Source organism: Balaenoptera acutorostrata, chromosome 1 (genome assembly GCF_949987535.1).
Source record: "Balaenoptera acutorostrata chromosome 1, mBalAcu1.1, whole genome shotgun sequence".
Classification (NCBI taxonomy): domain Eukaryota; kingdom Metazoa; phylum Chordata; class Mammalia; order Artiodactyla; family Balaenopteridae; genus Balaenoptera; species Balaenoptera acutorostrata.
The window spans coordinates 68,299,114-68,587,471 of record NC_080064.1 but is presented as its reverse complement, the minus strand read 5'-3'; the positions used below and the strand labels follow the sequence as shown (position 1 = coordinate 68,587,471).

Sequence of the window (288,358 nt, the reverse complement as noted above, 5' to 3'; positions counted from 1 at the left end):
ATTTTATTAAGGGTTTTCCATATGCCAAGGCACCTTCCTAGTTATTGGGGATAAAAGATGAACAAAAATTCCTGCCTCATATACTTTACATTCTAATGAAGAAGATATAATTTAAAAGATTTTTTAATAATTAAAAATATTTTTAAAAATACTATATGGAATGTTAGATGGTAGTAGGTACTAAGGAAAATAAAGTAGGAAAGGGAAATAAGAGAATTAAAATTTTAGATGGGGTGGCCAGAAATGGCTTCACAGAGAAAATAAACATTTGTACCACGACCTGAAAGAGGAAAAGGGAAAAGCTATATGCATATGTGGGGGTCATTCAAAAGCCTAGAGGTGAGGGAATGCCAGGCATCTTTGAGGTTTGGTTATTTAAGAATGATGGGGTAGGGGTGGGGAAGGGGTTGGGAAATGGTCAGAGAAATAATAGATGTCTAGATGGTGTAGAGCCTCGCAGGCCACTAAAGACTTTGACTTGAACTGAGGGAAGGTGAGAAGCCACTGGAGAGTTTTATGCAGAAAAATGATGGGATTACTTTGGCTTCTGGAGTAGAGAAGCATGATGGGCAAGGATGGAAGACTAATTAAGAATGTATTGCAATAATAGTTCAGGTGATTTGGACCATGATGTAGCAGAGAAGGTCCTACTTTATTTTAAAGGTAGAGTCAATAGGATTTTCTGATGAATCAGATGTGGACTGTGAGAGAAATCAGTAATGACTTCAAGGTTTTTCAGCTTCAGCAAGCTAAAAGAACAGAATTGCTATTTACTAAAATAGGAAGACAGAAGAGCTACAGCAGGAAATTGGAGAGTTCAATATTGGACACATTAAGTTTAAGACGCCAGTTAAGCTTATAAATGGTAATGTCTAATAGGCATTTGGATGAGTTTGGTATTCATAGAGGCAGTACAGAGGGAAGACAAAATATCAGTAGAGGTGAACTTTAAAACCACAAGACTAAAGGAGAGTATACTGGAGTGAATGTAGATAGAAAAAAAAAAAGGGTCCAAGGAGAGAGTCCTAAGATTTACAAATATAGTAGTAACGATAACTATTACTAATAAGGTAAGGCCTCTCAGCCTCAGGAGATGAATCTTAATTATTCAAAACCAAGTATGAAACTTGCTAGAGTAAGCCAGTGTTTCAGCTCTGAGCAGCACAAGGTTAATCCAGTGAGCATCCAGAGGAAGGAGGTAGTAGTGTTTCCTTGCTTTTAAAGGGAAGAAACTTTCTTTTTCCACTTTACAATCATGCCTGCATAACACTGGGAACTGAGGCAACCATTATGCAATCATTAGGGGCACTAAGCCACATGCTGAGGATGGCAGAGGGCAAAGATGAAAAAAATATGGATACCTCATGTATTGTTGAGCTGCTAAATCAACCAGCCCTAGAGTGACTCTGCACCTGGACTTTTTAGTTATTATTTAATAAGGGTTTTCATTACTCATAGGCAATTGTATCTGGTTACCATAATCTCACTTAATTTTCATAACAATGCTTAGAGCACAAAGAACAAAATGAGACTCAAAAAAGATTAAACATGGCCAGGTTAAATAACTTGGCACATAGGTAGCAAATGGTGAATTGAAGCTTAACTGACTCCAAAGTCTATTTTAAGTGGTTTAGAGTAGATTTAAAGAGTGGACATAACTGAAAGACAAAGGGGAATGGGAGTTGAGAATTCTTGAAGTGACTGGCAAATAAGGCCAGGAAGTAACAGAGACTGAAAAAAAAGAGAAGTGTCAAAAGACTAGAAGAACAGAAGGAATACATTAGTAAACAGGCTATTAAAATAATAAGAGGTCTTCTTGAGAGAATATTGGAATTAAAGATTTTTATTGTTTGAGTAGTCTGGATGAAGATTAGATGTAGGCCGTAGCTATGAGTAGGGAGGAAATTGCATTTTCAGTGGTCAAGGATTGATTTATTAATATTTACTAGCATCTACTATGTGACATTATTTTATGCACTTAGGATACATTGGTGACTAAAATAGACCCTGTGGAGCTCACACTATGGTGTGAAAAACTGACAACAAACAAGTAAACAACTAGAACTTTGGTGTGTACGGAGTTTTGGGCCAGCATAATTAGAGGCACTCAGTGGTATCTGATTTTTGATGAAGTTCCCTGGTTGTAGCTGGGCTAGCAACTGAAGCCTTTACTCAGAGTTACAAATAGAACATTTTACTCAGGGTTACAAACAGAACACAAGAACTGAACGACAATTAGGATGACAATGACTGGCAGTTATGTAATTATTTCAAATAATTTTACATACTCACACTAGGAAATGTTTAAATGAATGAGTGGTCTGATTAAGCTTCTGCCATTCCAACTCTTCAACCCATTGCTTAATAAATTACAGACTATCCTTTTTTATTTCTTCAAAGAATTTTTTTTTGGCCACACCAGGCAGCTTGTGGGACCCTAGTTCCCTGACCAGGGATCGAACCCAGGCCCTTGGCAGTGAAAGCACTGAGTGCTAACCACTGGACCGCCAAGGAATTCGCTACCCTATTTTAGAGTGATGCAAATTACAATCTGAAAACAAATATAGTCTTTCCAAAGTGATTCATGGTTTCTTTCAACATTCACTCACTAGAATAAGGTCCATGAGGATAAGGATATTTGTCTATTTTGTTCACTACTGTATATCTAACACCTAGAACAATGCCCAGCATTTTCACTGAACTGAATAAATGAATAGATTAATAAGCATCCACTAGATGCCAGGTAGTATATTCATCTCAGAAGTAAATAAGGCAGTTCCTAACTGGTCTCCAGGGCAGAAATAGAGACACAGATGTAGAGAACAAACGTATGGACACCAAGCGGGGAGAGTGGCGGGGGGGATGGTGGTGGTGGGATGAATTGGGAGATTGGGATTGACATGTATACACTAATATGTATAAAATGGATAACTAATAAGAGCCTGCTGTATAAACAAATAAAATTCAAAAGTTTAAAAGAAAAAGTAAATAAGGCAGTTCCTGCACTTAAAGACTGCACCATTTAAAGACTCTAACTAAAATAAAATCTCTTGATCTTCACTTATATCAAAGTACAGTTAAAAATCAAGGTTGTTAAGAATCTAAAAGTAATACCTGTCCTAGATAAAAGGAATTTATTGTAGACTTCATATGCTTTTATACAGTTTTTTTTTTTTTAATTTATGTTTTTTCGGCAGCATTGGGTCTTAGTTGCTGCATGCAGGCTTTCTCTAGTTGAGACAAGCGGGGGGCTACTCTTCATTGTGGTGTGCGGGCTTCTCATTGAGGTGGCTTCTCTTGTTGCAGAGCACGGGCTCTAGGCGCGCGGGCTCAGTAGTTGTGGCTCACGGGCTCAGTTGCTCCGCAGCACGTGGGATCTTCCGGACCTGGGATCGAACCCGTGTCCCCTGAACTGGCAGGCAGATTCTTAACCACTGCACCACCAGGGAAGTCCCAATATGCTTTTAAATTTAGAAAATAAACTACCATGCTATCTTGAAAATTTAGTATTTGTATTATTAGGTACTATAATTAGATAATCTGTTATGAAGAATATTATGGTTAAGTCACAGGAAAATAGTAATTTCAGATACTTAAAAATTTTTTATTCCTTCTTTTCCTTCTCAAGTCCTTTCAAATACACTCTTTTAAAAATGAAGTGAGAATATTAGTTAATATGAAGCAACATAAAAGAACAATCAGAAGGCAAATTCCAAAGAGATCACCGCTATAAATAGAGACATGGAAATGTCAGGACAGAGAAGCAAAGTTCCACTAAAAACAACAACAAAATTGTATGCCAAGTGAGTTTTATATCTCACACCCACCCATCTTCAGTTAAGGATTTCATCGGCAAAGATCCTCTGTCTTCTAGTAATCTATCTCAAAAAATAAATGTGAGTAAAGGCAGATGTCCTGATTTTAAAAATCAAGCTGTTTTTGGTTGTGCACAGAGTTTTCTTCCCCTTGTACCTAAGAAGCAGAAAACCTCCATCTGAAACTTAACCCAATCACTGCTGCTTCAAAGAGAACTTATTTCATGAAATAAAGAGCACTGGATTAGGAATCTAGTCTTGGCTCTAGTCTTGCAATTAATCTTGTCACTTTGTACATAGCATTCAAGCAATCTGGGTCACAATTTCCTCCATAAAATGAAAGAAATGGACTAGATGATCCTCAAAGTCTTTCCAAGTTCTTAGGAAAAGTTCGAGTGAAGCTAATCTTCTGTGCCACCTAGCCTCGAAGGCCCCCAACATTCGTAACCACATATTCAACAATTTGTTTTTAGCTCTAGCTTTGCAGCAAAATAAGTATGATTACATATAAAACTCAATTCAATATTTATCAGGCTTCTACCAAAAGAAAAGCACTAAGCCATACTGGGCAAGCCAAAGAGTAAAAGCCAGTCCTTGACCACAGCCCTCTCTTACACAGAGGGGAAACGGGAAAGGACAGATCTTTGTATTCAGAACATTTGCTACAGTCTAGCTGGGGAAACAAATTTTAATTCAGCTTAATTATGCAAATACTTATTAAATACTTTTTGCATAAAGAGTCAGTTTTCAAACTTTGATGAGCATAAGAATCTAAGATGCTTTTTTTTTTGGCCATGCCCCTTGGCTTGCGGGATCTTAGTTCCCCAATCAGGGATGGAACCCAGGCCCCTGGCAGTGAGAGCGCCTAGTCCTAACCACTGGACCACCAGGGAATTCCCCTAAGACATTTAAAAAAATGTAATTTCCCATAAAAATGATTCACTACATCCAGGTGGGGCCCAGGTATCCACATTTTTTTTTTTAAAACATGCTTACGAGCTTTATTTTATAAATGTATTTATTTTATTTTATTTATGTCTGTGTTGGGTCTTCGTTGCTGCGCACGGGCTTTCTCTAGTTGCAGCAAGCGGGGCCTACTCTTCGTTGTGGTGTGCGGGTTTCTCATTGCTGTGGCTTCTTTTGTTGTGGAGCTCGGGCTCTAGGTGCACGGGCTTCAGTAGTTGTGGCTCGCTGGTTCTGGAGCACAGGCTCAGTAGTTGTGGCGCACAGGCTTAATTGCTCCGCGGAATGTGGGATCTTCCCGGACCAGGGCTCGAACCCATGTTCCCTGCATTGGCAGGCGGATTCTCAACCACTGCGCCACCAGGGAAGCCCTGTATCCACATTTTTAAAAGCACCCCCAGATGATGCTGGTGGCCCTGTTCAATTAACATTGCCATTAGCCTAGATCAACAAAAAGTTGATAAGTTCAAAAACAGAAAATGTTTCTAGAGCTTGAGTTCTCAAGACTATATGCCCATAACAACTAGAGAACAAATTGCAAGGCATTAAAAATAAGCAAAAATCTGATGGAGCATGTTGACTTTGTATTTCAGTGGTTCTCAAGTGTGGGCTGCACTTCAAAAAATCAACATAGGGGGACTTCCCTGGTGGTCCAGCGGTTAAGACTCTGCGCTCCTAATGCAGCCGGCCCAGGTTCGATCCCTGGTAAGGTAACTAGATCCCGCATGCATGCCGCAATGAAGATCCCACGTGCCGCAACTAAGATCCGGCACAGCTAAATTAAATAAATAAATAAATAAACAAATAAAAGCAACATAGGAAGTTTTTACAGATACAGATATAGACCAGTTAAATCAGAGTCTCTGGGAGTGGTAGTTGTGGCTCAGCTTTCACATTTAAAAAAAATCTCCCTGTAACAAATGCAGACAACCATTTAATTAAGGGCAAGATCACTGGAATTGGTTAGTCAGGTTAAGTTTCATGAAAAAAGATGATTTTTTATCCGACTCTTTACTTGGCTAAAAATTTAATGAAAAAGATAAATGTAACAGAAGTGAAAGGAACTGATGTATAAATAAATGATCTAAGTAGGGGAGGAACAAATAAAGATGCTTTTGACCACAAAATCAAGGGAGACTAAGAACAGTAAATATAAGAATTTTTTTTAGACATTTTGGTTTTGAGGCAACATACAAATAAGTCTTAGTGGTAACTGCAGACACGAGTTTGGAAACACATTTGGGGAGTAAGTATAGGACCAATTTAATGTAAATTATGAAACCATACATATCATATATATTCTGCAGTTTCATTAAATATGATATTCTACAGCATTATATACCAGCTTTATTACAAATTATTGAAATGCATGCTATAGAACTAGCTAAAAATCACTCCAGAACTGAGTGGTAAAGGCCACTTTGAGACAGATGCTTTGAGTCCCAGATATTTGACCTAGCAACATCCCTAAAGTAATGGGAAGCTGGGAGTGTTATGGCTTACCAGCAGGCAGCTCTAAACTTTTCTCACTGAATACTGATATTCAATTTTCTGTATATTCTATGATGCTACATTCTGTCTCCTATGATCCCAAAGGACAGATCCTGCTTATAGACAGGATGCCAACAGATGTGTGCAACTAGCCAAACACTCAATATATATTCAAAGAGGTCCTCTGTATGATACAGAAAGGATAGTCATTCTCTCACTAGATTTGAAGAACCCTGTAAAGTTGGAAATGGCACTTCAGCAAACCCCACCCTTCTCCCCCATATGCCTTCCACCTTCAATGAAGAGGTCCTCAAGGGCAGAGAAAATTTATTATATTTTCACAAAGAACCTTTGTCTCAAGCATTAATTGTTCTAAAAGATTAAACTATAAAGATTTTCCTTCTCAGAAGAGTCTAATCTAAAAACTCCTGATATGCTTCTTTTAGCAGATGGGTGATTTTGTAGAGGAATACAATATGCAGACAAACAGTACAAACATTATCACAGGTGCTGTGTGGTAATATAGGGGAAAAATTAAAATTAATCAATCCTATCCTTGTCTTGAGAAGTCTTACAGTCTAGTTAGTGATGTGTACTACAAATACATAAACCCCCTGAACAATGTATTTGAAAAATAACACTAATCATCATCAAATATACAGGTATATATGTATATATACACACACACCATAAAGCACTATGTACTTTACTAAGGCATATTACTAATCCACCCAGTGCAACTAGCAATACAGAAAAACAAGCTTCTATAATGTTATACAACACACGGGTTCTTTAAATTTTGTAAGTAATCTACTTTTATTACCTTACATTAAGAGCTGCCTTCCCATGAAGAATTTTAGCCTAAGTCTTGATAAAAACTAATGCAAATATTTTAAACATCCAAGTAAGAAATACCAAATTGTGACTCATACCCTAGAAATTACAAAGAGATACATTTCATAGATTTTTAATAGATTCTTCCATTCTTTCAAGTCAGGCTGCCTAGGTTCAAATCTCAGCTCTAACATTTACTAACACGTGACCTTGGGCAAGTTCGTTAACTCATCTGTACCCCAGCAAAATGGAGATTTTAATAGTGCCTATCTCATAGAGCCAATGTGAGGATAAATGAATTAAATACATGTAAAGCACTTACAGTGCCCAGTATATAGCACTTTAGAGTGTGCTATGCAGTAAAGACACAGAAAAAGACATAGCCCTTACTGTCATGAACCTTATAATCTAGTGGGAATTCTAAACAATAAATGATATTATGGTATTATTACCATGATATGGTATATGAATACAAATAGGAATCCCTAAATTTGATAGTTCTGGACAGGTTTTCTGAAAAAATGGAAAATTTTCAACAGACAACAGTGAAATGGAAGAGGTGAGGGGTGTTCCTGACAAAGAGAAAGATATGTGCAAAGGCCCAAGGGCTCTGCAGTTATGAATAGGTGGGAATGACAAGGATGGCAAACGGCTAGATTTATGGCAAATCAGTGGTCATGAGCAATATCCTAGGGGATCTGTCAATGCTCTAACAGCCTTTCAATCAGGACATACTATTAAATCTGACATCCAAATCAGAGAAGAAATTTCTAATAACTGAGGGTGAGATGATACTATGGTGACTTCTGAAAGAGAAAAGACAGAAATCATGGTGTAAAAACATAAGACTTTTTATTATCCTTTACTTTTCAAAAACAGATTAAACTGCCGTCACTGGTATGCCGGTAAAAGGAAGTTATGTGACTTACCAAAGGGCACATGGGTCAGACTTGAATCTAGATCCTCTGGGACCAAGTCCAGAGTTCTTTTCACTACATGGGGCTGCCTCCAGTTTCAGACACTAGTCAAACTGTTGTTCTCCACAAAGTTCCCAAGTTACATATGTGTTAACAACTTTGTCCTTTATAATGCAAGTACTGATAGTTCTTGCTTCCATTCACACAGTCTGAAACAGAATCCTGCAAACTCGATCAGAAAGGACACAAAAGTCATTAAGACCAATGACCAACATTAATGATCAAATACCCTAAAACAACATCCTGGACCACTTACTTTACTTTGAACTAACTGGCCACTTTACTCCTCACATTTAACCTGAATCTGTTGTGACTGTGCACTGAGAAGATACAGGCCTGGTTCAAATGACACACAGAATACAGCATAAAGTTATCAGCTCCTTTTGGCTAACAGTTGTTAGGAGGTAGGTGATAGATAAAAAGATGAGGCAGGAAGTCTGTACAATTTTGCCACTCTAAAATGCCTATCCAAAAAGCTATAATGGACTTTTTTTCTCCAATAGCTATAAAATAAGAATCTGTTAATATTTCACACAGATTTAACTAATCTAACAGTGGAAAGTTATGCTGAGAAAGAATCAGTCATTTGGTAACCAATAAATCAGAAAGTAAAATGAAGAACGTTGCCAGTACATTTAATAGCCCAACTTGTACTATCTTTACTAATCGTTTCATTCTGTTATTTGATAAATCTAAATGCCCCTGCTAGACTTTTATAAGCTTAAAAACATTGATTTTTGCTTCATCCTGAGAATGAAATATGGAATACTAATTTCTATAAGACAGTGACTATAAAATAGAATTCAGCTGAAAATTTAGCCAATCTCTCAAAGCACAATAAACCAGTTTTAGATTAGCTATGATACATCCACTTTTTTTTTGTCTTTTTTTTTTTTAAATCAGTCATCAATTTTATACACATCAGTGTATACATGTTAATCCCAATCGCCCAATTCAGCACACCACCATCCCCAACCCACTGCGGTTTTCCCCCCTTGGTGTCCATACGTTTGTTCTCTACGTCTGTGTCTCAACTTCTGCCCTGCAAACCTGCTCATCTGTACCATTTTTCTAGGTTCCACATACATGCGTTAATATACGATATTTGTTTTTCTCTTTCTGACTGACTTCACTCTGTATGACAGTCTCTAGATCCATCCACGTCTAAACAAATGACTCAATTTCGTTCCTTTTTATGGCTGAGTAATATTCCATTGTCCATATGTACCACATCTTCTTTATCCATTCGTCTGTCAATGGGCATTTAGGTTGCTTCCAGATACATCCACTTTTAAGAGGATTTACATTGCAAAGGGAAATGCATTTAGTCAAGAAAAGTCTGATTTCATCAGTTATAATGAAATTATCTAGAGTAACCAGCAAACTACAAATGGCTTTGAGAAGACTGAGTGGACTCAGAACTAATTTACCTATAACCAAATCAAAAGTCACTGGTTATAGTTTTCCTACAATTCAGTTGCTGTTACAGGATCCTGGGTTTTACCAAAACTAAGATTTGAACATAGATGTTTAATCCAAAAATTTTATAGAAGTGGAGTACCATGGATTATCCTTTCCTAATTATGAAATACCAGAAGCCAAATTCTATGTTTAATAAAGCCAATTTCCATTTGATAGCACTTTCCAGTTTCTGAAGAGCTCACAGAGATACCTCATTTGAGGATACCAATGCAGGTTATGATCATTATGTAGATGAGAAATCTGAGACACAGAGTCTAAGTGCACTTGACCAAGGTCACAAAATCAACTAAAATGTAGAGATGGATTGTTTTCAACATTCATTCATTCAACAAATATCTAGAATGCTAAGACTATGTGTTAGGGACTAGTCAGTGGTAGAGACAGACAAGGTCCTTGCTCTCCAGCAGTTTACAATCTAATGGCAGACAGACAATAAACAAGTAAACACATACGACGTAAGATAATTTCCGATAAATTCTATAAAGAGAACATGGTAATTGGAGAGTGACTGCAGAATGGTACAACAGAGGTCAGAGATGGTCTAGGGAGATGACATCTGAACTGAGACCCAAATGATGAGGACAAATCATCCACGTGAAGGTCTATAAGAACATCTGAATCAGGCAGAGGAAAATGCAAGCATAAAGCCCCAGAGGCAGGAATGTTCTTGGACAGCAAGGTGGCTCAAATGGAATGAGGAGCAGGAGTGTTTAGATAGTAGCCTGATTACATGGCGCCCTTAGGCCATTCCAGGAGATGGGATTTAGAGTGCAATAAGAGAGAAGACTAGGTGAGATGATCTGATTTATGTTTTAAAGAAAGATTTTAAGCTGCTATATGAAGAAACAATTGTAATACATTCAAGTAGAGGCACCCTTGAGCTTCAAGAGTACTGGTAGTGGTCTATTTTTTGGAGAACATTCCTGGAAAGCAGATACATGGGTGCTTGTTACATTTGAGACATTACATATATATTATATACTTCGCTGTACAAAATTTCATAATTTTTAAAAGTAAATTGTAAAGATGTAAGGGTGGAAGCAGAAAAAACAACTAGAATGCTACTGTAACAGCCCAAGACTGAGGTGATGGTAACTCAGGAGTAGTGGAGATGAAAAGTAGTGGAATGTGGAATATACCTCTGAAGTAAGGTAAATAGGTCTTCTTGATGGAAAAATCAGGGGCAGCGATCAAGGCTGACCAGTGGTTCTCATTGTGGAGTGATTTTGCCTCCCAGGGGACATCTGCAATCTCTGGAGACATTTTTGGTTGTCATAATTGGTATAGGGGGTTCTCATATTGGTACAGGTGCTACTGGCATCTATGGGTAGAGGCCAAGGATACTGCTAAACATACTACAATGCACAGTAGTGCTATAAAATAAAAAATTACCTGGCCGTAAAGTGTCAATAGTGCTAAGGTTGAGAAATCCTGATCTTGACTGATTCCAAATGGTTCCCATCCTAGAATACCCATACTTCCAGGAGACTCTACCAAAAAAACTAGAAATGGAGGTCTTTACTTATTTTCAACGTTTAGAGATAACTAAAATTGTGGTATACATGAAACAAAGTTTATTTCTTTGGAGGTAAATTATATCACTCTGTGACCAACACTATGTTGATCAGGACTAACTGGTATGTATCTAATTAATCAAATATGAAAAAATCAATTACTGATTAATAAATGCCATTTATTGCACAGACCTTCTCAAAGCACAGCTGAAGAAATCCTATTTAGCAATACCACCCAACACTGCTTATACAGTTTTTCTTTTTACCAGTTACGCTTAAATCTGTAGTCCAACACATTCACTGCTTTTCCAAATACAAATTCCCCCCAAATCGAAATAGATGGCTATGCACACTGAAGGACATAATCAGAGCTATAAATGGATAAGATGGTAGGAAACGTTAATTATAGGAAAATGATGGCCCACTTGTATCTGTGTGCATGTAACTGTTATCAGACTTACTTTGGGCCTTGAGCAAGTGGATACATTAATTTCAGGTATAAGGAAGACTGCAGCACACATTTCTCTTAATTACTCTAAGACTAGCAATGGGAAAAGTACTCTTTGAGACCTAACTCACTAAACACAAAATACCAAAGTTGGTAAAGTTCATTTTACCTCACTCTTTGTTATCTAAAGGGAAAGAATTTTGGGGAAAAATAAAATCACTGTGATCAACTCCTAAAGCATTCGAATGGGTCTGAAACTACTACCACTAATGCAGTAAACTACGTGCCACGATATGCTCCAGAAAGAAATTACCTGGTAACTGAAGTAGATAACAAAAACCAAAATAATCAACATCATCATCATCTAGTCCCGGGGTGACAATACAAAACATTAGAGTTCTCACAAGTTGCGGCTGAGGGAAACTATTTCGAAGAAGCCACAAAGCCAATTTTGGTCAAGAAATGGACGCTGTTTCTTATCTATAAGGACCTCAATAAAACTGGCCATGGATACATACGATACTAGGTTACTGAGTCTGGCTAAAACTGAATTTTAGGAACAATTACATTTTAAAAAGGTAAAGAAAAGGGCAGTCATATCGTCACAGCCTCATCCAAAGAATTTACACAAAAACTTCGAAATCAGCTCGAGAACTAAGGCCTCCGGCCTAAATTCATCCCCACTTGTGACAAAACTCAAAAGTGACAATCTAGAAGTAAAATGCAGGGACACTTTACTACCCTTAAAATCATGCCGCGTTCCCGCTATGCCGGGCGGACGTTTTCGGGAGCAACACTGCGCGGCGGCCAAAGCGCGCTTCTCCCAGATGCCCTCCCGGCGGCACGCTCTAAACACTGTTGTGCCGCCGTTACGCCTATCGACGTCCCCAACTTCCCCAATGGTACACAGAATGACCCTCGGCGGAAAATCCACCCATTCTACCTCCCTGAGGCGGCGACCGATAAGAAACTACTCCTTTCCTCCAGCCTTTCAAAAATTTAAGCAGACGGCGGCCAGCTCACCAGTCTCATCCACTACCCCAGAGGGATAACCGCACCACCTCAACCCAAGAACGCACGTATAGGAGGCGCCGATAGAAACCCCATTCTCGCGAAATCTAAAGACAATTCTCGCGATATCTCGCTGCCTGTCTTTTTCCAGCCCCACCCCCACACCAGCGCGTTGCTTCAAAACATCGCGAGATTTTCTTCTTTCAGTCTCCGCCCCTCTACGGCACGATGGTCGCACAAGAATGTGATACAGCCTCGACGGCCGCCATTTTCTTTCTTTCTTAGCAGTTGGCTGAGAGGTCCCTGCGAAGAAGCGGTAGCGGCCACTGTAGAGTAGGCATGGCAGATTATTCAACAGTGCCTCCACCCTCCTCTGGCTCAGCTGGTGGTGGAGGCGGCGGCGGTGGTGGTGGAGGAGTTAACGATGCTTTCAAAGATGCGCTGCAGAGAGCCCGGCAGGTAAGTCTGGACCGCGCGGCGAGACCCCGACAGCTCACGGTAATTGGCCGCTGGCTGAGTAGGCCGCTACTTCTTCGCGCATGAGGAAGAGGAAAGAAGTGCCCTTCCGCCCTCTGAAATGTGACGAGACTCACGTTTCCCCACGTTGGTAATACCGAATAGAGGGTGGAACTCGGTTTTGTGTTCTTGGTGTCTAAGCCACTTTGAACCCCAACGCGTGCTACGCGAAGATGGCTTTAGATTTTTCTCCCGTTTCTGCGGTACTCGCGCTTTTTTCTCCAAGGAGTTAGCATTTCCTTTTTCTCGGAGTGAACATCCTCTTCCATGGGGTAAAGCGCGCGTAGTTTTACACAGTAGTATGGAAGCTTCTAGTAATGAGTTTGGGAAAGGACTAGGGTCTGTCCGCAGGAGCCATGGTAAGGGAAGGGATCTGTCATTAAAGCAGTCTTTAGAGCTTCCAACCCGTTCGAGCTCTCCCGCAATTAATCTTTCGCGTACCATACACTTTCACACCTTCAAGGAAGAGAATTAGAGGAGAGCACTCGTATTCCGGGTTGGAATCCCTCTTCAGGGCGGGATTTACGCGTGTTCTACGGTTCCTTCCCTCTTTACTTCTCAAAATGGCTTCAGGGCCATTATACCCTAAGTTTCAATTTGAATCTGCCTCTCAGTTCAGAGTCGTAAACTGACCAGACCTCTTTGTATTACGTAGGTGCGTACATTTGCCCTAAAGGCACCACTTACCCAAACAAAAGCTGTAAAAAAAAAAGTTGTATTCCAGGATTTTATTTGAACTTTACCTTTATTAGATAGTCCCTTAATGTAATTTTAAAACGTGTGATGTTGGTATGGACTTGTGTCTAAGCAAAAGTAAGAATCTTATATTCTCGTTATGACACGATGCGTGTTAGATGCTAGACATTTTTAGAGTACAGCTCATGATAATCAGAATCCAATTTTGTGGTATGTTTTGATTACATTAGGAGTTCACTTCGTTAACTTATTTTTTCACCCCCGGGTTGGATTAAAGGATCATTGGAGTCAAAATCCATAAAATCTGTAGTGATGTAGCAAAGCGCTCATATTTTTATAATGTGAACACATTATAAATAAAAATGTACCTGTACTTGTTTTTAATCAGAAATTTTCCAAGGAGTCAACAGAAGGTCATCATTAACCCTAATTCTGCGATTTATTCAGACCTAATTCTTATTTACTACTTCTGAACATGTTTAGAATAGTGACTGAAACATTTATATAATGACAGGAACTCTGTTAGAAGGGTTTTATTAGATTGGATTGGAAGACTCACCTGAATTATTTTATTCAACCAGCATATTGAATTAATTTGTGACACACACTGTACATAAATACTGGAGACTTTTTAAATATGTTAATTGGGTTTCTGCCTTCTAGGAAGCTATGATGGTCAAGGAACCAAAGACAAAAGAATAGAAGTATCTGATTAACGCTTTCAAACAGTAGACAAAATATGGGCACTGTTAATTCATCTATTTGTTCTGTAAACATTTAAGAGTTCTATGAATCAGGTACTGTACACAACACCAGGGAGTGGGGTACCTAACTGCCAAAGTAAAGGACTGATATTTTAAGCAAGGCATTAAAGAATGAGTGAGAGTTTGACCAGTGGAGAAAGAAGCAGCATGTGCAAAGGGGTTTTGGGGGATGACAAGAACCTAAGAGTGAAGTCTCTGGAGGATAGGGTTGGGTGGGGGAAGGAGGGTGGAAAATGAGGTGAGAAAAGGTACAGGTGGATACAACTTCTGAAGACAATTTTCTTATTTAGACTGCTTTTTTAAATATAGAAATTGTCCTCAAACCATGAATTTCTTGTTCTCTGTTTATATGCCAATAGCTGCCCCAGTGCCCTTTCTGTAATATAATTTACAAGTGTCTTTGCTGTAATTTGATTGTTTCTACAGAATTGATCTTAAATCTGAGATTCTCAAATTTAGCATTTGAGTTGAATTGCCCCTTCTGGTTACATTTGAGAATGCCTCCGTATATTGGTTGTAGAGCTGCTTGTCTGATTATGTAAGTGGAGTATAGGGAAAAGTGCTTTGGCTGAAGGGACAAATTAGGTTAATACCTGAAATAACTTTTTTCCTTATCTATATTAAATGGATACTGAATTATATTTCCAAAATCTCCATCTAACCTTAAGTTTCTTTTCTTTGTCTAGAGTATTGTGCTGTGTTCTTTGGAAGGAAGAGGTATAAGAACAGCTTCTTGCCTTCAAAGAGCTGCATACTGCTTGGGAAACTATTGGCATTTCAGCTGGATAGTTCTTTGTTATGCAGGAAAGCAGAACAAATGATTAGGATCCCTGGTCCCTATCTAGTAAATGCTAGTAGCATTTACTCTAGCTGATTGTTGCCATCAGGCAGTTGAGGCCGAGTTGCTCAGTCTTTTTTCCAGAGAATTCTAATAGCTTATTTTTTTAACGTGAAATTTCCAGATTATTATAATATTCTGTGAGCTAAATCTAGCACAGGGGCACCAGACTGCTTCTCTAGTTTAGAGTTTCCAACCTGTGTACTTTAGAAATTTATATTTGGGTATTTCAAACTGTAACTGCAGAGGGTGATGTTGAAATTCTTTGATTAGATCTTTAGTGATCACACTGATAACAAGTTCTGTCTTTGAAACACTGGAAAATTGAGATATATCTATCTACTTTTTTCCCCTTAAGGTTATATGAAGATAGAGGTGAATCAGAGACTGAGACTAAGTAGAGTGGTAGATCACAGGTTATGCAAGAATATCAATCCTCATCAATTCCCCTCTAAACAACGATTAAATTAGTCGTGAAGTACTCAATTCTTGAAATCTCTTGATAATTGTGAAAGTAATTCAGACTGTATTATGTTTGAATGCAATGAAAAATTTATAAAATAGAACTGTTGACTTTTTACTTACCATTAGTCTCTTCAGTGAAAACTAGCATTTGATTGTGTGCCGGGGGCGGGGGGGTTGTTTGGTTGTTTTTGTTTTTTTAACACATTTTGAGATGGGATAGCAAAGCTTGATTATGATAATAAGCAAAGATTTCTGGGCTGTAAAGAGGGGACAATGTTAATAAAGTGGTGGGCCAGTAATATTTCTAGCCTCTTCACATTTCTGGTGCATAGGAATTGAATCCATTAGGACCTTGCCCATAGTAGGTACTCAATATTTATTGAATTGAATCAACAGATATCTTTAATGAATTAAAGCAGTAATGAGATTTTGTTCTGAAAATAATTATGTTCTTTCAAAGTGTATGTCTTTGGCCAGTACAAATAAAAACCTGTTAAATTTTTTAAATTGAATATTTGAAGTCTTGTGAACCTGCTTTATAGTTGAATTAAAGTGTGCTGATTTGTTCATAGTAACTGGCAATTTATATGCTACATATTAGGCTCTGTGCTAAGCATATTTATATTCATTTAATTCTCACAACTATTCTACAGGGTAAGTGTAGAAACTATTTATCTCTTTTGTACACAGAAGATGAATGAGGCACAAAATGCTTAAGAAAATTTGGCAAGGACACAAAGCAGTAAAACCAGAATTACCACTGACCCCAAATCACGGTTGGACCCCAAAGCCTAAGGAAGCATGTAGACTGAAAATTAGGAGATAGTCATTTTGGGCATTTAGGTAATTACTTCTGAAAATCAGCTTTTTGTGTGTTGCTGTTTGTGGTTTTGTTCTTGTCGTTTTAATCTTTAAAATCAGGTGGTATGACTGAATAATCTCAAATTTCCTTTCAACTCCAAAATTCTTGGTTTCTAGGGATAATTGATGAAGAAAGGTGGAAAATGCTAAAACATTGAAAGCACAAAAAATATTTACTCATTTGAGAAGTAGGGAGGGTCCAAATGGAAAGCTTGAATTTTTATTGTAAATTGAAAATCAAAGAAGTTACCTACACTTAATTCTACTAGTCTCATAAGAATTTTATATAGTTAGAGGTTGGATTTTAGGAATTACTGTTTCTCTTAAATTCTGTGAAGTGACCTAGGAAGTGTATGTTTTCTGTTGATCTTGGAGAATTGATTAAATCTGTTAGTATTTTTTCTAAAAGTTCTTCTCTAATGTTTTTGTATTGGTTCTGAATTTTTGAGATGGTGTTAACTGGTTCTTCTGAGTGAACTAAGGATCAATTTTATTTTCAGTTGGATATTTTTAGAACTATTCAGTGGATAGGGAGGTATAAATAAATATCCTTTTTCTGTGCAGAAGTTCCTTGGAGCTCGAGGAGTGCTGCTTTGCAAACTCAGTGTTTATAAAAGCTAACTGCAGAAGGTGTTACCAGCCTAAACCATTTTCTTTCATTAGTATTACTCTTTGCTTGGACCAGAAATATTTTCCTCATAACATCAATGCCTAGCAGTATGTTAAATTTCCTAAGGAACAATTCAAATGCTGATTGCTTTAAAACTGAAGGGTGGAAAAGCAGTTTTCAGGTGTGATGAGGAAAACTTTCAGAAAAGAAATAAGATTTTAATTAGATCAAAGATTCGAATAAGCTTTTGAGAAAGTGAAAGATGATTAAGATAGGTTAGAGTGACCAAAGCTATAGAGTCAGGAAATATATAATTGTATACCTTTTATGTTGAGCATTTTTATATTTAATCCTAATATGCTTTGTGGTGGGTGTTTGCATTTACAGATGAGAAAAAAGGAAACCTAGGAATCCTAGGAAATACATTTGGTATATGGGAACTGATACATGTTTAGTACTTACGTGATACATATTGGGTTCAAGTCGTTGAATACGCTTATCCTTTCCAGTTTTCTAATTATAATGAAGCTTGAGGCACTTGGTTTAGTTCCACATCAACACCTTTTTAGAAGAATTCCAGTCACCAAAAGTCTCATTTTCTGTTTAATTTTTATTATGGATAATTTCAAGCATACTCAGAATTGAAAGAATAACGTGGTGAACTCTAATGAGCCCATCACCCATCTTTGGTGATTACCACTTTTAGTAACTGCCAAGGAGGTGTGTAGAAATTGGGACTTCTCCACCATTCACTTACTATGTAACATTGATTAAGTTATCTCTTGAGATTTTTTTCAATTGTAAAATGGATATCTATCTCACTGAGTACTCTACCTCATAGAATTGTTGTGATGATTCAGTGACAAAATGAGTATAAAACATTTATTGTAATATAGAGTTTGGCCTTTCGCTGGCACTCAGCAATTTTAGTTCCATTTCCCTTTTCATAGAAAAATGCAATAAATAACCCCTGGTTGTGCCCCACTTACGACTTGAGACTGGTGTTTCTTATACGATGTTTGCCCACTCTAAAAGTTAAGTCTCTAACAATGAAATGAGTTGTGGTTCTATAACAGACTTTCTTAGATGTACAACTTCCTAGGCTTCCTCCACACCTCCTCGTTTCCTTAGAAAAAGATTGTCCAGTAGAAGTATAATGCAAGTTAACATGTTTTGTTTAACCCAACATATTTAAAATATTACCATTTTAACGTGTTCAATATAAAAATTTTTGAGATGCTTTACATTCTTTGTATTTGTTCCAAGGTTTCGCTATCTGGTGTGCGTTTTACACTTGAAGTACATCTCAATTTGGACTAGACATATGAAATACTCAGTAACCAAATGTGGCTAGCATTTTACCTTATTAGACAGCACAGCCTTAGCATGTTCACATTCTCCCTATACCAACACATAGAGAGTCATGGGAGAGAGACGTGGTGAAGTTAGAATTAGGATCCATATTTTCCTCAAAGTTATTTGGTCAGTCTTCTAAAGATTCTTAATTGATTACTTCTTTGTTCTTATAGAGATATATCAGAAGCAATTCCAGATGATGAATTATTTGTTAACTCTCTGAAGTTATTAATGATAGTAATAAATCGAACTAATTTTAATTTGTCTATCAAATTAATTTTCTTATGTGATAGATATTTAGCATATATTAGGAAATAATGTAGTTATGATGCTATCCTTAATGACGGTGTGTTTTTTGTTTTTTAAGATTGCAGCAAAAATTGGAGGTGATGCTGGTACATCACTGAATTCTAATGACTATGGTTATGGGGGACAAAAAAGACCTTTGGAAGATGGAGGTAAGTTATAGCCATAAATATTTTAAATTGTTTTACAAAAACAGAGTTTAGTTGAAGTGATTTTCAGTATTTTTCAAATGTTCTTTTTTTGAAACATTGCTTTTATCATAAGGTTCCTAAAATTGTAAGGGTTATATTGGCCTCAAAAGGAGAGGGGGGAAAAGAGACCTAGACAAGGTAGGTAAAATTTGAGTTAACCAGCCAGTTTTGTCTTACTAGAAAACGTCATTTTCCCTCTTTTAGGATTGTGCCAGATTGATAGTTTGCACAGACGACTTGTTAATATACTGAAGAAAACAAAAATACAAAATGTTTAGGAAACATTTCATGGGTTTTTCTCATCATACATGAATTAATCTGAGATGCTGTATTCTCATTACTTTGTTATTTCAGATTTCACTTTAAAGGTTGAAGTTGCTATAGTTTGCTACTTTAGTGTGTTGCAGGTTATACCATTTTTTGTTTGTTTTAGTACCTTGTTTTGTGTTTCAGGTTTAACTCAAAATGTGGCTTAAAACAGTAGATAAACAGTGCCTTGTATTTTTTAAAAACATAATTGTTGAACCTTCTGAACTTAGAAGTCTGCACATATTTTTTTGTTTTAGATTTGATGTATGAATTTTGATACATTTTCTTTTTGCCCTTTTTTTTTTTAAAGGAGGATTCTGAATGAGCGTATAGAATGTATTTGTAGCTTTTGACCAGGAGTACTTGGTTTCCTTTTATTTAAGTGTCTTTCACATTTATAGTGAGGTTTTAATATACAAAAAAAATGAGCTAATGATGCTTCAGATGTTGTATGTAATGTATTCTTTTTATTTTATGTGTAGATGGCTCTTGGACAAGTCCGAGCAGTACAACACACTGGGAGGGAATGCCCTCTCCTTTTAAAGGCAGGAATTTTTATTTATTACCTGTGTTCAGTATGTAAACGTGAAATAAACCAGTGGATTCTTAAATGGACACAAATATTTCTTGGATTATGTGTCTGAATTTTTGTTGCACAACATTCTGATGTTTAATCATTTAAGTTTGAAGGGGGGAGGAGAACGTAGTACTTTGAGCTGTAGGTTGCCTATTCTAAGGTACGCATTGTATTCATGTGTGTAAAGGATGTAGATAAAGATGAAGTCATGTAGTTGTTTGAGTTTCTTTTGAAGTTTATGCTGTGAAATGTTTGGTTAGGAACAGTAGAACAGTTTAGATTGAGATTGCCTTGTAATGTGATTTTTTTACTTATTTTGCATAGCTTTGTGTTCACTGTCAGATACACTCAACTTTTGATATGTCAGATTTTCACATTTTGATAGGTTTTTTTCCTTCCAATCTTCAGTTCCTACAGTGGGAAGCATCATTAGACTTTAGCATGTGATGTTTTGCTAAGTAACGGACTAAATACTTTGTCTTGTATCATTCTAAAGTGCTTAACATACATTAAGGTCAGTGATTTGATTCAGTAAAAAAGAATTTTTTTTAATGTCTGTGCATCTTTTAAACATGAAGAGAATGAAAGAAATGCCGTTTTCTTTCGATCACTAAGTGTTTGGGTTGAGTTTTGGCAGTTTTGGTTCAAATGATAAACCATATCCTCAGCTATTTCAGTAAATGATTATATTGGTATTCTTGATTGGGCATGGGGGAGCTAAGTCTTATGTTTGTACTTATTGGCAAAAAATTAAAAGACTCTTAATTTTGCAGATCAGCCAGATGCTAAGAAAGTTGCTCCTCAAAATGACTGTAAGTATTTATTTTAAATTGGGTTAAAAGTTAAAGTAACTGGATTTTAATATTAGGGCTTTGTTCCTATGTTTTGTTGGGTATCTTTGAAGTTAGTTGAAGGCCATGAATTTTCTTTTTGTATGAATTTATTTGTAAAAATATACCTCCTATCTCCCACTTCAATTATGGCCATGTATCAGTATAATTTAAGATTTAGTTGCGAAGTCATTTTACATGTTCAATTTATTTTATAGCTCTGTTTTTGAAGTACAGTTATATATTTCATTATGGTTTATCATTGAATATTGAATGTAGTTCTCTGTGCTATGTAGTAAGAACTCATTGTTTATCCATTCTGTACATATTAGCTTAAATCTGCTAACCCCAACCTCCCACTCCATCCTTCCCCTAGCCCAACACCACCCCCCACCACAAGTCTGTTCTCTGTCCACTGGTATGTTTCTGTTTCATAGGGAGAATCATTTGTGTCAAATTTTAGATTCCGCATATAAGTGATAATCATACGATATTTGTCTTTCTCTTTCCGACTTAGTATGGATATCTAGTTGCATGCATGTTGTTGCAGATGGCATTATTTCATTCTTTTTTATGGCTGAGTAGTATTCCATTGTATATACATACCACATCTTCTTTATCCATTCATCTGTCGATGGACATTTAGGTTATTGCCATGTCTTGGCTGTTGTGAATAGTGCTGCTATGAACATAGGGGTTATAGCTCCATTTCTTAATCTTTGCTTATGCTGCTTGAAAAAGGACAGTTTTTTTTCTATGCTGTTGCCAATAGTGTCTGCCGTTTCACTGAGTTTCTTGCCCACTCTCAGTGTTAAGTATTCTGCATAAAATTTTGTGCTCTTCAGGGTGTTGTCTGTGTGTCAGGTAAAGATTTTAGAATTGCTTAAAATGATTATATTGTTAAATATATGTCAATTAAATTAAATTAAATTTTCACTTTATTTAATTTTTTGGTAGCTTTCGGAACACAGTTACCACCGATGCATCAGCAGCAAAGGTATAGTCAAATAAAAGCTTTTCAAAGGGCACTTTGCAAGTTTTAGTTGAACTGTATGTGAAACACAGTCAAGGTAGTATATAGTGAATATGTGTCTGCTTTTTTTTTTTTTTTTTTTTTTGGTATATATAGCTCATTTCCCTTGACTCAAATAGGTGATAGCAAATGATTTGTTTTCTTGAGTGAGATACGTTTGTAATTTGAAAGGATGGGTGGAATTAGCCACACTTTAGAAGAACTAAGCTGAATTAAAATAACTGTTAAAATGATATCTGCTGAACTGCACCCCAACTCCTTTTTGTTCGTGCCTTTAGACTGTTCCATCCACCATACCTTCCTCACTTGATATGTATGACCTTAATTAAGATACTGGGTTTAACTACTCAGGCCCTATATTTTGACTTTGAGTATTTTAAGTATGTGCCTAGAAATCTAGTTTAAGCTATTAGGAGCCATTAGATTTCCATTTTTATGTTTACCTTTTATTTGTAAACAAATTATCTATCTTTCTTTGAAGGAAAATGTTGGTTTCTGTTATTTCTTAGCAGGTCTGTAATGACAGAAGAATACAAAGTTCCAGATGGGATGGTTGGATTTAGTAAGTAATCTGATTTTTTTAAAGCTATGAAAAAACATAATCAAAACATACTTTAAAATCTTTCAGCAAATAATTTTCTTTTTTCTTACTAGTAATTGGCAGAGGAGGTGAACAGATCTCACGCATACAACAGGAATCTGGATGCAAAATACAGATAGCTCCTGGTAATGTTATTCTCTTGCTCTTATTTTCAAAGTGACAAGAAAACTAGCATTTTTAGTTGCTAGTGAAAATGATGCTATTAACATTTTCTTGGCCTAAGATTTTTGTTTGTTTTTAATTGTAGACAGTGGTGGCCTTCCAGAAAGGTCTTGTATGTTAACTGGAACCCCTGAGTCTGTCCAGTAAGTACGAAAATCATGTTCCAGCCTTTCCTTCCTACTGAAGGATATTGTCCCTGTAATTGAACTGACTTTCTTCTGCGCTATTACTTTTCCCCTTTTTTAGAAAATTTCTAACAGCATATAAACATGCTTGAAAATCCCTCTAAACAGAAAACCATCCCTAAACCCCACATTTCTAATTCTCTGCTCTGTTTTACAAAAAAACTCCTTAAAAGGTGGTAGCTTTGCTTGAATCTTCAGCCTTGATTTCTTTCCCTAAATTCCAGATTCATATCCAACTGCTTCCTTAGTATACTGTCCACTTGAATGTCTACTAGACACCTTTAAATGTTAAATTTCAAATTGTTAAAAACAGGATCATTGTTTTCCAGCCCATGCTTTTTCTTTTACTCAATCTAGTTCATCTTATTTCAGTGTATGAAAACTCTGTTTTAATACTTTATCTTTGTCTAAAGTCTCATTTATCCATAAGCATTTTTTCCTTCACAATTATTTGGAATTCAACCTCTTCTTGTCACCTTCTATACTGTCACCCTATGTATGACACCATTTGCCTATATTAAAACAATGTGTCTCCATTCTTTTTAGCCTTGTCTAATTATAGACATACCGATCCTTTTTTTTTTTTTTTTTTTTTGTTTTGTTTTTTTGTTTTGTTTTTTTGTTTTAAGTGCCAATTTAGCTTTATAGCTACTTTATTTATTTTTTTATTTATTTATTTTTGGCTGTGTTGGGTCTTCGGTTCGTGCGAGGGCCTTCTCCAGTTGCGGCAAGCGGGGGCCACTCTTCATCGCGGTGCGGGGACCGCTCTTCATCGCGGTGCGCGGGCCTTTCACTATCGCGGCCCCTCCCGTTGCGGGGCACAGGCTCCAGACGCGCAGGCTCAGTAGCTGTGGCTCACGGGCCTAGTTGCTCCGTGGCATGTGGGATCTTCCCAGACCAGGGCGCGAACCCGTGTCCCCTGCATTAGCAGGCAGATTCTCAACCACTGCGCCACCAGGGAAGCCCCCGATCCTTTTAAAATATGAATCAATTCATATCACTACTTTGCTCAAAGATCCTCTAATGCTTTCCCATTTAGAGTAGAATTCAGTGTCTTTATTATGGCTTGGCTTACCTGCCATCTTTCTCACTTCATATTTTACCATTCTTCTCCCAACTCACTCTGTTCTAGCCCCATTTAGCCTCTTTTCTATTTTTTCAGCACACCAAGCGTGCTTCTCATTAGAGTCCTTTGCACTTTCTGTTTCTTCTCCCTGGAACATTTTTCCCCAGATATTTTCATAGTCACTCCTCTACTTCCTTCAGGTCTTGGTTCAAATGTCTCCTTATCAGTAAAGTCATTCATCTTTCTTTTTTTTTTGCCCTGCTGTGCGGCTTCTGGGATCTTAGTTCCCCGACCAGGGATCGAACTTGAGCCTGCTTCAGTGGAAGCGCAGAGTCTTAACCACTGGACCGCCATGGGATTGTTCATTCATCTATTTTGCATAAAATAGCATCCCTTCACAGACATACACACAACCTGTCCTCCTTATCTTGTTTTGGTTTTCTTTATAGCACTTAACAAATGACATGTTGTTCCTTTAACCTGCTATTTTTACTTATTTGATGAAGTTAAACCATGCCAGCAAGGACCTTGTCTTTTTATTTCACTGCTGTAACCCCATTACCTAGAATAGTACCTGGCATATAGTTGACATTTCTTAAGTATTTGTTGAATGAACAAATAAATTTTAACGTTTGAGTAACCAAAGTAAAGGTTTAAAAAGTAAACACATTGTTTAATTTTTGGAAGAATGAGCTTTATTCTGAGATAACTTTAGAAGTAGGGTGTGTCTTCTTGGAAATTTTGGACTATTCTCAAAAATATTGATTATATACCGATACCTAGAAAATTTATTGCATGGTTTCAGTCTTTGACACTCATGGCATTTTCTTTTAATTGTTAAAATTTAGTTTTAGGCCACCTTATCCTGAATTGGGATGGGAGGAGTACCTGATTATATTATTTTGTATTGACTATTAATTTGTTAACAGATCAGCAAAACGGTTACTGGACCAGATTGTTGAAAAAGGAAGACCAGCCCCTGGCTTCCATCATGGTGATGGGCCAGGAAATGCGGTTCAAGAAATCATGATTCCAGCTAGCAAAGCAGGATTAGTCATTGGAAAGGGGGGAGAGACTATTAAACAACTTCAGGTATTATTACTATGTTTGTAAAATGATTACTTTTTGTCTGTTTTGAGCCCGTTTCCTTCCTCTCCCCTTTTGTTAATAAAGCTGATTTCTGTGATTAACAGGAACGGGCTGGAGTTAAAATGGTTATGATCCAAGATGGACCTCAGAACACTGGTGCTGACAAACCTCTTAGGATTACAGGGGACCCATACAAAGTTCAAGTAAACTTAAGTTTATATTTTACAAAGAGGGATTTGGGGTGGATGGCAGAGGGGGAACACATGCATGAATAATTATAGTGTTTTGAGACACGATTCCTAAATTGGGTAATTTTTTCTACTTCAGCAAGCCAAGGAAATGGTGTTAGAATTAATTCGTGATCAAGGTGGTTTCAGAGAAGTTCGAAATGAGTATGGGTCAAGAATAGGAGGAAATGAAGGAATAGATGTAAGTAAAAATACCAATTTAGAAGTGGTTGAATGCTAGTCCATAAATAAAATAAGGTTTTTCCTGTTTTGTGTTACATAGCCTTCTCTAACATTGTACTGTCTTTCCCCCCCACTTTCTACCTTAGAATACAGAATGTGTACTTTGTATCTTGCCAACCTCTTTGATATAAATATAGTACTTCTATGGTTTGGGGCAGATTAATTTTTCAGGAAATGGCTTTCCTAATGCTTAGTCTTCTCTGCGTAAGGTCCCCATTCCAAGATTCGCTGTTGGCATCGTAATAGGAAGAAATGGAGAGATGATTAAAAAAATACAAAATGATGCTGGTGTTCGAATTCAGTTTAAGCCAGGTGAGTACATATATTTATTTTCTAAGCGTTGGTGGCAGTTACTTTTGACACTAATTAATTTAATGCTAAATTAACCCAATTTGTTTCCTTTGTTTGAAGATGACGGAACAACACCAGATAGAATAGCACAAATAACAGGACCTCCAGACCGATGTCAACATGCTGCGGAAATCATTACAGACCTTCTTCGAAGTGTTCAGGTTTGATAGAATGTTAAATTTTCATTGTTTTGTTTTGTTTTCATTTTAAAAATATTTTCCTTCATTAAATGTGAAAGTTCCCCTCCATATTTTTTTTATCGGAATCTGTTTGGTGATACTTTATTAATAGCTACAAAGTTTAAATTGCTTTAAGGTAAACATTTTGGAGCAGGACGGCAGCTACATACGTGCACTACTTTATTCACCACGGCATAAAAGGAATAAATGGTGGTGGTCATTTCTTGATTATTTGGGCCAAGGTGTGTCCCACCTTCTCTAAACTTCTCATTTAGGAAAATGAAAGTTGAGGGAAATAGATGTGTAATAAGTTTACTGTGGAAAGAAGAGCATATTTCTGACTTTGTCTTTCCCCTCTTTTAGGCTGGTAATCCTGGTGGACCTGGACCTGGTGGTCGAGGAAGAGGTAGAGGTCAAGGCAACTGGAACATGGGACCACCTGGTGGACTACAGGAATTTAATTTCATTGTACCAACTGGGAAAACTGGATTAATAATAGGAAAAGGCAATGTATTTAAAACTATTAATGTGTGATTAATAACGGTTCTGGATGCTATTTCTGTTGCTGTTGTAAATGAGTAGCAATAATTTTTTTTTGGCTGTGTTTTAGTAGAAAAGTGTTCTTATGCTGATCGTAACACCTAAAACCTAAATGAAGGGCTTTATATGTACTTAAATCAAGAGTGGGATTTGAATCACATTGGCTTCTAGAGAAGGGAACCAACAGTATAATTATTACTGTAAGAAATTTTTTTTCTGATCTAGACAGTGGTTAGTGTTTTTGTTTATTTTGCTGTTTCCTGACATGTTTTTAAATTTTTGAATTTTTAAATCATTGTGTTAGTTTATATTTATATTGTGTAGAAAAGCAATTTCTTTGAAGCAAATATTTTGATGTTATTCATTTTAAGGTTGGGTGCAGACATAACTAAGTTATGTCTTAAAACTTAAATGTGTGAAGTGCTTCATATAATTTGACTTAAAGCATAGAATAAATGGAAACTCCTAGTAGAATATTAGCAGATGGGATACAGTTCATACCTTCTTAATTGTGATCAGTTTGTTTTGAATAGCTCCTCTTGTATCCTTTGAATGTTTAGAGAAATTACTGTGCTTTGATTTTAGGAGGTGAAACCATAAAAAGCATAAGCCAACAGTCTGGTGCAAGAATAGAACTTCAGAGAAATCCTCCACCTAATGCAGATCCTAATATGAAGTTATTTACAATTCGTGGAACTCCACAGCAAATAGACTATGCTCGGCAACTCATAGAAGAAAAGATTGGTGTGAGTATGCTTTAAACTTCCAGTTGATAGCACAGATCCTGTTAGTTAAGTAAGACATTAATTCATATATTCCTATAAGTGCTATACAGAAAAATGTTAATTTCTATTCTAAAATTATAGGTCTGGTCACATAATAGAAACATACAATATAGAAGAGATTTCCCAGCAATGAAAATAACCCAGTTAATACACAGTTACAGGTGTTCAGAACCTTGTACTTGAGGGTGGGTAAATAAGAGGATAGCATTACTTGAGTTACGGTATTAGGGTTGGTGGAAGATTGTGGAATATACCTGAAGGAGACAGTTAACAGGAAGTCACTATTTATTAAGGGCTTGCTTACCCAACTTTGGTGAAGCAAAGGTGAATCAGATGCCTCTCCCCTCAGTAAAGTAGAAATCTATAAATCCTAATTCTTAGACTGGCTGACAGTCGTCTGGGGAGTTTTAAAATGTCGACCGCTTGGGTCCTTTACACCTTGACACATATACACAGTTCTGATTCAGAATGTCTGCAATAGGACCGACCCAGCATCTAATTTTAGAAGGATGTTCCAGGTGATTCTGATGCATGATCAAATTTGGAAATAGTGAGGAAATAGTGCTTTACTGTGTTTCTTTTATTTTACTGTGAATTAACGTGTGGGAGCATCTTAAATTATTAATAATAATTAGAGTATCTTAGGAAAGTTCTTCTTGATGTTTGCCATGCTGTGAATGGGGTGTTTCTCTCTGCTTGGGAAAACAAAAAATAGATGTACAAAAGACACTTAAGAATACCTTATAGGGACTTCCCTGGTGGTGCAGTGGTTAAGAATCCACCTGCCAATGCAGGGGACACGGGTTTGATCCCTGGTCTGGGAGGATCCCACATGCCGCGGAGCAACTAAGCCCGTGAGCCATAACTACTGAGCCCACGTGCCACAACTACTGAAGCCCGTACGCCTAGAGCCCATGCTCCGCAACAGGAGAAGCCATCGCAATGAGAAGCCCGCATGCCGCAACGAAGAGTAGCCCCCGCTCGCCGCAACTAGAGAAAGCCCTCCTGTAGCAATGAAGACCCAACGCAACCAAGATAGATAGATAGGTAGGTAGGTAGGTAGGATAGATAGATAGGTTAATTTTAAAAAAAAGAATACCTTATAAAAATATACACAAACGTTGTAAGTTCTGTGGTATGGAGAATAAGTATAATTGTTCAAAAAAATGAAGAAAATAATTGTTGGACTCAGTAATGGCAGGAATTGATGCCAGAAAAATGAATAGTGCATCTTGGTTTTGGATTTTGCTATCATTAGCATGCATGGATCAGCATTGCTTCTGGGTTGATGGACAGACAAGATAGGTTGTTCAAGAGAAGCTCTTAAGAAGAACTTGGACTCTTGAGTCAGGCTATTTGGGTTCAAAATACTCTGAATCATTTACTGACTGTGTGACCTTGGGGGAAGATATTTACACTCTTCTTTGCCTCTTTTTCATCTGAAAGTGAGGATAATCATGTCTACCTTTTAGGGTTATAGGAATTAAATGTTTGAAGTATGTGTGTTTATCACTTAAGAGTGCCTGGCACAAAGCCCTGTAAAAATGTTGCTACCTTTTTTCAGTAATCCTTTTTTTACTATTTGGAAAGGATAGGTTATGTATAATTGAAGTGAGGGATAATGACAGCAGTTAGAGACTTAAAGAGACAGGTTATTATGAAAGTCTTGAAGTTTGGCTTTATTCTAGTGAGAAAATTGGCAACCATATATAGATTTAGCATTTTTGTCCAAATTGTCACATGGTGAGTATTAACTGCATGAAAGGAATATTTTATTTTAGAACAGTTAAATCTAGTGGTCCTTACAAGTTGGATTATCAAAGAAGAATCACCTAAGCATTATTAATTATGATGTGGAATGAAATGGATACGAAATATCCTGATTTGTTAAATCAATTAAAAAGGGAATCTTCATGGTATTCAGAAAATTATGATAAAGGGTGAGGGAGGAAATGAATTTAAATTATTGATTGAAATGGGGCTCAGTGACAGGAAGGCTGTGAGAAGGACTGGTTTGTTGAGTGAGAACTTGTTACATTATTGGGAAAGTATTCAATAGCCAGTTCACGATATGAGACCTAAGCAATTTGAGGACTGTATTGTCAGGATGGTTCTCTGATTACAATGTTAAGTGAATAGATATAGAGTGGATGCAGAGAGAGAAGAGCTAGAGGTAAGAACTTGATATTTGATAAACTTCCATGATTAAGATGATAAAGGGATAGTAAAAGTAAAAATTGTGCAAGGAAAGGGAAATAATGGAAAAGGGAACAGCCTGAAAAGAATAGAAGGTAAAGTTAATGTTTCAGTTCTTCGCTAATGCTGTTGATTTTAATTAATTTTACATGCCTCATTAATATGGTAGAGTTCAGAAGTTTTGCAGCATGAGTGAGGAAGTGAAGGAAAATCATAAATTTTAGATTGCTTGTGGTTAGGTAAAAGGGTAAAAATGGAAGGTTATTTGGCCTTTGAAATGTTTAACAATTACTGTCTTTCTGATTTTTCTTTGTCTTTTGCTTTTTTGCAGGGCCCAGTAAATCCTTTAGGGCCACCTGTACCCCATGGGCCCCATGGTGTCCCAGGCCCCCATGGGCCTCCTGGGCCCCCTGGGCCTGGAACTCCAATGGGACCATATAACCCTGCACCTTATAATCCAGGACCACCTGGCCCTGCTCCTCAGTAAGTTTTGAGTTTGGTTCTAGGCTTTTGCTCAAAGATTCTAGATTTTGGGAAACTATTTTAAAATTGATTTCTGTGTTTTCAGTGGTCCTCCAGCCCCTTATGCTCCCCAGGGGTGGGGAAATGCATATCCACATTGGCAGCAGCAGGCCCCTCCAGATCCAGGTAAAAGATGCTTATCATTTGGGTGTAATCTGTGTTTTTGTTTGCCACTCCTGTTATAGTTTTAAATTTTCTAGTGTTGATTCTACATTGTGTGCATTTTCTGCACTTGTTTCACTCCTTCAGCAGAAGTGTTAGGTTCTGGTTCTACTACAGTGTATAAGACTGTTGTGAGTATGGTCTGTTTTTGTAGGTCTTTTTCTACCTGCATTTGGCTTTCTCTACTTTAGAAGTGATACAGCAGAATGCTAAAGCCAAAAGTATAGGAAGAAGTACAGTGTCTTAGGTTTTAGATGCTAGTGCCATCAAATGTACTGTATGTTAATTGTGACATTATCCATGAAAGAATAGTGTACATTTATTTATAAAATTGTGTGAGTCAGTTGGAGTGTTTAATCCTTGGGCATTAAACTTCCAAATTCTCAAAAAAGATATGTAAGTTGCCTATTTTAGTATTCCTGATATAACTTCACGTTAGTAAAAAACAGGCCTGTATTAAATATCTGCATGTTGGAACTCTCAAATTAATTTAGTTAAATATTTTCTCTGTTCAGATGTGATTTGTATCTGTTACATTTTATTCTATCCTTGAGTCTTTTCCCACCCTGTACTTTTCTCTCCATCACGGTCAAAGAGCATTCATTGAAACCAGTAACTTTTATTTATGATCCTTTTTTTTTTCTCACCTACTACATACCTCTTAGGCCCCTTTCACTGGAGTAGTTTCAAGGAAGGTACTGAATTAAGGATTCCTTTTCACACTAGTATACTTATTTTTTTAAAAACTAAAATAATTTAAATGAAATTGTTTTAGTGAATTTTATTAAACATTTCTGGTATTTAAGGGTGGCCCTGTATTATAACATACCTTAATTTCATAGGAGGTATGCTCTTTGGAACATGATGATACAACATGACAGTTAACCAAATAACCACAACTCCCACACGTTCAGGAAACAAACTGTGTGCGCTAAGGTCTGAGTATGCAACAATGAATTTACATTCTGTAGAAATGCGTACTTAAAATGTTAGCAATACTGTGCTAGAAGGACTTAACAGAAGGGTCAAATATGATTTATTGTATAATAGTGTTTAAAGAATGGAAGGACTTTTCTTTCCCTCTTGTAAGCTAATTGGTATGGTGTTATTAAGCAGAAGAATCCCACCACTGAAGAGATTGAGAAAATTAAGGGGCAGATTTATATTGGGTAACTTGGATCTGCAGGATTGCACCTATTTGGATGCTCTGGGTAGGTAGTATGATTGAGAGAAATGATGTGAATAAGAAGTGGCCTCTGTTTTACAGTCTCATTTTCCCACTTGGGGTAGTGGTGAAGTCATCAATGAAAGAATTGGTTAATGAATGTGGCTTTCAGCAATGCCTTTGGGAAAGAAATAACCCATTTAGCTAAAAGATAACAGCTAGGGTTAGACCAAAATGAAACTGTTTCATTACTTTGTATTAAACATCCTGGTATTTAAATGTGGCCCTATATTGACAGTAAAGTCTGTATTCTCTGAATTAAAATCTGTTTCTATAAAAAAAATTACTGGGTTGTTAAAGATTTATGTAGTAGTCACATACTTAGAGTGAAACAGACTTGAATAAGTCCTAGTCATAACTTACTAATTACGGGATAGTAAGCAAGTTTTGAACCTCTCTAAATATGATTTCTTATCTATAAAATGATAAGTAAATGAATGAATATAATAATGAATGAATTTAGTAAGTTCTCACTACGTATTAGTTATATGTAATTAGACTGGTTTTCATATATGGTCTACACATGGTAAGAGTGTAAGTATCAATTCCTAAAAGTGTTTTATCTCAGTTTCTCTATCTAGACGTGGTATCAAGTGACATATTTGTATTAATTACTATACAGGTAATGATACTATGTATTGGGACACATGTATTAATTTAGAAACTTATGGAGAGTGGCATAATGCCTTATAACTGTATCCCCTTAGACATTGGATCACTCTGGGAATCCTTACCCTTTTTTTCTCAAACATCACTAACCTTTGTTTTATTAGGCAGCTGAGAATTGCTGCCCATTTCGGATGAAGGCTAAATCGATTACATATAGATATAGAATCTGGTTAAGGAAATTACATCCTTCTTCAGGATATAAACTAATAAAGATACACCTATAGTATCATATGATACACCCAGTATAAAAGACAGAATCAGTAAGAGGATTTCTGTTTCTGACTGAGAAGTCTCAAACTTTTAATGTATCAGTTGATTTTTATGAAGGATGAGTGAGGGACAGTCAGGTGCAGACGAGGCATAACGTGGTGAAACACCCAAATATGAGCATGATGACTTTTGAAAAGTACAACCAATTTACTGTGGCCAGAACTTGAGTGATGGAAAAATATTGACAGCAGGGAGAGGAGGCTGGAAGGGAAAGTGTAAGCGAGGGTGTCCAAATATCTTGTTAAATATGTTGAATGATATTCTGTACCTAAAAGCTTTAATAGTCCCTGAAGACTCCAGGAAATAAATGAAGAATTTCAAATAGGGCAGTGACATCAAGTTTATCTTTTAGGATAATCACTGAAATATGATGAGATGAAATATGGCGAATCTGTTTCTTTTTCCAAGGTTTTTAAGTTGTCTCTTCATTGAAAACAAGATAAGACAGAGTTCATAGTTGTAAAATAATTCTTTCTTGTACAGGTCAGTCCCTAGAATTCTTTCCTTTAGTCATCTGCCACATAAAACTGTAGTGCTTGAGGCAAAACTGGTTTAGAAAAAGAAGGGCACAGGATGGTTTGAGACAAAGCATTGGATTTGGAACCAAAAGATCTTTCTTTGTATCCCAACTCTGCCAGTCACTAGTTTTCTAGGAACTAGGAAAGTTACTTAATCTCTGAGCCTAAGTTTTCTATAATAAAAGCTAATGATGACAGTACAAATAATAAAAGAATTTGAGTGTCCACTTACTGTTTTTTAATGTCCAGTTAATTTGGGGGTCTATATATTTGCTAGAGAGGTGTGTGTGTGATTGATTGATTATGGACTTTAGATACAAATCTAGAACTTGTGTTTATTCTAGCTAAAACAGGAACAGATCCAAATTCAGCAGCTTGGGCTGCTTATTATGCTCACTATTATCAACAACAAGCACAGCCACCGCCTGCAGCTCCTGCCGGTGCACCAACTACAACCCAAACCAATGGACAAGGTAACTATGGTAATTAAAGAATTTATTTCTATGTGGAAGTGAAAACCTGTGTTTGGAATTATATATAAAGTACATCGGTGTATTACCCCCAAATTTATAATATTATTTAGTTACAGCTTCAGTAAGCAGCCTTTGCTTTTTAAAAACAAGTTACTTTGAAATAACTGCAAACTTTCATAAAAGTTGTAAGATACATTACCAAGAACATCCAGGTAATCTAGCTCTTGATGTTTATCTTCCCCATTTGTTCCATTACCCTATCACATTTGTCCATATCCATTATCATTAGTCTTTTTCAGAACCATTAAGACCAGGCTGTAGACATAATGCCCCATTACTCTTAAATACTCCTTTCTGTATTTCTCCAAAAATAACCATCACACAGCACTTGTTAATCAACGTTGATACATCTTACTATCCCAAGGCACAGCCGTTACTGAGATTTCACCAATTGTTCCAACAGCTTCTCATCAATCAAGAATAATTCCTGTCTTTTTCTTTCAAAAAAGTACAGACCTTTTGTTTTGTGAGATGTTTATGGATCAACCTAGGTCCCTTCAACCTTTTCTTATGAAGATGAGGTCACGATCAGGGTTCCTGCTTACATTATGGCAAGAATACGTCAGAAATGAATGCTGCTCTCTTAGTGCATTACAATAGGGGTCATATAATGTGGACCTGTTTTATCCCCAGAGGTGGTAACCATGGTCACTCAGTCATGTTGGTGTCTGCCAAGATTCTATACCATAAAATCACCATTTTTCTCTTTGAAATTAATACTGTCTGGAGAGTTATACTGAGATTATACCACTATTCTGTTCTTTTTATGGAGGGGGGGCAGGACAAACAGGATAATTTTATTCTCGTTTTTCCTTAAAATAAAGATACAGTAGAAGTTGTACAATTCAGTTTGATTAGACGTGATTTATAATCTTAACTTTTTTTAAAAACAAAATGATAGCAGAAACAAAGAACTAGTACAAATTATAAAACTACTAGAGCAAAGAGAAAACTACCTTTCTGATCAAAACATATACCACAGCTAAACTTCCTTAGAAAACTTTCTAAGATTTCTAAGCTGAACTTTCTTAGGATTCTGTTCCTCATTGAAGGCCTTAGCCTTCATTGATAATAGCTGCCTGATTCAATTACAAATATGATGATAATTTCTCCTTCCGTCATTCATTCTGCATTTATTAGGTGGTATTTTACTATGGAAGAGGTTTCCTTTTTCTTTCTGTTTATTTCTTTATGTCAGTATGGATTCCTGTTTTATTCAGTAAGTTATATTTTTAACTTAACCAGGTTGTCCTAGATTTGGCCAGTCAGGAGTAGCTTCAAGATGGCTCCTGTATCCTTTTGACATGCCTGTCATTCTTTAAGTACTTCCCTACTTTCTTGCACAGTAAGATGCTTATATTGTGCTTTTTGGGCTCCAGCCCTTGAATCAGCCATTTTTCCAATGATCCCTGATTTCTTTCAGTAGATGATGATATTTAGAAACTTAACAGTTGTGTTCATTGCTGCTGAGGTGTTACTGCTACTAGCTCCTTTCAGTGTACAGAGCTAGGATATGAATTTGCGTACATGCATACCTACATACATATAAAAAATACATAAATATCCATATGTGTATATATTTTTAAAACTGTACATTTATATCACCTGCAATTCCATTCCAGGGTTTCAGAGTTCTTCTTTCTAGCTTTTCCCACTTTCCATGCTTACAAATGGTGAAAGACCTGATATCGTCAGTGTGTTTTATTTGACCAGTTAATTTACTTATATGCTCAGTGTAACTACTCTTCTAAATAAATAGACCATCTTCTCTGTACACTGTCTCTGTACTCCCAGAGTCCTGTGTCTTTGGCACCGGCAAGGATGCCACTACCCCACAGCACTCCTCTCCTACCCTCGTTCTCCATGACAGGCTGCTCCCAACTCCTCTACACAGAAAACAAGGAAAGGGCCACAATTGCTTTTTAAAAACGTTAGTCATAATTTTTTATGTTTTTCTTAAATAAGGAGATCAGCAGAATCCAGCTCCAGCTGGACAGGTTGATTATACCAAGGCTTGGGAAGAGTACTACAAGAAAATGGGTATGTTCTACATTTCTTTTTTTATACATTTTATTAAACTGAAACATTTAGTAAATATCACACTAAAAGGTTGAAGATTTTGATAAAAGGCATGTTTGTTCCATGTTTTTATTTCCTTGGACTTCTTTCATCCAATAACTTTTAAAATCTTGAGGTATAGAACTGTTGAACAAGAATGCATTCCAAAATCACTGAACTTTCAGACGTATCATAGTCATTACAAATAATAATTGTTAAATTTGTGGTTAAGAAATCTTTTTATTTCTAAGTGCATTTGTCAGCCACTTACTAATTGAAACTAAAAGTTTCCCCACGGGCACATAGGACATTGAATATTACCTATACTTTTGTCAAAGAGAAGGTGCATGTCAGTAACCTAAATGGCACCGGTTAAGTTACAGAGCACCAAGCAAAAATTGGTTGCGTGTGATATTATTTGTGCTGCAAAATAAACAGATAAGAACTAACCTGCAGTGACAGAGGAAGTTAGTTACTTAATTAACATTTGCATTATGAAAAAGGAGAAACAGTCACCTAGAAGGGCCATTTTCATTCAATAAATGGAGAGCATATACTATATGCCAAGCATAGGGATAGATACTGAGAATGTGACTGTGGGCATAACACCTAGGAGCCCTGCCCTTCTGGTTATTGTATTCTAATGGAGAGTACAGTTGTCAATCAAGTACTTCGCAAATATATTATTGCAAACTGCTGTGAATGAAAACTGTACGGTTGTCCCCCACTTTTACATGGGGGATATGTTCCAAGTCCCCTCCCCCCCATGGATGCCTGAAAGTGCGGATAGTACTGAACCCTATATGTACTGTGCTTTTTACCTATACGTACATAACTATGATAAAGTTTATGAGTTAGGTACAGTAAGAGAGTAACATTAATAAATAGAACAATTATAACAGTATATTGAATGAAAGTTACATGAATGTGATCTCTCTCTCAATACCTTGTACAAATTTAATGCCTTTTCCATCTTAACTAAGCAGATGATCACTTACCGTAGCTGTAACGTGCATTTTGAGGTGGGACAGCAAAACTTGGATGAATTTCTTTTTCCTCTTCCACAGTTTTCACAGAAGATTTGTTCTTACCATAGATCTTAGCGACCTCTGTCAACATACGATTTTTTTCTTTCCTCATTAAATGGAGAACTTTTAACCTTTTCACTTAAAGGAAAAGGCTTCTCTTTGTCATATCCAAATTGCCAGCATCACTATTCTTGCACTTCAGGGGCATTATTAAGTAAAATAAGGGTTACTCGGACACATAAGCACTGCAGTACCAGGACAGTCAATCTTATAAGCAAGATGGCTGCTGAGTGACTAACTGGTGGGATATGCTAGACAAAGGGACAGTATGAGATTTCATCATGCTCCTCAGGATGGTGCACAATCTAAAACTTACGAATTGTTCATTTAATATTTTCAGGCCACGGTTGACCACAGGTCACTTCACTGCAGAAAGCAAAACCGTGGATGGGGTTCTTTCTGTTCACTGACACTTAGATGTGCATATTGGAAAACAGGTCACACAACTACAAAGTGGTGGAACCAGACTTTGAACTCTTAAGAGGGTCTAAGTCCCAAGCCTGTCTCCTGAATTTGCATTTTTCAGGAACCATTTCAAACCTGATGTTATACTTCCGGACAGACCGGGTTTTTTTCAGATGTTTATTCTTAGTCATTCAAAATTAACACACTTACACCATAGCCAGTTGTCACAAACAGAAGCTAATAAGATAAACGTGCTCATTCTTCACTGATATAGAAAGTATAGGTGATAGTTTTGTCATGAGATACAGTCTTCTTGTGATTCTCAACGTAAATTTCAGTGTTCTTTGTCAAAGAATGTTTGTCATTCTCCACAGAAAGAAAAATTTCCAGAATGGTTATTATATTAATCTTTGAATAAAAGTACATATACCTGATGATAAGGATGTTTTGCACAGCTGATCTCTGTTTTAAAAAAAGAAAAATAATTTTTACTGTTAGAATGACTTTCAAGAAGAGTCACGCTGCCTCTTACTCCTGAGGTTATAACAAATTCATTAATTTATGTTTTTGTGACCCAGCTTATCTCAAGCAGGTCTACAACAGCTAAAATTCTGCAAAAAGAAACTTAAAAAACTTTAACCTCAAAATAGTATATTGTAATTAGGGTGATCACATAATTTATTTTCCAAATTGGGATACTTTTGAGAATAACTGGGAGTACTATTAGTAATCATTCCTTAATGACATAGTGGTCATGACCTATGGTCACTAGCTTTTATGAAGTAACGTCACTTTTATTAAAGATTTGAGCATGTTGAGGTTAAAAATCATTAGGTCCAACTTGTATTTTCACAGTGGGTAGTATGCTTTATATGTTCCCTACATTATTATTAAAACTGGGTAAAAACAACGGTCTATTGTTAGACTTAGGCTAATAAATTTGCTATTTAGCCTTTTTACACTTACCCAAAATGAGTGAGTATGTTGAATGTAATCTGCAAGGTCTAACCATTCAAATTTTTATTGTTAAGGGTAGACATTTCACCTTTCCTTTTTAAAAGTTTTTTGTTTTCTTCCTTTTCCCTGCTAACTACTATATAAAATTCTAATTTTAGAGATAATATGCTGGACTGTCTTGAGTCCTTTGTGGAGAAAGGTGGTATAGAAATAACTCATTAAATAACACCATGTTTGAAGATCCTCGTAACCCCCACCTTCTTTTCACTTGAATGTTTTTCTGTAGCAGCACAATGATAAGCTATTAATTTTATGAGCAAAGTGAACTGGTTGAGTGATTCCCCCTTACATGTAAATCTTGAATAATGTTAGGTTGTCAGGTCTTTAATGATAGCTACAAGGTCCATTTATTTTTCCTGTAGAAGTCTTTTTTTGTTTTTTGTTTTGTAAAGGATTGATTGCTTCACTACTTTGATATTTTCTAGGTGCATTGCTTGTCCTTAAGATCTTTTTAGGGTAACTACAAATAAGAAATCTTAAAGCATCAAACTAATCAGTTCAACCTTTTGATGTTTTTAAATGGAAGGGAAAGAAAGGGTTAATAAAATATCAGGGAGAGAGAAAGATCTTTATCTCTAAGTCAGACTCCCTTATTTGGAAAGATTGAGTTTTAACTCTTCCAAGTGGCATAGGTAGGATTTCCTAGGACTCTGGATGTCCTGATTTCTTTTTTTTTTTTTTTCTTTTTTGTGTATCTATTGCAGTTCTTGGGTTTGCTGTTCCCATGAGGTTTTTTTTTTTTTCCCCCACACGCACACTGTATTTTATTTTTACAAGAGATAAATAAACTGACACCAAGCATTGTAAATGGATGACCACAACAAGAGCAACAATGATTACAATTACCAAACACGAAACACACTCATACTATGTCATAGTATTGGCATTCAGTCCAGTAAGGATGTCCTGATTTCTAATCCAGTGCCCTCGTCACCAAACTAGGGAGACTGTCTCAGCTTTTGAAGCCATTTCAGCCTTTTCTGTTAAGAACAGAAAATCCCCACTAACATTGTAGATTTGTCAGTTTGCTTATTAATAAATAAAAGTCTGTTGAAACAGATGAGTTTTTTAATTAGTTTTGTTTTCTGAAACAATTGTAAATTACCTAGATTAGCATGAAGAGAATTTAAGAGAGAAATTCTTAAAGATGAGATTCTGGAGGGTTAAAGATGGAAACTTTAAGGAATTCATATCGCTGTCCTATAAGGAATGACAGCAGTCTGGATGTGGGTGCTTTTGAAGCTAGAATGAAGGGAACTTTTGTAAAAATGTAAACACCCTAAAGAGAAATAGGGATTCAAAATAGAGACAGGCAGTTTCTATTTGGAGGAAAGTAAATGAAGGCATTTTGGGATAAGTTTGACTTGAGGCGGAGTCCCTTTTAATGTTAAGCACTGATATGGTGGACTCTGAACCCTTAGCATATGGTAGGTACCTAGCCTAAAAGAGCCGGGTGAGAGTGGTTATGGGAAAGATGCAGGTGTATGGAGAAATAACTGAGGGTGAAATCAAGCAAGGCTGTCTCTTGGGCTGTAATAGAATGTTACATGTGAACTCTAGGACAAGTCTTATCTCTTGAATGAAATGAAATTAAGACTTTATACATTGTAAAGTTACATGTAAATGTTAAGTATTGTTCTACTAAATTATCTCATATCAAAACAGTTTTTGAACTGAGGAGAAGAATAAAGGGAACAAGTTAAGGACATGCCTTTCCAAAGGGCAAGAGGCTAGGGGAAGAGCCAAAACATAAATAGATTAGATAGGAAGAGTTCTTTCCCTGCTTTCACCTGGGCGAAAAGAATGACATTTGCCCTTCACATAGGAGTGGAATGAGTTTTTCTATGGACGCTTTCAAGATTGCAATGTCAAATGTTGATGACTTACTTTTTTTTTTGTTTATTTTTCTTAGAGTCTAACATGTTTACTTTTAGCTTTCCACAGGGATATTTGAGTTTGGGATGGGGGGTGTTTTTCAGGGAACATTTGAGTTTGATGAATTTTCTTGAGATGTCTCCCTGATACTGTTATTTTTTTGCCTCTAAAATATGAGTATCTCTTAACAATGAGGTTTAGTTCCATTTGTAAACCTGAAGTGGAAATTGTTGCTGTCTTAAATAAGTTTGGCCTCAAGTCAGCAAGTTTTCAAGTGTGCAGTTTGTAAGAAAATGTTGTATGGTTTTATTATTATTGATACCAAGATATTTGGCAGTTGTCTAAATACTGAAACTGGTTTTAGATTTACTTGAATTGTGTCTCCTCATAAGATCAAAATGTTAGACTCACTTCCTCTTTGAAAAGAGTATGGAAAACAAAAGTGTGAGAATTTTGTTTACAGTATATGGGATTTCTCTGTGCTGTTGCCCATATAAGTAGGGGGGAGTTTCTCACATTTTTTAAGTTAGTCATAAATCTTAAATTTTTATTTACTCAGTTGCTTTTATTCTTTGACCAATTTGTGATGGTGAATAGACCACTTTCTAAAACTATAAAGTTGCCTTGTTGGCAACATGTAACAAACATAAAAACAGCTTTCTGCCAGTATTTTTTGTCTAGCTGTAATAATTTCATAAAGTCAAATGAATTACAAACTAAATAAAATTTTTTTCAAATAAAGGAGTTAAATAGGAAAACTCAGGTTCTCTTTCTCTCCAACTTTTGATTTCAAATTTTTTTATACCTTCAGAAAACTGGAAAAATAGTACAGCGAACACCCATGTTTATATTTCCTATCCAGATTGACCATTTTCAAAAAGTTTGCGACATGTACTTTGTATGTATACTTTTTTTGGTGCCTGAGCCATTTCAGAGTAAGTTGCCAACTGTTGCTCTAAATAAATTTTCAATAATATCAACATATTTAAGTTTCCCTGGTTGTCAGAAAAAATGTCTTTTGTAGTTGTTTGTGTGTTGGGGGGGGGGCTTGTTTTTATTTTGTTTTTTAAATCCAGAGACCATTCAAGGTTCATGCATCGCATTTGAGTATGTCTCTTTAGTCTCTTAATTCCAGAAAGTCACCTAGAAGAACGTGCTTGTGCAAGCTGTTGAGCTTTGTGTTTCATTGATTTTGCTTCTTAGAACCTCTTCAGTAGTGATTATTCTTTATGTCCTTCATCAAGTTATTTTTAATAAGATTGTGTTGTAATTTGGACACTGCATATTAAAACTTTAAATGTCATATTAAAAGATATCTTGAAGATTAGTGTTTATACATGTAGTTTATAGGTTATCAGGAAACAAAAATGTTGGCCAGATCTTAAAATAATGAAGTCTTTAAATAATAGCTTTTAAGTGGGTTTTTTTCCTCAAAAAATGTTTTTTCTTTTTCTCCATTGAAGATTTGCATTTTATTTAAAATTTGTAGTGTAACAAATCCAAATGGATAAGAAAATAAAAAAAGAATAGTGGTCCATCCATTCCTCCCAGCATTACCACTGGGGAACCGTGCACTGCTGTTCCAGACTGAATTTAGGACATTAATAGTTCATAAATTCTGTAATTGAATCGAGATTATGCCTAAATGTTTGCCTATCTTAGTTAAAACTATGTGGATGGCTTTGTTTTTTATTAATAGTGATGCTCTAGAACTAAAAGTTATGATTAGTATAAGGCAAAAAGAAAATAAAATAGCATTTAGATTTTTTTTTTTTAATTACAGAGTAGTTTTCTGACATTAATGAATATTTAAAATAAAACAAGAGCAATTCTGACCCTCTGTGCTTTTGTCTTTATAACCTGTACTTACAGTGGATATAATTTTGTATTAAAATTTAGGGGGTTTTTTTTAGGTCAACAAGGGCAGACACAAGATTATTCAAAGGCTTGGGAGGAATATTACAAGAAGCAAGGTATTGTTTTTATTAGAACTGAGATTCTTTGGGGCTTTTAATTGTGGTTACAGCAACAAAGTTGTTTTGTTTTCTCAAAGGTCAAGCAGTTCCTGCCCCTACTGGTGCTCCACCAGGTGGTCAGCCAGATTATAGTGCAGCCTGGGCTGAGTACTACAGACAACAAGCAGCCTACTACGCCCAGACAAGTCCCCAGGGAATGCCACAGCATCCTCCAGCACCTCAGGTATAATAAATTTGCTAATGTGTTGATTTCAACTCCAGTCTTGTTCTCTGCATGTTTACTGTTGTCTGGGATTATGTTTGCCTTTTAAATTTTTATCAGGCAAAGTATAACTAAATGAAGTACTGTGGTATATTGTTTGGGTTTTTTTTGTTTGTTTGTTTTTTACAATGCTGTCTGGCATCTGAGTGCTAGATATCTCTATAATGCCTTTGATTTTAAAAATAAATTTTTTTCCCCCAGGGATTTGCAAATCATGCAAGAAGCCACCACCATTTATATTAACCAGTTTTTCTTTCTTAAAGGATTCACTCCTGAGTTAGCTCCATTTAAAGGATTTTCTTTAACTTTTTGTGTATTTCTTATGTATCTCTTCTGCACAGGGCCAATAATAAGAAGTGGACAATACAGTATTTGCTTCATTGTGTGGGGGAAAAAAACCTTTGTTAAATATATGGATGCAGACGGCTTGATGAAGATCTTAATTTTGTTTTTGGTTTAAAATAGTGTTTTTTCTTTCTTTCTTTCTTTCTTTTTTTTCTTTTTTTTTTGAAAATGTACAAAATATCTATCACTACTGATAGGAGGTTAATATTTCTGTGTAGAAATGAAAATTGGTTTGTTTTTAGTATTTAGTGTAGATGTACACATTCCAGCAAATGTATTTGCAACTATTATGTGGTCAATGCTTTGTGATATAAATGTACTTTTTTCAATGTATACTTTCACTTTTAAAATGCCTGTTTTGTGCTTTACAATAAATGATATGAAACCTCCTGTGTCGGTAAGTTGGATATGTGGGTATTTAAAGGATTCATAATTTCTTAGCAATGATAAATTAAGATACATATACACAAATATATAAGCTTTCCCCATGAAATATTAATTTGAGTTTTTAAACACTGGCATGTTTCTTTCCCCCTTGCAGTATAGTAGTAGATTGGAGGATCTTTTCCATTTATTGTATTTGGCTGTTTCAGCACAAGTAATCCTGATATCTTCATTTTTTTCCCCTTCTGTTTGATTAAAAACTGCATGTGTGTACAGTGATCTTTTGGCATACTTCCATTGCATTAACAGTGAAATTTCCTTTTATACATGACCACTGTTTCAGACCTGTACTGCTGCTATAACAGTTAACCTTTCTGTTTTTAATTTGATAATTACTTGATTTCCAAGACTGTTTCAGCATAACTAATTTTTTAAACAGTTTTCGGATAGTGAATATGAGTAGTCTATAATAAGAACAGTTTTTTCATGTAAAGCAGCTCTTGCAAATGTATACAATATTAGAGTGTTTCTTTCTAAATTTAGGGTAGAAAAAGTAGTATGCAAAAAGTATAGCTACAGTGCATCTGCCATTGAAACATTATTGGGGTATGAAAATGTTCAAGCTTTTTTTTTCTTTTTTTTCTTTTTTTTTCTTTTTGCAGTATAGATAAGCTTTGTTTTGTAAATGCACAAGTCCAATCATTGAATCAACTTAATTTTTTTATGTACTTGAAATCATTTTATTACTCTATAACACTCATGCTGAAGTTCTGATATTTTGTTGAAATCCATTGTTTTACTCTTTGCATATTTGTTGGCTCTTTGCATATTAATATATTAGACTACATGCAAATACAGTCTGTCTTGCCGTTGTCTGTTGAAGTGCAGGTTTGATCCAGCCAGTATAGAACTAGCTCTGTAGGGGTGAGGAGGACTGTGCTGTGTATCATCCTTGATTGTGTTCCTTCAAGGAGCATTGCACTGTAAGTACATCAGAATGACAAATTGATGAACTGCAACAGTATCTTTTTGTCAATGTTCCACATAATGCAAATGCCATACTTTGTGTGAATATTATGTTGGAATACAGTGCTTATATCTTGGAAAACCATAACTGCTTCTTAATTTAACATAGAATAATTCATAGGTCTGTATTTTTTTTTAAAGTGAGCTTAATGGGTAAGTATTTTTGATATGCTTTAGCTATAGCTAAAGAAAACTGATCATTAACAAAGTTGAATAGTATTACTCATTGGTGCTCCTAAAATATATTGTTTTTCAGTGTAAAACATGCATATCTTATATATTAATATGAAAGACTTGAAATGTATCAGACAGTGGTTTTCAGTTTGCAAATATTAAGCAATGTAGTGGTTTTAACACCATTTCCTAAATATATAGACTAGTTCTTTCATTGGTGGGGGAGCACCATTTGCTGTTCTGAATATACTATAAAGAAAGATGTGCAAGGACATAAATGTTGAGATTACTTATAGGGTAGAAGAATAGCAGTACAGTTCATTGTAGATGTTTTGAAATGTTTTTTGACTGTTTTATAGAACCTAGAGTGACTTCCCTTACCCTTATTTAGATATGGATATGTAGTTCTAGCTTCAAGTTTAATAGTTAAGGAGTTATCTGTTATCTTTAAGAGTAGGGTATTGATGTGAACAGTTTCAGTATTTTGCATGATACTGTTTTATAGATGAACTTTTAGGAAAGTGGTACATTTATTAATTAAACTGAAGAGATAGTTCAGTTGGATTCAATATCATAACTCACAAATTGGAGGCTGTTGATTTTGATTCATTTAAGGTTTAAAATCTTTATTAATTGCAAACAGTGCAATTATTTATACTTCACAGTGCCTTCCCAGACCTTCCACCTTAGGTTCTGCTGCAAAAAGCAACAGGTAAGCACAACCTAAGGACATATATAAATAAATATTTCAGTACATTAATGTTGTCCCTGTGAGGTTTTTGTGGTTGTGTATTCAAAAGCAATCTGCTACTGCTTCCCCAAAGTGTATTTTGTTATTTATGCTACCATTTCAGTGGAAAGTCTTTAAGTTGTTCAAACAACTGTTTACATTTCTGGGTAATGTTTTTTATTTTAATTTTTTAAATTAAAACGGGAAAAAATGATGAGTAGATTGCTGCTGTAATTAAACTACATCCGAACTTTTCCCAAATATAGAAGAATTGTTAAAATTTTAAAAAGGACAATTACATAGTTTTCAAGATTTAGGAAATCATTTGGTCAGAAACTTCAACAGCCTTCACAATCTGTTTATGATTGACAAGACATTTTCTTTGCCCTCCAAAGCTATGGAGTCTTTATTTTTTTTCTTATTCTTGAACTGTAGTAATTCAGTAAGGACATAATGGGTCAAGAATTTCATTATGACTTTTTTTTTAGACAATTCAGTTTTCATAAATTTTTTATATACACTGAAAAAAGGAAAAAATTATAAGAAATACTGGCAGTATGTTTTGGTAAAGGCATGTGCATCAGTGAAATGTTAACTGTATAGCAAATAACCTTTCATAATCTGTATAGCAACCAATATTTTTCTGGTTTATAATACTTTAATAACTGACACTGCATTTATTTTATTTTTTGCCAGTTTAAAATGTTTGTGTGTTCTTATAGATGATTTTAACTGGTACATATTTTGAGTTAAGATGAATGTATTAAAGCAGCATCATATCAGTTTTGTTTATTCGATTTCTAAAATGTGCTGATCCTTTTAAAACTCCTGCTTATCTTTGCAACAAAGAAAAATATTCAAAAATACTGCCTTCATTTTCACACACAGTGCTGAAGATGCTGCAAGCACCAAATCATAGCTCATAAAATCAGGTCCTGAGATAGTTACCCATAAGAGGAATCCTTTGAGTGTATGCCATTGGTGAGCCGATGAGCATGGACCATAGAAGGGCTCAATGTAGAAGGTAAAATTGGCAAATCATAATTGAGAAAAATGAAATGTTTTCCCATACATAATATATGGTATAGGGTGTAATGTACCTGCTTTGATCACTTTTCATTTTAAAGTGCTATTCACTTGATCTTAAATGTTCCATGAACTGTTAAATTTTGAAAGTTATGTAGTTATTGCACCACATTTATGTGTGTGTATGTGTGTTTTAATAGTCAATGATAGGTATGTTAAGATTGATAATATTAAGGAGCTCTTTGAACCTTAAGAGCCTGTCAAGTTTTGGTTAGTTGTAGTTTGCATTTTTATAAAAGAAAATACATATGAATGCTAATAGATATTGGGGCATTGTTTCTATCTCATGAGAATTTTTTTTTATTATCATAAGCCTTCACTGATACTGCAAGCATTTTTTAAATGGCGCTAATCTTAACCTTGAAATAAATGGAAAGCAGAAAAGGTGAGCCAGTTGATTTGAATGCAATGGATGTTAGGAGTGGTAGAAAGAATGTTTAGCTTGAAATTGATTTATTTTATTTAGCACTTAAACTTGACAATGTGTTTTTGTTTTTAAGATTTCTTAGTGTGGTGGTACTTAGAATTCTTATGGTTTGATGTCTCTTTTAGAAATGGGAAGTATACTTTTATTTTTAATTAATGAAAATGGTTTTAATACTAAAACTAGTGGTTTAATACTAGTTGTTTATGAGCATTGTAAAATACATCCTTAGACAGATACCTTAGTAGTTCATTTACAGGAGTGGGTTTGGATAGGAGTAAACAGAGTACCTTAAGAGGGAAATAGAAATGTATTATTCAAAGTGGTAACATTTGTTTGAATACTCTGCCAGGAGAACCACTTCTACCTGCAAAGTTATGTTGTCTAGAATAAGGTTGTAGAAATTACTAATTAATGAAGATGTCTTTATTTTCTGAAAATTCTGCCTCACTTTAAAATGTATTTTAACAATACCTAGTTAAAGATAATTTTGACTCTGAAAATAACCTTATTTTTTGTTTAGTCACTTGAGTTTTCTTGCCACAGTGTAAACTTTTGAGGGATTTTTTTTAATTGGTGCTTTTAAGAAAGCAAATAAGTCCCAGGATTTTATTTTCTTCAGTGATACCCCTATAGAAACTCTTAAATGTATTTGCACATATATATATATTTTTTCTTATGCATGCTCAATGCATTTTCGTCCTGAGAAAAGTGTTCTCTACAGAAACTACCCGTGTAAAAAGAAGATTGGCTTAAAATGGCTACTGTGATGGGAACAGTGTCTTAGGGAGATGCAGCTTGGACTTGAGGTAAATTGAATACTTTACAAACTGTGGTTTAGAATTTGCTTTAATACCATTGTATGTAAAAGGGTACATGATTGCTGTGATTTTGTATTGATTATGGTTTCCTCAATAAAAAAATAAATGTACATTGGTGAATATTATAAGGGAATGTTCGTCTCTTTTCTAAAATACTGAAAGACTTTTTTTTAAATACAGAAGTGACTTTATTATGGGTTTACATTGTAAAATAAAATTGTCTTCCAGACAGTTAAAATATAAAACAACTTGATTAGTACATGGTTGCTAATTATTTACAAACTCACTTTAAAAACTCAAAATTGAAGATTGTGCCATTTTTCCCTAAATCTAATTCTAGATCTTGAAATCTTTGATTGTGTTGAAATTGTTTTCTCCTGCATGAACTATTAATACAAAGTTTTCTCATTAAAATATAATTTGTTCAGACAAGGTCACAACATAAATTTGCTTTATAAGCTTGAATATATATATCACACACATTTGAAAAGTATGTTTGATATTCTCAACACTCAGAACTCTGTATTAGGCAGTGGTTTCCATCAGATTTACTCTGGCAATTGTTTCTTAAAAGTCTTTAATTTTTTTGTTTTCTCCACACAGAGGGAGAAATGACACCCCTACCCCCTCATATCTCTGCTTCAGAAAGACTCTGAAACTACAACAACCAAAATGATAAACTACTGAGGAAAAAAACCCACTCAAATTGATAGGTTCCAAATTCCTTAACTCAGCTATTTCAGACTAATTTTAGGTGTGAATAGCTCATAAGTGGTATTCTTTCATGCAAAATATGTCCGATTTATGATTTTTTAAAACATAATTGCTGTAAAATGGGAAATACACAGCCTTTGTATAGGTTCTGCTAGAAATAATTGAGTAAATTTCCCACTTGGCCTTATTAAATTACACATTAATGTATACTGGGTAATGTGAATCTGGTGCTCATTTGAAAAGGAAGGAGGTACTTTTCAGACGAGCTTGTGTTGTGAAGACTGTTGGGGAAAGGAATGAGAAGTCAGCATAGTGGCACTTCCAGTTTCCTTTTCTGGCCCCGCCACAGAAAGGATGGATGCAGTAAGAAAGTCGGAGAGAGAGGGTGTGTTCCGGGGAGAGGGAAGGGGACCTAGTAGTCGTCAGCTAAAAAAGAGAGAAGAAAAGTAATTTTTTTTTTTAAAGGAAAACATTTTTAAATAGAATAAAAGTTCTAGATTCAAAGAGTGATTAATTCTTACTTTCAATGGTAAGAATGCAGGTACTAGCTGCAGAGCCTTTATTGTTCACTGCTTTACACATATACTCTCCTTCATCTTCTGGGAAGGTTTCTGGTAAATAAAGACAGTAAGTTTCTCCTCTTTCAATATATTGATAGTCTTCTCCATCCTGCAATATTTCTCCTTCAAACCACCATGTAATTTCTGGTTTGGGTTCTCCTGTTACTTTAACAGTAAATCTAACTGGCTCACTGTCTACAACCGATGTGTTTTTTAGAGGCTTCTTAAACCACGGAGCTCCTGATCTGGTTTGCTCTTCATCTTCAATGGTGGAGCCATTCATGTTGCTACCCTCTTCTTCTTCCTCCTCTTCTCTTTTCTATAATAAAATAAGTGCATTCAAGTTGGCATTTATACTATAGTACTATTTTCAGGACAGTGGTTTAGTAATAGAATTTGGAGGTAAATATATTTTTCCCCCCAAGTAAAGAACATGTAAGTATGCTTACTACAAAGTATTTTATAAAACATTTCAGTTACTTGAAAACTATTAAAATGTTTTTTTAATACCTCCTCATAAAACTTCATTGTTTCTAAAAGGTCATCTTTGGAAAATAAAGGAAATGTAAGCCTGGTACCTTTTGTAGTGCTGCATCAATTTCCTTTTGTTCAAACTGCATGCGTAATAACTTTTGCTCTTCAATTCTTCTTTGTTCTTCTTCTTCTCTTGCCTTAGCCATTCGTTCAAATCTAGCTTTCATATTCACTTTATGAGTAAAGGGAGCCTCACTTTTTTTTGCAGGCTTGATATCAACATCTTCTTCCTTTACAAAAATGGGCCAAGAATAAGAATTGTTTTCTAAAAACCAACAAGAACTGAGATGTTAATAGTTCTGAAGATGTCTAGGCACAAAATAATTAACATGTTTGGTTATGCCTATTTGCCACACTGCAGACATGGAGATTTTCACTATCCCCCAATTTGGGAAAGATGAAAGTTTCATTTTTGAACTATTTTCTTAACTACTGGAATCCTTTTCTCCCAGTGTAAAGATCATACATTATCTCTGGAGTCCTGGTGTATTTATTTGCCCAACCTAATCTCAGTGCTTGTTGATACTGAGTAACAGAAAAGGGTGAGGATATGATATATTGTTAACAATTATTAAAATACTTCCTTCTGGTAAGAGTCTCCATATCACTCCACCCTACTACATAATACAGAAATGTAATTTCTGTTATTTCCCACTTCATGATTTCCTTCCTCACTCTTCTTTGTTAATAACTGAGATGAATTCCATTCAACAAATAATTTATTGATGAGCAGTGGCAAGGAATGTTTGCAGGTAGAATAAACAGGAAGACAGCTATTGAAAGAGACAATGGCTGGAACTTGGGGAAATCATTGAGGTGAAGTATGGTTCTGAGTCAGTCTGTTTAGGGGTGAGAGCTGGAAGCCATGAAAATAAGGGGGTAATTTAAGAGCAGAATTTAAACTGTCAAATAGTGTGAGTCTGTAAAACCAATTTGGTGGTGATGAGGTCACTCACTGGCCTTTTTGAGAGCAGTTTTAGTAGAGTGGGGTCTTACGGGTACAGTTAATCCATGGTTTCAAAAGTACTTCAGTTGTAGTCGACTCTTGGTTTCTAAACTGCTTAGACTCTTGTGGGTCTATCTGGAAATCCCACCATTTATATTTCACTGTACTATGAGGAAATTGCTTCCAGGTACCATGTGCAACCAATAAAGGAAATTTTGAAACAAGCTGTAAAATAACTGCCTGTATAAGAAAAATCTTGGTTCATCAATGTTTTACATTAGTTTGAGGTGTTGCACCGCAGCTCCAATGAATGTAGAAGGAGGAGTTAAAAGTAAGTTGGATAGTTTTTCTGGTTCTCCTGAATCAAATTTTTATTTGTTACTGGAAAGTGCTAGAACATCAGACACAACCAGAGACCTAATGGGTAAATTCTATTGTTAACGCCATTATTTAACCTTCAGTGGATAAACATAAAGCCTGACTACCATTATTGTTAATGAACAGTGTTGATATGATTGTTTATTATTATATTTAAAGGATAGGGTAAAAAGTACATGTTAAACAATGGTTTGCTTGCTTAACAAGCAAAGTATTAAACTGCAGTTTTAATCTCAGCAGGCTTTTCTGAGACTTACATGGAAAGAAAAATGGACCTCTTTGTTCAGACTTAAACAGTTAATGTTATTCTTTGCTTACAAAATAAATCCTTAAGATAGGATATTCCAGCAGGTACAATAACTGCTATTCTGACTGAATCCCTCCTGGTTAATAACTTGCCTTCTGGATTTTTGGATAAAGTTTGTGTAAATTCATAACTGTTACTCATTTAGTTACCTCAAACCTGCCTTTAAAAAATAATCATTAAAAGAATTCATCATAAGTTAACTGGAAGAACAGTCTTGAACAGTCATGAACAGTCTTTCAGTTATTGAGTACAGTTGCCTTTTCTTGAATCCCTGAAAAGCCAGGTTAAAAGTGTTTCCAGGAAATGAATCTACTAAGAGAGTCACGTTATATATAAGTGGAATGATCTTTGTTCTCTAGGTGCATTCTTAGCAGGGCATTGATACTCCCAGCATGTGGATATTACAGGCAACCCAAATAGGCAATGAATTTGGGATAAAAACACAAGAAATGGTTTTGGAGTGCACCTTATTGTAAAATCTAACTAGAATGTCAAACACACTAAGGCAATTAAGTGGTTTACCTACCAAATGTTGGTACAGGTTAAGGGCTACAGGAGCTGGGATGGAATTCTTAGATTAGGTAAGGTTACATGAATGAGTTAGGCCTTGAAAGGTGTCGAACATAAAGAGAAGGCATTTTCTAAAAGAGGAAAACAAATATATCATATGGGAGGGGAAGATCCTACTCTGGAAGTTGATTATACTCTGCCAAAACTATGCTAACACAGGATCTCAGTGACCCTTAATCTAGAGGGATATGATAGGAGGAATGTCAGATTCTTCACAGGAAACTCAATTTAGGACATCCTCATGGATTACAGAAGATCAGCCAGGTCCTAATCTCATATCCTTTTATACAAGAGTCAGTAATAGCATTAAAACAAGAAGCCACCTACCTCATTTATTTTACCTACAAATTTTATAGGACTAGAGGTATCACTGCTCTGAGGTTTCACTACCTTAAAAAAAAAAAAAAAGGAAGCACATGCATGCTTATTTAAATGCTTTACCTTCTGTGATTTGTCTCTAAAGAACTGATCTTGTGGGCCATCCATCCATTTAATGTTGGTGTTCTCCAGGGTTTTATCATTCACCTTCCAACTATTAACTCTCAAGATGGCTTTATATACATCTATACTTTGAAACAGTCTGTAGCTCCTGCCTCTTCTCTGAGCCCAGTACCTCTGTTTCAGACTACCATTACCTTTCCAAATATAGCTCAAACTTCACAGGTCCAAAACAGTTTATTCACCCCTCCCTCCTCTCCTGACCTTCTGAATTCTCTGTAGCATCTTATAGTTTCCCTGGTAATCTTGAAGTAATGTTAAGCTTCTCAGCAACCACCTGCCTGTAACTCAGTTTTGTTAAAGTTGGGTCAGTTTTTCTCCCTTGCCCCCAACTTCATGATCATCTTCCAGTTTATCCTCCATGATCCCAGGATTCTGTAAACAAGCCTTTTATTACTCTGTCTTAAAACATTATTTGGGCTTCCCTGGTGGCGCGGTGGTTAAGAATCCGCCTGCCAATGCAGGGAACACGGGTTTGAGCCCTGTTCCAGGAAGTTCCCACATGCCGCGGAGCAACTAAGCCCATGTGCCACGACTACTGAGCCTGCTCTCTAGAGCCCGCGAGCCAGAACTACTGAGCACGCGTGCCACGAAGACCGTGCTCTGCAACAAGACAAGCCACCGCAATAAGAAGCCCACGCACTGCAACGAAGAGTAGCTCCCACTCGCCGCAACTAGAGAAAGCCCGCGCGCAGCAGCAAAGACCCAATGCAGCCAAAAAAAACCTGATTATTAACATTGTTCCCGGATTATAGTGCCCACAAGGTTAAAAAGGCCCTTCAGCTAACTGCAACCTAGTTTTAAAACTTTTTATCCTATCGCCTATTATTATACGAACCTTTCCTTTGAACCACTCTGCCAGATAAAGTTTTACAACCTTCGTGTTGACTCACATTGTCCTTCCAATCTGGAATGCTTTCCCTCTTTAACTGAAACTTCTATTCAACCTTCACATTCAGCTAAAATGTCATTTTCTCAGCCCTGTTAAACATCTAGGAATACTGATTACATACTACTTGATCCCGTAACACTAAATACATAACTATATTAGCACTTAATGACAATTTTAATTGTTTTCATACATCTCATTAGGCTGGATTTCTTTTTTTTTTTTTTTTTTTTTTTAATTTATTTATTTATTTATTTATTTATTTTTGGCTGTGTTGGGTCTTCGGTTCGTGCGAGGGCTTTCTCCAGTTGCGGCAAGCGGGGGCCACTCTTCATCGCGGTGCGGGGACCGCTCTTCATCGCGGTGCGCGGGCCCCTCTCTATCGCGGCCCCTCCCGTCGCGGGGCACAGGCTCCAGACGCGCAGGCTCAGCAATTGTGGCTCACGGGCCCAGCCGCTCCGCGGCATGTGGGATCTTCCCAGACCAGGGCTCGAACCCGTGTCCCCTGCATTAGCAGGCAGATTCTCAACCACTGCGCCACCAGGGAAGCCCTAGGCTGGATTTCTTGAAGGCATATTATATTCACATTTATGTACCCAAAACTTAACATGGGGCCCAACATAGAAGATATTAAAAATAGCAATGGCATTAGTTTTTAGCTGTGACAAAATGGTTTATAACCCAGTCCCTAAGTCCTTATGTTTTTGTGTATGTTGCACTAAGTTCAGATGCATATCAATTTAATTGATATCTGGATGTTCTACAGCATCTCCATTTGTCTAGCTTGTGACTTCTCTGCCTACCAAACTCCTATGTTCCCCTATTACCTAGTATACCCAGTCACTTTGATTCCTCTCCACCACCATTCCCAAGCTAAGTCTTGCCAATTTTGTATCCTACATACTTATCAGTCGTCTCCATTCCAGTTCTAGTTCAAATCCTCATGTTTTCTCTGACCACCCTGTACAAAATTGTACCACATACTCTATAGTCTTTTACCCTGCTTTGTTAATCTCCATAGCTTTTATTTACTACCCAATCATTGTTTTCCATCCCCTGTCTCCTGCCCCACACCTGTTAGATTCTAAACACCATATGAGCAAGGACTGCAGGTTTATTCACCAATGTAGTCCCAGTGTCAGAACAGTCCCCAGAACATAGTAGGCTTTCAAATAATTTTTTAATGCATAAATCTAAAGCCATCTTTAGCTTCAGCATGATCTTGCGATAAAGATGCCTATTTGATAATGTCATTCCATGTTTTAAAAATCCCTTCATTGCACCCCAATAAAACAAAGTTCCTTAACATGGCATCTAAGATGGGTCATCTTGCCTGTGCTTGGGTCTTCATCATCTTTTGCTGTGCTTGCACTCTACTTGTCTCAATAATAATGAATTGCTTATAGTCCTGGAATTTGTCCAGAGTTTCATCATTCTTTTTATTCACCAATCTCCTCTGAAGGCCCTCCCAAATTCCCATACCTGTTTTAGAGTTAAATATATGATGAAAATCAATTTTTAGAAGAATATATGTTAAATATAACATAAAATGGCAATTTTGACAGAATAAGTTTTCCAGATCTTATTTAAACCAATATTCATAATCATGGAACTAGTCCTTAAGCTGGAAGGGACATTATAGGTTATCTAGTGAGTGCCTCCTTACTTTACATATGGAGGTACTTCAAATTCATGTCACCTGAATTCTGATTTAGGCTCTGCCACTGAATGATTGGCATGACTTTGAACATATCATATAGGCTTTGTTGGCCTCATCTTTTAAGAAAGTAGGTATGAATCATCTCTGGAGTTTAGTATACATGGGTTCTACTGATTCCAAGTAGAACTTGTGCCAATAAATATTTCTGAGCTATTTTTGCTAAAGTGAACCATTTGATGTTCACTGTAGGCTTTAATTCTTAATAAAAGTCATTTTGGAACAATGCTAGAGTAGGGAAATCTTTCAAAGTCTCTTAAGATCTTAATGTGCTTTTGCTATTTAGTTCCCAGATTATTATATACCCTGAGGGTTAACTGTAAATTCCAACACTTATTTCAAAGTCAATGTTATTTCTGTTAAGTTCATCATCATGACTGAACTATAACTGTTAAATATAAAACAGTATACCTCATGGAAGTTTTCTGCTTCTCGCTCTTTAATTTCAAGGTCAATTGCTCTTCTTCTTGCTCGTTCTTCTTCTATCTTTTTCTGTATTTGTTTTTCAGACAATTGTCCAATTTTTTCAAACTTGCTTTTCAGATTTTTAGCTTGAATAGAGCCACTCCTTTTCAATTTGATTAATTCTTCATATTCCCTGCTCAGTTCAAAGGTTTCATTTTCTTCTTCTTCCTTCAAAAAAATTAAGATTTTTATACATTAAATACCAGAAAATTAGTTTGTACAATAAACCATCCAGAAAGTTCACTATTTCTTATTTGAAGCCAAAACTAAATGTAAAATAACTTCCTCCCTAAACACAGTGCCTAAATTTACTAATTAGAAGTAGTGCTACAAATTTAAGACTGTAGATAACATCTTATTTCATTTAAAATACTATTTAATTAGGGACTATGGCTCAAAACCTCATTAACATTCCATTATAACCTGCTAAAAGTAAAATATGTATGTCAAGATTAGCTTTTACTAGGAATTGTAGGAAGACCTTTGTTTAGGGGAAGGTAAAGAAAATTCAAAAAATACTGGGCTAGGAGTCAATAGTTCTGACTCTCATACTGTGTGGTCTTTTGCCTGGTCACTTAGTCCACTGGACATGAGTTTTTCATCTCTATATAGAGCCACAGTATCTCTAAAATTCCTCCTGCCTTTGATTTGATGATAGTCAAAGTTAAATATTACTCTTAGTAACTCAACTGAATTAAGCATTTCTACAGATATAGTCTGGTAAAATCCCTACATTTTGCTACATATCACTTGTATTCTCAATTTTATATTCTGCCAAGAAAGATGAGTCAACAAAAATTGGGTTCCAATTCTTTATACCATTTTATCTTGAATACTTTTTATTCAGGTTCCTTTCCCTTGTCTTTCCCTTTTCTTTGTATACTTCTTACACTAAACCCTAATGGAGTGGTAGAATATTGCAGTTATTCCTGGTACACTTCTTCTGGGAAGACCTAGAGTTCTAGGCAGAGAAAAAAAAAAAGGTGGGACTGGGCAGGGTGGGGTGCGGGAAGAGTCACAGTGGATGATGTTGACATGAGGCTTAATTTCTTGGTTCAAGAAAGGGAAAGAAAAGTTTATTCCTTTATACTACCTCCACTTTTTGGTCTATGTGGGTGAAAATGGGCAACTCCTAAAATACCAGAAATTAACAAAGTTATGACATCACATCATATCACAATGGTCCCACATCACTCTGATCAAAATTAATGGTTGAACTAATCAGTTATGATCTATGTAATCTTGGAATTGGCATTCTACTTGTTTGAAAACTCCCAGACATAGTGGAGTGAGTCACTTAGTAGCATCAGAATGTCAGACAATTACACCCTGCCATATATGAATTAGATTACTTCTCAATAGTATTACTAATATATATTCTAATTTACTTTGTTTTTCTAGACAGACAATTCATTTTCAGCTTCCTTTATAAAATAAATGCTATTACATTTTTAAAAAATTCTGAGGGTACACCTTGAGGTATTTTCCTACAGCATATTCATTATATATTCTTATTAACTATATATTTATGCAGCATTTATAGTCTCTTGGTTGACCTGGGCAAGGAAGTAAATATCCCCACAGTCCCATTGCTCCAACCCATGACAAAGAGGCAACTTCTAAGAGATTGCAACCTCTGCGAAGGAACCCACTCGGTTCCTAGATCAGGAGTTGGCAAGGGGCCCCCACCAAGTCACCTACCAAACATGCCATATCACTGCCAATCCTAGTTATGCTGGGAAAGCCACTGCTCGCCTCACCCCAAGTAATGGGGTTGTGCACTCATCCCCGACACTGCTGTTCGTGTTGCTGCTAGGGCCCCCTGCCCAGCTGGAGGCCAAGGGTGACAGTGGAATGCTGGCCTCCTCCCTCACCCTCCCCACTTCTGCCTATGTAACTGGTTGGCCATCCAGATGGAGGGAAGCGGTGTTCAGGGTTAGGAAAGCGAAGGTTAGACAGGGTCCTAGGACATCAGGAGGTAGGAAGAGGGCTGCTGAGAGCCCACCATGAGGAAGCACGGAGACATCACATGGAGTGGGTGAGCCAAGGCTCCGAGACTCTAGTGCAGGCTCCACTGTCCAACCAACTTTCAATTACAACACACACAAGTTCAAAGATAAACTTATTTAAAATCTCAAAGGCAACCTCAGAGCACTAAATCCTAAGTGTGTCCCTTCTGAGCATGGGGTCCTGTGAGGGCACAAGTTGCATGCTCATGAAGCTGGCCCTGTAGAGTCTATAGATATGTATGTGTATATATGTATTTTTTAAATTTTATTTATTTTGGCTGTGTTGGGTCTTTGCTGCTGTGTGCAGCTTTCTCTAGTTGCGGCGAGCGGGGGCTGCTCTTCGTTGCGGTGTGCGGGCTTCTCATTGCGGTGGCTTCTCTTGTTGTGGAGCACAGGATCTAGGCACGCGGGCTTCAGTAGTTGCAGCACACAGGCTTCAGTAGTTGTGGCTCGCGGGCTCTAGAGCGCAGGCTCAGTAATTGTGGCGCACAGGCTTAGTTGCTCCACGGCATGTGGGATCTTCCCGGACCAGGGCCCGAACCCGTGTCCCCTGCATTGGCAGGCTGATTCTTAACCACTACACCACCAGGGAAGTCCCTATATATGTATTTTAAAAATTCATTTCAATGCTGGTGAAACCATACTAAGGTATTTAATAGTATCAAAATTCTATCTTAGAATAATTTAATAAAATACAGGCATACCTTGGAGATATTGGGAATTCAATTCCAGACCACTGTAATAAAGCGAATATCTTAATAAAGTGAGTCACATGAAATTTTTGGTTTCCCAGTGCATATAAAAGTTATGTTTACACTATACTGTAGTCTATTGTGTGCAATAGCATTATGTCTAAAAAAATAATGTACATACCTTAACTTTAAAATATTGCTATAAATTGCTAACCATCACCTGAGCCTTCAGTGAGTTGTAATCTTTTTGCTGTTGGACAGTCTTGCCTCAGTGTTGATGGCTGCTGACTGATCAGGGTGTTAATTGCTGAGGCTGGGGCAGCTGTGGCAGTTTCTTAAAATAAGACAACAATGAAGTTTGCTGCATCAATTGACTCTTTCTTTTGTGAACGATGTCTCTGTAGCTTGCAATGCTCTTTGATAGCATTGTGCCCGCAGTAGAATTTCTTACAAAATTGGAGTCAGTCTTCTAAAACTCTGCTGGTGCTTTATCAACTAAGTTTATGTAATATTCTAAATCCTTTGCTGTCATTTTAACAATCTTCACAGCACCTTCACCAGGAGTAGCTTCCTCATCTCCCAGCCTTCATAGAACTGAAGAGAGTTAGGGCCTTGCTGTGAAGTGTTAAAATCACTTTCTTTTTTCATCCATAAGAAGCAACTCCTCATTCATTAGTTTTATCATGAGATTGCAGCAATTCATTCACATCTTCAGACTCCACTTCTAATTCTAGTTCTCTTGCTATTTCCACATCTTCGCTTACTTCTTCCACTGAAGCCTTGAACCCCTCAAAGTCATCCATGAGGGTTGAAATCAACTTTTTCTAAACTCCTGTGAATTTGATATTTTGACCTCTTCCCATGAATCACAAATATTCTTAATGGTACCTGGAATGTTGAATCCTATCCAGAAGGTTTTTAATTGATTTTGTCCATATCCATCGGAGGAATCACGATCTATGGAAGCTATAGCCTTACAAAACGTATTTCTTCAATAATAAGACTTGAAAGTAGAAACTACTTCTTGATCCATGGGCTGCAGAATGGATTCTGTGCTAGCAGGCATGAAAACAACATTAATATCGTCACAAATCTCCATCAGAGCTCTTGGGTGATCAGGTGCACTATTTTTTTTTTAATATCTTTATTGGAGTATAACTGCTTTACAATGGTGTGTTAGGTTTCTGCTTTATAACAAAGTGAATTAGCTATACATATACATACATCCCCATATCTCCTCCCTCCTGCGTCTCCCTCCCACCATCCCTATCCGACCCCTCTAGGTGGTCACAAAGCAACGAGCTGATCTCCCTGTGCTATGCAGTTACTTCCCAATAGCTATCTACTTTACATTTGGTAGTATATATAAGTCCATGCCACTCTCTCACTTCGTCCCAGCTTACCCTTCCCCCTCCCTGTGTCCTCAAGTCCATTCTCTACTTCTGCCTCTTTATTCTTGTTCTGCCCCTAGGTTCTTCATAACCTTTTTTTTTTTTTTTTAGATTCCATATATATGTGTTAGCATATGGTATTTGTTTTTCTCTTTCTGACTTACTTCACTCTGTATGACAGACTCTAGATCCATCCACCTCACTACAAATAACTCAATTTTGTTTCTTTTTATGGCTGAGTAATATTCCATTGTATGTATGTGCCACATCTTCTCTATCCATTCATCTGTCGATGGACACTTAGGTTGCTTCCATGTCCTGGCTATTGTAAATACAGCTGCAGTGAACATTGTGGTACATGACTTTTTGAATTATGGTTTTCTCGGGGTATATGCCCAGTAGTGGGATTATATGGGTCGTATGTTAGTTCTATTTTTAGTTTTTTAAGGAACCTCCATACTGTTCTCCATAGTGGCTGTACTAATTTACATTCCCACTAACAGTGCAAGAGGGGTCCCTTTTCTCCACACCCTCTCCAGCATTTATTGTTTGTAGATTTTTTGATGATGGCCATTCTGACTGGTGTGAGGTGATACCTCATTGTAGTTTTGATTTGCATTTCTCTAATGATTAGTGATATTGAGCATTCTTTCATGTATTTGTTTGCTATTTGTATATCTTCTTTGGAGAAATGTCAGTTTAGGTCTTCTGCCCATTTTTGGACTGGGTTGATTGCTTTTATGATATTGAGCTGGATGAGCTGCTTGTAAATTTTGGAGATTAATCCTTTGTTAGTTGCTTCATTTGCAAATATTTTCTCCCATTCTGAAGGTTGTCTTTTCATCTTGTTTATGTTTTCCTTTGCTGTGCAAAAGCTTTTAAGTTTCATTAGGTCCCATTTGTTTATTTTTGTTTTTATTTCCATTTCTCTAGGAGGTGGGTCAAAAAGGATTTTGCTGTGATTTATGTCATAGAGTGTTCTGCCTATGTTCTCCTCTAAGAGTTTGATAGTGTCTGGTCTTACATTTAGATCTTTAATCCATTTTGAGTTTATTTTTGTGTATGGTGTTAGGGAGTGTTCTAATTTCATTCTTTTACATGTAGCTGTCCAGTTTTCCCAGCACCACTTCTTGAAGAGGCTCTCTTTTCTCCATTGTATATTCTTGACTCCTTTATCAAAAATAAGGTTACCATATGTGCGTGGGTTTAACTCTGGGCTTTCTATCCTGTTCCATTGATCTATATTTCTGTTTCTGTGCAAGTACCATACTGTCTTGATTACTGTAGCTTTGTAGTATAGTCTGAAGTCGGGGAGCCTGATTCCTCCAGCTCCGTTTTTCTTTCTGAAGATTGCTTTGGCTATTCAGGGTCTTTTGTGTTTCCATACAAATTGTGAAATTTTTTGTTCTAGTTCTGTGAAAAATGCCATTGGTAGTTTGATAGGGACTGCACTGAATCTGTAGATTGCTTTGGGTAGTATAGTCATTTTCACAATGTTGATTCTTCCAATCCAAGAACATGGTATATCTCTCCATCTGTTTGTATCATCTTTAATTTCTTTCATCAGTGTCTTATAGTTTTCTGCATACAGGTCTTTTGTCTCCTTGGGTGGGTTTATTCCTAGGTATTTTATTCTTTTTGCTGCAATGGTAAATGGGAGTGTTTCCTTAATTTCTCTTTCAGATTTTTCATCATTAGTGTATAGGAATGCAAGAGATTTCTGTGCATTAATTTTGTATCCTGCTACTTTACCAAATTCATTGATTAGCTCTAGTAGTTTTCTGGTAGCATCTTTAGGATTCTCTATGTTTAGCATCATGTCATCTGCAAACAGTGACAGGTTTACTTCTTCTTTTCTGATTTGGATTCCTTTTATTTCTTTTTCTTCTCTGATTGCTGTGGGTAAAACTTCCAAAACTATGTTGAATAACAGTGGTGAGAGTGGGCAACCTTGTCTTGTTCCTGATCTTAGTGGAAATGATTTCAGTTTTTCACCATTGAGAATGATATTGGCTGTGGGTTTGTCATATGTGGCCTTTATTATGTTGAGATAAGTTCCCTCTATGCCTACTTTCTGGAGGGTTTTTATCATAAATGGGCGTTGAATTTTGTCGAAAGCTTTTTCTGCATCTATTGAGATGATCATATGGGTTTTATTCTTCAGTTTGTTAGTATGGTGTATCACATTGATTGATTTGCGTATATTGAAGAATTCTTGCATTCCTGGGATAAACCCCACTTGATCATGGTGTGTGATCCTTTTAATGTGCTGTTGGATTCTGTTTGCTAGTATTTTGTTGAGGAGTTTTGCATCTATGTTCATCAGTGATATTGGCTTGTAGTTTTCTTTCTTTGTGACATCTTTGTCTGGTTTTGGTATCAGGGTGATAGTGGCCTCATAGAATGAGTTTGGGAGTGTTCCTCCCTCTGCTATATTTTGGAAGAGTTTGAGAAGGATAGGTGTTAGCTCTTCTCTAAATGTTTGATAGAATTCACCTGTGAAGCCATCTGGTCCTGGGCTTTTGTTTGAAGAGTTTTAATCACAGTCTCAATTTCAGTGCTTGTGATTGGTCTGTTTATATTTTCTATTTCTTCCTGGTTCAGTCTCGGAAGGTTGTGCTTTTCTAAGAATTTGTCCATTTCTTCCAAGTTGTCCATTTTATTGGCATATAGTTGCTTGTAGTAATCTCTCATGATCCTTTGTATTTCTGCAGTGTCAGTTGTTACTTCTCCTTTTTCATTTCTAATTCTATTGATTTGAGTCTTCTCCCTTTTTTTCTTGATGAGTCTGGCTAATGGTTTATTAATTTTGTTTATCTTCTCAAAGAACCAGCTTTTAGTTTTATTGATCTTTGCTATTGTTTCCTTCATTTCTTTTTTACTTATTTCTGATCTGATATTTATGATTTCTTTCCTTCTGCTAACTTTGGGGGTTTTTTCTTCTTTCTCTAATTGCATTAGGTGTAAGGTTAGGTTGTTTATTTGAGATGTTTCTTGTTTCTTAAGGTAGGATTGTATTGCTATAAACTTCCCTCTTAGAACTGCTTTTGCTGCATCCCATAGGTTTTGGGTCGTCGTACTTTCATTGTCATTTGTTTCTAGGTATTCTTTGATTTCCTCTTTGATTTCTTCAGTGATCTCTTGGTTATTAAGTAGTGTATTGTTTAGCCTCCATGTGTTTGTATTTCTTACAGATTTTTTCCTCTAATTGATATCTAGTCTCATAGCGTTGTGGTCGGAAAAGATACTTGATATGATTTCAATTTTCTTAAATTTATCAAGGCTTGATTTGTGACCCAAGATATGATCTATCCTGGAGAATGTTCCATGAGCACTTGAGAAGAAAGTGTATTCTGTTGTTTTTGGATGGAATGTCCTATAAATATCAATTAAGTCCATCTTGTTTAATGTATCATTTAAAGCTTGTGTTTCCTTATTTATTTTCATTTTGGATGATCTGTCCATTGGTGAAAGTGGGGTGTTAAAGTCCCCTACTATGATTGTGTTACTGTCGATTTCCCCTTTTATGGCTGTTAGCCTTTGCCTTATGTATTGAGGTGCTCCTATGTTGGATGCATAAATATTTACACTTGTTATATCTTCTTCTTGGATTGATCCTTTGATCATTATGTCCTTTGTTGTCTCTTGTAATAGTTTTTATTTTAAAGTTTATTTTGTCTGATATGAGAATTGCTACTCCAGCTTTCTTTTGATTTCCATTTGCATGGAATATCTTTTTCCATCCCCTCACTTTCAGTCTGTATGTGTCCTTAGGTCTGAAGTGGGTCTCTTGTAGACAGCATATATAAGGGTCTTGTTTTTGTATCCATTCAGCCAGTCTGTGTCTTTTGGTTGTAGCATTTAATCCATTTACATTTAAGGTAATTATCGATATGTATGTTCCTATTCCCATTTTCTTAATTGTTTTGGGTTTGTTACTGTAGGTCTTTTCTTCTCTTGTGTTTCCTGCCTAGAGAAGTTTCTTTCAGGTGCACTATTAATGAGCAGTAATATTTTAAAGGAATCTTTTTTTCTGAGCAGTAGGTCTTAACAGTGGGCTTTAAATATTTAGTAAACCAGGTTGTCAATAGATTGCTATATCTAGGTTCTCTGTTCCATTTATAGAGCACTGGCAAAGTAGATTTAGCATAATTCTTAAGGACCCTAGGATTTTCAGAATGGTAAATAAGCATTGGCTTCAATTTAAAGTCACCAGCTATGTTAGCCCATAACAAGAGAGTCAGCCTGTCTTTTGAAGCTTTGAAGCCAGGCATTGACTTCTCCTCTCTAGATAAAAAAGTCCTAGATGGCATCTTCTTCCAATACAAGCCTGTTTGTCTACATTGAAAATCTATTGTTTAGTGTAGCCACCTTCATTTTGATTATCTTAGATCTTCTGCATAACTTGCTGCAGCCTCTACAACAGCACTTGCTGTTTCACCTTGCACTTTTATGTTACAGAGACGGCTTCTTTCCTTAAACTTCAAGAAGCAACCTCTGCTAGCTTCAGACTTTTCTTCTGCAGCTTCCTCATCTCTCAGTCTTCATAGAATTGAAGAGAGTTAGGGCCTTGCTCTGGAATAGGCTTCGGCTTAAGGGAATGTTGTGGCTTATGTGACCTTCTATCCAGACCACTAAAACTTTTTCCACATCGACAGTAAAGCTGTTCCACTTTCTTATCATTCGTGTGTTCACTGGAGGAGCACTTATAATTTCCTTCAAGAACTTTTCCTTTGCATTCACATCTTGGCTAATGGTTTGGCACAAGAGGCCTAGATTTTGGCCTATCTATCTCAGCTTTTGACGTTCCTTCCTCACTAAGCTTAATCTTGCTAGCTTAATTTAAAGTGAGACAAATCGCTTCTTGGCCAAAGTGAGAGTGAGAAAAGTGAGAGATGTGCGACTCTTACTTTCACTTAAACACTCAGAGACCATTAATTGGCCTAATTTCAATACTGTTGTGTAAGGGAACAGGTAGGCCCAAAGAGAGGGAAAGAGATGGGCAAACAGCCGGTCAGTGAAGCAGTCAGAACATACACACTTATCGATTAAGTTTACCATCTTATATGGGAGCAGTTTGTGGTGCCCCCAAACAACTACAATAGTAACAATGAAGATCACTGATCACAGATCACCATAACAAATATAATAATAATAATGAAAAAGTTTGAAATATTGAGAGAATTACCAAACTGTGACACAGAGACACAAAGTGAGCAAATGCTGTTGAAAAAATGGTGGCAACAGACTTGCTCCATGCAGGGTTGCCACAGACCTTCAATTTGTAAAAAGTGCAGTACCTGCAAAGTGCAATAAAGTGAAGCACAATGAAATGCAGTATGCCTGTAAAATTAGTCAAAGACTTGCCAAACTGATGTTCCTATTAGCATCCATGGTACTCTTATAGTTTTTTCTTATTTTGATTATGAGTTTAATTGTTTCAAGGAAAATAAGTATAAATGGGTATATTAAGTACTCTAGAATGACAGTTCTCAATCATGGTGTAATCTCACACAATTATGAGGTATATAGGAAGAAATATTTACTTACGTACTACAGTAATATCTCAGTCACTTGGAATCTTATATATTTTTCAAACTAGCAAGAAGGAGTAGAGTTATAGCAGGCTGGAAAGGTACACTCAACTATGCTGAAACTTGTACCAAGTGCCTCATAGGAGTGTCCTTTATGTGAATAATAATACTTAGAAAGTTATTGTAAGGTAATGCATGTGAAATGCTGAGATTAATAAATATTTGCAGAATAAAAATGGACATTTCTTAAAGTCTTACCTCTCCCATTTCTTGTCTCAGTTGTTCAAATTCCTGTTTTTCCATCTCTAGCTTATGCTTCCGTTCCTCCTCTGTTCGTCGTCTTTCTTCTTCCATTTTTTGTTTTAATAATTCTTCAAAATTAATTTCTAGTTTTCCCGGTGTAAGAGATTCTTGAGAGATTGTTTTATACATCTCTGGGGAGTCATCATCTACTACCTATTTAAAATAATTCTTTTATCACTCTTGCCAGAATTATACATACTACAAAGGGAATATTTCTTGAATAGAAAGGTTTCACATTGAACTAAAAACCAAAAATTCTCTTTAAAAGTATAAAACAATAAACAAGAAGGAATTATTAGAAACTGTAAGACTAAAGTATTTTGTAGTAACAGAGAAAATGGTGACCATAAAGTCTCCATTCCAGTGAACACAAATAAATACTTTGACTTTATACTATGAGTAATTTGAATTAGACATTAAGATGTTCTAACAACAAAAATTTTTTTAATTAAAAAACTTAAAAAGATGTTCTAATATTGGGAAAATGTTTTAATTGGATTAAAATGAACCTCCATTCTGGTAATTAAAATAGAGCATTTCAGTTAAATCATGGTTTTTACCTGAATGAATTAGATATCATGACCCCTTCATAATCAGGCAAAAATCAGTTAATGCTGTGATTTTATTGTGCTGATTTATTTACTGTCAGGCTAATTAAAAATAAATAATAATAGTTAATACTTATAGCTGCCAGGTACAATTGTAAGCACTTTACGTGTGTTGACTTATTTTTCTGTAACGCTGTGAAGTAGGTGTTATTAATATCCCCATTTTATAGATGAGGAAACTGAGGCGCTAAAAAGTAACTTGTCCAAAGTCAACACAAATACTATGTGGAAAGGGTGAAATTCCAAACTTTAAAAGTCTTTCTAATAAAATTATAAATAACTATTTAGACTACCTTTTTGTAATTTCATGAATTACATGTCTAACTGCCATTTAGTTATGACCTTGGGCAAGTTACATAGCCTCTCTAAATCTGAGTTTCCCTATCTGTGACAACTCTCATAGAGGTGTCATGAGAACTACATAAAGTTTGGAAACACTTTGCAGTGTGTCTGACACTATGGTAAGCTCCCAAATAGCAGTTTTATTATTACAATATCATTCCCTGTATATAGGCAATCTCTAACTTGCAAATAGAAACTCTGCTTTTAAATCATTGACTTGGAATACATTTTGCCATGAAAAGCAATGACCTAATTCTATCCCCTGAAAGTATATACATAAACCTCTCACTTGAATTGTGTCCCTGTGGCTGAACTAGACACAGGAGTAAGAGAGGTAAAGGGTAATTATTATTTGTTCCAAGTTTTATATATGACAGGCTTTACCACAGCACCAGTTTAACTCAGAAATAATGTTTATATGGTCTTAAAATCCACAGATTGCCAAAAAAATTTTTATTAATGTATGAGTTAACTGAGCAATAATATGAAGTGACAATACTTGGCCCTAGATAAGAAAACAACATAAATGAAGGAAAAAGTTTCTCTTTCCTTTCCTGATATAGAAATGTCTTTAGGAAACCAGAGTTTTGGTTTAATGCCATTTTCCTTCCCTGCACTTTTTCCACTAGTGAGTCATGATAAAATGGCAGATTTGGCCTAAAAATCTGCTCCCAGGACGAGATTTCCTGATCTTCACAGCTACTTCTTATCTACCACTTCTGAACCAGCTGATTCTCCAGAAATTAAGTGCTTTCAGAATGTTGGTAGGGTTTCTGTGTAGAAACCATTTGTGAATCAAGGATTACCTAATAAGATAGTATTAATATCACTTATTCCAACTTAGCCATAAAAAAGAACAAAATAGTGCCATTTGCAGCAACATGGATGCAACTACAGATTTTCATACTAAGTGAAGTCAGAAAGAGAAAGACAAATACCATATGATATCTCTTATATGTGGAATCTAAAATATGACACAAATGAACCTATCTACAAAACAGAAACAGACTCACAGATATAGAGAACAGACTTGTGGTTGCCAAGGGGGAGGGGGTGGGGGGAGGGAAGGACTGGGAGTGTGGGATTAGCAGATGTGAACTATTATATATAGGATGGATAAACAACAAGGTCCTACTGTATAGCACAGGGAACTATATTCAATATCCTGTGATAAGCCATAATGGAAAGGAATATTAAAAAGAAGAATGTATAAATGTGTATAACTGTCACTATGCTGTACAGCAGAGATTGGCACAGCATTGTGAATCAACTCTACTTCAATAAAAAATAATAATAAAATAAAATAAAACACTTATTCCACAAGCATTTACAGGAAGTTTGTTACACTAGAATGCATTGTGCCATGTGCTTTGTTTTTCCTAAGTCCAAGGACCATCTTTTTCTTTTTTTTTGGCTGCATTGGGTCTTCGTTGCTGTGCGCGGGCTTTCTCTAGTTGTGGTGAGCAGGGGCTACTCTTTGTTGCAGTGAGCAGGCTTCTCATTGCAGTGGCTCCTCTTGTTGCGGAGCATGGGCTCTAGGCACGTGGGCTTCCTTAGTTGCAGCACGTGGGCTCAGTAGTTGCCGCACGCGGGCCCTAGAATGCGAGGGCTTCAGTGAAGTCCCGTGCCATGTGCTTGATGTGGTCTCAGCCTCACTGAGTGAGGAAGATGGCCATAAGCCACAACAATACAGCACTAGTGCTATGCTAGGGGAGCACTAAATGCTCTAAGAATACATGAAAGGAACACCTTTCTGGAACTTGTATTATCAGGAAAGGCTTCCAGAGGAAGTGGAATATATGAATAGGAGATAGCTCAGCACAGGGAAAAGAGAGAAAGACACGTTTCATATAGCATTTATGAAGTTCCAGAGATGAGAGTATAGCGTTTTGAAGAAATGGAAAGAAATTTAGTATGTCTGGAACAAACACGGCAGATTAAGGAAGAATCAAGAGGGACTTCCCTGGTGGCGCAGTGGTTAAGAATCTGCCTGCCAATGCAGGGGACACGGGTTTGATCCCTGGTCCGGGAAGATCCCACATGCCGCGGAGCAACTAAGCCCATGCGCCACAACTACTGAGCCTGTGCTCTAGAGCCTGCGAGCGACAACTACTGAAGCCCACGCGCCTAGAGCCCATGCTCCTCAACAAGAGAAGCCACCGCAATGAGAAGACCGCGCACCGCAACAAAGAGTAGCCCCTGATCTCCGCAACTAGAGAAAGCTCGTGCACAGCAACGAAGACCCAACGCAGCCAAAATAAATAAATAAATATTTAAAAAATGGTATAAGAAGTATAACTTTGTAACAGAGTTAAGTTTAGTAGCAATATCCAGAGTGATGGTAAGCATTTTGGAGAGTTAACTAATTGTGATTTAAATGGCTTTGATCATTTAATATATCCCGGATGGGATGGATACTGGAAAGAAAGGAGGAAAGGAAGGAAGGAGTGAGGGAGGGAAGGAGGAAATGTGGAAAGGGAGAAGAGAATGGAGAGGAGGGAAGGAAAGGTGGGGTTAGGAACCCCCCTCCCTCCTCGCTTAGATACTTAGTTCTGGAAAACATGCCTTCCCAGAGATGGAAGATAACATACACTCTATGCTAGGCATAGCAATTTAATCAGAACCTTCTCAACACTATAATGAAGCAAACACCTTTAACTGACAGTGTTATGCCATAGGAGACTTTAAAAACTTATATGCCATCCCTACTTTTGGCATATAAGTTCAGAAATAATAGGGTATTCCCCAAAGTTGAATGATTTCTCATAACATACTGAATCCCAATGGCCTTCTCCAGTCACATTCTATCTTACCATGCTTCTCCTTGCTTCAGCAAATGCCTTCTTTTCTTCCTCTATTCTTCTTCTGGCTTCTTCTTCTGCTTTCCTTTTTTCATCTTCTCTCCTTTGTCTTTCTATTTCTTCAAAACTGAGTTTGAGTTTACCAGGGCGGTACCCTTTTAAAATGTTTTCTGTGTCTCGGTTTTCCTCCTCTTCATTTACCTAACCAAGAAACAACTCACTACTAAGAACTGAGATTCATCAAAGACAGGAATGAATTATCAATCAAAAGGCACAGACTCAGCCACCTCACACAGAAATGTTTCTTTGTTCTAGTATTCTTGACCAAAATGCTCTTCCTTTATAATGTCTAATATGATTTAAAAAATCAAATTTGGAAAAATTCCAAATAAAGATGTACTCAAGTTAAATAAAACTTCTCAAGCAAGTCAAATTTTTAAATGGATAAGATTAATTGTTTAAAATTCTTAAGGAATCATTTAAAAGTTTTATTAAACATTAACTCTCCCAGAACAAACATAAAACATGTGTGTGGACCTACTAGAGAAAGGACCTGAGGACACAGGGAGGGGGAAGGGTAAGCTGGGATGAAGTGAGAGAGTGGCATGGACATATATATACTACCAAACGTAAAATAGATAGCTAGTGGGAAGCAGCCGCATAGCACAGGGAGATCAACTCAGTGCTTTGTGACCACCTAGAGGGGTGGGATAGGGAGGGTGGGAGGGAGGGAGATGCAAGAGGGAAGAGATATGGGAACATATGTATATGTATAACTGATTCACTGTGTAAGCAGAAACTAACACACCATTGTAAAGCAATTATACTCCAATAAAGATGTTAAAATAAATAAATAAATAAAAGTAACACCAACACACAGATGTGGGTCCTACTCAGTTTAAGATATGGAATGTTTCCAGTACTCTTGAAGGTCCTTGTGTATCCTTCAAGAGCCCATCCACCTTTTGCTGGCTTTTCAGAGGAAACTAATATGCTTAATTTTGTGTTTGTTATTCTTTTGCTTTGTTTGAATATGTAAAAATTTGTTCAGTGTTGCAGCTTTTGAGTTTTACGTATAAGAAATTATACTGTATGTGGTCCTATTGACTTACAGTTTTGCTGAGTCTTGTAGTTTTTTTGAGATTTATCTGTGTTGATGGGGCTACCTGTAGTTAATTATTTTCTATTGCTGTATAGTATTTCATTGATTAAAAATTCTACAATTTATCTTCCAAAAAAAAAAAGGTGTGTGTGTCTGTGTGAGTGTACTTAAATTGAGGTTCAAGTATACACACACTGAGTCTCTTACATAATAAAATGAAGTTCTCATTCTGTAATTTTCAATGATTTTTTTTTACTATGAACTATGGTTATTAAATGGATAAAACATTATCTGGAACTATTTTATATATAATTCAAATTTTATGATTTTATAATTAAAATTCTAATGTAATGCTAATTAAATTAATTACATACTCATTGAAATTTATGATTTGATTAATTAATGATATTTCTATGTCTTTTCACTAAATTGACCACCAGTGATATCCAAAATGTGTAGGTATTATCCAACTGTAACTACCCAAAATATTGGGTTGGACAAAAAGTTTATTTGGGTTTTTCCATAACATTTTACAGAAAAACCCGAACGAAATTTGGCCAACCCAATAACAACATTTTCAAACAAACATCTAGAAAATTAAAATTTTGGAGATATAGACCTCAGAACATCATTAATGAAAGCTGATCAAGAAAGTCTGAAAGTTTAAAAAATTACATATGTTCCATTCTTAAATTCTTGCAATGAGATTTGGAATCAGTGTTTTCTTATTTCAATTTTATTTTTTGTTGTTAAATCTATTACTATAATAATAGCAGTTAACATTTTTAAAGCACTTATTGGGAATTCCCTGGCAGTTTAGTGGTTGGGACTCCCCACTTCCATTGCAGGGGGCATGGGTTCAATCCCTGGTCAGGGAACTAAGATCCCGAAAGCTGTGCTGCAAGGTCAAAAAAAATAATAATAAAAAGATAAAAATAAATAATAAATAAATAAATAAAGCACTTATTATATGCCAAACACTACTCTAACTGCTTTCTATATTAACTCATTTAATGATTTAAGAAGTAGGCACGATTATTTTCACCATTTTACAAATGAGGAAACTAAGATGTAGAGAGGTTCAATAACTTGTCCATGGCTACACAATAAAGGTTAGATATCTGAATCCAGGCAGTCTGGCTCCAAAATCCATGCTCTTAAGCACTTAGATTATATACATTACACATATATATCTCTCTATATATATTCAGTAAATATATATACTGACACTAAGTGTACACTTATGATTAGACTTGAAAGTGCGCTGCACCATGCTATTAAACACATTGCAGGCTGAGCTAACAGACGAAGAGAAATCAGGTTTGTTGAATAATTATTTTGTATGTTTACAACAATTTATAAAAATAAAAATTTAAGGCATATTAGGTAAAATATCCCAAAATGAAAACTAGAAAATAATATAAATGCATGTTATATATGGAATATGTATACAGTTTTAAAATCAGACCCTTGTATATAGAAAACCTCCTTAAGTTTATAGCAATGAACCTTATCTAAAGCCAGCTACCTCCCTTAATATTAAATGTTTTAGATATAACATTTATATAACGTATTATACATATAATATATAATTTGTATAATATATAAATGTTATGTATCATAATATAATTATGTATTATAATATCATATATAAATGTTACATATATATCAGTTTGTTTTACCATTTGCCGCCTTGCTTCTTCAAAAGCACGCCTCTCTTCTTCTAAACGTTTTCTTGCTTCCTCCTCAGCTTGCTTCCTTCGGTTTTCTTGTCTTTGCCTTTCCAATTCTTCAAAAGTCAGTTTCAATTTTCCAGGAGAAAGTGACTCTTTTTTTGCCTCACTTTCCAGTTCATCGTCCTAAGAAAACATAATGAAAACCTGTTAGTCATAAAGGGATATGCTGCTAACCAACTTAACTGCTTTTATTTGTTCTTTATTAAAAAAAATTACCATGACCAATGAAAGACACTTTGCTTCCTTGAGAGATCGACGTTGTTCTTCGTATCTTATTCTTTTATCTTCTTCATACTTGACCCTTTCCTTTTCTTCTTGTTCTTTTTCTAGATCTTCGAAATTCTTTTTTATTTTTCCAGATGGTTTGTGTGATTTGACAGGTACCACTGTTACAAGCAGTGAATCATCTCCTTCCTAATTTATAAAATAGATAATTAGCATATTTCTTCCTAATCAAAATTTAGGTTTCATGGGACTTCCATCATTGGTGAATTTCATTACATTGCCATCAATGTTATGAAGAACAAAAATTAATATTTTTTACAGATTTCTATTAAATAGCTCTTTCTCTGAATTCATTGTACATGATGAGTTAATCTTATTGAAATCCACTGCTGACAGGGTTCAAGAAGCATCTTTTTTCCTAGAAGATGGTGTTAATACAGCTGTTTGGATACAATTGCGTGAAATTATCTGAATTTCACTATCCGTGCACTCATCCCACAAAAGGTAATGTGCATGTGAGCATACTCTAAATCAATTTGATGGTGGATGGCTTCAGTTTAAACACACAAGAAAGGTTTCTGTGTTTGATTTTTCTCTCCATGCACGTTTTTAAATACTTAATAAAACATTTTAGCAAGGAAAAAAACCCCCAGTATTTCCAAGTGATTTAGAAAACATTTATATTATGGACAAAACTCTTTGGCCTTTGGTCCTATTCAAATATTCTTAAACTTGTTTTTAAAATTCATTTTAATTAGTTCTATTACATCATCTGTTATTGCCTTTGAACTTTTTTCAAAAACAAAGTGAAGAATTGTAATATGTAACACATGCCCCCTAAAATAAAACTGCTTCCAATTTATGTGACTGTAGTTTTAGGCACACCATCAAATTGATTGATCTTTAACTTTCCCTGTTAGATAAAAAGAGATAACTAAAATTTTTGTGGTTTGAACATTCCTTCATGGTAATAGATACTGTACTCTCTGCTAGTATGTGATAAGCAAAACAAACTATCAGGAACTCTGAGGAAAGAAGACAAATGATGAAAAGAAAACTGCCTTTTTCAAATGTTAGCTTTCAACAATCTCAACTATTAGTAACAGTTCAAGAAATATACAGCCTTGGCAGAGTATCTCAAACCGAGACTTGTGTCTCTAACCATGAAAGCAAAAACATACTTTTCTTTAAAAACACTAAGCTATAGCGTTTGAAAGTGCAAAAGTATGATCTTGCTTTGCAAAATATTTTTGTCCTTTTTGTTGTTGTTGCTATATTTATAATAAAAAAACTTTTAATTTTTTTAATTGAAAGATTATTTGTGAATCAGATAATTTTAGGTGAATGTTTCATTAAAGGAAATGTCCATTTACCTCTGATGCTGATTCAGTTCCCGTATTGTTTATGTCCTCAATCTATTGAATAAGAATTTTATATCATTACATTACATCAGATTTCTGCTTTTTGCTTTAAACATACAACTGAAAAGTATTAGTTGTGATTTATGGTAAATTTCAAAATTTAGAATTCTTAAGTATTTTTATGTTGCTCCAAATTAGCCAATTATGTCCTTTTAAATAGAGATTAAACCTTATATTAATTTTTGCATTTTGATATCAATATCTAGGGAACAACATATTACGAAAAAATTAAAATAAAGCCTACCTTTGTCATTCTGGAATTTGAATAATGGACCAAACTCTTACAATCTGGCTGTGAGCTTACAACCAGCAGTTATTAATTAAGCAATTTAAACGGAGCTACAGAAACATTTCTCCATTCTCTCTCTGCCACAGCGAAAGGAAAACCTATCATTAGCAATCAAATAATCATCATGACTATATTTTACAATATAAATAGATGGCAAAAATATAACTGACACAATAATAAAGTGCAGTAAAAGGTGTAGGCTTTCACATGGCTAGTTTAGAAGGGAAAATAATTCTGGAAATCATAATTGTTTACTCTATATTTTGCCAGATCTAGGTAGGAAAGGCCCTCATTCAGAAAGAGGGAGCTCAATTTGGCCATTAAGATTAGCTTGAGGGGCAGGCTAATGTACAATACATAACAGAGTGAGAAATGACAGAAAGGTGATTTAAATAACACAGTGTTTGAGATCTCAGGAAAAGGAAACATAAGCAACAGGAAAATGGAAAAAGTTAGAAAGTAAAAATTCAGATTGTTTATTATTTTAATTTGATTTTTAACACCAGTGAAAGAGCTGGAAGTAGTTTGTTCCTCACTCAGTCTAAGGGAATTCTGCTGTACCTTGTCTCATACTAGGAACTGGGCTGGCTAAATCCCTGTTCTCTCATCATCCCACTTCTCTATATTCTCTGTCAAGAAGAAATAATACATATTATTAAGATACCAAATTTCTTGAAAAAGAAATTATTCTGAACAAATCATTTATTAAAAATAAATCTTCTGGGGGCTTCCCTGGTGGCGCAGTGGTTGAGAATCTGCCTGCTAATGCAGGGGACACGGGTTCGAGCCCTGGTCTGGGAAGATCCCACATGCCACGGAGCAGCTGGGCCCGTGAGCCACAATTGCTGAGCCTGCGCGTCTGGAGCCTGTGCCCCGCGACGGGAGGGGCCGCGATAGAGAAAGGCCCGCGCACCGCGATGAAGAGCGGTCCCCGCACCGCGATGAAGAGTGGCCCCCGCTTGCCGCAACTGGAGAAAGCCCTCGCACGAACCGAAGACCCAACACAGCCAAAAATAAATAAATAAATAAATAAATAAATAAATAAATAAATAAGAAAATTCTTTAAAAAAAAAAAAATAAATCTTCTGTATCTTAATAGTTTATTTTAAATAGTTTTGTTCAGAATAATTTGCTTTGTTACAGAATTATTTATTACACTGATTTGTTGTATAAATGATGAAGGTTTTATTGAATGATAAATGATACTATGAAAATTTTTAATGGATCTGTAATAAAGTAATTACAAAATTATTTCCCTTCAAAAGAGTGCTAATAATTCCTCTACAAATCATGTTAATCTCAGTAAAAAGTTTTAGGAGATATGGTGAGAAGCGAGACACTGAGAGCATAGGGAAGAAAAATTCTAAATTTTTTAACCCCAAATTTCTTTTTCTTGCTGCTACAACCTTCTCAGATTTTTATTAGCTTACAGTAGATAATAAACTATATTTAGAATAGTTTTTCTTTGGTTGGGTGTTTTTTTGTTTTTAGTTTTGCTTTCTTCTTTGCTCATTTTAAACCATTATCAAAACAACAAAAGATAGAATTTTTTTTCCATTGGTTTCAACAAAAAAAGAAAAAGATGAATTTGCCTAAGTGGCCATGGTCTCAGTATATTCATAGAGAACTAAGATATTCAGTTCAATTATAGTGCTAGCTTTCAGAAGCTACCACTGAAGATCTGCTTCCCAATTATTTCTTTTGATTTATGGAAAGAAAACTCCTTTTGCTCCTTCCCAAATCAACTTCCTTTCTCCCCTTTCTTTTCAACATCTCAATCTCCCACCAATAACTTCTCTTTTTCTAAGTTGATAGACATTAACCTTGTCCATCAAAATATCCTCAAAGATAACCAGATTATACCAAACTAAGATTCTTCCCCAAATTTTATTGGTCTTTGATTCCAACATCCAGTATACGAAGTATGCCTATATTTAATTCATCATAATATCCTAGAGTCTCAGAAGTGGTAATTATCTTAAATGTTACTCAGCTACCCGTCTGACTCAGGAATCCTTTCTATAGTGTTCTTGACTATGGACTTATACAAGAGGATTTTTCAAACAAACATTAAGACTCTTCTTGACTATGTCATGCCTTACTTCTTATATTCAAAGATAGATTAAATTTTATTAGATTTGAGTGGAAAATGTATTTAATTAGGTTTTAAAATTAGACTTCCCATATTTGCAAGATGAAATTACTATTAATAGTTTATATTGCTCTACTTACATATTCTCAAATAATTTAATAGGCTAAAAATTATTAACCAAGATTCTCTCGCACCCTGCCATGTAGTATCTAGGGTTACTAAGGAAAGTGGTTCTTTCTCATGATTAGTTTTCTTCCATCTCTCTCTGAGTATCCTATGTCTTCATCATATTCAAATTCACCTCAACACATATATTTCTTCTTTTTGAAACCACTGCCATATTCAGTTCTTGGGGTGGTAGTGTAATCAGTGCTTTTTGGAAAAGGACACAAGACTTAAAAAGAGGTAGACTAACCCCATATGCATACTCACCATTTCCTGCCAAACACCGTATATTTTAATTATATATTTTATTACCTTATTTTACAATTTGTATTATAAATATAATTACATATAGTGATATATTTTATATATAACCTAAAATATTCATTTATTATATATTGTATTCCCTTATTATAATAAGGGAACTCCCCCCTTATAATTGTATTCCCTTGTGAAATTTCATTTTTTTTTTTTTTAATTAATTAATCTATTTTTGGCTGCATTGGGTCTTCATTGCTGTGTGCAAGCTTTCTCTAGTTGTGGCGAGCGGGGTCTACTCTTCTTCGTGGTTTGAGGGGCTTCTCACTGCGGTGGCTTCTCTTTGTTGCAGGGCACGGGCTCTAGGCACGTGGGCTTCAGTAGTTGTGGCTCGTGGGCTCTAGAGCGCAGGCTCAGTAGTTGTGGGCATGGGCTTAGTTGCTCTGTGGCATGTGGGATCTTCCTGGACCAGGACTCGAACCTGTGTCCCCTGCACTGGCAGGCAGATTCTTAACCACTGCACCACCAGGGAAGTCCGAAATTTCATTTCAAAATGAATACTCATCTTTGATGACTGGAGGTGGCAGAGGTAAAGTACACCAACCTCTCTTCAGACAAAGAGATACAAAGTAATAAAATATAGGAAATTCCAATTCTTTTCTGTAATTCATCCGGCATATGACATTTTTTGTCACCATATAAATGGCTGTTTGTGCCATAAAAGTGGTTATTTGCAAAGTCAGGGTAAATAAATTTCTTTGACATGCAAATACAGCATATGCTTTGCCTTCTTTGTCACTTTAAAAAAAAATTTTGTTTGTTTGGGTTTTTTTTTTTGCCCGCACTGGGTGGCTTGCAGGATCTTACTTCTCTGACCAAAGATCCAACCCTGGCCCCGGCAGTGAAAGCACCAAGTCCTAACCACTGGACCGCCAGGGAATTCCCTGTCACGTTTTTTAAAGAAAAGTAGTGGAAACTGAAAGAAGCATAGCAAATAGATTTAAGGTACTTAAGGAGTAGGCAAAAAAGAGCCAAGTACAATCTCACAATAAAAACGGTTATGAAAGACAATATACTGTGAAGACGATGTTAGGATAGTTGTTAAAATACTGATGACAGAAGGAGAAGAAACTAAAATGATTTCATGACATTTTATCTGTATGTACTATTATTTAGGTGAAACATTTATTTATAGCCCACTTACTTTGTACCAGGCACTGTACTAAGTGCTTTGCTTTTATTAACTCATATAATCTTATTAAAAACGCTAGGAGATAGATACCAATATTGTCTCGTTAAGCTCAAAACATTGATCATCTCTTTTGATCCTACAGTGTAGACAAGGTTAAAGTACATAAGCAATATAACTGTCTTCTGTGTCTTTTTTCTATGTCTCTATGACTACAGGTCGTTTATAATATAAAACAAATATCAATATATTAAAGAAATTTTTGTGAATTGACCAGTTCTTTACTTAATAAAATGTAATTATGACTATTAGAATTTCAAGTTTCTATGTCATTACACTCATGAATCATTTGGAGAGATTAGCTTTTTCTGGAAATTAGATCAGATTCTTGAGTATTTTAAAATACTTACCAGCTTCTTAGTTCTCATGCTCTGAGAAGAAAATATATGGGAATTCTAAGTTCATTAAGAGACTATATAAAATCATAGTAATAATGTTTTTCTCCCTCTAATTTGTCCTCTGTGGCTATGGGCAACAGTAATGGCTATACGAAGGAAATGACTGTCACACATTTCTCCCTTCTACTACCATCCCCAACTTAAAAAGAAAAGTTAAGCTAGCTAATAGTACCATTATTGAATAAAATGTGACTTAAATTTGTTTCAAATAATTGAGTAGGAAGATATCCTAATTAAGCCTGTGTTTGATAATAACCAGCAAGTATTTTTTGATTGCTATTAAAAGACCAGCATTTTGTTATATGCTTGTGGATAGTTTATGTGTGAACTTGCCTTATATCTTTGTAAAATTCTGTAATGTGTCAAGAAAAATAAGGAATGTGGACAGTGTAAGGAATGCAGAGAGAATGATAAGATGGTATATAACAAAAGTCATCTCAGTATTCAACCTTGAAATAGGCACATTCTGCCCTTATGCTTCTAGGCATTTGATATTAAATATTTGTGCTTAAGATCTTATTTCCATGTTAGCTACTATTTAATAGGTTTATGTTATATTAAAATATTTTGATTAGGCAGCATACTGATTAGTTTTACTCTGTACAATTAGTTTCTGAAGCAAATACCAACTTAATATCTAGTGTATACCTGCTCAGCCCTTTTTGCTAATTCACGTTGTATCTTCCTCTTTTCTAACATATCCTGCTCAATTCTGCGTTTTCGTTCCTCTTCTGTTCTCTTCCTTTGTTCCTCTTGTCTTTGTTTCTCCATTTCAGCAAATTTACCTTTAACAGTTCCTAAGAATATATGAAACATGTTTAATATTTTGCTATGCTTCCTTTTTTGCAATTTTATTTACAATTTGCCCCTCAAATGTCTTACCTGTTAGCTTTGGGACATAAGCCTTTTCTACTTTAGAAGATACATCTTCCTCATCTTCAGAAGCAAGCATTTCTTTAATCTAGATGGTTAAATAAATTAATATGAACATATCCAAACTTTAGACTAGATCATATCATATGCAGAGTTTGCAATTAGCTTATAAACACAGAAAATATTAAATATAGTTAATATGAAATGTGGTTAATGTGAATAACAAATAAAATGTAAAGGATGAAAATGAATATTTGTATGAGAATAAAATAAAATAAAATAACCTCCTGCTTTTTCCTGTTCCATTCTCTCTCTCTAATATATTGTTCTTTTCTTCTTTGCTTTTCGTTTCTAGATCTCCTTTGATTTCTTTCTTCCCTGGCTCTCTGCATGGCTTCAAACTTATCCTTTACATCACCCTTGCCAAGTTTTGGCACATAGGTTTTTGGTACAGGTTTAGATGAAGAAAGCAGAAGCTTCATTAGAAGAAAATAAAGAGAAGAAAGTTAAAAAAATAAGAAAGGAAGAAATTAGGTAAAGATAGATCAGAATAAGCAATATAAGAAATATTTATTGAAACAGACTATAGATAGAAATGAGTTTGAAACCTTTATTTGTATAATCAAAGTCTGATTAGATACTTTCCAAAGTCTAAGTATGAAAAATGAAATTACAGAAAATATGAGAGTAAAAATGTTATCAATATATAGCAAAGAAGTCCCATTTTGTAGGTGTGTTCCACTGAAGCTGAAGGCTAGCAAAATATAAAAATTGAAGACTGGATTCCAATTTAAAACAACCTGTATCTTATTCTCCTATTTCATTACATTAAAGATTCAGATTTTACATCTCTTGCTTAAAGGATACCAAGACTAATTTTAATGAATTAGATGAAGTTGAAAACAAAGCAAAAAGTTTAAGACTAATTCACATAAGCCTAATTCTTGCTTGTTTCCATATCTAATATCAGCAAAACTGAAGGCCTTTACTTCTCATTTGTGGCTGAGGTGAGCCAAGGTCTTTGTGCACAAGCAGTGATTTTTGTTGTTACTACTGCTATACTGCCCATGCAGAACTTCTTTAAACCCACGTTGAAAATATGTGAGAATGCTGTATCATTCCAAGTAGGATGCTTAGGATGTTTCCTAAGAGGAAACTCCCCAAATGACAAAAGAGGTTTCCAAAGAAGGAGGAATCTGTTAAAAGACTAGAGAAACCATTTTCCTCCATCTGAAACCAGGGAGGCAAATAATTTTCATCTTTTTGACAATTAAACAGATCTCTAAAAGAAGTTTCAGAAAATAAAACTTCATCGCCTCAGAACACCAAACCCTTTCTCCTAGTGATAATGGCAAATTGCTTAATTAATCTGTGCCATACCCAGCCTCTATTTTATTTTCTACTTATGGTGCCATTGGCCATTTTAAGGTTTTTTAAAGTTTATAATTTTGGGGTGTCAGCAACTGATTTCTTCTTATTACAACTCTCAGTAACAACAGCCAAGAACCAGAAAAAGGCCTAAGATAAGCTTAATTGCAGCTGCTAGAAGAAGTAGCTAAGAAGGATCCTCATCTGAGAGTGAATTATCTGTTTCTCCTAAGAGTATATACATCAATTCTGTTTTTTTTTTAATACTGAAAAAATAACTTCTAAAATTTATCAAGATATTAAAATCTACTCAAGATGCTAGCCATCACATCCACTTCACTATCACTCACAAAACTTCATGATCATGCTTCCTAGATAAGAATCCAAACGAAAACACTGGGCCCAAGACCAGCCTGTGAATTTTACCTCTTCTTATGTTTTACATCTTGACACTATGTTACTATGAACTTCTGTGAATGACCTTTCCACCAGTTGCCCTTTTCAGCAATTCTGCAGTCAACCCTATGATTCCCCCATTTTTTAACTTTTAAGACTTACCTCAGCCTTTTGGGAAATATCATTCATGTTTGCTCTATGTGGTCTTGGGGTGATTATGAAGCTTTGTAATTTTTTGCACCTGAAAAAAATATATTAGTATTGAATAAGAATTTTGATACCTTAATTTTTTAATATGCTGTGTATTTTTTTAAAGAGAAATAGCACGTTAATTTCCCCTCAAAAAATAATGACATCATCCAAGCAAGTAATAAATTATAATAACCCTCAGCTTCTTTTCCCAAGATTCAGGGTATAGAAGGTACAAGGTGCAAGGTGTTAAAAGATTCTTGTAAGTTTACAGCCCAGAATAACTTAGTGAACGTATCAAGTACCCTTGCAAAAAATTTGTATTCTGCAGTTATTGGATGTATTATTCTATAATTATCAATGGGGCCAAGGTGGTTGATCGTGCTATTTAGGTCTTCTATGTCTTTACTAAAAAAAAATTTTTTGGCCTAGTTCTATCAGTCTTAAACTATATGGAATTTTCCACTCCTTTATTATTTTATTTTTGGCTGTGTCCGGTCTTAGTTCAGGCACGTGGGATCTTCGTTGAGGCATGCGGGATCTTTTCGTGGCAGCGCAGGCTCTTCATTGTGGTGTGTGGGTTTTCTCTTCTCTACTTGTGGCACGCAGGCTCCAGGGCACATGGGCTCTGTAGTTGTGGCATGTGGATTCCAGAGCACGTGGGCTCTGTAGTTTGCGGCACACAGGCTCTAGTTGAGGCACGCGAGCTCAGTAGTTGTGGCGCACAGACTTAGTTGCCCCGCAGCATGTGGGATCTTAGTTCCCTGACCAGGGATCGAACCCACGTCCCCTGCATTGTAAGGTGGATTCTATACCACTGGACAACCAGGGAAGTCCCTGTCTATTCCTTTAATTCTGTCATTTTTGTTTTGTGCAATTTCAAACTTTTAAAAATGCATATGTTATGACTATAATATCTTCTTCTTGAATTGGCTCTTTCATCAGTATGAAATTTCCCTCTTCTTATCTCATTGTCTTGAACTTATCTGTAATTAAAATAGCCACACCAACTTTCTTTAGTTTGCATGGTGTATAATTTTCTAGCCATTTACTTTCAACCTATTTATCCCTTTATATGTAAAGCACATCTCTTGGACACAGCATATAATTGGATCTTGTATTTTTAAAAATTCAATTCTGATAATATCGTTTAATTGCAGTGTTCAGCCCATTAACATTTAAGGTAACTATGTATATGAATGGACTTAAGCCTACCATTTTACTATTTGTTTCTTGTTTGCACCTCTTTTTTTGCTCCTCTATTATTCTTTTCCTGCCTACTTCTGTATTAGTTGAATAATTTTTAGAATTTTATCTATTGGCTTTAAACTTTTAATTAAAAATGTTTTAAGGTATAATAGACATACAATAAGTTATACTTTTTGAAAGTGCACAATTTGATAAGTTCTGACATATGTATATACCCATGACACCATCACCACAATCATGATATAAATATATATATATATATATATATATATTTATAGGGGGACTTCCCTGATGGTCCAGTGGTAAAGAATCTGCCTTCCAATGCAGGGGATGCGGGTTTGATCCCTGGTTGGGAACTAAGATCTCACATGCTGTGGGGCAACTAATCCTGCGTGCCACAATTACTGAGCTCGCGCGCCTCAACTAGAGCCCACGTGCTGCAAACTACAGAGCCCACGTGCTCTGGAGCCCAAGCGCCACAACTAGAGAAGAGAAAACCCGCACGCCACAACTAGAGAGAAGTCCGCGCACCGCAAGAAGATCCCACGTGCCACAACTAAGACTAGATGCAGCCATAAAAATAAAATAAATAAATAAATAAATGAAATATTTTTTTTAAAAAAAAAAATATATATGTAGGGATTCCCTGGTGGTCCAGTGGTTAGGACTTGGTGCTTTCACTGCTGTAGCCTGGCTTCAATCCCTGGTTGGGGAACTAAGATCCCTCACGCCATGCAGCGTGGCCAAAAAAAAAAAAGATATGAATATACACATTACACCCAAAAGTTTTCTCAGACCCCCTTTAACCTCCCTTTTCTTCTAGCCTTTCCCACCTCCATCCCTAGGCAGATATGCTTTCTGTCACTGTAGATTAGTTTAAATTTTCTATAAATGGAATCATACAAGTATATACTCTATTGTTTGGCTTCTTTCACCATGCATAATTATTTTGAGATTCATCCATGTTGTTGCATATATCAATAGTTCATTTCTTTTTATTACTGAATTTTATTCCGTTGTATGAATATACCAGAGTTAACCACTGTTAATCATTCATCTGTGGATGGACATTTAGGTTGTTTCCACTTATTATTACAAATGTAGCTGGTATTGGGCTTCCCTGGTGGTGCAGTGGTTGAGAATCCGCCTGCCAATTCAGGGAACATGGGTTCAAGCCCTGGTCTGGGAAGATCCCACAAGCCATGGAGCAACTAAGCCCGTGTGCCGCAACTACTGAGCCTGCACTCTAGAGCCTGTGAGCCGCAACAAGAGAAGCCACCGCAATGAGAAGCCCGCACACCGCAGTGAAGAATAGCTCCCGCTCACGGCAACTAAAGAAAGCCCACGCACAGCAACGAAGACCCAGTGCAGCCAAAAATAAATAAATAAATAAATAAATTTTAAAAAAATAATAAAAAAATAGTCTCCTTCTTAAAAAAAAAAAATAAAGCTGGTATGAATATTCACGTACAAGTCTTTGTGTGGACATATGCTTTTTTATTTCTCCTGGGTAAATAAATGAAGTATAATGGCTAGGCCTTATGGTAAATGTATGTTTAACTTTTTAAGAAACTGCCAAGCTGTTTTCCAAGTGGTTGTACCATTTTATCTTCCCACCAATAGTGTACAAGAGCTATACTTTCTCTACATCTTCATCAACACTTGGTATTGTCTTCTTAATTTTAGACATTCTAAATGTGTGTAGTGACATCATATTATGGTCTTAACATTTCCCTAATACCTAATGATATTGAACATCTTTTCATATGTTTCTTTTCTATCTGTAAATATTCTTTGGTGAAGGTATCTGTTCAAATCTTTTGCCCATTTTATTACTTGGTTGTTTATTTTCCCATTATTAAGTTTTGAGAGTACTTTGTACATTCTAGGTACAAGACGTGTATCAGATGTATGAATAGGAAAGATTTTTCTCCCAGTCTTTGGCTTGTCTTTTAATTTTTCTTTTTTTTTTTTTTTGGTCGTGTGGCACAGCTGCGGGATCTTAGTTCCCTGAGCAGGGATTGAAGCCAGGCCACGGCAGTGAAAGCACAGAGTCCTAACCACTGGACCGCCAAGGAATTCCCTGTCTTTTCATTTTCTTAACAGAAAATTTTGCATTTAGGCCTTTGATCCATTTTCAGTTAATTTTTGTATATGGTGCAAGTTCTCTCTCTCTCTTTTTTTAATATATGGGAAAACAATTTTTCCAGGGCCATTTATTGAAAAAACTTATCCGGGCTTCGCTGGTGGCTTAGTGGTTAAGAAGTGCCTAAATGCAAAAGACACCAGGGAAGTCCCTGATTAGTGTACTATATAATGAGACCTGAAGAAGGTGGTGTAGGGAATTCCCTGGTGGTCCAGTGGTTAGGACTCCATGCTTCCACTGCTGGGGCTTGGATTCGATCCCTGGTCAGGGAACTAAGATACTGCAAGACGTGTGGCACGGCCAAAAAAAAAAAAAAAAAAAAAAAAATTAAAAGAAAAAGAAAAGGGTAGTGTAACTCTGACCCTTCTTTTTGAAACTTGTTTTGGCTATTCTAAGTCCTTTGTATTCACATACAAATTTTACAATCAGATTGTCAATTTCTGTAAAAACGCCTGCTGTGATATTCATTGGGATTGTGTTGAAAACTGTAGATGGATTTGAGGAGAATTCACATCTTAATAATGTTGAGTCTTTTGATCTATGAACACAGTATATCTCTTGATTCAGTTACATCTTCTACAATTTTTTCTCAGACATGTTTTATAGTCTTCACTGTGCAGGTCTTCCACATCTTCTGTGAGATTTATCTCTAAGTAATTTCATGTTTATTGATGCTATTGTAAATGCTGTTTTTTAGATTTCAATTGATAATTGTTTGTTGCTAGTATATAGAAATACAACTTCTTTTGTTTGGCTGTGTTGGGTCTTCATTGCTGCGCACGGAAGAATTTCTCTATTCGCGGCGAGCGGGGGCTACTCTTTGTTGTGGTGCACAGGCTTCTCATTGCAGTGGCTTCTCTTGTTGCGGAGCATGGGCTCTAGGTGCGCGGGCTTCAGTAGTTGTGGTGCACAGGCTTAGTTGCTCCGCGGTATGTGGGATCTTCCCAGACCAGGGATCGAACCTGTGTCCCCTGCATTGGCAGGCGGATTCTTAACAACTGCGCCACCAGGGAAGTCCAGAACTTATTTTTGTATTCTGATCCTATATCCTGTTACCCTGCTGAAGTAATTTATTTACTTTATTGTAGATTCCATCAGATTTTCCACATAGACGATTATATCATCTGTGAACACAGTTCTAACTTTTACTTTCCAATCTGGATGTCTTTTATTTCTTTTTCTGGCCTGATTGTACTAGCTAGACTCTCCAGTACAATGTGAAATAGAAGCAGTGAAAGGAACCAACAAGGACCTACTGTATAGCACAGGGAACTCTGCTCAATATTCTGTAATAACCTAAATGGGAAAAGAATTTGAAGAAGAATAGAGGTATGTATATGTACAACTGAATCTCTTTGCTGTACACCTGAAACTAACACAAAATTGTAAATCAACTATAGTCCAATATTTTTTTTAAAAAAAAGAAGTAGTGAGGACAGACATTTTTGCCTTGCTCCTGATCTTAGGGCGAAAATGATCGGTCTTTTACCATTAAGTGTGATTTTTAACTATAGATTTTTCTTAGATGCCCTATGTCAGATTAAGTTCCTTTCTATTCCTATTGTAGTGGAGTACCTTCAGGAATGCATGTTGTATTTAATTTAATGCCTTTTCTATGTCTATGAAGTAATCATATGATTTTAATTTTCATTATGGCGAATTACATTAATTTTCAAATGTTAAATAGACTTCATTTTTTTAATGTAGGTTTATTTATTATTATTTTATTTATTAATTTATTTATTTGGTTGCACCCAGTCTTAGTTGCAGCAGGTGTGCTCCTTAGTTGAGGCTCTCAGTTTCCTTATTTGCGGCTGGTGGGCTCCTTAGTTGCAGCTTGCAGACTCCTCGGTTGCAGCTCGCCAGCTCCTTAACTGTGGCACGTGAACTCTTAGTTGCAGCAGGCATGTGGGATCTAGTTCCCCAACCGGGGATCGAACCTGGGTCCCTTGCATTGGGAGCACAGAGTCTTAACCACTGCACCACTAGGGAAGTCCCTTAAATAGACTTTATATTCCTAGGATAAATTTCATTTAGTCATGATGCATTATTCTTTCAACATACTGATAATTCAATTTGATAAAATTTTTTTTTTAAAGACTTTTTTTTTTAAAGGAATTCCTTTATTTTTATTATTTATTTATTTATTTATTTATTTATTTTTGGCTGTGTTGGGTCTTCGTTTCTGTGCAAGGGCTTTCTCTAGTTGCGGCAAGCGGGGGCCACTCTTCATCGCGGTGCGTGGGCCTCTCACTATCGCGGCCTCTCTTGTTGCGGAGCACAAGCTCCAGATGCGCAGGCTCAGTAGTTGTGGCTCACAGGCCCAGTTGCTCCTTGGCATGTGGGATCTTCCCAGACCAGGGCTCGAACCCATGTCCCCTGCATTAGCAGGCAGATTCTCAACCACTGCGCCACCAGGGAAGCCCTCAATTTGATAAAATTTTGTTAAGAAGTTGTGCATCCATGTTTATAAGGCATATTAGTCTGCAGTTTTATTTTCTTGTAATGTCTGCTTTTGTTAACAGAGTAATACTGCTCTCATAGAATGAATTGGGAAGTATTTCCTCTTCTTTAGTTTTCTGTAAGAGTTCATGCAGACTTGGTATTATTTTTTCCTTAAATGTTTGCAAGAACTTCCCAGTGAAGCCATCTAGGGCTAAAGTTTTCTTTGTAGGAGGAGACAATATGATAGGAGTGGGTTGGACATGATTCCATGTAATTATTAACAAGATCCTAACTTTGGTTGTTTAGTGGGTCTGTGGGTGCTTATTACATTATTAACAATAATTACCTAATAAAAGGAGGTCATGCATGAATGAAAGTATCATTAACCAAGGTTTGAGTAATCTATGTGCCTGAGATAAAAATAACAAGCAGCTCTAGTTCCGTTCTCTTACCTGAGCCACTGTATCATATCTAGAGTTACCTATTAGATATTTCTTCTTGTATAACTAACAAAACCTAGTCTTCATTCTCATAGCTTCTCAAGCTTTAGAGTTATTTATGGTTTATTCTTCTTCTGTATCTCCTAAATTTTAATAGATTGTCATGATTTGTGAATGTTACTTTCAAATTTGCTCTTATATATTACTTGACTATTTTCACTGCCCCCATACTAATACAAGCCTTCATCACCTCACACTTTGATTACTACAATTTGATAATCAGACCTAAATCTAAATTCCAACTCTGCTGCTTCCTAGTTAGGATTAGATATCTCAAGAATAACACCTAACATTAGTGGGTATCAATAAATTTGATTAATTTCATTACTCAGTCTCCCTCACCACAATTTACCCTTTTCAGTAAAAACCAACATTTCCCTGCCAGTGAGCACATTAACATATTATTTGTGCAATTTAAAAGAGTAGGGCTTCCCTGGTGGCGCAGCGGTTGAGAGTCTGCCTGCCAATGCAGGGGACATGGGTTCGAGCCCTGGTCTGGGAAGATCCCACATGCCGCGGAGCAACTAGGCCCGTGAGCCACAATTACTGAGCCTGCGCGTCTGGAGCCTGTGCTCCACAGCAAGAGAGGCCGCGATAGTGAGAGGCCCACGCACCGCGATGAAGAGTGGCCCCTGCTTGCCACAACTGAAGAGTGGCCCCCGCTTGCCGCAACTGGAGAAAGCCCTCGCACAGAAACGAAGACCCAACACAGCAAAAATAAATAAATAAATAAATAAATAAATAAACAAAGATTTAAAAAAATTTAACAAATTAAAAAAAAAAAAAGAGTAATACCACAGGGTATGATGAAAATTTGAGCATCTCACATGGGATTATAGGGACTGATGATTTTAGCTGAATTAATTGGCCAGAGGGAATTTCAGGAAGTCTCTTTTTCCTGGTGAAATAAAAGAAAATTGTGTGGCTTGGTGATAGTGAAGAATTAGCCTGTCAAGAGTAATCCTGGAGAATACATGGATCAGCTAGCTAGCCCTCGTCATCTAATTTTTAAAAAATCTTCAAATTATATCTTGACTTATTTATAGATTCAGAATAAAATGAGATTGATTTTTTAAAATTTAGTATGAGCAAAACCACTTAAAATAGTTTTTTAAATGTCATTTCAGGGACTTCCCTGGTGGTCCAGAGGCTAAGACTCTGCACTCCCAATGCAGGGGGCCTGGGTTTGATCCCTGGTCAGGGAACTAGATCCCACATGCCGCAACTAAGAGTTTGCATGCCGCAACTAAAGATCCCGCAACCCACAACTAAAACAGATCCCACATACCGCAAGGAAGATCCTGCACGTGGCAACGAATATCCCATGCCGCAACTAAGACCTGGCACAGCCAAGTAAATAAATATTTTTGAAAAAATTTTTTTAAATGTCATTTCAGTATTCGGAGCTCTCTTTTTGAAAGTCTGTGAAAATTTGAATAGTACTAACTTTAACGTTTTTGGTTAAAATATAAGCAAGTTATCCTTTGCCGACAGTTTGCTCTATTCTGCATTTTGAGGATAAAAAAATTGTAGCAAAATAAGTTTATTGGCTTTTTGCATCACAGGACTGTCTTTTAAGGTGTAGATTGAAAACCCATAGGACCCATATCTCTTGCATAGTTTTATGTTGAAAAAGAAAATTCAAAATCAACAGATAAATATTTGTAGGATTTATAGATAATTTTTAAAAGGCATGACTCTGCCTGGTAGAACAACAGCATGTTTCCATTGCTAACTCAGTTGTCCTTCTGTGCTAAACCAGGTTAAAGGTATAAATTTGACTATATTTGGTTTATTAACTTCACAGGAAAGAACTCTGTGCCACAGTCATTGATGTATTGCCTCATCTAAACCCACTATATCACTAATAAATCCTTTGATCACAATATGAATAATTTATGATGATAATAATCCTAGCTAATATTTATTGAGCCTTTACTATGTGCTAGGTAATGTGCCAACTGGTTAACAAGCATTATTTCATTTATTTCCCACAATAACCCTTTAAAGTAAATACTATCATAAAACCCTCTCTCAAAAAACTTTCCAAGCTCAGTAATTTAAAATTTCTCAAAATATTAATATGAGAACAATGTCTTGGAGTTTATGTAATAGGATTTGAAGTCTTATGGAAATTGATACAAAAAACTGAGTCTTCGAAAAGTCAAGTAACTTGTCAAAGACCACACAACTAATGAGTGGTGGACATAGGATAGAAACAGGCAGTGTGACTACTGAGTCTGCATTCTTACCCACTGGATTATGCTGATGCCAAGAAAGCAGCACAGTTGTTTTGTATGGGAATACCAACCAGCTTATAAGCTTTTACCTACTTATGTAATCAACATAGCCTTTAATCCAATTATTTGAGAACCACAATTCTGAGCAGTAGAAATATGTTGGAAGCTAAAAAGACATTACTAACAGTATTCTCTACATTTAGTGAATTTGTAATATTTAGCTGGCAACTGGCAGCAGAACATGGTGCTGGGTAAGTGAGAAGCAGGTATTTTGCCCTATGTGAGCAGCACAGAGTTTTTATTTAAGTAGTTTATTTCCTTTTAAAGTGATACATGCTAGCAGTTATTCTCTTAGAATTACTTGGAGTTAAGCAAAACACACAGTGAGGTTATTAAAGGATTCCCAGGTACTGAATGAAATGCTGCTATCTCAGCTGGTTGTGGTTTAGAATTCATTTAGTAAACTCATTCATGTATGATAAAGTCAGGGACTGTTTGGTCTCTGATTTTTAAAGTGCCTAAGTCAGCAACATGCAAGCAGCACTCCTATCGCTGTAACTAATGACAGTGAAGAATCCAGTAACAATATTCACATGTATGTTATTCTCTTATTAAGGAACACGATATATCTCATCATTCTGCTAAATTGCCGAGAGTACAAAAGGCTTCTGAATCTCTAATCTAACAGAACATTACTTAACAGTGTACTCCTAGGGTAACCAAATTCACTTTTATTTGTTTAGTGACTGTGAGAATTTTGGTTTTATGAAGGCTTTTTAAAGTATTAATTGACTTCAACGAAGTCATGACAAAGACTCTGTGAAACGTTTAAAAACTACGTGAAATGTCACACATTTTAGTGAATCTCAACACTAAACCATAAACCCATGAAGGAAATTCCTGTGAAAGGGAGTCATAGACAGTGAACTTCAGTCAAGGAATGGAGCCATAATGCTCTCTAAACTGCAGCTGAAAATGTTTCAGTTTCCTTAAATCCTCTCCTTTCTGCCTCCTAGTACCCTCTCTCCATCCTAACTCCACAATGTCCTAAATACTCATGCCCTTCCTGCCAGAAGGGCACCGTCAACTTCAACTCTGCCCAAACTACCTCCTTCTCTTCTATCAGCCAACTAGGAACCATGCCGTGGACTAAGCTGTTCAATATGTATCAATAAATGATCATAATTACATGTGGTGGAATGTGTATTATGAAATTAAAATTTCAGAACAAATGACATATACAGGTTTGATCTTGTCATAACTTTTCATAAAACTTCTCTCATACAAAAATGTACAAACCTGTGTATTTTTAAATTTGATAAAAGATTCATACAAATATGATTTGAAATCTTCCAAAATATTCTCCTAGAACTTTTGCTGCTTAAGGACCTTTGTAGAATTTAGAATTATAAATATATCCTAATGATAATTTCTCAGTTAATTGTTGACGTTTCTAATACAATAAGACAATGATGGTGGGAATTCCCTGGCTGTCCAGTGGTTAGAACTCGGCACTTTCACTGACCTGAGCCCGGGTTCGATCCCTGGTCGGGGAACTAAGATCCCGTAAGCCGTGCAGCGTGGCCAAAACAAAAACGAAAACAAAAGACAATGATTATGGAAGAAGTACTGGAGTTAGAGCCAGAAAAATTGGATGAGGTCATTTATTAGATGTGTGGTCCTAGGCAAGCCAGTTAACTTCTGTGAACTTCAGTTTTACATGTAAATTAGGCATAATAATACTTTTCTCATATTGTCAAATAAAATGGACATTTCCCACCTTCTGAACCTCATTGCTACATCTGACACTCTCAGTCACTCCATTCTTTTCTTTTTTTTTAACCAAATTTATTTATTTATTTTTATCTGTGTTGGGTCTTCATTGCTGCGTGCAGGCTTTCCCTAGTTGTGGCGAGCGGAGGGCTACTCTTCATTGTGGTGCACGGGCTTCTCACTGCAGTGGCTTTTCTTGTTGCGGAGCACGGGTTCTAGGTGAGCAGGCTTCAGTAATTGTGGCTCGCAGGCTCAGCAGTTGTGGCTCGTGGGCTCTACACCGCAGGCTCAGTAGTTGTGGCGCACAGGCTTAGTTGCTCCGTGGCATGTGGGATCTTCCCAGACCAGGGCTCGAACCCGTGTCCCCTGCATTGGCAGGCGGATTCTTAACCACTGCACCACCAGGGAAGCCCCATTCTATTTTTTAAATATTTATTTATCTTCTTTTGGCTGCATCAGGTCTTAGTTGCGGTACGCGGGGTCTTCGTTGCAGCGTGCGGGATCTTTCGTTGTGATGCAGGCTCTTTGCTGTGGTGCACAGGTTTTTCTCTCTCTAGTTGTGGTGCGTGGGCTCCAGAGCGCATGGGCTCTGTAGTTTGTGGCACGTGGGCTCTCTCACTGAGGTGCGCAAGCTCAGTAGTTGTGGCATGCGGGCTTAGCTGCCCCGTGGCATGTGGGATCTTAGTTCCCCGACCAGGGGTCAGGGATCGAACCCACGTCCCCTGCATTGGAAGGCAGATTCTTTACCGCTGGACCACCAGGGAAGTCCCACTCCTTCATTCTTGAAATCCTTCTCATGAGCCTTCACTTGGCTCATGACACCATTTCTCTCCCTGTTCATGTCTCTGACCATTCCTTCTCTGCTCCTCTGAGGGCTTCTTTGCCTCTCTACACTTCTTCAGTGTTGTCTGCCCCCACGTTTCAGTCTTTGCCCTTTTCTTCTGACTCTACACTTTTTCTTCAGTGAGTTAATACGCTTTGGTCATTTAAATTACCTCTTTGGTCTCATCTTTCTCCATACCTCCCTCCCACTCTATCACCCATACTGAAATACTGGCACACCTGAGCCTTCACGCAGCTAGCTCCCCCAGCTTGATGTTCTACTCATTCTCTTATTCTCTTAGCTAACTCCTACTCATCCTTTACTTCTTAGATAAACTGTCACTTTTCTCCAGGAAGCCTTCCTTGGCTCCACGAGACTGGGTTAGGTGCTTTTCCTGTGTGTGTTTCTGTAGCACCCCCATGCTTACCCTAACTGTGACATTTACCACAATGTATGGTAATAAAGGACTTTCTTGACCACCTCCTCTACCAGAAAGTGAGCTTTCTGAGAGTAGAGACTGTATTTTATACACCACTGTATCCATAGTATTTAGCATGAGCCTGGTACATAGAAGACATATATAATAATTGTTTACTGAATAAGTAAATCCTGCCAACTTCAAGAGGAAGCACTTTATAAACAGTTAAGGATTGTTGGGATATAATGTATGACTCTCACTATGATTATCATTATGCCAGACTACAATATAAATAGAGCACACCGTTCATTACAAAAATATTTATTAAGCATCTATTATGTGCCAGGCATTCTGCTAGGCATTGAGAAATGCAGCACTGAATAGACAGATGCTCTCCCTATTCTCATGTTATTAACAGTCTCTTGGCCAAAACTCTGAACAAAAGCCTTGGAACAGGATTTTTAATGGTCCAGTCTGCTTTGCTATCTGTAGACACAGGTATGGTTCTAACATCAACCGTACTTGAAACAGAATTGAAAACCAGTACACACCATACCCCAAACTTCCCATTAGATGCCTAAGGTCAATGACTTCCATTCTCAGTCTACATTCTGCAATACTCTTAATTCCACCCAGACTTTCATCTGTACATCTGGTAGACTTTATGCTCCTTTCCCACAATACAGAGGATTGGTTCCTTTCTAGTGCCTACCTCCATGCTTGTTAAATAATAAATTATAATTTAAAATAAATCCCAAAAGCCATCATGGAAAGGTTTTCAATATCCATGTAGTAATCATCAAAACCGAGAAGTCTAAAAGATTCCATTCCTCTGACTCAACTTTTATTCCCTTAATAAACTGTCAATACTATATTTTAAAATAAGCTATCGAACACTTAACAAAAGATTTTCAAATTAATGTTTTGGAAACAGATTCTCAAATTCCAAATACCCATTCAATCTTTGATCATTTTATCAACTCCTCCCACTTTCATGCTTTTTACATATATTATTAGTCAACACTTCACCTGCTAGTCTATAAACTCATGTGGAATTTGCTGCTTTATTTAGCACAGAGGTCCCAGGCCCTCCTTCAATTTCACATAATAATCCTAACTAGAAATACTCATATATATTTATTATTCATATGGATCATTATTTTGATTAATAAACTTACAAAATGAGAAGCTATAAAATTCAAAGTATTCACTTTAATAGTTTTCTCTCCTTCAGAATGCTGATAAACGTTTTTGAATTATTAAAACTTTTCAATAGGTACCAGAATCCAATGTGGTGAGTACATAAAGTTATCTCAGTTGCTATAGGAAAGCTTTTTTAATGCAGTCTCTTCAAAGTTCTTAACTGGTACATATTATCAGAATAATGGTTTTTTTATACTTCTTTATTAGAGCATAATTACTTTACAATGTTGTGTTAGCTTCTGCTGTACAAAATGTGAATCAGCTATACGTATACATATATCCCCTCCCTTTTGGACTTCCTCCCACCCTCCCTATCCCACCCCTCTAGGTCATCACAAAGCACCAGCTGATGTCCCTGTGCTATGTGGCTGCTTCCCACTAGCTATCTATTTTACATTTGGTAGTGTATATATGTCCATGCTACTCTCTCACTTCGTCCCAGCCTCCCCTTCCCCCACTGTGTCCTCAAGTCCGTTCGCTATGTCTGTGTCTTTATTCCTGCCCTGCCACTAGGTCCTTCAGTACCATTTTTCTAGATACCATGTATATGTGTTAGCATACGGTATTTGTTTTTCTGACTTACTTCACTATAGGTCCATCCAACTCACTACAAATAACTCAATTTCCTTCCTTTTTATGGCTAATATTCCATTGTATATATGTGCCACATCTTCTTTATCCATTCATCTGTTGATGGACATTTTGGTTGCTTCCATGTCCTGGCCATTGTAAATAGCATTGCAATGAACACTGTGGTACTTGTATCTTTTTTTCTTTTTTTTTTTTTAATTTTATTTATTTATTTTATTTATTTTTGGCTGTTTTGGGTCTTCGTTGCTGCGCGTGGGCTTTCTCTAGTTGCGGCGAGCGGGGGCTACTCTTCGTTGCGGTGCGCGGGCTTCTCATTGCAGTGGCTTCTCTCATTGTGGAGCACGGGCTCTAGGCGCGTGGGCTTCAGTAGTTGCGGCACGTGGGCTCAGCAGCTGTGGCTCACGGGCTCCAGAGCACAGGCTCAGCAGTTGTGGCACACGAGCCCAGTTGCTCCGCGGCATGTGGGATCCTCCCGGACCAGGGATCAAACCCGTGTCCCCTGCATTGGCAGGCGGACTCTCAACCACTGCGCCACCAGGGAAGCCCCTTGTATCTTTTTGAATTATGGTTTTCTCAGGGTATATGCCCAGTAGTAGAATTACTGGGTCATATGGTAATTCTTTTTTTAGTTTTTTAAGCAATCTCCATACCGTTCTCCATAGTGACTGTATCAATTTATATTCCCACCAGCAGTGCAGGAGGATTCCCTTTTCTCCACCCCCCTCTCCAGCATTTATTGTTTCTAGATTTTTTGATGATGGCCATTCTGACTGGTGTGAGGTGATACCTCATTGTAGTTTTGATTTGCATTTCTCTAATGATTAGTGATGTTGAGCATCTTTTCATGTGTTTGTTGGCAACCTGTATGTCTTCTTTGGAGAAATGTCTGTTAGGTCTTCCGCCCATTTTTGGATTGGGTTGTTTGTTTTTTTGATATTGAGCTGCATGTATATTTTGGAGATTAATCCTTTGTCAGTTGCTTCGTTTGCAAATCAGAATAATGATTTTAAGTACACATTAATGAGGTTTTCTTTTTCTTTCTTTTTTTTAATTTTTTTTGCCTCACCACGTGGCATGGGGGATCTTAGCTCCCCAACACCAGGGATCGAAGCCGTACCCCTGCAGTGGAAGTTCGGAGTCTTAACCACTGGACTGCCAGGGAAGTCCCTAAAATGAGGTTTTAAAAGTTCCAGAGTAACTTCTAGCCATGGTTCTTTTGATTTCTAATAAGGTAACAGCTTGCCATTCTTTCTGCCTTCATCAACTCGGCTACTGCCTTCTCTACTGCTCTGTGCTCCTTAACTCTGGTCTATCACTCAGCTCTGAGGATATAAACTGCACAGTACATCATGCACCAGAACCGAAATTCTTACCTGGGCTTGTTAGGTCCTTTTGCAGGTTCCCTTAGCCTCTCTGATTTACCTTGTCTCCTCCCATTCCTTCAACCTCCCACCTCGACAAATACATTCAATGCCTGTTTCCATCTCCAAGACAATTTTTAAGCCACTTCTTTCCCAATGAAGTATTTTCCCAAACTAACAATAAATAGAAATGGTGATTTTCTGCACTTCAACCTAAGCATGGATTTTTTTTCCTTCAGTCTCTGACATCTCAAAATGTGCTTAGATTTTCTAGATATATCTAGATTTTCTAGTTGCTAGATGTATCTGGCATAAATTTAAATATTTTATATTAAACATCTTAGATGTATCAGTCTAATCTATCTTCTTTATTTTTTTATTATTTCACGTGTATATAAAATTAGAGCAACTCATATCATAGACCCCCATACACCCACCACAAAGCTTCAACAATTATCAGCTTTTTCCATTGTCTTCAACAACGCAAAGTCTGTTTCTTACAGCCTGCTCAATGCCTGTTTCAGCACAGCGCACAGCACTTTACAGACGCTTTAAGCCCTGCTGCAATGGCACCCACCACATTCTAGGCACTGTGCAGGACCTCCTCCTAGCCCTCAGAATTATGCCCAGGATCAAATCCCGTGACTCTCGCCTTTTATCCTCTCTCGGGAAGACTTTAAAGTAACCACTCAAAGAAAATTGGCAAGTTCTCACTTGGTGAAGTCATTAATGAAATGAAGTTACATATATCAATAAAATGTAAGAATTTTTTTCTAGGGGCAGGACAGGAATAAAGACGCAGACGTAGAGAATGGACTTGAGGACACGGGGAAGGGGAAGGGGAAGCTGGGATGAAGTGAGAGAGTGGCATGGACATATATACACTACCAAATGTAAAATAGATAGCTAGTGGGAAGCAGCTGCATAGCACAGGGAGATCAGCTCAGTGCTCTGTGACCACCTAGAGGGGTGGGATAGGGAGGGTGGGAGGGAGACGCAAGAGGGAGGGGATGTGGGGATATATGTATATGTACAGCTGATTCACTTTGTTATACAGCAGAAACTAACACACCATTGTAAAGCAATTATACTCCAATAAAAATGTTAAAAAAAAGTAAGAATTTTTTTAAAGTTACAGTACATTAGAGGAAAGACCTGGTGTCTCTATACTAATTAAGGAGAAGGGTGGAAAATAACAACTGAATCCCTATTATGTACCATATACTAGGTGGTTTGCATGTTATTTCTTAAATTCAGAGGTGATGAGTATGATAGAACTAAGAATAAATGGGAAATGAAGAAATTTGCTAAAATGAATAAATATGTATTTATTAATTAATTCAAGAAACATTTATTAAACATCTTTCTACAATGTGCTAGACAGTATAAGGCACTACATATACAAAGATGAATATAGAATAAAATATGTCTTTTCATGGAGTTCATAGACCACATGGGATGAAACATAATTACCAAGAAAGTATAAAAAGGCCTAATGTCTGAGCCTATTATTGAGGAGCCCAGAAAGCTTTTGTTTATATAGATTATATCTATAGATATATAATGTATTGAACATTAAAACAGAATTTCCAAATATATACTTAAGTCATTTGAAATAACAAGCCCATTATATATCAACATAAACACATTTTATGAAAAAACTACTTTCCAAAATAAAATTAGAAAAGTGACATTGTTTTACATTTTTGCATATCTCTTTAATATCTGGCTTAATAAAAGACAGGTATATTCTCATATCTGCTTCTGCATTCAAACTATCGTGATACGTTGTTTTGACTGAAGTATATAAAGAAAACATGGCCTCATACAGAATGTTGTTAGAAAAGGAAGGACCTCATGGGTCCTTGAAGGGTCTTGGGGACTCCCAAGGATTCTAAAACCACATTCTGAGATTTGCTGAATTATAGGAAAGAACATTCTATCAAATCATGTCAGTTCTAATTCTAAAAATAAAGTAGTAGACTGAGCACTCCCTTACTGTATTTTAGAACACTAAATGAGGCTTAGTTTAACAACTTAATTCCTATACTCAGTAACATAAATGCCAAAGGATTTATATCTGGAATCTCACACACTTTTCTTAATCTAGTATTAAGTAACTTTTCTTCTGTTTGGGCAGGCAGATGTAATGTCTTTAGCCACCTTAAAGGGGCAGCAGCAACACAACAATTAGGCCTCACTGTACTTTTCTAAGTGTCTAAGATCTCAAGCAAGCCAGTCGAATTGTTATCAAGAATAAGACAAAACACTGACCAAAGGATAAGGCTGAACATGTGGTTCATCAACAAAAGTTTGGTCATAATAAAGGTATGATGAAGGGATTTAATAATGCCATTCCAGCATATTAAGCATTCAATGTCTTCTTAAATGAAGACAAGTATCCATCATAGGTTTCAGAGGGAATACTGCAATATTACTATAGCAGTATACATGATTTATCAAAAATGCATTTTTTTTCAAACTTGACAGATTAGGTCTGTATTTACAAACATAGTATTTTTGTGAGGAGAATCTACTGTGTACCAGCCATTATGCCTGGTGATGGTATACAAAATGTAGGCGACAGCCTTTGAAATCAATTAGCTTTGTTAGGAAAAACAGATGGGACCACAACTAATTATAAAACAAAGTAATAAGTGCTATAATAGCAGGATATACTGGGCTATAGAAATATGGAAAAGTCATGGAAAGACTATGGTGGGGTTAAGGAGGGGGCTGGGGTGAAGGCAGATGATACAGAGCGAGATGGTGACATTTGATTTAGACCTTAAAGGATAAGTAGGATTTCACAACGTAGAAAAATGAGTAAGGGCATCCAGGCAAAAGAAGCAACACGAACAAAAACACCAAGGCCTGATAGCCCAGTACAAATTTGGGGAGCTGTACGTTGTCCAGAGGCTCTATGGTAAAACTGGAGAGACAGACTGGGCACAGAATAGGAAGATTCCTAAATGCCATATTAAGAAAACAGTTTAGACTTGATCCTATAGTCAATGGGGACCCAGCAAAGGATTTTTTTAAAGTAGAAATGTGACTTAATAAGATATGTATTCTAGAAAGAAAAAAAGAGACTGATAGCAGTGTAGAAAACTGGAATAAAATGGGGAAAGACTACAGGGAGGACAAGTAGAATGATCTTGGCAAGCGAAGATAAGGGCCTGAATTAAGATAGCAGCATTAGGAATGAAACGTTGGAAAAGACATTTTAGAAGTATAATTGACAAGACATGGTGACCCATTCATTCCTTTATTTAACAAGTGTTTATTAAGCTCCTACTACATGCCAGGGACTATCCCAGGCTGTGGAGAGATGAAAGTGAACAAAAAGACAAAGTCCCTTCCTCCAGGGAAGGGGGTTGTACTGGGGGCATTACTGCAAGAATTTTAACCAATTAGATTTGGAGGGTAGAGGTGAGGAGAGGAATACGGTCAAGAATTAGTGCAGCGGGCTTCCCTGGTGGCGCAGTGGTTGAGAGTCTGTCTGCCAATGCAGGGGACACGGGTTCGAGCCCTGGTCTGGGAAGATCCCACATGCCGCGGAGCAACTAAGCCCGTGAGCCACAATTACTGAGCCTGCGCATCTGGAGCCTGTGCTCCGCAACAAGAGAGGCCGCGACAGTGAGAGGCCCGCGCACCGCGATGAAGAGTGGCCCCCGCTTGCCGCAACGAGAGAAAGCCCTAGCACAGAAACGAAGACCCAACATAGCAATCAATCAATCAATCAATAAATAAATCTTAAAAAAAAAAAAAAAAGAATTAGTTCAGGGACTTCCCTCGTGGTCCAGTGTTAAGGTGTCCCCCTTACAGTGCAGGGGACACGGGTTCGATCCCTGGTCAGGGAACCGAGATCCCACATGCTGCGGAGCAACTAAGCCTGCGCGCCACAACTCCTGAGCTCGCGTGCCTCAACTAGAGCCTGCGTGCCGCAAACTACAGAGCCCACGCGCTCTGGAGCCCACACTGCAACCAGAGAGAGAAAACCCACACACCACAACTAGAGAGAAGCCCGTACACCGCAAGGAAGATCCGGGTGCCACAGCTGGGACCCGATGCAGCAAAAAAATAAATAAATAATAAATAAATCTTAAAAAAAAAAAAAGAATTAGTTCAAGTGTCTTAGTTTGAGTGAATGGGTGGACAGGGTTACCATTAAAAGCATGTTTAAGGGGTAAAAAATCGAGTTCAGTTTTGAACAGGTTTTACTACCCGTCAGAATTACATTTGGGGTCTCGTTATACATGTACTAAGAACTATGGACTTTTAGAGCTCATTCGCTAAAGACCTTAAAGATCACTTAGTCCAACCCATTCATTTACCCTATGAAAAAATGGGAGGCTCAAAAAGATTCAGTGACCAATTCAAGGTTGCAAACTGTTCAGCAGCAGAAGAAGGAACTAGACTCCAAGTTTCTTGACTTCTAGTCAACTACTCTTTCACTCCATCATTCTCCATTTTTACCTAAAAGTACATGAAATATATATATATGAATTGCATATATGTATACATACACAATATACTAATATTGGTATCAGCTGGCATAGCAATAAATGAGATAACCTTCAGAAAGTCTTTGAAAATGACTTAATGGTCTGATAAAATATGTTTCAAAAATAGTGTATACTTTTGAGCTGTTATATTTTCCAGGTTGAATATTAAGGTATAAAAGCTCAAGCTGTGAAACAATATGTAAGTCTCATAGAGGAATATAATATTAAGTATAAAAGATGGTCTTAAAATATGCATGCTAATGTTCCTGTTCTAGAATTTCATTGGACCTATGTTTGACCTCTAAATTTTCTAAATTTAATTACTTTACTTGACTTTTTTTGATACGCAATTAAAATATTTCAAGATAGCAAATAATGCAGGAATCAAGAAAAGAATTTTAAATCATAGCTAGCTATCATTTACAATAACTATTTCATTGTGTTAATGTATTATCTCTTTTCTCAAGGAGAACAGAATTGTCAAGAAAGTGACAGCTTTAAATCTGCATTTCATTAAACTCAAGTAAATTCTTTGTCTCAACTATTAAGAAGGTTTTAGACAGAACGCTTACCTATACACTAGAAGTAAATGTTAAAACCTACTTCTTTACAGTCTTTGGAACAAACAAAATTATTTTGAGCTTCATAAAATGTGAGCCTAAATTTTTTTTAAATTTATTTTTATTTATTTATTATTTTTGGCTGTGTTGGGTCTTCATTGCTGCGCGTATGCACTTTCTCTAGTTGCGGCGAGTGGGGGCTACTCTTGGTTGCAGTGCGCGGGCTTCTCATTGTGGTGGCTTCTCTTGTTGCGGAGCACAGGCTCTAGAGCGCGTGGGTGGGCTTCAGCAGATGCGGTGCCTGGGCTCAGTAGTTGTGGCTCATGGGCTCTAGAGCGCAGGCTCAGTAGTTGTGGCGCATAGGCTTAGTTGCTCCGCGGCATGTGGGATCTTCCCGAACCAGGGCTCGAACCCGTGTCCCCTGCATTGGCAGGCGGATTCTTAACCACTGCACCAGCAGGGAAGCCCCTAAATTTTTATCATTTTGCACTTGTACAAGAAATATAAACTTAAATATTATGTAACCTTATTACATTTAATGAAGGTTGTAACCTTATACTCTAAAAATTATATTACAAAACATCATGAACCTCATCACAGCTCAAAAGTATGAAACTAGATCCTATTTTACCTATTTAAAAGAGTGAGCTTTTTTCTCCTACCAATATATAATTCCTCACTTATAACCAAGAATCTTATTTTCAACCTGTCTTGACATGCTTCTGTATTAATATATAATACTTTGCACTCATATGACTGTGTGTAACATTTTCAAAAGAGCATTCACCATACTATGAGTCCCTGAAAGGTAAGAACTGTGCTCTAGTTGGTTCTTTATCTTTTGCGTCTCACGTAACAACTAGGACACGGTACAAACTCGATTCATATTTGAGCTAGTGAACAGATAACAAAGAGGAGGAAAACTGTCTGATCCAAAATCAGCCCAAATGAAACTTATGAATGATATCTCTAAAAGGAGGGCTGATGATGAGGATGCATGAATGAATGAATGAATGAATGAACAAATGAACAAACAAATAAAATTATAGAAAGTAAAATAAAATGGAGTGAGTTTACATTAAACGAGATATCATAAAAAACCAGAAATTGGGCCTTCAGGATGTTGGCTTCCCAAGCAATTTCTGGAGGAGACTGGGCCTCCTCACCCCCTCTTCAAGTGGAAGATGGCCTTTCAATGAAGGACACAGCTGGGAATGGGAAGACCCAGGCCGCTGGCTCCAAACAAGTGACTGGGGCAGTGAGGTGGAAGAATAATAGTTAACTCCACTTTATGACCAATGTCTAAGGGGCACAAAAACTCTCCTGAACACTTAAGATGGGGAAGGAGTAAGATTATTTAAGAGGTCCTAGGAAAGATTTCTTTCCCAGAAATATCTCCCCTATGCTTTCTAAAGTCCCACCAGTTAAAATATTTTTAGTTCTCAATACATGGTTCCTTTCAGCTCAATGGACACTAGCAATTAGTGTCAGTGAAAGTTAACCTCTCCTTCCGATTCCCATGATCAGATTATTTAAGAGAAGGATTGCTGGGCTTCCCTGGTGGCGCAGTGGTTGAGAATCTGCCTGCCAGTGCGGGGGACACGGGTTCGAGCCCTGGTCTGGGAAGATCCCACATGCCGCGGAGCAACTGGGCCCGTGAGCCACGATTACTGAGCCTGCGCATCTGGAGCCTGTGCTCCGCGACAAGAGAGGCCGCGATAGTGAAAGGCCCGCGCACCGCGATGAAGAGTGGCCCCCACTTGCCACAACTAGAGAAAGCCCTCACACAGAGGCGAAGACCCAACACAGCCAAAAATAAACATAATAAATAAATAATAAAAATTAAAAAAAAAAAAGAGAAGGATTGCTAACCAAAATATATCTTCAACATTTAATGTCCAGGTTCCTAATGCCAAGTCCAGCCGATTTTCCATCATATCATGGCTTCAGACTTGCCCTAATATTGATACTTAGATCAGGGGCCTGCATATTCAAGTGTCTATGGTCAGGTAATGTAAGTTCATGTTATGTAGTATAATTGACAGGTAATATAAATGAGTGATGACTAATTGTCAAACAGTAAGGGATGGTGGAGACTATGTCAGAAGAAGAGTGTGTACCCTATCTGAGGAGGGAGCCCCTACTTAGTTCCAGGGTATTCTTGCTATGCAGAAATGTGGACCCAGTTTTGCCAAGATCTTCCAATTTTTCAAGAGAGGCTGAAAATCCATATTTTAATATAAAATGTACAATTTTTAAGCATGTCTATGGCTGAAAGTGGCTTTTTGGCTCGCAATTTGTGGCCCTTGACCTCAATGAACAAGCATCATTGAGAAAATGCAGAGACAAAGGGGAGGCCTATTTTGGCCAGAAAGAGGGAGGCAGAGTCAAAGGGGAGAAAAGGGCAGGAAAGAGGCACAGAAAGGAAGGTGGAAGTCAAATTTCACCAACCTCAAAACCTGGCCTAGGGACCCCAAACTATCTGTCTTCTAATCTGAGAAAAAAAGGAAGAGATGAAGAAAGGAAAGAAAAAAAAAAAAAAAAGAGGGGAAGGGAGAAAAAGAACCAACTCTTGAACACTTACTAGATGGCAGATGATGTATCAGATGCTTTCACGTATGCACTTTCATTGAGATATGGCAATGCAAGAAAAAACATCCTATGCATGGGGAAAAGAGGGAACTATATCAAAATACTAACCGTTTATGTGTCAGATGATGAGAGCCCCCTTTTCAGTTCCCCACAATTTTTAACCATAAATATAATATGGTTGTATTAACTTTATAATAAAAAACAAATTTGACTGAAAGTTAAATAAATAAGTTGGATTTCTGGGTAAAAATCCACCCATCCTGGAGTGTAGAAAGTATACTACCATTAAGTCAAGCCAAACTATGTGCTGAGCATTTAAATAGAAAAAGAAAATACAACAACTCTAAGTGTATATAGATATGTAATCTTGCAATTATAAAACCAGAAGAAAGGGCTTCCCTGGTGGCGCAGTGGCTGAGAATCTGCCTGCTAATGCAGGGGACACGGGTTCGAGCCCTGGTCTGGGAAGATCCCACATGCCAAGGAGCAACTGGGCCCGTGAGCCACAGCTACTGAGCCTGCGCATCTGGAGCCTGTGCTCCGCAAAAAGAGAGGCCACGATAGTGAGAGGCCCGCGCACCGCGATGAAGAGTGGCCCCCACTTGCCGCAACTAGAGAAAGCCCTCACACAGAAACGAAGACCCAACACAGCCATAAATAAATAAATAAATAATTTTTTAAAAACCAGAAGAAAGAGAACATGAAAGAAACTATACAGGTGATGTAGACCACAGACAGATTAAATAAGAACAGAGATATGTGAAATTGTTAAGAATGCTGTAGGTCATTCTCCTTCTTAATTATAAAGTTGACTACTAAGATGTTTTGTGTGTGTGGCCTACATACCATACAATGTACTAAGTCCTCTCTTCTATAAAATCTTTCAGACATCTGCCCATCTGTTACATACTTTTCTACATTTACTACATTGTTTTCTTTCTTTTAGGCATGTATTTTTATTTAAACAATACTTTTATTTGCCTTTAGGGTGTTTCAAAGGTAACAGTAGGTTTTCTTTTTTTTTCCTAAATAAAGTAGTATCTCATTTCAGGCCACCTGGGTTCTAAGCAATCTAAATTTCCAATTAATCTCTTCCAAATATACATATCCAGTTTTCATTCTGTTCACAAATGAAACCCTAACCCAAATTCCTCAAATGTAATTTCAGGGGAAAAATACTGTTCAAAAACCTAGATAATGCATTCCTTCGCTGATGCTAAATATAGTCATCTCAAGATGACATACATTTTGACAATGATCAGTCTTACATATCAAATTTTCAAAAATAGCACGGATTCCATTTTCAATGAGTAGGAAAAATTGCTATTCACTACATTTCAGCTTAAAATGGATTTAAAAGTGTGACTCTTTCATGAAAATAGAAATTACATCAATACTGTATCAAAGTAAACTGGATTTAAAAGAATTTTGTTGTGGTTTTTGCTTAGGGCTCTTTAAGGGAGTCGTAGCAGACAAAATACAGAATTGCCCACATTTTTCTTTCAAGTATTCCCATCCAGAGTATAAAATATCTTCAAAAACAGGGGGCTAATAGCTGTGAGAAAGAATCTGACTTAACTACATTAAGTAATCAAAGTTCATTTATACTAAATATACCTCCTCAAAAAAAACCCTGTCCCTCAATTTGGTTGATAATGCACTCTTCCACCCTACCGGGCTTCAAAACTCAAAAGAATTTCAGAGACACATGTGTATTCTGAGTTTTCTTATGGCAACCATTTAACCTGTAAAAGGACTGGCGGAGAATAATGTGGTTCACTCAATGATGGGTGACTAAGATGGTATAAATACCTGAGTTTATATAATCATGCTACCCAACACATAGTTATGTTGTGACTCGAAGGCCAATGGGCCCATACATGAACTCATTAACAAAATTAAGCTGGTGAATGATGCGCCCGTTGCTTTGCTCACGGAACTAATTTCTTTCTTATTATGGCTTAACTTCTTTTCTTTACCTGCCTCCAGCCCAAGGACAGACATTTTGTTAGGGCATATCTTTATGCTATTTTTATCTTGTTCTCGTTCTATCCTCCCTCTCTGTCTCTCTCTCCCACTCTCTCTTCACCCCACCCCCCTTTCCAACTCTCTACGTTCGCATTATGGACCTTAAATTAAATAAATATGAATGAAGATCTTGAAGCCATTGCGATAATCAACTAACCTCTCAACTAGGTTATTTTCTTTATAAACGCCATTAATAATAAATTTTTAGCATTTGTAGAGCTTTGCAGAGTTTACAAACAGTTGGAATGGCTCGGCGTTTTCAAAAAGCATACAGAGAAGGGAGGTCTCGAGAGGTGACTACATCATTCACTCCAACTTCCAGCTCTAGTTGCACAACTCCCAACATCCGACATCGGTCAGAATCACGAAAAACTAGTCTGGAGGGAGGGGGCAGATGCTGGGCTGTTAAATCACATTTCAGTCCCCAGCCTCCACAGGGACCGATCGCGAATGACTTCTCTTAAAAACAACAGGCACTGCCGGCGGAGACGGAGACCGCGCCGGGGGCACGTGGTGGGGGACGACACGGCACTTTACCTGCCGGGACCCCTGGGACAGAGCAAGGGGACCGGCACCCGCTCCACCGCCGTAGGGCTCACTCCCTGCAGGACCGAGAAAGCTCCCGAAACTGCACAGACAGGGCGCAAGCCGAGCTGAAGCTGCGGAGCCGGGCAAGGAAACCGTGGCCAGGAGCCCGAGGCCGGTGACCGCGGAGGCACAGCCAGGCCGACCCCGGTCCGCCCTCCGCCGAGCCCGCGGAAGCGGCTCCGAGGGCCGTTTCGCTCGCGCCGGGGGACCAGCGCGTCGCCACAGCTGGATGGAGCCGGGCCAGGACCCGGGGCGCGCGTCCCCGCCGCCCCGGGGGAGCCGACGGCTCCGTCTCGGCCGCCCCCTCCCCACGTCCCCCCGACTCCTCTCACCCGCCTCGAGCCGGCGACACGCGAAGGTCCGGGGTGCGCGCTGGCAGGCTCTGGGCGCCGGGGTGTGGTCAGGAGTCCTGGCGCTCCGGCCGCCGCCGCTCCAGCCGCTACGAGCCCTCTGGCCGCCGCCGGCTCCAGCAGCAAGTTTCCATAAAAGTCCTGGTGTGCAGCCTGTTCCCGCATTCCAGGCGGGCCCAACGCCGGCTGCAGCTGTTCCAAAACACGAGGCCAGTTCCCCCAACCCCCCGCCTCCGCCGTGTGGCCCGGAGAGGGGTGGAGAGTCCCGGAGGAAGGCGGGCGAGGGGGGCGGTGGCTGCCAACTTTCCGCCGGGACCTGCGGGTCGCCCGGCTCTGGGTCCCTGCGCTGACCCCCTCCCCGCGGGCCCGCCTCCACCTCCCGGCGGGGTCCGGGGAAGGCAGGCTGCCTCCCTTGTGGGAAACGGGTGCTACCGGAATGGGATTCAGAAACAGGCGGCGGCCGCCTCGCCGCGACCCGCAGCCGCTCTGCGCTGGGTGGGCCCGCTTCTCAGCTGCCCGACCGGTCCTGGTGTCTACGAAGCCGAAGCACAGCACTGCCTTATCTTCATCCAGAAAGTCGACCCTCGGCCTACCTTCCTTTTACTGTTGAGAGCACAGGGCAGCAGACCGGGGACCACTTCATTTGTCTGTTGCTCTCCTTTTCTTGGTTCTGGTCTTCAACTCCAAAGAGAATGGCTGATAGAGAAAAGTGGAAGAAAGAGGGGGGAGGGGGCGGGGAGGAGGAGGCATAAAAATAAATAATATTTATATAATCTTCCAATTTTCCTTAATTGAAGGCAAATCATCTCTGGTCTTTCTAAACCTACATTAAGGCATCTTGCGAATATTAGCACCACAGAACTTTTCAATCTGGACCACCAGACTGCCAATTAAACCCATCAGACAACCCACATTAAAACCTGAAATACTCATCCAGCGGCGCCATTTTCCTGGTGGGGAGATCTTCAGTTCTTCACTGCATGCATAAAATGAATATAAATTTAATGAATGAGTGAATGAATTAACAAAATCAAACTAGCATCCACACAGATAAGCCGGGGACAACCACCTCCAATTTCCAGCCCTGGGCACAGTGGTGCTCAGGTTATATTTTCAGGGATTTTGAAAAGGCCTTCTGGTCTTAACTAAAACTTTCCTTCTCCATCCCATCCCCATACACTCACTATTTACTCGGGATGGAAATTCTTTTAAGAGGTATAAACCATTCATTCTTCAATTAGAGAAAAGTTCTAGATTGGTAATTAAAACAGCTATTTAAACTTACTCTAATACAGATTAGCGTGGCCTGGATGATCTAGCTTGTTCCCTTGCACCCGTCAATCCCATCACCCTAACCTTCTTCAGTTCATGGAATTTTCCGTGGTCATTCTGGCTGCAGGGCCTCTGCATGAAATTCTCTTTCCCTGGACTCTTCACCTACCTAACTTCAACATATGCTTTTGCTGTCTGCTTGTATGTTGCTCTCTCAGAGAAGCCTTCCTTTTACCCCAATCTTTATCAGTACCCCCATTATAAATTCTCACTCCACCCTTTTCTTCCTTACACTTACCAACTTATAATTAACACATTTATATTTATGACTTAAAGGAGTAGAAACTGTCTTAACTGATCCACTCAGATTCACCAGATACAATAAAGCTCTTCATTCTTCCTATAAACTCTGCTAGCTACCCACAGCATGCAAGGCCTACCTCTTCTCCCCTCAATTCATCATTCATTCATTCAACAAATATTCAGTTCTAGACACTTAGGATACAGCAGTCACAAAACAAATAAAAAGCCCTGCCATCATGGGACATATATTTTAGTGGAAGAGGGCAGCCAGTAAGCAAATAAACAACTAAGTGGTATGCATTAGAGATAAACCACAGCAGAAAAGTAGGGAATACTGGGAATGGAGTGGGAGAAAAGTGGTCCAGAAGGAGGTGCAAAAGCCCCAGGAAGGATCCTATCTGACATGTTCTAGGAAGAGCAAGAAGGCTTCTATGGGTGAAGCTGAGTAGGCAAAGGGTGAAATAATACTAAGTGGAGTGGGGCAGGAGATAGACTGTGAGAAACCTTTTTTACATTGTAAGGACTTTGGCTTTTACTCTGAGTAAGATGGGTGGCCACTGGTGGATTGTGAACAAAGCAGTGACATAATCTGACATATTTTTAACATGCTCACTCTGGCCAATGTGCTGCAAACACACTAAATGAAGCAGGGAGACCAATTAGGAGGCTTCCAAAATAATCAGGATGACAGGTAATGGGAGTTCGGACCAAGATGATAGTTCTGAAGGTAGTGAGAAATGCTTGGCGTATTTTTTTTCTTGGTACTTTTTAAAAAGTGGAACTGGTAGGATTTTGGTAACAGATTGAGTGTAAGATGTGAGGAAAAGAAGTTTGGGGCCTGAGGAACTGGAAAAATGTTTTCATTTACTGGGATGAGAAAGATGGGGAGAAGGTTTAGGCTGGTGTGGTCGGGAGCTCCGGTTTGGACATGCTAAGTCTGAGAAGACTATTAGAAATCCAAGATTTGTCTATCCGTGTAAACATTCCTTGTATATTTATCATGAATCGATTAGATTTGTTCTCAGACTTGATTACATCAGTTGCATGTTACTGAAATCACACAAACATTACAAAAAGAAAGAAATACAAAAGCAAAAATAAACAGTTAATAGTTTTTATAAAAGCTAAGTTGAATGCTTTGAAGACGTAATAAAAGCAAATAGCTTATAAACATTACCATCAAGCTAGGTGTGGGGAAGACAAATGTAAAAGATTGGGTAGAAAATTATGAAAACCTAGGGGGATTTGGGACTCATTGCTTTTCATGTAACTTTTTCTCCTTTAAATAAGGGAAACGGGAAAACCCAGATGATGACTTTGAGGTATAGTTTCTACAACAAAGACATCTCAGAATACCCAGTAGATCCATACTCCCAGTAAAGGCCTTCACCCTACCTCAAAAGATTGGTCCAAGAATGTGCACATATTCATTTAAAATTAAAATGTCTACATTATCTATATACAATTTATTATGATTCCCTGGTGTGATATCCAGCCACCAAAATAACCCCAAATGATCCCGCCTCCTAGTCTTTCCACCCTTGTGTAATCTCCTCCCACACTGTGTCAGGGTTGGTCTGTGTGACTAATAGAATATGGCACAAGTGATGGTATGTCCCGTTCAAGTCTAGGTTATAAAAGATACTGTGTCTTTTGCCTTGATATCTCTTGGATTACTCACTCTGGGGAAAGCCAGCTGCTATATTTTAAAGATACTCAGGCAGCTCTGTTAAGAGGCCCACATGGCAAGGACCTAAAGCCCCCTGACAACAGCCATGTGAGTGAGCAAATCTTGGAAGCGAATCTTCCAGCCCTAGTCAAACCTTCAGATGACTGCAGTCTCAGGACAGACCCTAAAACCCTGGACCACTAGAACCAGCCATTCCTAAATTCCCAACCCTCAGAAACTATGGGAGATAATGCTCGTTGTTTAAAGCTGCTAAATTTGGGGATAATTTTTTATGCAGCAATAGATAACAAATGCACCCGCTTTAACCTACTTTTAAAAAAATTATCCATCTGCTACCACATTAAGCACTCAGTCCTTTTTAAAGTCCCTGGGCCTATTCTCTCACAGTGTTATTAAATAAAAGAATTAGCAAAATTCTAGAAGTCACATATTTCAGGTGCTTTCAAATGTCGAAGTTCTTCTCTATATTTAAGTATTATAGTATTATTTCAAATAGCAAATTACAAAAGTTCTGTAATTTCCTATATATAAGTATACTTTGTGAAAGGCTTTTGTGACACACATAAGAGACAGTTAAAAGCAAAATGTTGAGGTGGTATTTGATATACCAGTTGCCTTGCTGTGGCTTTTAAGTACAGAATAAAAAGCATCATAGAAGGAAGGTTTGCTTTTTTTTTTTCCTGTACTGGAATTCAGTCCTTTCCTGCCCAAATGATAAAGGTTACTTAAGGGTTTTCACTGTTCAAAGGTAGAAAAAAACAAAAAAAGAACCTCATCAGACAAAAGAGTTGAGAAGCCTGATCAAAGATGTCAGTAGCATGAGGACAGAAAGAGATTAAAGGAGAAGTGGCAGGGTAAAGTGTCACAGAATACAGAGTGTAGGAAGAAACACTACATAAAAAATAGAAGTCAAAAGCAAGAACAGTAGGAAACACAGCTGGATAAACCAAGTGAGTTTATAACGATTTCCAGCAAAGCCCTACAAAGAGTGTAACAATAGGACACTGAGACTCTTGTAGAGGAGTATTTTAGACAAACATAAAAATTCGGAGAGACATGTTTAAAGGGCAAAATATTAAGTTCATGTAGCAGGGTCAAAGAGGACGGCATGAGACGACAGGAGGATGGCAGATGACAAAGAAAACAGAAGATGAGATTGAGACATGGATGTTTCCCATTCCATCTCCAACCCTATATCCTTGCTAGGAAGAAATTTAACTCATATTTGTATGGTTCGTTTATTAAGTAATATACTTAAGTTTATGTTTGGTTTAACAGTCTAAAAATATAACTATATACATTTATCTATACTGTAGAGGTTTATTCTAAAATAAACCTCTTCATTAAAAAGTCCCAAATCGAGAATACTGTTTTTATCACGAGATAAACCCTTCTCACCATCCGGAGTCTTCAGTGGTATCCAGGCAGCATCCCTCTCCTTGACTAAATGTATCTGAACCAAGAAGTGGTGGGCAAGGGGCGTGTCTGAATAGGGAAGGATGCACGTACACCAATAAGATAAATTTATATTGTGTTTGATGGCAATTTTAACCAAAACACTTCAAATTATTAATAAAAAACCACAAGTACTTTGCCTTTATTGATCACAAAACTGTTTTCTCTCCTAGTTAGTACGTAAAGGAAACATACTTTTACACTTGATTTCAGTATTTCTGCAGTGTTCTGTATTCTCCATGCCTGTATATGTGGTCTTATGGAGACTGAAAGCTCCCATAAGGTAGGTAGGGTTTGCTGAGACAAGTGTGACCTTGCAAATATATATAAGCATTGTATAAAATATTCAATACATCAGCAAGATGTACCATCACTTTTTTATTTGGCATAAGTAGAAATACATCCATGTTACAGTGCTTATTTTGGCTAAAGAGCCAGTGCTATTTTTTTCTGCTACTGTAGTGTTTCACTCTTACATAAATTAATAAGTGCAGTCCTTACATATAAGAAATAGACACATTTACTGTCATCAGCCAAGTAAAGCTAATACACGGTTGTTCTCAAACTAAGCAAAACAATAACATAATATAATCATTAGGAACAAAGAAAGGATGCCCTTATTTCCATTAATCACAGACTATACAAATTCTTAAGTCTCACATACAGAGGTATTTCTAAATTTGATTAATCCAAGCAAAAAAAAAATTCTTTTTAACTCAGCCTAATTCTTACAACCACTTTGAAATATATATTCCAAATAATTTCCTAATATGTGTTCATATTAAAATAAAAGCAAATTATGTTATGAACATAATTTAAAATTTCTAATTATGAACGGTCACAGAGAAGTATGTTAAGTGTTACTTTGGCATTCCTATCTCACAGGTTTAAAGGAATGATAAACTAAAGAATTCTTTTGTAATGCAAATAATCACTCCCTAGATAATCATTTAAGCGGAAAATATTACATCTTAAGGCAAGAAAAAGTCTGTAAATATTTTTTATAAAGTCAGTTAATTCAACAAATTAATAGAATCACAATAAATATATACAAATAAAAAAATTCTTTATGAGAAGGAAAAAGTTCTTTGGAGCTGACTATAACAGTATGAAAAACTTGCCTTCTTTTTAAAAAGAATCTCATTTTGACATTTAATAAACATATCACAATCCTCCAAGAATAAATAACTAGGCTTTTAGTTGAACAAAGATGTAGAGAAACCAAAATAGAAAAAAAAAATCATCAAATATAAATCACCTGAACACTTATCTTTTTCCTTCCAGAAAACAGGAGGAAAAAAAATCCATTTTCTCATGATTAATTCAAGGTCCTCTTATAATTCACATAGGGAAGCAGATGGTAGAACTCACGGTGGCAAAGGCAATATTCTGATAATACTACCATGAAGAAGTGTTAAATAGGGTTTTATCCTAAAAGGCTCTGGACTAATTTACTTACTTTTTATTTTTTGAAACATTGCTTTTATCTATTTAACCCAATTTCAAGGCAAACTGAAATTGCAACATACGCCTCAAGCACTCTTCAGTGGTCAGAAACATTTTTAAGAGCTGTTTCTTTAGAAAGGTCAAGTTTCTTCCCTTATAATAGAGAGGGTTTTTTTCTATACCTACTACCTTGAAAGTCTATTTGGTCATTCTTGTCTCTTGAGTCAAAGGCCACATAGAAAGCCTCTTACTAAGGTAGTAGCTTCTGAACTGACCAGAAACTAATCAACCTCAAGCACTGAATTTGACAAAACAACCTCTTAAATATGGGCAATTTCTTTTTTTTTTCTTTTAAGGTGAAATGTAAAAGAAAAAACACCTTCTGGAAAGTCATTCATCTTATCTGATGAAATAAATTTCCCAGAGTTGTTTCATGTACTAGCAGCATTATTAAATAGTGCAATTCTTCAAAACAGATTTCAAACAATATCCTCCTCAAATAAAAAAGTAATTAAGTTTACTTATAGCTTTGTTTATAAAACCACAGCTTAAAACATTCAGCCCCCTAAACAGGAAAATTAACATAAGCAATAACTATCTTGCTTATACAATGATGGGAATGGGTGTGTGCACACATGTGTGTATGTGTGTGAATCATTCAAGGCCAGTGGTACCTCAACAAGAAACCAAAATACAGGATACAAATTAAAAAGTAAAATATTACATAATGGAATTTTTAGCTTTGATACCTCTGAAGATACTCCTCCATCAACAATAAGAATTATGAACAGCCAAGTGTTAAATTAAGAATATATGTAATATATGTAAGAGAAGTCAAGGAACTATATACTCAAAATATATTAGAGCAATATTTCATATTGTTTAATGTTGTAACCTACACATTATGGAACACAGCACATGCAAACAGCATAAAGGTTCTGAATGTCCTATTTTGTAACTAATATTACATAAATGTGGCACATATATAAACTTAAAACCTTAAAAGATTATGCTTCTTTCCCCACTTTTCATTTTCTATTCATTCATCAGAAACTAGGCACTTTAAAAATGCACTTAAAAAAAATATATTTTAGATCCTTCTGGATAACTCACTCCTAAAATGAATAAAGCCCCCTTTAGGAGCAAAATCAAGAAATCCAATCCACTGTTTTACTCAGACAGCCACTCTAAATAAGTGGCATATGATTTACACACAAAATTAATACAACTCTGAAAGTATCTAATATACTCTGAAGAACCTTATTCATATGAACAACCCACTTGTTCATATAGCTATCATAAAGGACAGGAAACATACTTCCATACCATTAAAAAATATTTTGTTATATATTTAGGGGGAAAAACCTTCTTTAAGACCTCCCTAAGATTCAAAGTATCAATGAATAACTTAAAAATATGGTTATAATATGACAAATTCTCAGTGTGCTAAGTTCTCTGTAGAAACAACTAAAAGCCATGCATATGGAGAAAGAAGAAATGATTTTGCTGTATCAAGATTAATACCCTAGGATGTTGGGAGATAGTCTCAAAACTACATGGAAAAATTTTAATTGCCTGTCATAGTTAATAAATGTTATATTTTTAATCAATATTCATTCAAGGGAAATGTTCTCATCTACACCAAGATAAAAGAAATTTCTTCAGTCTCTCTATTGTAACATAGGACCAACTGTAATGTATTTTGGAAACTTCAGTAAATCTAATATAAATTTGTAACTTGTAAACTTCTCAGTGGCAATTCATTTAAATGTTCTGTAACGATACTCGGCTATTACAGTTTCTTTGATTCAAATACTTAAGCAAATGCACAAGCAATAACATAAGCAGTACGTATTAAACACCACTACTGCCTAAACCTGATTGAACAACAAATAACTTTACAATTAAAAATACATTTTCAGGCAAAGTTAACTTTGTTGGCACTAGGAGTTAATATATTCTTGCATGTGTGGGCCATAAAAGTCTTGGCTAAAGTATATATATTCCAGGTGCAAAGCATAAAAACAAAGCTTTTGAGAATGAAACTGGACATTTCAGACAGCTTCAAGACAAAAAATCAATTAACTCCCAAGTACTGGTTTCAATTCAAGCAGTATTTCTGTAAAATATACATTTCACAAAGATTATTACCTAAAGATTAAAAAAAAACACTTCGGATACACTACATGGGGATTAATGACAGAACTTCTGTGTAAGTACAGTACAATCACTCATTCTTTACTAGGTTTATTTTTCCTCCCTGAGTCCATATCCACCAATTCTGTGTAATATATATTACAAAATCAATAGTTACCTTAAACTATTTCATAGCACACTGAAATTGTCTGATTTTTATGGTACTTATTGTACTTTGGCTTCTAATAGGCCACTGGGCATAACATGACTGTGACTACTTATACAGCTACTTGTATGCCTCAGTGCATCGGCTCCAAGATAGGCCATTAAAAGTTCAGTGCGGCGAATAAGCAACTGCATGAGGTCTTCAGCCAAAGTCTCTATACTGGAATAGCGTACCTTCTCAAAATCAAAAATGTCTTTGAGAAAGAAAAGAACTTGATTCTGGAAAATGAACACAAAACAAATTGGCACTTATTAGACCGAAATTATATTAAAACTAAATAGTTACTAATATTGTAACAAACATTGAATTAGGGGTCAGTTCCACTACTAATTTCAAATCTCAATAGAAAAGGAACCTTGAACAAGTGATTAAACCTTTTTGGGGAGTCTCATTTTCTTTTTCCGTAAAATAAGGGGTAAGTACTACTTGTCATTTTTACTAGTCAGGGCTGATGTAATGATTAAAAAAAAAAATCTCGGGAGGGTGGGAGGGAGATGCAAGAGGGAAGAGATATGGGGATATATGTTTATGTACAGCTGATGCACTTTGTTATACAGCAGAAACTAACACACCATTGTAAAGCAATTATACTCCAATAAAGATAGATGTTAAAAAAAAAAAAATCTCTGGGAAATGCCAGTAAATACTAAAGCACTGTATAAATGTAAGGGGCTACTATTAGTCCTTTCCCAATAATTGAAGTTTTCATCGTTACCTATGAGCACTGGTAATACTTTAAGACAGAAGAGTAAACTATTTCCAATAATTATAACTTATAAATTTCAAATGTTTATTTTTCTGTACCAAAAAAGACTTAAGACATGTGAAAAATAAAAATAATTTCAGGTCTCAAATCAGTGGAAGATCATGAAGGATATTTCACTTCAGTAACTTAATACTTATGCTGAAACCCATTTTAAGCAACTTGTATACTACTAAGTAAGTCTCAGGTTGTTATGCCATGATGGAAAACAAAGTAATTCCAAAGAACAATAAAACAGGAATATTTAATTTCTATCCTACAGAAATCAACTGTTAAGAAGTACTAAGAAGGCACAGTTCATAGATTCCATTGGATTTTATATCTGGAAGGGTCGCTGGCAATCAACCTGTATGGTCCCCTCATTTTATGAAGAGAAGGAGGACAAAGCATGATTTGCCCACAATGAGAGTGCTCATTAATGGCATACTTAATTCCCACTCCAAACTTTTCCCTCTAAACACATACCTTACACTTGAGAGGTCAAGTAAATTAATCAAAAATTGAGTTTTCAATGACAGTAAAAAAAAAAAAAAAGTCCTAAACCATTTACATAAATGCTACATTAATGGCACATAAACAAAATAATTTAATTTTTTAAGTGAAGGGTATAGAGAAACATCCAAAGTTTCAAACATCAAAAACTTTCAAATTCATACTTGATTATGTTTACTTTTATTTGCTCCTTGAAACTCAGCCTAAATTCAGGACTACTAAATAGTGAGACTTTTCTTGGCACTGTGCAGGCAGAAATTTCCGCTTGTGTTTTGGTAAATTTAAACTGACTTTGGAATACAATTTTAACATCCCACCTTATTTCTCACAGCTGGGATTTTATCATTCATATTACCTTGAACTAGAACTTATTTCTAAATTGCCACATGTGCAATAAACACAGATATTATTTGTTTTACAAATTTCAGAAGTGTCCAGGCATGCAGAACTGTCTATAGCAATTTGTTTAACATTGTAACACATATGAGAACATGTACACATTACAGAAGGAACCGATAAGGTGAATGGACTTGCTCAATCTTCTCCAGGATAAAGCACCAAATCTATATAATACTGTTTCACTGTCATGGGTGACTTTTATAATCTTACATTTAAATAACATTCTTCTACAAAACCAAAACCAAACAGAATAAAACTTTATCTGTTTTTCAGTTTAGAAAAAAGAAATGATTCAATGACTGAACATACCTTAAAGAAGCAACATAAATCATAGAGAGAATTTCTAGGACCCAAAAAGCCCCAGGCTAGGACAGGGCTGATGTGCTCACAAATGGCATAAAAATGGGCAAAAAATCCATCTGGGATCTGTTACGAAGTAAAGGAGAATCAAGTTATTTTTACCTTCTTGCATTTGCTTGCTATCCATCATATGACCAGCTCTTTTTGAGGGCAGACCAAGGGTCAATGATAAGCTAGCTTAATAAGACAGTTAATACACATACAAGTAACTGTTAGAGTCACAGAATGCTTTAAGTAGATTTCATATCCTAGCCAACAGTCTCAATTTGCTGAAAACATTATTTCTTAAAGGCATTTTTACCTCATAAAAAAGCAATCACAGTGCTGTAACCAAGCAATAACAAGAACGCTACAATGTTCCTTAGCAGTATAATTTTTAGGATGAATGAGACTACCATGGTTTTAGCTAGTTCAGTAGAATTTAAGAAATTATACTCAATCACTTAGATTATCTGAAAAAGACTAAAATGAATTTTTAATTGATTAAGCACAAAAATATGCTAGAATTTTAGCACAAAAAAAGTTAGAATTCTAACTTTTAGTTAAGGAACCAGATATTATTGAAGCATTTAATTATGCAATGCACCTTCCTGTGAAATAGTAATACATACAGTTGTGATTTAGGAAACTCTCTAAGTTTATTAATAACTTTCTAAATTTCCTTTGTTAAATAACATCCTGTGAGATTTTGTCGTAGCATCTACTGGGGATAAGTATGCCTTAAGATCCTGTCTCTTGGAGGAGTTATCTTCTATTTTACAGGCTCCAAGACATCTTTTAAACCTCAAATTAAAAATACATTATAACAGCAGTTACCATTTAATGAGTCCCCACTATATACCAGATAATGTGCTAGGTTCTAGTTAATTTAATAAAATGTTCCTGAAAAATTAGGTCATGTTAATATCATTTTAACATGTAAAAAGTGAGGCTTCAGAGGGGTTTAAAAACCTATCCTAACTCACATACAGCTAGTTAGTAAAGGCCAAAAAGTTATCACGGATACACGGACTGTAGTCTAAGAGATGTTCTGCATATATTAAAATTCTAAATCCCATACTTATATTAACTATATATATTAACTATAATAGGAATTCAGACAGGTAAGAAGTTAGCATAGGCTGAAGTAGAAGAGTCAGGCTTCACCAAGGAATAACGTGAACTGAAACAGTAGGTAAGATTTATTTAAGTAGACAGGATAGAGTATGACATTCCAGGATAGGAAATAGTTCCCTAAGACGTAAGATATATAGGTATCTGTGGATACAGGAAGAATATTAGTCCAAGGCATGAGATTTATACTAAGAAGTAAGAAATAAGGTTAGGTATAATGATAATATTACTATCATTATTATTATAGAAACTACTACTTATTAAACTCTTTTTTATATTTACTCTTAATTTTATGTTTTATCTCATTTCATCTTTACAGCAGCTCTGTGAGGTACGTATTAACTTCATTTTGCAAACAGGAAAACTGAAGGTCAGCTGACAGTAACTTGCCTATGATCATAATAGGTAGTGCGAAAATCAAACCTAAGTCTACAAGTCTGTTCCCCAGCCCTAAACCAGTGGTTCTCAGATGTTAAGAGTTTCTAATCATTTGGGGAGCTTGCTTAAAACACAGGGTCTTTAGAATCATTTTTTATACAATTTTTAAAGGTTACATTCCATTTACAGTTATTACAAAATATTGGCTATATTCCCCATGTTGTACAATACCACCCTGTACAACATCTTTGAAATAAGAATTACGCAAATATATGGTTTCCAGAATTATTTTTAACAAGCACCTTCTGCAGATGCTGTGAGAACTATGCTCCAGAAACACTGCACTTGGCAATACTATCTCAAAGGTATAAGGCTCAGACTTAGAAATATGGACATGACAAAATACTATAGGTCAGTGGGCAAATAATAATAAAATAATAATAACCTACAGGTCCATAATGCACTGTGTCAAGCACTGTTCTAAGACATTATATTTAATCCTCAAAAAACCCCATGAGGTAGAAACTATGCTCTTCTTTAGAGATGAGAAAACTAAGGCATAGAGAGGTCAAGACTTGCCTGAGGTCATAGCTGGTAAGTGGCATCTGAACTCAGGCAGCCTCACCCCAGAGTCCGTCCTCCTTTACCACAGGAGTGTATGTGACAGCAGTGTGTGGTGGGTGAGATGGCCTGGAGGGTGTGGGGCGTGGGAGCAGGATATGACTTTGAGATGTTTTTTGGTAGGCACTCTCAGTTGAATAAAGCAGCTAATCAATCATCATTTCTCAACTGGATTACATGAAGTGGAATCCACTATGCTAAACAATTTTTTTAATCTTAAAATATCATTAAGTGAAAAAACAAAAACAAAAGTCTACTAGCGCTGTTTGCAACTTTAAAGACAGAGAAGCCAACCCAGTGCCAACAGATCCCTCATCCAGCTTGAGGGACAGTGCTTATGAGCTGCCATCCCCCGTTGAGAACTGACTCACAAGTTTCTTTGACAGGAGCTTCAAATTACTTTACAAAGAAGTCCAAGACATAATGAATTTTACCTTCATCTGTTGCCTTTTCTGTTTCAACACTGACCAACAACTTGAAGCCACAGCCTAAACATATACAGAGGAGAAAAAGCAAGATTTAAATTTATAACTATATAAACTTGCCATTTAGAAAAGAGTGACTTTTATTAGAAATTCAAAGTTTAAAGATCTAAAATGTTTAAAACATTAACTAAAAAGGACTAGTCCATGTTCCTTCTATTGTTTGTAAATATCAGTGAAAAGATGTTTATAAATTTTAAAATTAAATACAAAGCCACCAAAAGAAAAAGGGTGGACTCTGGTGACAAGGAACTTGGTAATTATAGTTCAAGTAATATTTTTTTCTTCAAGAATAGTAGTGCTGGAAATAGCTGTGAGTTGAGCCAACAGTCTTATTCAAATAAAGAACTAAGAAACATAACCATAATGAGAGGGACAAAAACACCCAAGTGAGTCCTGAAGGAATGTCACCCTACTCTGGCATGACCCCACTTCGATCAGCGTCACCGTCCCAAATCAGTTACAGAAATGGAGACATGTATCTTTTATGGTTAAAACATACTTTGAAGGAAAAGTATTACAATATATATATATATATATTTTTTCCTCCAAAAATATATATATCATCTTTTCACTGAAATTGCTGTATTTGTTTAGTCATAGAGCCATTTCAGTTACAGATAATTTTTTGTTAGGCCTGAACTAGTTTGAAACCCAAGTGTTTTTTGAGATCTGAAGAAATACTGGGTCCTCCAGGTCAAGGCAGGGACTGACAGAAAAGCCAAGAGGAAAATTTCATCTTCAGATGTTATATATCATACACATCTGATCCCAATATCAAAGGATGAGCTCAGTTTCCATAACAGTCGTTCTACAGGTAGACACATATATATAAATCTTATTCATCTTCCTAGTTCTTTTTAAAAAAATATTTGTTTATTTATTTATTTGGCTGCACTGGGTCTTAGTTGCAGCACGCGGGATCTTTTAGTTGCGGCATGCGAACTCTTAGTTGCAGCATGCAGGATCTAGTTCCCTGACCAGGGATCGAACCTGGGCCCCCTGAATTGGGAGTGTGTTGTCTTAACTGCTGAACCACCAGGGAAGTCCCCATCTTCCCAATTCTGACTAATTTTCATCAAATTTAAATGGTTGAGAAAGGTAAACCACCACTTACAGTTTCTTTGAAGGAGGAGTTTAGCCAGCGATTATTTACTACATTCTGTATGGATGTGGGTGGGTTTTCTAAATCTTCAAAGGAATCCATTAATATAAAATCCAAAACAACATCATAAAAATTTAGATTTTTCACCTGCATTAAATTATAAGTTAAAACAGAAATTATTACTACATAGAGCTGAAATGAAGTCTGAGCCAGGGCTTCATATTGATACATTACAACAGCAGTACATTTTTAGTTGAATCAGATTATATCTCTGACAAAAACAGAGGAAGAAGAGAGACAACTATGAGAACAACTCACCACCAGAAATTATAATTCACATGATAGCTGTTCCCTCCTAGATCCTATCAGGTGAAATTAATCTCTCCCTCCACTCTATTCTAGGAGTCCTTTGTTCATGCTTTTATTGGGTTGGCCAGAAAGTTTGTTTGGGTTTTTCCATAAGATGTTAAGGAAAAACCCGAACGAACTTTTTTTTTTTTTTAAATGTGATGATCCATCCATCCATCCATCCATCCATCCATCTATTTATTTATTTACTTTTGGCTGTGTTGGGTCTTCGTTTCTGTGCGAGGGCTTTCTCTAGTTGTGGCAAGCGGGGGCCACTCCTCATCGCGGTGCACCGGCCTCTCACTATTGCGGCCTCTCTTGTTGCAGAGCACAGGCTCCAGACGCGCAGGCTCAGTAGTTGTGGCTCACGGGCCCAGTTGCTCCGAGGCATGTGGGATCTTCCCAGACCAGGGCTCGAACCCGTGTCCCCTGCATTGGCAGGCAGACTCTCAACCACTGTGCCACCAGGGAAGCCCCACCGAACGAACTTTTTGGCCCACCGAATATTATGGCATCCACAATGCTCATTCTGTTCTGTCATTTAGTTACTGGTATATCTGCCTGTCTTCCCCACCACATCACGAACCTCTCGCTCTTTCATTCATTCATGCAAATTGTATTGTACTACATGCTGTACCAGGTGCTGAGACTTCTACAGTAAGCAAACTATATGCTTAGAGGTTAGTGGGGAAAAGACAGCAATAAATAATTCCACAAATATACAATTAAAACTGTGATAAGCACAGTAAAGGAAAAAGTACACGGTACTGTGAAAGCTTATGATGGAGCTTCTAATCTAGACTGGATGTCAGTGAGGGCTTTTTTCAAGGAGTGAGGCAAGCCAAGTAAATGAAATACCTTGTCAAAGACTTGAAGGTAAGAAAGAACACAGTGATGTTGAGCCAAAGAGTATCACTGAAAGTTTGCCGCAGCTCTCTACAGCACGGGGGCGGGTGCCTAGAGACAGGAGGAAGGGCCAGCTCCTGCACAGTTTATGGCCCATGTTAATGACTTTGGATTTTATCCTCACAGTATTTTGGGGGGTAGTGGTGGAGGGGAGATGGATGATCAGATCTTCTTTTTTAATCTTCGGTACCTCGTGAATCTATTTCATTGTTTTTCCAGTTTCAGTGCGACATAATTGACATACAGCACTGTAACAGTTCAAGGTGTACAGTATAATGATGTGACTCACATACATCATGAAATGATGACCACAGTAAGTGTAATGAACATCCATCGTCTCATAGAGATACAACATGAAAGAATTAGAAAAAAAATATTGTTTTCCTTGTGATGAGAACTCAGGATTTACTCTCTTAACGACTTTCATATTTATACAGCAGTGTTCATTATCTTTAATGTGTTGTACATTACATCTGTAGTACTTATTTATCTTATCCGTGGAAGTTTGTACTTTTTGACCACCTTCATCCAATTCCCCTTCCCCTGACCCCCTGCCTCTGGTAGCCACAAATCTGATCTCCTTTTCTATGATTATGTTTGTTTGTTTGTTTTTGAAGTATAATTGACCTACACTATGTTAGTTCCTGGTATACAACACAGTGATTCAATGTTTCCATACATTTCAAAATCATCAACATGATAAGTCTAGTCTAGATATTACATAGTTATTGACTATATTCCCCACACAGTACATTTCATACCTGTGACTCACTTATTTTATATCTGAAAGTTTGTACCTCTTAAATCTCCCTCACCTATTTCTTCTCCTCCCTCCATCCCCCTCCCATCTGGCAATTACCTGTCTGTATCTATGACTCTATTTCTGTTTAGTTAAGTTTGTTCATTTGTTTTGTATTTTAGATTCCACATGTGAGTGAAATCATACAGTACTTGTCTTTCTCTGCCTGACTTATTTCACTTAGCATAATACCCTCTAGGTCCATCCATGTTGTCACAAATGAGAAGATTTCATTTTTTTTTTTTTTTATGGCTGAGTAATATTCAGATTTGTATTGTTCAAGACCGTTTTGGCAGAAATGTGGAGAGCAGAATAGAGAGGCGGAAGAGTGAATGCAAGGAGGGGAGGAGCAGGCAAGAAATGAGGGAATGCAGAAACCCTGAGGTAGTCCAGGGCAAAACAACAGTTACTTGGACTACCATGGGGCCGGCAGGAGCAGAGAGAAGTTGAAGAAATTGAAAGATATATAGGTGTTAAATTGACAAAACTTAGAGATGAATATGATAAAGTAGGCGAGGACCAGGGACGTGTAAAGGATAAGTCCCAGGTTTCGGGCCTGCACAACTGAACGGATGCCAATTCCTTCACTGAGTGAGGGAACACCAGAGAAGGAAAGATTGTGCCTCCGTGTTTCTGCACCTACTGTTTTCTCTGCCTAGAAAGCCTTTCAGCACCTTGCAAACTCATTCTTTTAGCTTCCATAACAACAAAATATTCCAGGCTCATCATGTGCTTTCTCTATTCCAGTGCAGAAATCAGCCATTTTTCCAAGAAGTCCTAGTTCCTTTCAGTGGAGAGTGGTACTTAGAAGTTAAAATCTGTGTGCTAGAAATAATTTCTTTTGAGGTGTTTCTGCTCCCAGACCCTCTCAGTGAATAGAGCTAGGAAGTTTATGTGTGTTTATGTATATGCAAACCTTTCTATTTATTTTCCTATCTATCTATATTGTAAACTATAAATTCACACTGACAGCTCCAATTCCAATCCTAGCTTTTTTATACCTCCCTTCTCTGACAGTGAGCTATCTGGCTCTGATCATTCTTAATATATTTAATTGTTTGCTTGATCCTGTGTATGCAGCCAATTCCCTGGCCCCACTGTCCTACCTGAAACCGTCCTTGCACAGGCTACCATTACCACCCTGCTGGGGCCTGCTCACTGACTTCTGGATGGAAGAAAGGGAGAGAAGGAATGAAGGGCTTCCTAAAAAAACAGTATTTTCACCTGCTGCCTCAACGTATAAAGACTGTGGTTGCTCTTGTTTCTGACTCTGTCATAGCCACCGTCACACAATTGGTTTTACTGTCATTTAACAAGGACAAGGAAACAGTGGCCTCAAATTATGTAAATATTATGAGTAAATAACTAAGGGGGAAAAATATTATAAAAAATTTGAACTTACTCCTCTAGCAGCCAGTTCCATTTCAGTACTATCCCAGTGATCAGTCTGCTCTAAAAAATAGATCATTTCATCAAAAACATCTTCAAACTTCTTCGGATTCTGTAGAAGAAAGCACACTTTAATCCTAAGCCTGACTTTATAACAAGGCTCAAGCCTACAAAGTAAATAAGTTACTCTTCAAGTAAGTTTATTAGATCTTCATTCTATTAGGTAACTGAATTAAAACGCATTTTCAAGGGATGCCATATTCACTTGATTTAATATTTTGTTAGTCCAACATTTTGCAGAAGCCAAGACTAAGAATGTAAGTAAAATGTCATAAGCAAACTGCTTACTACTCAAATATGTGTGCTTATTTAGGTCAGTCCTTAAGATGAAAACTCGGTTACAGCAGATACTACGCGATGCTTTCGATGCAGTTCTATTCTTTTTGGAGGAACTCTAGTTCAAATCAGTGGGTTTATCTGCCTTGGGAAGGCCAAGAAAGCAACATAAGATTTACACTGGGTTTATTGTCTTTCTAGTGGTAGCAATTTGATAGGCAGAACAAGCCATTGTGTTGTTTTAAATTTAATTTCTTTGACTATAATGCTATGCAACTTTTTCATATAATCATTAAACATTCTGTTTCTTGTTAAAAAAAAAAAAGATTTACATTGGGAATTGCAAGTAGTTAATATCCCCCGAAATTTATGTTGTATTTTTAATAAATTTGCTTTCCCATTTATCATTTATTTAATCATCATAAGAACTCTCTGAAATAGGGTAACATAAATAAAATTCTATTCTACAAATGAGGGAACTGAGGTTCAAAGGGACTGGGTCTGAAAACCAGGTGTTCAAAGGGCTCAGAGAAAGTCTGGTTTTTGTTATTGTTTTTTTTCCTCATCATCTGGACACAACCTGCATAAAGGAAAGTGGTTCCTCATAGTCTTCATAAAGTTCTTGCCATTGCTTCTGCCTCTGTCAGTCCCATGAAGATGAGTAAGAGTAAAAGGCAGCTCAATTTGTATTTCCAGATTCCTGAGATCTATACTACTTCCTGGAACCTTCTTATTGAACAGGATTGAGGGACGTAAGAGAAGAGGTATTAGAAATAACAATAGTGGTGGCTGTAGTAGCAGATCTAATGATAATTCTTACCGTGACATTCACAAGTTTTATGGCAAATTGAGAATAATTTATCAACCTGATCAAAACAATGTGAACTTTATACAAAGAAGATAAATGAACCCAAGTAGAAATCAATGCTCTTTGGGTTATTTATTTATTTATTTTTTGGCCATGCCATGCGGCATGAGGGATCTTAGTTCCCCAACCAGGGATCAAACCCATGCCCCCTGCAGTGGAAGTGTGGATTCTTCACCACTGGACTGCCAGGGAAGTCCCTGGGTTATTTATTTTCAATATGTGAACCTTTGTAATTATCTACAAAAACATTTTCTTCTATTAAAAACTTAATGCATCTTAATCTTCAGCTCAACTGAAATAACAACAATAAAAAACCTGCCAACAAAACAAGTTTACCTTTCGCGCTTTTACAATTAACGCTGATAAAATTTTCCTCCCACTTTCAGCAAGGAATATCCTGTTGGCTGTTTCTGAAAGAATTACCTGAAAAATATCCATCCCCAAACAAAGAAAAAAGAGACCTGTAATTAATCTGAATGGACATTTGACTTTATAGCATATCTATGCATAAATAACCGAAATACAGTCAATACATGGTATGTGACTCTATTTCAGCAGGCAGACCACAGAAAAGGTCCTAAGTTAGTAAAATGTAAATAGCTCTTGAGGGCTTCCATGGTGGCGCAGTGGTTAAGAATCTGCCTGCCAATGCAGGGGACACAGGTTTGAGCCCTGGTCCGGGAAGATCCCACATGCCGCAGAGCAACTAGGCCCAAGCGCCACAGCTTACTGAGCCTGCGCTCTAGAGCCCGCGAGCCACAACTACAGAAGCCCGGGCACCTAGAGCCCATGCTCCGCAACAAGAGAAGCCACTGCAGTGAGAAGCCTGCGCACCGCAAAGAAGAGTAGCCCCTACTCGCCGCAACTAGAGAAAGCCCGCGCGCAGCAACGAAGACCCAACGCAGCCAAAAATAAATAAATAAATAAAACAAATAAAATTTTTTTAAAAAAGAAAAATACTTAAAAATATAGCTCTTGAATGTATAATAAAAAAGATTAAAGGGAGATAAATATGAATTTAAATTCTGTTCAATTTCATATTAGAAAATCCAAAATAAATATTATACAACTCCAAAACATAGAAAAATAAAGATAATTTTGTTGTTAAATGACCTTATTTCATTTTAGGAAATCGATGATTTCACATCTGATTCAAATAAAAACATTCTAGAACACATACTAATTGATAATAAGAAAAAGGATCTATATTTTAAGCAGCAATTCATACACATACATCTTTAGCATCAAAACATTCTATTTTGACAAAATGTGGTAGACCCAGGAAGCTATAGCAGAGGATGACAAATGAAGACAAATGAAGGGAAACAGCAGGCAGGAAAAATAAACTTAGCAGACTTTTTATTTGCCAATAGGAATAAGGATAATAAAGAGCAAAGGGCTGTCCTGTTTATATGCAGCTGGACTCTATGGCATGAGGGTGGGGATGAGTGGCTGGGTGAAGTCACTTACTGTTAAAAAAAAATACCTGAAAAGCCTGTCGAATACAGTGAAGTTTGGCAAGAAAATCACTGTCTCCTAGGCACTCCAACATTTCAGTTCTAAGTAATAAACAGGGGAGACAACTGTTAAAGTGCATTTAAGATCAAGCCTACTACAAATTTGGACTCGAACAAGGCTTAACCTCGGGACCTTAATAAAAAAACACATGTCTTTTCAGTACTGACAAAACATGTAAAAATAATTTATTTTGAGCCTAAAAACATATTTTCCCCTATTCTCATAAATATTTTTAACAAATATCAGACAAACATAGCAATAGCATCTTAATATTTTTTAAAAACATAAGCATGATACCTAAGCACTCTTGAGTAAATTTTTCCTTCTTCAACTAAATGCATGGCCTCTTCATAAAAAGGGCAGTGGCAAAGAGACTCCAGACTGTAGATATGCTGTACTTCTTTGTGTTCTGCAAGCTAAGAATACAGTGGGTTAAAACAGACTATACTGATACGAGAAGAAAAACGATAAAAAATAGAAAATAGGATCTTGCTAATATTAAAATATACTCAATTTTATTAAAATGTGAAAATAATTCAGTAATATTTTACAGCTAGTAAGATCTGAATTCATTTTATTTCAAAATTCAGTTGTAAAAAAAGAGTAAAACTTTATAACAAGCTTAGCTAATTTTGAATCCAACTACAGTTCACCAACAAGAAAAACTGATGATGAAGCATTGAAAAAAAAGAAGAGAATTTTATCATCCAAAGAATGCTTAAAGGTATTATAACTCATGATTGTAAATGAAGTAAAGTTTTCTACAAAAACACTGTAATAATCTCAATTTGGCTAATTCTAGGGAATTTTTTTTTTATATGTAGCTTTGACTAACCTTTGTATAACTGAAGAATAGTCATGTACCTATGGCTAGCATAAAAACTCTACAAATGAAATTCCAGCCTTCTGATAGTTCATTAAAAAACAACAACAAATTTGTTGTACAGCAGAAACTAACACAACATTGTAAAGCAATTATACTCCAATAAAGATGCGAAAAAAAAGAAAATGATGACAAAAAAAAAAACCACTGCAAACACTATAGAGTTGCCAGCTAAGCAGGAAAACTCTGGAGTGATTTTATTTTTCAATACCAGGTGATCCATTTAAATGGGACGCTGTAGAGGTTTTTTGTTTGTTTTTAATAACAGCTTTACTGAGAGATAATTCACATACCATAAAATTCACCCATTTAAGTGTACAATTCAGGGGCTTTTTAGTATATTCACTGGGTTGTATAATCAGCACCACTTTCTAATTTCAGAATATTTTTACTATGCCAACAAGAAACCCTCTGCCCATCAGCAGTCACTCCCCATGCCCCTTTCTCTCTAGGCCCTGGAAACCAATAATCTTTCAGTGTCTATGGAATTTCCCACTCTGGAAACTTCACATAAACTGAATCAAGTAATATGTGGCATTTTGTGTTTGGCTTTTTTCACACAGAATAACGTTTCCAAGGTTCATCTATAACGTAGCATATATCAGTACTTCATTCTTTTTTATGGCTGAATTGTATGGATATACCACATTTTGTTTATCCTTTCCTCAACTCATAGACTTGTGGGTTGTTCCCACTTTTTGATAATCATGAATAAGAAAGACTGCTTTGAACATTTATGTACAAGTCTTTTATGTTTTCAATTCCCTTGAGTATATACCTAAAAATGGAAGTGTCAGATGGTAACTCTATGTTTAACTTTTTGAGGAAACTGTTTTGCAAAGTGGCTGCACCATTTTCCATTCCCACTAGCAATGTATGATGATTTCAATCTTTTCACACCTCTGCCAACAATTGTTACTGTCCATCTTTTCTTATTATAGCCACCCTAGTGGGTGTGAAGTGGTTTAAATTTCTCTAATGACTAATGATGTGGAACATCTTTTATCTCCTTATTGGCCCTTGTATATCTTCTTTGGAAAAATGTCTGTTCAAATCCTTGGCGCATTTTTTATTTTTATTTATTTATGGCTGTGTTGGGTCTTCGTTTCTGTGCGAGGGCTTTCTCTAGTTGTGGCAAGCGGGGGCCACTCTTCATCGTGGTGCACAGGCCTCTCACTATCGCGGCCTCTCTTGTTGTGGAGCACAGGCTCCAGACGCACAGGCTCAGTAATTGTGGCTCACGGGCCCAGTTGCTCCGCGGCATGTGGGATCTTCCCAGACCAGGGCTCGAACCCGTGTCCCCTGCATCAGCAGGCAGATTCTCAACCACTGCACCACCAGGGAAGCCCCCTGGCGCATTTTTAAATTGGGTTATTTGTCCATTTATTGTTGGGTCGTAACAGTTCTTTATATATTCTGGATATAAGACCTTTATCAGATACATGATTTTCAAATATTTTCTCCCATTCTACTGTCTTTTCACTTTCTTGGTGTCCTTTAAAGCACAAAAGTTTCTAGTTTTGATAAATGCCAATTAATTGTTTTTTTCTTTTGTCCGCCTTAACTTTTTCTTTTGTGCAGAACATCAAGGTTGGCCAGAGGTGAGAGGTTAGGGATTTCTAAGGTCTTTCCTGGACACATGCATAGCCCTGCACATGCTTATGGCCTTCTAGATTCTCAGAAATACATTGGAGCTTTTCAAAGCTCCCTATAAACATCTCATTGCCCAATTTTTCCTTTTAAAAATTGGGCAATGAGGCAGCTCCAGTGTTAAACAATTACCACTGATATTTTTCAACAAAGGCTCTAGGGATAGAAATTTTGCACAGAGCAAGCTCTAAGTCAGGTCAAATAAAGACAAGTCCTGAGAATGCAGCTTTGCAAGGAGCTGCCATACAAGCCAAATAGTGACAATTCTCTAGTGATGGGACTTTTGGGAAGCTCCAAAGCCATTAAGTTTCTTCCAGTGGCTGCTGAGCCCCTGATTTTCCCAGTTACCATAGTTATGAAGCTGTTCGTTTTCAAGACTACTGTGGAGAGAGGGCTAGAAACAGAACCAGTTAAAAATTTACAATGTTTACTGTTCTTATGGAGATTCAGCTATTTTCCTTGAATAAATCCTCCTTGAATTTTTACAAATGTTTAATTTTCAGAGTTCTGAAAATTTTGATTTTCGACAATTTTTGCCAGTAATCATTGCTTTTGTGAAGGAGATCTTTGGAAGTTTTTACTCTACTATTCCAGAAGTGTTTCTCCATGCTGTAGTTCTGGCACTTCATATGCACCCATGCTGGGCTAAATGCTTTAACTTGATTCATCTCATTTCTTTACAACCACTCATAAAGTAGGTACTATTACTACCCACCTTTTATAGGTAAAGAAACAGAGATTTAGATTAGCAGGAACTTGCCCCAAGGCCCACTACTAAATGGTAGAACTTAAAACCAGGCATTCATTCCAGAGCTTATATGTACTTTTAAATATCAAACTATATGTATTCTCCTATCAGCCTTATCCAAAAATCCAAAGGAGAATAAGTTTACACATCAGCATTATTTAGGACAGTATATATATGTCTATTAGTCCAGAGGCAAAAAAAAAAAAAGTAAACAAAATGACAATACCTGCCATTATATACTGTCTGCTTTAAGTAATATTTCCCGCATGTTTTAAGGAAGATATATTATGCTAAAGGCAAAGTGTATTTGAGGTTAAAAAAAAAGCTAACAGTTTAAAAAATTAGAGTGGAAATTCTTTAGATATTAAATAATTTAAAGTTTTGTACCACTGTCAAAACAAATAGGATCTATGTACACCTACCAGCAGAGAAAAATTCTAAGGAGGAAACTGCGGCTCCAATTAAACTCTCTACATAAAATAATTTATACTAATAAGAAGTGAACAAATCCAACAATGAGGGATTCCAGGATCAAGTCTTGATTTATTAGACTATCTTGTTTATTTGTTGGTTTGGCTGAGGTGATCGTTTAAATTAAGTCTCTTAAAATAAGCCTGCAGCTGTGAAAATATATCATATTGAAGATTTGACACTGGCTAACATTATCATCAATTCTTCATAAGAGACAATGATAACTAAGAAACATTAATTTAAATAATGTCTTAAGGACTTCCCTGGTGGCACAGCGGATAAGAATCCGCCTGCCAATGCAGGGGACACAGGTTCAATCCCTGTTCCAGGAAGATCCCACATGCTGCGGAGCAACTAAGTCTGTGCGCCACAACTACTGAGCCTGCGCTCTGGAGCCCGCGAGCCACAACTACTGAGCCCACGTGCTGCAACTACTGAAGTGTGCGCCTAGACCCCGTGCTCCACAACAAGAGAAACCACTGCAACGAGAAGCCTGCGCACCACAACGAAGAGTAGCCCCGCTCGCCACAACTAAACAAAGCCCGCGCACGGCAGCAAGACCCAACGCAGCCAAAAAAGTAAAAATAAAATTAAATCTTAAAAAAAAAAAAGTCTTAAAGTTTTTAAAGCAAAAAACAAATCATTAAGATGATGGCTTAAATTCTCATTTTAGCATGTATCTTATAGGAAGAATTTTTTGGACAAAATTCCCAAAAACTTTTTAAAAGGTTTCAGAAAAAGATTAACATTTTACTAGAGCTGTTACTTCAGAAGCAGTCAGAAACACAGTTTAATCCCTGCATAACATGCAATTTACCATGCAATTTACCATGAAAAAGGGTTCTTTTACTTTGCTGGTTGAAACTTGAAATGCCCTTTATTTCTAAATTATTTAACATCCCAAATTACTTCCCCCTTGCCCTCCATGAGATGCAAGAGGGACTAGGACTTATCTTCTTTGACAAGCAATGACTTTGCTGAATGTGAAGTAGTATTTTTAAAAGCCTTAATATTTTTTAAAAGCTTCTGAACAACCATGAAAGAAATGTCCAAAGTTCCAAAACTATTATAAGTTGGGGCATAAAATAGGCTAAGTTCAATTTTAATACGGACTATTTTTTACATTTACATTTTCCTTTCAAAATAATCACATAAAATTACAAATAGGACTTACAGTTAAAGAAAGCAAGCTGATTGTTATCTCCTATGTCACTAATAGAAAAGAAATAAAAAAGGAAATAAACCCACAATAACCACCTTCTAAAACGGCCCTCGTAATGATTCTCTCTTTCTGGTACTTCATACCTCATCCTACGTTGAAGAGGGCTGACCTGTGTAACCAATAACATATAGAAATAATGGAGTGTGATTTCTGAGGCTAGATCATAACAGTCACTGCTTCTGTCTCACTCTCTCTTGGGGAAGCCAGGTGCCATGTTGTGAACAGGCTCCAGCAGTCCTATTGAAAAGTCCATAAAACCGTAAAAACTTAGGTTTTCTACCAACAGGGAGCACCAACATGCCATTCATGTAAGTGATCTTGGGGCAGATTTTCCAGCTCCAGTTAACCTTCAGATGACTGTAGCCCCAGCCAACATACTTGACTACAACTTCACAAAAGACCTCAAGCCAGAACCATTTCCAAATTCTTGACCCTCAGAACAATGAGATAACAAATATTTGCTATTGTTCTTATTATTGTATGGGAAATAACTGGGGGAGTGGGCAGGTGTCCAGTCTCAGAATTTCTGGAATCACTTCTTTGTGCTGGCAACCTTGGTGACCTTGAGCATGCTGAACTCGCAGTCTTGATCAGGGGCCAGCCTCCCCCACTGTGACAGTATCACCAATCTGGATGCCCCTGAAGCGGCGGGACAGGTCCATGGACATATTCTTATGTATTTCTGGATGTAGTGGAGGTAGTCTCAGCGGACAACAATAGTCCTCTGCATCTACATCTTGGTCACCACACCAGATAGGATCTGCCCTCAGATGGAGACATTACCAGTAAAGGGACATTTCTTGTCAATGTAGGTGCCCTCAATGGCCTTCCGGGTGCCTTGAAGCCCAGGCCAATGTTCTTGTATTGCGGGAGCTTCTCCTCGACAGTTTCTCCAAGCAGGACCCTCTTTTTATTTTGAAAAATGGTGTCTGCTGCCTTTGGTAGGGACGTTCAGTCTAGGAGTCACTCCGTATCTAATATATGCGGCTTCACAATTAAATACCAAAACGACGGGCTCCTTGGATTAGCCCTAGGACTTAGTTCTCACAGAACTAACCCTAAGGCCCAAGAAAACCACCCCATAAGATGTGGATTTTAAGAAGGTGACTCCTAAAATGCTTGTGCCTCTATTAAACTCCAAGTGTGGAACCCCCAGGATTTAGAAGGCTCTAATCTAGATTAACACAAAGACACATGCCCTCTACTTGATTTAATCCCTAGGAAATTGAGGACTCTGGCAATTAACTCCCAAACTGGGGCATGTGGTCCCACTCCTTAGCACACTCTTCTGAGACCCAGAACAGGACCTACAGCCTTGGCACCAGCCCCCAGCCCACACCTGAATTCTATTGGTTTTAAGACAATAAGTTGTGGGTAATTTATTACATAGCAACAGATAACTAACATAACAGTGGAAATAATACTAAGAGCAAAAGGAAGACACACAGATTTCCAAACACTAGAAAGCAAATGGAAGTGTGTGGACAGACGAAAGAGATGAGGAAGCCATAGTCCAGAATAAGTTCAAGAGGGGATATAGTCAAAGAGGAGACATTTGCTAAGCCCAGCCTCAAAGAGAACCAGGCTCACAGTGAGCAGGTATGCAGGCAGGACTGAAGAAGAGGGATTGAAAATAGTAGTTTAAATGAAAGTCTGTCCAAACAACTGTAGTTGTCCTATATCTTATTCTACTCTCTGCCCCAGAAAAAAAGAATTTGCAACCAGAGAACATTTCTCTTTAAAAATTACTTGAACGGGGGCCTCCCTCGTAGTACAGTGGTGAAGAACCTGCCTGCCAACGCAAGGGATACAGGTTCGAGCCCTGGTCCGGGAAGATCCCACATGCCGCGGAGCAACTAAGCCCATGAGCCACAACTACTGAGCCTGCGCTCTAGAGCCCGAGTGCCACAACTACTGAAGCCCAGATGCCTAGAGCCTGTGCTCCGCAACAAGAGAAGCCCGCGCACCGTAACGAAGAGCAGCCCCTGCTCGCCGCAACCAGAGAAAGCCCTCGCGTACCAACGAAGACCCAATGCAGCCAAAAATAAATAAATAAATAAATAAAATTTATTAAAAAAAAAAATTACTTGAACGGAAATTCCGTGGCGGTCAGTGATTAGGACTCCACGCTTTCACTGCCAAGGGCCCGGGTTCAATCCCTGGTCAGGGAACTAAGATCTCACAAGCTGCGCGGAGCAGCCAAAAAACAAACAAAAATTACTTGAACTACCTGGGGAAAGTAAGTCTGCTAGGGTGAGTGATGGGTCCCCCGGAGTAAGGCCCTCTTCATTCTGAATCCAGGTGTGCCCTGACTATTAGGCTCTTTACAGACCATTCATCCTAAAGAAAAGCCTGCCCATCAGCAACCTCAAAGAAGTCAACTGAGGCCAGTTATCATTCCTGTTCACCTATTCAAGGAAGAAACAAACAGAAAACAATGCTCTAAACCTCCACAATCTACCTAAGGAAATCAGTCCAGTCACCAGCTAAGCTTTCAAATTTAAAAGGAAAACCATCAGCACAAGAATGAAAGCCCAAGATAAAAGAGACAAAACTAACCCCAGAGGAAGATAATTCCCGATTGCTATAAACAAGTGCTATCAAGTCAGAGAGGTACAGCAAAAGCTTTCCAAGCTTCCTTTTAGACTATGAGTATAGGTATCTGAATTATAAGAAATAAATTTTTTCTCTTTAAAGAGCACCCTAAAATTTATATATTAAACATACACACAGTGCAGAGTGGTAATTCTAAGAAAAACTAAATTTACAGCTAAAAACACTCTCTCTGCAATATTAGTTTCTACCTATCAAATGACAATCTCTTTAACAGATGGGAGAGTTAGGAGAGTACTCAATGCAGTGGTACCCTAACATTAAAAAGACTTTTCAGAACTTGAAAATTAAGCTAAGTGAAAGAACATCAAACACAAAAGATCATATATTGTGTGATTCTATTTGTATGAAATGTCCAGAATAGGCAAATTCATAGAAACGGAAGGTATAGGAGTAAGTGCCAAGGGCGATTAGGCAGAGAAAAGGGAGAGAAAAGGGAGCGATGACCAATAGGGAGGGGTTTCTTTTGGGGGTGATAAAAATGTTCCAGAATTAGAAAGTTTGCACAACTCTGAATATACTAAAAACCACTGAATTGTATACTTTAAAACAGTGAATTTTATAGTATGTGAATTATATCTCAATAAAGCTATTATTTAAAAAAAAGACTTTTCAGAGAAAAAAGGCTCTGGTTCCAAACCAATGTTTGGCAAAGCTTATACAGGAAAATTTTGTTAATCACTTTCACAAATGACTGACCAACCTTGGAGAAAAGCCTATGCCAGGACTTGTTTTAATAATCTAAATAGGCAAAAACTCTTTCTGATAATTCTGAATAAAGCTTTCAAATGATCACAAACTGTTTAACTTCATAAGGAGTTCTGGTCTTATTTTCTTAATAACTTTCTTCATTAAGCAGTTTTTCTTAAGTGCTTGGCAAATAGTAAATGCTATTAAAAATAATTTAACAAACATTTCTTAGTACGCAATTTATCTTGGCACATTCACATTCTGAGATCATACATTTATACCCTAGAAGCATTCCTAGGAGGTTTCTCAGATAGTGAGCCCTTCTTGTGGTATTCATGCATTTTGTTTTCCATAAGGATTTTTTTTTTAATTTATCAAAGCTTTGTAACTTAAACCACAAATTTAAAGTGAGTACAATGAATACTTGGCAAAATATTTTTTAAGGTTGCATATTATAAAGAAACTTTAGAGCAATTTGCTCTAAAGGTATACTGTTCTTCACAGTGGAAAAAATGCAAAGTGACTTGCAATTCTCTTTACAAACCATTTAGGACATAAGTGTCTACAGAAAGAAAGATAAAAAGCATTTGACAAAATACAACATCCCTTTATGATAAAAATTCTCAACAAATTGGTATAGAAGGAATGTACCTCAACATAATAAAGGCCACATATGACAAGCCCACAGCTAACATCATATTCAACAGTGAAAGGTCGAAAACTCTTTCTCTAAGACCAAGAACAAGACAAGGGTGACCACTCTCACCAATCCTACTGAACATAGCACTGTTAAGTTCTAGCCAGAGCAATTAGGCAAGAAACACAAGAAAAGGCATTCAAATCAGAAAGAAGTAAAATTGCCTCTGTTTGTACATGATATGATCTTATACACAGAAAAACCCTAAAGACTCCACCAAAAAACTATTAGAACTAATAAACAAATTCAGTAAAGTTGCAGGATACAAAAATCAATATACAAAAATCAGTTCCATTTCTATACCCTAAAACAAACTATCAAAAAGAGAAATTAAGAAAAGTCCCATTTACAATAGCATCAAAAAGAGTAAAATACTTAGGAATAAATTTAACCGAGGAAATGAAAAATCTGTATAGTGAAAACTATAAGATTTTGATGAAGAAACTGAAGAAGACACAAATAAATGAAAAGATACTCGTGTTCATGGATCAGAAGAATTAATATTGTTAAAATGTCCATACTACCTAGAGCCCTTAGAGATTCATTGCAATCCCTATCAAAATTCCAATGGAATTTTCCACAGAAACAGAAAAAAAAATCCTAAAATTTGTGTGGAACCACAAAAGACCCCAACTAGCCAAAGCAATCCTAAGAAAGAACAAAACTGGAGGTATTTTACTTCCTGATTTCATACAATAATACAAAGCTGAAGTAATCACACAGTATCATACTAGTACAAAAATAGACATAGACCAATGGAACAGAATCAAGAGCCCAGAAATAACCCTTGCATATAAAGTCAACCAATATTTGACAAAGGGGCCAAGAATATTCAGTGGGGAAAGGACTCTTCAATAAATGGTAGTGGGAAAACTGGATAACCACATGCAGAAAGACATTGGAACCCTATTTTACACCACTCACAGAAATTAACTCAAAATGAATTAAAGACATAAACATAAGACCTGAAACCATAAAACTCCTAAAACAAAAACACAGGGAGAAAAAGCTCCTTGACATTTGTCTTGACAACAATTTTTTGGATATGACACCCAAAGCACAAGCAACAATGCAAAAATAAACAAGTGGGACTGAATTAAACTAAAAAGCTTCTGTACAGAAAAAGAAACAATCGACAAAATGAAAAGGCAACCTACAGAATGGGAAAAAATATTTGCAAACCATCTATCTGATAAGGGGTTAATATTCAGAGGGCCTGAATAGACATTTTTCCAAAGAAGACACAAATGGCCAACAGGTACATTAAAAGGTGTTAAACATCACTAATCATTAGGGAAATGCAAATCAAAACTATAGTGAAATATTACCTCAAATAGAATAGCTATCAGCAAAAAGACAAGCGATAACAAATGCTGGTGAGGATGTGGAGAAAAGGAAACCCTGGTGCATGGCTGGTAGATATGTAAACTGGTACAGCTACTACAGAAAACAACATGGATGTTCCTGAAAAAATTAAAAATATAATTCAGCAATCCTACTTCTTTTCTGGGTATATACCAAAAAATATAATTCGGGGCTTCCCTGGTGGCGTAGTGGTTAAGAATCCGCCTGCCAATGCAGGGGACACGGGTTTGAGCCCTGGTCCGGGAAGATCCCACATGCCGCGGAGCAACTAAGCCCGTGCATCACAACTACTGAGCCTGTGCTCTAGAGCCCGCGAGCCACAACTACTGAGCCTGCGTGCCACAACTACTAAAGCCCGTGCACCTAGAGCCTGTGCTCCACAACAAGAGAAGCCACTGCAATGAGAAGCCCAAGCACCGCAACAAAGAGTAGCCCCCGCTCACCGCAACCACAGAAAAGCCCACGTGCCGCAACGAAGACCCAACGCAGCCAAAAATAAAATAAAATAAATTAAATAAAATAAATAAATTTAAAAAATATATATGTATATAATTCAGCAATCCTACTTCTTTTCGGGTATATATCAAAAAAAAAAAATGAAATCACTATCTTGAGATATCTGCATTCCCATGTTCATTGCAGCACTATTCACAATAGCCAAGAAATGGAAACAAGTCAAGTGTCCATCAATGGATGAATGGATAGAGAAGATGTGGTATACATATATTTATATATATTCAATGGAATATTATTCATCCATGAGAAAGAAAGAAATCCTGTCATTTGCAACAATATGTATGGGGCAGGGCCTTGAAGGCATTATGTTACGTGAAGTCAGACAGAGAAAGACAAATACAGGTCACCCTTCAACAATGTGGTGGTTAGGGCCGCTGACCCCCATGTGGTTGAAAATAGTCATCCCCTGGTTTCCTCAAAGGACTGGTTCCAGGACCTGCCTTGGATACCAAAATCCTCAGATGCTCAAGTCCTATTGTTGGCCCTTAGTATTCGCAGTTTCACATCCTCGGATTCAACCAACTGCAGATAATGTAGTATGTATTTATTGAAAAAAATCCACGTATAAATGCACCTACACAGTTCAAACCTATGCAGTTCAGGGTCAACTGTACAGTATGGTATCACGTACATGTGGGATCTAAAAAAGCCAAACCCATAGAAACAGAGATTTAGAATGGTGAGTGCCAGGAACTGGGGGTGGGAAAAATGGGGAGATGCTGGTCGAAGGGTACAAACTTCCACTTACAAGATGAATAAGTTCTGGGGATCTAATGTACAGCATGGTGACCCCAGTTAACAATACTACATTATAGGGCTTCCCTGGTGGCGCAGTGGTTGAGAGTCTGCCTGCTAATGCAGGGGACACGGGTTCGAGCCCTGGTCTGGGAGGATCCCGCATGCCGCGGAGCGGCTAGGCCCGTGAGCCACAACTGCTGAGCCTGTGCGTCTGGAGCCTGTGCTCCGCAACAGGAGAGGCCACGATGGTGAGAGGCCCGCACACCGTGATGAGGAGTGGCCCCCACTCGCCGCAACTAGAGAAAGCCCTCGCACAGAAACGAAGACCCAACACAGCCAAAATAAATAAATTAATTAATTAAAAATAAATAAATAAATAAATAGCACCACAAAATTAAATTTATAAAAAAAACAAAACAAAAGAAACAATACTACATTATATGCTTGAAAGTTGCTAAGAGAGTAGATCTTAAACATTCCCACCACAAAGAAAAAAAGGTAATCATGTGAGGTGCTGGAGGTGTTAACTAACCTTACTGTGTTCATTATTCCACAATATATGTGTATCAAATCATCACTTCGTACAGCTTAAACTTACACAAAGTTATATGTCAACTATATCTCAATAAAGCTAGAAAAAACAGAAAGATAACCCTGTCTATATAGAATAGTAAAATGAAGAGGAAACAGCTTCTTCATAAAACAAGTAGATATGTTCTGTGTGTTGCAAACTATACAAGTATAAAAATATAAGGAAAAAGGTGAACAATTCAGGAGATGATACTGTAAGCAATAGCTAAAATATACATATACAGAAAAACCTTGAGACGATGAAAGATTATGGTCAGTACAGCTTTAAAAAAGGCAGAATCAAGGTTTAGGGTATAGGGTGTTGGAACACCTAAAGCTTTCCACACTAGAGCTTGAATTCACACATCAATTACAGATGTGTGATACTATCGATATGAAAAAGGACAGCATTAGTATCCAAAATCTACCATAAAAATGAAATAATTCTAAGACAAAATTGGCCATATGTGATTTTTTAAAGCTGTTTCAAGTAGAAAACATTATAAAAAGATGACCACTTTGCAATCTTCTCTTTGGATAAAAAATTTAAATCTCAGTGGAAAACAAATTACCCATAAATCTGTAATTCAGTGATCACCACTCCTTACACATTAGTGTATTTATATCTAGTCTTTTTTTCCTCAGCCTAAATACTCACATAATATACCACATACGTGTTTTTCTTTATTACAAAATTACAAGCATGCTCTCTATATAAAACCTACATACTACTCTTTTCACTTAACATATGTTCCCATGTCATTAAAAATTATTGGAAACATGTTTATGGCAATATAATACTTCAAATTATGGATGTTCCATAATTTGGCATTAAACTGTTGTCAGTTTTTCATTATTATTAAAAATGCTACAGTGAATATTTTTATATATAAATCTTTGAATCCGATCATTTCCTTGGAAAAAATACCTAGAGGTATGATCTCTCAGCTAAAGAATCTGAATATTTTTAAGACTCTTGATATAAGGTGAATTGCTTTCCATTGAGACACTTATATGCCTCACCGATAATCCACAGTGATGAAAGTGCTTATCTAAAGTTTGTTTATGTGTCCACCTCTCTAAAGAGACTCTAAGCTCCTGTGGGAACTTATATTCATGGTATATTCATCTTTGTTTCCTGGTAACATCTTTGTATCTCTGTATCTATCTACAGAGTTGATACTAAATAAATGGCTACTGAACTGAATTACAGCACAATGGCAAAACTGTATTCTCCACCTAAAAAGAATAAGAAATCCTCATTAGGAACATACATGTCTCACCTCTGCTGCTGAAGCAAAAGAATCAGTTGATGTGACACTCAAGGTGTCTCTCAGGCCAAAGTCATCCATATTCCCCTTCATGGTGATATCTGTATCTTTATCTTAAAAGAAAAGGTGAAAAGTTCAGAAATTGACATTCCTTGTCATTGCCATATTTCATATGCTATGGTTGGTTTTTCTTCTTCTTTTTTTGTTTAAACATCAGTCTTTATTTAGGATTCTGGAATCTAAAAGGAAAACAATACAAATCAATGGGGTATAATCTGACAAGACTCTCAAAGTGCTTCAAACTGATTCTGAACACTGCCAAGCAGAGGAGAAAGTACTATAAAGGAGACATGTTTATTTTTAAAAGATATTAAACTATTTCAGATTTTAAAAGCTTTTGAGTAAATAATAACTTAAACTGGTATATAATAACTGGAGTTGGATTATCTACCAGCTATCAGCATATACCACAGATAGTTTGAAACAGAGCAATTTAAGTTGCAAGTGGCCTTGCCCAAATTGGGATAATTGGTAGGTTCATTCAAATTAAATGAATTATTCGCATAAAATGTTGTCTGGCCAGTCACTTGTGATAAACTGACCAATTAAAATAACTCAGGAAGATATCTTCAGTCTTTAAGGTCTACTTTAAAACACTGAAAGGCCCAAAATGATCTGGTTTAGGCCCCTGATGTTTATTCTGCTTACTTGAGGATCAAATATAACTGCCCCAATGATTTTTTTTTAATTTATTTATTTTTTGGCCACACTGTGGCGGCTTGTGGGTCTTAGTTCCCCAACCAGGGATTGAACCTGGGCCCTTGGCAGTGAGGGCACAGCGTCCTAACCACTGGACCGCCAGGGAATTCCTCCCCAATGATTTAAAGGGTTGAAAAAGTTTAAAGGCATTTGTAAATGGCTAATATGACCATACCAAGACAGGCTACCTGTTACCAATACAAAGCATTCTGAATGTCGATGTCAATATCTTCACATACTATCATCAGGAATCTAACTGTTAACATTACATTTTCATTGGTACAGCTACTATGGAGAACAGTATGGAGGTTCCTTAAAAAACTAAAAATAGAGCTACCATATGATCTTGCAATCCATTCCTGGGCATATATATGGAGAAAAACATGGTCCGAAAGGATACATGCACCCCAATGTTCATTGTAACACTGTTTACAATAGCCAAGACATGGAAGCAACCTAAATATCCATCAACAGAGGAATGGATAAAGAGGATGTGGTACATATATACAACGGAGTCTCATTCAGCCATAAAAAAGAACGAAATAATGCCATTTGCAGCAACATGGATGGACCTAGAGACTGTCATACTAAGTGAAGTAACTCAGAGAAAGAGAAATATCTTAATGATATGGCTTATATGTGGAATCTAAAAAGAAATGATACAAATGAACTTACTTACAAAACAGAAACAGACTCACAGACTTAGAGAAGGAACTTATGGTTAGCAGGGAGGAAGGGTGGGGGGAAGGGATAGTTAGGGAGTTTGGGATTGACATGTACACACTGCTGTAGTTAAAATGGATAACCAACAAGGACCTACTGATTGGTACAGGGAACTCTGCTCAATATTATATAACAACCTAAATGGGAAAAGAATTTGAAAAAGAATATATATATATATATATATATATATATATATATATATATATATATATATATATAACTGAATCACTTTTCTGTTTATAGTTTTTTAACTATCACAATATTGTTAATCAACTATACTCCAATATAAAATAAAAAGTTTAAAAAAAATTACATTTTCAAACAAATTCAGTACCCGCTTATAGATGTGACTACATTGTAGCAAGCAACTGATACTCTTCAAATTCTATCACAAGTATGAAAAAAGCAAAGAACAAAATATATACAGATTTTTACTTTGATTTTCAATCTGCTAAATTTGTCAGATACTTAATCTTCTTTGAAAAGAAATCGGAAATCTCTTTGGCTTTCATTAATTCAAATTTCTATTCCATCATTTTTTCCCAAAATAAAGTTCATTACCTTTACCATAAATGTTCCAAATCCTGTTTACAACCCCCAAGTACCAGAAAACAGACCTTTTGTGATGCTCTACAGGAAGTGTAAAGTTTTAAAAAATCCAAACCATTAATTTAGTTGAAACTCAAAAGTTTTGCCATTTGTATTCCAATCTCTAAGCCAAGCAGAAGAGCGAATTGGGACAAGGTTCATTCCTATTAAAGTATCAAAAATAACCATACGCATAGCATATTTTTTTCTACTTTATATTTGGTGGGACCATAGTTGACAGTTTAACCATTTATCTTCCAAAATTAAGTTATAATTGTTTTCAAATGAAGCTTACATCAATCCTTTTAAAATACCTAACTTGTCAGTTCAAAATCCTACTACAAAATGACTATTAACAGAACAAAATCTGAGGTTAAATTATTCTATTTTCAAAAATAAAAGTTCCTTTAGGAATTTAAAATTTTTTCATCAAACTTGAGAACAAAACAACATAATCGTTTTACACTTATAAACAGCTATAAAACTGGTATTTTGGGGCACTCAGGTATCCAGAAAAATTCCCAGTATTCTCTTTTCATTGCATATATGACCTTTGAAAATACATACACAAACTCTGAGGAATCAATTATTTACAAAATTAAATCAGCATTCATAACTTTCAAACCTTCATCTTCTTATTTTCCATCATTGGTATTAATTCTGCAAAACAAAAAATCACAGTACAACCTTCATTATGCCAAAGCACGTTTAAAGTGGGATTAAGTTACAAGTCAACTAAGTTAAATCTTGGTTCCATATGCCTTTTGCTATTTTCGGAGTAGAACACAGACATTTATCTTATGTCACTTTACCTTTCAGACATTACCCAGGAGCTGTTAAAAGTCTGTTTTACTTCACTCAACAGTAACCAGCCATTCAATGTCATCCAGATCAGCTACCATGGTTGTATTTTATTTTTTTTTAAATCTAACAAAGAAAAGTGGCTCAGAGGAACTGGAAAGTCTTACTCATTAAACCCAACTTCATAAACCACAGACCATATCTCTCATTTCAGTAACTGTTATGATTCCTGGAATGACAGCTTAATAATTATGAAGAGAAATAATACATCTGTTTTTTAGATAAGCCAATAAAAAGTATAAAGAAAGAATATTGGGCAATATTTAATTGCTTTTGTGCAGTTTTAAAATTTTAATTTTTTTTTTTTTTTTTTTTAAGTTTTGGCTGTGTTGGGTCTTCGTTGCTGCGTGCGGGTATTCCCTAGTTGCAGTGAGCAGGGGCTACTCTTCTTTGTGGTGTGTGGGCTTCTCATTGTGGTGGCTTCTCCTGTTGCGGAGCACAGGCTCTAGGCATGCAGGCTTTAGTAGCTGTGGCATGCGGGCTCAGTAGTTGTGCCTTGTGGGCTCTAGAGCGCAGGCTCAGTAGTTGTGGCGCTCGGGCTTAGTTGCTCCGAGGCATGTGGGATCTTCCTGGACCAGGGCTCGAACCCGTGTCCCCTGCATTGGCAGGCGGATTCTTAACTACTGTGCCACCAGGGAAGCCCTGCCACATGTATTCTTTACTCAAGTTTTCGGTTTCTCTTGAATCTTCTCCAACATATACATTTCTCTCCTTCTGTTTCCTTGCCCCATGCTACCCAGGAACACATACTGTTTTATAATATGCAGCTCAAGTACTATCTAACCCCTGCATGCATTCTCCTCCATAAACTACTTAATTTGTTGCTTCTATGTCACGCAGTACAGAAAAGATGTTAAAACCATGGGTTCTGGAGCCAGACAGCTTAGATTCAGTCTGACTCTGCTACTTTTTAGCTGTGTAACCTCGGGTAAGTTTCTTATCTTCTTCATTCCTCAGTGTTTTCAACTGTAAAATCGGAATAAAATCTACCACACGGGATTGTGTGAGAATTAAACAAGTTAATACAGTCGGCCCTCCATAACTACAGGTTCCACATCAGAGGAGCCAACTAACCACAGATGGGGGAAAAAAAAATCCAGAATATTCCAAAAGGCAAAGCTTGAATGTGCTGTGTGCCAAGAACTATTATATAGCACTTACATTGTATTTGCAACTATTCACATAATATTTACATTGTACTAGGTATTATAAGTAATCTAGAGATGATTTAAAGTATACAGGAGGATGTGCACAGGTTATATGCAAATACTACAACATTTTATATAAGGGACTTGAGCATCCACGGATTTTGGTATCCATGGGGAGTAGGGATGACTGTATATGTAAAGTAAGCACTGGATAAATGTTAGCTATTCATATTATTATGCAAAAGATAAGGACATACCATTTAATATACTCTCTGAATCTTTATTTAATTACTGCCTGAATATGCAACCTGTCTGTCCAGCTGAACTGAAACAACTTGAGTGGATGAACTTTTTTTTTCTCTTTCCTTTTTCTTTCATTTTTTCTTTTTTCTGATGGTTCCTACAGTTCTCAGTACAGCATTGAACACATTGTAAACTTAATTATTTGTTCACATAAACTAAATAAAACTCGTTATTATAGACTGACCATTCTCAACACATGAAAAATCCCTATTTTAAAGCCTCTCATGTATTTCCCCTGGGTTATTTTGCCTGTTCCATGACTTTAACTTGTTTTAAGAGCACTGTTAAAATTCCTATGTTTCTAAAATCCAACCCTAAATTAATTAAACTTATGATACTATAAACGTGAAATATGCAGCTTAAGCCCCTTAAGGACTCATAATTAACCTTAGAAGTGCCTAAAAGAAAGCTTTCCACATAATAGGGTGATTAAATATTTAAAAAATGCTCCATGTGTTGCCTCATTGGCTCTCAGTGGGGCAGCTGTTTTTTTTTTTAACCTTCTTAAATAGTAAATCTAACATTTTTAAGAACATTTTTTTACATGTCTCAATCATCCAGAACTTTTAAAACATTCATGCATAGACATAAATTATGTTCTTTGGAAGAACACTGAAAGTATACTGTTTACTTTTAACTAAATAGTCATATATTTTAGGCCAAAAATCTGACTGGATTCAAGTCTTCCTCCTTCTTTAACAATCTCATAATTCACATATTAAGTTTTTTCCAAAGCAGAATTTGCTTGAAAGTTATACAAAGAAAAAGAAAAAAACTAGAAGACACTTCAGCTCTGGAACTTGGAACCTCAAGCCTGGATCTATTTCTTTAAACCAAACCAAGTGGGTTTTCTGCATGTCTCACTCTTGCCATGCCCAGGCATATTCTATTTTCTGTCACTTAGAAGGCATCAGGTCTATTTTAACTTCAGCAGATTCTAGTGGAGATTCCAAAGATGCCACTCTTCTTTTCAAATCCAGGCTGTCCACTGTGAATTTTATAACACCAACAAGAAGAGGAAGCCTGCCAAATGTCTCAATGTCATCTGACTTCTATGTCAGCAGCTATTCTCCAGATGATTTTTAGCAGTTTAAATATGACGTGGAACCTTATCTTTTTTATGGTTTTATTAAAAATGGAAAAGGTCCTGCTGCTGACAAGTTATTTTCCAGAATCTGCTATAATCTGTTAAAATAATTAAGAAATCTAGAAAATTACTGCTGTTCTTTGTTTATCCTGTATGACTATGTGCTCCATCCGTACTGTGGATAATTTTTTACTCTCATTTATTTTAATACTACAGAAAAGTTTGAGAGAAAAAAACAAACTGGAATACAAAAACCAAAAACAACATAGGGGAGGGGGAATTGGATGAAGGTAGTCAAAGGTACAAACTTCCAGGTATGTAATGTAAAACATGATAAATATAATTTGCACTACTGGATGTTATATATGAAAGTTGTTAGGAGAGTGAATCCTGGGACTTCCCTCGTGGTCCAGTGGTAAAGAATCTGCCTTACAACGCAGGGCACATGGGTTCGATCCCTGGTCAGGGAACTAAGATCCCACATACCGCAGGGCAACTAAGCCCGTGCCACAACTACTGAGCTTGTGCGCCTCAACTAGAGAGCCTGCGTGCTGCACACTACAGAGCCGGGGCGTTCTCGACTCCACATGCCACAACTACAGACCCCACATGCTCTGGACCCTGCACGCCACAACTAGAGACAGAAAAACCCTCACACCACAACTAGAAAGAAGCCCGTGCACTGCAACGAAAGATCCCGCATGCCTCAACGAAGATCCTGCGTGCCACAACTGCGACGTGACACAGCCAAAAAGTAAATAAATAATAAATAAATCTAAAAAAGAGAGAGTAAATCCTAAGAGTTCACATCACAATAAAAATATTTTTTTCCGTATTTCTTTTTTTTTGTATTGCCTATTTCACCATTTTATTGTTTTATGTATTTTTTTATACAACAGGTTCTTATTAGTTATCTATTTTATACATATTAGTGTATACATGTCAATCCCAATCTCCTAATTCATCCCACCACCACCACCACCCTCCCCGCTTTCCCCCTTTGGTGTCCATATGTTTGTTCTCTACATCTGTGTCTCTATTTCTGCCTTGCAAACTGGTTCATCTGTACCATTTTTTTAGATTCCACATATATACGTTAATATACGATATTTGTTTTTCTCTGACTTACTACACTCCGTATGACAGACTGTAGGTCCATCCACGTCTCTACAAATGACCCAATTTTGTTCCTTTTTATGGCTGAGTAATATTCCATTATATATATGTACCACATCTTCTTTATCCATTCATCTGTCGATGGGCATTTAGGTTGCTTCCATGATCTGGCTATTGTAAATAGTGCTGCAATGAACATTGGGGTGCATGTGTCTTTTTGAATTATGGTTTTCTCTGGGTATATGCCCAGTAGTGGGATTGCTGGGTCATACGGTAGTTCTATTTTTAGTTTTTTAATGAACCTCCATACTGTTCTCCATAGTATCAATTTACATTCCCACCAACAGTGCAAGAGGGTTCCCTTTTCTCCACACCCTCGCCAGCATTTGTTGTTTGTAGATTTTCTGATGATGCCCATTCTAACAGGTGTAAGGTGATACCTCATTGTAGTTTTGATTTGCATTTCTCTAATTAGTGATGTTGAGCAGCTTTTCATGTGTCTCTTGGCCATCTGTATGTCTTCTTTGAAGAAATGTCTATTTAGGTCTTCTGCTCGTTTTCCGATTGGCTTGTTTGTTTTTTTAATATTGAGCTGCATGAGCTGTTTATATATTTTGAAGATTAATCCTTTGTCTGTTGATTCGTTTGCAGATATGTTCTCCCATACTGAGGGTTGTCTTCTCGTCTTGTTTATGGTTTCCTTTGCTGTGCAAAAGCTTTGAAGTTTCATTAGGTCCCATTTGTTTATTTTTGTTTATATTTCCATTACTCTAGGAGGTGGGTCAAGAAAGATCTTGCTGTGATTTATGTCAAAGAGTGTTCTTCCTATGTTTTCCTCTAAGAGTTTTATAGTGTCTGCTCTTACATTTGGGTCTTTAATCCATTTTGAGTTCATTTTTGTGTATGGTGTTAGGAAGTGTTCTAGTTTCATTCTTCTACATGTAGCTGTCCAGTTTGCCCAGCACCACTTATTGAAGAGGTTGTCTTTTCTCCACTGTATATCCTTGCCTCCTTTGTCATAGATTAGTTGACCACAGGTGCGTGGATTTATCTCTGGGCTTTCTATCCTGTTTCACTGATCTATATTTCTGTTTTTGTGCAAGTACCATATTGTCTTGATTACTGTAGTTTTGTAGTACAGTCTTAAGTCAGGGAGTCTGATTCCTCCAGCTCCGTTTTTTTCCCTCAAGATTGCTTTGGCTATTCAGGGTCTTTTGTGTCTCCATACAAATTTTAAGATTTCTTTGTTCTAGTTCTGCAAAAAATGCCACTGGTAATTTGATAGGGATTGCAGTGAATCTGTAGATTGCTTTGGGTAGAATAGTCATTTTCACAATATTGATTCTTCCAATCCAAGAACATGGTATATCTCTCCATCTGTTTGTGTCATCTTTGATTTCTTTCATCAGTGTCTTACAGTTTTCTGAGTACAGGTCTTTTACCTCCTTAGGTCAGTTTATTCCTAGGTATTTTATTCTTTTCTTTGCAACGGTGAATGGGATTGTTTCCTTAATTTCTCTTTCTGATCTTTTGTTGTTACTGTATAGGAATGCAAGAGATTTCTGTGCATTAATTTTGTATCCTGCAACTTTACCAAATCCATTGATTAGCTGTAGTAGTTTTCTCGTGGCATCTTTAGGATTATCCATGTATACTATCATGTCATCTCCAAACAGTGATAGTTTTACTTCTTTTCCAATTTGTATTCCTTTTATTTTTCTTCTCTGATTGCCTTGGCTAGGACTTCCAAAACTACGTTGAATAACAGTTGAGAGAGTGGACATTCTTCTCTTGTTCCTGATCTTTGAGGAAATGCTTTCAGTTTTTCACCATTGAGAATGATGTTTGTTGTGGGTTTGTTGTATATGGACTTTATTATGTTGAGGTAGGTTCCCTCTATGCCCACTTTCTGGAGAGTTTTTATCATAAATGGGTGTTGAATTTTGTCAAAAGCTTTTTCTGTATCTATTGAGATGATCATATGGTTTTTATTCTTCAAGTTGTTAATATGGTGTATCACATTGATTGATTTGTGTATATTGAAGAATCCTTGCATCCCTGGGATAAATCCCACTTGATCATGGTATATGATCCTTTTAATGTGTTGTTGGATTCTGTTTGCTAGTATTTTGTTGAGGATTTTTGCATCTATATTCATCAGCGGCATTGGTCTATAATTTTCTTTTTTGTAGTATTTTTGTCTGGTTTTGGTATCAGGGTGATGGTAGCCTCACAGAATGAGTTTGGGAGTGTTTCTTCCTCTGCAATTTTTTGGAAGAGTTTGAGAAGGATGGGTGTTAGCTCTTCTCTATGATAGAATTCACCTGTGAAGCTATGTGGTCCTGGACATTTGTTTGTTAGATGATTTTTAATCACAGTTTCAATTTCATTACTTGTGATTGGTCTGTTCATATTTTCTGTTTCTTCCTAGTTCAGTCTCGGAAGGTTATACCTTTCTAAAAATTTGTCCATTTCTTCCAGGTTGTCCATTTTATTAGGGTAGAGTTGCTTTTAGTAGTCTCTTATGATGCTTTGTATTTCTGTGGTGTCCGTTTTAACTTCTCCTTTTTCATTTCTAATTTTATTGATTTGAGCCCTCTCCCTCTTTTTCTTCATGAGTCTGGCTAAAGGATTATCAATTTTGTTCACCTCCTCAGAGAATCAGCTTTAAGTTCATTGATCTTTCCTATTGTTTTCTTTGTTTCTATTTCATTTATTTCTGCTCTAATCTTTATCATTTCTTTCCTTCTACTAACATTAGGTTTTGTTTGTTCTTCTTTCTTTAGTTCTTTAGGTGTAAGTTTAGATTGTTTATTTGAGATTTTTCTTGTTTCTTGAGTTAGGAGTGTATTGCTATACACTTCCCTCTTAAAACTGGTTTTGCTGCATCCCATAGGTTTTGGATCATCATGTTTTTGTTGTCATTTGTCTCTAGGTGTTTTTTGATTTCCTCTTTGATTTCTTCAATGATCTCTTGGTTATCTAGTAATGTATTGTTTAGCCTCCATGTGTTTGTTTTTTATGTTTATTTTCCTGTAATTATTTCTAATCTCATAGCGTTGTGGTTGGAAAAGATGCTTGATATGATTTCAATTTTCTTAACTTTACCAAGGCTTGATTTGTGACCCAAGATGTGATCTATCCTGGAGAATGTTCCATCTGCACTTGAGAAAAAAGTGTATTCTGTTGTTTTTGGATGGAATGTCCTATAAATATCAATTAAATCCATCTTGTTTAATGTATCATTTAAAGCTTGTGTTTCCTTATTTATTTTCATTTTGGATGATCTGTCCATTGGTGAAAGTGGGGTGTTAAAGTCCCCTACTATGACTGTGTTACTGTCGATTTCCCTTTTTATGGCTGTTAGCATTTGCCTTATGTATTGAGGTGCTCTTATGTTGGGTGCATAAATATTTACAATTGTTATATCTTCTTCTTGGATTGATCCCTTGATCATTATGTAGTGTCCTTCCTTGTCTCTTGTGATAGTCTTTATTTTAAAGTCTATTTTGTCTGATATGAGAATTGCTACTCCAGCTTTCTTTTGATTTCCATTTGCATGGAACAACTTTTTCCATCCCCTCACTTTCAGTCTGTATGTGCCCCTAAGTCTGAAGTGGGTCTCTTGTAGACAGCATATATATGGGTGTTGTTTTTGTATCCATTCAGTGAGCCTGTGTCTTTTGGTTGAAGCATTTAATCCATTCACATTTAAGGTAATTATTGATATGTATGTTCCTATTACCATTTTCTTAATTGTTTTGGGTTTGTTTTTGTAGGTCCTTTTCTGCTCTTGTGTTTCCCACTTAAGAGAAGTTCCTTTAGCATTTATGGTAGAGCTGGTTTGGTGGTGCTGAATTATCTTAGCTTTTGCTTGTCTGTAAAGCTTTTGATTTCTCCATCAAATCTCAATGAGATCTTTGCCGTGTAATCTTGGTTGTAGGTCTTCCCTTTCATCTCTTTAAATATGTCATGCCACTCCCTTCTGGCTTGTAGCCTTTCGCCTGATATCAGCTGTTAACCTTATGGGAGTTCCCTTGTATGTTATTTGGCGTTTTTCCCTTGTTGCTTTTAATACTTTGTCTTTAATTTCTTTTTTTAAAATAAATTTATTTATTTATTTTTGGCTGCATTGGGTCTTCGTTGCTGCACGCTGGCTTTCTCTAGTTGCAGCGAGTGGGGGCTACTCTTCTTTGCGGTGCGCGGGCTTCTCATTGTGGTGGCTTCTCTTGTTGCGGAGCACAAGCTCTAGGTGTGCAGGTTTCAATAGTTGTGGTGCACAGGCTTAGTTGCTCTGCGGCATGTGGGATCTTCCTGGACCAGGGCTCGAACCCACGTCCCCTGCATTAACAGATGGATACTTAACCACTGCGCCACCAGGGAACTCCCTTGTCTTTAATTTTTGTCAATTTGATTACTATGTGTCTCGGCATGTTTTTCCTTGAATTTATCCTGCCTGGGACTCTCTGCGCTTCCTGGACTTGGGTGGCTATTTCCTTTCCCATGTTAGGGAAGTTTTCAACTATAATCTCTTCAAATATTTTCTCGGGTGCTTTCTCTCTCTTTTCTCCTTCTGGGACCCATATAATGCGAATGTTGGTGTGTGTAATGTTGTCCCAGAGGTCTCTTAGGCTGTCTTTATTTACTTTCATTCTTTTTTCTTTATTCTGTTCCACGGCAGTGAATTCCACCATTCTGTCTTCCAGGTCATTTATCCATTCTTCTGCCTCAGTTATTCTGCTATTGATTCCTTCTAGTGTAGTTTTCATTTCAGTTATTGTATTGTTCATCTCTGTTTGTTCTTTAATTCTTCTAGGTCTTTGTTAAACATTTGTTGCACCTTCTCGATCTTTGCCTCCATTCTTTTTCCGAGGTCCTGGATCATCTTCACTATCATTATTCTGAATTCTTTTTCTGGAAGGTTGCCTATCTCCACTTCATGTAGTTGTTTTTCTGGGGTTTTATATTGTTCCTTCATCTGGTACATAGTCCTCTGCCTTTCCATTTTGTCTATCTTTCTGTGAATGTGGTTTTCATTCCACAGGCTGCAGAATTGTAGTTCTTCTTGCTTCTGCTGTCTGCCCTCTGGTGGATGAGGCTATCTAAGAGGTTTGTGCAAGCTTCTTTTTTTTTTTTTTAAAAAAGCTCCAATTTCTTATTTCAAACATCTTTTAATTTTTTTAATTTTTTAAATTTATTTATTTATTTATTTATTTATGGCTGTGTTGGGTGTTCCTTTCTGTGCGAGGGCTTTCTCTAGTTGCGGCAAGTGGGGGTCACTCCTCACTGCGGTGTGCGGGCCTCTCACCATCGCGGCCTCTCTTGTTGCGGAGCACAGGCTCCAGACGCGCAGGCTCAGTAATTGTGGCTCACGGGCCCAGTTGCTCCGCGGCATGTGGGATCTTCCTAGACCAGGGCTCGAACCCGTGTCCCCTGCATTGGCAGGCAGACTCTCAACCACTGCACCACTAGGGAAGCCTGTGCAAGCTTCTTGATGGGAGCGACTGGTGGTGGGTAGGTCTGGGTGTTGCTCTAGTGGACAGAGCTCAGTAAAACTTTAATCCACTTGTCTGCTGATGGGTGGGGCTGCGTTCCCTCCCTGTTGGTTGTTTAGCCTGAGGTGACCCAGCACTGGAGCCTACAGACCCTTTGGTGGGGCTAATGGCAGACTCTGAGAGGGCTCACACCAAGGAGTACTTCCCAGAACTTCTGCTGTCAGTGTCCTTGTCCCCACGGTGAGCCACCGCCACCCTGTCTCTGCAGGAGACCCTCCAACACTAGCAGGTAGGTCTGGCTCAGTCTCCTATGGGGCCACTCCTCCTTTCCCCGGGTCCTGATCGCACACTACTTTGTGTGTGCCCTCCAAGAGTGGAGTCTCTGTTTCCCCCGGACCTATCGACGTCCTGCAATCTAATCCCGCTAGCCTTCAAAGTCTGATTCTCTGGGAACTCCTCCTCCTGTGGCTGGATCCCCAGGTTGGGAATCCTGACATGGGGCTCAGAACCTTAATTCCAGTGGGTGGACTTCTGTGATATAAGTGTTCTCCAGTTTGTGAGTCACCCAACCAGCAGTTATGGGATTTGATTTTATTGTGATTGTGCCCCTCTTTCCATCTCATTGTGGTTTCTCCTTTGTCTGTGGATGTGGGGTGTCTTTTTTGGTGAGTTCCAGTGTGTTCCTGTTGATGACTGTTCAGCAGTTAGCTGTGATTCCGGTGCTCTTGCAAGAGGGATGAGTGCATGTCCTTCTACTTGCCATCTTGAACCAATCTCCTTTCCCTATTTCTTTAATTTTGTATCTATATGAGATGATGGATGTTCACTAAACTTATTGTGGTAAACATTTCATGATGTATGTAAGTCAAATCATTATGCTGTACACCGTAAACTTACACAGTGCTATATGTCAATTAAAATAAAACTGGAATCAAGAAACCCATAATTTCAGAAAGTGAAAGAACTGAGTGAGCTAACATGATATTTTCTTGATTTTTCCCTCAATGTACCTTAATATTGAAAAGAGTAGCAATGAAATCCACTGGAGCAAAAGAAAGGCTATCTGATCAATTCTTGATATGTTATAACTTACACAAGTTTGCCTATGTGAAATAGTACATGCACAAAACAGCCGGATACTATGTCACTACTCAAAACAATAGTTCCACAACAGTTGTCGGTGGCTTTCCCTGTTTATCAAAACTTCTTATATGCCATGATTGGCCAACATAACAACTGTGATTCCTAACTGGGAAATACAGCTGCCAATGCAAAACAAGTAATAGAAGGAAAGAGAAAGGAGTAACAGCACTTTATACCTTTTTTAGGAGAAGAAAGAAGTAACTGGATTACCCAAAGGGCAAAAAGTAATTAAGGGTAGGTCTGCAGTTATGGCGACTTTAATGGGGCCACTAGAACCGCTGGTCACTCTGCACATTACACAAAGGCCCCTGGCCGATGGGACAAGTGGGGGCAGGACTCCAGCCCACATCTTAGGCCTACATCTTCCTGGAAGAAGTTGAACCTTTTTCTTATCACAAACGTGCCCTTCCCAAGAGGCTACATGGGCCTTTATCTAAATCAAACAAAGGCCTTGGATGGGCTAGTGCAGGTCCTGTACTTAGAAATCCAAGTGGATAAGATATAACTCTAATACAAAAAAGGCAAAGGCAAGAAGCAGGAATTTCCCTTGTGTGTGGCACCCCAGCAATTTTCATTATACTGCTTTCATCTCTGAACCGATTTTGACTTGCATATATAACACCACTTACACTTCATTTTGTAGTTTTGTTAAACACTTTGAAATTAAGATTATGAACCTTAATGCGTGAGAGGAAATTACAGGGCAAATTTCTCATATGTTCTGCAATTTGCAGTCTGTATATTTAGAGGTCTGAGTATACAAGTTAGGCCTGTAATTCACGTCACTCCCTAAAAATAAACCCTCAGGGAGTTTATCCTCTGACCACAGTGATTCTGCAGGAAAGGAAAAGGACAAGGTCATAGAGTGTCAACTCTGGGCTGTCTGACGTTTGACATAAGATGATAGGTTGAGGTTATTTCCTCTTGCTGCTGCGCTCTTTCAATATCGCTAAATGTTCTATCTGGCTGCTTACCAAAAGAGAAGAAAAACGTCTCTCTAGCGGTCGGGAGGTCCCACTTTACAGCTTTTCCTGTTCTTTGACAGAGAATTTGTGCAGTCAGTACTAGGCTGGAAAAATCTCTAATTTCCCCTGAAATCCTATGCATAAGTGAGCAGAAAGAAAGATGGATAAAATATTTAAACTGTACCAGTCAATGTTTCCACAATCTCCTGCAAACAAGTAAATTTGATTATGACTTCTTATAATTCTCAGTGGCTCCCTGTTGCCTAAGGTATAAAACAAAGACCTTCAAGATTTATCTCCTGCCCACCTTTTTAGATTCATTTCCCACCACTCTCCTACATATACTGTGTTCCCAAGACATATCAAACAACTTATAGTTCCCTAAACAGGCTCCACTCTACACCTTGATCCATGTTATTCCCTCCACTGGGAATGCTCTTTTCTCACGTTCCTGGTGGACTGTCTTTCTTCAAGTGTCACACTTTTCTTTGTGTGACACCTCCACAGCACCTTCTAAACACATTATTACAGCACTTACTTCACTGTGCTATAAAATTTTTTAATGCCTATCTCCAAAACTAGACTCTAAAAGCAGGAGTGAAATCTTCTTCATTCTTGTCTCTCCAGTGCCTTATATCATGTTTGACATATACCAGGAAATCAAATGTTTGCTAAATAAATATTCCAGGCCTAAGATTCTGAGTTCATTCTGTTCAAAAAATAGATTATAAAGAGGCCTAAACACATATCTGAAATATGCAAAGCGATGCTGTTAAGCTACAAAAATTCTTGGTTTGTTTTTAAGGGCTAAATTTGTTCCTACACATCATTATAAAAGAATTTCAAAGTCCTTTGCTTCAGCCAAAAAAACAACATTTATCAAACTTATGGCTTCAGAGTTGCCTGCTAACATGGTTATTGCAAACACATACTATTCTTTACAGAATATGTAAGCATACAACAACATGGATGCAACTAGAGATTATCACACTAAGTGAAGCAAGTCAGAAAGAGAAAGACAAATATCATATGATATCACTTATATGTGGAATCTAAAATATGACACAAATGAACCTATCTATGAAACAGAAACAGAATCACAGACACAGAGAACAGACTGGTGGTTGCCAAGGGGGCAGGGGGTGGGAGAGGGATGGACTGGGAGTTTGGGATTAGCAGATGCAAACCAGTATATATAGAATGGATAAACAAGGTCCTACTGTATGGCACAGGGAACTATATTCAATATCCTATGATAAACCATATATATAAAACATATATATATATATATATGTATAACTGAGTCACTTTGCTGTACAGAAGTAATTAACACAACATTGTAAATCAACTATACTTCAATCTTAAAAAAGAGAGAAAATATAAGCATACAAACTACAAAGCCCAATTAATTTTAAAAGAAATCTAAAGTATAGATTAAACTTTATCTGTTGTAAACCATATCAACTAAATAATATGCCCAAGAAATTGTAAGCAAGCTTCATTTGTCATTAATCAGGTTTATTTTTACACTGGTATTAAATTCAGCAATCTGGTCCTGCCCTAATAATCTAACCAAAGCGAGTAAAAAATAATCTTAATTCCTGAATGCACTGTTACAGAAATAAACTACCAAACTGCGTAATGATGTATACTCTGCATGATATGATGATAAGAAAAGTCTCCTAAAATATAACACCATTCCTTGGTGTTAGTTGTTGTGACCAACTAAAGTCTTATTTTTTCCAAAATAATTCAAATAACATAAATTTCTGTTTAATATGAAAAATATATATATTTTTATTGTGTAATACTTGATATGTACAAAAATTATATATAGCATAAGTGCATATTTTGAATCAAAATACTAAAACAAACATTTGTGAATCTACTACCCATTTACAACCACTTTTCTTTTCTTTGTCTTTTTTTTCTTTTTTTGGCTGCACCATGTGCCTTGCTTCCCAATCAGGTATCGAACCCAGGGCCCCAGCAGTGGAAGCACAGAGTCCTAACTACTGGACCGCCAGGGAATTCCCTACAGCCACTTTTCAACATTTACAAAATTATTTACTTATTAAGGAAAAAATAATAAAATCATGCAGAAGACACTACTGTAAATATTATCTCCTTACCTGATAATCATGAATCTCCAAATGAATTTCATAGATATTCAGCAAAAACAGCAGCAGATAACCAAAGATAACCAAATGCCCCAAACCCTTACCTTAGGCTCTTAAACAGACTGAGGGCACTTCAGTTGGGAAGTACGGGAAAGAATGGAGGTGGGAACGAAAAGTTAAAAGAAGGATCTTCTGCTTTGTAGAGGGAGCTTAAGCTCTGAGTTCTACAAAATAGCTCAGTATTGAGGTTTATACTAATCTATATGGTATTCTAACTGCTTCCTAAAAGTCTTAATTGACCAATCAGACCACAAGTAACCTGAAAACAGGCACTTTAGTCCTTATTTCATCTGCACGTCATCACACATAAGGCATACAATAAACAGTTAAATAAATATTTGCAAGGTGACTTTTAAGCTTTAATTCACCTTAGCAGTATTCACGAGTCCCTACATCAACACTCTTGTACCTAACTGGGAGCCTACAGCAATAGGGGCACAGTCTTTGATTCTGTGTAGTGGGCCAGCTAACTCATGGTCCTCCTTTCTACACAGCTCTCTTCAGAGGCAAAAAGACTCTAAGAATCTATCCAGAGCAGTAAGATGGGGGGAAAAAAAGAAGGAAAGAAAAGAACACATAAAGGTCGGAAAAAAGCATAAGGGTTGGAAAGAAAGAAAGAAAAATAAACAGGTTATCATTCATAGATACGTGGTCTAGATAAAAATTCCAAAAGAACCCATGACAGGGACTTCCCTGGTGGTCCAGTGGGTAAGACTCCATGTTCCCAATGCAGGGAGTCCGGGTTCAATCCCTGGTTGGAGAACTAGATCCCATATGCATGCCGCAACTGAGAGTCTGCATGCTGCAACTAAGAAGTCCACATGCTGCAACTAAGAAGTCCGCATGCTGCAACTAAGAGTCTGCATGCCGCAACTAAGAAGTCCGCAGGCCACAACTAAAGATCCCATGTGTGGCAACGAAGACCCCACGTGCCGCAACTAAGACCCGGTGCAACCAAATCAGTCAATCAATCAATCAATATTAAAAAAAAAAAAGAATCTATGACAAATTACTGGTGGCAGAACTAAGAGTTAATAAGAGTTGTTGATAATATTCAAATGCAAATATCAACAACATTTTAGATACCAGCAATAAAAAATTAGAAAATAAATTTAGAAAATATACCATGTACAATGACAACAAAACTATAAAGGACTTAGGAATGAAGATATATAAGACCTCTGTGGAGAAAACTATAAAAAACTATGAAAGACATAAAAGACTTAAGTAAATGGAGAGCCATATCATGTTTGTAGATGAAAACATTAATATTATGAAGATATAAATTCTCCCACAAGCCGACCTAAAAATGCAAAGCAATAATCAAAATCTCAAGAGGGGCTTTCATGAAACTTGACAAGCTGTCCTAAACTTCACATGGAAAAGCAAAGGGCTAAAAATAGCCAAAGCAATCACAGTGCGGACTTCCCCGGTGGTGCAGTGGTTAAGAATCTGCCTGCCAATGCAGGAGACACGGGTTCAATCCCTGGTCCGGGAAGATCCCACATGTGGCGGAGCAACTAAGCCCGTGCGCCACAACTATAGAGCCTGCGCTCTAGAGCCCACGAGCCACAACTACTGAGCCCGTGTGCTGCAACTACTGAAGCCCGCGTGCCTAGAGCCCGTGCTCCGCAACAAGAGAAGCCACCTCAATGAGAAGCCCACATACTGCAACAGACCCAATGCAGCCAAAAATAAATTAATTAAAGAACTTAAAAAAAACAGAACACAGTGAATGGACTCACCCTGTCAGGTGTCAAGATTCATTATAAAATTTTATAAAGCTACAGTAATTAAGACACTAGAAACCAATGCAGAAACAGACAAACAGAACAAAACAGAGAGTCCAGAAAAGACACACATATAAGACAACTTGACATATGACAGGGGGCATCTCAAATCAGTAAGAACAGGATACATCATTCAATGAATGGTACTGAGGCAACTAGTTATCCAAATGTTTTTTTTTTGTTAAAAAAAAGAGTAATAATATACATTTAAAAAATCAGCTCCTGACTGCTTCCACAACAGGCAGAAAAAAATGATTCAAAGCATGTTGAATTATACAAAGGAATAGCATCAGCAAAAAAATGGCAAAAGAAAAACACTGAAACTTTACTAAAAACCTGGAGTTGATTATAAAACTAAAATCTTAGAGAAGAATTTCAGTTTTGGAAGAGACCTAGTCTGGCTGGAATATATGTGAAACAGTAAAGCAAACAGGTCAGAAAAGTGGTCTGAGAACCTGGGAGTGACAAGATGAGAGCTCTGCATCACAAAGATAACTCCAGAAACAAGGTACAGATTTACCAGTGGGGAGAGAGGCTGGAGGTAGGAACCCTATTAGGGGATTATTAAATCCCAGCAAAATATAATGAGGGTGCAGAGAAAGGGGAACAAACGACAGCTATATTATGGAGGCAGAATTGACAGAACTTACTAGATTACTGGATGTGCTGGCAAGGAGTATATCCACTATCATTTTTTGTTTTCCTCCTACGCATATGGCAAGACCAAGGATCAAGTAAAGTCAAAAATCTTAGCTACATCTAAAATAAATACTTCCACAAAGTATTTGTCCTTCAGATGGCAGTTTTCTTTTCTAATGCAGAGAAAAAGTAGATTTATAAAAAGCATCTTTTCTTACTTTCCCAAATAAATAACTTTGAACATGGCTTAAATACCTTGTTTCAGGAAATGCAAACTTATGTTACTACTAAAATATGAGAAAAATAAATTTCCAGAAACAAATAAATGCTGTCTGGAGCATAACTGAACAATATCATTGTAAAACAAGTTATGAACATGTGATAGCATCTACCCGTAACCATGCGTTTTTTTAAAATAAGAGCCTATTCAAAAAGATTTATTCAGAGAACTAATTACAAAGAAAATTTCCATCAGTATCAGAAAGAACACACACTTTGAAAAGATACCACATGTAACATAAAAGTCCAGAGTAGTGGAAATGAGTTCATTTCTGCTACAACCAACAACATGACTGAACCGAAAGTGCAATAATTAAAAGAACAACCAGGACACAAAATTCATATTTTAAGATTAATCTTCTAACAGGTTAAGAAAGAGTCAAATGTGGGCTTCCCTGGTGGTGCAGTGGTTGGGAGTCCACCTGCTAATGCGGGGGACACGGGTTCAAGCCCTGGTCTGGGAAGATCCCACATGCCGTGGAGCAACAAACCCGTGCGCCACAACTACCGAGCCTGCACTCTAGAGCCCGTGAGCCACAACTACTGAGGCCATGTGCCACAGCTACTGAAGCCATGTGCCACAGCTACTGAAGCCGTGTGCCACAGCTACTGAAGCCTGCACGCCTAGAGCCAAAAATAAATAAATTTAAAAAAAGAAAGAGTCAAATGTATAAATTGAACAAGAATACATACAGGGATGATAAGTCAATGGCATTTAATCTTATTGCCTGTTTCATAGGGCAAATATGATCAAATACTGGAAATTTCATAGGAGTCAAACTAAAAGAAGAACTTCAAAGAAAATGATAAGTACACAATTCAGGAGAGTGTCTGCCACTTGAGTAGACAGAGTGATATGAGTGGGAGATCGGTTAGGTGGATTCTATGGTGATAAACCATGTAGTTTTTAAACAGTCTTAGAACAGGCCTCATAAAAATGCCAGAATATATATGAATGGGTAACAAGTGTTTACCATGTACCTATGCTAAAATACGATATACATGTTATCTCATCTCATCTTCACAATTCTATGAAGCTGATCCTAATATAGTCCTCCAGCTTACAGATGAAAAAGATGAATCTAAGAAAGGTCAAGGCTTGCTTAGGTTTCATAGCTAGTAAAAGTGGTAGAGCCAGGATTTGAACCCATGTTTGTTTAACTCCAAAGCCCATATTCTTAACCACTAAGCTATACTGTTTACAACTGAAAACATATTGCAGTCTTTTGGTTGGGTCTTCAAAAATTATCAGTACGATAACAAAATTATCATTTAACAATTATAATTTAACAACTATCTGAAAAACAGAAACTACAAATAAATGTAACACTTCTACATGCTGTTAGCTAGAAGAAATTGAACACAAATGGAAATGTACAGCAATATTATTTCAAGTCTCTGTGCATACCCTCCTGACTCTGTCTCACTCTGAGTTACAGTAGCAGGTGTATACGAAACACGCCAGAAAAAGAGTGGTGACCTAAATTTAACTCCCAGTGCTACAAACAGCACGGAAGGGCATTTATGAGTCATAGGCGTCCCACATGCAGATGAAGTGTGCTGCCCTCTAGTGACTTCAACACCTTGCATTTAACAGTAAGTGGCCTCTTGTAAGTGAAGGGAAATGATTTTTTTTTTAATTAGAGAACTAAAATCTTTATCTTATTTAATAATCAGAATAGAACAAATAACTTTTGCTTAAGCCAGAAGTAAACTTTTTGCTGTGTAAGAGAAAATACAGAACTATACCCAGTGATGATTCATTAATTCATAATGATTAAGGAGATATCAGTACAGAACATGACAAAAGATGAATTAGAGAATACAGGGTGGTTACATTTTATACAAGGAATTCATGCCTTAAAACATAATTCAAGGGCTTCCCTGGTGGCGCAGTGGTTGAGAATCTGCCTGTCAATGCAGGGGACACGGGTTCGAGCCCTGGTCTGGGAAGATCCCACATGCCGCGGAGCAACTGGGCCCGTGAGCCACAATTACTGAGCCTGCGCGTCTGGAGCCTGTGCTCCGCAACAAGAGAGGCCGCGATAGTGAGAGGCCCGCGCACCGCGATGAAGAGTGAACCCCGCTTGCCACAACTAGAGAAAGCCCTCGCGCAGAAACGAAGACACAACACAGCCATAAATAAATTAAAAAAAAAAACACTTGACCTTTAAAAAAAAAAAAAAACATAATTCAAACCCTGCCTAATTCAAAGCTACTTTCCTATAGGAATAAATGTAAAGAAATGCTGACATACAACTATTGTACTATATTTCTTTTCTCAAGCATAGTTTCAAAGCACAATAAATGACTATAATACGGTCTGTTTTTAAGAATGTTTTAAAAACACTAAGTATTTGTAGTAAAGTTTTTTGTATCACTATCACTTCCTTCCCAGATATCAAAAATATTTCCTATTTCAACACAGATGATAACTTGGCTTAGGGGTGCATTAGAGTTGTGACTTTAGAGTCAGGTTGCCAGAGGTTTCTGTCATTTTTTAAATATAAGGGCTCCTGCTTCAATTCTGCTCTTTTATTTTCTTAGCATTAGTTCCAATATTTCCAGGATGCTCTGTACTAAATTAACAGCAGAAGTGTCAGCAGTTATTTGAGCTTCTTTATCACATTTAATTTAATGACCACTTGGATGATTATATTACAGAATATAAAAAACATTCTAAAGTTAACAATAAAAGTAAAATCAACAGCACAATAATCACCAAAACCATTTGCAGAAGTTCCCATGCATGTGAACAATACTGTGGTTCACTGGATACTGACATAGGATACTCAGTATTTCTGGTTACCAGCTGAAGTGGCACCACCTTGGGTAAACACAATTTGTAATTCACCGTGTCCGTGAGCTTTGAAACTAACAGATTCTTAATGAATTAAAAAAAATTTTTTTTGACATTTGCATTATTTAAGATTTTTAGTATGAAATGCTATTTTGCACTTTTTCAAATTCACAAAAAATTACTTAAAATTAGCTTAACAGAATCACACTGTATTTTTAACAGCTTTATTGAAGTATAACTTACAAACCATAAAACTTCACCATTTTAACTGTACAATTCAATGAATTTTAGTAAATGTATAGAGTTGTGCAACTATCACCACAATCCAGTGTTAGAATCATACATTTTTTTTTTTTTTGGATTTAATTGTGTTGTAATCTTTATTGGAAGGTATGTAACAAGATGCTGTAACCAAAGCTTTTAAGCTTCTGAATAATACTTCAATTTTTAAATTTTCAATTATTTTCATAAGTCATTGATTAAACAGTAGACTTATTTTTTAAAAGCTTCAATTTGTTATTCATTTCCCGTTCCAGATTCTTCCCAAACTACTTACTGGATGTTGAACATTTAAAATATCTGTAGAGCAAGTTAAAGTTAAATGCCACTTGTCACAGCTTTCATTACGGTTGCTTTATTTTAATGATCTTTATGGTTTGTTTACCAGAAATTCTGATTTTGCTTTTAGTTTAGAAGGTATCAATAATGTCTCTGTTAATTTTAAAAAGGCATAGACAAATATAAAATATTAATTTCTGATAAAAACAAAATCTCTTTTGTGACAAAACATGCAGAATAGCTTTTTGGCATTGTCCAGTTAAGCAAATAAAAAGACAACTTTTCTATTACATGTGAATATATTATGCATAAATTAAAAAACTGTTGGAAACTAAAAACACAGAAGTATACGGATTTTTTTCAAGGTTGGCCTAATTATTTCTCAAAAATAGGAAAGGCTCTAATTAATAAAAAATTAAAACTACAATAAGGATAATTTATAGGACAATGTCGTTGCCTTTTTTGTGCTGTGAAAATGTTTTATGTGTCCACATGAAATTTAATCATTTTAAGATTGTATTAAAGGGAAACGTATTAAATGGTCTGTGGATCTTTACATAGTTGCCCCTTCTGAGACTCAAAAGATTGACAAATTACTGAGGTCACTAATTTTGTGGCTGCCCTTAATATTTTTTAAACAAAGAATTTGAAGAGTTAAAATACACAAGAAAGAGTGGATGTAACAGTTTTATGAAGGTGGTCAGAATGTGGTTTCTACTATGAACAATAATTTTTTTTTTTAAAGAAACGCTATGATGATTTTTTTTAATTAATTCATCTATTATTTACTTTTGGCTGCGTTGGGTCTTTGCTGCTGCGCGCGGGCTTTCTCTAGTTGCAGCGAGTGGGGGCTACTCTTGGTTGCGGTGCGCGAGAATCATACATTTTTTAAACTCTGTTATTAACTTCACCTACCTAAACTAACCAAATAACTCACAATACTGACAAGTCAAAAATATTTTTGGATCTGCTAAAGAGGATCGATATAATTTACTTTCAACAAACACATTGTTATCAAAAAAGAAAAACTCTAAGAAGATTTTAAACATACTAAAAGAATTATGCTGAGGAGGATTTAAACTGTCCTCCTATAGTCCACAATGTTAACTTGGCAAACTACTTACTACTTACTATAAACAGTACAAATGAATGCAAAATTAAGTAGAGCCCCCGTTTATATATTGAATTCCAAAATTAGAGAAATAAGTTTTGCTGAGGCTCTTATAGTCAATAAAACCTGACACATGTGCCTTTCAAAACTAAAATGATTTATTTGCAAGTGAGTGTAAACCAGCCATGAATACTTGATGGCAAATACCTATCTGCAAAAAAGCTCAGCACTGACAATATTTCCAAATAATGTGAATTGATATTAAATCTTTTTCAAAAAAATTCCATATAATATTTTCTTAAATTAACTAGTTAAGTACATAAATACACACATATTTTGGCATGATATATAATAAAGTCTCCCATGATCAAGACGAAAAAAATGTGAAAGTAGAAACAGTTGAATTTATAGGTTATTGCACAAGTTGCTAAGGCTACTTGAAAGTCATGCCTCAGATCTTTGACTCTGGCCCTGTCCACTTTAAAATATGGTATCGTGATATAATAATAAGTAATATATATTTATCATGGTTCCTGGCACAGAGCTTCTAAAACTCTTGAAATTTCCTGAGTGATGGGGGTGAGAGGAGTATCTTTTGCTATTCATAATAAGCCTCTTTCAACTATACCTGAGTTTATGTTGATGAGGTGACTCTTGGAGGATGGGGAATGGTTGCCAAGGGAACAAACCCTCTGATTAGAAAGTTGGAACTTTCAACTCCAACCCTGACCCCTGAAGGGAGAGAGGCTGGGGATTAAGTTAATCACCAATAGCCCTGTGATTTAATCAATCATGCCTACATAATGGAATCTACATAAGAACACTAAACTGTAGGGTTTAGAGAGCTCCAGGTTGGTGAACACATCCCGGTGCCGGGAGAATGTTGTCTGGAGGGGGTATGAAAGTTCTACACCCATTCCCCATACCATGCCCTATGCACCTCTTCCATTTGACTGTTGCTAAGTTATATCTTTCATAAAAAACCAGTAATAGTAAGAAAAGTGTTTCCCGGAATTCTGTGAGCCATTCTAGTAAATTATGAAGCCCAAGGAGGGAGTGGTGGGAACCTGATTTACAGACAGTTGGTCAGAAGCATGGGAGGCCTGGATTTGCGACTGGCATATGAGGGGGGACAGCCTTGTGAGATGAGCCCTTTACCTGTGGAATCTGTGCTAACTCTGGGTAGTTAGTGTTCGAATTGAATTAAATTGCAGGATACCCAGTTGGTGTCCAAGGAGAACCGGAGAATTGCTTGGTGTGGAAAATCCACTCATTTGGTGTCAGAAATTGTAAGTAGAGGGAAATAAGTTTTCCTTTAAGCATTTTTTGTTAATGGTTTCAATGAGAGCACTGATGACCAACTAGACCAAACTGAACAAACCAGAAAGTGATAGAAAGCTAAAAGGGATATCAAATCAAAATCTAAAACTATCTTAATTCAGAATGATGACTGAGAAATGACAATTTAGTAGGAATAATAAACATAACATCTAAACCTTGGGTCCAAAAACACAACTGCACAGGAACAAATGAAGGAAGATGTGGCTTAATAATAATATCTAACAATAACAACAAAGAACTTAAAAGTTTTAGTTAACCATTAGCTCTACATTAGCAATGTTACAAGTTAATGTAGTCCTTAGGCTCTGTAATTATAATGTCCAGAATTTCTAGTTCAGGATGACAGAGCACAAGCATCTACTTCTCCAGACTTCCCTGGTGGTCCAGTGGTTAAGACTCCACGTTCTTAACTCAATGCAGGGGGCCCAGGTTAGACCCCTGGTTGGGGAACTAAGATCCCACATACCACAACTAAGCTGGTGCACCACAACTACTGAGCCCGCACGCTACAACTAGAGAAATCCTCGCACTGCAATTAGAGAAGCCTGTGTGCCGCAATGAAGATCCAGCACAGCCAAAATAAATAAATAAATAAATAAAAAATTTTTTAAAAATCATCTACTTCTCCTTCCTAAAGGCCCATTAAAAATGACAGGAAGAGGGAATTCCCTGGCGGTCGAGTGGTTAGGACTCCGCACTTTCACTGCTGAGGGCGTGGGTTCAATCAAGCCACGTGGAGTGGCCCCCCCCAAAAAAAAAAATGACAGGAAGAAAATAACAGCCTCACTGGAAAACATGGAAAAGGTATCACCAGACCAGAAATTTTAAAGAATATCTTGAAATTGGCCAATGTAGGATCAGGTAGGTCCTATCAAACCACAGCCTAATATCCTAGAGGTAAAAATGATGGTCTTCCTCAGAGAGTTCCAGAGAAGTTCCAAACTCCAACCTAATAAACATTGTTACCCTGTTCCCTAGACTTTATATTTGTCAATATAATTTAATTCTCATAATTACTTTGTTAAATAGGTACTACATGCCCATTTTTTAGATGAAGAAGCTGAGGCTTAGACAAGTTTTATAGTTACACAGCTAATACATGGTGAAGACAGAATTTGAACCCAGTTAGTCTGAATCTTGAGTTTGTACTTTTAGCTATTATGCAGATATAGGCCAAAAGGTAATCCACCAGAGTAACCCATTAAAGCGCTACACTAAATTCAGCTGGCACAGTTGGGCCCTCTCTCCCTATTCCCTCAGGTAAATACAGCAGTTCACGTCTTCAGTTCCTGGATTAAACCTTGATAACTCCCTTCTATAAAATGCGTGAGGGACTTCCCTGGTGGTCCAGTGGTTAAGAATCTGCCTTCCAATGCAGGGGACGCAGGTTCGATCCCTGGTCGGGGAACTAAGATCACACATGCCATGGGGCAACTAAGCCTGTGCACTCTAGAGCCCACACGCCACAACTAGAGAGCCCATGTGCCGCAGATACTGAGCCTGCGCTCTGAAGGCCACGCGCCGCAACAGAAGATCCCACATGCTGCAACGAAGATCCCGTGTGCTGCAACTAAGACCCGACGCAGCCAAATAAATAAATAAATAAATATTTAAAAAAAAATAAAATGCGCGAAGTCTGTCTAGACTGCCTAGAGGGCCTGAGAGAGGAGGAAAGATGCATGAGTTCATTGCAGATCCCCAGATAGATATGGAGGAAGAAAAAATTTAAAGGAAAGGAAGATCCACACTAAATAAATGATACCACCACCAGAAATAAGGTTCCTTACTTCAGCAGCTGTGGGGATTCCAGACTACCTGCTCCAAGACATTTCTTACAGGGAACTTTGCCACAAAGAGTTCACAGTCAATCCTCCCATTCAGAGAACATGTCTGTCTTGTAAGTGGTGAGGCAATACAGCACGGTGGTTTATGGACTCCAAAGCCAGCCGCCTGGGCCCAAATCTAAGTTCTGTCACTTAATAGCTATGTAGCTCTGGGGAAGTGATTTAATACTTCTGTACCTCTCTCCCCGTCTGAAAAATGAGGATAACTATACTTACCTCATAAAAGTTGTAAGGATTAAGTGACATAATTTTTACTTAGAATTGTGCCTGACTCAGAGAAGAAACTATGGGCCTTAGCAAAGGCCCTGGAACGTGGTGACATGCAAACAATGGTAGCTGTCAAATATTAAGTCCATGGGGAAAGGAGAACACTTAGATGACTGCTAAAAAATCTTCCAACCTTGAAAACCTATCAAAATCTTAGGAGAAAAAATTTGATTTTATCAAATAAGACAAAGCAAATTCCAAAACAATAAAGTATTCACTGAAGTCAGATCAATACTTGGTTTAAATTCACCCCTGAGCCTCTGAAGGCATTTGTTAACCTCTCTTTATTTATGACTACTAATTATAAGTTGCCTCTCATTAATATACATTAAATGTGTAAAATGAATTTGGATTTAGAGAATGAGGAGAGTTAACCGACTTCTAAGCAATTTTGATTAATATCAAATCACAGATATAACAGAACTACTTCCCTACTAGAGTCCTGGCCATAGATTCAGCTCTTTGAATCCAGAAGTTCCAAAATGGAAACTTGCGATATAGAAGAACATCCAAATAATTCCCAAGAAGGAACAAAATCTAACAGCTTCATGTCAACTGGAATCTCCAGGGCAATAACAGGCCAAGGCACTGCTAGGCTGCGGGGAAAAGCCAGCCAGCCTAGTAGCCACTGACAGCTCAGGTTAAGACATGGGTGGGGTCAGGAACTTATTACAAACCTAAGCTAACCAAATGGATAGATTGATGATGAGTCCCACTCTAGAAATCTTACCCATTTTAGAGTTCCAAATTAACAACAATTTCCTCAGAAACAACTTGAAGGCCCCAGAAATTAAGCCATCTGCCCAGGGGTCTTCTTGTCCAGATGCAATGTAAACCCAAAGCAGACCCTCTGGGCAATACCCAAAAAACCTTTATTACCTAATAAACTGAAGAAATCAGAGATGGTTTCCACCAACCTCTATGGACAGTAGAAAAAAGAAACTCTGGGCATGCCAAACAGAACGAAATCCGAGATGCATATTAGAAGACTAACAAGTACAAGAACTACACATCTACATGATCCTTATCATGAGGCTAGACAGAAACTGCAAGCAGAAGATTAGAACAGTGAGGGCAAATCCTCCATTCCTAGAATAAAAGAATAAAAGTCTCAGGCCCTTTTCCTCTTCCTTCCTTATATTTATAATTTTTTCCTACTTCTTTTTCTCTGTGGCTTTCTTTGCTACTTAACCACTTTGCTATCTCTTCTAGTTGTTCCATTCCCATTTTTACATTTGACTTCTTTTAAAAATGCTTCTGGGAGGGGGGAGGAATTAGGAGATTGGGATTGACACATATACACTATTGATACTATGTATAAAATAGATAACTAATGAGAACATATTGTATAGCACAGGGAACTCTACTTAATGCACTGGGGTGACCTAAAGGGGAAGGAAATCCAAAACAGAGAGGATATATGTATATGTATAGCCGATTCATTTCTGCTGTACAGTAGAAACTAACACAACATTGTAAAGCAACTATACTCCAGTAAAAATTCATTTACAAAAATGCTTCTCTGTTCTTTTTCCTACTTACTATCATAAATGCGATTCTAATAAGTTACAAAAGAAGTTGTGTAAAAAAATATATAAATAGAAACCTTTGACAAATTCTATTTGTTGACATGAATACTGTCTACTTTTCTTCTGGTCTGAATCTCCATGTCAAAATATTATACCTATGCCAAAAGCAGAGAAACTATTAAAAAACTATTCATTCAAGTCTAATGAATAATTATTGGTGATAGTAACAGTATGAAAAAGCAAAGACTGAAATTAAGGGAGAGGTTTCACATAACCCTCACTGTAACATACAGACAGAAATTCATAATTCTAATACAAGTGAAATCTTTTACCTAAATTCAAAATATATAAATATGTAAACATCTCAAAATGCAGCCACTTTCAGTACTTCATGTTCAGAAATAAATGTGGAAAAACTCAACAAGCCTTAACAATTTTTTCTTTATTAGAAAAAGAAATCCTCCTCAAATAAAAAAATTTAAATTACTTTCAACAAAAAATATATATATAATGTAATCTTATTTTATTTCATTCTTTGGATGATTTACTGAAGTCAAGGAAGCTTTTTTTGGCCGCGCTGGGCAGCTTCCAGGATCTCAGTTCACCAACCAGCCCAGGCCATCGCAGTGAAAGCCCAGGATCCTAACCACTAAGCCACCAGGGAACTCCCGGAAGCAATTTTAATCATTCTTTCCTTGGAAGACTTCACTGAAGAAGTCTCTTCAAAGTTCTTTTTTCTTTAAAGTAGGAAACAAAGGTAATGGTATATATTAACGTATGTATTGACTACTTACATCAAAATGTAGCCTGCAACTGAAATGGGGGCAAGAAATAGAATGACTTAAAATACTTTAAATGTAAGTCGTGAGCTACGTGCCCGTTTCTGAGGTAGTGTGTCTCTGTCCCATTTTTATATTATTATTTTTCTCCTCCCTCTAACACTTTAACTGGGATTCTTTCACTTAGAATGTAATTTTAAAATAATGTTACAATCCTATCTATGGTAAGTACTTGAATTTATGTCAAAAAGTTCACTTGAAAAGTTAAACTGAAAGAAAAAACCAATAAATATGATAGTACTCTTTTTCTCTTGGCTATTTTCTAAAAAGTATGTAACCATATTAATATACTTAAGCCAATGATTCCAAGAATAGAAAAGAATAAAATCACACATTTCATAAAAACCATATAAAATAACCACCTTACCCATATCATTAGCAAGGGAATTAGGATCAGATGCCCCTAGGGTAGCTTCAAACTCCTCTTGGAGACGATATGCTCTTTGCAGCAGAGCTTCAAGTTTATGGATAAATTCAGTACTAATAATATCCTATAAGGAGAGAAAAAGTACACACAGCAAATATTAGATTCTAATGTTAAAATTCTAAACGCTTTCCACTTTTAAATGAAAGGCAGAAAAGTGAGGGATATAAAAAAATACTGTTGGGTGGTGAGAATACTGTGATAGAAGTCAGGAGGCCTGGGTTCTAGCTGTGCCTCAGATAAAATCCCCTCCATTTCGTAATCTGTAAAATTAAGGAGTTGGACTAGATATCAAAGTAAGGTTCTCAAAGTAAGGTCCCTGAACCAGCAGCATCAGTATTACCTGGGAACTTGTTAGAATTGCAAATTAGAAATGAATTAGAAACCCTAAAGGTGGGACCCCCAAATCTATTTTTTAGCAAGCCTTTCAGAGGCTTCTGATGCATGCTCAAATTTGAGAATCACTAACCTAGATGAGTCTAGCTCTAACTCTGTGGGATTTTTATGAATATAATGGCACTTAGTTAAACCCAAAGCACAAAACAGACTTTTAAAAAATTCCTATAGACATTATATCTGCTTAATTCTTTATTTTCTTGAAAAATCAGGAAACAATGATGAATTGCAAATCTGGGGTTTAACAACTAACCGAACAGGAAAAGCCCAGTAAGAAATATCCCCACACAATCCCAAGGGAGAAAAAAAAAGTTCTATTAAATGCCACAGAAATCAAGTACACTGAATCAACATTATATATAGTTCAACTCTTCCAATATTATGAAGACCACTCCCAAATAAATCATCCTTACATCTATACTTTCTTCTGCAATGGCATCTCCTGCACCCAATTTAATGGAACTACAGGCTTCGTCCTCAGCCTGTCTATTTCGAAAGGTTAGAGCTTGTTCCCATCGACGCAATGCCTCTTCAAACAATTCCATACCTAAAAATTGAGAACAGAACAATTTTATTTTTTTTCTGGCCGTGCCACGCGGCTTGCAGGATCTTAGTTCCCCAACCAGGGACTGAACCCAGGCCCCCGCAGTGAAAGTGCTGAGTCCTAACCACTGGACTGCCTGCGATTTCCCAAGAACAGAACAATTTTATTAATTTTTTAAAGTTTTTAAATTTATTTGGTTGCACTGGGTCTTCGTTGCTGCATACGGGCTTTCTCTAGTTGCATCAAGTGGGGACTACTCTTTGTTGCGGTGCGCAGGCTTCTCATTGCAGTGGTTTCTCTTGTTGCAGAGCTCGGGCTTTAGGCGCGCCGGCTTCAGTAGTTGTGGTTTGTGGGCTCTAGAGCGCAGGCTCAGTAGTTGTGGTGCATGGGCTTAGTGGCTCCGCAGCATGTGGGATCTTCCCGGACCAGGGATCGAACCCGCGTCCCCTGTATTGGCAGGCAGATTCTTAATCACTGCGCCACCAGAGAAGTCCCAAGAACAGAACAATTTTAATTAAGTGAAATCAATACCAAAATCATTTTCGGTCTAAAGTGTTTTTCATAGTTAGCACCAATTGCACAGTGTAACTGTAATTTTGGCACTAAAGAATAAAATTTATGCTCACATCATTTCTTAGCAGCATCTTAATATCCCAATACATTCCAGGTCTACAGATGTAGTCAACCAACAATAAGAGAGAAATGACTAATATGTTTTCCCTTTTTAAAATATGTAACTCAAAGGTATACGGTGCTTGGAATTTTTCTAAAAAAAATCATGAATTCATCAAAAGTCCTAACAATAATGGCTAATTTTTATAGTCACATAACTATCTTTCAAAATATCCCCCTAAATGAAAAAGAAAACTGATGGGCAAATAGAAGAAACTAGTTGATAAGAAACTATCAGGTTTACAAGAGGTTCTCAGAAGGAGAGAGTAAAGCTAAGAAGAAAGATAACAGCACAGAGGTCCAGAATAAAGTCTTTTCTATCTTTTTTTCCACCAAAAGGTGTCTTAGACCACCTTGACACCAACTTGCTGATTTGGATGGATAAAGTGCTGGGCCAGAGTTAAAAATATACAAGAAGAACCAATAAAGGGTTACAATCTGAGTAGGAATTTCATATCCCTCCTTATAGAAAGCTTTTGTGGGAAAATAGGTGAATATGTGCCTCTTTTTCTCCAAATTAAAAGAAAAAAAGGCTTACCAAAATAATTATGCACTTCAAACAAAATCAAAATATTTCAAAACCTCAATTTTTCTAGACATATAAAAGTAGGGCTTCCCTGGTGGCGCAGTGGTTGAGAGTCTGCCTGCCAATGCAGGGGACACGGGTTCGAGCCCTGGTCTGGGAGGATACCACATGCCGCGGAGCAACTAGGCCCGTGAGCCACAACTACTGAGCCTGAGCGTCTGGAGACTGTGTTCCGCAACAAGAGAGGCCGCGATAGTGAGAGGCCTGCGCACCGCGATGAAGAGTGGCCCCCGCTTGCCGCAACTAGAGAAGGCCCTCGCACAGAAACGAAGACCCAACACAGCCATAAATAAATAAATAAATAAATAAACAATCAAAAAAAAAAAAAAGTAAAAGATCTTTAAAAGCTGCTTAAGAATCTGACCAAGTCATTCTGAAGATGTTTTTAAGATATGGTAGCTAGAGAATACCTGTCCTCGAAAATCATTTCTTCAGTTATCTGGAGAACCTACAACTCTAAACAAATAAGATGTTCTTTAAATGAAATGTAGGCCTTAAATTGTTTAATTTTCTGTAGCAAAGAATCATTGCCTGGATCTTCCTTCTAAAAAATTTACTCACTTAAAAGACTTCCTTTTTCCAAGCTTTACAATTCTAATTCCTTCATCCTCTTCTCACTCCATCCACTCTCTATCCTTCTGATTATTTTGGCTAAATATAAGGAAGAATTATCTAATAGCAGAGTTGTCCAAAGATAAAAGTTACCTCTCAGGAAGTACTGTGTCTCACTTGACTGCAGAACGTGGCCCAAACTGTCACATATCAGCAGTTTTGTAACAGGAATTCAAACTTGTTACCAATATATTTTTTATGTCATCAACACTGTGAAGGGAACTAAAACAATAGGTGGGAATTGAAACAATATCTCCTACCGATCCTAATTCTATGACACTGAGACTCCCTGCAGCTTCCCTAGTTTTACTCTATTTCTCTTCAATTCTAACTCTCAGTATTCCTACAGAAGTGTTGAGTGTAGGTTTACTAGGCATAGTTAATCTAGAAACATAGTGAGCTTAATTCTCAGAAGACCTGGAAAAGGTGGCAGAAGAACTACTCCTATATCTCTCCCCCCGTGCAGGATTACCTACTGTGGCGTCACGGCGGATGATGTAGTCTTTAACTATTCTAGAGTGTGGGAATGCAGGCAGGCACACAGTCCTTCTGCCAACTCACCATCCCCTTGCTACTCACTGGCCAAGGCCACCTCAAGATTTTTTTGATTTTGTTTTTTAGTTAGTATGCATTTCCCTTAAAAGGAATATAGCCTGAAATAGAGTACAGAAGAACAGGGGAAAGGATTTGAAAATGCATTTGAATCTGATTTGGTGTTAAGGTCTCTGGTTCTCTTCCTGGGCTCCAGTGAGACTTTCTAGACATGCTCACGTTCGAGCTGTAAACACAGGCCTCTTTCTATCTAAAATCCTTTCTAGATATAGGAAGAATACAAATGATATCTAGATAAAAGACTATATAAAGTGGATTTTGATAGATTCATTAGATAAAAGTCAGCAGATTAGGTTAGGTAAATGTAATAGATTGAATAATAACCACCCAAAGATATCAGGCCCTAGTCTCTGGAACTTACAAATGTTACCATATAAGAAAAAAGTGTCTTTGCAGATGTGATTAAATTAAGAATCTTAACATGGGGAGTTTATCCTAAATTATCTGGTGGGCTCTAGATCCAATCACAAACATCCTTATAAAAGAGAGGCAGAGGGAGATTTGATACACACAGTGAATAGGAAGGCAGAGATTAGAGTCATGTGGCCACAAGCCTGAAGCCACCAGAAGCTGGAAGAGGCATGGAATGAATTCTCCTCCAAGCCTCCAGAGGGAGCATGGCCCAAATGCCACCTTGATTTCAGCCCAGTGATAACGATTTCAGAATTCAGGCCTCCAGAACTCTGAAAGAATATATTTCTATTGTTTTAAACCACCAAGTTTGTGGTAATTTTAACAGTAGCCTCAGGAAGCTAACACAACATGTTATGTTATGCAGACTCGAGTCAACAGATGAGAACATTTTAGAATTATAGTTGCTTCCCTTAGAACAATTCATCATTCTTCCGTTTCACATTATATGTGAGTACAGTATCTTAAAACTTCATTATGTTATTCCTACCCATCAAGTATAGGTTCTCAGGAGTGGTCACAGGAATATTAACAAGTTTAATATCATCTTCATCTGCTCTGTCCCAGGAATTAGAATTGCCACAAGCACAGCTATGACAAGAATTGACACTCTGGACCTAAAATTAAGATGGACAGAAGTTACTTCAAAATCTCTTTTGTAATAGTATTTTGCGATCTTTTATATTTATAAATTATTTATGTAAATCCTAATCCTGGTATAACAACCCATGGAATTTCTACCTGAAGAAATAAATCTGATTATATTCAGTCAAACTTAAGAGTCATAAGGCCCTAAGTATTCTGAACCCTTGTTTGCTCAAAACTATACAACTAGAACAATATTTTGAACATAAATCAGATATTTCCATCAAAAATCAAACAGTTATTTTTATAGTTTACTGTCATTAAGTATTTACTTATAAATTTTATCCACACCTACTTTGATTTGAGGTAGCTAGCTTATTTTCCTTTTAGAACTTATTACAATGCTGATTCTCTGCTATGTAATAACGAAAATCGAAAAGCCTCTGTCATCTTCCCTTCTCTATCAAGGTCTGCTAAGCCAATCATTTCAGTCACCTCTATGCACATGACTCCCAAATCTTGAACTTCAGTTCTGTCCTCTTTTGAGAAATCTAAGCCCACATTTCCACCTGCCTATTTGGTGACTCCACTTGGCTCTTCTGTTGGCATCTCAAAATGACTATATCAAAAAAGAGCTCTGCATCTTCCCACAACAGAAACTCTTCCTCCTCCCAAGTTCACTAACAGTACTTTTATCTCCATAATTCCTCAAACTAGATAACAAGTCTTCTCTAACTTCTCTTCCCACACCTCTCATATCCAGTTACCAAGTTTTGTGGACCCTGTTCCCTCCTTTTCCACTCCTGTTGTCATGACCCTCACTGAGGCACTCATTAAGAGGCAGAAATCTGGGTTCACAGCCCTGGCAGTGGAATGACTAGGTCAGCTAAGGCACATATAGTAAAGTGATTCTAAAGACTTCTTACTTATACTATTACCATAAAACTCCTTTTCTCTAGTCAAGAACAGCTTCAACTTTCAGTTGAGAAAATTCAACACAGAGGTACCCCAGATTATAGAATGGGCATATACTTCATTATCCTGCTCAGTTTCACAGACGAACTGAGAGTCTGCATGCCTTTGATCTAGATGCTCCTACCACAGAATAGTCTTTAAAAATCTGGTATATTTTTAGGCATTTAAGAATGGGGCAGCTGTATATTCCAACGAAATACAGAAGCAAGGTATGGAACAGATTATGGTATTCTATAAAGTATTTTTTTATTTTTTAAACTGTTTTTTTTAATGAATATACATGATGGGAGAGGCATATTCTCCCTGGAAGTATACACATAAGAAATTGTCAGTGTTCGTCTCTAAGGAGGGGAATTGAGAGGATCAGGAGCACATTTTTCACTGTTTGCTTTTTGCCTCTTCTTTATTTAGCAGGAAGTGCATATCCTACCTAATTTTTAAAATAATTTTTAAACTACATTAGATTTAAACAAATATTAACTTCATTTTTCACCTGTCAATCAATACTACATTAATGTTGTCAACAAAGAGGTGAAGAACTCCACACTTGGCAGGTTCATCAAGTGATTTTTGTGACCTAGTACCATGTTTGCTGCATCTTCTAGCTTTCTGCAGAACATCTAGCTTTGAAGCAACACTTCCATACCAACATCATCCTCAGAGGACCCCGTGGGACCACATCACTTAACTCAAAACAACCTGGAACCAAGCTGGCTGAGTATTTAGCAAAAGGATAATTTTACTTGTCTGAAGAAAACAGGATCAACCAGATTTCTTAAGCTTCTTTCCATACTAAGAGCTATCTATAACTGTATGACATTTAAACCAATAGATAACAATAGATATATAAATAAAGTTAAAAGAAAAAACTAATAAAAATTTTTTCTTTACTTACAGAGGCCAAACTCTGTGCAGAACCTGAGTATTTACTGAAGAGTCCTCCATTAGCATAATTATAAGACTGAGATCCTTTGTCTTTGGCAGAACTTAAAGATAATGTCAAATTCTGTCTGCTACTGGAACAACTTGAACCTACCAAACAAACATATTAATATTAAAAGTATCAATAACTCCAATGATACATTTCAGGTAAAATTTCAAAGTTTATATATTCATTCAGAGGGCTCCTTTTAAAACACATTTCCCTCAATTGTGTAAATTATTAAATGTATACCATTATTAAAATCTACATCTCTATATAATGTTTTTAACACTGTTAAAATCTGCTTCTGAAATGAAGGTTAAAACATTCATCAATTACTCAAGGTGGTATCTGAATGGTCTACTGTAATCAGCATAAAAATACTGACAACTATGAACCTTCAAATTATAAATTTAACAAAATATAAGCACTTCTTTCCTGAATTACCTCTAAACTTTATCCTTATCACATTATATTGTAATCAGTCTTTTATACGTCTCTCTCCCCTAACAATCTACCCATTCATCTAGGGCAGACACTGTGCCTTAGTTTATCTTAATGCAGCAGTTAAGACACTCAAATCAAATCCTGGCACTTATTAGTTATGTGAACTTGAGCAAGTCACTCAACTTTTCCATATCTCAATTTTCTTTAGGTATAAAATGGGAACAATAACATAGGATTATAGTCCTAACTCATAGGATTGTTATAAAGGTTAAATTAACACAGTGAATATATAGCATGTAGCACTGCACCCAAAGTCTAATAAAACATCAGTAAGTGAGAGGCATCATTACTGTTGTAATGTTCACTACACTTGGCACAAAATAGTCATTCATTAATTATTTGTTGGGTCAACAAATCACAAAATCATATGATAAATCAAATAATAAATTTAAAATAATTTAAAATTCAAAAATAAATCCAGCATGCTCAATAAATTATTTCTATTGAAACAATTTGATAATATGTATCAGATCTCTAACAAAAACTATAGATCCTTTAAAGGCCAGCAATTCTACTTCTAGAACTTTATAAACTTAGGAAATAAACCAGACAAGTATGTGCAAAGCAAGAAAAACAACCTAAAGAGAACAACAGGGAACTGGTTAAATAACTAGAGTACATTTGTACATTAAATACATATTAAAAATGATAGCACAGAGATATATTTATTGACATTTAAAGACATTCTTACATAATGTTAAAATATTTTAAAGGCAGGTTACAAAAGGTATGAATTTTACTTAAAATGCATAAGTCATTTACTTGTATATAATATAAAATTTTATGTCTCAGTATGATATTTAAGTGCAAATATAAATGGATAGATATATACCAAAGTATTAGCAGTATTTATTTCTGGGTAGCAGAATTTCAAGTGATTTTGATTTTTTCTGTTTGCTTGTCTGTATTTTCTAATCTTTCTAAAATTAATTTGTATTACTTGTGAGTTAAATATTACGCAAGGAAATTTTGGAAACTAAAACACTGAAATCACTGCACTCCAGTAATGATTTACATATAAAATTTCCTTCGCAGACTTAATTCAGCTATTTCTACATACCTTTGTCTGATGCTGCTCTTTTAGTGTATTCAAGTATGAGATGCTCTGGTTCCCATGGTAATATTTTTCCTTTCTTCTTTCCACGTCTTCTTTTAAAGTGACGGGCCAGAAAAATTACAGATACAACACTCACTGCAGTTACCACAAATAACTTTTTAGCTACTGGCGAAAATTTGATCTGGAAAAGATGCAATTAGATTGAAAAAAAGTCTTATTTGTTTGTTTAAAATTGACATAAGGACTAAAATTATTCTTAAACTAATCTAGTTCTAAATACTACCAAGATAACATTATTTTACTCTTTCAATGACAACTAGCCCAATTTGAATTTTAAAGACAAACCCATAAAATGCAGTAATTTATTATCCACTGCTCTGCAGTTCTCAGATAAATAATAATGCCCAAAAAGTTATCAGGAGCACAAAATAATTCAATCCCATTAATATCTGTTGACCAACTAATGATTAATTCATGCAACTCAATCTTCTATCTGAATCACAGCAAGATTTTTAATTGCAGGAATGATTAAATTAGACTTTTAAAATGAACCAATTTCTTAAAACTATCTGGAAATGTGGGCAAACATAAATTAACTCAATTCATAAATATCATTTAAATAAGCCCTTTTATTCATGATTTAATCAACAAATATTTACTCAGCATCTTACAGTATACCAGGACTGTGCTATGAAAATGAAAATGAAAATCTTATATAATTCTATTCAATAAGCATATATCAAATGTCTTTCATTTATCAAGAAGCACCAGGTATACAGAGGATACAGATCTTGCTTCCCTCAAGAGTGTACTAATAGTAAAGACAAATATACAAATAATGTATTACAAATAATTACAGTATAGTGTGATAAATACAGTAATGTAAGTATGTACTAAGTACTAACATAAGAGCAAGAGGTAATTAACTTTGTCTTGAGGGACAAACACTATTAATCACCTAAAATGCAAAAGAACTTTAAAATAAAGCTATAGGCTTGGGGATGTAGAAAGCTAGAAAGTGTCACTTCCAACCTTCCAAAAACAAAAAAGCCAAATGACAGATTCTCAGTTTTTTTGAACCCATCAGAATGCAGAAGTTGGACGGTAATCAACTGGCCCCAAAACTAAGGAGACACAGGTTTTCACCTGGAGAGGTAAGACATGAACACTGACATGCAGGAATAAGGCATATCAGGATATCAGTAAGAAGAGTTCAGCTAGCATGGTTGTAAATTGGTGGAGATTGAGAGTGTACTGGTGAAAGAGGGTGAATCACCCTTCCCAGGGGGGCACGTGTGGTGCAAATATAGGGGTAATTCACACTTTTTGGACGTTTTTATCTTCATGAATCCCACCAAGCACGCACAGAAAAGACTGCAAGAGTCCTAAGAAAGTCTCCCTAATGGTGAACTGCGGAAGGGAAACAGGAATTTTTGTTGAGGGACATGAACTGCATCAGTACCCTTCTCTTTTGTCCCCCAAAAGGAACAAAAGCCTTAAACTGTGGGATGCAGTTTTAACTTTAGAGGGAAATTTATACCATTAAATGTTTATATTAAGAAAAAAAGAAAGGTGTTGAAACCATAATCTGAGTTTTGACCTTAGAAAAAGAAGACCAAATCCAATCTAAAGCAAGCAGAAAATTAGGAAGTAATGAAGACTACACAGAAATCAATGAAATGGAAAACCAACTCAATAAAATCAAGAGTTGTTTGGGTTTTTTAATTTTTAATTTTTTATTGTTTTGGCTGCGCTGCGCAGCTTGCAGGATCTTAGTTCCCTGACCAGGGATCAAACCCAGGCCTTGGACAGTGGAAGTTCAGAGTTCCAACCACGGGACCGCCAGGGAATTCCTGGTTTTGTTTTGTTTTGTTTAATTTATTTTATTTATTTAGTCTTGGCTGTGTTGGGTCTTTGTTGCCGTGCACGGGCTTTCTCTAGTTGCGGCGAGCGGGGGCTACTCTGCCTTGTGCGCAAGCTTCTCATTGCAGTAGTTTCTCTTGTTGTGGAGCACGGGCTCTAGGCGCACGGGCTTCAGCAGTTGTGGCATGTGGCCTCAATAGTTGTGGCTCGTGGGCTCTAGAGCGCAGGCTCAGTAGTTGTGGCGCACAGGCTTAGTTGCTCCGTGGCATGTGGGATCTTCCCAGACCAGGGCTTGAACCCATGTCCCCTGCATTGGCGGGGTTATTCTTAACCACTGTGCCACCAGGGAAGCCCCTAGGGTTTTTTAAAATAAATAAAACTGATAAACCTCTAGTCAGTCTGATCAAAAAGAAAGGGAGAAAGAAAAGATACATATTACCAAAATCAGAAATGAAAGAAGGGCCACCACTACAGACCTCACAGATATGAAAGGATAAAAAAAAATGATTACTATGAACAACTCTATGCCCATAAATTCAACAAGTTAGATAAAATGGACTAATTCCTTGAAAGAGAGAAACCATCAAATTTACTCAGGAAGGCGCTTCCCTGGTGGCACAGTGGTAGGAATCCGCCTGCCAATTCAGGGGACAAGGGTTCAATCCCTGGTCCGGGAAGATCCCACATGCTGCGGAGCTACTAAGCCCATGCCACAACTACTGAGCCTGTGCTCTAGAGCCCGCGAGCCAAAACTACTGAGCCCGTGTGCCACAACTACTGAAGCCCACGCGCCTAGAGCCCGTGCTCTGCAACAAGGGAAGCCACCGCAATGAGAAGCCCGTGCACTGCAACAAAGAGTAGCCCCCACTTGCCGCAACTAGAGAAAGCCTGCGCGCAGCAACGAAGACCCAACGCAGCCAAAAATAAATAAATTTGGAAAAAAAAAATTTACTCAAGAAGAAATAGATAGCATGAATATTTACATACCTACTAAAGAAACTGAATATGTAGTTAAAATCTTCTAACAAAGCAAATTATAAGCCAAATTCTACCAAGTATTCAAGGAAGAAATATCAAATCCTACAAAGAGGGAACACTTCCCAATCTTTTTACAAACCCAGCATTACTATTAACATCAAAACCAAAGACATTACAAAAACAAAAACAAAAGCAAACCTACAGACCAACATTGATAGATGCAGAAATCCTTCATAAAATATTAACAAATCAAACCCAGCAATATATAAAAAGAATAATATATATGACCAAATGGTGTATATCCTAGGAATTCATATCTGGTTCAACATTCAAAAACTAATCAATATACTTCACCATAATAACAAACTAAAGAAGAAAAGCCATAATATAATCTCTCTCTCTCTCTCTCTCTCTCTCTATATATATATATATATATTTTTTTTTTAATGTTTAACCCCACTTCTGGACTGGGTTTTTTTTTTTAATTAATTAATTTATTTATTTATTTTTGGCTGTGTCGGGTCTTCGTTTCTGTGCGAGGGCTTTCTCTAGTTGTGGCGAGTGGGGGCCACTCTTCATCACGGTGCGCGGGCCTCTCACTATCGCGGCCTCTCTTGTTGCGGAGCACAGGCTCCAGACGCGCAGGCTCAGTAGTTGTGGCTCACAGGCCTAGTTGCTCCGCGGCATGTGGGATCCTCCCAGACCAGGGCTCGAACCCGCGTCCCCTGCATTGGCAGGCAGATCTCAACCACTGCGCCACCAGGGAAGCCCAAATCTCAATATATTAAAAAAGAAGTATCAATATGAACTCATGTTTTGCTTTTTCTTTTTAATATATACAGATAGACAAATTCAGAAATATAGTTGTGTATAAATACACTGATCAGTATGCATTCACACATATCCTAGTTCTGTCTCCTAAGAGGGCCTAGAAATAGCAACATCCCAGTAGCAATGCACACACCTTGCATCCAGATCTTAGTTTCTAATTGCCAGAGACTAAAGAGAACTAAATATGGAGACTAAAGAGAGCCAAAGCTCCCCAGAAAAGTGGGTAATTCCAGGATTGAGGCAGAGAAAATACAAAATGAACCCGGAGAGGAAAAAAAAAAAAAGAAGAGGGCATGTCAGGCATGTCAAAAGATACAGGAGCCAACCTGAAAGAGCTTCCAAAGCCAAATATGGAACAATTTGAGCAACAAAATAAATAACAATAGTATTAGATTATAAACCAAAGAAAAAAATAAATACCCAAACTGATATAAATCAATAACTGAATAAATTAACAAAAGGGGAAGAAGGGACAACTCTCCCTTACAGAATAATTTTAAATAATGAGTGTAGAAGGAATGAAGGAAATAGAAAATCACCAATAAACTCTATGGTAATAACTGCTTAAGGCAAGATTCACTACTAAGTGCTAAAATTAGGGGACAGGGACTTCCCTGGTGGCACAGTATTTAAGAATCTGCCTGCCAATGCAGGGGACACGGGTTCAATCCCCGGTCCAGGAAGATCCCACATGCCACGGAGCAACTAAGCCCATGCACCACAACTACTGAGCCCGCATGCAACAAGTACTGAGGTGCGTGTGCCACAACTACTGAAGCCCACGGACCTAGAGCCCGAGCTCCGAAACAAGAGAAGCCACCGCAATGAGAAGCCTGTGCACCGCAAAGAAGAGTAGCCCCTGCTCGCCGCAACTAGAGAAAGCCAGTGCACAGCCAATGAAGACCCAATGTAGCCAGAAATAAATAAATAAATAAAATTTATTAAAAAAATAAAATAAAATAAAATTAGGGGACAAAAGTTTAAGGAGAAACAATATATTTTCATAGTCTCAAAGCACCTACCTCCAAATTTATTTACAAAGAGAAAAAACAGCAGAAAAACTTTAATCAAGTGATCAAGGTTAAACATCACCTGTAAAGGACATATACACATCATCATGTATCCCCTGATACAATGCACTGTGGTTCGTGTCAAAAATGAATAATCTCAATGCAATCTTGAGAAAACATCAGACAAATTCAATTGAGGGACAGTCTATAAAATACCTAATTTGTCCTCTTCCAAAGTGTCAAGCATAAAAGGCAAGGAAAGATTGAAGGAACTGTCACAGATTGAAGAAGACTAAGGAGACTTAACAACTAAAAACAATGTGGAAAAAGCAATGAAATTTAAGTAATTACATAAAAAAAAAAAATTGGGTTGGCCAAAAAGTTCGTTCAGTTTCCCCATAAGATTGCTCTAGTAGCACCTATCTTCAACTTCATGTGAAACAATTTTGTTAGACTGAATTGTGACAGCTGCCAATCAATGTTATACCACACAGGAAATAGCCGACATACTCAAAATATCCAAATCAAGTGCTGAAAATCATTTGCACCAGCTTGGTTATGTTAATCACTTTGATGTTTGGGTTCCACGTAAGTTAAGCGGAAAAAAACCTTCTTGACTGTATTTCCGCATGCGAATCTCTACTTAAACATAACAAAAACGTTCAGTTTTTAAAACAAACTGTGATGGATGATGAAAAGTGGATACTGTACAATAATGTGGAACAGAAGAGATTGTGGGGCAAGCGAAATGAAACACCACCAAACACACCAAAGGCTGGTCTTGATCCAAAGAAGGTGATGCTGTGTATATGGTGGGATTGGAAGGGGGTTCTCTATTATGAGCTCCTTCCGGAAAACCAAACGATTAATTCCAACAAGTACTGCTCCCAGTTAGACCAACTGAAAGCAACACTCTATGAAAAGCATCCAGAATTAGTCAACAGAAAACACAAAATCTTCCATCAGGATAATGCAAGACCGCATGTTTCTCTGACGACCAGGCAAAAGCTGTTGCAGCTTGGCAGGAAGTTCTGATTCATCCACCATATTCACCAGACATTGCACCTTTGGATTTCCATTTATTTTGGTCTTTACAAAATTCTCTAATGAAAAAATTTCACTTCCCTGGAAGACTGTAAAAGGCACCTGGAACAGTTCTTTGCTCAATAAGATAAAAAGTTTTGGCAAGATGGAATCATGAAGTTGCCTGAAAAATGGCAGAAGGTAGTGGAACAAAACAGTGAATATGTTGTTCAATAAAGTTCGTGGTGAAAATGAAAAATGTGTCTTTTTACTTAAAAACCAAAGGAACTTTTTGGCCAACCCAATAAAGTCTACAGTTTTTAGTTAAGAATATTATGCCAATGTTAATTTCTTAGTTTTAGTGATTTTACTAGAGTTATGATAGATGTATACATTAAGGAAAATTGGGTGAACAGTATATGGAAATTCTCTGTACAATCTTTACAACTTTGATAAGTAAAATTCTTTCCAAAAAAAAAGAGATAAAGCTCTGACAGACCTTGTTAAGAGGATGAAAAAACATGCTACAGACTGGGAGAAAATATTGATATTTGTAAACCACCTATCTGACAAAGGACTTGTTTATAGAATTCATAAAGAACTCTTGAAATTCAACAGTAAGAAAACAATCCAATTAGAAAATAGGCGAAGGACATGAAGAGACATTTCATTTCACAGAAGATGATACACGGATGGCATAGACACACACACACACATACACACAAAAAAAGATGTTCAACATCATCAATCAATAGAGAAATGTTAATTAAATCTACTGTGACATATGACACACCTATTAGAACGGCTAAAAAAAAATTTTTAGTGACAATATCAAATGCTGGTGAGGATATGAAGACTACTTCTCATATATAGTTGTTGGAAATTTAAAATAGGACAACCATTCTGAAAAATAATTTGGCAATTTCTTTAAACACTAAACATCCACTTACCATATGACCCAGTAATCATATTCCTGAGCATATATCCCAGAAAAATAAAAACTTATGCCCACACCAAACCTGTACACAAATGTTCATAGCAGCTTTATTTATAATAATCAAAACTGGAAACAGCCAAAATGTCCCTCAATAAATGAATGTTAACAAACTGTGGTACATCCATATACAGACTATGGAATACCACAATAAAAAGGAACAAATTATTGAACCTCTCTGTACTATTTCTGCAACCTCCTGTGAATCTATAAGTACTTAAAATTTTTAGAAAATAAAGCTGTATCAACACAGCTGCTAATCCCAGTTAATTCAAACCAATGAAATTTTGGAAGGATTTTATGATTGGGTTGTTTTCCTTCGCATAACTATTCAATTAAACTGAACTGGGAATTCCCTGGCAGTCCAGTGGTTAAGACTGTGATTTCGCTGCCGAGGGCCTGGGTTCGATCCCTGGTTGGGGAACTAAGATTCCACAGGCCGTGCGGTGCAGCCAAAAAATAATAAATAAATAAAAATCTTTAAAGAACTGAATTGACCCATGGTGCACAGTTTGTTGTCTTTAAATATCATTTTACACTAAAGGGTTTTTCTTGGAGAAGTGGCTGATTCCAGGTATGGGGCATGAAAAGTATGAGAGAAGCCTGTAACATCTTCTCATACCAGACAGCAAGGAGGCTGTCAACAGAGTTGTATCTAAAGCACAAACAGGCCAACTTGAATAGGCTCTCACTGGCCAAAATGTGTTCATTTGAGCATAAATAAGGATAAATAATGTAATGGTTTAATATATCGTATATAATTAAATCTGTGAGATCAAAATGATCTTTTTTTAAACCCTCCTTGATCAGCTCTGACGAATACTAAAGAACCATCTCATTATTTTACCAGCTGGTCAATAAAAAGGAAAGAAGCAATTATTCTGCCATTTCTATGCAAACTGCACCAAGGTACCCAAGTACTGACAGAAAGTTTCTCTTCATTGATATACTTTAGCTAATAAATTAAGAAGGAAATATAGAACGGTGTCACCATTTTACAACCTCTTGAATTAGCAGATCCAGTAATAATTATCAAAGACTGCCAACATCACAAAAAGAGTCAACCAGATATTATGTACTTCCTATAACTTAGCTTTACCAACAAACTGAATCTAATTGATACTCTAATCTAACTCAATTCATAGAAAAATACAGTGGAGAGAATATAATTAGGATTATCCTGTCACAATAAAGAACACGGTTTCTTCCACAGAGAAAATAAAAGCAAAGCAAAAAAAAAAAAAACAAAAACGATATGGGGAAACCACAGATTAAAAGAGATCTAAGAGTTGACAGATATCTAAGAGATTTAAAAGATACCTCAATTCCATCAAACAAAACAAAGACAAACAAAAAATACTCATAGGACAACAGGAGAAATTAAACACTGACGGGATACTGATAATATTAAGGAATTACTATTGTATGGAAGGATGTAATGTTATTGTGGTGGTTCTACTTTAAGAGATGAGATATAAAATGAAACAGTTACAGATGAAATAATATGATGTATCGATTTGCCTCAAAAGAATCCAGTGAGGGGCTTCCCTGGTGGCGCAGTGGTTGAGAATCTGCCTGCCAATGCAGGGGACATGGGTTCAAGCCCTGGTCTGGGAAGATCCCACATGCCGCGGAGCGACTAGGCCTGTGAGCCACAACTGCTGAGCCTGCGCATCTGGAGCCTGTGCTCCACAACAAGAGAGGCCGCAATAGTGAGAGGCCTGCGCACCACGATGAAGAGTGGCCCCCACTTGCCACAACTAGAGAAAGCCCTCGCACAGAAACGAAGACCCAACACAGCCATAAATAAATAAATAAATAAAATTTAAAAAAAAATAAAATAAAATAAAGCAAATAATTAAAAAAAAAACAAAAACAGAAACAAAAAACAAATGTATCGGAGAGGTGGGCAATAAATATTAAGAATGCAGTGAGGGATGGAGGAGGAAATGGATAGGAAAACAGGAAACAAGACAGCCCATGCAAACTCTACTCAATACTCTGTCATGACTTGTATGGAAAAGAATCTAAAGAAGAGTGGATATACGTATAGGTATAACTGATTCACTTTGCTGTATACCTGAAACTAATGCAACATTATAAATCAACTATACGCCAATAAAAATTTTAAAAAAGAAAAAAGGAATAAAAAGATTGCCCATGCATTGCTATCTGTTGAGGCTGAGTGTCAGGTATATGGGGGTTCATTAAACTATTCAATTTTGTATATGTTTAAAATTTTCTATAATAAAACTATTTGTAAAAATAAAAATTGAATTAACAAACTTTAAACTATAATGTAATAGTAGAATAAAAACAACTATTCATTACCATTTAAAACCACATGATCATCTGTGTAGAAAAACCCTATGAAACTTATAAAAAGCTACCAGAATAACTGAGTTTAATAAAGCTATAAGAGATGTGAGCGGATTGCAACGCATGCAGCTGCCTGGAAAGAGGGAGCCGGTGTCCTACGTCAGAGCCGCCGCCGCGGAGCCGCCGCCGGGGAGGAGCAGCCGCTGCCGCCCAGGACTGGGCCCTTAGGGAGGAGGAGGCGAGAAGATGGCGGACGACCCCAGTGCTGCCGACAGGAACGTGGAGATATGGAAGATCAAAAAGCTCATTAAGAGCTTGGAGGCGGCCCGCGGCAATGGCACAAGCATGATATCATTGATCATTCCTCCCAAAGACCAGATTTCACGAGTGGCAAAAATGTTAGCAGATGAGTTTGGAACTGCATCTAACATTAAGTCACGAGTAAACCGCCTTTCAGTCCTGGGAGCCATTACATCTGTACAACAAAGACTCAAACTTTATAACAAAGTACCTCCAAATGGCCTGGTTGTTTACTGTGGTACAATTGTAACAGAAGAAGGAAAAGAAAAGAAAGTCAACATTGACTTTGAACCTTTCAAACCAATTAATACTTCATTGTATTTGTGTGACAACAAATTCCATACAGAGGCTCTTACAGCACTACTTTCAGATGATAGCAAGTTTGGCTTCATTGTAATAGATGGTAGTGGTGCACTTTTTGGCACACTCCAAGGAAATACAAGAGAAGTTCTGCACAAATTCACCGTGGATCTCCCAAAGAAACATGGTAGAGGAGGTCAATCAGCCTTGCGTTTTGCCCGTTTAAGAATGGAAAAGCGACATAACTATGTTCGGAAAGTAGCTGAGACTGCTGTGCAGCTGTTTATTTCTGGGGACAAAGTGAATGTTGCTGGTCTTGTTTTAGCTGGATCAGCTGACTTTAAAACTGAACTAAGTCAATCTGATATGTTTGATCAGAGGTTGCAATCAAAAGTTTTAAAATTAGTTGATATATCTTATGGTGGTGAAAATGGATTCAACCAAGCTATTGAGTTATCTACTGAAGTCCTCTCCAACGTGAAGTTCATTCAAGAGAAGAAGTTAATAGGGCGATACTTTGATGAAATCAGCCAGGACACGGGCAAGTACTGTTTTGGAGTTGAAGATACACTAAAGGCTTTAGAAATGGGAGCTGTAGAGATTCTAATAGTCTATGAAAATCTGGATATAATGAGATATGTTCTTCATTGCCAAGGCACAGAAGAGGAGAAAATTCTCTATCTAACTCCAGAACAAGAGAAGGATAAATCTCATTTTACAGACAAAGAGACAGGACAAGAACATGAGCTGATTGAGAGCATGCCCCTGCTGGAGTGGTTTGCTAACAACTATAAAAAATTTGGAGCTACATTGGAAATTGTCACAGATAAGTCACAAGAAGGATCCCAGTTTGTGAAAGGATTTGGTGGAATTGGAGGTATCTTGCGGTACCGAGTAGATTTCCAGGGAATGGAATACCAAGGAGGAGATGATGAATTTTTTGACCTTGATGACTACTAGGTAGTCGACATGGGTCCGGCAAAACGTGCCTCACCCTCCAGCATCCAACCCAAGGAGCATACCCGTGGTGGAATCCAAACAGATCCCTGCCTTACAATTGGAACATTTCCAGAACTTAGTCCATGAGCATTGGATATTGAAAAGAAAAGTGAAACAAAAACCAGACCCAACCCTACACTTTGGTTTGTCATGGTGTCAGCGCAGCAGCCTACAACTAAGTTCCTAAATGCCACTTTGGACTAATTTAAAAAAGAATCCCAGTTTTTACTTTTACTTGATGGTGAAATTGGTTGCTCTTGTATTTTATGAAAAAAAAAATGATTTTTTTAACCTTCATACATAGAAGCAAAATACTTTAACTGCTGTAAACCTTCAAAAGTTAATAGAAATGAAAAAATAAATAAATAAAAAAAAAATAAAGCTATAAGATATAATATCAATATACAAGTCTATTTTCATATACTAGTAATAAATAACTGGAAATAGAAATTTTAAAAATACCATTTACAGTAGCATCATAAAATATGAAATACTTAAGGATAAATCCGACAAAAGATGTGAAAGACATGCATCCTGAAAACTAGCAAACACTGCTGAGGTTCAAGAAAGAAAACCTAAATATATGAAAAGACGTAACACATTTATAGGTTGAAAGACTCAAAGATGTCAACTGTCCCCAAATTGATCTATAGATTCAATACAATCCCAATGACAATCCTAGCAAGATTTTTTTTTTTTTTTGGTAAAAACTGATACTTGATTTCTAAATTTCATATAGAGGGAATTCCCTGGTTGTCCAATGGTTAGAACTCCACGCTTTCACTGCTGAGGGCGTGGGTACAATCCCTGGTCAGGGAACTAAGATCCTACAAGATGCACACTGCAGCCAAAAAAAATAAAATTCATATGGAAATGAAAAGGATCAAGAATAGTCCAAACAATTTTGAAAAAGAAAAACAAAGTTGGAAGACTAACCTTACTTGATTTTGAGACTTACTATAAAGCTACAATAAACAAAACACTGTCGTATTGACACAAAGAGACAAACAGATCAATGCAACAAGAGAGAGAGTACAGAAATAGACCCACACGTATACAGATGACTGATTTTTGGCAAAGGTACAAAAAGGCAGTCCAGTGGAAAAAGAGTAGTCTTTTCAACAACTAGTGCCAGGGTGGGAGGGAGGCTCAAGAGGGAGGGGATGTGGGGATGTATGTATACGTATAGCTGATTCACTTTGTTATACAGCAGAAACTAACACAACAATGTAAAGCAATTATACTCAAATAAAGATATTAAAAAAAAAAAAACAAAAACTAGTGCTGGAAAAAACTGAGTATCCATATGCAATAAAATGGAATTTCAATCTATGTTTCACACCATACACAACAATTAACTAATGGATCACAGACTTAAACACAAAACCTAAAACTATAAAGGTTCCAGAAAAAGCATAGGAAAAAAATCTTTGTGATCTTTGATTAGACAAATATTTCTCTGAGATGACACCAAAAACCTGACCCAGTTTTTAAAAGAAGTTGACAAACTGGACTTCAGAATTTAAAACTTCTGCTCTTTAAAAGGCACTGTTAAGAGAATGAAAAGACAATCCACGCATTAGGAGAAAATAGCTGCCAATCATCTATCTAACAAAGGAATTGTATAAAGGGTATATAAAGAATTCTCCAAACTTAATAAGAAAACAAAAAACCCGATTTAAAAATGGGCAAAATATGGAGATGTATGTATATGTATAGCTGATTCAATTTGTTATAAAGCAGAAACTAACACACCATTGTAAAGCAATTATACTCCAATAAAGATGTTAAAAATAAATAAATAAATTTTTAAAAATGGGCAAAAGCTTTGAACAGACACATCAACAAAGAAGATAAACAGATAGCAAATAAGCACATGAAAACACATTCAACATTACTGGTCATTAGGGAAATGCAAATTAAAACCACAATGAGATTCCACTACACACCTATTTTAGAATGGCAAAAATTAAAAAGACTGGCCATACCAATGGTATAACCACTTTGGAAGAAGTCTGCATTTTCTTAAAAAATTAAACATATACCTACTTATGATCCAGTCATTCCTCTCCTAAGTATTTACCCAAGGAAATGAAACCGTATGTTCATACAAAGACTAGTACAGAAATGTTCTTAGCAGCTTTATTTATAATTTAAAAAAAAAAAAAGAAAAAACAGGAAACCCAAAAGTCCACTGCAGGTGGATAGCTGAACAAACTGTGATATATCCATACAATGGAATACTGTTCAGTAATAAAAAAAGAACTGACTACTGATACATGCAACAACATGCATATATTTCAAAATAATTAGGCTGAGTGAAAAAAAGCCAGACAAAAGGAAGTACATACTGTATGATTCTATTTATACAAAATTCTAGAAAATGCAAACTAATCTATAGTGACAAAAAGCAGATCAGTGCTTGCCTGGGGGAAAGTGGGGGAGCGGAGTTGGACAGTAAGATGCAAAGGCAGAGATTACAAAAGGGAATGATAGACTTTTAGAGATCATAGGTATGTTTAGTACCCTGACTGTGGCAAGGATTTCACAGGCATATACACATATATGTTAAAACTTAAATTGTATTCTTTAAATACGTATAGTTTAATGCGTGTCAATTTTACCTCAATAAAGCTGTTTTTGAAAAATAACATCTTCAGGACTTCCCTGGTGGTGCAGTGGTTAAGAATCCGCCTGCCAATGCAGGGGACATGGGTTCAAGCCCTGGTCTGCGAAGAGCCCACATGCTGTGGAGCAACTAAGCCCGTTCACCACAATTACTGAGCCTGCGCTCTAAAACCCGCAAGCCACAACTACTGAAGCCCGCGCGCCACAACTACTGAAGCCCATGCACCTAGAGCCCGTGCTCCGCAACAAGAGGAGCCACCGCAATGAGAAGCTCGCGCGCTGCAACAAAGAGTAGCCCTTGCTCACCGCAACTAGAGCAAGCCCGCGCACAGCAACGAAGACCCAATGCAGCCAAAAATAAATAATAAATAAATAAATTTTTAAAACTAAATAAACTTAAAAGAATAACATCTTGGTTCTACACATAAATCCAAAATAATTGCTCATTTTCTGGTATACCAGAAATGATTTACTTCCACTTGCCATTAGTATTTGGCTTCAGCGACTGTGATCTAACAAAAATTTAAAACTATTCTTACTCTACTTTTCTTCCAAATCCATTTAAATTCTTCCAAAACTATCATGAAAAATTGGAACATTCCAATGTCGCCTCAGATTTTTTCCCTTCGCAAACTGTAAGAATTATTCTCTTCCGTAATGTCTCCATACAGGAATTGCCAAATATTTGTTTCTTTCCATTTCTATGTTTTACCCTCTGGAACCATAGCTCCAGTGTTCACTGCAACCAAATGAGATTCAGGAAAAAAAAAACAAACAAAACAGTTCCTGGAATTTGGATGCTAAACAACCAATAATAAAATAAATTCTAAAAATAGCACTATTATTAAGAACACCTTACTTCTCATTATATTTTATGAACTGCCTTGACCTCATTACCCCCCCCCAAAATGTTTCTTAGATCAAATATAAAAATTAGTATTTACTGCATAAGCAAATGTAAGATAACAAAATTAAGACCTCAACTAAAGAAAATAATCTATTGGGAGTTCCCTGGTGGACTAGTGGTTAGGGTTCGGCACTTTCACGGCTGTGGCCTGGCTTCAATCCCTCCTTAGGGAACTGAGATCCCATAAGCCATGTGGTGCAGCCAAAAAAAAAGACAAAAAAAAAAAAAAGAAAGAAAGAAAATAATCTATTAACACAGGCCCAGCCATAACTAAGTGATCACGTGTTCTTAAACTGTCAGTTCTGCTATATCTTAGGGCACTGAAGTTAGAGAACTATTAGGAGACATAAATACAAAATTAAAACTACTGTCAGAAATATAACGTGCTTTTATTAATATGAATTCAAATACAATATAAATCAATTCACTTTTATTAAGATTCAAGTTCTGTGTATATGTTAAATATTATTTTTGCATAAAAGACCCATTACAACTTACAGTCCTAATCTCATGAAAAAAGAAAACTTCCCATGACAAAAATAAGGTAAATTTCCCAGGAAAAGATTTTTATCACAAGTAATCTAGATGACACAAGGTTTGAAAGTCTCTATTACTCCTGCCTATCACTTCTCATTTTGTTACTTCTTTCTTCCCCAGAGGAAAGTCAATTACTTCCTATTATCATTGCCTGGAACACTGAAAATACAGCATCTCAGAATCCCAAACTCTGAGGGGCTTTTCGAGGTGATACAGTTCCTTACCTCCAGACAAAATGGAAACCAGACACGTGTCCTATTCATTCAACATGAACTGAGTACCAACTTATGGGCCAAACACTGAGAATACAAAGAAAGGAATAAGACACTGTTCCTGGTGCTCAGATTTCACAATCCTCTCCACTCCATAACCCGATGCCACTGTTTAATGTTCTTGTCAAGTTTCCCCCCTCATCTAATGTTCTCTGGAGACAGAGAATAGCTATTTAGTCACACACAAGTCTCCTGCTCCAATAACCTATTTCCCTTTATTCAGCATGAAGTTCTAACTAGAACTGAGTTGATCTATTCCTCTAACACAGTACTTAACACACCTTTTTTTTTCTTTGGCGGGGTGGGGGGACTCTTAAGAGCCTTACTGAAGTTCTAAGCTCAATAATGCCAGGGATTATATCTAGATCTTGTTCACCACTTTATATCAACTGAAACAGCGTAGATACTCAATAAACATAGTTTGAATGAATCTCTCTGATAACTGGAACACACCACATGTCACATGCTAACTGTAACCTTTGGACAAATGAGAATAATATCATCTTCCTCACAGGGTTGTTGTGAAAGGAGATAACATACGTAAAGTTATATCTGACACATAGTACACATTCCAAAAATGTGCGCTCCTATTATTTTAATTAAAAAAAAATTTTAAACAAACACCTTATTTTGAAATAATTTTATTTTGTTTATTTTTTTAAATCTGCATGCTATTTTATTTCCATTAGAAAAATATTATCTATATAAAATTTGGTCCAGGGCTTCCCTGGTGGCGCAGTGGTTGAGAATCTGCCTGCTAATGCAGGGGACACGGGTTCAAGCCCTGGTCTGGGAAGATCCCACATGCCACGGAACAGCTGGGCCCGTGAGCCACAGCTACTGAGCCTGCGCGTCTGGAGCCTGTGCCCCGCAACGGGAGGGGCCGCGATAGTGAAAGGCCCGCGCACCGCGATGAAGAGCGGTCCCCGCACCGCAATGAAGAGTGGCCCCCGCTTGCCGCAACTGGAGAAAGCCCTCGCACGAACCGAAGACCCAACACAGCCAAAAATAAAATAAATAAATAAATAAAGTAGCTAAAAAAAAATTTGGTCCAGTGTCTTCTCCTTTACCTCTACCATTCAAACTTAAGTACTTTAACTTTACTCAAGTAAAAGCAGAATCATGTATCTGACATGAAAACTAAATATTTCACATCATTAAATTAACGAAGTTTAACTGAATTAGGTGTGCTCTTTATTATTTCTCAGGAATAGTAACTCATCTTTCCTACATGTTATTTCCCTTTACTTTTATTTTTCTGAGTAACTATGTAATGCGTGTCTCTTTTCCCACATCCAGTAATATGAGTGTTACAGAAGTGTAATTTATAACATCAGTAACTAGATTCATCATTAACCTTCAACTCATGTTCAATTCCCCTTATTATATAGTATTTCCATAATAACTTCAGATATTTCAGTCAACCTTACACTTTCCAACAAAGACTGTAAAAATTAAGACATTAATTTAAAAACATTGTTAAAATTCCAGACTAAATAACGCTGGGCCCACTTAGAGTGATGCTGTCACGAGGTCCTTGGACAGCTACTGCTTCAATCTCAACACGGCCTCCTTTGGGCAAAGCAGCAACCTGGTAAGCAGCTCTTGTAGGAAAACTGCTCTGGAAATATTGTTTGCAGATGTCATTGACAGTATTGAAGTCATTTATGTCAGCCAGCAAAACAGTTGTTTTTACCACATTCGTGAAGTCACAGCCTGCTGCTTTCAGAATTTCACCCATGTTTGGAAAAGCTTGTTTAGCCTCTTCTGCCACCCCTCCTGGCACAAGCTGTCCACTTGCAGGATCCATTCCTAGCTGTCCTGAAATGTAAATGGTCCTGTCGACTAACACAGCCTGACTGTAGAGACCAATGGCCGCTGGGGCTTTCGCAGTGCTGATCACCTTTCTGATCAAAGACGATATGGCTGGGCTTCCCTGGTGGTACAGTGGTTGAGAATCCGCCTGCCAATGCAGGGGACACGGGTTCGAGCCCTGGTCTGGGAAGATCCCACATGCCGCGGAGCAATTAGGCCCATGAGCCACAACTACTGAGCCTGCGCGTCTGGAGCCTGTGCTCCGTAACAAGAGAGGCCGCGATAGTGAGAGGCCCGCACACCGCGATGAAGAGTGGGCTCCGCTTGCCGCAACTAGAGAAAGCCCTCGCACAGAAACGAAGACCCAACACAGCCAAAAATAAATAATAAATTAAAAAAAAAAAAAAGACGACATGGTTAATCCTTTTCCCTTGCCACCCCTCGGAGACAACTACCCTGTATCCTGCTCCTACTCGCATCTCACGGGTCTCTGAAATAATTTTAAATTTACAGAAAAGTTGCAAAGACAGTAGAGAAAGTTCCCATATCACTCAGTTTTTCTCTGATAGTAACATCTTACATAACCATAGTGCTCTTGTCAAAACTGAGAAATTGCCATAAAGAAATTAATTAATTAATTAATTAATTAAAAAAAAAAAAAAAAAAAGGGCTTCCCTGGTGGCGCAGTGGTTGAGAATCCGCCTGCCAATGCAGGGGACATGGGTTCGAGCCCTGGTCTGGGAAGATCCCACATGCCGCGGAGCAACTGGGCCCGTGAGCCACAACTACTGAGCCTGTGCCTCTGGAGCCTGTGCTCCGCAACAAGAGAGGCCGCGACGGTGAGAGGCCCGCGCACCGCGATGAAGAGTGGCCCCCACTTGCCGCAACTAGAGAAGGCCCTCGCACAGAAACGAAGACACAACACAGCCATAAAGAAATTAATTAATAAATTAATTAATTTAAAAAAAAACTGAGAAAATAACATTAGTACAATATTAACTAAACTATATTCTTTATTCTGATTTCACCAGTTTTTCCACTAATGTTCTTTTTCTATTCTAAGGCCAACTCAAGATACCACACTACATTTAGACAAATTTTTATTTTTTAAGTGCTTAGTTAATTCTTAGTCTTTTCCACATAACATTCTGAATTTGGAGAATCAACAAAACTATTTAAAGCTATAGAACTGTCTGAACAAGAATTCTAAGCTTTTCCTTGGTCTTTTCTTTGTCCTTTGATGCTATTCAAACTATAGCCTACTCTCTTAGTACAGGGCCAACAAAGTTTTTTGGTAAAGGCCAGGTAAATTATTTTAGGCTTGTGGAACATATGGTCTCTATTGCAACCACTGAACACTGCTGTTGTAGCACAAAAACAGTCACAGATAATACATTAACAAATGAGCATGGCTGTGTTCCAATAAAACTTTACTTGTAAAAACAGGCAGTGGCCTGGATTTGGCCCATAGCCTGTAGGTTGCTGACCCACCTTAGTGCATTTCATAACATGGAACGAGTTTTGGATACTCAATACCATGACTGAGAGTAGAGGATGTATCCTTAAGTTTACTTGCAATGATTCTTTATATTATTTTTAAAAAAATATTCCATGGAACAATGTGGACAATAGTCCTGGCCTCAGAAAATTATTCTTAGGATTGAAAAGCAGGTTGTATAGTAGAATCAGTGTGGACAAAACACACAAAAATAATTGGCAAAAATCCCAAAGCTTTGGGGAGTGCAAAACAATACTATCCTTATGGAAGGAAATTTAGCAACATCTATCAAAATTTAAATACATTTACTCTTTGACCCAGAAATCCAAAGTCTAAAAATTTATCCTATACCTGTACCTATGTGAATTGAAGTATATCAAGCTTATTCATTATAGCATTGTTTGTAATGAACAAGATCAGAAACAACCCAAATGGCCATATACAGAAACATCATGTAACTGCAGGAATAAAAACAAAAACAAAAACAAAAAACTACATATATTAATATGGAAAAATCTCCAGGAAATGTTTTAAGTATAAAAAAAGCAAGAACATAAGTAGTATGCTACCTTCTATAAGAAAGAGGAGAAAATAAAAATATATAATTGGGACTTCCCTGGTGGTGCAGTGGTTAAGAATCCGCCTGCCAATGCAGGGGACACGGGTTCGAGCCCTGCTCCGGGAAAATCTCACATGCCGCAGAGCAACTAAGCCCATGCGCCACAACTACGGAGCCGGCACTCTAGAGCCCGTGAGCCACAACTACTGAGCCCACACTCCTAGGGCCTGTGCTCTGCAACCAGAGAAGCCACCACAATGAGAAGCCCACGCACAATGAAGAGTAGCCCCTGCTTGCTGCAACTGGAGAAAGCCCACGCACAGCAATGAAGACCCAACGCAGCCAAAAATAAATAAATAAATATTTTTTAAAAAACAGAATATAGGACCTCCCTGGTGGTCCAGTGGTTAAGAATCCGCCTTCCAATGCAGGGGACCCGGGTTTGATCTCTGGTTGGGGAACTAAGATCCCACATGCCGTGGGGCAACTAAGCCTGCACGCCACAACTGCTGAGACTGCATGCTCTGGAGCCCACAAGCCACAACTAGAGAGAAGCCCACACGCCACAACTAAGACCCAACGCAGCTGAAGAAAAGAAGGAAAGAAGGAAGGGAGGGAGGGAGGGAGGGAGGAAGGAAGGAAGGAAGGAAGGAAAATATAATTGCTTTTGCTGGTATCTGAATTAAGAAACCTTGAAAGATATTCAAGTAATCTAAACGGTTACCTATAGAAGTGGATAGGGATTGAGAGAAAAATCTCCACGTATGTACGTGTCTGTGTGTGTGTGTGTGTGTGTGTGTGTAGTTTTGGTTTTTGAACCACGTAAATGTATTAGCTATTCAAATAATAAATTTTAAAGAATAATATTACTTTAGAATCATTGTAAGGATTAAAGAGTTTGTAAATGTAACCAATATAAAATCTCTAACAGTGTTTTACACACAGTGGGTGCTGCTATGTCCTGTTGCTTGTCTTTTTAAATGTCATCCAAATGGTGTAATAACATAAACGAATAAAAGAATAAATACCAAATACTTAGACTCAATATTTTCATCTCTAGGAATCTACCTTAATAAAAATCTAAAAATTGGACAAAGAATTATATATAATGAACTGCTGAAACAACCCAAAAACTCAAAAATAGAGAAATATTCAATAAACTATAGTACACCTATATTTATAAAGCATTTTTAATGAAAGAGAAAATGCTCAAAATATACAACTTTATAATCTCAAATGAGGGGGACAGAGCGGTGAGGGTGGGAAGTGAGGGATTGGGAAGCAGAGAGATATATGCAGAAATAAAAGACCTAAGTAAAGTACAGCCAATAAACTTTTATAGAGGGGTTGTTGGCAATTTTTATTTTCTATTCAATTCTTTTCTGTATTTTTCAAATTTTCTTTTAATCATGTAATCCTAAAAAGGAAAAGAAAGAAAGAAAAAAAGAGAAAATGGATTTCGGGATCAAAGAAATGCAAGTTCAAATCCCCTATTATATACGCAATTTTAGACAAGTTAATTAAGCTGTTAAAAAGCTGCCAGATTTGTAAAATGGAGATGATACAGAAATTCCAGGATTATTTTAAGGATTAGACACATTATATGTAAAAAAGACCTAACTGATGTCTTAAACATAGTGGATACTAACTAGTATTATTCTCATACATCTTATCTGTGTAACATCCTCGCCTATATAAAATTATACTAGGGGACTTCCCCAGCAGTCCAGTGGTTAAGACTCCACACTTCCACTGAACGGGGCATGGATCCAATCCGCAGGGATCTAAGATGGGGGAACTAAGGTGGGGGAACTGGTTGGGAAACTAAGATCCCACATGCTGTGCGGCACGGCAAAAAAAAGAAAAAGAGAGAGAAAAATAAAATAAAATTATACTATATTTTATCAATCTAAGGTACTATTCCTTTTAAGATACAAGCAACTTTTAGAAATGTTGAAGTGTGAAAAATGATCCTCTTAGATTTGATGAAATTCAGTGTTTAAGTTTAGTGAAATAAATGCTACTTTCCATAAGTATCTTTTTATTTACTACAATGGAGTGTAAACTGCATTAGAAGCAGATATTAAAAATAACAGGATGGGACTTCCCTGGTGACACAGTAGTTAAGAATCCGCCTGTCAATGCAGGGGACACGAGTTCGAGCCCTGGTCCGGGAAGATCCCACATGCCGCGGAGCAACTAAGCCCATGAGCCACAACTACTGAGCCTGCACTCTGAAGCCCGCGAGCCACAACTACTGAGCCCACGCGCCACAACTACTAAAGCCCGCAGACCTAGAGCCCGTGCTCCGCAACAAGAGAAGCCACTGCAGTGAGAAGCCCACGCACCACAACGAAGAGTAGCCCCTGCTCGCAGCAACTAGAGAAAGCCTGTGTGCAGCAACAAAGACCCAACACAGCCAAATAAATAAATTAATTAATAAATAATAAATAAATAAATAAAGTAAAAGGATTGGGGGCACTTTCCTGGTGGCACAGTGGTTAAGAATCTGCCTGCCAATGCAGGGAACACAGGTTTGAGCCCTGGTCCAGGAAGATCCCACATGCCGCAGAGCAACTAAGCCCGTGCACCACAACTACTGAGCCTGCACTCTAGAGCCCACGAGCCACAACTACTGAGCCTGCGTGCCACAACTACTGAAGCCCGCAGGCCTAGAGCCCGTGCTCCACAACAAGAGAAGCCACCTCAATGAGAAGCCCGCGCACCACAACGAAGAGTAGCCCCTGCTCGCAGCAACTAGAGAAAGCCCGTGTGCAGCAACAAAGACCCAATGTAGCCAAAAAAATAAATAAATAAAATTTATTTTAAAAATATAAAAAAATAAAAGGATTGGGAATTCCCTGGCAGTCCAGTGCTTAGGACTCAGGGCTTTCACTGCTGGGGCCTAAGTTCAATCCCTGGTCGGGGAACTAGGATCCTGCAGGCCGTGCAGCTTCTATGTTTCTATGTAAGATACACGAATGGATAGTAAGCACATGAAAAGATGCTCAACATGACTAATTAGGGAAATGCAAATCAAAACCACGATGAAATACCAACTCACTACCGTGAGAGTGGCTACTATTAAAAAAACAGAAAACAAGTGTTGGCAAGGATGTAACAAAATTGGAACCCTTGTGCAGTGCTGGTAGAAATAAAAAATGGTGCAACCGCTATGGTAAACAGTATGGCAATTCCTCAAAAAATTAAAAATAGAATTACCATATGATGCAGAAATTTCACTTCTGGGTATATACCCAAAATAACTGAAAGCAGGAACCTGAATAGTTACTTGTACAGTCATGTTCACAGCAGCATTATTCACAAAAGCCAAAAGGTAGAAGCAACCCAAGTTCCAGCAATGAATGAATGAATAAACAAAATGTGGTATATTCATAAAATCAAATGCTATCCAACTTGGGGAAAAAGAGGGAATTCTGACACATGCTACAACATGGATGAACCTTGAAAACATTTTGCTAAGTGAAATCAACCAGTCACAAAAAGGCAAATACTATGTAACTCCACTTATGAGGTACCTAGAGTAGTCAAATCAAATCCATAGAGACAGAATAGAGAATGGTGGTTGCCAGCAGCTGGTGGGAGGGGGAATAAAGAATTGCTGTTTAGTGGCTCCAGAGTTCCAGTTTTGCAAGATGAAAAGAGTTCTCAAGATTGGTTGCACAATAGTGTCAATGTACCTAATGCTACTGAACTGCACATTTAAAAATGGTTAAAATGGTAAATTTTATGTTACATATATTTTACCACAATACAGTTAAAATTAAAGGACTGTAATAGTGAGAACAAGCCTATCTGAATAACATAATTCTCTGAAAATAACTGTAATAGACTGTAAATTCACTTAAGGTAGGAAGATTTTTTTTAGTAATACAATCTCCTTTTAAGAGTTATGAATATGATAACAACAAAAGGACATGAAATAAATAAAAACCAAGTAAGTTTTAAACTACTTTAATAAACACATTGAAGCATTTAAAACCCCAAATGAAATTTAAATACTGTAAACACAATACGCTCTGAGCAATAGACTTATTATTCAACTTCATATTTTTTTTTTTTTTTTTTTTTTTTTACCTGGCAGAGAGAATAGTACCAAGACAGAGGAAGATCAAACACTCTTAGTGCTGCTGTCCTCAGGGAAAACTGTGATTCACTTACTGTTTCTTCTGACATGACTCCTCTTCTAATCTTCAGTAAATGAAACAAAAAATATATTAGCCACAAAGATTTCTGGTTATTCTACAAATGAAAGATACAAATTGAAAATTTAACTCTTTTTAAACACCTTTATTTTTTGCACTTAATTAGACAGCTTTTTTTTTTTTTTGCACACTAACCTGAAGAAAATAACATTCTGAGCCAAATTTACTTGAGCTAAAAGTTTATTAATCACCAAAGTAACCAAAAAGAAAATGAGTTAGATTTCAATTTTGAGTTCAAGTAGTAAATTTTCCTTAGAAAACTGCAGGTTCTAGATTCTCTCTTTTCTGGTTAAATAAATGTTTCAGCTGTTAAACAGTAATTTAAAATATTTTTCTTCCCACTTATTTCCTTCGAATAACAGCATTGGGGCGGGGGTGGCAAGTACTGAAAGAAATCTGATTGGAATCTTGACTCTAGGGGCTAAAAATGAACCTCAGGGCTCACTGAACTTCAGAACTCATGCATTTATTCTCCTACTGTCCCATTTTAGAAAAATTTTTATTTTATGTTGGAATATAGTTGATCCTACCATCCCATTTTAAAGCTCTTAAAAGAAATGACATACATGCTATGAAATTTTAATATTGTTTGAATGCCTATTTCTATTGAAACCAAAGAAAGAAACATCAGTTGTCCACAAAGAAGACAGTCATCACTGAGAGAGGCCCTTAAAGGTAGCAGAACGCTGACAGAAACATGATGGTTCAGGGTCTGGGTCTATGCTTTGTAGAGCCAGAAACTCAATTTTAACAGTGTACCCAGCTGGATACCCACTAAACAAATTCACAGAGTATTGATATAAATTAGTTTACAAATTTGCTCATTTATAATAAGGAAATACACTATCTAGTGAAAGAATACCTTTATATGCTATCAAAACATACCCTTTCTGAAATAAGACATTGTAGGGAGTTGAATTAAGTATAAAAGGCTGTGTGGTGAGCACAAAATTAATGGGCTCTGAGGAATATTTCATACAGGCTGGGAAAGAGCCTGAGAACTGTTTCTGGTGTACAAGAGTAGGCTTCCCCACTAGCCAGAATGTTTAGGCCTACCGAATTCAATACTTCTTTCCCTTGCAGAGTGCTGTACAAACCACCAAAGAGAAAACAAACTACCAACAATCCCTCTGTAAAAACTTATTTGCTATACTTTAAGTCCTTTATTTCTGCATATATCTCTGCTCTCTTTTTCTAAACTCTAGTAGACTAATCCCTTCTGTTAATAAGCCCCGTTTTTTTTTTTTTTTTCAGACAACTATCAAAACTACTGATTAAGTAGTAGTTTCCTTTCACATCAAGCACAGTAATACTTCTTAAGGTGGGTTACTGCTACTGACCGTTTACCTTTTCCCTATTAGGGACACTCAAGGAGTATAAACTTAATTCTCCCTCACTCATATTCTAATTAGAATATTTCAGCTCAGTGTAATTAGTTCTAATTGAAGTACATTTATTCTAACCAACAAACTGTGATAGAGACATATTATTCAGAAATACAAAGGAAATCATGAAGAAACAGTTAAACAAGTGAAAAATAGTCTTCTGAGGAATGGGACTAGGGATGTAGGGAGGCTGGGCAGAGAACCACTGTTTTTCATTATAAGTGCTTCTGTAATATTTGATTGTTTAAGTGCCTACATGTACTACTTTTTTGAAATGTTACACAAAAAAAGGAGGGGAAGCACATTTATCCCCCCCCCCCCCAAAAAAAAACCCCAAAAACCTGACAACTTCTTTTAGAGAAACATTTTTAGTAACGAAATAGATTCTGGATCATTAAAGCTATCTGTGCTATTGAATTAAAAATTTAAAAAAAAAAGATACTGAGAGTAATTCACCCAAAGTGATTTTCTCCATAACAGAGTTCCAGATTTTTAAGCAGAGGAGAAAGAAAATAAAGCAATCACTTCAATTTGCTGCAGGGGTTTTCTTAAAAGAATTCTGACAAATGTCTATTTTTGCATTCTAACCACCTCATTCCCTTTCATTTAAAATCACTGAGGAAGTGATTCCAAACTTAATTAATAATTGAATAGCTTTTAAAAACTGGTCATTTCAGTTGCTTTCATAAATATTAATTTTAAAAAACATGAAGGCAGTTTCATGATTATTCGAATTTCGAGAGGGGGGTCTAAAACATCACCAAAAATATTTTACTCTGTAATATTACTCGCTTCTCTCCATTCTAACCACGAGAGCGTTAAAAATAAGTGTCATAAATAGAATTTGTTTCTTAAACACCCTAAAATTGGACTTTATAATCCAAGCAAGAATGAAAGTCTGAAATATCCACAAAATTTTGATAATCTATACCACCGAACTCTGAGAAGATACTTGAAAATACAGCAAACATGCTTACTTGCAATAATGATAAAATAATAATAAAGGTCTGTGCACGAGCAAGACCTTTTGGAGTCCTCCCTCCAGAAAATAAAAGTTGAACAACTTTATTTACAGAAGGGCTCTAACGCCACAAACCTCCCGATGCTAAATTATTCTCGGAAAGCACCTTCAAGGAAAGCGTAATCTTCCTCATTCAAAAACCACTCCCCGCTCAAACCACTGACATTCTTGCAGGAACTTGTACCACACTAGCTGCCCCTCCCTCAGGCCTCCCTCACCCCCACCGCGCTCTCCTCTGCGGGCTTCCTTTTTCTTTACCAAGAGGACCAGGAAAGGGGCTCCCTCTCGGCTCAGCCGCCCCGACCGACCCTCGCTCCGGCTCCAAACGGTCACCAGCCCACCCTGATTCAGCGGTCCCGGGCGGGCCTCCCTCCGGCTTTCTGTTCTTCCACCCGCACTCGGAGTCCAGAGGTCGCAGGCTGGCGCTCTTGCCCGCCCAGCAGCCTCTACCCCGTGGCCGCTGCGACCCCACCCGACCCTCCGTCCGCCAGCTCCACCAGCGTACCTGGCGCTCCAGGGTAAGTGTAGCATGCCCACGCCTACTTCCCCGCCGCAGCGAGCCGCAGGCTGACCCCCAGGGGCGGAGTCCTTCCGGGGTCAGGAGTGGGAAGGTGGAGAGAAAGTCGCGGGGGCCTCCTAGCCTTTCTGCGTGAGGGGCTACGTGTGAAGCAGCTCCCGCCATTTTTGTTTAGGGTAGAGGCTCTCGCCCTGCCAGATAGATGTAAAATATGGAATGGAAGAATTGCATCCTCTTACAGTGCTGTCAAGGACTAGCATCCTAGTTCGTAACCATTTGAGGGCTCTAGGACCATACTATGAATCTGGTGAAAACTATGGGACCTTTTCCCCATATGTCATTTAAATACAGTGTTAAAAAAATACACTCACATACTTTTTTTTTTTTTAAGTAATTTATTTTTATTTTTATTTTTTTTAATTTTTTTTAAAATTTATTTATTTATTTTATTTATGGCTGTGTTGGGTCTTCGTTTCTGTGCGAGGGCTTTCTCCAGTTGTGGCAAGCGGGGGCCACTCCTCATCGCGGTGCGGGGGCCTCTCGCTATCGCGGCCTCTCTTGTTGCGGAGCACAGGCTCCAGACGCGCAGGCTCAGCAGTTGTGGCTCACGGGCCCAGCTGCTCCGCGGCATGTGGGATCCTCCCGGACCAGGGCTCGAACCCGTGTCCCCTGCATTGGCAGGCGGACTCTCAACCACTGCGCCACCAGGGAAGCCCCACTCACATACTATTAAAAGAAAAAATAGTGTGTGTGTGTATATATATATACATACATATATATATGTATATATATACATATATATATGTATGTATATATATATATGTATGTATATATACATACATATATATATATGAGGTTAGATGCCCAAAACCAATCCACAGGTCCCAGATTAAGAACTACTACAGACGCTCAGCCCCCAAACAAATTAATGTTGAGGCATTCCAATCCTGTATTAATGATGAAGTTACTGATTTCAATTCCTCTTTAGCTTTTCTCCACGTTTCCTACTGAATTAGGCTACCAAATAATATGTGAATAGGGGTTAGGCAACGGATTCACAGCTCCGAGGTTCTGTCTAATACGCAGTGAACTAATGGGGTGGGAGGGAGAACAACAGAAAACAGCATGCTGTTTCTATGTGCAGTCCTGAGCCAAAACATTCCGTCAGAACTGCAGATTTTAAAATTCCAATTTCTGAGCATATTTGTGGTGAAAATAGCCAAACTAATTTTGTAAGGATTGCTAAAACATGAGAGCACATGTTACTATTCCTATCTCAGAATCAAGAATGAACAGTCTTTTCTGGTAGTGTTCGAAATTCCCATTTAGTGAAATGGAAAATAAGGAGAATGGTAATGCCAGTGTCTGACGTTACCGGATGAATAATAACTAAAAATGCACAGACTGAGTTGTGTGTGAAAGTATTGTGCACTTGTGAACAGTGCTCTTGACACTTGAAGAAACTGGAATTTGTAAGGCTGTGTTTGTTTATTCCTCCATCTCCTGTCTGCGCCTCCTCCCTATTTCCCACAACTTCCAAACATTCAGCCTAATGGGAAGAACAGTGATAATGATGACTACCACTTAAACAACTTTCCTATGAACACTATCTCCTTTAATTCCACAATAACCATTATGAGAAAGATATTATTACACACTGGGTATGGATTTTACTCTTTAACAGGAGAATAAGAACTACCAGATTTTATTTATTTTGCTAAATCAGTGTAATTTGCTCCAAGCCTCCCTTCTCCTGGGTTACCAGAATATTCAATCTTAGTCGTTATTGGATATATCAGGTAGGATGCTGTTAGCTAGAAACAAAAGAAAACTGAACAAATAGTAGCTTAAACCACAGGACAGGGTGGTCCACATGGATGTTAGCAACAGATGGACACAGTCTTATATTTGAACATTGATACCTTTGATATCTTTTGCTATCCTGGCCCAGGAAAAAAAAAATGGCACTTGGGTTAATTCTAAAGGTCTGATCCTCCCCCAGATAACCAAAGTCATCATGTAGTGCTCACCAAACCGGGAAGTGGAATTCATGAAATAATATTAGTTTTTGCTATTGTTCAAATACTGAGGTACTTGCTACATCAACCATTAGTGAATTTGGGTATCCTGTCTGCATAGTATTGAACAATACTGTGGAGTCAGACTGCCACAGTTTGAATTCTGTCTCTGCCACTTACTAGGTGCATGGTCTTAGGCAAGGTACTAACCCTCATTATGCCTCAGTTTCCTCATTGGGATGTTGAGAAGAGAAATGTAATAATACTTGTAAAGCACTAAGAATCTTATATAGGTATTTTTTTAGGATTAAAAAAATTTTTTATTGGCTTATAGTTGATTTACAATGTTGTGTTACTTTCTGCTGTACAGCAAATGAGTCAGTTATATACATATATCCTCTTTTTAAAGAATAAATTTATTTATTTATTTATTTATGGCTGCGTTGGGTCTTCCTTGCTGTGCGTGGGCTTTCTCTAGTTGCGGCGAGCGGGGGCTACTCTTTGTTGTGGTGTGCGGGCTTCTCATTGCGGTGGTTTCTCTTGTTGTGGAGCATGGGCTCTAGGCGCGCAGGCTTCAGTAGTTGTGGCACACAGGCTCAGTAGTTGTGGCTCACGGGCTCTAGAACGCAGGCTCAGTAGTTGTGGCACACAGGCTTAGTTGCCCCATGGCATGTGGGCTCTTCCTGAACCAGGGCTCGAACCCATGTCCCCTGCACTGGCAGGCGGATTCTTAACCACTGTGCCACCAGTGAAGTCCCACAGTTATCTATTTTATATAGTGGTGTGTATGTCAATCCCAATCTCCCATTTATCCCTCCCCACCTAAGATTCTTATATAAGTTTTTAACTTGTACCTCTGTGGGATCCAAGGATAAAACTCTTATTTCCATATAATTGGTTTCCTTGGTAATCCTACATATTTTGTTTTATACGCATAGAAACATTACTTTGAGAAAGGGGTCCATAGGATTTACCTGAATGTCAATGGAATCCAACCATGACATCAAAAAATGGTTAAGAATTTAGAACATTCCCTGGCACATATTTCTAAGATATATGGCATACTAAGTGAGACTTTTCCATGTCTTTTGACAGAAGCTCCAAAGCTGAGCGAAATAGATGCCAAGTGCCCTGAGCATTCTAAAACAGAATGCTAAATCACCCACACAGGGCATGCTGGGAGAAAGGGCAGCCCATTTAGCTACTCTCAGCCCTCATGTGCCTCCAGGGAATGATGTGGCAGAATTGATCAAAAAAGACTGGAGAATGGAAATACCCAGGAGACAGTTTTCTAGAGTGCTGTGCATTTTTCCTTCTCCTTCCCCAAGAGTGGAGAGAGAAGGGTACTTGCTTATTCCATCCTATCACCACCTTGAGCCAAGTGAAAGAATTTTAAGAAATTCAGACAATTTGATCTCTGTGCCCTGTAGTTTATGTCACCTGAAAAATCTAAAGGCAACAGACAACCCAAAGAGGCCTTTGATGACTGAGCAGAGAGAGAGGGCTGTAGCAGAAATGCCCTATACTAGCAATCTTACAAGAAAAGTTTTCCTGTGGACCATGTGAACACCATAGAATGTAGCAGGCTTCAGTTATCTTAAAAGGTTGTATCTTGAAATCAGCAGCTAAGTGGACCATCTATTGATAAATGGTTAGCTACAGATTTTTTCAAAGTATTAGGAAATGAAACAGTGAAAAGTGCCCAGCAAGGCAGGGGGAGGGGAAGTCATTGAAGAACACATAAAAGGGACCTATAAGAAAAGAGCCAGCTCTTAGGAGTGGGACACAGGCAGAAAGCACCGAAGTCGTATTTAACTACACTGATTGGGTGTATCTGATATTTTATTTCAGACATTTAGGATTACTGCTCACTCCGAGACAATATATGACCAATGTACTTCATTAATTATTGGTGGAAACAGTGCTTATCAAGTGACAACATTAAACCTGACCAAAGTCTAGCACTTTGACAATTAAAACCAATGACATTGCCTAAGTAAATAAATTCTTTTAGGTAATTCATATACCCAATTACCGTTTCCATTAACTGCTAAAACCTGGCAGAGTCCCCAGCAATAACTCAAGGCCTCCTTTTAAATCTACACAATGCCATAGGGCATATACTGGCCCTTGTATCTTTGTTCTTATCACCCACCCAAGAGTGTTTGACAAGACTCTTCTACAAGTCAGAACTAAGCCAACCAAGGCATCTAGAACTCAGAGTATTGTTCTAGATGCTAATTTAGAACATCTATTCCATGCACATCCAAATATTGCAGATTCAGTTCCTCAGAATGTTAAACATAGAGTACCACATGGCCCAGCAATTCTACGCTTAGACAATACCCAAGAGAAATGAGAACATACATTGAAGTAAAAATCTGTACATGAATGTGCATAGTAGCATTATGCATAATAGCTAAAAAACGAAAGCAACCCAAATGTCTATCAACTAATGAATGGATGAATAAAATGTAGTATATTCATATAATGGAATATTATTTGGCCATAAAGAGGAATGAAATACTGATACATGCTACAACATGGTTAAACCTTGAAAACATGTTAAGAAACCAGTCATAAAAGATTATGTTCTTGTATTATTCTCTTTACATGAACCTCCAGAATAGGAAAATCTATTGAGAAAGTAGGTTAGTGACCACCCAGGGCAGAAAGGGCTGAGAGGAAATGGAGAGGACTCTTTAAAGGGTATGGAACTTCTAAAGGGTATGGGGTAGTGAGATGTTCTAAACTTAGATTGTGGTACTAGTTGTGCAAATCTGTGAATATACTAAAAATTATTCAATTGTGTACTTTAAATGCGTGAATTATATAGCATGTGAATTGTATCTCAATAAAGCTGTTACCCCCCAAAATTATTATTGCCATTTCTTAGGTCAAAAAATTGAGGCTGGGCTTCCCTGGTGGCGCAGTGGTTGAGGGTCTGCCTGCCGATGCAGGGGACATGGGTTCGAGCCCTGGTCTGGGAGGATCCCGCATGCCGCGGAGCAACTGGGCCCGTGAGCCATGGTTGCTGAGCCTGCGCGTCTGGAGCCTGTGCTCCGCAACGGGAGAGGCCGTGATGGTGAGAGACCCATGCACCGTGATGGAGGGTGGCCCCCACTTGCCGCGACTGGAGAGGGCCCTCGCACAGAGGCGGGGACTCAGCACAGCCATAAATAAATAAACCCAAAGTTCAGAAAAAAAAAAAGGCTAATGTTTAAAAAAAAAAATTGAGACTTAAAGAGATTATGAAAATGATATAACCTAGAGATCTGAGGCCAGAGACTGATGTAGTGCATGCTCTCCCTGCATTGCCTCAGTAGTTATCAAAATGCTAAGCTGCCCCAATAAGAGGCATGCATTCCATTGGGAGGTATTTAGATAAAAATGTAAAATAAAGTGTAAACAACACATGTTTTTCTATTAAGAGTTTAGGTAAGTCAGTTTATTCTAAAGTTACTTTAAAGTAAAGAGCAAAAGGGAAAACAAATGAAGATGACGGAGTAGAAGGACATGCGCTCACTCCCTCTTGCGAGAGCACCAAAATCACAACTAACTGCTGAACAGTCATCAACAGGAAGACACTGGAACTCACCAAAAAAGATACACCACATCCAAAGACAAAGGAGAAGCCGCAATGAGATGGTAGGAGAGGTGCAATCAAAATAAAATCAAATCCCACAACTGCTGGGTGGGTGATTCACAAACTGGAGAACACTTATACCACAGAAGTCCACCCAGTGGAGTGAAGGTTCTGAGCCCCACATCAGCCTTTCCAACCTGGGGGTCTGGCAACAGGAGGAGGAATTCCTAGAGAATCAGATTTTGAAGGCTAGTGGGATTTGATGAAGGACTTTGACAGGTCTGGGGAAAACAGAGACTCCACTCTTGGAGGGCACACACAAAGTAGTGTGTGCATCAGGACCCAGGGGAAGGAGCAGTGAGCCCATAGGAGACTGAACCAGACCTACCTGCTAGTGTTGGAGGGTCTCCTGCATAGACAGGGTGGCAGTGGCTCACTGTGGGGACAAGGACACTGGAAGCAGAAGTTCTGGGAAGTACTCCTTGCTTTGAGCCCTCCCAGAGTCTGCCATTAGCCCCACCAAAAGGCCTGTAGGCTCCAGTGCTGAGTCGCCTCAGGCCAAACACCCAACAGGGAGGGAACCCAGCCCCACCCATCAGCAGATAAGAGGATTAAAGTTTTACTGAGCTCTGCCCACCAGAGCAACAGCCAGCTCGACCCACCACCAGTCCCTACCATCAGGTAGCATGCACAAGCCTCTTAGATAGCCTCATCCACCAGAGGGCAGACAGCAGAAGCAGAAGAACTATAATTCTGCAGCCTGTGGAAGGAAAACCACATTCACAGAAAGACAGACAAAATGAAAAGGCAGAGGACTTTGTACCACATGAAGGAACAAGATAAACCCCCAAAAAACAACTAAATGAAGTAGAGATAGGCAACCTTCCAGAAAAAGAATTCAGAATAATGACAGTGAAGATGATCCAGGACCTCAGAAAAAGAATGGAGGCAAAGATCGAGAAGATGCAACAAATGTTTAACAAAGACCAAGAAGAATTAAAGAACAAACACCTAGAAGAATTAAAGAACAAACAAACAGAGATAAACAATACAATAACTGAAATGAAAAATACACTAAAAAGAATCAATAGCAGAATAACTGAGGCAGAAGAACGGATAAGTGATCTGGAAGACAGAATGGTGAAACTCACTGCCATGGAAGAGAATAAAAAAAAAAAGAATGAAAAGAAATGAAGACAGCCTAAGACACCTCTGGGACAACATTAAACACACCAACATTCGAATTATAGGGGTCCCTGAAGGAGAGAAGAGAAGGAAAGGAACCTATCAAAGAAAATATTTGAAGAGATTATAGTCAAAAACATTCCTAACATGGGAAAGGAAATAGCCACCCAAGTCCAGGAAGTGCAGAGAGCCCCAGGCAGTTTAAACCCAAGGAGAAACACGCCAAGACATACAGTAATCAAATTGACAAAAATTAAAGACAAATTATTGAAAGCAACAAGGGAAAAATGACAAATAACATACAAGGGAACTCCCATAAGGTTAACAGCTGATTTCTCAGCAGAAACTCCACAAGCCAGAAGGGAGTGGCATGATATATTTAAAGTGATGAAAGGGAAGAACCTACAACCAAGATTACTCTACCTGACAAGGATCTCATTCAGATTCGATGTTGAAATCAAAAGTTTTACAACAAGCAAAAGCTAAGAGAATTCAGCACCACCAAATCAGCTCTACAACAATGCTAAAGGAACTTCTCTAAGTGGGAAACACAAGAGCAGAAAAGGACCTACAAAAACAAACCCATTACATTAAGAAAATGGTAATAGGAACATACATATCGATAATTACCTTAAACGTGAATGGATTAAATGCTCCAACCAAAAGACACAGGCTCGCTAAATGGATACAAAAACAAGACCTATATATATGCTGTCTACAAGAGACCCACTTCAGACCTAGGGACACATACAGACTGAAAGTGAGGGGATAGAAAAAGATATTCCATGCAAATGGAAGTCAAAAGAAAGCTGGAGTAGCAATAGTCATATCAGATAAAATAGACTTTAAAAAAAAGAATGTTACAAGAATGTTACAAGGAAGGACACTACATAATGATCAAGGGACCAATCTAAGGAGAAGATATAGCAATTATAAATATATATGTGCCCAACATAGGAGCACCTCAATGTATAATGGAACTGTTAACAGTTATAACAGAGGAAATCGACAGTAACATAGTAATAGTGGGGAACTTTAGCACCTCACTTACACCAATGGATAGATCATCCAGACAGAAAATTAATAAGGAAACACAAGCTTTAAATGACACAATAGACCAGATAGATTTAATTGATATTTATCGGACATTCCATCCAAAAACAGCAGATTACACTTTCTTTGCAATTGCACAGGGAACATTCTCCATGATAGATCATATCTTGGGTCACAAATCAAGCCTTGGTAAATTTAAGAAAATAGAAATCATACCAAGCATCTTTTCCAACCACAACGCTATGAGATTAGAAATCAATTACAGGGGGAAAAAAATGTAAAAAACACAAACACATGGAGGCTAAACAATACGTAACTAAATAACCAAGAGATCACTAAAGAAATCGAAGAGGAACTCAAAAAATACCTAGAGACAAATGACAACGAAAACAGGATGATCCAAAACCTCTGGGATGCAGTAAAAGCAGTTCTAAGAGGGAAGTTTATAGCAATACAAGCCTACCTCAAGGGACAAGAAAAATCTCAAATAAACAATCTAACCTTATACCTAAAGGAACTAGAGAAAGAAGAACAAGCAAAACCCAAACTTAGTAGAAGGAAAGAAATCATAAAGATCAGATCAGAAATAAATGAAATAGAAACAAAGAAAAGAGTAGCAAAGATCAATAAAACTAAACGCTGGTGCTTTGAGAAGATAAACAAAACTGATAAACCTTTAGCCAGGCTCATTAAGAAAAAGAGGGAGAGGACTCAAATCAATAAAATTAGAAATGAAAAAAGAGAAGTTACAATGGACACCACAGAAATACAAAGCATCCTAAGAGACTACCACAAGCAACTATGTGCCAATAAAATGGACAGCCTAGAAGAAATGGACAAATTCTTAGAAAGCTATAACCGTCCAAGATTGAACCAGGAAGAAATAGAAAATATGAACAAACCAATCACAAGTAATGAAGATGAAACTGTGATTAAAAATCTTGCAACAGACAAAAGTCCAGGACCAGACGGCTTCACAGGTGAATTCTACCAAACATTTAGAGAAGAGCTAACGCCCATCCTTCTCAAACTCTTCCAAAAAATTGCAGAGGAAGGAACACATCCAAACTCATTCTATGAGGCCACCATCACCCTGATACCAAAACCAGACAAAGATACTACAAAAAAAGAAAATTACAGACCAATACCACTGATGAATATAGATGCAAAAATCCTCAACAAAACACTAGCAAACAGAATCCAACAACACATTAAAAGGATCATACACCATGATCAAGTGGGATTTATCTCAGGGATGCAAGGATTCTTCAATATATGCAAATTAATCAATGTGATACACCATAGTAACAAATTAAAGAATAAAAACCATATGATCATCTCAATAGATGCAGAAAAGCTTTTAACAAAATTTAACACCCATTTATGATAAAAAATTCTCCAGAAAGTGGGCATAGAGGGAACCTACCTCAACATAATAAAATCCATATATAATAAACCCACAGCAAATATCATTTTCAATGGTGAAAAACTGAAAGCATTTCCTCTAAGATCAGGAACAAGACAAGGATGTCCTGTCTCACTACTATTATTCAACATTGTTTTGGAAGTCCTAGCCACGGCAATCAGAGAAGAAAAAGAAATAAGAGGAAAACAAACTGGAAAAGAAGAAGTAAAACTGTCACTGTTTGCAGATGGCATGACACCATACATAGAGAATCCTAAAGATGCCACCAGAAAGCTACTAGAGCTAATCAATTAATTTGGTAAAGTTGCAGAATAGACAATTAATTCAGAGAAATCTCTTGCATTCCTCTATGCTAACAATGAAAGATGAGAAACAGAAATTAAGGACACAATCCCATTCACATTGCAACAAAAAGTATAAAATATCTAGGACTAAACCTACCTAAGGAAGTAAAAAAGCTGCACTCAGAAAACTATAAGACACTGATGAAAGAAATCAAAGATGACACAAACAGATGGAGAGATATACCATGTTCTTGGATTGGAAGAATCAATATTGTGAAAATGACTATACTACCCAAAGCAATCTGCAGATTCAATGCAATCCCTTTCAAATTACCAGTGGCATTTTTTACAGAAGTAGAACAAAAAACCTTATAATTTGTATGGAGACACAAAAGACCCTGAAGGGCTAAAGCAGTCTTGAGGCAAAAAAATAGAGCTGGAGGAATCAGACTCCCTGACTTCAGACTATACTACAAAGCTACAGTAATCAAGACAATATGGTACTGGCACAAAAACAGAAATATAGATCAATGGAATGGGATACAAAGCCCAGAGATAAACCCACACACCTATGGTTAACTAATCTATGACAAAGGAGGCAAGGATATACAATGGAGAAAAGACAGTCTCTTCAATAAGTGGTGCTGGGAAAACTGGACAGCTACATGTAAAAGAATGAAATTAGAACACTCCCTAACACCATACACAAAAATAAATTCAAAATGGATTAGAGACCTAAATGTAGGACTGGACACTATAAATCTCTTAGAGGAAAACATAGAAAGAACACTCTTTGACATAAATCACAGCAAGATCTGTTTTGATCCACCTCCTAGAGTAATGGAAATATAAACAAAAATAAACAAATGGGACCTAATGAAACTTAAAATGTTTTGAAAAATAAAGGAAACTACAAACAGGATGAAAAGACAACCCTCAGAATGGGAGAAAATATTTGCGAATGAATCAAAGGACAAAGGATTAATCTCCAAAATATATAAACAGTTCATGCAGCTCAATAGTAAAAAAACAAACAACCCAATCTAGAAATGGGCAGAAGACCTAAATAGACATTTCTCCAAAGAAGATATACAGATGGCCAAGAAGCACATGAAAAGATGCTCAACATCACTAATTATTAGAGAAATGCAAATCAAAACTACAATGAGGTATCACGTCACACTAGTCAGAATGGGCATCATCAGAAAATCTACAAACAACAAATGCTGGACAGCGTGTGGAGAAAAGGGAACCCTCCTGCCCTGTTGGTGGGAATGTAAATTGATACAGCCACTATGGAGAATAGTATGGAGGTTCCTTAAAAAACTAAAAATAGAATTACCATATGACCCAGCAATCCCGCTACTGGGCATATACCCAGAGAAAGCCATAATTCAAAAAGACACATGCACCTCAATGTTCATTGCAACACTATTTACAATAGCCAGGTCATGGAAGCAACCTAAATGCCCATCAACAGAGAAATGGATAAAGAAGAAGTGGTACATATATACAATGGAATATTACTCAGCCATAAAAAGGAACGAAATTGGGTCATTTGTAGAGATGTGAGTGGATCTAGAGACTGTCATACAGAGTGAAGTAAGTCAGAAAGAGAAAAACAAATATCGTATATTAACGCATATATGTGGAAGCTAGAAAAATGGTACAGATGAACTGGTTTGCAAGGCAGAAATAAAGACACAGATGTAGAGAATAAACGTACAGACACCAAGGGGGGAAAGTGGCGGGGGGTCGTGGTGGTGGATGAACTGGGAGATTGGGATTGACATATATACACTAATACGTACTAAATAGATAACTAAGAACCCACTGTATAAACAAATAAATTAAATTAAATTAAAAAATGTAAAAAAAAAAAAAAGAGCAATAGGGACTTCCCTGGTGGTCCAGTGGCTAAGACTCCGGGCTCCCAAGGCAGGAGCTAGATACTGCATGCCACAGTGAAGATCCCACACGCAGTGGGGAATATCCCGCGTGCCTCAACTAAGACCTGGAGCAGCTAAATAAATAAATAAATATTTTAAAAAATAAAGAGCAATCATACTAAAATTAAACCTCAAGGAAACAAGAATTCTTATTTTGTACATTTAGAATTCATAACGTTACAAAGGTCTAGAAAACCGTGTGCTATTTCTAAAAGTAATAAAATGAAAAGAACTGTATCTGCTGTCTATACATTTAAATGATAAACATTTTTAAAAGTATAAGAAAATTACTGGGACTTCCCTGGTGGCACAGTGGTTAAGAATCCACCTGCCAATGCAGGGGACATGGGTTCGAGCCCTGGTCTAGGAAGATCCCACATGCCGCGGAGCAACTAAGCCTGTGTGCCACAACTACTGAGCCTGTGCTGTAGAGCCTGTGAGCCACAATTACTGAAGCCCGTGTGCCTAGAGCCCATGCTCCACAAGAGAAGCCACCACAGTGAGAAGCCACCGCAGTGAGAAGCCTGCACACCACAACAAATAGTAGCCCTCGCTTGCTGCAACTAGAGAAAGCCCGAGTGCTGCAATGAAGACCCAACGGAGCAAAAAAAAAAAAGAAAAAGAAAAAGAAAACTACTGTCTTTTCAAGTTAGACACTATATCATATTTCTTTAATATTTTCACATTTATTCATCTTCTTAAGCAGCAAATTTATTGATTTGTCCATTTCTTACATTGTGCCCTGTAGTGTGCTCAATGCTGGAAATACTAGGGTGAGTAAGAAAAATCCCTGCGCATAGTTTGGTTCAGGAGACTGAAAAGTGAAAAAATTATTGCAATATATAATAATGACATTACATTGTATAATTTATAATCAGCAGTATAATATCACTAGAGAGCATGACATAGAATACAAGGAAGGACCCACGTGACCTGGGAAAGTTGAAGAAAGCTTCTCCTAGGAGGTGACTCTTGAGAGATGAGTAGAGTTCGCTTTTAAGATAAAGGGCAAAGGACAAAAGGTCATTCTAAGGGATAAGGTTAGGGAAAGCAGCACTAAATAGGAGAGGCACAAGCAAGTGTTTTGCCTTTTAGGAGAATGGGATGTAGATTAGAATAGTTTGAGGGCAGTGTGTTTCATTGGGTATAACAAAAAATGAGATAGGAGGAGTAAATCTGGCTAATGCTAAAGCCAAAGGGGACTAGGATTAGGGGAGCAGGTGCCTAGGGCACACAATTTGGAAAGGTATTCTCTGGTTCAGACCAGTGCAAGATCCTTAGATATTAAACCCTAAGAAATATTCTCCTTTCACCCTAGACCCTTGGCAAGAAAAAATTCTCTGGGGCAACAAGAAGTCATTAAAGAGCTACATGATTGGATTTGTGTTTTAGGAAGAGTTGTGTTCAGAAGTATGGCACTGTACTAGAGTAGACTGAGACTAGAGTCAGAAAAAATTGTTAGTGAACTCTCAAAATAGAAATAAAGAGGATCCATAGAGGAAACTTCCTAAGTTCTATCTCCCATGTAGTCGGTTCAAAGTCAATTGATTTTTATCTCCTAAGTAGTTCTCACAGCCATCTCCACTGCTAAGCCCTTACCTTCCTTTGTCTGGATTCTGCAATAGTCTCCAAACTATGCTAATCATTACTATCCAAGTAATCTGATATATACATCTCATCATGTTGCTACCTTTCTCAAAGTTCTTCATGGATCTTTAGAGGGAAAAGTCTACTTAGCAGACATGATCACTCATGATCTGCCTTCTGTGTCTAGTCTGTTCCCTTACTCCCTGACCTCAGGCTCTGCTCTGGTAATATCGACCCCTTACAAGTTCCCAAATTAGCACATGGCCTCTTGCTGATGTGCTTTCACCTATGCTGTTCTCTCTGCCTAAAAAAATCCTTCCTCCTCTGACCCATCAGAAATCTTCTTTCTCAGCCTTTAAACCAATATCATTTGTGTGTATGTGTGTGTGTGTGTGATATTGGGTTGACTTGACCCCCTATTTTTCTCTCTTGGAAACTTTCATTCCATTCATCCACATAATTGTCTTTGGAGCTGCTCTGTTCTTTTATGCCCCTGACCCTCTGGTTGAATGCCCCTAGGCATGCACTTAACCCAGGTGAAGACAATATGCCCATTATTTGGGATTTTTTAAGCTAGGAACTCTGCTCTTAGAACTGTAAGATGGAAAATTTAAGAAATGAATGATAAAGAGATCATAATACCAGGGAAAAAAGCTAAAGGCTTTGCCTAAGATTTTGTCTGAGGAATAGAGAGGGATCCTCAGAAATATTCAGGGACAGTAATGAGAGAGAATAAAATTGGTTTCTGCTTACCCCCTACCAAATTCAGTTTGTTCATCAAATTAGGAACCACAGTTTAATTAGGTTTCTGTCACTTATAACCAAAAACATAAAGCCTCAGTTTAAATCAGGGTTTCTCAACAGTGGCACTAACAGTGTTTTGGACCCTCCTGTCACGTTAATGCAAAGGAATGTGACTCTTTTTTCCTCCAGTCCTCTTCAAGGATATTGCCAAATATCTACCAGGGGGCTAATATCCACTGTCCCCAGTTGAGAGACAGCAAATATTTGAGTCCTGCAATGGTGCTCTCTGAGAAAATTGTGAACAAGACAGAAATACTTACAGTTCAGAGAAGATAGGCAAAAAATTAGGTGCACGCAAAAATCTTAAAATAATTCAAATTCATAATAAATTCTCTGAAAGAAACAAACAGGATACTGAAATGAGAAATAATGGGGTGAAGAGTGCTACGTTATTTAATTAATTTATTTGTTTGTTTAAGAGTGCTACTTTATTATTTTTCAAATAAATTTATTTATTTTTGGCTGCATTGGGTCTTCGTGGCTATGCATGGGATTTCTCTAGTTGCGGTGAGCAGGGGCTACTCTTCGTTGCGGTGGCTTCTCTTGTTGTGGAGCATGGCTCTAGGCACGTGGGCTTCAGTAGTTGTGGCACACGGGCTCAGTAGTTGTGGCACATGGGCTTAGTTGCTCTGTGGCATGTGGGGTCTTCCCGGACCAGGACTTGAACCCGTGTCCCCTGCATTGGCAGGTGGATTCTTAACCACTGTGCCACCAGGGAAGTCCAAGAGTGCTACTTTAAACAGGGAATATCTAGGTAGGAATTAGGTAAATGAGGGATAGCAGTTTGGTATCTGGTCAAAGTATATCTGACAAAAGTGTATCTGAGGGAACAGCATTTGCGAAGGCTTATTCAGTCTCAATTACATGAGCATTGAAATGTATGTTTTGTGCTTTGCTATTATACTTGCCCTTAGTGCAAAAAAGGAGAAAGATTTGCTTTGATATTCATTCCCTGTCCTGCCCCATCCCCACCATCAGCCCCATTTGGAGAGCCTTCACTACCTGGCCTGATGCACAGCTCCAGGGCATACAGTTCACATCATATGGGGCACGAATGGCACCTCCAGAGTTCTGTACCAGAATTAGTGTGATTCAGCTGGGTGTCCACACTATGGAATCTATAATCTCTCCTCTCTGAGAGGGGAGTTGATAGATTTCCCAATGATAGCATCCTTCCTTACAGCCTATTGTTGAGGTATTATTTGAAGAAAAGTAAGGGATTAAGGATTCTAGATAAAGGGATAAAAGGATAAATGTAAACCATGAGTTCGCAGGGAGGGTGGGAATCCATGAACGCTAAAAGTGGGAGAGAGATTGCATTGTCAGAGTGCATTTGCTTCATTTATAAGGACAGATCCACAGCAAGGATTTGACCTGGTGTCAACATGAGAGGCACTTGCCTGCTGTCATCTAGACAATGAGCCACACCTGCCTTGAACAGTCACATCATTTGTCTTCCCTTTGCCTTAGGACTCCTGAAGGACAGGTAAGCCAAAGAGGATGTTCGTTATAAAGCAGGTTGGTGGGGAGACTTTGAGGTTGAGCTAAATTTGCTCTGCGGTAACATAACATGCCTGATACATTTTCCATGCAGGAATTTCTGGAGCAATGACTTTTGCCTTTTGTCTATTTAGTTGCCTTATTGATTCATGGAAAAACATATATATACGCACACACACATATATACACACATTTATATATGAGCTCTTTTTTAAAAAATTAATTAATTTATTTATTTATTATTTTTGGCTGTGTTGGGTCTTCGTTTTTGTGCAAGGGCTTTCTCTAGTTGCGGCGAGTGGGGGCCACTCTTCATCGCGGTGTGCAGGCCTCTCACTGTGGCGGCCTCTCTTGTTGCGGAGCACAGGCTCCAGACACGCAGGCTCAGTAGTTATGGCTCACGGGTCCAGTTCCTCCGCGGCATGTGGGATCTTCCCAGACCAGGGCTCGAACCCGTGTCCCCTGCATTGGCAGGCAGATTCTCAACCACTGCGCCACCAGAGAAGCCCTATGAGCTCTTTATTAGTTACATTGGGTTGGCCAAAAAGTTCGTTTGGTTTTTCTCCATAAGATGGCGCTAGTAGTGCTTAGTTGTTAATTTCATTCGAAACAATTTTGTTAGATTGTATTGTGACAGCTGCCATATCAGCATGCATTAAAAAAAAAATTTATCAAAACTGGTAAATTTTTGTGTAGCCATTTTAATATTGAAGATGGAAGGGGAAAAAAAAGCAACATTTTTGGCATATTATACTTTATTATTTCAAGAAAGGTAAAAACGCAACCGAAACGCAAAAAAAGATTTGTGCAGTGTATGGAGAAGGTGACTGATCGAACATGTCAGAAGTGGTTTGCGAAGTTTTGTGATGGAGATTTCTTGCTGGATGATGCTCCACGGTCGGGTAGACAAGTTGAAGTTGATAGCGATCACATTGAGACATTAATTGAGAACAATCAACGTTATACCACACGGGAGAGAGCCGACATACTCAAAATATCTGAATTAAGCATTGAAAATCATTTGCACCAGCTTGGTTTTGTGAATTGCTTTGATGTTTGTGTTCCACATAAGTTAAGCAAAAAAACCCTTCTTGACCGTATTTCCACATGAGATTCTCTACTTAAACATAATGAAAACGTTCCATTTTTGAAACAAATTGTAACGGGCGATGAAAAATGGACACTGTACAATAACGTGGAATGGAAGAGATTGTGGGGCAAGCGAAATGAACCACCACCAACCACACCAAAGGCCAGTCTTCATCCAAAGAAGGTGATGTGTATATGGTGGGATTGGAAGGGAGTTTATTATGAGCTCCTTCTTGAAAACCAGACGATTAATTCCGACAAGTACTGCTCCCAATTAGACCAACTGAAAGCAGCACTCAACGAAAAGCATCCGGAATTAGTCAACAGAAAATGCATAATCTTCCATCAGGATAACGCAAGACCACATGTTTCTTTGATAACCAGGCAAAAGCTGTTACAGCTTGGCTGGGAAGTTCTGATTCATCCACCGTATTCACCAGACATTGCACCTTCGGATTTCCATTTATTTTGGTCTTTACAAAATTCTCTCAATGGAAAAAATGTCAGTTCCCTGGAAGACTGTAAAAGACACCTGGAACAGTTCTTTGCTCAAAAAGATAAAAAGTTTTGGGAAGTTGGAATCATGAAGTTGCCTGAAAAATGGCAGAAGGTAGTGGAATAAAACGGTGAATATGTCGTTCAATAAAGTTCATGGTGAAAATGAAAAATGTGTTTTTTATTTTTACTTAAAAACCAAAGGAACTTTTTGGCCAACCCAATACATATTTAAAATGTCTTCTATTTGCTGGCTTGATTTTTCATCTCTTAATGGTGTCTTTTGATGCAGAGATGAGTTTTTTATAGGTGACAATTTTTGGCAGCAATATTACTAAATAATGGAAACAGTTTCAAACCTCCTTTTTCAAAATGCTCTCTTCATTGTACCAGTTTCTTTCCAAAAGCAGTTCTCACCCATTTTTGAAACACAACTTTTACTTTTGGGCTATAGGATAAATGTATATATTAAAAATTTTTTTTTGTTATTAGCATATCACTGACAGCTACTTGTCATCACAGCAAAGGTCAGAAAATTTAAAACACTTGTCTTTTTTCAAATAAACCTATAAAACTCTCCTTTAAGTCAGATAGTACTTCGCTACAAGACATCGGGGAACAAATGATTTTCATGATCGTTTTCTTATGTCTTTACAGAGGAGTATAAACATTTAAAAACATTTAGATATTTGATTTTTTAAAAATAAAAATTAACCACATTGCTGACATCCTGAAGCATGTCAACTGCAATATTTTGAAATATGCTGACCATCAGTGAACCCAGGATAGGTCGTGGTGCAAACTGAGGCCTTGGTGTCAATCCCTATATAGGATGCTGGCAAAACTTGATTTCTTCTATTTTTACCATACAAATAGAATTGAAAGCTCTCATATTCTCTATTTGTTTCTGATGGAGATTGAGCATCTTACATAACGCTTGAGTACAAGCTCCCATTTGGGAGACCAAAAAGATAGAGGTAAACAGACATGTTGAAACTGGCAATTTGAACAATTAATTAATATTAATTTAACTGTTTTTATTGTTTGCATATCAATCAATTGAACGAATTTTAACAGATCCATAAATTACAAGGCAGATCTCTTCAAATGCTCTAGTCACTAAGCAGATACTAACGTTTCAATAAATATTTGATTTGATCTTGATTTTGGCTTAAGGGAAAATGGGAGAGATGAATTTCTACTTTGTAGATGTGGAAAAAGAAACGCAATGACTTTCAGAGAGTCTATGTCCTAAGACATTGGGAGAAGAAAGAGGAGAGGAAGGAAAAAGGGTTGAATTGAATTAAGTAGTCTAATTTTTCTGTGCACAACGTCGGAAACCTGAGGCCCTTCAGTGGACAGCCTTAACGCAAATTCTGTAATGCATAGAGACAGACCTGCTAATGGTCGTAGTGTGACTGCAGAAGAGGGGGAGAACACGTGTAGAAACGAAAAGTGCCCCAAATCTAAAACTGCTCTGCACGTACGGTCCCTGTGCCTATAGCTACTTTGGAAGTCCCAGCGGGGAGAGCAGCTTGGGTCTCCACACCTGTACCCGGCCTCCGCGGCCACGCCCCAGAGGCGGGACGAGCTTTCCTCGCAGCCCCGCCCCTGCCCGCCCTCCTCGCCCTCCCGCGACGCCCTAGACGCCGGCGGCGGTCGCGGAGACACCGGAAGGAGCTGGAGCTGCTGCGGGAAGTGGCCGGGAGGCTGGTATCCCGCAGGCTGAGCTGCGGGTCCGTTTTCCGGCCATCCAGAAGCGACGCCGCCCCCTCCTAGGTCAGGGGAGGAAAAGAGAAGCTGGTGGGAGGTGCGGCCGCAGGCCACCGTCGGCCGCGCTGGCGGGGCCCGTGGGGAAGGCCGTGGAGGTGAGCGCGTAGCTGTTGGGAGGGGCGCGGGGCCGAAGTGCGCCTCGCCTGCAGCCAGGGGTCGGTCTGTGTTTTCGCTCCCGCGCGCCGGGGCTGTGGCTGCTGCAGCGGCCTCTTTTTCTTGGTTCGGGGTGGTGGTGGGCGCGCGGGTGGGTACAAGGCCTAGGCCCCTCCGGTGCTCTGCGCTGCAGGGATGATTGGTGGCCTCCCCAGTAGGGGCGGCGGAGGATGCGAGTCAGTCGTAGATTTGAGGAAGGGTCCCCAGGGGGCGCTCCCCTGGGAAGCGGGAGGAAGGAGGGGTGAGACGAGTCCCGAAGCGGGCCTCCGCTCTTTTCCTCGGTCTCCGCATGCCGGCTTATCAGCCCAAAACGGTGGGCGCAGGCGACTGAAAGCCCCGCAGTGCGCTGGCTCCTGGGTTCTGGTTTCGCTTTGCGGCGTAGTTGGGGTGATCGGACCCATTTGTGCAGCCCCAGGGGTCCCGTTATTCAGTGTTGTCAGCAGGAAAACCTAGGCGTCATCGTCACTGAAATTTTTCTTAGACGAATATTTAATCCTGACTGTTTCAGAGGTTACCCCTTGCGGTCTGTCCATCCGCAGCTTTTGTTTGAGTCAGTTTCCATGGTGTGTGGTTTCCCAGACCTTTACTCTTACATATTTTACCTACTACAAAATGCTCTTCATTTGAATATTTACAGGGTGCAGGTTGAGCTGTTGGATGATTCTGGGTGTTTTGCACTCAAGTGTTTTTAGGGTTTACGTTCTCATATAATCAGTATAAGGCCGGGAAAATTGGGCCAGAGGGGAAACGCTGGCAGGAGCATAGGCTCTAAACTTACGATAAGGATCTCTAGACTTCTTGCTTAATAGATGTATAGAATAGATTTTTTTAGTTTAATCAGATTATTTTTCTTTTGAGGAAAACTTGTTTCAAAAAATAATGAGGCTGTTCTAGTTCCATTTCTGGTTGAGACAATTGTATCGTTTGGAAAGGTCTGACCAAAGCAGATAATAAGCTATTTGATTTGAACCTAATACGAATATTGTTAGTGAATTCATGCTATAAACATGGGGAAAAGTAGGAATCTTATTGAAAGACTGCTAATTTTAAGGAAAAGTAATAGTAATAAGTTATACTACACCGGGGGCTTTATGTTATTTAATTTACTTTGGCAGGATTAAAAAAAAAAGGACAGTACAAAAGTATTGCAGGAATAAAATATTTGACCTTTTGCCATATGCAAGAGGGATAGTCTACTTAAGATTGCTTCTTATCTTTGATCTGGTTTATAGCCAGCTTTCACTTTTTTGTCTTGAGCTCTTTATAACTTACGCCTTTATAACCTATTTGTGACAAATAACAGTGCGTTTAATGACGTTAGATTGTAGTAAATAGATTACTTTAATCGTTTGAAATTCAGAGTTAAGGAGATAATTTTTACATTTATTTATTGTTAGAATTTTCAATGACCTTTCACATATACAATCTTATTTGATCCTCATGCCAGTCCTCTGAGTTAGAAATGCCAAGAAGTAAAGTCTTTTCCCGTGACAGAAGCATTTCGAGATTGTGTAAGGATCAGAATTTCCCTAAAGCCTGAAATAATCTTGCTGAAGTAAACTTTGATATAAATTGGAATTCAGCTAAGTATTGGAGCACTGTGAAGTATAACATGTGACAGACTCTGGACTCTTTGCAAGGAAATGAAGTACATAAATGGTGAAAGATTTTTGGTGAGAAACATGAAATGTAGTCATTTCCCAAAAATAAAGGAATAAGTAACAGCTTTCTTTAGTGTTGTTTTTTTTTTTTTAAATTATTAGCACCTTTAATTATTATTTATTTATTTATTTATTTTTGGCTGTGTTGGGTCTTCGTTTCTGTGCGAGGGCTTCCTCTAGTTGCGGCGAGCGGGGGCCACTCTTCATCGCGGTGCGCGGGCCTTTCACTATCGCGGCCCCTCCCGTTGCGGGGCACAGGCTCCAGACGCGCAGGCTCAGCAGCCGTGGCCCACGGACCTAGTTGCTCCGCGGCATGTGGGATCTTCCCAGACCAGGGCTCGAACCCGTGTCCCCTGCATTAGCAGGCAGACTCTCAACCACTGCGCCACCAGGGAAGCCCTTTAGTGTTGTTTTTAAACTTCTTTTTTTAAAGTCTGCATGCGATTTCAGGAGCATTTTGATAAATAGGTTAGTCCCAAAGAGTCTGAGATAAGCTCAGTTTGTTTGTCTATAAAAAGGAGCATGAATTTTGTACTAATACTTAAGAATGCATATATAAAAATAAATGTTCTTTTCAAAAGTTACTTTAGAAGGCTATGTAGGTCAATATCTATGGGTCTATCAGGGAAAGAAAGCCCTTTGGAAAATAAAAAGAATGGAACATGGTTTCTACCCTTAAAGAATTTAGAGTCAGGCTTGTGGTCAAGTAGGGTAGTTTTTTACAGAACTGTGGTAAAATGTCTTATGACTTACAGTCAGGAATTTAGGTGAGGGAGACATTACTTGTGATTGAATCTTGATAGAGATGATATTTGAGATGAGTGAGCTTTGCAAGGTTTTCAACAGGCGAATATTGGAGGACATTTCTAAAAACAATAGATTATTGCGTTCCTGGAAAGGTACAACTTATATTTGAGAAAGGATCAGTACAACAATTTGGCTGATAATAAGTTATGATTTACCTAAGTTAGAAATAGGAGATGAAAAAGACAAATTACGAAGGGCTTCATTGAAGATGTTTGGTTAGAAGAGGTATGTGATCCATATGAATGCAGAATGAGCTGTAATTGGGAGATGATTGAGACCAAGAGAACACTTGGGCAGCTTTAGGTTAAGCGAGATCTTGATAGTGTCACTTTTGTGGCCCTTGTAGTTTCTCCAAAGTGCTATCTTGTAAGCAGACCTTGAGATAACATGGGTGCAGGTGAGATGCCAGGAAGCACAAGTGAGGGAGTGGGTAAAGAGTCCGGAAAGGGAAAAAAAAGCCAGTGATGGGCAACTGGGGGTTAATCCTGTGGAGATTTTTGTAGAGCTGCCTTAGAATTGTCCTACTAACTGAAGGGTAGCTGGGGAGTTTTTCCACCTACTCCAGTCCTCACTGATTGAGATTGTTCTTGAAATGTTTCTCAAACACTTCCCATTGTCTTAGCTAGGGTTGGGCAGGCTCCTGTTGGTGGAGGTGGGAAGCTGTCAGGATACTATCTGTACCAGCTGCAAGGTGAGCTGAAGGGATGGGGACCAGATGTCAACTGCGTCTGTTAATAGGCATTCTTACTAAATAATCAAGATGTGGAATAAAAGCCTCAATTTAGGTGGAGATCCAGAAGAAATGTGAGTTGAGAAGTGACGGATAAAAGAAGCAAGCAGTAGAATTTGGTAACTGGTAGAATATAGAAAATGAGGAGGGACTGTAAAATGGCACTGAGGTTTGAGAGTTATGTAACTTGTGATTGAGGAGGGTTGACAGAAGGTCACTGACATTCAAATAAGTTATTTCAGGAGAATAAAGGAATTACAGGGTGTTGAAGAGTCTTGATAAAGTAGAGTGTAGGTGACCAGTCATTCAAAAGAGAAAGTAGGGTGGAGATTTGAACAGTGCTGCCACCCCCACTAGATACACAGTGTCTGACCCATACTTGATTGGGCCTTTGTTAAATTAGCCTGTAAATGCCTGGGGCTAGCGCGTCCTGAAGTATGGCAATATGGTGAAAATATGAGACTGAATGTGACATAGAATAAGAAGATTTCTTACATTTTTTAACTATTTATAAAATCCTGAAGGAGGAATTGCTAATATTTTTAGTAGAGGCATTATTTAGACGAATAAATTCTGATTCTTTTTTATAATCAACAATATTCTGGTAAAGAAAAAAATTGACAAAATTTCTTAGAGTGGTTCTCATTTGAATATGGTGGTTGCATTTGTTTTTCCGTGATTCTACATGTTCTACTTAAGTAGTTTTAATGACTGTCCCATAATGTTGATATTCTGTTAATTTAATTACCCCTCCATCTTGCTCAGAAGTGACTTAGGGTGAAAATTACCATCAGCTGGTTTGCGCTTCTATTAGAACTCTGTTATATTCATTGATTCTTGTTCTCCATTTCTCTTCCTCTTGCTTCCTCCCTCTTCTCTCTTCCCCCTCTGCCTAGTGTTTGTCACAATTATCTCAACTAGATAAGGCTACAGTTGACTATACTTTGCTGTTATTGGACAGATTTTTTTTCTTTGTAGGAAATGCTGATTAATGTTTGCAAATCTTGATTAAGGAATTTTATTTAAAGCGAGGTTGCTGGATTGGAGCTATGCTTTTGGGTGGTTTATTGTGGCAGTGTTAAGAATAGGTTCTAGAACAGCTAGATTGCAGGTAGAGCAATCAGTTAGGAGATTATATAGTTCTCTTAATAGACTCAGTAAGCTTCTCATTAATTAGACTGTTAAGGGTCAAAGGGACAGATGTTTTTAAGAAAAGGGAAATTAGAAGATTAGTACTAAATTTCTTTTTCTTTGTTACGGTTTGAACGAAAATTAAGAACGATTAGGGGAAGAGTTATAGGACTGTGAGATCTGTGCGAAGATTTTAAGGAGTTTTTGTTTGCTAGAATATTTGTTTAAAGGACAAGAAACACAGTTCTTAAAAGTGCTCATCAGGGGACTTCCCTGGTGGCACATTGTTTAAGAATCTGCTTGCCAATGCAGGGGACATGGGTTTAAGCCCTGGTCGGGGAAGTTCACATGCCGCGGAGCAACTAAGCCTGTGCACCACAACTACTGAGCCCGTGTGCCACAACTACTGAAGCCTGTGCGCCTAGAGCCCATGATCCGCAACAAAAGAAGCCACCTCAATGAGAAGGCCATGCACCGCAGTGAAGAGTATCCCCCGCTCTCCAAAAGCAGAGAAAGCCCGCGCACAGCAACAAAGACCCAATGCAGCCATAAATAAATAAATAAATTTAAAAATAAAAAAATGCTCATCAGGGGACTTTCCTGGTGGCGCAGTGGATAAGACTCACGTCTTATCCACTGGGGGCCTGGGTTCGATCCCTGGTAAGGGAACTAGATCCCACATGCGTGATGCAACTAAGAGTTTGCATGCCACAACTAAGGAGCCCACGAGCCGCAACTTAAGACCCGGCACAACCAAATAAATAAATATATTTTTTTAAAAGTGCTCATCAGCATATTTTATAGATTAAAAGTTTCCACAAACTCTTATTATGGATTGATTTAGAATAAAATAAACTTTTCTGCCCATTGTACTCTTTGCTGATATTGATACTTCCATTGTCAATTTTTTTGGCTTGCTTTTGTTGTATAGTAATTTTCTTCTATGGTAAATATGGAAAAATAAGCTGTAAGGTTATTATAATGTTGTATTTTTACAATTGAAATAATTTTGAAACCTAGTATTTAAAATAGTACAGTTGGACTTCCCTGGTGGCGCAGTGGTTAAGAATCTGCCTGCCAGTGCAGGGGACACGGGTTCGAGCCCTGGTCCAGGAAGATCCCACATGCTGTGGAGCAACTAAGCCCGTGCGCCATAGCTACTGAGCCTGCGCTCTAGAGACTGCGAGCCGCAACTACTGAGTCCACATGCCAAAACTACTGAAGCCCGCCCACCTAGAGCCCGTGCTCTGCAACAAGAGAAGGCACCGCAATGAGAAGCACACGCACTGCAACGAAGAGCAGCCCCCGCTCACTGCAACTAGAAGAAAGCCGCGCACAGCAACAAAGACCCAACACAGCTAAAAATAATAAATAAAATTAAAAATAAAATAAAATAGTACAGTTGGGGGCTTCCAGGGTGGTGCAGTGGTTAAGAATCCGCCTGCCAATGCAGGGGACATGGGTTCAATCCTTGGTCCGGGAAGATCCCACACGCCCCGGAACAAGCAAGCCCGTGCACCACAACTACTGAGCCTTGCGCTCTAGCGCCTGTGAGCCACAGCTACTGAAGCCCGCGTGCCTAGAGCCCGTGCTCCACAACAAGAGAAACCACCACAATGAGAAGCCTGCGCACTGCAACAAAGAGTAGCCCCTGCTCGCTGCAACTAGAGAAATCCCAGGCAGAGCAACGAAGACCCAACACAGCCAAAAATAAATAAACTAATTAATTAAAAAAAAAAGTTTAAAAAAGTAAAAGATAAAATAGTACAGTTGGATTAGTCAGATTAGTTGTAGTAATGGAACAGTTGTATAGGTTGAAACTACTGACAGACAAATCAGTTTTTCTGCAGTCAGAGAATCTTAGAATTGACTTCAGGGCAAAATGCTGTCCTTTGAAACACCTGACAGTTGGTCTTCCAGCCTCTGTGTGTAACAATGATGGGGAACATCCTACTTCCCAAGGTTCCACCTTCCATTTTTATATAGCTCTAGTTGTTGAAAATCTTCACCATTGACTGGAGTTGCTATTTCTAAATTTCTCAAGTTACGTAAAAATGAAAAGATCTCTCTTACTTTGGTCATAATGTCCAAATAATTGGAACGCATGTATCAAGTCCTCCAACTTTTTTTTTTTTTTTTGGCTGCTTGGAGCGACTTGCGGGATCATATTTCCCCAACCAGGGCCTGGGCAGTGAAAGCGCCGAGTCCTAACCACTGGACCACCAGGGAACTCCCCTCAAGTCCTCCAACTTTTGCCTTCTGCTGTCTAAACATAACATCCATACTTTCAATTTTTCCTCATAACAGTTAACATTTATTGAGTGCTTACTCTCACTCTGTTTGAAATAATTTATATATGTTAACAAATGTTTTATATAACACCCCCCCCCCCAACTCCACGAGGTAGATTTTTGTAATTATCTCAATTTTATAGATGAGGGAACTGAGGCACAGAGAAGTGACTTAACCCTGGTCACAAACCTAGGACATAGTGGAGCTTGGATTTGAACCCAGGTAGCCTTGCTCCGGAAACTTTACTTTTAGCCATAGTGTTGTCTTTATGACGATACAGTTTTCAAATTATTTAAGACTGTCTATGGAAGGCATTTGTATTCTGTAGCTTTTAGTGTTCTTCATAAATAAAACATTCACTATATGATTTTCTTAGTTTATGAGTACAATAAGACTGGCTTCTCTTTTTATTCTGAAACCTATTCTGTTGATAAATTGAGTGAGAACTGCACTGTTGTTTCCTTCGTCTTCTAACATCTAGAATCTAAATACCTGAAACCCTTTTTTTGGCCTTACTTTAGACAGTAGACTCTTTGAATGCCAATATAGAATACTATATCCATCCTTGTTAATCTTAGCTCATTTTTCTAAATAAAATGTCATTTCTTTAATTATTTTTATAATTTTATAATTAGATTTCACTAGCCTGCCTTCTGTGTCTTTATCCAGATTTTTGTTAAAAATTTTGGACAGTTCTGCCATCTGCTAATACAGAGTTTCTTCTGGATTCATATTAATCTTCTGTGTAACTAATAAATTAGCAACCAGCTCTCCTGACAGATTTTTTTGTCACAGTCACTTGATTCTGATTCTTTATAAATAGCTTTACTTTTTGGAATAGACTAGATAATGGAATATAGGCATTTTTTCAATATTAAAAGGTTCTCCTTAGGTTACCAATTATGTCTTGATGTGTAACAAATATTAATAACACTGGTCCCTATGCTTTTCCTGTATTAAAACTTGAATGTCTGCTATTCTGTTATTAGGATAACTGGGTCAGAATTTGGGGCCTGAAGATTTGGGGATTGTACTGCTAAAAAGTAATATCTTCCCCACCCCCTTAAAAGTAATATCTTCAGAAGCAGTTTTGAATCTACAGATGGACACTTGAGCCCCTGCCAAAGCTGTACATCATACAGCATGATGCTATCATTTCAATCTGGAAGATTTTTCAGTTGTTATTACCATCATTATTGCTGAGGAGATTTCAAATTGTCCAGATAGGGTAGATAGAGGGAAAAGTTGTCTGATAAAAGATTGCAAAGGTCAGGACAAATTGAGGTCAAATTATGGAAAGCCTTAATTTCCATGCACAGTTTGAATTTTTTTTTGCTCTCTAGTAATTCCCAACCTGTGATCCTGAAGCTTCCAGAGGAGTCTTAGAGTTTTGTAGATTAATAGTTTTGTAGATTTGTATATTTTGGAGATTAATCCCTTATTGGTTTCTTCGCTTGCATATATTTTCTTCCATTCTGAGGGTTGGCTTTTAGTTTTGTTTATGGTTTCCTTTGCTATGCAAAAGCTTTTAAGTTTAATTAGATCCCATTTGTTTATTTTTGTTTTAATTTTCATTACTCTAGGAAGTGGATCGAAAAAGATCTTGTTGCAGTTTATGTCAAAGAGTGTTCTGCTTGTGTTTTCCTTTAAGAGTTTTATAGTGTCTGGCCTCACATTTAGGTCTTTGATCCATTTTGAGTTTATTTTTGTGTATGATGTTAGGGAGTGTTCTAATTTCATTCTTTTAAATGTAGCTGTCCAGTTTTCCCAGCACCACTTATTGAAGAGACTGTCTTTTCTCCATTGTATATTCTTGCCTCCTTTGTCATAGATTAGGTGACTATAGGTGTGTGGGTTTATCTCTGGGCTTTTTATCCTGTTCCATTGATCTATCTTTCTGTTTTTGTGCCAGTACCATACTGTCTCGATTACTGTAGCTTTGTAGTATAGTCTGAAGTCAGGGAGCCTGATTCCTCCAGTTCCGTTTTTCTTTCTCAAGATTGCTTGGCTATTTGTGGTCTTTTGTGTTTCCATACAAATTGTAAAATGTTTTGTTCTAATTCTGTGAAGAAATGCCATTGGTAATTTGATGGGGATTGCATTGAATCTGTAGATTGCTTTGGGTAGTATAGTCATTTTCACAGTATTGATTCTTCTGATCCAAGAACGTGGTATATCTCTCCATCTGTTTGTTCATCTTTGATTTTTGTCATCAGTATCTTATAGTTTTCTTTTTTAAAAAATAAATTTATTTATTTTTATGTATTTGGCTGTGTCGGGTCTTATTTGCAGTATGCGGAATCTTCATTGTGGCATGTAGGATCTGTCGTTGCAGTGAGCAGGCTTCTCTCTAGTTGTGGCGTGCGGGCTCTAGAGCGTGGGGGCTCAGTAGTTGAGGCACACGGACTCTCTAGTTGTGGTGCAGAGGCTCCAGGGTATGCAGGCTTAGTTGCCCCGTGGCATGTGTGATCTTACTTCCGCGACCAGGGATTGAACCCATGTCCCCTGCATTGGAAGGCGGATTCTTAACCACTGGACCACCAGGGAAGTCCCAGTATCTTATAGCTTTCTGAGTACAGGTCTTTGGCCTCCTTAGGTAGGTTTATTCCTAGGTATTTTATTCTTTTTGTTTTGATGGTAAATGGGACTGTTTCCTTAATTTCTCTTTCTGATCTTTTGTTATTAGTGTATAGGAATGCAAGAGATTTCTGTGTATTAATTTTGTATCCTGCAACTTTACCAAATTCATTGATTAGCTCTAGTAGTTTTCTGGTAGCATCTTTAGGATTTTCTGTGTATAGTGTCATGTTATCTGCAAATTAATTCTCATTAAGTTGTTTAAATACCAGAACATTAATAGCAGAATGGAGAGAACTAATCTTTCCCTAGTCCCCCTTCCTTCTTTGCTGTGAGGCAACATTCTGAGTACATAACCTTCAAAACTATATTTTTATGCTTTTACAGTGGATATGTACATACAGATACAATGTGCTATTATGCATGTTTTGTTTTGGGGCTTTTTTTTTTTGTACATTGTTTTCTTATTTGTTTTGTTTTTTATTTTAACTGAAGTATAGTTAATTTACAATGTTGTATTAGTTTCTGGTGTACGGCAAAGTGATTCTGTTGTACATATATATATTCTTTTTCACATTTTTTTCCATTATAGTTTATTACAAGATAATTAAATATAGTTCCCTGTGCTATACAGTAGGACCTTGTTTACCTGTTTTATATATAGTAGTTTGTATCTGATAATCCCAAACTCCTAATGTATTCTTCCATCAGGTTTTAAATTTTTACTTCAATGGTATCATAGAGAATGTATTATTCTGCATCTTCCTTTTTTTCCATTCAACATTATGTCCTTTAGATCTATTCATGTTGATAAATTATCCATCCAGTTCATGAAGTTAAACTGATGTGTAGTGTTCAGTCATGAATATATATATACATATATATATATATATATGTATATGTATATATATATATCCATTCTTGTATTGATGCACTTAAAACATTTTACAGTCAAAAGTGAGATAACATACTGTCTAGAAAGCAGTGAGAAGAACATTTCCATCTCATTGGCAAACATTGGTATTAAGAGGAAAATGTATAGTTTAAATACTTTTATTATTAAGTAAATAAAACTAAGAGAATTCAGTTCCCATATTTAGGGATTAAGAAAATAAAACAGAAAGCAAATAGGACATGGGGATTAAAGATAAAACTGTAATTAATGGAATTGGAAACCACAAAACAAAAATAGTGGGAAGGATAAATCCCAAAGCTGGTTCTTTGCAAGGACCGATGAATTAGATAAACCTCATATAGAAGAGAAGAAAATGGAGTAAAAGTATACAATATTAAGAATGAGAAAGGAGACATCATAGATACCCAGGTATAGGAGAGGTTAACGGAATTTTATGCAAACCTTGAGAATACTACATGTTATGCCATGATGCCAAAGTTGATAGTCGAGATTAATGGATAATTTTATAGCAAAATATAAATTAATAAAATTGACCCAAGAAGCAGAAAAGTTGAATTGACCAGTTCTTGCTCAAGGATTGAAAAGGTCATTGAAGATCTGTCCTTGAAAGAGGCAGCATAGCAGATGGTTTCACAGCTGACTTTTATTTAGTTTGTAAACAACATAGTTTTTTTAAAAAACCCTATTCTATGTTATTAAAGATGCAAAGCTACTCAGTGCATTCTGTGAAGCACACATATTGGGTTGGCCAAAAAGTTCGTATGGGTTTTTCCATAAGACGTTACAAACTTTTTGGCCAACCTGATACTTTTATCCCTGATTAAAAATGCTATCAAGAAAGGTCAATCTCACTTACATCTAGAAATGCAAAATTTCTAAATACAATATTAGCCAATAGAATCTAGATATGAAACAACGGACTAATAGTATATTTCGACCCAATAGGGTGTATTACATCAGTGCAAGGATCCTTAGTATCAAGTCTGTTAATATAATAGATAATATCAACAAATGAAACAAGGAGTCTAGAAAGCCGTCAGTAGCTGCTGAAAAGGCTTTTTTTTAAAAAAAGAAACATCTTTATTGGAGTATAATTGCTTTACAATGTTGTGTTAGTTTCTGCTGTATAACAAAGCGAATCAGCTATATGCATATGTATATCCCCATATCTCCTCCCTCTTGAGTCTCCCTCCCACTCTCCTTATCCCACCCCTCTAGGTGGTCGCAAAGCACCAAGCTGATCTCCCTGTGCTATGCAGCTGCTTCCCACTAGCTATCTATTTTACATTTGGTAGTGTATATAGGCCAGTGTTACTCTTTCACTTCATCCCAGCTTCCCCTTCCCCGTGTCCTCAAGTCCATTCTCCACATCTGTGTCTTTATTCCTGTCCTGCCCCTAGGTTCATGAGAACCTTTTTTTTTTTTTTAGATTCCATATATATGTGTTAGCATGTGGTATTTGTTTTTCTCTTTCTGGCTTACTTCAGTCTGTATGACAGACTCTAGGTCCATCCACTTCACTACAAATAACTCAATTTCGTTTCTTTTTATGGCTGAGTAATATTCCATTGTATATATGTGCCACATCTTTATGCATTCATCTGTCTATGGACACTTAGGTTGCTTCCATGTCCTGGCTATTGTAAATAGTGCTACAGTGAACATTGTGGTACATGACTCTTTTTGAATTATGGTTTTCTCAGAGTATATGCCCAGTAGTGGGATTGTTGGGTTATACAGTAGTTCTATTTTTAGTTTTCTAAGGAACCTCCATACTGTTCTTCATAGAGGCTGTGTCAATTTACATTCCCACCAACAGTGCAAGAGGGTACCTTTTTCTCCACATCCTCTCCAGCATTTGTTTTTTGTAGACCTTGTGATGATGGCCATTCTGACCAGTGTGAGGTGATACCTCATTGTAGTTTTGATTTGCCTTTCTCTAATGATTAGTGATGTTGAGCATCTTTTCATGTGTTTGTTGCCAATCTGTATATCTTCTTTGGAGAAATGTCTATTTAGGTCTTCTGCCCATTTTTGAATTGGGTTTTTTGTTTTTTTCATACTGAGCTGAATGAGCTGCTTGTATATTTTGGAGATTAATTCTTTGTCAGTTGCTTTGTTTGCAAATATTTTCTCCCATTCTGAGGGTTGTCTTTTTGTCTTATCGTTTCCTTTGCTGTGCAAAAAGCTTTTAAGTTTCATTAGGTCCCATTTGTTTATTTTTGTTTTTATTTCCATTTCTCTAGGAGGTGGGTCAAAAAGGATCTTGCTGTGATTTATGTCATAGAGTGTTCTGGCTGTGTTTTCCTCTAAGAATTGTATAGTGTCTGGTCTTACATTTAGGTCTTTAATCCATTTTGAGTTTATTTTTGTGTATGGTGTTAGGAAGTGTTCTAGTTTCATTCTTTTACATGTAGCTGTCCAGTTTTCCCAGCACCACTTATTGAAGAGACTGTCTTTTCTCCATTTTATACTCTTGCCTCATTTATCAAAGATAAGGTGACCATATGTGCTTGGGTTTATCTCTGGGCTTTCTATCCTGTTCCATTGATCTAGGTTTCTGTTTTTTGTGCCAGTACCATACTGTCTTGATTACTGTAGTTTTGTAGTATAGTCTGAAGTCAGGGAGCCTGATTCCTCCAGCTGTGTTATTCTTTCTCAAGATTGCTTTGGCTCTTTGGGGTCTTTTGTGTTTCCATACAAATTGTGAAATTTTTTGTTCTAGTTCTGTGAAAAATGCCCTTGGTAGTTTGATAGGGATTGCACTGAATCTGTAGATTGCTTTGGGTAGTCTAGTCACTTTCACAATGTTGATTCTTCCAATCCAAGAACATGGTATATCTCTCCATTTGTTTGTATCATCTTCAGTTTCTGTCATCAGTGTCTTATAGTTTTCTGCATACAGGTCTTTTGTCTCCTTGGGTGGGTTTATTCCTAGGTATTTTATTCTTTTTGCTGCAATGGTAAATGGGAGTGTTTCCTTAATTTCTCTTTCAAATTTTTCATCATTAGTGTAGAGGAATGTAAGAGATTTCTGTGCATTAATTTTGTATCCTGCTACTTTACCAAATTCATTGATTAGCTCTAGTAGTTTTCTGGTAGCATCTTTAGGATTTTCGATGTATGGTATCATGTCATCTGCAAACAGTGACAGTTTTACTTCTTCTTTTCCCATTTGGATTCCTTTTATTTCTTTTTCTTCTCTGATTGCTGTGGGTAAAACTTCCAAAACTATGTTGAATAATAGTGGTGACAGTGGGCAACTTTGTCTTGTTCCTGATCTTAGAGGAAATGGTTTCAGTTTTTCACCATTGAGAACGATGTTGGCTGTGGGTTTGTCATATATGACCTTATTGTGTTGAGGTAAGTTCCCTCTATGCCTACTTTCTGGAGTGTTTTTATCATAAATGGCTGTTGAATTTTGTGGAAAGCTTTTTCCACATTTATTGAGATGATCATATGGTTTTTATTTTTCAGTTTGTTAGTATGGTGTATCACATTGTTTGATTTGTGTATATTGAAGAGTCCTTGCATTCCTGGGATAAACCCCACTTGATCATGGTGTATGATCTTTTTAATGTGCTGTTGGATTCTGTTTGCTAGTATTTTGTTGAGGATTTTTGCATTTATGTTCATCAGAGATATTGGCTTGCAGTTTTCTTTTTTTGTGACATCTTTGTCTGGTTTAGGTATCAGGGTGATGGTGGCCTCATAGAATGAGTTTGGGAATGTTCCTCCCTCTGCTATACTTTGGAAGAGTTGGAGAAGGATAGGTGTTAGCTCTTTTCTAAATGTTTGATAGAATTCGCCTGTGAAGCCATCTGGTCCTGGGCTTTTGTTTGTTGGAAGATTTTCAATCACAGTGTCAATTTCAGTGCTTGTGTTTGGTCTGTTTATATTTTCTGTTCCTTCCTGGTTCAGTCTCAGAAGGTTGTGCTTTTCTAAGAATTTGTCCATTTCTTCCAGGTTGTCCATTTTTCTGGCATATAGTTGCTTGTAGTAATCTCTCATGATCCTTTGTATTTCTGCAGTGTCAGTTGTTACTTCTCATTTGTCATTTCTAATTCTGTTGATTTGAGTCTTCTCCCTTTTTTTCTTGATGAGTCTGGCTAATGGTTTATCAATTTTGTTTATCTTCTCAAAGAACCAGCTTTTAGTTTTATTGATCTTTGCTATTGTTTCCTTCGTTTCTTTTTCATTTACTTCTGATCTGATCTTTATGATTTCTCTCCTTCTAACTTTGGGTTTTTTTTTGTTCTTCTTTCTCTAATTGCTTTAGGCGTAAGGTTAGGTTGTTTATTTGAGATTTTTTTGTTTGTTTCTTGAGGTAGGATTGTATTGCTTTTAACTCCCCTCTTAGAACTGCTTTTGCTGCATCGCGTAGGTTTTGGGTCGTCATGTTTTCATTGTCATTTGTTTCTAGGTATTCTTTGATTTCCTCTTTGATTTTTTCAGTGATCTCTTGGTTATTTAGTAACATATTGTTTAGGCTCCATGTGTTTGTATTTTTTACAGTTTTTTTTCCTGTAATTGATATCTATTCTCATAGTGTTGTGGTCAGAAAAGATACTTGATATGATTTCAGTTTCCTTAAATTTACCAAGGCTTGATTTGTGACCCAAGATATGGTGTATCCTGGAGAATGTTCCATGCACACTAGAGAAGAAAGTGTATTGTGTTTTTGGATGGAATGTCCTATAAATATCAATTAAGTCCATCTTGTTTAATGTGTCATTTAAAGTTTTTGTTTCCTTATTTATTTTCATTTTGGATGATCTGTGCATTGGTGAAAGTGGGATGTTAAAGTCCCCTACTATGACTGTGTTACTGTCTATTTCCTCTTTTATGGATGTTGGCATTTGCCTTATGTATTGAGGTGCTCCTATGTTGGGTGCATAAATATTTACAATTGTTATATCTTCTTCTTGGATTGATCCCTTGATCATTTTGTAGTGTCCTTCATTGTCTCTTGTAATAGTCTTTATTTTAAAGTCTGTTTTGGGCTTCCCTGGTGGCGCAGTGGTTGAGAATCTGCCTGCCAATGCAGGGGACACGGGTTCGAGCCCTGGTCTGGGAAGATCCCACATGCCGCGGAGCAACTAGGCCCGTGAGCCACAATTACTGAGCCTGCGCGTCTGGAGCCTGTGCTCCGCAACAAGAGAGGCCGCAATAATGAAAGGCCCGCGCACCGCGATGAAGAGTGGCCCCCACTTGCCGCAACTAGAGAAAGCCCTCGCACAGAAACGAAGACCCAACACAGCCATAAATAAATAAATAAATAAATAAAAATTGTATAACTTTAAAAAAATATAAAATAAAAAATAAAGTCTGTTTTGTCTGATATGAGAATTGCTACTCCAGCTTTCTTTTGATTTCCATTTGCATGGAATATCTTTTTCCATCCCCTCACTTTGAGTCTATATGTATCCCTAGGTCTGAAGTGGGTCTCTTGTAGACAGCAGATATATGGTCTTGTTTTTGTATCTGTTCAGCCAGTATATGTGTTTTGGTTGGAGCATTTATCCATTTACATTTAAGGTAATCATCAATATGTGTGTTCCTATTACCATTTTCTTCATTGTTTTGGGTTTGTTTTTGTAGGTCTTTTCCTTCTCTTGTGTTTCCTGACTTTAGAAGTTACTTTAGCATTTGTTGTAAAGTTGGTTTGGTGGTGCTGAATTCTCTTAACTTTTGCTTATCTGTAAGGGTTTTAATTTCTCCATCGAATCTGAATGAGATCCTTGCTGGCTAGAGTATTCTTCGTTGTAGGTTTTTCCCTTTCATCACTTTGAATATGTGCTGCCACTCCCTTCTGGCTTGCAGAGTTTCTGCTGAAAGATCAGCTGTTAACCTTATAGGGATTCCCTTGTATGTTATTTGCTGCTTTTCCCTTGCTGCTTTTAATATTTTTTCTTTGTATTTAATTTTTGGTAGTTTGATTAATATGTGTCTCAGAGTGTCTCTCTTTGGGTTTATCCTGTATGGGACTCTCTGTGCTTCCTGCACTTGATTGACTCTTTCCTTTCCCATGTTAGGGAAGTGTTCGACTATAATCTCTTCAGATATTTTATCAGTCCCTTTTTTTTTCTCTTCTTCTTCTGGGACCCCTAAAATTGAATGTTGGTGCATTTAATGTTGTCCCAGAGGTCTCTGAGACTGTCCTCAATTCTTTTCATTCTTTTTTCTTTATTCTGCTCCCTGGTAGTTATTTCCATCATTTTATCTTCCAGGTCACTTATGTGTTCTTCTGCCCAGTTATTCTGCTATTGATTCCTTCTACAGTATTTTTAATTTCAGTAATTGTGTTGTTCATCACTGTTTGCTCTTTAGTTCTTCTAGAACCTTGTTAAATGTTTCTTGTGTTTTCTCCATTGTGTTTCCGAGATTTTGGATTATCTTTACTATCATTACTCTGAATTCTTTTTCAGGTAGGTTGCCTATTTCATCTTCATTTATTTGGTCTTGTAGGTTTTTACCTTCTTCCTTCAGCTGTAACATATATATATATATATTTTTTTAAATTAAATTAAATTTATTTATTTATTTTTTGGCCATGTTGGGCCTTTGTTTCTGTGCGAGGGCTTTCTCTAGTTGCGGCGAGCGGGGGCCACTCTTCATCGCGGTGCGTGAGCCTCTCACTGTCACAGCCTCTCTTGTTGCGAAGCACAAGCTCCAGACGTGCAGGTTCAGTAGTCGTGGCTCACGGGCCTAGTTGCTCCGCGGCATGTGGGATCTTCCCGGGCCAGGGCTCGAACCCGTGTCCCCTGCATTGGCAGGCAGATTCTTAACCAGTGCGCCACCAGGGAAGCCCTGTAACTTTTTTTGTCGTTTCTTTTCTTTCTTTTTTTTTTTGATGGATGGTGCTGTATTCGTGTCTTACTGGTTGTTTGGCCTGCGACATCCAGCAACGGAGTTTCGAGGCAGTTGGTTAGAGCTGGGTCTTGGTGCTGAGATGAGGACCTCTGGGGGGCCTCACTCTGATTAATATTCCCTGGGGTCTGAGGTTCTCTGTTAGTCCAGTGATTTCGACTTGGAACTCCCACCACAGGAGCTTGGGCCCGACCTCCAGCCTGGGAACTGAGATCCCACAAGATGGTCGCTGGGGGTTCCTCCTGTCCCCTTAGGTCTCCGTGGTCCCCCACCAGTGCCTGGTAGGTGCCCTAATTGTGAGGAGATGCGAATTCCATGTCCTCCCAGTACACCATCTTGACTCCGCCGTGAAAAGGCATTCGATAGAGTTAATTAAGACCATTTCTAACTAATATAATAATATAAATCAACTGTACTTCAGTTTTTTAAAGTAATTTATTTTATTTTTGGCTGCGTTGGGTCTTTGTTCTTCTAGTGGCCAGCGGTGGCTACTCTTCATTGTGGTGTGCGGGCTTTTCATTTCAGTGGCTTGTCTTGTTGTGGAGCACAGGCTCTAGGCACACGGGCTTCAGTAGTTGCAGCATAGGGGTTCAGTAGTTGTGGCTCTCAGGTTCTAGAGCACAGGGTCTGTAGTTGTGGCACATTGGCTTAGTTGCTCTATGGCATGTGGGATCTTCCCAGAGCAGGGGCTTGAAGCTGTGTCCCCTGCATTGGCAAGCAGATTCTTAACCAGTGCGCCACCAAGGAAGTCCCTGTACTTCAATTTGGAAGACCATTTCTGATTTTAAAAATGTTAAGTACATTAAGAATGGAAAAAATTATCCAGATAATTTATCCAGATATTTGCAGATATCCTAAATGGCAAAACATTAATATAAGGACCCTGACATGGATGCTTACAATCACCTTTATATTCAAGATTGCCTTTAGAGGTTCTAAGAAATGCATTAAAACAGTAAAATTAAATAGCTGGCATTAATATTGGAACAGAAAAGGTAAAATTATCAGGTTGTCTAGTGTACTTAGAGAGTAGCCAAGGAAATGGAAATGGAACAGTGAAGGAAGTATGTTTTACAGTTATCAAACTATTCTGTGTAGAATATTAGTCTCTGAATTAGATTAATATAATATGGGCATAGACAGATTAGTTTAAAAAAATAGAAAATCCAGAAATATTTTATGTGCCAATTTAATAAAGAATAAAGATAGTATTATAATTCAGTGGGAAATGCGTAGATTGTATAATAAAGGCACTGGTACAAATGTCTGCCTATCTGGAAGAAAATAAAATTGGATTCCTGTCTTAAGATAAACTCCAGATAGATTAAAAGCCTTGTTAAAAAAAATTTAAGGGTATTCTACAGCTTTAGCTCTATAAATTAGGGTGAATGAAACCTTAAGATTGGAAACTCAGATGCTATTATAGAATGAGATGTGTCTGATTTTATAAAAATGCAAACTTTTAATAATAAAGCATACCATAAGAAAGTTAATAATAGTTTTGGCACTAAGGTAGGCATATAGACTAATGGAATAGCATAGAGCCCAAAATAACGCACACATATAGTCAAATTTTAAGAAAATTTATTTTCAGCTTTATTGAGGTATAACTGATGAAAATTTTTATATATAAGGTGTACAATGTGGCAGTTTCATATAAACATACATTGTAAAGTAATTACCACAGTCAAGCTAGTTAGCATTCATTACCTCATGTAGTTAACTTTAATTTTTTTTTCTTGTCATGCCCCCACCCCTTCCCCTTTGGCAACCACCTGTTCTCTGTGTTTATGTGTCTGTTTCTGTTTTGTTTTTTAGATTCCATGTATATGTATTTCTCTTTCTTATTTTGACTTATTTCACTTAGTATAATACCCTCTAGGTCCATCCATGTAGTCACAAATGGCAAGGTTTCATTCTTTTTTTATGGCTGAGTAGTATTCCATTTTGTGTGTGTGTATGTGTGTGTGTGTATACACCCCACATATTTTTTATCCATTCATCTGTTGATGGATACTTAGGTTGCTTCCATATTTTGGCTGTTGTAAATAATATTGCATTAACATAGGGATGCACGTGTATGTTTTTTAATTAGTGTTTTTGTTTTCTTCAGAAAAGTATGCAGAAGTGGAATTCCTGGATCATATGATAGTTCTATTTTTAATTTTTTGAGGAACTTCCATACTGTTTTCTATAGTGGCTGTACCAATGTATATTCCCACCAACAGGGCACGAGGGTTCCCTTTTCTCCACATCCTCACCAACACTTGTTTGTTGTCTTTTTGATAATAGCCATTTTGACAGGTGTGAGGTGATATCTCATCGCAGTTTTGATTTGCATTTGCCTGATGATTAGTGATGCTGAACATCTTTTCATGTGTCTGTTGGCTACCTGTATGTCTTTTATGGAAAATGTCTATTTAAAATGCCCATTTTTAAATCAGGTTGCTTGCATCTTTGATGTTGGGTTGTATGAGTTTTTGTATATTTTGGATATTGATCCCCTATCAAATAAGGGGCAATTGTGGCAGCACTGACTGCTGTGGGTGTGCTAGTGGCTGGGGCTGGCCCCTGGCCTGGTTGGCTGCCAGGTGCTGCCTCTTGCAGAGGTTGCCAGTCAAGAGTGGAGTTTTGTTTCCTGCAGACCTCCAGCTTTCCCATACTCAAGCCCTGCTGGCCTTCAGAGCTAGATATTCTGGGGGCTCATTTTCACTTTGAAGATCCCTCAGGCTGGAGAGCCCAGTGTGGCGCTCAGAACCTTCACTCCTTGTGGAGAAACTCTGTAATAGTGATTTCTTTTTTAATATTCCTTATTTTTGGCTGTGTTTGGTCTTAGTTATGGTACACGGGATCTTTCATTGCGGCACGTGGGCTCTTCATTGTGGCGTGTGGGCTTCTCTCTAGTTGTGGTGTGCAGGCTCTCTAGTTTAGCTGTGGCTTGTGGGCTCAGTTGTTGCGGTGTACAGGCTTAGTTGCCCTGCAGCATGTGTGGTCTTAGTTGCCCAACCAGGGATCCAACCTGCATCCCCTGCATTGGAAGGTGGCTTCTTAACCACTGGACCACCAGGGAATGCCCTGCAATTGTGATTATTCTCCTGTTTGTGGGTTGCCTACCCAGGTGTGTGGGTCTTGACTATATTTCATCTCTGCTCCTTCTATCTATTTCATGGTTCCTTCCTCATATCTTTAGTTCTGGAAAACCTTTTCTGCTAGTCTTCAGGTCATTCTCATAGATAGTTGCTCTGTAAATAGTTGTAATTTTTGTGCGTATGTGGAAGGAGGTGAGCTCAGGGTCTGCCTACTTCACCATCTTAGTAAAGTATCCCCTGGTCAAATGTTTTTTGAGAGTGCCAAGACCACTCAGTGGAGAAAAACAGTCTTTTCAAGAAAGGGTATTGGGCAAACTGTATATCCATATGCAAAAATATGACATTGGATCCCTACCTTACACAAACATACAAAAATTGACTTTAGTGGATCAAAGGCCTAAACATAAGAACTAAAACTCTTAGAAGAAAACATAGAGGGGGGAACTGTGACATTGGATTTGGCAGCAACTTCTTGGATATGACACTAAAAGCACAGGTCACAAAAGTAAATAGATAACTTGGACTATATCAGTTAGAAACTTCTGTGCATCAAAGGACACAGTCAACAGAGTGAAAAGGCCACCTATGGAATGGGCGAAAATATTTGCAAATCGTGTATCTGATAAAGAGTTAAATATCCAGAGTATATAAAGGACTCCTACAACTCAACAACAAAAAAGCAAACAAGGCGATTAAAAAAATGGCTCAAGTACTTGAATAGACTTTTCTCCAAAGAAGATATATAAATAAATGCCTAACAAGCACATGAAAAGATGCTCAACATTACTAATTGCAAAAATGCAAATCAAAACCGCAGTGGGATATCACCACAATTGAATGTTATTCAGTCTGAAAAAGGAAGGAAATTCTGGCCCAAGCTATAAAATCAATGAACTTTGAGGACATTATGCTAAGTAAAATAAGTCACAAAGAAAATACTCTATTTCACTTGCGAAGTACCCTGACTAGTCAAATTTGTAGAGACAAAAAGTGAAATGGTGGTTGCCAGTGGTTGGTGGGAGGGGGAATGGAGAGTTGCTGTGTAATGCTGTGGAGTTTCACTTTTGCAAGATGAGATGAGTTCTGGAGATTGATTGCCCAACAATGTGAGTGTACTTAATGCTACTGAACTGTACATTTAAAAATGGTTAGGATGGTAAACTTATGTGTATTTCATCAAAATTAAAAATTAAAAACTTAATAGACAAATAGTAAGTTTGAAAAATGGTTGCAGTATAGAAGACAGGATTCTGTTTACAAGAAGAGGCTATCAACCCAATTGTAAAAAGGGCAAAGATTTAAAGAGCCATTAAATAAAATAACAAATCTAGGAGGCTATAAAATTCATGAAAAGACAGTCTCGCAGGTTGTCAAGGTAATGCAAATTAAAGAATCTCATGCTCCACTGACTGAGCTAGCCAGGCACGTCAAGGCAATGCAAATTAAATACTAGTGAAATATAGCAGCATACCCATCAAATGACAACAGTTAAAAAAAAGACAACCAGTAATACTTGTTACTAGTATAGAAAATGGTGTTGATGTGCAGAAAATGGTATTCCCTTATGAGTGGAAATGTGAATTGTTATAGCATTTTTGGAAAGTAATCTTGTAAGATCTATTTTTATAAATTGGCCCATGTAATACAAATATAAAGGCCTACCCATTATGTTTACATAGATTTTTTTAGTGGCAGAATATGGAAGCAAAGTGAAAGTCTATTATTAGAAGAATTGATTGAATGCATGCATCCATGTGTGAATGCATTTCGTATGTATCCATGAAAATTTTGACATAAATGGATGTCTTTTAAAATATTATTGAAAAAATAAAATATTATTGACAAAAAAGATGGCCATGTATATCTCTGTATCTGTATTTGTGTATGATTTATATGGAAAATTATTAAAGCATACATACAGGTTTTATAGTGCAGGTATATACAGTGGTGATAAATTCTTTCAGCTTTATTATGTCTAAAGCAGTCTTTATTTTACCTTTGTTTTTGAAAGATGTTTTCCTAGGTATGGAGTTCTTGGTTGACAGTGTTCCTTCAGTAAACTGCAAAGATGTTGCTCCTCTGCCTTCCAGCTTATGTTGTTTCTAGTATACATTATGGGTCTTTTGGGGCTGCTTTTAAGACGTCTGTCCTGTTACTGGTTTTAAGCAACTTGTTTTTGATATGCTGTGGTTTTATTTGTTCTTATATCTTGTGTTGCTTCAATTTGTAGGTTTTTTAGTTTTCATCCTATTCAGACTTTTCCATCTAGCTGAGTGATGCTCTTGTTTAATTTTCTCCATCTTTGTGTTTCATAGTTTCTTTTGCTGTGTCTTCAAGTTCATTATTCTTTTGCCTTGTCTTATCTACTCTTAATCTCATCCATTGTATTTTTCACCACAGATTTTTTTTTTTAACATCTAGATACTTGATTTGGGTCTCTCTTTCTTTTTTTCCCTATCTTTCATGTCTCTCCTTATCATTTGTATCCTTTATTCTATCATCTGTCTTATGTCTGGGTCTCTTATTTTTTCTTCCCCACTGAGGGTCAGATTTTCCTTCATTGTATATCATATAATTTTAAAAAATTAATTAATTTATTTGTTTATTTTTGGCTGCATTGGGTCTTTGTTGCTGTGTGCTGGCTTTCTCTAGTTGTGGCGAGCAGGGACTACTCTTCGTTGTGGTGCACGGGCTTCTTATTGTGGTGGCTTCTCTTGTTGCGGAGCACGGGCTCTAGGTGTGCGGGCTTCAGAAGTTGTGGCACATGGGCTCAGTAGTTGTGGCTTGCAGGCTCTAGAGCACAGGCTCAGTAGTTGTGGCTCATGGGCTTAGTTGCTCCACGGCATGTGGGATCTTCCTGGACCAGGGCTCGAACCTGTGTCCCCTGCACTGGCAGGCAGATTCTTAACCACTGTGCCGCCAGGGAAGCCCCTGTATATCTTATAGTTTTTGATTGGATGCCAGACATTTGATTTTTACCTTGTCAGGTGCTGGTTTTTTTCATTCCTTTAAATGCTCTTCATTTTTTTTCTGGGACACAGTTAAGTTCCTTGGGAACAGTAATGCTCTCTTTTGAACTTTTTGAAGGCAGAACCAAAGTAGTCTTTCTTCTAGGGATAATTTTTTCCCAATACTAAGGCGATACCCTTCTGAGTATGCTATTTTATTCCCTCCGTATTATGAAATCTTTCAACTCTGGCTGGTGGAAACACGGACAGACCTGGGTTGGCTTTGAGAATTGTTCTACCTGCTCCTTTCCAGTAGTTCCTTCCCCTTCTTAGGGTAGTTTAATCACAGGCACATGCTCATCAGTACTGGGTTGAAAACATAATTGTAGCCCTTTACGAATCTCCAGAGTTCACTTGCTCTCTATTCAGTTCTTTACTGTGTGTTACTCACCTTGGCCTCCCTGAATTTTCAACTCTGTCTCTTCAACTTAGAGAGATCACCAAAATCTGTTTGGGTTTTCTTCTGCCTGTACTGTGGCCTAGAAAGAAATTCTCTCCAGGCAGTAAGTTGGGGCAGTCACCTTGTTTTTATCTTCTTACGGATCAGTGTCCTGCAGTGCCTATTATCCAGTGTCTGTGTCTGAAAACTCTTATTTTATATTTTTTGGTCTGGTTTCTTACTTATTTGAGAGGGTAAATCTGGTCCCTGTCCCTCCATTATGGTTGCAAGTGGGAGTAATTAGATAAGAGGGAAAAGATATCTAATTACAAAAGGAAGTGAGAGGTGGGTGGGAAACCCTCCTCCATACATAAATAAAACATGGAAAATATTAACAATTATTTTAAGTTTATCTTCATGCTCTGAAAGTCAGGAGCATGGCTTATTTAATATTATGTAGTAATGTGGTATTTATAAATAATGACTTATTCAATATCAACCCCAGCGTTATTCCTGTTGTATTTTGTAGGTTGCAGTATAATATTGGACTTATCATTTGATTTGATTTGATAGAACCTTTTTATTTAATGTGTTTACTAATGTGTTAATATTTCAGCACATTTATAACTGTTTATTCTTTCCTAGAAAGTTTCTTAACTTTTTCCCAAATAATGTTCTCAAACCCCAAAGATGAATGAAAGTTCATGAAATGCCCTGTTATTAAGAATGTACAATCCGGGACTTCCCCTGGTGGCACAGTGGTTAACAATCCGCCTGCTAGTGCAGGGGACGCGGGTTCGATCCCTGGTCTGGGAAGATCCCACATGCTGTGGAGCAACTAAGCCCGTGCACCACAACTACTGAGCTTGCGCTCTAGAGCCCACAAGCCACAACTACTGAGCCCCTGTGCTGCAACTATTGAAGCCCATGTGCCTACAGCCCGTGCTCCACAATAAGAGAAGCCACTGCATTGAGAAGTTTGTGCACCGCAACGAAGAGAGCCCCCGCTCTCTGCAACTAGAGAAAGCCCGTGTGCAGCAACGAAGACCCAACGCAGCCGATAGATAGATAGATAGATAGGTAGAATGTACAGTCCAAAGAAGACCTAGAAATCCTTACTGAGTTAGACTTGAGACTTTTACTTGGAAATCACTCACTTAAACCATTCATAAGATAATCTGGACATTGAATGCAGTGTATAAGTTTGCTCTATGATTCATAAGATTTAAAGTAGAGGTAGATAAAATTTAGTGACATTACAGTACATTGTGATGTCTTGGAGGAAATTAAGTTCACTGGGATTGCAAAATACTTTGCCTTCTGTTTACTTTAATGGAATTGAGGAAACTCCTGAAGAATATTAGGGAAATTATTATTGATTTGGGAAACTACCTCAGTCTTAAACTGGTTGTCTCATAGGGGAGGGAGGTCTGAGACCTTTACTGGTCACGTAAAAAAACCTCAAGGGATGATGCAGAGTGCCTAATAAAGTTTTATGTGTATGTGTAGTATGTGCTACACACATGACATGTACTACCTCATTTAATCCTTACGGTAGGAGTACGACATTCAGCACTTACTGGTATCCTCAGGTCTGTTTGACTTTAGAGTCCTTGACTCTTACCCATGAGATATATAGGTGGATTCAAATCCTAGTTTGAATCCTAGTTTGAATCCTATGTTAACAATGTGAACTCAGTTAGGTTTTCTTCCCTTATTAGCCTTATATGCAGATGAAGATAATAACGGTGCCTATGTCAGTGTTGTTGGAAGGATCATATGATAATGTGGTTCTCAACCTGGGATGACTTTGTCCCCAGTGGACATAATTTTACACTGTCTAATGACATTGGTTGTCAAAGCTCAGAGTGGTAGTGAGGGTGTTCTGGCCTCTAGTGGGTAGAAGAAGAAATGTTGCTAAATATCTTACAATGTACAGGACAACCCTCCACAAGAGAGAATTATCTGGCCTGAAGTGTCAGTGGTGCCAGGGTTGAGAAACTCTGATATAAAGTGACTATCCTGGTTTATTGCTAGGATACCAAACTATTTCATTTATATCATCAGTGGGCTGTTGCTAGTGTGAAAATGAAGGTTTCCATTTGAATTCTTTTTCTTTTCAATTCCAATTCTAGCCTAAGGGTTAATTCTTTTTAAACGAAAAATAAGAGGGGATAAAGATACTTAAATTGAATAACCTGAATTTTTTCCCCTTTTATTTACCTCTAAAAAGTGAAATGGGAGAAGGGGGAAAAAGCAGCAAAAGTAATGGAGAAACAAACTTACATTGACTCATAGGTATCAATTTTAATAAAATGATTATTTATTAGTAGAGAAACTTCCAGTGTTGAAATTAAGTTCAATTGTGAAAGTACCCTAGATGTATTTGAAAATATACACTTTTGTAGGGCAAACTTATAAACATGTATGCTTCTTGTTTTACTTTTAATAATTTTTAATATATTAGCACTTTTAAAATTGACTTTTCTGGTCAATTTTTCTGTAGGTATTACCTCATTTGGAAAGCCTTGAGAAACAGGAAAACATTTCTAACAAAATGTCAGCTTTTCGAGGTCATTGTCCACATTTGGATTCAGTTGGTGAAATAACTAAAGAAGATTTAATACAAAAATCTCATGTAAGAAAGAGGGCTTTTTTTCTTCCTTTAAAAAATCATATTCGTTTTTCTCTCAAATATGTGTTTTTTATAAATTACTACAATATTCTATGTTCATGAATCCAAATTTTTTATATATGATATTAGTGAATGTATATATTTGGCTGTATTTATGTAATGGTAATGTTGTCTGTGTGATTTTCCTTTCATAGGGTTCTTGTCAGGATTGTAAAGTCAGAGGACCAAACCTTTGGGCGTGCCTGGAGGTATGTGTATGTTTCTTCTCAAAACTTTTATATAAAAATTTATATCTGAATAAGGTTAACTAGAAGATTTTTTTTTGACACTTAGAGGACTTCATAAATGAACATACTTTAAGAAGATCATTATCAATTATAAAAATTAAACTTTAAACTTTGGGCTTTAACTTGCAGTGCTTTTTGCAGAGTTTGGTAAATCACTAAAATATTTTACCCTCACCTTTTATTAGCGGTGACATATCTTTTAGCTTAGAAATATTCTGGTTATATTCTGTTGTGCCTAGTACCTTTTGGTTAAAATAACTGACTTTGGAAGTCATTTAATGTTTCCGTTAAAACATGTGATCAGAACTTCATTGTAAATGTAATTGTAATGCTATTATTGTAAATTTACATGTTATAAAAAGCTAATTTTCCTTTTTATATAATTATTTATAGAATAGATGTTCATATGTTGGCTGTGGTGAATCACAAGTAGATCATAGCACCATACATTCTCAGGTATGTATGTAGAAAAATTTCGTGCAAGATGTTTTTTAAAGAGAGCCTGAAGGAAAGGGAGAGCAAATACAACATTAAGTTGTAATTCAAAATTTTGTCCGTTTTTTTTTTTTAATAAACGAGTTAAATCTTAGCTTATAAAAAGGTGGGGAGGGGAATTGCTAAGATCAATATTAGAAAGAGGTTGTAGTTAAGAGAGTAGTGATTTAAGAAACGTACCTCCAGATGTATGGAGGTGGTAGCTGAAGGTATTAGTAGGATATGGAAGTTGAAGTCAAGAATAGAAGCCTAGGCTGTGACAGGGCCTGGCTGACTTCAAGTCTCAACTCATATACCTTTTTCTCTACATCCTCCTTACTGGAGTCCCCTTTCTACGTCACCCTGGTTGTTTGGTGCTTGTGTGTAATTCTGGCATGCTTCTTTTACAGATTAGATAGAACTCCCATTCTAAACTATACATTTTCTTGAGAATGAACTGTCTTGTTCATATTTACCTCTACAGCATTAACTGTTCTCAACCAGGGTTCCTTAAAAGAATTAATTAAGGCTCTCAGGCATCATGGTACATAGTTAATTTACTTCTCTTTGGTGCATCTAGAATGGTGGTACTATGTACTATTCTTGGGAGAATTGAGAAAATAGTTACTCAGATCATTGTCTATAGGGCATTATTCTCTTGCAGAACTCTAGTTGAGAAAGGCTGGAGTTTCGTATATCCAAGATCATATTCACTATCGCTTGAGCTGTTTTGTGCTTTGATTCATGTCATTTATATTCTTTTGCCATTCTGATCTCCTGGAACAGTTAACTGTGCTATTGTCAATTTTCTTGTATTATAATTACTTGCTAACTGCAAAGCAGAGTCTTATAATAACTCTTGTGTTTATCTTTATAATGAATAGTGGTGAAAAATGACAATAGAATAACTTTTGGAGTAGGCTTAGATATTGTTACTATTCACTATGCATTAGCAATTTATCTAAAAAATGGTTTTTTGGTGCTCCAGTTTAAGTTTTCTCTTTTGAGTATATTGTTATTCATCAAAGGCCAGCAGTTTATCTTCTATGATCTTTTGAAAGGTTTTCAACTATAATTTTGGCTCCTCTTCTCTCTCTCCCATGAAATTATACAGGAGACAAAGCATTATCTAACTGTGAACCTTACCACTCTTCGAGTATGGTGTTATGCTTGCAGCAAAGAAGTATTTTTGGATAGAAAATTAGGAACTCAGCCTTCATTACCTCATGTAAAACCACTTCACCAAACACAAGAAAATAGTGTCCAGGTAATAATCTAAATCTGTGCAATTAAAATATCAAATATTTTCAGGTAATAATTTCAGAATATGTCATGTAGCTGAAAGCTAGAAGAGCCCTACTTCACCTGTACTTTAAAAATTTTCCATAATGTGCCTTTTTTCCTCAAATGAAACACCAGAGCTGGCCTTTGTTCTTTTGTAGAGTGATGGATTAGAGTGAAATTGGAGCCCACACCTGTCTGAAGATGGAAAAGGCACCTGATGTGTTTTAAAAACTTAAAAAAACAGCTGGTTTAAATAGTGTTCTTTTTCTAGCCAATCTGATTCTAGGAGAGGTGATGGGCCTTCTTTGATAGGCCCTAATTCTGCTCTCTTTTCCTCATTTCCCTCCCTGCTTCACCCCCATGTATATTACTGTAAACATTTTACTAATTTATTGAAAACCAGATAGAATACATTAAAGCTTAGCATCAGTGTTTGGTTACAAAAGATGTGTAAGCTTGCAAAGATTGGTCACTTAATATTGAGACTTTTCTAGTCATATAAAAAATAGGAAAGGGAGGGACTTCACTGGCCCTCCAGTGGGTGAGACTCCGCGCTTCCACTGCAGGGCGCATGGGTTTGATCCCTAGTTGGGGAACTAAGATCCCGCCTGCTGTGTGGCATGGCCAAAAAAAAAAAAAAAGAAAAAAAAGAAAAAATAGGAAAAGGAATGAAAAAACTAAGAATAGTTGGTGTCTTATCATCATTTGGTCTGTACAGTTTAATTAACACATCAGTGAGTTTTTTCCTTCTGTGTTATAGAAATCACATTGTATTTCTATAATTGTGTTCTTTGATACCAATTCTTAAGATTTTTTGTGTTGTATCTTTGTATCACATTTTGATGGTAGATATTTGTGATAGTAAATTTGCTTGCCTCACACATTATATAACTTAAAGTGACTAGATTTTAGACAAGGTATACTTGTTGCATTTCTAGTTTCATAGTTGAATAACTCTAGTTCATAAATTACCATCATTACTGTTTCTCCTACTGATACCTATCTATCATTCAAAAACGTGTTTTTTGGGTTTTTTTGAATGCCATGGTAGTTTGAAAATAAGTTTGCCTGAACCCTCTAACACTATTAACAAAAATGTGATAATTAAAAGTTGAATCACATGAGGAACTGATAACAATTTATAATAATCTAAAGAATAAGTACAGATAGTTCACAAAGAAGAAATACAAATTAAAACACATCGAGAAAATAATCATCACTGACTAAAGAAAAGTAAGTTAAAACAGCTATCTGCCATTTCTGCCCAAATAGATTATGATTGCAAACTCTTAGTGAATGCTGAATCTGGTTGAATAAGTATACTGATACTTTTCTGATAGCTTGTAAATAATTTCCTGATGAGTTATATTTAAAACACATAAAAGGCATGAATTTAATTTCATACAACTTCCTGATGATCCCATTGTTGAAGAAATTACTCAGAAGAAAAAAAAAGTTATTTGTACAGATTTTTTTAGCAGTATAAAATTTACAGGCTGTTTGAACCCAGTTCATCAGAACATTATTTATAGAATAACAGTATTGGAAACCATTCAAATGTCATTAAGATTTTTCAAACAATTTTGTAGGAGGTAAGATTTTGAATGATTTTTTTTTAAAGCTGCTCTACTTCTCTGTATTTCAATACACCAAAGTGAGAATATGGGGCCTACCGAAATATCTAGTATCTACAGATGCCAGGAAGGTAAAGTAAATGTATAAAGTGGGTGGGTATAAGTGCATATATGCATGCCTTGAAGAAGAGGAATAGGCTGTAGTAAGCTGGAGAACCAGAACACGTGCTAAGTACATTCTGCTGTTCAGTTTCCTCCTCCCACTGATGGTTGCTAAATGGGTTCAGTGTACTTTGATCTTCTGCTATTAGAAGAGAACTTGCAGAATTTGATTTTTATGTGAGCTCACCCAGTTTTTAAAATATTAGCTCAAAGTTTTGCTTTTGTTTCGGTTTTTGTCCTTTTTTTTTTAAAACAGTGTGGACTAGCATTTGACCAAGTCACCAGTTGCAACCTCTTGAGTTAATCCAATTCTCAGGAATTAATATTGGAATTTAAAAAAATATTTAAAACTATTTCATACGCATAAAAGGATGCAAAATTACTTTAGTAACAAGTATCGGGAGAGATTGTAGAAGTCTACAGATAAGCTGCGAACAAATTAAAAAAAAATTTTGACCTAAGGATTTGTTCAAGGCTGCTATCTTTTCTGTTATCAAGGATTTTAAAATACCCAGTAACACAACATTAAAAACTCCTCTGGTTGCTGTATTTGATGATCTGGACATAGAAGTGGAAGAAGAAGATGAACTTAAGGCAAGAGGTAAAATAATTCTCCTGTATAACACTCCTTTGTATGCTGCTGTCCATTTCTTTAGGAAATTGTACCATGTGAAAATTTCAAAATCTAGAGATGATCAGAAGATAATTACAAAAAAAAATTCTAGGAATCAGATTATCGGTTATGCTTTTTAAAAAAAATTATCAGTTTACATAATTAATCAGGGTGTATTTTTAAGTTCTAACTTTTTTTGTTTATTTATTGTATTATGCATCACTTGAAAATACCAAGGAAATATCCTTTTGTTTTTAATGATGCATGAGTGGAAGTAATGCTAGTTGGCAGTATTTGATTGTAAGAAATCAATAAAGTAATTGTATTTAAAAAAAAAATTCTGGGGCTTCCCTGGTGGCGTAGTGGTTGAGAATCTGCCTGCCAATGCAGCGGACACGGGTTCGAGCCCTGGTCTGGGAAGATCCCACATGCCACGGAGCAACTGGGCCCGTGAGCCACAATTACTGAGCCTGTGCATCTGGAGCCTGTGCTCTGCAACAAGAGAGGCCGCGATAGTGAGAGGCCCGTGCACCGCGATGAAGAGTGGCCCCTGCTTGCCGCAACTAGAGAAAGCCCTCGCACAGAAACGAAGACCCAACACAGCCATAAATAAATAAATTAAAAAAAAAAAAAAAGAAACATCTTTTAACAAAAAAAAAAAAAAAATTCTGAAATTTGACCTAGTAAAATTGTATCTGTGAAAAAGCAAACTGACAACTTTGATGCTTCGTTTCTCTGATATCACTTTACTAAAGCCCACAGTTCTTAGTATAAACTATCTATATAGTTTAGTACAGACTTTTCTGTTTTATAGTTGATGTAAGGGAATCTTAACCCTTTAAGGATATATTTAAATAATTTTCTGAAAATTAACACTTTGGTGTAAGTCTGACCTCTTCGAGTTATTCAAGTTGCTGTTTGTATTTCTATAATGTATTTTGTATTTCCTTAACATAGTTTGGGAACCATAATAATTACTTAGTTACATATTCAGCAAACACTCATAAAATTGAGTCATTGCATTATTGAATGATGACATAACTTATAATTTTTCCTAATAGGTCTTACAGGTTTGAAAAATATTGGAAATACTTGTTATATGAATGCAGCTTTGCAGGCTCTTTCCAATTGGTAAGTAGAGAAATTAATTTTGTTAGTATAGTTTTTTAAAGTTACTCTTGGAGAACTTCCCTGCTGGTGCAGTGGTTAGGAATCCACCTGCCAAGGCAGGGGACACGGGTTTGATCCCTGGTCTGGGAAGATCCCACGTGCCATGGAGCAACTAAGCCCGTGAGCCACAATTACTGAGCCTGTGTGCCACAACTACTAAGCCTGTGCTCCAGAGCCCGCGAGCCACAACTACTGAGCCTGCACACGTGCCGCAGCTACTGAAGCCTGCGAGCCTAGAGCCTGTGCTCCACAACAAGAGAAGCCACCACAATGAGAAGCCCGCACACTGCAACGAAGAGTAGCACCCGCTTGCAGCAACTAGAGAAAAGCCCGCGCACAGCAACAAAGACCCAGTGCAGCCAAAAATAAATAAATAAAATAAAATTATAAAAAAAAAATAATAGAGTTACTCTTGGAGCAGAAAACCGTGCTGCTGTAGTACACTCAAAAAAGGAGTGAGAGGAGAAAAGAAAGAAATATACATTAATAGTAATATGGGAAAGAGGTGACAATTATATTCAATTCCCCTAGCCAACAGGATCCCATTAAATCCTTGCTGTACCTCTTCCCTCACCCCTCTCAACACATAGTGCTGCCTCCCCCCCTTTTCTGAAATGCCCCCACTTAAAAAATTATCTGGATTAACTAAAGCCTAAATGTGTAAATATTCCTGAAAAAGTTATTTCCTCTTTCTTGTTGAGTAACTCTTAAGGTAGAGTAGGCAAGAAACTGAGTTGGGACATAATCCATTGTTGTCCCAATGGGGTTGCTTTGATCGTGCCTACAGTTTCCTAAGACTGCTGGTCCTGGCTCAGACCCTAGGTGGTTGTATGTCTTTGAGGAAGTTATTTGTTTTTACGTCTAGAAAATGAGGAGCTTGAACTAATTAATTCCTCAAATCACTTTTAGTTCAGAGGTCCTAGGAAAATATTTTATATTTTTCTGTAGGTGGAAAGTCTCTAATAAAGCAATTAGGTTTTTTTTCTTAATTATAGTCCTGTAAAGTAGGTAGGTGCAGTATGGAATGTTCTGCAGATGATCACCCAGGGAAGAGATGAAAAGTCATAGGATCAAGTCCTGAGGAACCCTGATAGTTTGATACCTGGTAAGAGCAGAAAAAACAATAAAGAGGGAAAAGAGTTACCAAAGAGGTCAAGAAGAAAAGTAAAAAAGTGCATTACATTGGTCAAGAGAAGGGGGTAAACCACCTGTGACAAATGCTACTGAGGGGGAAATGAAAGGTGTTTACTGGATTTGGCAACATTGAGGACTCTGATGTGGTGGGTCAAATCTGATTTGATGGGTTGAGCAAGATAATGAAGGAAAGAATGTGAAGCTGTAAAAGGGAGCAAAGAAGTAACAGATACAGGGCTCTATGTGCTGTCAATTCATTGAATGACTAGAAGTCAATCAGTATTAAGCTGTGACTGCACTCTTTTTTTTTTTTTAAACTAGCCCACCTTTGACACAGTTTTTTCTTGATTGTGGAGGACTAGCCCGAACAGATAAGAAACCAGCTATTTGTAAAAGTTACCTCAAACTGATGACAGAGCTGTGGCATAAAAGCAGGTATGTACTTAATATGTTTATTTTCATTATTATATTTTTAAATGAATATCATAAATATTAAACACTTACAGGTGCATTTATACAGCTGTAAAAAGTAGACAGATTTGAGACATTCAGTTTTGGGCATGTTACATTTGAAAATGAACATCCAAATGAAATATCTGGACTGGAGATAAAATGTTGAACTGTTAAAGCTGCTGTTACTGACACTTCTGATTTTTAATTCAGGAGTAGGCATTCTCACAATGCTAAAATCAGACCATAGAGGCATATATGAATGTTTATTTTTCTGCTTATGTTTATTTGCTCTAAGTGTAGCATTAGAAAAATAATTGTTTGCTGTAATATTTTGTATTAGAACTATTCAGAAAGTTGCATTTAATGGTTCCTAAGAACTGCCCAGCCTTTCTCCTAAGAAAACAATCACCAAAGCTTTCATGTTCTTATATTCTTAAGTGCTTCAGTTTTCTTTGAGATATTTGACTCCCTACTAAAGAGTATCTCTTGAGTTAAAAATTTGTTATTACTGTCATTTCAATATGCTAGGAAAAGATAGTTTTAATGAATTATTTGGGGATGTGAAGGTATATGTCATTCACATTTCTAATAGTCAAGAGACAGAATTCTCCCTTGTTATTTATCCCTATTGGGTATTACCCGTTGCTGCCAAGGGTTCTAACATTTCTAAGTCCCTTACTGCATAGCTAGAACTAACCCTTAACTGCTATGTTTAAGCTTCTTTGCACTGAAACTATAAACTTAATATTCTTGGAAGTTTACTAAACTTCAGAAGTGTCATAGTACAGAATTTTAAGTGATTAAATCTCGCATCTGGTTTACTTTTCATTTTTGTTTTCATGAGTATTTGATGGCTGGTTTAAAATTTTTATTTAGATAGTGTACTAGATATACTTATCCCAGGAATTTTAAGTAATTAAAGTATTATTTTAAGTAATTAGAAGTATTTTTTGAAAAATCATATAGTAGAGCATAATCATTTCATTAGGGAGGAGAACAATAAACTATGTAGCTTAAATATCAAAAATAAGCTCTTTTGATGAACCTGTGAAGCATAATACTGGGCAATTTTTTTTGTTTGTTTTTGTTTTTTTTCTTTTTTTTTCTCACTGTGTTTTCTTTTTTAAACGAAAGGGCAATCCTTTTTTCTTTTTTTTTAAATTAATTCATCAATTTATTTATTTTTGGCTACATTGGGTCTTCATTGCTGTGCGCGGGCTTTCTCTAGTTGTGGTGAGCAGGGGCTACTCTTCGTTGCGGTGCGCGGGCTTCTTGTTGTGGTGGCTCCTCTTGTTGCAGAGCACGGGCTCTAGGCACGCGGGCATCAGTAGTTGTGGCTCGGGGGCTCGGTAGTTGTGGCTCGTGGACTCTAGAGTGCAGGCTCAGTAGTTGTGGCGCACGGGCTTAGTTGCTCCGCGGCATGTGGGATCTTCCCAGACCAGGGCTCAAACCCATGTCCCCTACATTGGCAGGTGGATTCTTAACCACTGCGCCACCAAGGAAATCCCTGTATATATATATATATTTTTTTAAATTAATTAATTAATTAATTTATGGCTGTGTTGGGTCTTCGTTTCTGTGCAAGGGCTTTCTCTAGTTGTGGCAAGCGGGGGCCACTCTTCATCTCGGTGCGCGGGCCTCTCACTATCGCAGCCTCTCTTGTTGCGGAGCACAGGCTCCAGACACGCAGGCTCAGTATATATGTTTTTTTAATTTTTAAATTTTATTTTATTTTATTTTTTATACAGCAGGTTCTTATTAGTTATCTATTTTGTACATGTTAGTGTATATATGTCAACCCCAATCTCCCAATTCGTCCCACCACCACCACACACGCCCTTTTTTTTTTAATATTTATTTATTTTATTTGTTTATTTGGCTGTGCCGGGTCTTAATTGCGGCCTGTGGGATCTAGTTGCCTGACCAGGGATCAAACCTGGGCCCCCTGCATTGGGAGTGCAGAGTCTCAGCCACTGGACCACCAGGGAAGTCCCAGTACTGGGCAATTTTGAATGATTTTTTGAAACACAAATACTTTTCAGTTGAACTCTTTGAATTTTTGATTGTTCGTTCTTTTTTTTTTAATATTTATTTATTTATTTTTGGCTGTGTAGGGTCTTTATTGCGCACGCGGGCTTCTCTCTAGTTGTGGCACGCAGGCTCCAGAGCGTGCAGGCTCAGTAGTTGCACCACACAGCCTCTTCAGTGGTGTTGCCTGGGCTCCAGAGCACTTGGGCTCTGTAGTTGCGGCATGCGGGCTCTTTAGTTGTGGCATGCAGGCTCCTTAGTTGTGGAGCACGGGCTTAGTTGCCCCGCGGCATGTGGGATCTTAGTTCCCCGACCAGGGATCAAACCCGTGTCCCCTGCATTGGAAGGTGGATTCTCAACCACTGGACCATCAGGGAAGTCCATGATTGCTCATTTCTAAAATAAAAACTAAAAATCACAGATTTCTTCCTAAAAATGTTTTCTTCCTCAGGCCAGGATTTGTTGTGCCTACTAATCTGTTTCAAGGAATTAAAACTGTAAATCCAACATTTCGGGGGTATTCTCAGCAGGTACGTCTTTATTGCTTTTTATTCATAATATTAATCTTTAATACATTTGCAAAATGCTATTATGCATTATGCTACTATATACTCATTTGCAATTCTAAGAATAATAACCCCATATATTTTTGGCTTACATTTTTCCACATTTCTCTTAATTTCATATTTTTCTAGAAATTTTAAATTTGGGGGTGTTTAAATATGTCAGTATATTCTAGTGCTTTTAGCTTTGAAAAGTTCCACATCCACAGATAAATTTTACCTGTATTTTCTGTATTTTCTGATTTAATTAAAAAAAAATTCTTTAGACATGTGTCATTTATTTCACATTACAATATAATCCAAATTTAATTTTTTGCAAACAGCTAACAAATTGTACGAAACTACAGATTTAAGAATTTTCTTATCTGGTTTTAAAAGTTTCTTCTTTATTAATTTTTATGCTTACATTAATATATAATAAGGTCTGTTTCTGGGCTTTCTAATCTGTTTCATCGACCTGTAATTTTTTGGATTGATACCAATGGCAGTTTCAATGATTGTACTTTATATAATGTTTTTTTCATGTTAATACCTGGTCCTCACATATGTTTCTTTTTCAAAACAATACCTGTTCTCTGTTAACTTTTTCTGTTGCAAATTCCTGGATCACAGAGACTTGGTAGACATAAGTTGGGGCCTATGAATTTGTATTTTCAATAAACATTCTAGGTTGATCAAGGATTTTTGAGATACAGTGCAAAATTGGATAAAGCTTTAGTTTTAAGCCAAACTTATACTTGAATTTAGGATATCTCTCTGAATTCTTATTGTCAGATGAGGCAAATCCTTACTCCACAAGTTTTTTAAAATAGCAGCAGTACTAAAGCTGACCTCCAGATCATCTTCAGTTTTTTGTTGCTGTTGTTTATTGTTTTTTTTAGTTTTAATTGAAATACATGTTCAGTTTTTTAAGTACTTTTGTTTTATTTACATAACTTTTTAGAACTTAGTGCTTCCTATCCCTCCAATGCCTTATGTCTACAAAGTTGTATTTCCTTAGTATAATGCTACACATTTAGAAATCAGTTGCTAACCACATTTTGTATATTTTCTCATTTCTACATACATGTATTTTTAATGAAATGGTAATATCTATGTTGCTTATATATTAGGATGCTCAAGAATTCCTTCGATGTTTAATGGATCTGCTTCATGAAGAACTGAAAGAACAGGTCATGGAAGTAGAAGAGGATCCTCAAACTACAATGACTGAGGAGACCGTGGAGGAAGACAAGAGCCAGTCAGATGCAGATTTTCAGTCTTGTGAATCTTGTAGCAGCAGTGATAAAGCCGAAAATGAAAATGGGTCTAGAAGCTTTTCTGAAGATAATAATGAAACAACAATGTTAATTCAGGATGATGAAAACAATTCAGAAATGTCAAAAGATTGGCAAAAAGAGAAGATGTGCAATAAGATTATTAAAGCGAATTCTGAAGGAGAATTAGATAGAGACTCTGTGTCTGAAACAGTTGACTTGAACAATCAGGAAACTGTCAAAGTGCAAATACACAGCAGAGCTTCAGGTGACAATTTTTATAATTTGCAAATGATAGTGTTTCATTTTTAGACAAAGGGTGCAAGATGTGTTTATATTTAAGATGATATTTGTAATTTTACCATTTTCTGATTTGGGGAGAGTGGAATTAGCTTGACATGTGACTTTAGAATACATTTCTAATTTACATGTTAATGTTCACAGTTTATATTTAGCATAATAAAAATGAAATAGAATAATTAATAGCTTTAGCTTAATATTTTGTGTGTAGTATATGACACTATAGTTCAACCATACTAATTGAAAGAAAGAGGGTATTAAATAGATGTTACTTTTGGGTTTTCTAACTAGTAGAGTTTAGTACTATTTGCATGTGAGTGTTAAGTTAATGTCATTTAAAGCAGATTTGGTTGAGATCTGCAAAATAGCAAAATAATCCAAATTGTAGACTGTTAGGTTTAGATTGCTGTCATTGGAGTCATATCAGCTACTAAATACTTGGTGTATGTTTGGCATAGGAGTTTAATTAACTATAATGAACCCTGTTACGATAGATTATACTGTAATACATGTCATTGTTCCTTTGGGAAAGAGCACTTGGCCAAATGAAAGATAGTTGAGCTAGGTTGCTTTGCATTTTACATTTATTTCTTCTAGGGTTAACTTGTGTTAGCTTAATGTGGTATTTAATTCTCCAAAGCACATAAAATTAAACCGTCAGAGGTTCAGATTCTCTGACCTTAAAATAAGTGGTAGACAAGGAACATAAAAAATTTATCATTTGTAATTACTGAAGAGTAGTAACTACTAAACAATTTACTTATGTTTTTGAACCCCACATTTTTTCTGGAGGAGAAGGATACTTTCTTAACCACAGGAATACTTGTGGTTCACCCATGTGCAGTACATAAATGCCTTCTAGTCAGGAAAATGTGTGAGGCTCCTTGATTATACTGATGTTATGTTTAGAAGTTTAGATGTGGTTAGAAGTTGTTTAGTCAATAGATATGTGAAATTTCAGTATTGAAAGACTTAGCCGTCTGCTATCTAGCCTTTCCTCATCAAAAGCCTGATTAAGCCTGATTACTTGACATACTGGTTCTTTATTGTTCCATAGCAAGTTTATTCTTAAAATTAGTAACTAATTGATGACCTGGATTAGGGATCTGAGCTTTTACATTTTCTGATTGAAAAATGTGACAAAGACCGTATATGACACGCAAAACCTAAAATATTTACTATCTGGTCTTTCACAGGAATCATTTGCCAATCCCTGACCTAGATGATATTAACTTTATTCCCTTCTGAAAGGCTACAGCGAGTCTCCTCCTCTTTCTTCCCGCAATATTATGCAGTCTGCTTTTAGTCATGGTTGGGATAATGAGAAATGCCTCTGTGAAAGTAATAAAAGTCATTTATTTTGCATTATCTGGAAAATTCCCTGAAATCATTCTGTTTCAGGGTCTGTTATGTATAATTCTCTTTTCTTCACTCATATACTTTTTGAGCAGTCTCTTGCCCTGGAATATATGTTATGTACTAGGAATCCAACAGCAAATCAAGATAGCTCTCATAGAGCTTATATTTTCTTGATTCATAATTTAATTCCAAAAAAGGTGTTTTTTTCTGACAGAGGGTTTTATTTCCTTTTATAACAGAGTAAAATAATTTATAATTACTTTATGCCTAAATTTCTTGTTAGATTTTGCTTACTATGTCAGTTTGGGAGGATAATCTCTTTTTCTCCCATATGGTTTTAAAGCTTTCTAAAAAACTGCCCTAAATTGCTTTTGTTTTTTAAATACTAAGTTAGGATAAATATGATCCTCTTTGGCTTTATATTTCCACACTTATATTTGCACACTTTCTGGATTGCTTACAACAGTAATGTGTTATAAACGTTAATTAGATTCCTAGGGGGAAAATCACTGTTAGTTTGCTTAGCAAGCCTAATGTCTATCAGGTATTTCACCTGACATTTATTAATGTGAATTGTGTTCAAAATCTCAGATGAAGAAAGCTTTATTTGACAGGTGGAATAATTTTACTATTTAAGGTAATAATACAAATTTTTAAATATTACAGAATATATTACTGATGTCCATTTGAATGAGCTGTCTACATCACAGACCTTCCCATCAGGTGAAGGTGTTAACCCACGTTTATCAGCAAGCCCTCCGAAATCGGGCAGTTTGTGGCCAGGATTGGCACCCACACACAAAAAAGGTAGAAGTTTCAGTTATTCAGGTTCCTTTGCTTTGATAGTTTAAAGTGTTAATTATGAAATATTATTCAAGCTTTTTAAATTGACAGCATACTTTTACACAACCATGATTTAAAATTTGTGTGTGTGTGTGTGGCACAAATTTACATACAACAGAATTCACTCTTTTGGTGTAGGGGTCTGAGTTTCAACACGTGCATAGATTGTTACCATCACCACAAACAGAATATAGAACAGTTCCAGTACTGCAAAGAATTCCCTTATACTACCAGACCATCCCACTACTCCTCCCAAAGCCCCAGCCCTGTGAATCTGTTCTCTATTCCTATTGTTTTTCCTTTTCCAGAATGTCATATAAATAGAATCATACAGATGTAGTCTTTTGAAACAGGCTGCTTTCACTTAGCGTAATGAATTTGAGATACAGTCACATCGCAGGTCTGAATAGTTCTTTTTTATTACTGAGTAGTATTTCATTGTGTGACTGTACTACTGTTTATTCACTCACTGACAAATACTTGAATTTGTTTCCAGTTTTTGGCAATTATGAATAATGTTGCTATAAACATTTATGTACTGGTTTCTGTATGAACATAAATTTTCATTTGTTAAGGGTAAGCACCTGGATGTGGGGTTATTGGTTTTATGTTAGTTTTATGCTTAATGTTGTATGAAATTGTTTTTCGGAGTGGCTGTATCATTTTGCTTTCCGACCAGCTATGTATGAGAGTTCCAGTATTAGAAAATGTAAAACTGTAAAACTCTTATAAGAGTTTTCATGACCTTGTGTTAGAATTCTTTAAAGACATCAAAGACATCAAAATTATGATCTGTAAAAGAAAAAAATTAAAATCTTTCTTGGCAAAAGACACCATTAAGAGAATGAAAAGATAAGATTGGAAGAAAATATTTGCAAATCGCATAGCTGACAAAGGACTTGTATCTAGAATATATAAAGAACTCTCAAAGCTTAATAGAATCCTTTCTTCAAATAAAGCCTTACTTGGAAGCAAAAACAAATACGTAAAAGCAAAACTATTCTGGTTGAAGTCAAGATGGGAAGCTGAATACTTTCTATTTCATCATGGTTTCTCTTTGAGGTTTTTGTGTGTGTGTGTGTTTTCTTTAGGTAATGCTTTTGAATGGTATTTTGACAGATTTCTTCAGCATAGTAATTTTGCTGTTAAAAGATTTCAGAAAAAAATGCTAAAAGAACTACTTTGATTTCTAAAAAAATTTCTATACTTGTTTTTCAATCCTAGCTCAGTCTGCATCATCTCCAAAGAGAAAAAAACAGCACAAGAAATACCGAAGTGTTATTTCAGACATATTTGATGGAACAATCATTAGTTCAGTGCAGTGTCTGACTTGTGATAGGGTGAGTATGAAAGAATTATAATACACAGGAAATTTCTTTCAAATGCTCTTTTTAAAAAAAAACCTGACAAAATGGTGTGAAAATTTAATTTCTTCTCCTTGTTGTTGATGATTATACATGTATTTCTTGTCTTTGCAGAAGTATAAATTGATTCTAGGAGTAGAACTTGTTTTTTGGAAGCAATAGTAACATACTCATTTAAGGATGGGTCTTGACCTGTCACTGGACAGGCATGCATTTAGCAGGAAGAATTAACTAAGTTCTTCATCTCTGGTCACATACAAAGGAGATATGTTGCTCAGCAACGAGAATTTGTAACACATGCATATTCTCCCAAGGCTGATGAAATTAGTAGGAAACTGTTGTTATTCACAGACGCAAGGCTATGTATATATCTTCTCCACTTGGTTGTATGGCTTGTAAATATTTTCCCATGTTAAGTTTGGATTCAGATAATAAAAGTATCATGTTCATACACAAGAGCATGAATGAAAATCATCATGAGATTTTTAATAATACCTCTAAATTCCTGAGTTTCCTAGAGGTTTTCTTAAGAACAGTTTTACTTCAGTGCAGTGATGAATATAGTTAAGATGAATGTAAAATGACCTATCTCAAAAAAAAAAAAAAACCCAAAGTAAGTTTTCAGTTATTGTGTTAGAATTAATTCAAATCTAAGGGTTTTCAACAGGGTTATCTTAGTGTAGGCTATTTTGGTACCAGATATTTAAATGGAATTATCCTGAAATGTTTTCAGCTGTTTAGGTTTCGCATCTTGTTTTTTAAGCTACATTTACAAACTATCACTAGAGGTCATTTTCAGAAATAAATGCAGTAGTGCGTAACAGTTTGGACCTCAGGCTACAGTGGCTGTGTGTGAGATACTTCTCTTTACTGCAGTGTCCTTGACTAATGGGGATGTTAGTAGTTACCTCATAAGGTTTATGTGAAGATTAAATTTAGAACAGCACCTGGTACAAAGCAATTTTGCTTTCGTTATTACTATTTTAGCTTTGTTATTACTATATAAAAAGCAGTTTGTTTTTTTGTTCTTTCTTATTATAATTTGCTTTGATCTTTGCCGTCTAAAATCTATCCTCAGATGTTTGTGCTGGATTATTTTCATCCCATTCTTAAAACACAAAACAATTTTAGGTGTCTGTAACCCTCGAGACCTTTCAAGATCTGTCCTTGCCGATTCCTGGCAAGGAAGACCTTGCTAAGCTGCATTCATCAAGTCATCCAACATCTATAGTCAAAGCAGGATCATGTGGTGAAGCATATGCTCCACAAGGGTGGATAGCTTTTTTCATGGAATATGTGAAGAGGTATGTATGTGTTTTCTTTGTATTAGTTGATTGTTAAAACTGCTGTTTCTGCTGTACTGGCAGAACATTTCCTTTCTTTTTTCTATCAATAATGTTTCAGGTTTGTTGTCTCATGTGTCCCTAGCTGGTTTTGGGGTCCAATAGTAACCTTGCAAGATTGTCTTGCTGCCTTCTTCGCCAGAGATGAACTAAAAGGTAAGAAATACGAAATAGTTTTCATCTATGGCTAAACTGTTGTGAGTGATCTAAAATACTAGTGGGACTAAATATAGAACGTATTCATAAAAGCTGAGTTTTTTTTTTTTAATTTATTTTTGGCTGTGTTGGGTCTTCGTTGCTGTGCGCGGGCTTTCTCTAGTTGCGTCGAGCGGGGACTGCTCTTCGTTGCGGTGTGCGGGCTTCTCACTGCGGTGTCTTCTCTTGTTGCGGAGCATGGGCTCTAGGCACGCGAGCTTCAGTAGTTGTGGCACGTGCGCTCAGTAGTTGTGGCTCGCGGGCTCTAGAGCGCACGCAGGCTCAGTAGTTGTGGCGCACGGGCTTAGTTGCTCTGCGACATGTGGGATCTTCCCGGACCAGGGCTCGAACCCGTGTCCACTGCATTGGCGGGCGGATTCTTAACCACTGCGCCACCAGGGAAGCCCGAAGCTGAGTTTTGAGACAGCTCAAATAGTACTTGCCCATATTGCCACAGTGCCAGTATCTACCATGACAACATAAACACTATAAATAATATCCTGAAATAATTGATACAAATTCCTATAGTACTAGACAATACGGTATTTGAAGTGTCTAAAGTCTTCTCTGGGATTGAAAAAAGAGAAAATTCAACCAAAATATAAAAAACTTACTTGTATATCTGGATTAGTCTGAATTTCTCCATAGTATTTAAGATCCAAGCCTTCACTATTTTTGTGTGTCCAGCACCTTGCTTGGACATATAACAAGCAGTCAGTAAATTTTGTTGAGTGAATAAGTATACAGGATGTTATCTGAGATACACCTTCAAGGTTGAAAAAAGAGCAGGTAAAGGGTGTTGTAGGCGTGGTAAACGTGCTGACTCGAGCAGAGACTAAAAAATGTGAGCCTTGTGTTACTGTTCTACGGGTTCAGCATCGCAAGCTCAAAGAATTGCAGAACCAAAAGAAAATAACTTGCTTTTAGTTTGAGAGGAATGACCAAATCTGTTCTGTTTTCAGGTGACAATATGTACAGTTGTGAAAAATGCAAAAAGTAAGTGTCATTGGCAGTGCCTTCAATTGCATGTTTTGTATTTTAAATGGTATTTTTCTTGGTAATTTGAATTGGGCATGTGGGGTTAATTTTCCGTTTTATTTAGAAAAATATAAAGGCCAGTAAGCTTTGTCCTAGTGAAAAATGACTGGTTGTTCTGTAAAACAAATCTGAGGTTAAAAATTTAACAAACTTAATAGGCTTAGCTAAGATGTGACAGTGTATTTTAAGATATAAAATAAGTATGTAATTTTGCATAAAACATTTTCCAAATATGTTGTAAATATATACTAGGATGTATAACATACATTTTTATTACATGGGTTAATTCTGTCATCATAAATAACGCAATATTCTTTTCTGGTTTACCACCTTAACAGGCTAGATTTAGGAAGTGAAAGTGACTATAAAGGTACATAGTTTCAAGTTTGTGTAAAATTCACAAAGGTTATACCATCTCTAATGTTACCTGCTGTATGAGGGCTGAATAAAAAAGACAGTTAAGAAAAGTATGATTTTATTTCTTTATATCTACTACTAGCTGCCTTTTTCTATCTTGTAATAAGTTTAGGCTTTTAAGGCTTCTTGTTTTTTTTTTAATGCTTTCCTTTTTTTTAAAATTTTTATTTATTTATTTATTTATTTTAAATTTATGGCTATGTTGGGTCTTCGTTTCTTTTTTTTTTTTTTTTTTTTAATTGAATAGTACATTTATTTATTTATTCATTTTTGGCTGTGTTGGGTCTTCGTTTCTGTGCGAGGGCTTTCTCCAGTTGCGGAGAGCGGGGCCCACTCTTCATCGCAGTGCGCGGGCCTCTCACTATCGCGGCCTCTCTTGTTGCGGAGCACAGGCTCCAGACGCGCAGGCTCAGTAGTTGTGGCTCACGGGCCTAGCTGCTCCGTGGCATGTGGGATCTTCCCAGACCAGAGCTCGAACCCGTGTCTCCTGCATTGGCAGGCAGATTCTCAACCACTGCGCCACCAGGGAAGCCCGGGTCTTCGTTTCTGTGCGAGGGCTTTCTCTAGTTGTGGCAAGTGGGGGCCACTCTTCATCGCTGTGTGCGGGCCTCTCACTATCGCGGCCTCTCTTGTTGCGGAGCACAGGCTCCAGACACGCAGGCTCAGTAATTGTGGCTCACGGGCCCAGCTGCTCCGCGGCATGTGGGGTCTTCCCAGACCAGGGCTCGAACCCGTGTCCCCTGCATTAGCAGGCAGATTCTCAACCACTGCGCCACCAGGGAAGCCCAGGCTTCTTGTTGATGAGTTAGAAAAGAAAAGTAAATGGAGAATTGGAAGCAAATATGTCTGAGGTAGAGTGAACTGGAAAATTTTTCTGAATCTCTCTGATAGAAAAATAATGGCCTACGAATAAGATCTATTAATAGAGTCTTCATAATACAAACTTCTGGCTCTTGTCAAAAACCCAGGGAAATGGTGATCTGCAGCTGTTGGTCTTCTTCATCACAAAAAGGAATAGTATATTGTTAGGTCAATAAGGAAGAAAAGCTGCCTTGTACTTTCTAGAAAAAAAATACACCTCTAGTGAATTGGAAAGTATTTATTATCAGTTTGTCCTTGAAGCCACAGCTTATACCTGAAGACGGAGTTGGCCCAGAGGGGGAATCTTTCTTGGAAAAACAGTGCCAACTAGGAAAAAGATAATAGTGAAGATGGAAAAGAACTTGCATCTACCCCAGAATCCAAAGTAGAGATCTGTCAAATATAAATTAATATTGATTATTGGGAATTCCCTGGCAGTCCAGTGGTTAGGACTCCACGCTTTCACTGCCGAGGGCCCGGATTCGATCGCTGGTTAGGGAACTAAGAGCCTACAAGCCGCTTGGTATGGCCGAAAAAAAATTTTTTTTGATTATTAATAATAACCACTCTATTTTAAGTTATTTGTTTTCACATTTAGGAATAAAGGTTGTAATGTATTGACCTGACCAACCAATTCTATAAAATTGGGATTTTATTTTACCCAGTTTTACATCCTATCTGAATGTTATAAAGGCATAGCCAGGCCATAGATAGTAGAAGATTTTCATCAAAGAATTATACAACTCTAAATTTTTATCACTGATGTCTTAATTTAAATAATTTTTTTTACAATAAGGGGTTCCAGTGTTTTATTAGTATTTTTTTAATTGGTAGTGTATAATTCAGTAGTAAGCATTTTTAGTCTGATACCTTTATTTCTGCATTTTCTAAAAGATTTTGCTGTATATTTGAAAATACTAAAGGTTTTGTAGATTTGTATGGGAAACAGTTTTATTAAAATTGGTTTTCTCTTTTCACCCCTTAGATTGAGGAATGGAGTAAAGTTTTGTAAAGTACAAAAGTTTCCTGAGGTATGGGCTTTATCACAATTTAATTTATTTTATGTGATAGGTAAGGCATTAATATAACACAGGGTAGTAAATTCTTTAGCTTTGGTTGAAGAATGGAATGGTTCTATTGACCAGTGGCTGTGTATACCCTATTAAGATTATCCATTTTTAAATTACTGAGTTGCATACCAAATAAGTGCCTTTAGCAGTAAAACTATGTTGAACACAGTTTAATCAGATACTGTGGGGTCTTGCAGGTATAAAGTGTAAAATTGGAGAAGCCAGTAGCTATGAACTTAGGAAGTACCATGTTTCATCATTTCCACATTTTAACATCTCTGGAATCAGGTTATCAGAATTGCAGGATAATGTTTAATCTTGACAATATGTATATTTAGTAGACTCTTATGTAGCATATGAAACAGTAGAATTTTAAATAATCCTACGTTTCTCCTTTAAAAAGATTTTGTGCATCCATCTTAAAAGATTCAGACATGAACTGATGTTTTCCACCAAAATCAGTACCCATGTTTCATTTCCGCTGGAAGGCCTGGATCTTCAGCCATTTCTTGCTAAAGATAGTCCAGCTCAAATTATTACCTATGATCTTCTGTCAGTCATTTGTCACCATGGAACTGCAAGTAGTAAGTATCCAAGTTTGACATACGTTTTTAGATTTAAAAAAAAAGAAACATCTGAATTGATCTCTTAAACAAGACCTGATTGAACAAAAGAAAAAAGTATAAAAGTAGATTTTTATTAATTATTTTATTTTGGTTATTAAACACATGTCAGAAATTTTAGGAAATTGAATAATTTTACTCTGAAGTTTAAAATACTGGAAATTATGTTTTTATGTAAAGCTAAATAATAAGGACTTTAACATGATTATTTTTACACTGGGTTTTTAAGATTACGTTCTCTGTCCTGATTTTCATTTCCTCAAGTGGTGGTGGTAAGGGTACCTACTGGAAAAAAATATGAAGATAGTTCTTGCTATATCTTTTTATTACTGAAATTATTTAAATTTTTTCTGCTTAAATTCAGGTGGACACTATATTGCCTACTGCCGAAACAATTTAAATAATCTCTGGTATGAATTTGACGACCAAAGTGTCACTGAAGTTTCAGAATCTACTGTACAAAATGCAGAAGCTTATGTTCTCTTCTACAGGTGAGGAAATAGCTCTCCTGGATAGGCTGTTTTGACAGATATGACAGAACATCTCATGTTGAGGTTAACAGTGACTTCTAAGACTTTCAAAGTGGATTGCTGAGTAAAGATTAGAAATTGTTTTGCTCTCATTTCATTATGTGAGTAAAAGTGAAAGGTTGCATGCAGAACGATCTTTTGTTAAGAGAATGTTAAGTCATTTAGTTGAAGGGCAAAGGAATATATTTTGTTTTAGAAAGACTGGTTTTAATTTTAAAAATTAGGCACTGACAGTAGGAATTAAGAACCAAATTTTCTCCTAACATAGCTAATAAAGGAGGTATTGGACTTCCTTGGTGGTCCAGTGGTTAAGACTCCACGCTTCCAACGCAGGGGGCATGGGTTCAATCCCTGGTCGGGGAAGTTCTGCATGCCACGTGGCATGGCCAAAATAAAAATTAAAAAAAAAAAAGGAGGTATTAATATAAAAATAAATCCTTGGTACCTTTTACTATCTTCTAAAAGGTTGTAATAACAACTAAAACAGGAAAGCAGATTAACTGTTTAGATCTTATTAACAATCATTTGAATGTCTGTTCTATAGCAATAGTTATGTGGATACTAGTAGTTAAGATATAGTATTACCCCTGGAGTGTGTAATGTAGTGGGGGCAGGGTGGAACAAAGTATATTTCTCATGAATAATTTTCAAGACCTAACAAGAGTCACAGTACAGTCCACCCTCCATATCCATGGGTTCCACATCTGAGGATTCAACCAACGGCATATTGAAAATATTGGGGGGAAGAAGATTCCAGAAAGTTCCAAAAAGCAAAACTTAAAATTGCACACCAGTAACTATCTACATACCACTTTTGCTGTATTTACCAGTGTTTGCATAGCATTTACATTTTTTAGGTATTATAAGTAATCTAGAGATGATTTAAAGTATAAAGTATATGAGAGGCTGTGCATAGGTTATATGCAAATGCTACACCATATTATATAAGGGACTTAAGCATCCACAGATTTTGGTATTTGCAGGGGTCCTGGAACCAATCCCCCATGGATATAGAGGGATGACTGTTAATGTGTGTGCTAAGTCTAATAAGTGAGCGGAAAAATCCACTTACTAATCTAATGGAGTAAAATGCATATTAAATTTAATGAATCACTGTCCCTTAATAGGAAGAGCAGTGAAGAAGCACAAAAAGAGAGGCGGAGGATATCAAATTTGTTGAACATAATGGAACCAAGTCTCCTTCAGTTTTATATTTCTCGACAGTGGCTAAATAAATTTAAGACCTTTGCTGAACCTGGCCCTATTTCAAATAATGATTTTCTCTGTATTCATGGAGGTAAGAAACTCTGTAATGGAAAGTAGTGGTAGGGATTTGCTGTTAAATAATTTACAAATAGGGAAAGAGCCAAGAATTTTCCTCTTCCATTTATTTTCCATTTCCCCATCTACATTCCAACTTAAATGGGTTTAATTTGCTATGGTTTCAGAAATTAGCTTTTTCTTCTAATTATAGGCAATCTGTAGCCTTTTCATAGAACAGATATTTACTGAGTACCTGTTCCAAACTCTGTGCTAGAGCCTGAAAATACCAGAAACACTATTTCTATTTGCATAGCTTTAATTTCATAGTAAAGACAGATGCATAAACAGGTAATTATGGTGCAGTGAACACTTCTATTGCCCATCATTTTTCTCAGCTGAGAAACATGCAGCTCCAACTGTATCCGTGGCTCTTGTCTAAATGAATAGCTGGCTCTTTTCCTAACTATGAAAATGTACTCGGAGTTTAACAAAAAAACCTCATGCAGTTATTTGCTAAATGTAATTTATGCCTTTGTGACTGACTGTGTTAGTGCTTGTTCCCATGACAACCTTAGTGTGACACCTTAATTAAATTTCATGGTTGAAGACTTGATATTCTCATTAATTAATTATTTTTGCAGTGAAACCACAAGAGATAGTAGAAATGTCCCATATTGGATTTAGAAATCTAAACCTTGAAAATATTTCTGTATGTGGATTTTTCTCTTATTATTTCCCTACTTGAGCTACTAACTTAAGTCTCTTCCGGTTCCGAATCTCCCTATAATCCTTTTATGGCATTTATCTGTGCCTGCCTTTTATTATGGTTATTCATATAAATTCTTCATTTCTACTGCTAGCTGATAAGCTCCATGAAGGAAAGATTGTCTCTGATTTATCTCTGGCTTGCCCCAATACACAGTCAAGGCTTAGTAAAGATTTATCTAAGTTAAGTACTTGAACATCTTGGTTAACTTACTTTTCTCTATTTCAAGAAATATGTTCATCTTTAGGAACATATTCTTATACTTAATTTTTAACCTTTTGGGGAGAGCTTTTAAGAATAATGATTGGAAAAAATGCCAGTGATTAATCAGTTAAAAGTAATATAAAGGAATTTAAGAATGAGACAGACCCATTTAAACTTTTTTAGGTGTTCCTCCACGAAAAGCTAGTTATATTGAAGACCTGGTATTGATGCTGCCTCAGAACATTTGGGATAACCTATATAGCAGGTTTGTTTTTTTAAAATCAGACAATATGGTATTGTGGAAATCAGTTTGTGAAATTCGTTAAAAGGAGATTGGATTATTTTGTATATGCTCCCTGTGCTGTATGTTGCTTATGTGGAATATTCCCTTCTTCCTTCATTTATTCACTCTGAAGTGTGAGTAGAGAGACTTTTGTGGCTAGTGTGGCCCTAGTCTAGATAATTAATTCTAAGTTTTATGTTCTGATAATCTGTATCTCTAAAAGTATGCCGTGATATTTTTCTTAAATATTTTTTCTTAAATATTGACAATAATTCATTCTATGAATTCTTACTTAGTGGCCAGGGGAAGCCTCCTTCTAATTAAAACTTGATTAAAACTGTGGCTGTGTATAACTGAAGATTTATATGTTGTATACTAACTTTTGACAGCCACTTCTTTTACTTTATGTTGTTGCAACAAACATATTTTGTAACAAAAGTAGCTGTAAGGGAAAGTTGAAATACAGATGAATCAGTAAGTCAATAAACTGATAAAATCAGCGACCCTGAAAAACATAAAATCAGGTCCTTACGATAATTTGGTTTTTACATTTTACTAAAACTTGGACACATTTCCTAGAACATCAGCTTACTTCCAGATTATCATACTTATTAAATTCTTCATGCATTAGGTATGGAGGAGGACCAGCCGTCAACCATCTGTACATTTGTCACACTTGCCAGATTGAGGCGGAGAAAATTGAAAAAAGAAGAAAAATTGAATTGGAAATTTTTATTCGGGTAAAAAAATGATGCTTTTCAAATTATAAAAATGATCTAGAATAAAGATAAAGAACTGACAATTAGAGGAACGATGTTAGTGAAATGATTGGATGAAAGAGTTGTAATACATTTTAAGTCTCATGGGCTCATAACAGTGAGAGACCCCAGTCAGGTGACTATAGTTCTAGTGAGTTAAGTTCTTCTTTTGGGGGTTTTTGTTTTCATGGATTGGTAATAAATTTTGTTTTATGTATTGGCACTGGCAAGAGATCTCCTTATTGAAATGGTAAATTATAAGTTTCCTTAAGTTAGTGGTTTTTCTGAAAGCATCTACTCAGATTGCATTCTTTACTTCCACCCCTTTGTGAAATATAATATTGTATGGGGGGACTCTCTATACTTATACCTAGTTCCCACAAAGTGAGTATGTTATGAGGCATTTCTTGATTGCAAGCAACAGAAAGTCTGATCACAGAATCAATAGGAAGAGCTGAATAACCAGGTTTTATGGACAAAGACTAGTATAGTTCCATTTGTCCAGGTAGCAAGAAGTAAGTTTCTTCAAAGTGCTGCTGTCAGTAATACACCTCCAACCATTTATTTATTATTCGGATTCCTAGTAGAGAATCCTACTAGAGTTTGAGTCACCTGAGAGGCATGTTCATTGATATTTCTATTGAAATTATATTAGGTGGAGGGATAATTCTATAAGGGAAGATTGAGATTCTTTTAGTAAAAGAAGGAGAGAAGTTAATTGAGCAGATATTATAGATGAACAGTACATTCCATGTTGTGGCCACAGGCTTCTTTTCATAGATTTAGGGGTGTTTTTTGTGTGTGTGTGTGTGTGCCCTTGCTTAAAGTAAAGAAATTTTCACATACACAGGAAGGTATTACAGGTGTGGATTGATTTATTGTGCTTGAGCCTCATTTGCTTTCTAAATATAAGGAGGCAAATTTTAGTTGAATATTAAAAGTAGTTCATTCTACAAATGCTTAAATAAATGGCTAATGACTATATCCATTAGGGTTTGTTTTTTTTTAAATATTTATTTATTTATTTGGCTGCGCCGGATCTGAGTTGCGGCACACAGGACCTTCATTGCCACGTGCAGGATCTTTAGCTGCGGCATACAAGCTCTTAGTTGCGGCATGCATGTGGGATCTAGTTCCCTGACCAGGGATTGAACCTGGCCCCACTGCATTGGGAGCATGGCGTCTTAACCACTGGACCACCAGGGAAGTCCCCATACATTAGGGTTTGATCAACAGAAGCCATTCTAAGTCTTTTAAGTAGAATACGAATACAGGCAATGAAAGACTTAAATAACTACTAAAAAGACTGGGCAGTGAAGATCAAGAAGACCATAGCTGACTTTCAGGAAATCTGGAAGGCTGCCATACTGGAGGTAGGAGTGGGGACAGTGGCTCAGAGTGGGGTCTTAGAGCCCAGACAAGGTAAAGAAAGCTTCTCTGTAGTGGTGTGGGCCTGGTCAAGGATGTTGGAGCCCAGGCAACGTAACAGTGGATGCCCGTGTTGGCTGGAGATTGGTGTGTGAGGCGGCACAGCTTAGTGGTGGTGGTAAAATTGAGGGATTGATTCCATGTGTAGGATTGATCAGATAATATGAGTGTAATGAGAGCCAGATTTCTTATTGTCAGATAAGGGAGTTACAGATATCAAAAGAGAGGAAACTAAAATGGACTCTTTGTTATTGGATTAAAATTGTAGGCATCTTTGTGAACTCACCGTGATAGATACATATATACATATAGAGGTATAAATGTGTATATGTGTACACATATATAGAAATAAATGATGCACCTAAGTTAATTTCCTAACTCTGGCACTGCAAAGGCCTGGGCGCAGTAATAACTCCAGGAGGATTGAGCCTACCTAGCTCTCTTCGGATCTTGGCTTCTAAACATCTTTCTCCAGTAAAAGGAACCAGCCCTCCTTGGAGAAATGGCTGCTTTCAGGGCCAGGACAGGGGAATTACAAGATGAGCTTGGAATTTCTTACTGTTCCAGAAATTAAAGAAGTTTTTGAAGAATCATGGGGAAATGTCAAAAGTACATAGAAGCCAGCTTGAAGAGACTTTTACTTGCCAAATTTGGGACAATTTATGCTTCAAAATAAATTATAATGGTATTATAATGCATTAAACAAAATAGGAGATATTGTGTTCATACCGTTATAAATAAATAAGTGAATAAATTGAAAGACTGATGTGGAATGGAATATTAACATAGTTCCAGCTTATTCCCCACAAAATACGTATTAATTTCGAAGAGAAAAGACTAAGCAAGAAGAGTCTGGCACCAACTCAATGAAGTCATTAAAGTGAACATCAGTAGCAGTGGAACATATCAAAATCATGTGCTAGGATAGGATACAATGAGAAGAACACATCATCACTTGTTTGGTAGACAGTGCATAACCTGAGTATCAAATGAGGAAAGCCAGGCAGACCCAAATTGGGGGACATTTTATAAAACAGCTGGCTTGTAATCTTCAAAATTGTCAAGATCGTGAAAGTGAAGACTGAGGAACTGTGCCACCTTAAAGGAAATATGAAGTTACATGCAACAAGTGATTCTTGCTTGTTTTTGTTTTTTGTTTGGTTTTTTTTTTTTCGTCCGAGTGGCATGTGGCATCCTAGTTCCCTGACCAGGGATCGAATCCGCACCCCCTGCAATGGAAGCGTGGTGTCTCAACCACTGGATCGCTAGGGAAGTCCCAACAAGTGATTCTGAACTGGATCTTCTGGCTATAAACATTATTGGATCAATTAGAAAAACTTGATGGAGTCTGAGGATTAGGTGCTAGTATTGTATCGATATTAATTTCCACATTTTTATCATTTGTGTTAAACGTGTAGGAAAAAGTCCTTGTGTGTTTAGCAACTTACTCTGAAATGGTCTAGGAAAAGAAAATTTCTTTGTATTGTACTGGAGTTTTCCTGTAAGTTTGAGATTGTTTCAAAGCTAAAAAGAATTTTTTAATTGCACAAAGCTTCTGGAAATTACCTATGTTGCTTACCACTGGCAAGTCTCAGGAGAATGCTCAGAAACTTGATAGACTTGATAAGCCGCTAATCTCAGGACCCTGGTGGGTTATCCAGAGGATGCTGCTGTTAAAGACGTTAGCTGCCTGTGGCACCGAGTGAGGGATTCTTGGGAAGATGCTTGGAAGTGGTGGCAAAACGCTACTTGTGCCATCTGTGGAGGCCTCAGTCCTGCCACAGCTGCCACCAGAGGACGTGGGGGAAGTTTCTCTTTCTCTTGTGCCTTCCATATATTGCATGTATCATTGGCAGTGGCTGATCTGGAGCACTACTGGCAAGCGATCCTGGAAAGTGAAATCTTCTCTTTTCATAGAAGAGAGAGTAAGAATGAATGGAAATGATGCATTAACAGACAATAAATACAGTATAGTTTGCCCCCCTTGTCATATGCATTCATACATCAGCAACAACAGTAGCAGTAGTATCATGTTTCTGCCTAACATGATGCAGCTAGCTCATGTACCAATAGATGCAGCATTTATCCTTTCCCTAAACTTGGGAAACCCGAAGTCCCGTCAGTCAGTATATCCATTTCTGGATGATGATCATTCATATTTAGTTCAATCAGTTTAGTCATAATCTCCTTTTTATATTCTCCAATCTAAAGAATAAACCATAAGATTAACCACCAACAACATACCTTATATGAAATAGAGGAATGAAAGAAAGGAAAAATAAATTGGTAATTTTTCACAAATTCAGAAATATTTACAAGTATGTATTGGGTTGGCCAAAAAGTTCGTTGGGTTAGTGAATACATTGTTCAATAAAATTCTTGGTGAAAATGAAAAAGGTGTCTTTTAGTTCTACTTAAAACCGAATGAACTTTTTGGCCAACCCAGTGCATGGGGGAAGGAAGAAATATGTGTCTACAGCTTATAACTACCCATTCCATATTTTGTTTTCTCAGCCAGCACTTCAGCTGGTTAGTTACCTGATAAAGTAACCCAGACCTTCGTTCCTGAAGACTCTGAGCTCTTTTTAGTCTTGCCTGTGTTAGATTTCTCTAGTTTATGAGCTTTTAATCTGTGGATATGGAAATACTGAATGGTGCTTATAGTGGATTGAATGCTGGTCCCCAAAAAAGGTGTTTCCGTGTCCTAATCCCTGTGAATTGACTTTATTTATGAAAAGGGTCTTTTTATATATAATTAAGGATCTTGAGACGAGATCAACCTGGATTATCTGCATGGACCCTAAGTCTAATGATAAGTGCCCTTATAAAGAGATGCACAGAGGAGAGATACACAGAGAGAAGAGGTGAAAGCCATATGAAGACAGAAGACAGAGATTGGAATATACACTCACAAAGCAGAAGGTTGAAGAGGCAAGGAACCGAATCTCCCCTAAATCTCCCCTTCTTCTCCACAAGAAGCACGGTCATGCCTACACCTTGGTTTGGACTTTTGACCTCCAGAACTTTGAGAGAAAAAATAATCTGGTTTCAGCCACCAAGTTTGTGGTGATTTGCTATATCCCCCCTCTGAAACTAATACAGTGGGTATAACCTGATTTTCAGACATAGTTCTCCCTGTTTCTGTTGTGTAGTAGTCATTTTATTCTACTTTTCATATAGCCCTACCCCCTTTGCCTCTTGGTTCAGTGGCATGAGGAACCCAAAATGGCCAGAGGAGTGTCTCATCTTCCAGTCCAGTAAAATCATTGTTGTGTCCCTTTGGAACCTAATACCTCTAAACTAGTAGAGGCCAAAGTTGTGATAACTAGAAGCAAAAAAGCTTTTGTGTCAGTAGGTAGTAATAGATAAACTCTCCTACTTCCTTTACCTGGTACCTACCCTCATGCTTTCTGGTTGTGGGAAAAACAGCACCATAGGGTTGTTTCTAGTTTGGGGCATATACTCCATCCTATAGGATAGTACCAACCCCACAGTGTTTTGCCACCCAGGCACAAAAACAGTATTCAGTAGGCCAGCAACTTTTAGGTGATGCCATATGGTAAAGTCAGTGAATTCTATGGATGTGAGCCTATTGCTTCATTTATTTTGTGTAAAATTAGTTACATAATCAGAGGTGATACGGGATATCATCTCAGGAAATGAGACATTCAGTAAGACCAACAATGGTGATACTGGAAGAAACATTGTAGGTTAGGAAGGTAGGCCCAAATCCAGTTCTAAGCATCTGTAAATCATTTATCATCAAGGGGCTTGTATATATCCAGATTATATAATATAAAGAATTCGTACAACTCAAGAAGATAGATATTCCAATTTAAAAATAAGAAAATATTTTAATACACATTATCCTTAAGATATGAGTGATAAGCACATGAAAAGGTACACACTCTCAGTAGTCATCAGTAAAATGCAAATTAAAGCCACAGTGAGATACCATTACACACTTCTTAGAATGGCTAAAATAAAGAAGTGGACAATATCAAGTTCTGACAAAAATGTAGAGCAACTAGAATTCTCATATAAACACTGTTGGTGGGCATGTGGTGTCACATGCCGGATGACAACCAGTTTGACAATTTCTTATAGGTTAAACAAACACTTAGCACATGACGCAGCAATCTCACTCCTAGGTATTTACTCCAGAGAATGAACACTTATGTCTGCAAAAACCTGTACACAAATGTTCATGAGCGGAATTGCTCATAATTGCCCCAAACTGGAAATTGATATGTCTGTCAGGTGGCAAATGGATAAAAAAGCTGTGGTATACTACTAAGCATAAAAAAGGTAGAACTACTGCTGCATGCAGCAATATGATGAATCTTAGGAACATTATGCCAAGTGAAAGGAACAAGACAAAAATGACTATGTAATGTCTAATTCCACTTATATGAAATATCTAAAAAAAAGATAGGGACTTCCCTGGTGGCACATTGGATAAGACTCTGTGCTCCCAATGCAGGGGGCCCAGGTTCGATCCCTGGCCAGGGAACTAGATCCCACATGCCTGCCGGAGCTAAGAGTTCGCCTGCCACAACTAAGGAGCCTGCGAGCTGCAACTAAGGAGCCCTTGAGCCACAACGAAGACCCAGTGCAACCAAATAAATAAATTAATTAAAAAAAAAAACAAACACAAAGTAGGTCAGTGGTTTCCTGGGGCTGAGAGGAAGTGATTGATTGTAAACTGGCACAGGGGAGTTTTTGGAGTGTCAGAAGTGTTTTAAACTGGATTGTGTTGGTGGCTGCACAATTATAAACTTACTGAAAACCATTGAACTTTACACTAACACTGTGTGGATTATACTTTAATGAAGCTGTTTTATAAAATGCAAGTCTATAATTATTCCATAAAACTAGGGTTTTTTTTGTCTTTTTCTACCACCACCCCTTTGAAAAACAGCAAAAAAGCAATGTGTTAGTGTAAAAAAATAACAGGACTTAACCTGGCCGTCCAGTGGTTAAGACTCCGAGCTCCCAATGCAGGCGGCCTGGGTTCCGTCTCTAGTCAGGGAACTGGGATCCCGCATGCCACAAAAAAAATTTTAAAAAACAAAACAGAACACTGGAGTATAAAAATAGGTGCCCTTGCTAGACTGGAAATTAAGTGGAGTTTCTGAAAAATTGAGAAAGCAGATAGGATCAGTTTGAAGAAGTGAACCAACGTCATGGGAAATGACCGCACAGGCTTTAAGCTTGGAAGCGGCAGATACTAATAGTGATCTCAGCACTCTGTCCCCTGCATTGTACTAAGCAGCAAACACGAAGGTGTCTGCTTGGATTGAGCAGTGAATGTGGACCCTTGGGTTGGTTAAAGAAGGTGTTACCTTAGATAGCTTGTAATACCTAGAAAGAATTGTGTCTTCCTAAGTTATGCCTTAAAATAAATGATTGATCCTCAGAGAGATGCATAAGGATATTGTATCCTAAAAACAAAACAAAACTCAATAGATGGGTTGATTGAATGGCAGAATAAATACTGCTGGAGAGTATATTAGTGTACTGAAAGATCTAGTGAAGGGTTTCTCCTAAAATGAAGCACAAGGATAAACAGGTGGAAAACAAAAGTTTTGACACGTTGGATAGATACAGAATCCAATGTTTTTCTAATAGGTATTTTAGAAGAGAGTAGAGAGGTGGAACTCCTTTTAGAGCAACAGTATAATTTCCGAGAACTAGAGAGAAACAGATGCCTTTAAATAACTGGGGTGATTATACTTAACTCAATTTTCAAAAGCCCCCACCTAGACACATAAGGAAGAAATGTCCTAATGCCAGAGAAAAAGTCCTGAAAGTGTCCAAACCTGGTAATGCTGTGAATGAAACGGATTCATCTGACAGAATCAGTCTAACATTACGTTTCAGAAATCTCAGTTCTCTAAGGATACGTTGTACATCACAGGAAATCCAAACTTTAATTCTTTACCTGGAGACAAACATGCCTTGATTTCATCAGAGGCAACCACAACATTATTCATTGTCTTTCATTGTTCTGTGGAAGCAGCTACCTTGTGTCCCAGAAAGATCCTTGCCCTCAAAGAGCTTACATTTAATAAATAACAAATACATTATATATCAAAAGGTAATGAGTTCTATGGTGAAGGAAGATATCTAACAGGATAAGAGGATCAGGAGTATAGTGATGAGGGGAGGAGTCAGGTGCAGTTATAAACAGTGGGATCAAGATCGGCCTCATTGAAGAGGTGACATTTAAGCAAAGACTTGAAGGAGGTGAGGGAGATATTCAAATATCTGTAAAACGAAAGGATACCCATGCAAAGGCTTTGAGAGACAGGAATGTATCTGCTTGATTTTGGGAATAACAAAGAGGTTTGTGTGACCACAAGTGAATAAATGAGGAGGAAAGTACTAGAAGATGAAGTCAAATCATGGGACCAGATCATAGAGGTACTTCTGAGCTATTATTATAAGGATCTCTGGGGACAATGGCAGGATTTGGATTAGATTTGATAATAGGGGAGAAATGAGCTGAACTTAACTGTTTTTGTCCATAGGTAGTATGTACCGTGGGCATTTAGTTACCCAGCATGAGATATCTTCAGGAGTCTCACTGTCTTTTCACACTATTACAATTAGATAATTTTCAAATACCCTTCATTTTCCTCAGGCTCTGTTGCTGTTCCTCTCTCTCTTTTTTTTTTTTTAAATTTATTTATTTAATTTAATTTATTTTTGGCTGCGTTGGGTCTTCGTTGCTGCACGGGCTTTTCTCTAGTTGCGGCAAGCGGGGGCTACTCTTTGTTGCGGTGCACAGTCTTCTCATTGCGGTGGCTTCTCTTGTTGCGGAGCATGGGCTCTAGGCACGCAGGCGTAAATAGTTGTGGCGCACGGGCTTAGTTGCTCCGTGGCATGTGGGATCTCCCCGGACCAGGGCTCGAACCCGTGTCCCCTGCATAGGCAGGCGGATTCTTAACCACTGCGCCACCAGGGAAGAAGCCCCTGTTCCCCTCTTTCTATGCCAGTTTTTCTGTCAGTTTGGTTTTTGGTTTCGTCTCGTTTTGTTGGGGTTTTTTTTTTTTGTTTGGTTTTTTGTTTTTGTTTTGTTTTTTAAATTTAATTTTTAAAAAAAATTTATTTAGTTAGTTATTTTTTAAATTTTTGGCTGTTTTGGGTCTTCATTTCTGTGTGAGGGCTTTCTCTAGTTGCGGCAAGCGGGGGCCACTCTTCATTGTGGTGCGCGGGCCTCTCACTATCGCGGCCTCTCTTGTTGCGGAGCACAGGCTCCAGACGCACAGACTTAGTAGTTGTGGCTTACGGGCCCAGTTGCTCCACAGCATATGGGATCTTCCCAGACCAGGGCTCGAACCCGTGTCCCCTGCATTGGCAGGCAGATTCTCAACCCCTGCGCCACCAGGGAAGCCCTTTTTGTTTGTTTTGTTTTGGCTGAGCTGCATGGCTTGCAGGATCTCAGTTCCCCGACCAGGGATTGAAGCTGGGCCAGGGCAGTGAAAGCCCGGAATCCTAACCACTAGGCCACTGGGGAACTCCCCAATTCGGTTTTTTAATTGAAAGTTGTAGAAGTCAGATTGGCTAACTTAAGCAAAAAAAAGAAATTTATTGAAAAGAAAAATTGAATAACCAGACCTCCAGAAATTCAGGAACCAAGGTATTCCTGTATAGCTAACAAAATTGACATTGGAATGAATGACTCCATTCAAATCATTAGGTTACTCCTCTGAAGATTTCCATTTCTAGTAGTTTTGCCTAGTTTGAGTCACATACCCATTTCTTGGGCCTTAGGACTAGAGGAGGAAGTAGAAGGTCTTCAAGGACTATCCCACCACTTTTGAGAATTTATCCTATATATGTGTTGTTGTTGTTTTTTTAAATATTTATTTATTGATCTTTGGCTGCATTGGGTCTTCGTTGCTGTGCCTGGGCTTTCTCTATTTGCGGCGAGCGGGGGCCACTCTTCATTGTAGTGGCTTCTCTTGTTGCAGAGCACGGACTCTAGGTGCACGGGCTTCAGTAGTTGTGGCTCGCGGGCTTCAGTAGTTGTGGCTTGCAGGCTCTAGAGCGCAGGCTCAGTAGTTGGGGCGCATGAGCTCAGCTGCTCTGCGGCATGTGGGATCTTCCCTGACCAGGGATCGAACCTGTGTCCCCTGCATTGGCAGGCGGATTCTTAACCACTGCGCCACCAGGGAAGTCCTATATATATGTTTATTGTCTATGAAATAACATGTACAGAAATTTTCGTTTCAACATTCTGTTTGTAATAGCGACACGTCTACCAGTATCTTAAGTGAATGGAAGTAAGATGTAGACAGTGGGTATGGTATGTTTAAATAAGATTTACACATCAGATTTTTTTTTTTTTTTAGCAACTTTTTTTTTTTTTTTTTTTTTAAGATTTCTTTATTGACTGATTGATTGCTATGTTGGGTCTTCGTTTTTGTGCTATGGCTTTCTCCAGTTGTGGCAAGTGGGGGCCACTCTTCATCGCGGTGCGCGGGCCTCTCACTATTGTGGACTCTCTTGTTGCGGAGCACAGGCTCCAGACGCGCAGGCTCAGTAGTTGTGGCTCACGGGCCTAGTTGCTCCGCGGCATGTGGGATCTTCCCAGACCAGGGCTCGAACCCGTGTTTCCTGCATTAGCAGGCAGATTCTCAACCACTGCGCCACCAGGGAAGCCCCAGATTTTTAATAAATATGTGGAGTATTTATTGCTTTGAAGACTTTTTCTTGACCATTTTCACTTATCCAATCATTATGCCCCTTTTGTGTATACTTGATAAACTTTGAGATATAACCTAGAATGTTTATTAGGTGTTACGATGTATCCTAGTATTAAGTTAACTTAGCATCAACGTTAAGTCACATTCTTTGTGTGTGAGGAATTGGCCTTATCAGATGCTGAAGTAGAATGGTTGTATTGTTCTGCTACAAAGCAAGTTCTAGATTTTAGATGACTAATTTTTTTCCCTCTATAGCTCAACAGAGCATTCCAAGAGGAGGATTCTCCAGCTACTTTTTATTGCATCAGTATGCAGTGGTTTAGAGAATGGGAAAGTTTTGTGAAGGGTAAGGATGGAGGTAAGTGTTTAACTGAAAGACGAAATTCTTTGCAGATTTTTTGTTTATTTAACAAATGTTTTTTGAATATCTACATGCACTTGGGATTACACTACAGAGCAAGAGAGAAAAAAAGTACATTCTAGTTTATATGTTGGTTATTTTTAATTTTTTAAAAACTTTCATGGATTATAGCATATTCATAGCAGATATAAAGGAACTGAATAAAAATTAGTCTGTGATCTTAACATTGAAAAATGTTTTAAAAAATCCTTCCAACAATAAGATTGGTTAAATTATAGTTTACCTATTACAATAGGATACTATGTGGACTTTAAAAATTATTTGTGTAACAGTGTTTAAAATTTAAAAATAAGATGTTCTTGATATATGAAAAAGGTTATAATGCAGTATGCATAGTTGGAACCTTTTGTTTAAAAAAAGAAAAAGGCAAACATATGCAAAGGCAGAAAGACCTCAAAGGTACTAGAACAGTTTGCCTGTCTTTCTGTAGTAGGATAACAGTATCTTTTTCCTTCTTGTGCCTTTTTTTTTTTTAAACAGTTTTTGATAATGAACATGCACTGTACTTTTGTATCCAGGGGGAAAACAGGGTTTCTTTCCTTAAATTAAAAAAAGGATGCACTTTGGGAATTAGCTGGCAGTCCAGTGGTTAGGATTCCACACTTTTCACTGCTGAGGGCCTCGGTTCAATCCCTGGTCGGGGAACTAAGATCCTGTAAGCTGCAGGGCGCAGCTTTAAAAAAAAAAAAAAAGAAAAAAAAGATGCATTTTAACATTTCATTTTATAATGCTTTTATTTTTAGTTTAATGACGGTCTAAAACCAAGAATTGCATTTCTTTTTAAATTACAAAGAATTGTTCTTTTGTAGCATTAAAAGTGCATTTTAACCTGTAATCCCCAAATGGATACTTAAGAAATCATTTTTATTAAATTTTGGATGGTACTGAGAGAACTTCTCTCAGCTTTCCTGGTTCCATTTTGGGGGAATTAAGACCCAAAAAGGAAGAAACTCAGAAGAAGACAGTTAAGAACTGACTATAATAATCTGACTAAAAAATAATCTGATTATACAGTTATATCCTTCATTAATTCAGGCATAGAAATATGCAGTTCTTTGGTGCATTTGTACATTTTGATTATTTGTTTTTCCTTTTGACTTAGATCCTCCAGGTCCTATTGATAACACTAAAATTGCAGTCACCAAATGTGGCAATGTGATACTCAGGCAAGGTAAGTTGGACTAATACTATTAAGCCTTTGCTTGTTAGTAATTTGTCACACTGTTAAGAATATATCATCACTAGCCATCTATACCACCTTTATATCCAGCTCAATGATGTAATTCATACATGAATTAAGACAAATAGTGGAAAAATTGCCAACGTTTAATTTTTATCCGAAGAAAGATTTTAAGGCTGTTAATAGGAGGCAGGAAAAAGGATCTCTAACTTTTTAAGGCAGACCATAAAGTTGCAACTTACAACAGTATGGGCCGGTAGTCTGAAGATTCATGTTCCAAAAGTTCTCAATTATTCCTAAAGTATTCATGCTGGGGGTACATTATGAAAGCTTTTGCAGTATGAATATGTAGGTTTGTAAATATTATTCTTTCTCTATATACTTAATTTTAGGTGCAGATTCTGGTCAGATTTCTGAAGAAACATGGAATTTTCTACAGTCTATATATGGTGGGGGGCCTGAAGTTATCCTACGACCTCCGGTTGTTCATGTTGATCCTGATGTAGTACAAGCAGAAGAAAAAATTGAAGTAGAAACTCGGTCTTTGTAATTTTGAGGATATAGAGAGTTCTGATGAGAAATCATTTTCACTTCTGCTGACATATTCCCATGCAAAAACATTCCTAAAAGCATGTTTATTTTCTTGATTTTTAATATTTTATCTTTTATTCCTTCTTACTGGGCATTATGGAAGAATGTGTCAAAATGTATAATATTCTACAGGTTGGTATATTTAATGCTAGATAACTTATCATAAAGTCTTTCAGTGTAATATTTTTGAAAAAAGAAGGAATAATTGTGATCATTTGGTAATCAGTAGGTTATCTTTGATCTTTATACTACATGTAAATCCATAGTATCCTTTGTAGCTTTGTAAATACTTTTGCTTTGAAAACTTTTTCATTACTCTAAGCCACCATAATTCTGACCAATCTTTTCAGTTCTCCAAAAACCTAATTTAATTGTATAGTTTTGACATGGCTTCATATAATAAAGAGCCTATTTTAAATGGAGAGTAGTAGTCAGAAAAATGTTGTTAATCTCCTAAAGCTCAGGAAACTGTTAGGGTGTCACTTCTTTTGCACTGCAGCATATAAACTAGCATATTAATATTTACAAAATGTCTTTTTGAGTGTATCAGTGGTGTATTTAGCCTGAGTGGAATTTGTGTCAACAGATATTAGTAATTTATTGCCTCTTATACTGTAAAATGTTAAATTTCAGTTCCTATAACCCTGAATAGTATTCATTAATATCAGTAAAAAAACTTAGGGTTAGTTTTAGGGCACTTTTTATTTTGAGAGCATGGAGTATTGAATGTGTCAATGAGATTGTTGATAAAGCTGAAGCCTCTTGCAAAATGATTTTTTAAATGAAATGCATAAAGTCTTTTTGAATAATATAATATGCACTGCTATTTGCTTGATTATGTGATGTCAAAAGTTTAACTATATTCCAAGTACAAAAACAAACTGGATTACTTTGAGAATGTTGAATAGCATTCACAATGGCTTTGTTTTGGTTTGGGGCAGCTGCCACCAGCTAAAACAGTGTTATTAAAATTAGTTCAATAAAAATGATTTAAAAATGTATAACTTGGATGTATTTATTTGATAGATATTAAGGGTGAAGGGTATAAAGTTTGTTAATGTTAATGTCTTGTTATTTCTTAATCAGAAGTATGCAAAATAAGAAGTCATTTGGTATAGTATTTAAAGTTTTGGTATTTAGTGAAATGAAATAATCAGCCATTAGAATCTATTTGAATTTTGTAAAAAAAAATAGTTTTTAGTTCTCTTCTTTCTCATGATTATGCTATAATCCTCTTCAAGGATTGAGTGATATTACTGATCTGTCTTGTATCACCAGAGATCAGTGTAATGCCTGGCATTTGGGAGATAATCAAAAAAGATTTCGTTTTTAATAGTGCTTGCCATTTATTACATATTTATGATGTTTCAGTCACTCAACTAAGGGCATTACTTATATATATATATATTTTAATATATTTATTTAGTTAGTTAGTTTTGGCTATGCTGGGTCTTCGTTGCTGTGCGCAGGCTTTCTCTAGTTGCGGCGAGCGGGGGCTACTCTTTGTTGCAGTGTGCAGGTTTCTCATTGCAGTGGCTTCTCTTTGTTGTGGAGCACAGGCTCTAGGCATGCGGGCTTCAGTAGTTGTGGCACACGGGCTCAGTAGTTGTGGCTCGCGGGCTCTAGTGCACAGGCTGTGTAGTTGTGGTGCACGGGCTTAGTTGCTCTGCGGCATGTGGGATCTTCCCGGACCAGGGCTCAAACCCGTGTCCCCTGCATTGGCAGGCAGATTCTTAACCACTGCACCACCAGGGAAGTCCCGCATTACTTATATTTAATCCCAATTACAACCCTATGACTTAGGTTAGGTGGTTTGCCCAAAGTCGTACAACAAAGAAGTAGAAGATATGGGACTCCAACTAAAGTCATTGCAACTTTATACCACTGTTCTTATTCACCATATTTTCTCCCACTGAATTATTTTAAAACAGATTATAGTATTACTATTAGATTCATTAATAGCATCTGTCATTGGGATATATAATATGGTAAAGAATACTGGTCTTGGACTTCGCTGGTGGTCCAGTGCTTAAGACTCCGTGCTCCTACTGGGGTATGGGTTCGATCCCTGGTTGGGGAAGTTCCGCGTGCCGTGCAGGGCAGCCAAAAAAAAAAAAAAAAGAATACTAGTCTCTAAAGGTTTATATAATTTTTTTTACATTATAATCATCAAAATACATAACAAAATAGTACGTAAAGGATTATTAGCAGTCCCACAGACTCTCAGCTAAAAGTTGGCGTATGTGTTAACAGGTGTCAAATAAAAGATATGGTTTCTCTGAGGATGATTTTCTTGGAAATACTTAAGCTGAGAAATAGGAAAATTGCAGTTAAAGGATAGTGAGAGCCTACAATATTTTAAGAATACTACATTGATTTATAACATGAAGGTGATTAGTTTTTGGACTTTGGAGTCAGTTTGCTTCTGTTCAAATCCTAGTAGATAAGTCATCTTCCAGCTATGAGTTGGAACAGCACTTAGAGTTCTCTATCTCCAGTTTTTTTCATCTCTTAAACGGGAATGTTTCAGGTTGGGTTTTCCAGGACGCAGACACTGAGATGGAGTTAGAAGTACAAATGATTTCTTGGGAAGTAACATCAGTGAAAGAAAATGGGAAGAAGCAGGATTGAGCAGGAGTTATCAGAACATAATGCTGACCTTACAGAGTTTCTGCCAGCTCTGTGGAAAGATCTGGAGCTAAGATTGTCCATTAGTGAAGTCTTGCATTGGGCAGAAATGGCTAGGCTCTTGAACTGTCACTGACTAGTGGCTACCTGGAAAAGAGAGTGACCTCATATTGACCCTGGAGGGACTAACAGCAAGATGCTATCAGCCAAGCACTCTCCTCTCATCTGGGTAATGAGTGCTTTCTTGAAGAGTGGTCTGAAAATCTGTGTGTCTTCCATACTTGATTATAAGATTATGATAGTTATGTGTATTGTTATATATATTATACTTAACATAATTTGGCACTTGATGATGTAGTCCCTTATTCTCTTCCTCCTTTTCAAAATGTGTAACTTTTAAGGATACATCTTTGTAAGAGGGCTGCCAGAAATATTTAATCTGAATCTAATCATGAGGCGGGGGGGAATTGTGATAATTGTTTAAAAAAAGGCACATTATACAGAACAGCTTTCCTGGACTCTTCAAAAAATTAGTGTTATGAAAGACAAAAAAAGACTGATGAAGTTTAAGAGAACATGACAACAAAATGTATAATGTGTGATCCTGGATTGGAGGAAATAATTTATAAGGAGTGATACTGGGACAGTTGGGGAAATTTGGATAGGGAGTATATATTAGATAATCGTAATGTATCAATGTTAAATTTCTTGAGTGTGATAACTACTGTAGTAATGTGAGGGAATGACGTTGGTAGGAAATACATGGTAAAGTTTTTAGGGTTAACGTCATGCTATATGAAATAAACATATGTGAGAGATAAAGCAGGGAGAGAGAGTGCAAAGAGGTGGCAAGTGTTAATAATTGGTGAATCAAATCAAAACCACAATGACATGTCACCTCACACCTGTCACAATGGCTATCATTAAAAAGAACACAAATAACAAATGTTGGCAGGATGTGGAGAAAAGGGAACCCTTGTACACTCTTGGTGGGAATGTAAATTGGTGCAGCCACTGTGGAAAACAGTTTGGAGGTTTCTCAAAAAACTGAAAATAGAACAACTGTATGACCCAGCAGTTCCATTCCTGGGTGTATATCCAAAACATATAAAAACACGAATTCAAAAAGATACATACACCCCAATGTTCATAACAGCATTATTTGTAATTGCCAAGACATGGAATCAACCTAAGTGTCCATCTGCAGATGAATGGATAAACAAGATGTGAAATGTATATATATATATATATATATATATATAT

At 37.2% G+C, this 288,358-nt stretch overlaps 7 protein-coding genes and 1 pseudogene across 38 annotated transcripts in view; 3 read left to right on the top strand and 5 right to left on the bottom strand.

The window, feature by feature from the left end:
* The window catches only part of DNAJB4 (DnaJ heat shock protein family (Hsp40) member B4), a 39,955-nt gene extending 27,328 nt beyond the window's left edge, over window positions 1-12,627 (bottom strand). The window contains exon 1 of one of the 2 annotated variants that reach the window (XM_057544195.1): window positions 12,548-12,627. The gene's annotated coding sequence lies outside the window, so the exon portion shown is untranslated. The remainder of the gene's footprint in view (window positions 1-12,547) is intronic. The other variant, XM_057544201.1, reaches the window with a different exon arrangement.
* A 135-nt stretch (window positions 12,628-12,762) lies between these two features.
* FUBP1 (far upstream element binding protein 1) lies at window positions 12,763-47,209 on the top strand. 17 transcript variants are annotated; one of them, XR_003624275.2, is made up of 24 exons: window positions 12,763-12,994; window positions 19,009-19,099; window positions 19,930-19,992; window positions 20,798-20,836; window positions 21,812-21,851; window positions 22,397-22,449; window positions 22,542-22,613; window positions 22,736-22,793; window positions 24,831-24,993; window positions 25,095-25,193; window positions 25,318-25,419; window positions 25,670-25,772; window positions 25,872-25,972; window positions 26,354-26,495; window positions 27,116-27,276; window positions 29,843-29,994; window positions 30,080-30,159; window positions 33,222-33,359; window positions 35,376-35,450; window positions 41,767-41,826; window positions 41,907-42,052; window positions 44,686-44,732; window positions 45,639-45,774; window positions 46,985-47,209. XR_003624275.2 is itself a non-coding variant. In XM_028168913.2 (23 exons), the coding sequence occupies exons 1-23, from the start codon at window positions 12,875-12,877 to the stop codon at window positions 45,667-45,669; spliced, it is 2,133 nt and encodes a 710-aa protein (XP_028024714.1). In that variant the 5' UTR covers window positions 12,763-12,874; the 3' UTR covers window positions 45,670-47,209. The 17 variants fall into 17 exon arrangements, 16 of the variants coding, with proteins under 16 accessions (XP_028024714.1, XP_028024715.1, XP_028024713.1 ...); XM_028168913.2 differs by having other exon boundaries at window positions 22,400-22,449; window positions 45,639-47,209; XM_028168914.2 differs by having other exon boundaries at window positions 33,222-33,350; window positions 45,639-47,209.
* A 36-nt stretch (window positions 47,210-47,245) lies between these two features.
* NEXN (nexilin F-actin binding protein) lies at window positions 47,246-105,846 on the bottom strand. Of its 7 annotated transcripts, none has more exons than XM_057544085.1 (14): window positions 105,419-105,846; window positions 80,071-80,149; window positions 78,429-78,620; window positions 78,154-78,232; window positions 77,920-78,068; window positions 72,776-72,817; window positions 71,394-71,591; window positions 71,124-71,300; window positions 68,352-68,540; window positions 64,544-64,741; window positions 54,606-54,827; window positions 48,934-49,119; window positions 48,317-48,674; window positions 47,246-48,221 (listed from the first exon to the last, which is right to left on the bottom strand). In XM_057544085.1, exons 1-14 carry the CDS (start codon window positions 105,595-105,597, stop codon window positions 48,208-48,210), a joined length of 2,262 nt encoding a protein of 753 aa, XP_057400068.1. In that variant the 5' UTR covers window positions 105,598-105,846; the 3' UTR covers window positions 47,246-48,207. The 7 variants fall into 7 exon arrangements, with proteins under 7 accessions (XP_057400068.1, XP_057400095.1, XP_057400072.1 ...); XM_057544112.1 differs by having other exon boundaries at window positions 105,415-105,553; XM_057544089.1 differs by having other exon boundaries at window positions 47,246-48,674.
* Window positions 105,847-110,515: 4,669 nt separating this feature from the next.
* Window positions 110,516-202,984, bottom strand: MIGA1 (mitoguardin 1). 4 transcript variants are annotated; one of them, XM_007191770.2, is made up of 16 exons: window positions 202,910-202,984; window positions 199,871-199,984; window positions 176,943-177,120; window positions 175,349-175,485; window positions 173,384-173,510; window positions 169,870-170,003; window positions 169,004-169,127; window positions 139,284-139,384; window positions 126,135-126,253; window positions 125,806-125,878; window positions 124,656-124,742; window positions 123,129-123,227; window positions 119,686-119,820; window positions 118,521-118,574; window positions 115,924-116,040; window positions 110,516-114,178 (listed from the first exon to the last, which is right to left on the bottom strand). In XM_007191770.2, the coding sequence occupies exons 2-16, from the start codon at window positions 199,967-199,969 to the stop codon at window positions 113,960-113,962; spliced, it is 1,803 nt and encodes a 600-aa protein (XP_007191832.1). In that variant the 5' UTR covers window positions 199,970-199,984; window positions 202,910-202,984; the 3' UTR covers window positions 110,516-113,959. The 4 variants fall into 4 exon arrangements, with proteins under 4 accessions (XP_007191832.1, XP_007191834.1, XP_007191833.1 ...); XM_007191772.3 differs by having other exon boundaries at window positions 199,955-199,984; window positions 202,910-202,965; XM_007191771.2 differs by lacking the exon at window positions 202,910-202,984 and adding an exon at window positions 202,663-202,802.
* LOC114239090 (40S ribosomal protein S11-like) lies at window positions 131,329-138,705 on the bottom strand (annotated as a pseudogene).
* LOC130707074 (eukaryotic peptide chain release factor subunit 1) lies at window positions 186,067-187,895 on the top strand. Its single transcript, XM_057539773.1, has one exon. It carries the CDS (start codon window positions 186,204-186,206, stop codon window positions 187,515-187,517), a length of 1,314 nt encoding a protein of 437 aa, XP_057395756.1. The 5' UTR covers window positions 186,067-186,203; the 3' UTR covers window positions 187,518-187,895.
* Window positions 193,393-199,076, bottom strand: LOC102997176 (2-iminobutanoate/2-iminopropanoate deaminase-like). The gene is made up of 2 exons (XM_057553998.1): window positions 199,065-199,076; window positions 193,393-193,836 (listed from the first exon to the last, which is right to left on the bottom strand). Exons 1-2 carry the CDS (start codon window positions 199,074-199,076, stop codon window positions 193,393-193,395), a joined length of 456 nt encoding a protein of 151 aa, XP_057409981.1.
* Window positions 202,985-218,209: 15,225 nt separating the features above from the next.
* On the top strand, window positions 218,210-285,471 carry USP33 (ubiquitin specific peptidase 33). Of its 6 annotated transcripts, none has more exons than XM_057539732.1 (24): window positions 218,216-218,299; window positions 247,790-247,921; window positions 248,113-248,166; window positions 248,599-248,661; window positions 249,794-249,946; window positions 252,198-252,300; window positions 253,374-253,443; window positions 254,938-255,051; window positions 257,549-257,627; window positions 258,773-259,184; window positions 261,242-261,382; window positions 262,643-262,758; window positions 263,914-264,086; window positions 264,211-264,281; window positions 265,283-265,316; window positions 267,622-267,667; window positions 268,110-268,290; window positions 268,694-268,820; window positions 269,987-270,156; window positions 271,276-271,357; window positions 272,007-272,115; window positions 282,531-282,633; window positions 283,799-283,867; window positions 284,269-285,471. In XM_057539732.1, exons 1-24 carry the CDS (start codon window positions 218,231-218,233, stop codon window positions 284,424-284,426), a joined length of 2,829 nt encoding a protein of 942 aa, XP_057395715.1. In that variant the 5' UTR covers window positions 218,216-218,230; the 3' UTR covers window positions 284,427-285,471. The 6 variants fall into 6 exon arrangements, 4 of the variants coding, with proteins under 4 accessions (XP_057395715.1, XP_057395712.1, XP_007191830.2 ...); XM_057539729.1 differs by having other exon boundaries at window positions 264,187-264,281; XM_007191768.2 differs by lacking the exon at window positions 218,216-218,299 and adding an exon at window positions 221,550-221,765 and having other exon boundaries at window positions 264,187-264,281.
* Window positions 285,472-288,358: the final 2,887 nt, after the last annotated feature.

Bases quoted from the DNA above. Each gene is read 5' to 3' on its own strand.
- USP33 (XM_057539729.1), top strand. From the start codon at position 218,231: ATGAGCCACACCTGCCTTGAACAGTCACATCATTTGTCTTCCCTTTGC. The intron at 249,947-252,197 runs GTAATAATCTAA...TCTGTTATCAAG, and splicing joins CACAAGAAAATAGTGTCCAG to GATTTTAAAATACCCAGTAA. The intron at 257,628-258,772 runs GTACGTCTTTAT...CTTATATATTAG, and splicing joins TTCGGGGGTATTCTCAGCAG to GATGCTCAAGAATTCCTTCG.
- NEXN (XM_057544085.1), bottom strand. From the start codon at position 105,597: ATGCGGGAACAGGCTGCACACCAGGACTTTTATGGAAACTTGCTGCTG. The intron at 71,592-72,775 runs GTAAATGGACAT...TTTATAAATTAG, and splicing joins GAACTGAATCAGCATCAGAG to GAAGGAGATGATTCACTGCT. The intron at 71,301-71,393 runs GTAATTTTTTTT...ATGTTTTCTTAG, and splicing joins AGTGTCTTTCATTGGTCATG to GACGATGAACTGGAAAGTGA.
- FUBP1 (XM_028168912.2), top strand. From the start codon at position 12,875: ATGGCAGATTATTCAACAGTGCCTCCACCCTCCTCTGGCTCAGCTGGT. The intron at 20,837-21,811 runs GTAAGTATTTAT...ATTTTTTGGTAG, and splicing joins AGTTGCTCCTCAAAATGACT to CTTTCGGAACACAGTTACCA. The intron at 22,450-22,541 runs GTAAGTAATCTG...TTTTCTTACTAG, and splicing joins AGATGGGATGGTTGGATTTA to TAATTGGCAGAGGAGGTGAA.
- MIGA1 (XM_007191770.2), bottom strand. From the start codon at position 199,969: ATGTCAGAAGAAACAGTAAGTGAATCACAGTTTTCCCTGAGGACAGCA. The intron at 118,575-119,685 runs GTAAGTGGTGGT...GTATATGTTTAG, and splicing joins ACTCCTCCTTCAAAGAAACT to GCTGTGGCTTCAAGTTGTTG. The intron at 114,179-115,923 runs GTATGTTCAGTC...TTCATTTTCCAG, and splicing joins ATTTATGTTGCTTCTTTAAG to AATCAAGTTCTTTTCTTTCT.
- LOC130707074 (XM_057539773.1), top strand. From the start codon at position 186,204: ATGGCGGACGACCCCAGTGCTGCCGACAGGAACGTGGAGATATGGAAG.